Genomic DNA, 281,372 nt, shown 5'->3' with positions numbered 1-281,372 from the left:
GGGGGCGGGAAGTTTCACTAATAGGCTTTGCTTTCAGGTAACTGAGTGGGGAATTGGTCTTTATAGCAGGTAGCCTTTTCAAAGCAGACATTTAACTTCTAAAGAGCAGAGCCATCTGAATTCAGGCCAGCAGGGTGGAGATCTTGCAGCCACTCCCTGAATGTGATAGTGAGGCAACTGACTGTTCTTTATAGAGATTTTCTATTAATTCCCTTGTTTTTGATAACACACCTCATATCCACATTTGATATTTCATACCTATTTGTTATACTTGTCATTTTCTGGGACTTGAATTTCTCTGAGAATATTCTAGAAAGCCACGGTTACATTCCCATTTTCACATACTCCTAGACTATGGATTTCACTGCTCTGCTTCATTACTAACCACTCCTTCTTCAATTTTCTATCTTCTAGTAAATCTTGAAATCTCTTATTGGTTGATGGCCTTTCTCCTGTTAACCTTTGTTGTTGTATGTTTATACCTTTTATTCCTATACTGTAATTTTAGCAGGGAGTCAACAGGAAGAAAAGATGAGTGGCAATCAACTATCTTTAACCAAAAATTAAAATATAAATTTAGACTTAGAAAAATTAAGGGTTATGACTATTCTCACACTCAGCATTCTGAATTTTCCAAAATCATACTTGCTACTATAACAATAGCTAGTGTTTATTGAATATATATTACTAGAAAGGAGGACAGAAATCACTCCAATATTTCTAGAGCACCTTACACGTATATTGAGATTTGGAAAGAACTTGCTGTGACCCTTTTCCTATTGGCCTGGTGTAAACTGTCACATTTTCCCTGTGGTGCAGTCTGGGAAAATTGATAAATTCCTAGAGATTCACCTAAGTGACAATTCCTCCTCTTCTTTCATCCCTTACCTGTGAGCAAAAATGCAGAGAAGTAAGCACAGTCTTACCGCACTGGGATGAGATGCAACATCTTCAGAGTCTCCAATTCCTCCTCTTTATTGGAGAACAGCAGTCTTTCTTATTTACTTATTACTGTAGTAAAGTTTCAGGCTCTATGCTTGGGGAATATCCTTTCATTTCACAGCACCTTATGAGATGGGTATTAATAGTCCCATTTTATAGAACCAGAAACTGAAGCTCAGAGATCCAGACTAAAATTTGCCCGACCCTTCTCATGTGTAATGTCAGCAGTACCAGAATGTGAACACAGATTTGTCAGTTTTCAAATCCTGAACCACCATTCTGTAAAGTCACTGCCAAGATGAGAATATTAGATATGGTCCCCAAACCCCAATCTAGTTCAAAAACTCTGAGTTACAATACCAGAAAAGTAAACAATCCAATCAAAAAGTGGGGGAAAGACCTAAACAGACATTTCTCCAAAAAAAGACATACAGATGGCTAACAAACACAAGAAAAAATTATTATTAGAGAAATGAAAATCAAATGAAAATGAAAACTACAATGAGATATCACCTCACACCAGTCGGAATGAACATCATCAAAAAGTCTATGAACAATAAATGCTAGAAAGGGTGGAGAGAAAAGGGAACACCCTTGCATTGTTGGTGGGAAAGTAAATTGATACAGTCACTATGGAAGATGGTATGGATATTCCTTAAAAAAACAAAGAATAAAATGACCATATGACCCAGCAATCCCACTCCTAGGCATATACCCTGAGGAAACCAAAATTGAAAAAGAGACACGTACCCCAATATTCACTGTAGCACTTTTACAATAGCTAGAACATGGAGGCAACCTTGATATCCATCAACAGATGAATGGATAAAGAAGTTGTGTTAAATATACACAATGGAATATTACTCAGCCATAAAAAGGAACACATTTGAGTAGGTTCTAATGAGGTGGATGAACTTAGAGTTTACAGAGTGAAATAAATCAGAAAGAGAAAGATAAATATCGTATGCTAACACATATATACAGAATCTAGAAAGATGTTATTGATGAATTTATTGGAAAGGCAACAACAGAGAAACAGACATCACAAACAGACTTATGGACATGGGGAGAGGGGAGGAGAGGGTGAGATGTATGGAGAGAGTAACATGATAACTTACATTACCATATGCAAAATAGATAGCCAATGGGAATTTGCTGTATGTCTCAGAGAATTCAAACAGGGGCTCCCCCTAGAGGGATGGGATGGGGAGGGAGATGGGAGGGAGGTCCTAGAGGGAGGGGACATATATCAACCTAAGGCTAATTTGTGTTGATGTTTGACAAAAAAAGCAGCAAAATTCTGTAAAGCACTTGTCCTTCAACTAAAAAATAAATTAATTTTTTTAAAAACTTGAGTTACAGCAAACAACCACCTGCACATGACATTTTCTCTACCTGCTCCCTGGAAGGTCATGGCTGGATCCAGAACCTCAGTTCTCCTTCTCTTTTTAGTGAGTTGCCTCAGGGTCAGAGCATGCTCCTATTGTTATCTTCCTCCTTCTCCTCATTTTGAATAATCTTGGTCTTATAGGAAAGTTATGAAAAGTACACAGAGAACTTGTATACCCTTGTACATAGTCACAATAAAATTATGGAAATCAGGAAATTAGCATTCTAATAATACTATTAACTAATCCACTGCCCTATTCACATTTCACAGACTTTCCCTACTGACATCTGCTCTCTGTTGCAGGATTAAATCTCACACGGCATTTGTCTCTTTGCTGCTGCTGCTGCTAAGTCACAGGACTCTGTGCGGCCCCATTGACGGCAGCCCACCAGGCTCCCCCGTCCCTGGGATTCTCCAGGCAAGAACATTGGAGTGGGTTGCCATTTCCTTCTCCAAAGCAAGAAAGTGAAAAGTGAAAGCGCACTCGCTCAGTCGAGTCCGACTCTTAGCGTCCCCATGGACTGCAGCCTACCAGGCTCCTCCGTCCATGGGATTTTCCAGTCAAGAGTACTTAGTCTCCTCCAATCTGACACAGTCTCAGTTTTTCTGTCTCTCATTGTCACTTTTGAAACATATTAATGATTTATTTTATAAAAAATGTGAAAGTGAAGTCGCTCAGTCATGGCTGGCTCTTAGCAACCCCATAGACTGTCGCCTACCATAGACTATAGCCTACAGGCTTCTCCATCCATGGGATTTTCCAGGCAAGAGTACTGGAGTGGGTTGCCAATTCCTTCTGCAGGGGATCTTCCGGACTCAGGGATCAAACCTGGGTCTCTCACATTGCAGGTAGACACTTTACCCTCTGAGCCACCAGGGAAACCCCTTATTTTGTAAACTATCCTTCAATTTGGGTTTGTCTGATATTTTTTCATGATTAAATTGAGGTTATATATTTTGGTCAAGAATACCATGGAAGTGATGCTGTGTCTTCTCAGGTATGCAAGGTCAGTATGCATTATTACAGATGATGCTTATTTTGATCACTTGATTAAGGTGACAACTACCAGTTTTTTCCATTCTAAAATTATAATGTATCTTGTAGGGAGATACTTTGAAACTAAAACTATCCTGTTTCTCATCATACTTTTACTCATTTATTTTCTAATCCTTTCTTTCCTAGGATTACTAGATGTGGAAACTTCAAATACATCTTGTCTTTGCATCTTACTCACTTCCAAATTAAAGTTGTGCTTGTGTGTACCCAAGCAAAAGGGTCTAGGTTGCAGGCCTGTGCCCCAGCTGCAAAGGAGGTTGGAAATTTGAGTTCTGATTTCTAGACTGAAAGAATTTCTACAAATGTAAAGAAGACTTTCCAAGGGTAGTAGACAATGATGACTATGAATGATGTCCACTATCAAAATATTTTAGAGTGAAAAAACAAAACACAGGAAAAAAATATATGTATAGAATATTACCACTTGTATAAAAGCTAAATAGTCTACTCACACAGACTATCTCTGGAAGGTTCAAGATGAAACTGCTGCTGCTAAGTCACTTCAGTCGCGTCCAACTCTGTGTGACCCCATAGACGGCAGCCCACCAGGCTCCCCTGTCCCTGGGACTCTCCAGGCAAGAACACTGGAGTGGGTTGCCATTTCCTTCTCCAATGCATGAAACTGAAAGGTGAAAGTGAAGTCGTTCAGTTGTATCCGACTCGTAGCCATGAAACTAGTAACAGTTTTTTCCAGAGAAGGGAACTTAATATTATCAAGAGAAGATGAAGACAGTTATCAGAGTATATTCTTTTGTACCCTTTGATTTAAACGGATGAAAAGGAAGGAGGTCTGGCATGCTGCAGTCCATGGGGCCGCAGAGAGTCGGACACAACTTGGCAACTGAACAACAGTAACAACAAAGGAAGGAAGAAGAAAGAAAGAAGGAGGGAAAGAGAGGGAGGAAAGCACAATCTTTCTTGCTCTTCTCACTCAACGGTGGCCTGCAACAAGATCTCCTTTGCCCTTCCTCACTATCTTTACATTGTACTTGTCCACAGACCAGGACATACCTCTTTGCCCACTCAGGGAGAACATTTTAGAACTTGTCTGAGCATAGAAAGTACTTATTACCCACCCAACTGGAAAGGAGGGTGTAGCTGCAATAGGCACATTGTGATTTTTTTTGCATTAAATAGAACACAAACATGAATACAGCTACTGAGTCTCAAGGACTCAGTGAAAACAAAAATACATTTTCAGTGACTGTTGCCTTTTCTTAGTTGCCAGACTAGTGACACATTTATGAGCTGAATGCGCAATACAGAAATTACATTGAGTAATGGCTTATTTGTTTTGTCAAATAAAACCATCAATCAGGGAAAAAAATCCCTCTTTTCTCTTTCTAACATTTTTTGCATTTTCTCTAAGTCAAGCATATAGAATTCTTTAAACTGTGCTGGATCATCTGGTAGAAGTGAAAACGTATTAGCAGAAGAAGGTCATTTGTGTCTAACAAGTTAAAGTAGCTAGGATGGTCAAAGGCCCTCTACTGGTTTATTTCCCTTTTCTGTTCAGTGAATAAGAACATGGCCACATCAATCATCCACTCCAGTGTACTTGTTACCAAGTCCGAGCTCACACCACTGGCCAGGCAACAGGCCAATAAATCAAGAGATGAGCTGTTGGGACAAAGAATAGCAACTTTATTTGGAAAGTCAGCATGTTAAGAAGATGATGGACTGGCAATCCAAAGAACCATCTTCCCAGCATTAGAATTCAACCTTCTTTTATCCCAAAAGAGGAGGCATGTGTCTGGTTGTTTCAAACTTCTTGGTACTAGAATCCTTTGTGCTTGCAGCTGTCCAAGTAGGTCAGGTCACCATGTTTATGTAAATATTCAACAAGGTTCCTGTAAACCAAAAAGGTTCCACAACTTTTTGTCTCTATATGAGTGAAAAATGTTGTATCTTTAAAGGGGGGAAGAGCCTTGAAAATGGGCTATCCTGTATATTTTAGGTTTGTTCTTTTCTGTTATACCTTTATAGTCCACATGATAATGCAGACCTGACTAACTTACCTATTGAGGGTAATGATTTTCAGTCCAGCTCTGCAGTACTATAAGTATCTGATAATAGTTATTGTTTCAATATTTGCACTGTGAACCTGGAAATTTTTGAGATGAGGAAATATATCTCCTGAAGCACAATAACTATTTACTAACTAAAAAATATACCTTAAAACTGTTTTCTAGAGACTACAAGTTATTATCAGAGAAGGCAATGGCACCCCACTCCAGTACTCTTGCCTGGAAAATCCCATGGATGGAGGAGCCTGGTAGGCTGCAGTCCATGGGGTCTAGAAGAGTCAGACACGACTGAGCAACTTCACTTTCGCTTTTCACTTTCATGCATTGGAGAAGGAAATGGCAACCCACTCCAATGTTCTTGCCTGGAGAATCCCAGGGACGGGGGAGCCTGGTGGGCTGCCATCTATGGGGTTGCACAGAGTCGTTCACGACTGAAGCAACTTAACAACAACAACAACAACAGGTTATTATAGGCAACTATCAAACTTCCAATTCTATCTCAAAAAACCATCTCTGAAGCCTTTTCTAAAGCTCCCCACCATGCCACACACCTGGGAGAGGTACACACCACTCCTCCATATTCCCTCGGATCTGAAGATAAAGTCTGTGCCTACTCTGAGTATTTTCAGCACTTGTTTCAGTGTCTAGCTCACAGTAATACCATGGATGAATGAATAAATAATCTTATTCATTGCTTGATGAACATGTGTGGATTAAATAACAGACTCAAAGTGTTGATTCTGCTTGTTTTTAAGAAGAATTCAAGCAAGCATTGCTTGTTAATATATTATGAAATTTTGAAGTCGAAAATATACTTTTTAATATGCTTGTAAATCAGAACCTTAGAGGATGAATTGAACTATCACAATAATAAGCAAGTACTAAAAAAAAAAAAAAAAAACCTAAGACATTCAATATAGATGAAACTCAAAAACAATGCTAAACAAAAGAAACTAGACACAAAATAATATATATCATCCAATTCCATTTATATATGGTACAGATATCAGCAAAAACCCATTTAAGGATTTGAAGTCAGGATAATGGCTACTCTTGGTGAGTGGTGGTAGTATTAAAAACTAAAAGGTGAGATTAAGGGGCTTCTGAGGACTTGCAAAGTCCTGTTTCTTCATCTGGATGTTCATTTCACAGATGTGTCCAGCATGTGAAAATTCATCAGCTATATATTCTTGATTTGTGTTCTTGCATATAAAAGCATATTTCAATGAAAAGCTTAAAAAGGAATTTAGGCCAAGCAGAAAGCTTAAAACCAGTTAAATTCTTTAGCGCAATCTAGATATTTTCAACTAAAATAGAAAACCAATTTGGTGCAGAGAAAGCCATCACTACTTTATGATCGTTTCCAAAATCCTGAAGACAGTCTATACTCTAATCAGTCATGCACAGTCTCCAGAAAGCAAGTCTTAGACACTCTCTACTCCAAATAAGTGCATATTTGCTCAGTTGGTATTAGGTATGCAAGAAAGTGGAACCAGATGACAGTTGACCACATTCCTATAGTTGACAAACTACCAAATTAGGAAATTCAGTTTCAAATTTTTAATCATTTTAATTCTAAAACCCCATATTTGCTGCTGTTTGTTCAACTGGCCTTTTAAAATTAAATGTAAAGTACTTTCAGAACCATAATAATGGCTGAATATGGTAATGCCAAGCAAAAACAAGGATTCCACTTCTAAATTTTGCAATATTTTAAATTAAACGTAAGTTATCAGAAGCTTTATGTACTTGATGAAAATCGGTAAAGACTGTATTACTGCATGAAACTCCTCCATGGACTGAAATTCGGGTGGTGGGAATCCCTTTACCCATTTTACAAATGAGAAAACTATAATTTCCTGTTTTATAACCCTGTATCCTCAAAGCTCAGACTCAGGCCTGGTGCGCAGTAAATACTCAACAAAAGGTTTGGAGAGCTGTGCCAATTGCCCAAGGTCACCCACCCTTCCTGCTTCCTTCGGAAGTGAATCCGACAGGAAGGTGAGTGGAGGGCTGGGTGGTGAATCTGAGGTGAGCCACCCAGACTTCAGCGAGGGGAGCGGCCTTAGGTTGCCCAGGGATCTTCCAACGTGCGTGTTTGGGACGCCTCGCCCTTCTCAGAGGTTTACACCATCCTCTTACTCAGAGATGAACCACTTTTGTTTCTTCCAGCTGGCAACCACAGGTGCTCCGGGCTGAGGCAGTTGAGCGGAGGCAGTTGTTCTTGCCTAGAGCCAGGGCTGAGAGGAAGTGGATGCACCCGGGATGTGAGTGACGAGTACACCCGCAGGGCGGGGAAAGTAGCAGGATCTTAATCACCAGGCTAGTCCCGGCCGGGCCTCGGGGAACTGGGAAACGAGAGGCGGTCTAGAGAAGGGTGGGCAGGATGAGAGGTCGCAAGAGGTGCGTGGGTCTGAGCATCCGCCCCGGTTCTCCCCGCTGTCCTGCCGCGCGGCAGCCCAGCGACCACCATTTGTCCGTAAAGTCTGCAGAGCGCCCCCTCCCTGGGCAGTGGGACCTGGCAGGCTGGGGCTAGTCGTGCTGCTGCCTGCCCGCCGCGCTGGCCGGCCGTGCCCGGAGGGCCGCGCGGGGCGGAGACCAGTCGGCGGGGGCGGGCGCCAGTCTAGGCTGTAGGTCCGCGCGCAGCACTCGCCCGCAGAGCCTCGCGAAGCAGCCGCCGCCACCGCGCGCCCCCAGCTCGGCCTGGGTGGCCTCTGCCCGCGTCTCCAGGAGGGCAGCGGCACACGTGCCCGGCCGCGAGACCGCACGCCGCAGGCTTGAGAAAGGAAGTGAGTGCCCAGGAGCTGGGCCCCGGCGGGGACTGGAGACTGGCGGGGAAGGGAGGCTGCGATGGGCACCGCTGGTTCCCCAGACCCCCGCTCCTGCCTTTCTGCGGCTTCCTGCACATAAATAGCTGTTGAATTAAAAATCGCGTGATCAGCTTGTGACCACCTTCTCCAACCTTGAGCATCTGGCTGCGCAAAATAAACTCAGTCCAGCAGCGGTGCTGACCTTACGGGTGGGGAGGGGTTTCTACCCACCCACCACATTCCCCTGGGCCCCAGGACCTTGCATACCTGGCAAAAGACAGGCCAGTGGCCTTCGGACCCACTCACTCTCTGTTCTTCCAGAGGGAACATTCGGTCTATTTCCCTCTCTGTCTCTCTGTCTGCCTGTGTCTGTCTGTCTTGACTGAGTTTTCTATAAAGGACCGCCGGAAGTGGGCCACTGGGTTTCCCCAGGGAAGGCAGGTGTGCTGGTGCGCTTTGCTTCTTGTTCTGATCTTTAACACGCTAGGTCTGCTTTCCCAGCCGAAGTTTGAGGCTTTCCTCAACAAGCAACAGCTTGCTGCAGAAGTTCACTCTCGAAAAGAAAGGCGCAGAAAAGATAGGAGTGGAATGTGGGTAAACCAGATTGTCTAATTTTAGCCTGAATTTCGTTGTAAGGAAATCACTACCGCCTGTTTTTTAAATGAGAAATACTTTATTGCCCAGGTTAGGTAAAGAAAAATCCTGTCTGATTGCTCCCAAAACAAGCAGCAAGGAGTCATTTTAAAAGTAAGGTTATTTTCTTTATGTACAAAACATTTTAAATAACAAAGCCTCAAAGCATAGCATTTAAAAAGCTGTAAGAATCTTAAAGTCAAATACTTCAATACCATGTTAAGAATTTGACAGTGAAAGAGGTATCTTTATTGTCTCCTAACTGGGAAAGATTTATGTTAGTTACAATGTTTGGTGAAGGTACTGAGAATTTAGCTCATAGTTTTAAGTGTTGTATTTCATATTAACTTTGTAATATTATCGAAAATATGTCCCAGAGTGCTGGTTGAGAGTTTGGAGTTAGAACCTGAATTTCTGTTTGCACTCCATGATCTAACTTGCTGTGTGACTTCTGATAAATTACCTAGCTTTTCTGTTTCCTCATTTCTAAATGGGATTGCTGAGAGGATGGAGATAACACAAGGATAGTAGTTATCCCAGAGTACATCATTCTGCATGATGTACACAATAAATAACACCTGAGGCTGAAGATGACAGTGAGGTGGTTAGGCCCAACATAATCACTGCATGACACTCCCCATGCAAGAAGTCTTGTATGTTCCTCTGTGCATTGGGAGGTGCAAACATTAGGATCCTTCTAGTCGCCTCTGAACTCTTGAAGTTGAGTGGAACAAATGAAATCTGTTCTAAGCCTGTTCAGATTTGCATTTATCTTGTGATTCTCTTTTGCTTACAAATGTGAACAGTGACACTGGTGGTTTAATTATTGCTTTTTATAATTTTTTTAACTTTTTAGTGAAATATAGTTGATGTACAGCATTATGTTACAGATGTACAACAGTGATTCACAATTTTAAAGGCTATACCCCATTTATACTTATAAAATATTGGCTATATTCCCTGTGTTATACAATATATCCTATAAGCTATAAAGGTTATTTGATACATGATAGTTTGTGGCTCTTAATTTCCCCTATTTTGCCCCTCCGTCCTTCCCTCTCCCCACTGGTAACCACTAGTTTTTCTCTATATATGTGTTCTCTATCTATATATCTGTTTCCTTTTTGTTATATTCAGTAGTTTATTATTTTAGAGTCCACATATAAGTGTTATCATACAGTATTATCTGTCTGCCTTATTTCACTTAACATAATATCTTCCAAGTCCATCCATGTTGTTGGAAATGGCAAAATGTCATTCCTTTTTATGGTTGAATAATATCCCATTCCACATATTTATCCACTCATATGTTGATGGACACTTAAGCTGCTTCATATTTTGGCCATTGTAAATAATATCTTTACAATATGTATATTTTGTATCTTTTCAAATTGGTGTTTTGGGGGGATTATTTGTTTTGTTTTTTGATATATATCAGGAATGTCATTGCTGGGTCATATGCTAGCTCTATTTTTAGCTTTTTGAAAAACCTCCATACTGTTTTCCACACTGGCTACACCAATTTACATTTTCACCAACAATGTATTGAAGGTTCCCTTTTCTCCATGTTCTCACCAACGTTTGTTATTTCTAGTCTTTTTGATCATCGCCATTCTGACAGGTATGAGACTGTATCTCACTGTGGTTTTAATTTGCATTTCTCTGGCGATTAATGATGTTGAGCATCTTTTCTTGTGCCTGTTGGCCATCTATATGTCTTCTTTGGAGAGATGTTTATTTAAGTCTTCTGCCCATTTTTTGAGCGGGTAGGGTTTTTTTAATTGAGCTGTATAAGCTGTTCGTATGTTTTAGAAATCAATCCCTTGTCTGTCACATCTTCTACAAATATTTTCTCCCATTCTATATGTTGTCTTTTTGTTTTGTTTATAGCTTCCTTTGCTGTACAAAAGCTTTTACATCTAATTAGGTCCCATTTGTTTATTTTTGCTTTTATCTCATTTGCTTTAGGAGACATACAAAAAAAAATGTTGTTACCATTTATGTCAAAGGTGTTCTGTCTATGGTTTCTTCTAGGAGTTTTATGGTTTCTGGTTACATTTAGATCTTTAATCCATTTTGAATTTTTGTATATAGTGTTAGAGAATATTCTAATTTCATTCTTTTACATGTAACTGTCCAGTTTTCCCAGTAGTACTTATTGAAGAGACTATCTTTTCTCCATTGTATATTCTTGGCTCCTTTGTTGTAGAATAATTGACCATAAGTGTGTAGGTTTAGTTTTGAGCTCTCTGTTCTATTCCATTGATCTAAGTGTCTGTTTTTGTGCCAGTCCCATACTGTTTTGAGTACTATCAGATCAGATCAGATCAGTCGCTCAGTCGTGTCTGGCTCTGCGACCCCATGAATCACAGCACGCCAGGTCTCCCTGTCCATCACCAACTCCCGGAGTTCACTCAGACTCACGCCCATCGAGTCAGTGATGCCATCCAGCCATCTCATCCTCTGTCGTCCCCTTCTCCTCCTGCCCCCAATCCATCCCAGCATCAGAGTCTTTTCCAATGAGTCAACTCTTCACATGAGGTGGCCAAAGTACTGGAGTTTCAGCTTTAGCATCATTCCTTCCAAAGAAATCCCAGGGCTGATCTCTTTCAGAATGGACTGGTTGGATCTCCTTGCAGTCCAAGGGACTCTCAACAGTCTTCTCCAACACCACAGTTCAAAAGCTTCAACTCTTCAGTGTTCAGCCTTCTTCACAGTCCAACTCTCACATCCATACATGACCACAAGAAAAACCATAGCCTTGACTAGACGAACCTTTGTTGGCAAAGTAATGTCTCTGCTTTTGAATATGCTATCTAGGTTGGTCATAACTTTCCTTCCAAGGAGTAAGTGTCTTTTAATTTCATGGCTGCAGTCACCATCTGTAGTGACTTTGGAGCCCAGAAAAATAAAGTCTGACACTGCTTCCACTGTTTCCCCATCTATTTCCCATGAAGTGATGGGACCGGATGCCATGATGTTCGTTTTCTGCATGTTGAGCTTTAAGCCAACTTTTTCACTCTCCACTTCCACTTTCATCAAGAGGCTTTTGAGTTCCTCTTCACCTTCTGCCATAAGGGTGGTGTCATCTGCATATCTGAGGTTATTGATATTTCTCCCAGCAATCTTGATTCCAGTTTGTGTTTCTTCCAATCCAGCGTTTCTCATGATGTACTCTGCATATAAGTTAAATAAACAGGGTGACAATATACAGCCTTGACGAACTCCTTTTCCTATTTGGAACCAGTCTGTTGTTCCATGTCCAGTTCTAACTGTTGCTTCCTGACCTGCATACAGAGTTCTCAAGAGGCAGATCAGGTGGTCTGGTATTCCCATCTCTTTCAGAATTTTCCAAAGTTTATTGTGATCCACACAGTCAAAGGCTTTGGCATAGTCAATAAAGCAAAAATAGATGTTTTTCTGGAACTCTATTGCTTCTTCCATGATCCAGCAGATGTTGGCAATTTGATCTCTGGTTCCTCTGCCTTTTCGAAAACCAGCTTGAACATCAGGAAGTTCACAGTTCACATATTGCTGAAGCCTGGCTTGGAGAATTTTGAGCATTACTTTACTAGTGTGTGAGATGAGTGCAATTGTACGGTAGTTTGAGCATTCTTTGGCGTTGCCTTTCTTTGGGATTGGAATGAAAACTGACCTTTTCCAGTCCTGTGGCCACTGCTGAGTTTTCCAAATGTGCTGGCATATTGAGTGCAGCACTTTCACAGCATCATCTTTCAGGATTTGGAATAGCTCAACTGGAATTCCATCACCTCCACTAGCTTTGTTCGTAGTGATGCTTTCTAAGGCCCATTTGACTTCACATTCCAGGATGTCTGGCTCTAGGTGAGTGATCACACCATCGTGATTATTTGGGTCGTGAAGATCTTTTTTGTACAGTTCTTTTGTGTATTCTTGCCATCTCTTCTTAATATCTTCTGCTTCTGTTAGGTCCATACCATTTCTGTCCTTTATCGAGCTCATCTTTGCATGAAATGTTCCTTTGGTATCTCTGATTTTCTTGAAGAGATCCCTAGTCTTTCCCATTCTGTTGTTTTCCTCTATTTCTTTGCATTGATCGCTGAGGAAGGCTTTCTTATCTCTTGCTATTCTTTGGAACTCTGCATTCAGATATTTATATCTTTCCTTTTCTCCTTTGCTTTTCGCTTCTCTTCTTTTCACAGCTATTTGTAAGCCCTCCCCAGACAGCCATTTTGCTTTTTTGCATTTCTTTTCCATGGGGATGGTCTTGATCCCTGTCTCCTGTACAATGTCACGAACCTCATTCCATAGTTCATCAGGCACTCTGTCTATCAGATCTAGTCCCTTAAATCCATTTCTCACTTCCACTGTATAATCATAAGGGATTTGATTTAGGTCATACCTGAATGGTCTAGTGGTTTTCCCTACTTTCTTCAATTTAAGTCTGAATTTGGCAATAAGGAGTTCATGGTCTGAGCTCCTGGTCTTGTTTTTGCTCCTGGTCTTGTTTTTGCTGACTGTATAGCCTATAGTATAATCTGAAATCAGGAAGCATGATTCCTCTAGCTCTGTTCTTCTTTTTCAAGCTTGTTTTCACTATTTGTGGTTTTTTGTGTTTCCATACAAATTTTTTAATTATTTGTTCTAGATCTGTGAAAAATGCCTTTGTTATTTTTATAGGGATCACACTAAATCTGTAGATTTCCTTGCATAGTATCATCATTTTAACAATATTAATTCTTCCAACCCATGAACATGGTATATCTTTCCATCTGTTTGTATTAGCTTCCATTTCTTTCATCAGTGTCTTGTAAATAGATCCAAGTACAGATCTTTTACCTCCTTAGATTGTTTTATGACTAAGTATTTTATTATTTTAGATGTAGTGGTAAGTAGGATTGTTTCCTTAATTTCTCTGATAGTTCATTGTTAGTATACAGAAATGCAACAGATACTATATATATATACATATATGTATATATATATATGTGTGTGTGTGTGTGTGTGTGTGTGTGTGTGTGTGTATAGTATCCTGCAATGTTACCAAATTCATTGATTAGCTCTAGTAGTTTTCTGGTGGCATCTTTAGGGTTTTCTATATATAGTGCCATGTCATCTGCAAACAGTGACAGTTTTACTGCTTCCTCTCCAGTTTGGCTTCCATTTATTTCTTTTTCTTGTCTTATTGCTGTGGCTAGGTCTTCCAATACTATGTTGTATAAAAGTGGCTATAGTGAGAATCCTTGTCTTGTTCCTGATCTTTTATTTATTTATTTATTTATTTATTTATTTATTTATATGCATCAGGTCTTAGTTGCAACACGTGGGATCCTTCATTGCCTCACAGGGACTCTAGTTGTGGCATGCAGACTTCAGTAGTTGCAGCATGTGGGCTCTCTAGTTTTGGCACAGAGGCTCTGGAGTGCACAGGCTCAGTAGTTGCTCCAGGGTATGTGGGATCTTGTTCCCCTACAAGGGATCAAACCTGTGTCCCCTTTATTGCAAGATGGATTCTTAACCACTGGACCACCAGTGAAGTCCCTGTTCCTGATCTTACAGGGAAATGCTTTTACCTTTTCATCACTGAAAATGATGTTTGCTGTGGGTTTCTCATTTATGACCTTTATTATGTTGAGGTAGGTTTCCTCTATGCCCACTTTCTTGAGAGTTTTTACTATAATTAGTGGTTGGTGGTTTAGTTACTAAGTTATGTCCAACACTTGTGACCAAATGGACTGGAGCCTGCTAGGCTCCCTTATCCACGGGATTTAGTGCTTAATATTAAAAATAATGTTCCTCAGAGGTCACCATGGTCCTAGCTTAATACTGATCTAATTAGGTTGAAGGGAGGAACTGAGTCCTGGAGCTAATTTTTTTTAAGTGGCTGTTGTGACTTAAGAGTTTAAGATGAAGACTAGCATCAGCTGGAGTTTGTTATGAATGCAGGGTTTCCACATCATTCCCAGATCTGCTGACTAGAAACTGCATGTTAATAAGATCCTGCTGAATAGAATCTGCATATAAATAAGATCTACAGGGTTCCTGTGCACTTTCCCTTAGAGAGACCCTTTCCCGAGCCCTTTGCATACACTGATGGTTTTCAAGAACAGGCCTTATGAAAACAGGGATTTCTTATAAGCTGTCTTTACCTAGCAAAGTGAAACAGGTTTGTCATCACTTAAATGACTGATTTTTATTTCAAATCTTAAAATAGCCAGAAGAGGTATTATCATTTTCTTCCTACTTAAGAGAGAGCTGACATTTTTAAGTTCTGAAAATTTGGGATTCCAGTCTTCCTATTATACTCAAAACACTCAGTTGTGATACCGCTTAGCTTCATTCATCCTAGTTCCTCCAATGATGGGACACTGTGGGTTTGAAGCACTCACCCCATCTGCACTTTGAAGAGTGGGATTGTATGTCTATCACTCCTGTTTTAAATATTTTGCCAAAAGTGTGTCCAAAAACTTATATGATATATATACTATAAAATGGTAACTCAAGTAAGTTGAATATGTGCTGCCCCTGGCCACCCTGGGGCTGATCCACCACTCAAGAGCAGAGGGCCCCTCTCACCTTCTCTGCTGCTGCAGGTCACCCTCGAGCTGATCCCCCACTGCTGCCAAGCTCTGGCCCCAGCCTCTCCTCTCCTCCTGCTCTGTGCTAGGAATTGGTGGTGCTGGTCACTACCCTGCTCCCATCTCTGTCTCCAGTGTGATCTCTGTGAAGCTGCTTCCCAGGCCGCAAGTGCCTCTTCAGGCTGCTGCTGCCATGTTGTCCTGTGGACATCCAGTCTACCAAAGAAGGGAATGGCAAAGACCTCTAAGGAGGCCTTACAGAAATTGAGAAAAGAAGGGAAGCGAAAGGCAAGGAGGAAGGGAAAGATATACACAACTGAATGCAAAGTTCCAGAGAATAGTAAGGAGAGACAAGAAAGCCTTCTTAAGTGTACAATGCAAAGAAATAGAGGAAAACAATAGAATTGGAATGACTAGAGATCTCTTTAAGAAAACTGGAGATAGCAACGGAACATTTCATTGCAAAGACAGGCACAATAAAGGACAAAAATGGTAAGGACCTACAAAAGCAGAAGAGGTTAAGAAAAGGTGGCAAGAATACACGGAAGATGGTGTAATCGCTCACCTAGAGCCAGCCATCCTGAAATGCGAAGTCAAGTGGTCCTTAGGAAGCATCACTACAAACAAAGCTAGTGGAGATGATGGAATTCCAGCTGAGCTATTTCAAATCCTAAAAGATAATGCTGTGAAAGTGCTGCACTCAATATGCCAACAAATTTGGAAAACTCAGCAGTGGCCACAGGACTGGGAAAGGTCAGCTTTCATTCCAGTCCCAAAGAAAGGCAATGCCAAAGAATATTCAAACTGCAGCACAATTGTACTCATCTCATGTGCTAGCAAAGTAATGCTGAAAATTCTCCAAGCCAGGCTTCAACAGTACATGAACTGTGAACTTCCAGATGTTCAAGCTGGATTTAGAAAAGGCAGAGGAACCAGAGATCGAATTGCCAACATCTGTTGGATCATTGAAAAAGCAAGAGAGTTCCAGAGAAACAACTACTTCTGCTTTATTGACTATGCTAAAGCCTCTGACTGTGTGGATCACAACAAACTGTGCAGAATTCTTAAAGAGATGGAAATACCAGACCACTTTATCTGCCTCCTGAGAAATCTGTATGAAGGTCAAGAAGCAAGAGTTAGAACCGGACACGGAACAGACTGGTTCCAAATTGGGAAAGGAGTACATCAAGGCTGTATATTGTCACCCTGCTTGTTAAACTTATATGCAGAGTACATCATATGAAATGCTGGGCTGGATGAAGCACAAGCTGGAATCAAGACTGCTGGGAGAAATATCAATAACCTCAGATATGTGGATGACACCCCCCTTATGGCAGAAAATGAAGAAGGACTAAAGAGCCTCTTGATGAACATGAAAGAGGAGAATGAAGAAGTTGGCTTAAAACTCAACATTCAAAAAACTAAGATCATGGCATCTGGTCCTATCACTTCATGGCAAATAAATGAGGAAACAACGGAAACAGTGACAGACTATTTTCTTGGGCTCCAAAATCACTGCAAATAATGAGTGCAGCCATGAAGTTAAAAGACGCCTGGTCCTTGGAAGAAAACCTATAACCAACCAAGAAAGCATATTAAAAAGCAGAGACATCACTTTGCTGACAAAGGTCCGTCTAGTCAAAGCTATGGTTTTTCCAGTAGTCATGTATGGATGTGAGAGCTGGACTATAAGGAAAGCTGAGTGCCAAAGAATAGATTCTTTTGAACTATGGTGTTGGAGAAGACTCTTGAGAGTCCCTTGTACTGCAAGCAGATCAAACCAGTCAATCCTAAAGGAAATCAATCCTGAATATTCATTGGAAGGATTGATGCTGAAGCTGAAGCTCCAATACTCTGGACACCTGATGAGAAGAACTGATTCATTAGAAAAGACCCTGATGGTGGAAAAATTGAAGGCGGAGGGAGAAGGGGATGACAGAGGATGAGATGGTTGGATGGCATCACTGACTCGATGGACATGAGTTTGAGCAAGTTCCAGGAGTTTGTGATATACAGGGAAGCCTGGCCTGCTGCAGCGCATGGGGTCACAAAGAATCAATCGGACATGACTAAGCAACTAAACTGAACTGATACACAGAGTTCAGTTCAGTCACTCAGTTGTATGCAACTCTTTGCGACCCCATGGCTGCAGTCACAATCTGGAGTGGTTTTGGAGCCCAAAAAAATAAAGTCTACCACTGTTTCCACCGTTTCTCCATCTATTTGCCATGAAGTGATGGGACCGGATGCCATGATCTTCGTTTTCTGAACGTTGAGCTTTAAGCCAACTTTTTCACTCTCCTCTTTCACTTTCATCAAGAGGCTCTTTACTTCTTCACTTTCTTCCACACGCAGAAGATACACAGAAGAACTGTATAAAAAAGCTCTGAATGACCTGGGTAACCATGATAGTGTGATCACTGACCTAGAGCCAAACATCCTGGAAGTGTGAAGTCAGGTGGGCCTTAGGAAGCATCACTGTGAACAAAGCTAATGGAAGTAATAGAATCCCAGCTGAACTGGAATAATGCTGTTAAAGTGTTGCACTCTAAGCCAGCAAATTTGGAAGACTTTGCAGTGGGCACAGGCCTGGAAAAGGTCAATTTTCATTCCAATCCCAAAGAAAGGCAATGCCAAATAATGTTCAAATTACTGTACAATTGCACTAATATCAATGGTAGCAAGATTATACTCAAAATCCTATGCAGTAGGCTTCAGCAGTATGTGAGCCAAGAACTTCCAGATATACAAGCTGGAATTATAAAAGGCAGAGGAACCAGAGATCAAATTGCTGACATTTGTTGGACCATGAAGAAAGCAACGGAATTCAAATGAAACATCTGCTTCATTAACTATGCTAAATCCTTTGACTGTGCGGTTCACAACAAACTGTGGAATATTCTTAATGAGATAGGTGTACCAGACCACATTACCTGCCTCCTGAGAAACCTGTATGCAGACCAAGAAGCAACAGTTAGAACTGGACATGGAACAATGGACTGGTTCCAAATTAGGAAAGGAGTATGTCAAGGGTGTATATTGTCACCCTGCTTATTTAACTTATATGCATCATACGACATGCTGGGCTGGGTGACTCACAAGCTGGAATCAAGATGGGCATGTGGATGGACATGAGTTTGAGCAAGCTTCGGGAGATGGTGAAGGACAAGGAAGCCTACCATGCCTAGCATACGACCATGGGGTCACAAAGAGAAGGGCATGAGTTAGTGACTGAACAACAAGAACAAATTATTAATGACCTGTATCTCTTATGTGCTTAAGATAAAACTACATGTTATATGACTAAAAAAGAAATTTTTTGTTCTGTTTTTTTAATTTTTCATACCAGAAAATGTCCTTACTATTTTATGGGTGAATGTAATAATACCTATGTATAGATATTCTTTTTAAAATCAATTCTATTTAAGTATAATATGCATATAATAAAATGCATCAAAGTCTACATTTCAATTCAATGCATTTTATTGTATACAAATTATGCTTCAATAAATGTGATTTTTTTTTTATGTCAAGGATTGTCATGATTTGTTGCCTATTGCTAAAGTAGTTCATAGAAAGTCAAGAAAAGTCAGGAGAAAGGGATGGATGCATTGGGCAGGCACAGAAAATAAATAGCTAGGTAGACCTGGGAGGGTAGAAGGTTTAAAGTACAAGAGGTTTAGAAGAGATCATTTTCATAAGACTTTTTGTCTTTAAAGTTAAGATGCTGAATTTAATATCAGGAACTCTGCAGCATTTTTGAGGAAGGGATTAAAAATGAGAGAAAAGAAAGTTTTGCTCTGCAGAGTCTACCTGATGAGCCTCAGTTTCCTTCTGGTCTGTCTGCCTTTTTTCATGTAGACACCTGTATTTGCCACAATGCTCTCATCCAGTGACTTTGCATCTGCTTCTTGGGAGCTTGTGGTCCGAGTTGATCATCCAAATGAAGAGGAGCAGAAGGACATCACACTGAGAGTGTCTGGAGACCTGCACATTGGGGGAGTGATGCTCAAGTTAGTGGAACAGATAAGTAAGTTGCCGCTTATTTATGGTTTCTCTACATTTGAAACCCTGTATGTTGCATCATCACTGAATGACTGAACTAGGCTGTCTGACTATCTAAGTTTTTCTGATCATCCATCTTGCAATGGCCCCTTTCTGCAGGAAGAAGAGAAATGGGGAGCCCTGAAGGAGTCCAAACAACCCCCTGACCCCCTCTGTCAAAACTTGGTAGCAAACTGAAGCTCCCCAGTAGGTGTTATAACCTATTTGCACTGGAATGAGGTCACCCTCCATGGTGACATCTAGGGTAACCTTAGACCACACCTGGGGCCTTAGACTGTTATGTGATTTTTTTGTCGATGCTTGATTGCTCTGTGAACAAGCAGCCTGGTGCCAGTGTCCTTACCCACCGTTTGCTACTAGCCCTTGTTTAAACAAGGAAAGAAGTCTTCAGGGTCAGAGTCTTCACATCAGGAGACAACATGATGGACCTAGAATTTAATAATGTTTTATTTTCTTTGCATTTATTTTTTTGTCTTCTATTTAAGACCACAGATGTTGGCTTTTCACTTATACTAGTGATATAAAGTATTTTTAAGTTGTCTTCATTGGAATATAATATACATACAAAAAGTGCAATTATCAGAAGTGTATAGTCCAGTGAATTTTCACAAAGTCATATAACCACCACCCAGATCAAGATATAAAACAGTACCTGTTCCCCCACCCAAGTCCCACATCTGACACCTCCCAGCCACTGTCCCACGAAGGGTAGCTACTACCCTGAATTGTAACTCCAAAGGAATAATTTTACTTGTTTTCAAACTGTATATGCGTGGAATTACACAGGATAATATACCCTCAAGCATCTGCTTTCTTTCATGCCACATTATGTCTGTGAGATTTATCCATTTTATTGCATATAGTTTGGGTTCTTTGATTCTCATTGCTGTAAAATATTCCATTATATGATTTTTTTTCCCCACAATTTATCCATTTACCTGATAGTTTATGGACATTGGGTTCTTTACATATGGGGGCTTTTATAGATAGTACCTGTCTTAGGTAAGTATAGGCATTTCTGTTGGGCATTTAGATCAGGGAAAATTTACTGAATCATAGGACTTTCCAAAATAGTTACAGCATTACAGCATTTATGCCACACTGCGCTGTGCAGTCGCTTCAGTCATGTCTGACTCCTGTGACCCCGTGGACTATAGCCTGCCAGGCTCCTCTGTCTATGGGATTCTCCAGGCAAGAATACTGGAGTGGGTTGCCATGCCCTCCTCCAGGTAATCTTCCCAGCCCAGGGACTGAACCCACATCTCCTGCATTGCAGGCAGATTCTTTACCACGAAGCCACTGGGGAAGCCTACAGCATTTATACTTCTACTAATAGCACTGAGAGAAAGGTTTTCTAATTTAAAAAGAGAGAAAGAGGGAGAAGCCGTTTTTTAAGTAAAAGTACTGATGGCTCTTAATTTAGCAAAATAAAAGATTGAATATGACTCTAACATTGGCAAAGGGGAAAGATTCAATCTTGATGCCAAGGGGCATTGAAGAAGTGGAAGGGTTCAGTGTTGATGCTACCATTGAGAAATAAAATATTCAGCTCTGATTTTAGTGTTATCAATTTTGGAAACTGGTAATGCTGTGGTCCTGATAAGAGGTGGACATTCCTGAGAAGGGTGAAATGTAAACTTCTCAGTAGTTCTGTGTGCACTTTGACTGGAAGCTTTTGATATTCCCTTGTGAGCCGGTGTCTGAAGGATTCATCTGTTTTCCCTCGTTGTGGTGGTGATGTTGGTGGTGTGTGGGCTTCTCTAGTTGTAGCACATGGGCTTAGTTGCCCCACAGCAGGTGGGTTCTTAGTTCCCTGACCAGGGATCAAACCCACGTGCCCTGCATTGGAAGGGGGATTCTTAACCACCAGACCACCAGGGACCTGGAAGGATCCATTTCTATTCGAGAAATCATCTTGATTAAATAAAGCCTTGCTTCTGGCACTGAGGGACTTGGGAGAAGACAACTTTAGCATTTCATCGTGAATAAAAGTTGTATGTTTCTGTTCCTTCCATAGTATTTAAATATAAAGAAGGTAAGGTTCAGTCGGTCTTCTAGCTGCCTTGTCTTAGGGACTTTGACAAGAAGCCAAGAACGATGGAGGCTTAGGTTGTAGGAAGATGAGAGTGGAAGACCAGCATTGGTTTTGGTTTTGCACATGCAGGACTTGACTCCAGGGTGCAAGTGCTTGCTCTCACTTTACTGAGATCTGTTCTCTATTCTTGCAGACATAGCCCAGGACTGGTCAGACTTTGCCCTTTGGTGGGAACAGAAACATTGCTGGCTTCTGAAAACACACTGGACTCTGGACAAATGTGGGGTCCAGGCAGACGCAAAGCTTGTCTTTACCCCTCAGCATAAAATGCTTCGCCTGCGCCTGCCGAACATGAAGACAGTGCGACTGCGAGTCAGCTTCTCGACTGTGGTCTTCAGAGCTGTCAGCGACATCTGCAGAGCCCTGAGTGAGTCCCCACAGGCGGGCACCTCTGCCCTCTGTACTCTCAGCAAAAGAGGACAGGAAAATACACGCACTTCTGCCCACAACTGCTTGGCTTTACATCCCTTATTAGGAGCACAGTTTTCAAGCCCAGTTCTGGGGACTTTAGCCATTTAAGTGAAGTTAAACCAGATGGAACATTATCAGAATAAATCAGGTTCATTTTCCCAAAGCTTAAAGCTATTTCAAAAGAGACTTGTAAACAGAAAAGACAACTCCATTAAGATTTCCACCCCAAAACTCATTTCCCTAAGCCATACTGAAATTGTTATATTGAAGACAAACGAAAAGAGTTCCATTAAATCATTATCACCAAAGAGCTGATATGTCTATGTTGTTCTTGAGATAATGGTGATGCAGTATCCTAATTGCTTCCCTAACACTTGGCTCCAGTAAATAACTCTGTCCATAAACATCATTTGTGGAGTTTATTTTAAGCAGAAAAGTACACTTAATTATGGATCAAAAATTTTAACAGCCTTTAGGGACAACACTGCCCAAACCATTTCTTCTTTCTGGGACTTCCATAATAGTAGCAAACTCTGGGTCAGGAAGTATATTTTTTGAAAGTGTGTAGGTATACTCTTGAGTTCCAAGGCTAATATTTAGGATTTGAACACAGTATACACACTATGTGAGTGGGTGATCTATCTTCCCCATTAAACTGTACACTGCTTATTCATTCCTTCAGCAAATATATATTTTGACTTGGCAGGCACTATGGTAAGTGCTAGAGATTGGTTAGCAATAAAAATAATCGAAACCCTCTGCCCTCCCTGAGCTTCCATTGTAGCATACAGAGACAGAAAATAAATCATGTAAAAAATAAGATGTTAAAAGAGGGTAGGTAATGGAGGAAAAAAGGGAAAAAGTCTAATAATATACACAGTATTGAGAGTGCCAGTAATGAGTGGTGCAGGCTGGTATGGTATTATATAGGATGAAGACAACCGTTTCTTGAGCATGTCTGTTCCTAACACTTAGCACAATGCCCAACACTTATCACCTGCTTAGTAACTGTTTGCTGACCAGACAAATGATTGGAAGCTTCCATTACAAAAGGTAAGTTCCAGAATTTTTCCTTGATGCATGGTGAGCAAATGATATAAGCACAAGGTACCTGGCTTTCAATAATATTCTAATGAAAATTTGAAAACAGTAAATGAGTAAATAAAATGTACATTTCAGACACCACAGTGGACTAGAAACACACATCATGGCTAGGGTCAAAAACTTGAAGTTTTTAAATAGAAGCATTCATACATTCTTTTCTTTCCAGATTACACCTTCATGGTAGCTCTAAATGACTCAACTTGGCATTTCTAATAATCACTTTTTTTTTTTGGCCAAGATGCACAGCATGTAGGATCATAGTTCCTCAATGAGGGATTGAACTTTGAACCTATGACCCCTGCAGTGAAAGTTCCAAGACCTAACCACTGAACCTCCAGGGAATTCCCTAATAATCACTTTTTATATCTGACCAACTGAACTTAAATCTAGCAATAGGATGATTTTTTTTTTCTCTCAAAGAAAAGACAAGATACAAACCTTGGGCTTAGGTATCAGTGAGGTTTTTGTTTTGTTTTGTTACTAATGCTTCCACTAGAAATTTTTATTTGTCTCCTGGTTTTGTGTATAAATTATGCATTTGGAATGGTTACAGGTGTGTGTTGCAACCTGACAGTCAGGCTTGTTTACTGGCAGCTCAACTGCCAGATTCAACCTCAGCTGAACTAAGAGGTGGGGATACCTGTGGAATTAGTGCATTTACCTCCAGGAAAGCTGCCCAGAGATTCTAACATCCACATTCCTTGATTTTTACCTGGGATCATAACAGCCCAGTGTACAATCAGTTCTAATTGGAAATGGCAGTTAGAAGTATATTTGAGTAATGGAGGACAGTGGGGACTATCTTCTTAGCTTGAGTTTTCCAGAAGAAGACCTGAGATAAGAATTCAAGTATAAATATTATTTATTTAGAAGGTTATGCCAGGAAACACTGGCTGGGAGTGGTAAAGTGAGACTGGAAAGAGAAGGCCACTAATAAGTGAGTGTCACTAATCAGCTCACACTACGGACAGCTGGGGCCCTCTGGGAAGCGGTGTGGTCATGCCTTGGAGCTGTGCAACCAAGGGGTGAGGGACCTGGGGTGTTAATATACCATTCCACCAGTCACTGAGTTATTGAGGGCTGCTCTTGAGGAGTGTTAACTCTCTGAACTCATGTGACCTGTTGCATCTCTGTCTGGGGAGTGAGGACTCTGGCATCCAGAGCAGGCCCTTGGATAAAGAGATACATCCTAGCTACCACTGGAAGGAGGTCAGAGTGCACCAAAATGGGGAGGGCCAGGAGATGGACAAGGTGCCTAGGATGTCTGCCACAGAGATGGAAGAAGCCACTTGGCAGAGAAAAGCTCTGAGGGTCACTGGCCCATAAAGAAATAGATGGAGTCCTTGCTGGTTGCTTAAAAACCTAAAAACAGAAAAGGAAGGGAGAAAGGAAAGAAGGAAGGAGGGAGGGGGAAACTGCTAGTAAGTAAATGACACAAGAACAGCGAAATACTAGGAAAGGTTTAAGGGGGTGGCGAGCATGGGAAGGGGCCACCATACTAGCATTGAATATGTTTGAAATAGTTTCACAACAGATTTAAAAACAAACTAGAAATGTTCCTAGAATGAATCTCCCTCCACTGTTTGATCTCTACACACCCATTTTGGGGGCCACTGATCTTCAATTTCTTCAAAAGGAATGTCATTTAGTTCCATTTACTTCTCAGGAATTTTTTGAGAAATGGTTTCACATGCCCAACATGACTCAAAGTCTTAGAAGGAATTTTCTTTTTACTTCTTGCTTTTCTTTTTTCTTTTTTATATTTATTTTTAGATATTAGAAGAGCAGAAGAATTGTCGTTATTAAAGCCTTCAGGTGAATATTTTAAAAAGAAGAAGAAAAAAGACAAAAATAATAAGGAGCCCATAATTGAAGATATTTTAAACCTGGAGGGTTCTCCAACAATTTCAGGTCCATCTGGTAAGATTCATGATAGGTGTTTCATTATTTTAATTTATTATTAAATCCAAGAATTTCTTAAATTCTTAAGTCTCAAGAACTCTCCTTTTCTCTACTTAGCCTTTCCTCCTCTCTCCCTAAACAAGGACTAAAATTAAGGATTCCGGTGATAAGGAAAGAATATCCAACTAATTTTAGAACAGAAATTTTTTAATAAGGTGTGTTATATAGCTCATTATTTTAATTGTATATATTATGTTGCTGATGAATGAAAAACTTTCACAGAATTGACCATGAATTTGTGGGATAAGGAAATTTGTTAGATCATTCAAATATACTTCTCTTCCTGATTCTACCTTCACATGACTCTTTTCTGAACTCAATTTAAATCTTGCATTGGGTATGTAACAGGAGAGGCAGTAAAAACTAGAAAAGTGTCATCCTTTTATTTTTACAGACATACTCAGAGATACTGCAGACTGCTGTAATAAAGCGAGTTGCATAAAATTTTTTTTTTGTTTCCCAGCACATATAAAAGTTATGTTTACACTATATTGCTACCATTAAGAGTGTAATAGCAGTATGTCTTTTTAAAATGTACATACCTTAATTTAAAATATTTTATTGCTAAAAATGCTAACATCATCTGAGCCTTCAGCAAGTCATTGTAGTAAAATGAAAGATCACTGATCACAGTGATAAATATAATAGTAATGAAAAAAAGGTTGAAATATTGGAGGAGTTACCAAAATGTAACACAGAGTCACAAAGTTAAAAATAAAAAAAGTTAAAAAACAAAAAAACGTATCTTCGAAGCATAGTGAAATGAGATATGCCTGTATATAAGAATGAATCTCTACCTTGCTTGCAACACTGAGAGTTTCTTGCATAGTACATTCCAGTACAAAGAATGAAAGGGATTATTATACTTCCCTTATGCAAATTAGAGTCAGATGATTTATAAGCCATCAACTAGCTAAATTCCTTAAATTGGTAAGCATTGCAATTTAAGAGATTTGCCCAAAAATAAAGTATATGCATGTATTCTGTGAGAGCTCCAGTTTTCTAATAGTGCCAGAACGCACTACTGATATAAAAAATTTTTGAATTATTGAGAAGAAAATAGTCCTACATTTGTCTGGGTTGATTTTGGAAGATTTTACAGCCGATGAGTTTCCTAGCTTTCCAGGAACTAAATACCCAGACTGGAGTTTTACCTGTGTTTAACTTCTGCCATCATTCATCTGATTTTTCTAAATAATACAAACATTTAAGTTCAAAATCCATTTTAGTACAAGCAGTGTTGTTCTAAAGATTCTTATCCCAAATCTCATATCCTAGTTCGTACTTTCCTTTGCTTTGCAGTAAGTCCTGGCTTATACAGTAAAACCATGACCCCCACATATGACCCCATAAACGGAACGCCAGCATCATCCACAATGACTTGGTTCAGTGACAGCCCTCTGGCAGAACAAAACTGCAGCATCCTGGCATTCAGCCAGCCACCACAATCACCAGAAGCACTTGCTGATATGTACCAGTCTCGGTCTCTGGCTGACAAAGCCAAGCTTAACTCAGGGTAAGGACGTGACTTGTTTTACTTCTCTGTGAACTGATATTAATGTAGGAAGAGAGATGCTGCGGAGATGAGACAGGGAGGGGTTGTTCAGTTCTCAAGTCAGCACACCTAGGAATTGTATACTATTCACAAAGGTCAGCACTGATTTTAGCAACAAAAAAGACAAAATGTAGCCATTTGTCATTTCAATACATTTAAAGTGTGACAACATTTACACATTGGGTTAATCAATGGTTTACTGGCTAGTGAATGCTAATTCTTTGTTCAGACATGTGTGCAAATTTTATGGGATGTAGATCAGCTTATAAGTGGGCTGGTCCCCTCTGTGGCAGCAGGGGAGACCCAAGTGGCCCTGCTGTCTTTTGTAGAGCACCCCTTTTCCATTCTCCATTCCAATTAGTGAGTCCTTAAGCTTTGAAGTAGTCTCAGAAAATACACTCAAACTATTTCTCAAACCACCACTTATTTCATTCACTGTTGTCCAAGTAAAGTCACATTTGTTAGCATTCCACTCCCCCGGATCCTAGTTCATACTCTCCTTTGATCCCCTGAGATCAGACCCCATGTATGTCCATCTGTGTGTCCTGCTGTGCTCTCATGCTCCCCATCCCCCCAACGTGCATGTTCATTCCTGTGTCGCTGCCTTGCCTCCAGCTTTCCCTCTGCTCCAGGACCCTCTCCTTCCCTCCTGCTCTACTGGCCTGTCCCTGTTTGTCCCATAAGGCCCAGCCACTTCCAGTCTTCTCAGAAGACCAGTCACTCCCTCAAGTCCTGTTCTACTGCTCCAGTGTCACCTTGTTTCTTTAATATGAGGCTTGGTTACCCCACTGACTGTCAGTTCCTTTCGGATGGAGACTGCATCTTGGTTATTCTTATTCTCCTACAGGGGAATATATGATTATATAATAGAATATTTTATATATAAATAAATAAAATCAATTTATATAAACATATAAAATACATAAAACATATAAACTGATCTTCTATATTCATATATAGAAGTTCAAGCCATTTTCAGTGGTATTGGAGGGCCCTCATTCCCACCTCATTCATTGTTAACTTTTATTCTCTCCTCATCATTACCCAGTATTTATCTTTCAGACTCTAGAACTGTGCTGCCCAGTACAGGAGTCACCAGCAGCATGTGGACATTTACATTTATGTTTGAATATAATTAAAATTAAAACATGGCACTGCTGCTGCTGCTGCTGCTAAGTCGCTTCAGTCGTGTCCGATCTGTGCGACCCCATAGACAGCAGCCCACCAGGCTCCCCCGTCCCTGGGATTCTCCAGGCAAGAACACTGGAGTGGGTTGCCATTTCCTTCTCCAATGCATGAAAGTGAAAAGTGAAAAGTGAAGTCGCTCAGTCATGTCCGACTCTTCACGACCCCATGGACTGCAGCCTACCAGGCTCCTCTGTCCATGGGATTTTCCAGGCAAGATTACTGGAGTGGGGTGCCATTGCCTTCTCCAAAACATGGCACTAGGCACATCTAAATCTTCAGTAGCCTCATGCGGTTAGTGGCTATTCAATTGGACTGGGCAATGTAGAAGATTTCCATAGTTACAGAAAGTTCTAGACAATAAGATAAAGCCACTTTGGGGTCAGGTCACCTGGTGTGGAAGTGGTCAGCAGTCAGCAAGTGCACACAGCACAAGTAGGGGCAGCAGTCAGCAACTGCACATTCTTATTCCAGCTCCACCAGGAGGCACAGGACCTTGAACATGTCACTTACTGTTACTGAGGCTCATTTTCGTCATTGCTAAAACTAGGAAAATAATAACTGCCCTGGCTCCTTCACTGATTTACTCTAAAGTCAGTGAGAAAATACATAAATACAAAAAAACACTTAGAAAGCTGTGTGATAAAATGGATGCACACGCTACTATCAAGTCATCTCCTTTACTGGGTTTAGATTATGTTACATACCCAGACTTTGTTCAAGGGTGTATATAGACATACATGCATACATTTACATGTATATATATGTATATATATCATATTATATAATACTAAAATATGTGTGTAAAACTGATTGACTTTTAAAACTTATCTTGTTTTCTAGTTGGCTAGACTCCTCACGTTCCCTTATGGAACAAGGCATCCAGGAGGATGAGCAGCTGCTGTTACGATTTAAATACTACACTTTCTTTGACTTGAATCCCAAAGTAAGATACTTTTTCTCTATTCTCTCTCTCTTTTTAAAATGAATGCATAGAAATGTAAAACTGAATCATTTAGTTACCAAAATTTGGATTAATTCTTGTAACCTTCTGTTTAGCTCTGCAGGGTTAGACCGATAAGTGTATACTGGTCCCTGGATTTTCCTGTTGGTTTCTAGTGGGAATGGTGAGCTTCCCCTGAGTTAGGGGAGTCTCTAAGGACCTTCCGGAGAAGGCAATGGCACCCCACTCCAGTACTCTTGCCTGGAAAATCCCATGAATGGAGGAGCCTGGTAGGCTGCAGTCCATGGGGTCACTAGGAGTCAGACACGACTGAGCGACTTCACTTTCACTTTTCACTTTCATGTATTGGAGAAGGAAATGGCAACCCACTCCAGTGTTCTTGCCTGGAGAATCCCAGGGACGGGGGAGCCTAGTGGGCTGCCTTCTCTGGGGTCACACAGAGTTGGACACGACTGAAGCGACTTAGCAGCAGCAGCAGCAGCTAAGGACCTTCATGCATGGCGTGTCCTGTCCTTCTCCACAGGGACCCAGAACAAGAAGAGAGTGAGTGGCTCACAAGCATGAAGCCAGAGCCCTTCATGCTTAAGAAAGGAGTTGTCAGGGCCAGGTTAAGAGGCATAGGGGTTCTGGCGAAGAAGCCAGGACCCCATGATAGCACACGCTTGGCTCCCTACCACAGTGCTGAATGAGTCTTGATTGGTGAGACAGAGGGGTCACCTGGGTCAATAAAGAGCCCAGCTGGTTGCCAACTCCCATATTAAGTGCACATCCCCTCCCTGAAGTTTCCCAGGACAGCTGAGTGATGAAACAAGGCCTCTGAATGGCTGCCCTTTCTTTGCCCCAGCTCTCCCTTTTGTAGAGCTGTGAACCAGCACTTAAAATGGCCCAAAGTAGAAAATACAAACTGGTTACCTGAGTGCACAGAAGGATTGTATTATTTCCACCCCAGTACCATGCTGGCTGCTTTTGTCCAATTACCAAAGGGCTGCTCTTCGAGGAGCCTGCTCCAGGTTGCCTTCTGCGCCCATCCTTTCCTCGTGCATGGCAGTGTCTCTGTCTCTTGTGCCACTGTCTTCTCCTTAGTCCTCAATTTAAATCTGGTCTCCAGAGGCCTTCTGGGCTCACTGCTTCTCTAAGTGGTGTCTTCTTTAAAATAAGCCCTATTTCTTGTCCTTCTGTGGAGCTCTTGCTCAGTCTTTGGTTGAGATCCAGCTTTCTGCCCCTGGACCTGGCTTGTGTCTGGAGTGCATCACTTCCATCAAACCATGGTAAGAAAGCAAATTTTGGTTCTTCTTTGATTAAATCTTGAGGAGAAATTACTATTACAGCTTTTCCTAACCAATTGTTTTAATTTTACTAAACACCAGGAAGGGCAATGTGAATTATACAGCTATTAGGATTTTCTTTTTGTGTTGCCTATTAGAACCAAATCTTTTTTTTTTTAATATTTATTTATTTTAATTGTTGATGATTGGTTACAATGTTGGTTTTATTTCTGTTATACATCAACATGAATTAACCATAGGTGTACATATGTCCCCTCCCTTTGAATCTCCCTCCCACCTCCCGCCCATTCTCACCCCTCTAAGCTGTTACAGAGCCCAGTTTGAGTTCCCTGAGTCATACAGCAAATTCCCATTGGCTATCTATTTACATATGTCAGTGTATATGCATCCATGCTACCCTCTCCATTTATCTCACCCTTTCCTTCTTCTCCCCAACCCTTGTCCATAAGTCTGTTCTCTGTGTCTGCATCTCCATTGTTGCTCTGTGAACAGATTCGTCAGTACTGTCCTTCTAGATTCCATATATATATGTTAATATATGATATTTGCTTTTCTCTTTCTGACTTCCTTCACTCTGTGTAATAGGGTCTAGGTTCCTCTACCTCATTAGAACTGACTCACGCATCCCTTTATATGGCTGAGTGATATTCCATTGTATATATGTACCACTACTTCTTTATCCGGTCACCTATCAATGGACATCTAGATTGCTTCCATGTCTTGGCTATTGTAAATAGTGCTGCAATGAATACTGGGGTTCATGTGTCTTTTTCAGTTCTGTTTGCTTCAGGGTATATGCCTAGAAGTGATATTGCTGGGTCATTTGGTAGTTTTATTCCTAGTTTTTTTTAAGAAATCTCCATACTGTCTTCCACAGTGGCTGTAACAATTTACATTCCTACCAGCAGTGTAGGAGGGTTCCCCTTTCTCCACACCGTCTCCAGCACTTGTTGTTTGTGGATTTTTTAGTTATGGCCATTCTGTCTGAGATGAAGTGATATCTCACTGTAGTTTTGATTTGCATTTCTCTAATAATGAGTGATGTTGAACATCTCTTCATGTGTTTATTAGCCATCTATGTATGTTTTCTTTGGAGAAATGTCTGTTTAGGTCTTTTGCGCACTTTTTGATTGGGTTGTTTGTTTTTCTGGTATTAAGTTGTATGAGCTCTTGTATATTTTGGAAATTAATTCTTTGTCAGTTATTTTGTTTGCTATTATTTTATCCCATTCTGTGGGTTGTCTTTTCACCTTGTTGGTAGTTTCCTTTGCTGTGCAGAAGCTTTTAAGTTTAATTAGGTCCCATTTATTTATCTTTGTTTTTATTTCTATTATTCTAAGAGGTGGGTCATAAAGGATCTTGCTATGATTTATGTCATACGGTGTTCTGCCTGTTATCTTCTAAGAGTTTTATAGTTTCTAGTCTTACATGTAGGTCTTTAGTTCATTTCAAGTTTATCTTTGTGTATGGTGTTACTAAATGTTCTAATTTCATTGTGTAGTTGTCCAGTTCTTCCAGCACCACTTATTGAAGAGACTATCTTTTTCACATTGTGTATTCTTGCCTCCTTTGTCAAAGATAAGTGCCCGTATGTGCGTGGATTTATCTCTGGGCTTTTTTTCCTGTTCCATTGGTCTATACTTCTATTTTTGAGCCAATATCTTACTGTCTTGATTACTGTAGCTTTGTAGTATAGTCTGAAATAAAGCAAGTTGATTCCTCTAGCTCCATTCTTCTTTCTCAAGATTGCTTTGACTATTCGGGATCTTTTGTATTTCCATACAGAATTGTGAAATGTTTAGTTCTAGTTCTGTGAAAAATATCATTGGTAATTTGATAGGGACTGCATTGAATCTGTAGATTGCTTTTGGTAGTATAGTCATTTTCACAATATTGATTCTTCCAACCCAGGAGCATGGAATATCCCTCCATCTGTTTATGTCGTTATGATACTGTACATAGAAAACCCTAAAGACACTATCAGAAAATCACTAGAACTAATTAGTGAATTTGGTAAAGTCACAGGATACAAAATCAATAAATAGAAATCACTTGTATTCCTATATACTAACAATGAAAAATCAGAAAGAAATTAAGGAATCAATCCCATTTACCACTGCAACTAAGAGAATAAAATACCTAGGAATAAACCTACCTAAGGAGACAAAAGAGCTATATACAGAAAACTATAAGACACTGATGAAAGAAATCAAAGAACCAAATCTTTACATTTTCTATGACCTCAGTTTCTAGTCTCATTCCTGACTCAACTTACTCTTTCCTTGTCTAGTTTCTAGGTAGCTTATTCTATCTTGTTGTATGCTATCTATTCTAATACATAAGGTTTTTTCTGAAATCTGATAACACATAAATAAAGCATATTTATGTATTTTCTAATTGCTAAGTCAGGAACGTGGCTCCATCTTGTCTGTTCAGACTTGTACCCCTGTTGTTTATTTTTTCATTTCTTTATCAAACAACTGCTGTATGCCAAGGGCTTCCCAGGTGGCTCAGTAGTAAAGGATCTGCTCAGTAGTAAAGGATCTGCTGCCAATGCAGGAAATGGTCTCTGGGGTCAGGACGGTCCCCTGGAGAAGGAAATGGCAACCCAACTCCAGTATTCTTACCTGGAAAATCCCATGGATGGAAGAGCCGGACAGGCTACAATACATGGGGTTGCATGGAGTCGGACATGACCTAGCAACTAAACAACAGACAACAACCGTGTGCCAAGAGCTAAGATAGCAGCTGAGGACCCCAAACTGCTGGACAGTAGAATAAGGTTTTCACATTTATGAAATGAAACATAAGATTACAATAAGGAATAATTATATTGAACTACAGTAACCAAAATCTTTTCCAAAATGGATATAAGTAAATCTCTTTCATTAACTGAATAAATATATAGTGGCCATTCATAACTAGCTTAATATTGAAGTGGTGGTGATGCATGTGAGCATTATTGGAAAATAGCAACTGTGAGGAATATGAAAAATCTGTGATTCTGATAGTCATGAGTGCTCTATAATACTGTGGTTTGTTGCCTACATTCATCATGGATGGAAATGCTAAATTTCCATTAGGAGTTGGTACAAATTGAGATGTAGTTTTTCCTCATCCAAGCTTATGGACTACCTGATTTAGACTCCCAGATTCAGAAACTGTCCTAGGATCACACTCAGGTCTTATTCCTTCTAAAATAAGAGCTTTTCTGTGTTCTTGGTCACGCTGGCCCTTCCATTTTCAGAGCCACAACTGAGTGTGATTTAAGGACTCATACTTCTAATTGTACCACGTTCATGAATTTTCTCTACAAACTGCAGACTCCTTGAAAATAGGGAACACTTCTGATATATCCTTTGCCCTCCACTCCTACATGTTGCAAGGATGCTAGGAGAGTGATCCTTGGTCACTTGCTCTGTGATTGGATCAGCTAGGTCTTGAAGGCCCTCCTATCAGTTTCCTTGCCAAGAGATTCTGCATTAAATTCCTTGCTTTGGCAATTGAGCTCATTGCTGAAAATAAACTCAGTCATCTACTTCTAAAAAATGTCGGAAACGTGAATGACATCACAGTCAAAAAATTCAGACATGTCAAATCATCAGCCTAAGTAAGCAAGCATGGAAGAGCAGTGTTAAATACGTGTTGTCTAAAAAGTGGAAGATTATGAGACTTCCCTTGATGGTCCAGTTGTTAAGACTCCATGCTTCCAATACAGAGGGTGTGGGTTTGATTCCTGGTTGGGGAACTAAGATCCCACATGCCTCTCAATGTGGCCAAATGTTTTTTAAGAAAGTAAAAAGAATTTTAAAAGTGGGAGATTAAAAAGAATCATAATCCCAGAAGGGGGCAAGCACACCAAAGACAAAGGTCACCAGGGCCATTATCCTAGGCTGTTTGCCTCCAGTCTCTGCTTGCTTAATTGGTAAGGAATTCTCTGTCCACAGCCTATGAACAAAATGTATTTGAATCCAACAGCCAAATAGCAGCTACCAACCCAAAAATGACTGAAAGATCCAGGCTGGCAGCATATGACTTGTGGCGCAAGATGATTCCCAACCATCTGGAGTTGTGGCAGCCCTCCTTCCCTTCCCCTCCTAAAGTACAGAGTGCTATAAATGAAACCAAGTTTAAGGCTTCTACCGTGTACTGGGTAGAGCGATACAGAAACTTAAGATAGAGTTCATGTTTTCAAAGAATCTACAATCAAATTAAGAAGAGCAAAGATGGCACCCAGGAAACCACTGCAAATATACAAGGCACCCTGTATTTAGGAGCTAAATCAGTTAATTGGACCAGGGAGCTTCTCTACTCTGGCTTTCAGAGGAGAGATACAAGCAAGCTACTGGATGGCATCACCAACTCAATGGACATGAGTCTGAGTGAACTCCAGGAGTTGGTGATGGACAGGGAGGCCTGGCGTGCTGCGATTCATAGGGTCGCAAAGAGTAGGACACGACTGAGCGACTGAACTGACAGGGTGTAGGCTACTGGAACTGATTAAAATCTCATATGTATGAGAGTACTAGAATACAACATTTCAAATATATTACTTTAGAAAGGCTAAAAGAATCCATAAAAGAAAAGATTGATACATTTTAATTAAAAATGAAAATTGTACACATGGCAAAAAACTACAAATAAGTAGAAAAATGTTATTGTAATACTTACTACAAACAAAAGGCCAGACTCTCTAATATATAAAGAGTTCTTCCAAACCAGTAATAAAATAGCAACAACGCAGTAGCAAAGGATGTGAACACATAGTCCATAGAAAAGGAACTACAATAGCTCTTAGTCTTATATCCACAAAGAACAAAAAGTTCCATACACTATCTTATTTATCTAGAGTGTGGAGAAACAGGTGCTCTCATACACAGACTGATTGTAGGTCAAAGTACAAATTAAGTCTCTGTGGAAGACTATTTGACAGTATCTGTCAGAATTACAATTCTGCATAGCTTTGACCCTGAAAATCTACCCTTTGGTATTTTTACCACAATTATACTCAAATATGTGAGTCAGTATGTCTGTACACAAGAATAGTTATTATTACATTGTTTGTTTTAGGAAAAAACTGGAAACCACCTAAACAGCCAGCAGTAGGGAACTGGTTAGTTACATTATGATCCATTCATATAGTGTTGTGATTAGGAAGAATGAGTCAGCTTCCTTTTGATGGGAAACATGGTCAGGGAATATTATTGAGTAAAAAGGAACAAGATACAAAACAATCAGTAGAGAAACCACCTTGTTTGTGCGGAACAAGGAAGAAAGAGTTGACTTTTTATTGTACACCTTTTGTCTCTCTTAAATTCATTCAAAATTAATTTCATCATTATATACTCTTTTGCCCCATTTAAGGGCATTTTTAAATGTGTGCATTAAAAAAAAAATAAACTTTTATGACTTCAAAGCAACACTTTCCCTTTTATTAGGCTCATGTGGACTTTTTAAAGTCCAACGTCTTTGAAAAATGTTTCTTTGTTATTAACTTCCTTGTTAGGAAGCAGACAAACTCTGTCCTTGAAAGATGTGTTTTCTACTTGATACTACACTCAGTCTTCAGGCCTGCCCAAGCAGCAGTCAAGTCTAACATCTTAGAGAAAAGTGCTGTCAAGGCAGGAGGTAATCAACCAGGGCCTTCCATACTTCATACATATGTGTATGTGTGTGTGTGTGTGTGTTAGTTGCTCAATCATGTCTGACTCTTTGCAACCCCATGGACTGTAGCCCACCAGGCTCCTCTGTCCATGGAATTCTCCAGGCATGAATACTGGAGTAGGTTGCCATTTCCTTCTCCAGGGTATCTTCCCAACCCAGGGATCAAACCCAGGTCTCCTGCATTGCAGGTAGATTCTTTACTGTCTAGGCACAAGGAAAGCCTATATAGATAGATAGGTGCATATATACATTTACATTTGTTTTTTACAAAAATAATATAACAGGGTTTACAGAGTTCTATTAATTCTTTAAAGTTACATAGTCAAGGTCTATGCTTCAATATACTCATTTTTTACTCTGGAGTAAAATGGGAATTTTAGGCCTAAAATTAGATTTAAGATTACTGAACAGAGGCCATATAGCAACACAGACATGATAAATCTTGATCATCACATAACTAGAAATATGTTGCTTTTATCCTTATGCTGGGTCTTACACACCCCCAATCAATTAGTTTCATTTTAAGTAAAATACAAAAACAAAATAGTTCACTGAAGTAATCTTCTTTTCATTACATTAGCACATATGCCAAATTATACTAACTGCATGATAATCTCTGTGTACTGAGGCTATATTTTTAGCATGTGCTCCTATCTACTTCATTAAATACAGCATCCAGCTAGCAACCACAAAAAGAGGAATGCATGCTGTACAGCAAAAAAGAGAACAACAACCTGCAGGATGGTATCTTGCAGGGTTTGTTGTTGTTTTTTAGCCACTAAGTCATGTCCAACTCTTTTGCAACCCCATGGACTGTAGCCCACCAGACTCCTCTATCCATGGGATTTCCCAGGCAAAAGTACTGGAATGGGTTACCATTTCCTTCTCCAGAAAAGGCATGTCAGTTTTATAAGAGGCTTAAAAGATACTAAAAGTTGCTACCCAACTAACAAAGAATCTTGAATGATTAGATCAAATAGTAATCCTCTCCTGAGAGCATGAAACCTATGGGAGGTAGGCTTTATTATTTTTTCATATTGTTGATTGGTGGAAGGAGAGAGAGGTTTATTGAACTGACTAGATGAGGAAAAATGGATTTGAGCAGTGGAGGTGGCAGAGGCCACATGTTTTGGTGATTTCTATTTTCAATTAACCGGGAGACAAAGGAAATCGAGGGCCAAGGAGAGGGCAGCAGTAGCCAGTCCCCACCAGAGAAAAACATGTTTCTGAATCACTGAAACCCCTGAAAGAGTTCTCAGGGAAAATCTTTTGGGGCCCCTCTTAGCAAATGAACCTGCAAAAGACCCAGGACCCTGTGCTCAGTGGGAATGCGAACAGTCCAAAGAGGAAAGTCCAGAGCTCTCTGGACGCAGCAGACGATCTGGGGTTCCTCAGCAAGAGCCAGGCCTGGCCCAGCCTGTTCTCCTGATGTCAGTCTGGAAAAGTAGGCAACTCTTATTAACCAATACTTTCAAAGAATTGTTTTACCAGACTTGGGAATGGAAAAGAGATAAGTAATTTTAGGTGTGGAAGCGCGTATTCAATTTTTTAAATCTGTACTGACTGCATTTGAGAGAAAAGCCTTATTGGGTGATTTAATTTACTTTAAGTAGACAGAGAAGGAGTGATAGTTAGACCAATAGATACATACATGCACACAGATATATATAAATATGTATATGACAAATGACAGTTTATTAGCCCAATTCAAATTTCAGCAACTGCACATACTATTTAAATTGTGTGTGTCAGCTTGAATTCAGGGCAGGGGCCTTTTGTGGGGAGAGGGTTGGGAGTTGGTTGCCTGGTTTTTGGTGTGCACTGTGTGTATGTGTGGTTTTTTTAGTTTTAATGTCTTTGGATGGTAGTATAATTGACATGCCATAAAATTCACCATTGTAAGTGTACAGTGTAATTTTTAGTAAATTTACATAGTCGTGTAGCCATCACCACAATCTCATTTTAAAACACTTGCATCACGCAAAAACGTTTCCAATCATACCCATTTGTGGTCAGTGTCTGTCCCCAGCCCCAGCCTGCACCTGATCTGCTTTCTGTCTTGAGTTTTGCCTTTTCTAGAAATTTCACATACGGAATCTACAGCATGTAGCTTGTGTCTGGATTCTTTCATTGGGCATGATGGCTTTGATGTGTATCTGTGTTTCTGCCTGAGTGGTGTCCCATCTGTGGATGGATACATGTGGATACATTTTGTTTATTCATCTTCAGTTTGAGGGACATTCAAGTGTTTCTGGTTTGGAGCTGTTGTGAATAATGCTGCCATGGGGGTTTTCATGCGTGTCATGTTTCAGTTTGTTTTTGGAGGATTCTGGGGCAAACTCCTGAGGGTTTCCATGACACCTGGCAAAGTTAAGAAAACAAGAACAGACTTTATTGAGATTGTTATTATTCCAGCCTCCTGAAAACCACACACTTGGATCTGCATTTGCCCTCCTTTCCAAGCAGTTTTAAAAGCCATGAGAAGGAGAAAGCCTGGGGGCAGGTCACAGTCCCACATGCATAAAGTTAATGCAAAAGGAAAAGTGGACTCACGCTAACCAACCAATGATAAACCTGTTTACATGCTCTGAATGTCTTTCTATTTCTCCACCATGTTTTCTTCAACATTTTTATCTTTTTTAAAGGATACAGTATAAACTCAATATGAAGGGAAAAAAAGAAAATCAAACATAGGAGTTACTGTTTAATTGAAACAGAATTCCAGTTTTGCAAGATGAAAGAAGTTCTGGAGTCAGATGGTAGTCAATGCGAGTATACTTAATGCCACTGTGTATACTTAAAAATAGTTAAGATGGTAAATTTCATATGTATTTTTAAAAGGAATTTTTAAAAATCAAACATAAAAAGGAAGTAGTTCCAGTAAAAATGGAAAGTAATCCTTTACCAAGATCTTTCTCCTGAGAGGTAGCCATGGTTAACAGCGTAATGATTAACCATCCTTGCAGATTTTTTCACATATATTTATAAATGTGTATTTGTTTTGTAGCTTGCTTCTTTTTACTTTATATCAGCCATATTTTCATGTCAGCATATATGTGTCTGACTCACTTTTTTTAACTACTACAAAATAATCAAAGAAAAGGCTAAAGCATGGTTTATCAGGACCTGTGGGTTGCTTCTTTGATGAATCCTTTGTATCTCTTTAGAATAGTAGCCATGGACATGCTCATGAAAGGGCAAAAAGACATTTAAAGATCCTGCCAAAGTGCTTCCTACTGACACATGTGTAAGTGCCAGTTTACACCACGTCCTCACCAATACCACACATTATCAGTACTTACAACCTAGATAAATCTGATAGGAAAATAGAAATTATGTCATCGGGTTTTAGTTTTACTTCTCTGATTATTAGTGAGGTCGAGCATATTTTCCAATGTTTATGTGGCCATTTTGGTTTCATCTGTGAATTGCCTGTTTATATATATTTGCCCCATTTTTTATTGAATTCTTTATATTTTTCATATTGATTTATAGGAGCACTTACTTATCGCAGATATTTTCTTTCAATCTATATCTTGTCTTAACATATAATCTTCTCTAGGGTATTTTTCACCATTAAAAATGTTTAAATGATTTTAAAATGATTGTAAAGTCAGCCTTATGCATTATAACCTAAAGGCTTCCTGTCTTGCTTAGAAAGGGCTTCCTCTCTGAAAGATAACAAAGTTTTCTATTGTGTTTCCTTCTAATAGTTTTGATTGTTAACCTTAGATTTTTAAATATAATATGCCTTTAGATATAAAATCATATACCATGCATTTCACGTACCAACATTTCACTCATTTAAAATGTACAAGTCAGTGGTTTTTAGTATATTCAGAGTTGTGCAACCATTGCTGCTATGTAATTTCAGAGCATTTTCATCATCCCATCAAGAAATTTTATCACCCATTAGGAGTCTCTTCCCATTTCCCTCCAATTCTCCCAGTCCTCAGCAACCATCAGTCTGCTTTCTACCTCTGTGGATTTGCCTGTTCTGGACATTTCATGTAAATGGAATTATACAATATACAAAATACGTGGTACTCTGTGACAGTTTCTTTCCTTTAGCATATCTTCAGGGTCCATCTGTATTGTAGCATGTATCAGTATTTTATTTCTTTTTATTGCCAAATAATATTCCATTATATGTATATGCCATGTTTTATCATGGACATCTGAATTATTTCTATTTTTTGGTTATTGTGACTAATGCTGCTGTGACCATTCATGTACCCATCTGGGGTTTTTTTCCTTTGACTTTTTTTAATTGTGCTAAAATATACAAAATATAACATTTGTCATTTTAATCATTTTCAAGTCTACAGCTCAGTGGCAAGAAGTACAGTCACAGTGTTGTGCAACTATCACCACTATTTCCAGAACTGTTTCATCATCCTGTACAGAAATTCTATACACATTAAACAGAACTCCCCATTTTTTCCTTCCTCCAGCAGCTAGTGAACTCTATTCTACTTCCTATCTGTATGAATTTGTCTATTCTGAGCACTTCATCATATAAGTGGAGTCATACAATAGTTGTCTTTCTGTGTCTGTCTGTTTTCACTGAGCATAATGTCTTCAAGATGCATATATGTTATAGCTTGTATCAGAATTCCTGTCCCTTTTAAGGCTGAATAATACTCATTGTATGTATATACTTCTTTTTGTTAGTCATTCATCAATTGATAGATATTTTGGTTGTTTCTACTTTTGGGCTATTGTGAATAATGCTACTGTGAACATTGCAGTACAAGTATCCATTCGAGTCCCTGTTTTCATTCTTTTTCAGTATCTACTTATGAGTGGAATTGCTGGATCTTATTCTGTGTTCAACTTTTCCATGAACTGCCAAACTGTTTCTTATGGAGGCTGCACCATTTTACATTCCCACAAGCAATGCATAAGGGTTCCAATTTCTCCACATTCTTAGCAATATTTGTTATTATCTGTCTTTTAGGTTAGATTGATCCTAGTGGATGTGAAGTGGTATCACACTGTGGTTTTGCATGCTTGGGTTCTTTAATCTATCTGTATATTTTGGATGTGTAAGGCTTTGTGATTTTCTATCTTGTTTTCCAAATGGCTAGGCATTTTTAACACTATTATAGTGTTGAAAGAAAGCTTCTCTTGCTTATAAAATGCCATTTTATTTTATATTAAATTACATACCTTCATTAGGTCTGTCCTCACTCCAGTACACTTGCCTGGAAAATCCCATGGATGGAGGAGCCTGGTGGGCTGCAGTCCATGGGGTCGCTAGGAGTCAGACACGACTGAGCGACTTCACTTTCTCTTTTCACTTTCATGCATTGGAGAAGGAAATGGCAACCCACTCCAGTGTTCTTGCCTGGAGAATCCCAGGGACGGGGGAGCCTGGTGTGCTGCCATCTCTGGGGTCACACAGAGTCGGACACGACTGAAGTGACTTAGCATAGCATAGCATAGCATTAGGTCTGTTGCTAGATATTGCTTTATTGACATTTTGTCCATTGCCACAGCAATAACACACTGTTTTAGTTGCTGCCACTTTACTATATGTTTCAATAACTGAGAGGAAAAGTACCTTCCCAACATTGCTATTTTTCAAAATGTTCTTGGAGATATTTGAACATTATCTTTTCCAGCCCAACTTGAACAGCTTGCATGAAGTTCCACTAAAAACCTGTGTCCTTGTCCACTGAAATACAGAGGGTGGAGGGTTAAGATTCTGCTTAGAATTACACAGAGTACAGATCAGCTTGAGGACCCCTTCTCCTTATTTTACTTAACACATAAACCATTCCATTAGCTGTGTTTCCCACCAACAGAAGTATGATAAGAAAGGAAAAATAATGGAGTCTAACTAAGATGGGTCAGTTTGGGCTCTTGAAGAAGCTCTGGGAAATATTTTGAGAAAGAAAGTTCTTAATTCAGAAGTAAAATGAACTGGGGTAGTAGAAAGATAGAGGGGTTTCTTTCAGTTACTGAACTAAAATGCATTGCATCTGATTAACAAGAATTGACCTGTTATTCTAAAACTTTTGTATCATGGGATGTAAATATGTCCCACCACACACACATAAGCACATGCCTGTTCTTCTCTCTAGTATGATGCTGTCCGAATAAACCAACTCTATGAACAAGCCAGGTGGGCCATTCTCTTAGAAGAAATTGACTGCACAGAGGAAGAAATGTTGATCTTTGCAGCACTACAGGTATGGGAACGTTGGTACCTTCCTCTGGAAGGAAACAAAGAAAATTTGTTCTCCTTAAAGTTTCATTTTCTTTCTACTGATTTTTTCTTTGAAAAGGAGTTGAAAATTAGTGTAGTAAATTTAAGTTTAAAATATTCCTCATAACCAACCCATGCATACATCTTATAAGGCATCAGTCTTGCTATCCTCATTGCTTCTGCACTATAAGGTCAACCAATGACGGAGAAGAACTGAGTTGGAACATGACTAACCATGAATCTCAAAATAATTTACATTAAAATGTCATTTTCCATGCATACCCAGGAGATCTCCTTCCAGGAGATGTTCAGTATTTTCTTTCCTCATTTGTGTTTCTAATAGTCCTAAAACTCTGTTTCTGTTGTAGTATCACATTAGCAAACTGTCGTTGTCCACTGAAATACAGGATTTTACAAATGAGTCTGAGGTTGACGAAGTAGAAGCAGCACTTTCTAATTTGGAAGTGACCCTGGAAGGTGGAAAAGCAGACAACACTTTGGTATGAATGTTTCTGATAACTCAGAATTGTGGCTTTGCTCTGACTGACAAGTATAAATGAGCTTTTTTATTATAAATAAGGGAATATTTTGTCTGATTTTGAAGAAAGGAAAATACTCTCTTCCTCGAACAAACTTAAACTTGACTAGCTTTTCTCAGATCAGCTCTGTAAGTAACTGTAAGGTATTTTTATCACTCCCAATGACAATTCTTTTGTACTGTACTTCTTCTTAAAAATAAGCTAGCTTGGTATGAGGGAAAGACCGCGCTGGTCTCCATTTCACTAAAGTGGAACATGAAATTGACCCTTTAACTGAAGTCTAGAAGAATGAGGTAGCTGTGAAAGTAGAGAGAATGCTTCACAGATACAAAACCATGTGATCTGTTGACCTAGTCATGCATTTCTTTGGGCAAGACTGTACGCTGTAAAAAGTTCCTGAACCCTTTGACTTTAGGAAATAAAGAAAAACTCTCCAGTAAAACATAAGATAATAACGCTCCTGCTTCTTATCCAGGATGGATGTGGCTTAACTGTCAGCTTTATAATTGCAGTGCCCTGCCTTGTTTGATTCATTTGTTGGGAGCCACCCTTTTGTTTAACTTCTTCAATCATTAGTTTAATCACATTGAATCAGAGAGGTAGAGTCATTGTAATTTGTATAAATAGTAATAGATGCAATGAGGCACTGTATTGTATACAGTAATACACACATTATTGTATTTAATGTGTGTTCTCTTATGATTAAATTCCTTAAAATAGGACATTGCTATAATGGAAAAGCAACTACCTTATACAAATGAAATTCTCAGATTCTGAAGAGATCCAAGCCCTGAACCACATTTATGAGACCTGGGCCCCACGAAACTAGATTTGTCTTTTGTTACTTCCTCCACCAAATACTTACAGTGGAAAAGTCATCCTTAGAACAAATAGAAAATTCCCTCTCAACGCCCTCAATATTTTTATGTGATGCCAAACAATAGTCTTTTCAGTTTGAAAATAGGCACCAACCTATACCATAGAATGAACTTTGAACCAGATTCTTTCTGAGAATCAGTAGGATTCTATATATCAGTAAACTAGATATAGCTACTCTTATACACTCTGATGTAAAAATTATGAAACATTTTGTTTGGACATAAAAGTAGTAGTTTCTAACTCAGATTTTTAACTTGAATGATAGTGTATGGTCAGTTTTTTTTTAATCTTTTTTCATTTGTGTAATATATGACACAGAAAGTAAAAAAATACAAAAATGTAAAGCTTAACAAATCAGTATTATATTATCAGCCAAGTTAAAAAAATAAATAAATAAATAAATTATCAGCCAAGTTACCACCCAAATCAAGAAATAGAACTTCACCAGTTACCCCCAGGATCCGCACAGGTGCCTAATCTCAGTCCCAGCCCTCTCTCACCCTATCCCTGAGGTAAACTACTGGAAATGTAGCTGGTATGACTGAGGAAGTGAGTTTTTCATTTTATTTAATTTAGTTAATTCTTATGTAAATTGTTCCACGTGGCAGGTGGCTACAGTGTGGGATAGAGTACCAGCACCACTTGTCTAATTACTGCTTGTCAAATGTTATCTGCTTTTCCTCAGGAGGACATTACTGATATCCCTAAACTTGCAGATAATCTCAGATTATTTAGGTAAGTCACCCTTGAAGAGGAAAGAAGTTACTCATAGCAAAATCTTGCAGGTAAAGAGTGTAGGAGTTTAAATTGAACATCCATTAGGCAAGTTCTTGGTTCAAAGGTAAAAGCACAAGCTTTGGCATCAGAGACATAATGGATGGAGTCCTAGCGCCATAGCGCACAACAGCGGGATGATCTCAGGCATTGCCATCATGTCTCTGAGCCTCAGTTTCCTGATCTATGAAGTGGGGATATACCTCCTCTTGGGCATGTTGGGAATATTAAATTAAATGATGCATATGAAGCATTAAACATGGTTCCTGGCTCATTAAATGCTGATATAAATATGGTCGGTATTGGTGATCGTGAACACATATGCCAGACTTTTATGGTGCACCTGCTCAGGGCTCTCATACCATTTGAAGGCTCTTTTATGATTTAAAAGCAAGTTGTCTTTAGAGCTTTGATCCCAGACTTATAGAGAGTTGGCTTCCCTGGTGGCTCAGAGAGTAAGAATCTGCCTGCAATGCAGGAGATGTGGGTTCAGTCCCTGGGTCAGGAAAATCCCCTGGAGAAGGGAGTGGCTACCCACTCCAGTATTCTTGCCTGGAGAATTCCAAGGACAGAGGAGTCTGATGGGCTACAATCCATGAGTCAGACATGACTGAATGACTAACACACACATATACACACCTTAGTTTATCTACCTTCACCTGTTAAAGTATTTCTGATAAACCCCCCAGTCGCCTCAGATCACTCTGAAACTGTTAAAAGGAATAGAAGTTTTTTACTTTCTTCATGAAAGACTGCCACATTTGTGATGGTGCCAAGGTGGGTTAGGATGAAAGGAGTAAGGTTCGTTTGAAGTTCTATCACTTTATGGTTTGTTGACTTTCCTTACAAACTGACACTTCACTTAGTTGGCTTGAAAAGAAACACCGGTTGCTTTTGTTACCACGATTCAAAGAAAAACTTGGAAAGAATGGGCAATGAATCAGATATAAATGAGAAATAAGAGTCCAAAGGTAACAGTATTTGTCACTGAGTTTCTGCAGGGTTTTTTTTAATGTGATCTTAGCAGATGGTCCAAACAATTGGGTCATTCATTTAACTTCTGTGGCATAAATAATTGTAACCATGCATATCACTACAGTTAAAATTACAGAAAAAAATAATAACAATTTGAATCCACAAATCTATCTTTATAAATTACTAATTTTTCTTGAGAGAAATCTGGTTGCCATAGCTTCTGTATAGAGCAAACTGAGCTCTTCACAGACCAAATGATGACAGTATTCTTCCTATAAAATGATAAATCCTAAAAAGGAGATGATATTCTGGAAGTAAGCCCCACATCCATATCACTTTAAAGTGACTTTCATGCTAAAACTCACAAAGTTGTCCTCATATTTGGCCAGTGGACACTTTGTCTGCCAAAGTTCTCAATGCATTGAATATAACATATAATATTGTTTCTGGAAGAAAAAAATACAGGACAAAGGGAAGAGGGAGAGTGGAGCTGATGACACAGAAAAGGAGAAGGGAAAGGAGGAAGGAGGTTGGAGGGACTACCTCTGCTGTTGGTGGGTGTGTGACCTTATAGGCCATTCTTTTCTCTGGGCCTCCTCTCCTCAACAGAAGGGCATTGAACTAGCCCTTTGGTTTTAAATTTTTTTCTTTGACAGTGAAGCTCCTTTTTCTTTCCTAAGCCACATCTATTGAACCCACATGTAAATAATGGACTTCTCTTCCTAGCAATGTGGTATCTGATCTGATGCAAATCTCAATCTTGCTTACCTATACAAAATTGATCTTGAAGTGAGACTGGGAAGTCACAAGTGAGACTTCCTCAGCTTGTAGGGAATGAAGAGGGAACCAGTTCTATTAGGTTGGTGCAAAAGTAAATGTGGTTTTGTATTGTTGAACTTTGCCATTTGATATTGGAATACATTCTTAAATGTGGTTATGTTATATATCATTTAATGCATATTTCTCGCTTTATTTTTTTCTGCTAATGACATTACTTGCTGTGTATTTTACACTCATTTTAGAAATGTAAAGTATGGAAATGATATTAGACAAAAAGCAAATTCAAGCAATTTTCTGATTTGAGTTCAGAAGGGGTCATAAAGCAGCAGAGATGTTGCATAAAACCTGCAATAATGCATTTGGCCCAGGAACTGCTAATGAACGTACAGTGGCAATTCAAGAGTGTTGCAAAGGAGATGAGAGACTTGAAGATGAGGAGCGTAGTGGCTGGCCATCCAAAGTTGACAACAACCAATTGAGAGCAATCATCAAAGCTGATCCTCTTATAACTGCATGAGAATTTGCCGAAGAACTCAGCATTGACTATTCTACAATCGTTTAGCATTTGAAACAAATTGGAAAGGTGAAAAGGCTTGATAGGTAGATGCCTCATGAGCTGACCAAAAATCAAAAAAATCATCATTTTGAAGCATCTTCTCTTATCCTATACAACAACCACCAACCATTTCTCAATTGGATTGTGACGTGCAAGAAAAAAGTGGATTTTATATGATGACCAGTAACAACCAGCTCAGTGGTTGGACCAAGAAGACACTCCAAAGAACTTCCCAAAGCCAAACTTGCACCAAAAATATGTCATGATCACTCTTTGGTGATCTGCTGGCAGTCTGATCCACTACAGCTTTCTGAATCCCAGTGAAATCATTATATCTGAGAAGTGTGCTCAGCAAATCAATGAGATACACCAAAAACTGCATCACCTGTAGCTGGCACTGGTCAACAGGAAGGGCCCAGTCCTTCACACCTAACCACACTGCATGTCACACAACCAAAGCTTCAAAAGTTGAACGTATTGGGCTACATACCAAGTTTTGCCTCATTCGTCATATTCACCTGACCTCTTGCCAACCTTGGACTACCACTTCTTCAAGCATCTCAACAACTTTTTGCAGGGAAAATGCTTCCACAACCAGCAAGAGGCAGAAAATGCTTTCCAAGAGTTCATCAAATTTCGAAGCACAGACTTTTTACATTACAGGAAAAAACAAACATTTCTTATTGGCAAAAATGTGTTGATTGTAATGATTCCTATTTTGATTAATAAAGATGTGTTTGAGCCTAGTTAAAATGATTTAAAATTCAAAGACAGCAATTACATTTGCACCAACCTAATACAGATGCTGGAGAAGGAAATGGCAATCCACTCCAGTATTCTTGCCTGGAAAATCCCACGGACAGAGGAGCCTAGCAGGCTACAGTCCATGGGGTTGCAAGAGCCAGACATGACTTAGCAACTAAACCACCACCATACGTGAGTGGTCTAGTGGTTTTCCCTCCCTTTCCCTAATACAAATGAAGGGCTTCCCAGGTGACTCAGTGGTAAAGAACCCTCCTGCCAATGCAGGAGACATAGGAGACGGTTCGATCCCTGGGTCAGGAAGATCCCCTGGAGGAGGGCATGGCAACCCACTCCAGTATTCTTGACTGGAGAATCCCAAGGACAGAGGAGCCTGGTGGGCTACAGTTCATAGAGTCACAAAGAGTCAGACACAACTGAAGCGACATAGCACACACGCACAATACAAATGAAGCCTCAGTTGCACAGGCAGATTAGGCTATAGACATCGATTCTCATGGCTCAGGGCTGGGATTGTAATCCCTGTACAAAATTTAAGGTGGGATTGCCTCCTGTGAGGCAGTGAGCCAGGACTGAAGCCACTGCCTAAAAGCAGAAACTTGTAAGACCTGCCTTCTTTGCTTAACCGGGAATAGAAAAACTGCCCATCAGTGGAAGGAAGAGTAAGAAGTTCATCTTTGCATGGAGTTCTGTGTGGGGAAATGCGATGTCCTTTGAAAAATAAGAGCCATGGTCTGTGCCCCACACACATGTAGATCTAAATTTAAATGTCTTATATGGTAAAAGAATTCTGAAAAATAAAACATACTGGTCCAAAACCACAAAAGCTATGAAACCCTGGCAAATGTAATTGCAGAAATACCTAGAGAGCTACAGAGAAAGTAAACCCCCTCAAATAAACAAACAAATAAAAACCTTCCCAATAAAAATCGCTAACCATGTGAGTTCATAAACTACCATAAAGGTCAGGAGGCCCAATAAATAAGAGGATTAGGTAGTAGAACAATCTGAAGAAACCATAAAATGAGTATGTTGCTGCTGCTGCTGCTAAGTCGCTTTCAGTCGTGTCCGACTCTGTGCGACCCCATAGATGGCAGCCCGCCAGGCTTCCCCGTCCCTGGGATTCTCCAGGCAAGAAGACTGGAGTGGGTTGCCATTTCCTTCTTCAATGCATGAAAGTGAAAAGTGAAAGTGAAGTCGCTCAGTTGTGTCCGACTCGTCGAGACCCCATGGATTGCAGCCTACCAGGCTCCTCCGTCCATGGGATTTTCCAGGCAAGAGTACTGTAGTAGGTTAGGAATCATTAAATATACTGAAAGGTAAACATTTTAATGAAAGGTAATACTAGAAACTCTAGAAAAAAAAAAACACAGTCACAGAAATTGAAAATTGAATGCATGTGTTAAACATCAAGTTTAAAACTCAGCTAAAGGGAGTCCCCTGTCAGTCCAATGTTTAGGACTCAGATCTCACTGCTAAGGGCCCAGGTTTGTTCCCTGGTCAGGAAACTAAGATCTCACAAGCCGCACAGCATGGCCAAAAATAAAAAAAGTTAAGGAGAGGACTTAGAAAGATAAAAGTGGAAAATATGATATAGGTAGAATAAGAGGGTTCAACTAGGAGTTTAAGAAGGAAAAAAGGGTGGAGAAGCAAGCATTCAAAAGAGAATACTCCTGGACTTGCCTGGTGATACAGTGGATAAGACTCTGCTTGCCAATGCAGGAGACACAGGTTCGATCCCTGATCTGGGAAGATTCCACATGCTGCAGAGCAACTAAGCCCGTGAGCCACAACTACTGAAGCCCATGCTGCTGCTGCTACTGCTAAGTCGCTTCAGTCGTGTCCGACTCTGTGCGACCCCATGGACTGCAGCCCACCAGGCTTCTCTGTCCATGGGATTCTCCAGGCAAGAACACTGGAGTGGGTTGCCATTTCCTTCTCCAATGCATGAAAGTGGAAAGTGAAAGTGAAGTCGCTCAGTCGTGTCCGACTCTTAGCGACCCCATGGACTGCAGCCTACCAGGCTCCTCCATCCATGGGATTTCCCAGGCAACAGTACTGCAGTGGGGTGCCATTGCACAGCCAAATAAATAAATAAAAAGTCAACAAATGAGAAACCCTCAGGTTAAGAGGATTAAACTGCAGAGATTGAACATTGCAGCTCTGCCTTTCTCTGAGCATTCCTTGAAATGGCATAGGCAAATTACAGGAAGAATTTCTTTGAAGGGCCATTAGATGAAGAAAATATGATTCTCACATTGTATCCAGTTAATGAGGAAATTGTTGAAAACCATCAAGTGGAACCAGGTGTTTCCTCAACTTCAGACGTCAAAGAGGAGGCACTGAATACAAATGATCAAGTTCCTCCTCCTCAAACAAAGGAGCTTGAGGAAGCTTGTCCGAGCTCTAGCTTTAGAAGATCAGTTTGTCCCTAGCCAACTACATTGCCTCCAATTAACGACGTGAGTCGGGACACTGTGGAACTGGTGCCAACAACTTGAGTACCGACGTCCAGAAAATAGAAGTTTATCGGAGACTCCAAGAACATGCTTATCCTGAAAAAGATCAGTATGTTCCTAAATCATCACGGGAGGCCCAAATGCACTCATGTTCAAGGAAATACAACATGATGACCAAGAGGGGAAGTATACAGAAAAGAAAGATGAGTGAGAGTGAGGAAAGGACTAACATGGTTGATGTGGTAACTTCAGCTCAGGTAGCCGTGCTGGCAGCATGGTCAAGAATTGCTGCAAGGGCTGTTCAGCCAAAGGCTGTGAATTCGTGTGCCCTTCTCACCTCTCAGTACTTTCTGCCCCAAGCCTCAAGCATCCGGTGTTTTGTGGTCCACAGCAGACCACTCTTGGCAGACATAGAATGTTGGGTTCACCTGCAGTTCCAAGCAGGTCACACCTGGGTTCCCAACACCCCCAGGAGGATGACCTCTCTCTTCATGACCTGGAAGATAATATGTTACGCCCTGAATGTGTTAAGAGGAATAAGAAGATTATGAAAAGATTAATCCCAATGGGGAGGAGGAAGAAACCTGCTTTGGATACATCAACATCATTGCTTTTAAATGGGCCGTGTCTTAAAATAGAATAAGTGATTACCAGAGAGGAGGGAGTGTGAAGTGGGGAAATGGGTGATAGGGGTAATTTTATGGTAATCATGGTAACTAGATTTTTGTAGTATCAAATATCGAATTACCATGTTGTATATCTGTAGTGGTGTGTGCATGTTTATGTGTGTGTGTGTGCTCAATCGCTGTTGTTCAGTTGAGCTTGATTCTTTGGGACCCCATGGACTGCAGTCTGACAGCCTTTGCTGTCCATGGAATTTTCCAGGCAAGAATACTGGTGGAGGACTTGCCATTTCCTTCTCCAGGGGAAACTTCCTGACCCAGGGATCAAACCTGCGTCTCCTGCATTGGCAGGAGGATTCTTTAACACTGTGCCATCTGGAAAGCCCTGTATACCTGTAATGAAATGTTATATACTGGTTTTGCCTCGATTTTTTAAAATGTTAGAATTTATCACTGGAGCCATCTGGTCTTGGAGTTTTACTTGTTGAGAAGTTTTTGATTACTGATTCAATCTCCTTACTAATAATCAGGGGGAAAAGAATAAATGGTGGAGAGCCCACAGTTGAAGTGACTCACATCCCAATGATTGCTATGCTCTGTCCTCACCATCCTCAGTGTGGCCTGATGCCTTAAGTACAGATGGGAATGTCTGTATTCTGTACTTGAGGTTTACCTGAAAGTGACTGTTAATAGCTATGTATTGATCGAATGTAATTTGGTTTTGTTTTAGTTAACAGATTTTTTTTTAGCAGTTTTAGGCTTAATGCTGGATACTCCTTTGTCTGGATGTACCATAATTTATCCATTCATATCTTGAAGGCCACCTGGGTTGCTTCCAAGTTTTGGCAACTATGAATAAAGCTGCTAAAAACAAACAAACAAAAAAGTCTATAAATAAGGCAAAAATCACATATAAAAAAAAGAATGCTTGAGAGTTTTTCATAATTGTTGAGGACAAAATCCTTAAATTCAGAAAACTCAAATCCCAACAAAATAAATCAATATAAATGTACATCTTGATATGGCCAAACATTGGTAAGAGAAAGTTGTTAAAGTCTGAGAGAAAAGATAGATTTCCTACAAAAGAAGAATAGGGGAAGCAGATTTCTTGTTGGCTGGAAGATATTTTGAAAGGACTAAGGAAAGATAAGGGCTTTCCAGGTGGCACTAGTGGTAAAGAACCAGCCTGCCAATGCAGGAGACATAAAAGATGCAGGTTTGATCCTTGGTCAGGAATATCCCCTGAAGGAGGACATGGTCACCCATTCCAGTATTCTTGCATGGAGAATCCCATGGACAGAGGAATCTGGCAGGCTATCATCCATGAGTGCATGCTCAGTCACTTCAGTCATGTCCGACTCTTTGCAACCCTATGGCTCCTCTGTCCATAGGATTCTCCAGGCAAGAATACTGGAATGGGTGGCCATGCCCTCCTCTAGGGGATCTTCCTGACCCAGGTCCATGGGGTCGCAGAGTCAGACATGACTGAAGCGACTTAGCACACAGCACACAAGAGAAGATAAGTCAATCTAGAACTTTATGCCCAATCTCTTCAAGATTTTACTTGCTACAAACCCTTAAATATAAATCAGGCAAGATACAATCCCAATAGTCAATTATATGTTTAATAAACACAATGATTTATCCCCAAACTGTGAAGTATAACCACTGTTGGAGAGACTGCTTTGGAATAAATGGCTCCACAGCAAGGTTATAGCTGAGAGGTTATACATAAAATTCATTCATGGAGCTATTCACAGTCAAGTTACTATAGCAAAGAAGTTCCAATCAGACATACAGAGTGTGCTATAGAAAACTGTCAGTTTGATTCAATTTATAAATGAGACTCTTTACAGTACTTTTAAAGAGATGGAGGGTGACCATGAAAATCTTTGGTCCTGCTCCAAGGCTCACTGGTTATCACATTCAAAATTACCTATAAGTGTTATACTTTTAAAAAAAAAAAACTGTTCCAAATCTATGACTTTTCTGTGATGGTAAGTGGCCATTGGTAGTGAGTCTCCAGATACTTTAAAAATAATAGATACTTAATCTGTAATTTTTTTAAGGTGATTGTAAAATGAGTGAGTATGGAACTAGATTTTGAAAGATATTAATGCCATGAAGAGAACATTTTGAGAGTTATTTGGAAATGGTCCCATTGCCACAGTGTTGCCGGTAATGATCCTGCCTATTAAAACAGTATTATCTGCTCACCCTTAAAACCTGGAAACAGAATTTTTCTGTTAAACAGCATCCAAATTGAGTGATAGTGTATTTGAAACACACTTATTAAAAATACTAAATTACAACATATCCTGATTAATTTTCATAAGTGAGTGATTGACATCAAGGAATATGAAAATTAGTAGCCTTGCTTCAACAAAACCTTCACAAACAGATAGACGGCATTAAAATATGAATATTGTAATTAGTGAACACAGCCAACAGTGTGGTTCCTCCACTGGGGTTTGTATAACCTCCCTTCTTGAAACAAAATGAACTTTTCATATATAATTTTCAATAACTGTAAATATGTTAGGAAGTAGGTACTCAAAATATTTTAAAGATAGATTGTGCCCAGATTTACTTTGGAGATTATGGGGCAAACTAGGAAACCATGTTAGGAAAGCTTACCTAAATTGCAGACACCTGTGCCCTAAACTGAACCTGCTGAATAGGACTCTGGGAATGGGTCCAGGCTTATATATCTCCAATAAGTTCCCTTCCATGTCTTATGAACACCAGAGTTTGAGAACCATTTTTCTAGAAAATAAACTCCAACTTCTTAGCCATACATCCAGAGGCCCACAGTGGCCCCAGCCTGCTTGCTGTTCTTGTCTTCATCAGCCCTGACATGGAAATGACGTAGTTTCAGAAACTGCCCCTCTGCCCATTTCCATGGCTCAACCCAGCAGCACCCAGCATAAGGGAGATGTCCAAGAAGTGTTGACCCAACTTCTACCAGCAAGGTACCCAACTCTGACTCACCTCTGCATTTTGGACATGCAGTTGCCTGCACTTTTCTTTTTGAAATTTCTTTTCTGTTCCTCCCATCAAATGCTTATTGATCCTTCATTCTGAGTTTAAACATTGTGTCCTCTGTTACAACTCCTAGATCCTTGTTGTGTGACTTACCACATTTTTTTATATTTATTTACTTATACATTTCCCTCTTTAAAAGGGGAGCTCCATGAGGATTTGAGACTGTCTCATTCTTTTTTCTTTTATTTCTCTTTGTCATTCTTCAGGTAAAATTTAAGGATTACTTTTTCATTTATTTTTATTGAGGTAACACTGATTTATAGTATTATGTGATTTTCATATATACATCATTATATTTCTACTTCTGTGTACCCTACAGTGTGCTCACCGCCAAAATTTAGTTTCCATCTATCACCATGGGCTTCCCTGGTGGCTCAGTGGTAAAGAATCTGCCTGCATTGCAGGAGACACAGGTTCAGTCCCTGGGTCCAGAAGATCACTTGGAGAAGGAAATGACAACCCACTCCAGTATACTTCCTGGAGAATCCCATGGACAGAGGCACCTGGTGGGCCACAGTCTATGGGGTCACAAGAGTCAGACACAATTTAAGCAACTAAACCACAACCACCACCACCATATAATTTATCCCTTTAACCCATTGTGCCCCCCTTTCCCCAACCCTCCCCTTCTAGTAACTGCTACTCTCATTTCTATATCTATGTGTTTGTTTTGGTTTGTTCATTTATTTTGTCTGTTTTTTTTTCTTTTAATTTTTATTTTTAAACTTTACATAATTGTATTAGTTTTGCCAAATATCAAAATGAATCTGCCACAGGTATACATGTGTTCCCCATCCTGAACCCTCCTCCCTCCTCCCTCCCCATACCATCCCTCTGGGTCGTTCCAGTGCTCTAGCCCCAAGCATCCAGTATCGTGCATCGGACCTGGACTGGCATCTCATTTCATACATGATATTTTACATGTTTGTATTCCACACATGAATGAAATCATACTGTATTTGTCTTCCTCTGTATGACTTATTGCACTTAATGTAGTACCCTCAAAGTCCATGACAAATGATAAGATTTCATTCTATTTTGTGGCTAATATTTCATTGTGAATATATATATTGAAAATATACATATATATTCATATACATGTTCATATCATATCTTCTTTATTCATTTATTGATGGATACTCTGGTTGTTTTCATATCTTGGCTATAGTAAATAATGCTACATTGAACATAGGGGTGCATATATCTTTTCAAATTAGTGTTTTCATATTCTTTGGATAAATACTCAGAGAAATGAAATTGCTGAGTTATACAGTAGTTTTATTCTTAATTTTTTGAGGAATCTCCATATTGTTTTCCATGGTAGCTACATCAACTTACATTACCACCAGCAAACAGTGTGTGAGAGTTCTCTTTTCTCCATAATCTCACCAACACTTTTTATTTCTATTTTTCATAATAGCCAGTCTAACAAGCATGAAGTGATTTTAACCTTGTGGCTTTGATTTGCATTTCCCTAATAATTAGTGATGTTGAACATCTTTCCATGTACCTATTGGTCACCTGTATGTCTTTGGAAAAGTGTCTATTCATCTCCTCTGCTCAGTCTTTACTTGGGCTGTTTGTTTTTTGTTATTGTTGAATTATATGAGCTCTTTATATATTTTGGATATATATATTTGCTTTATTGCATATATCATTTGCAAATATCCTCTTCCATTCTGTAGCTTGTCTGCTCATTTTGTTGATGGTTTCCTTTGCCATCCAGAATCTTCTTAAAATCCAATTTTTAAAATTTGCTTTTGTTTCCCTTGCTTGAGGAGACTTAGCTAGAAAGATATTGCTAAGACCAATATCTAAACAATGTTGGCAAACATAGGTGTAATGCCTATGTATTCTTCTTCTAGGAGTTTTATGGTTTCAAGTTTTTCATTCAAGTCTTTAATCCATTTTGAGTTGTTTTTTGTGTATGGTATAAGATAATAAGCTTCCCAGGTGGCTCAGTGGTAAAAAATCCATCTGCCATTGCAAGAGACATGGGTTTGATCCCTGAGTTGGCAAGACCCTCTGGATAAGGAAATGACAACCCCCTCCAGTATTCTTGCCTGGAAAATCCCATGGAAAATCCATGGACAAATCCCGTGGACTGACAGGCTACAGTCCATGGGGTCACAAAAGAGTAGGGCATGACTTAGCAACTAAACAACAACAATAAGATGGTGATCTCATTTCATTTTTTTGCCTGTAACAGTCCAGTTTTTCCAACACCATTTATTGAAGAGACTATTCTTTCCCCATTGTATGTGCTTTGCTCCTTTATCTAAATTAATTGTCCACATGTACATGGGTTTTTCTGCTTATACCATGCTGTTTTGATTACTGTGGCTTTGTGATATAGTTTAAAATCCAGGACTGTGATACCTCCAGCTTTGTCCCCCTACCCTCATCAGGATTACTTTGGCTATTCAGAGTTTTTTGTGGTTCCATATAGACTTTAGAAATTTTTGCTCTTTATCTGTGAAAAACATTCTTGGGATTTTGATAGGGATTGCACTGAATCTGCAGATTGCTTTAGGTAATATGAACATTTTAATTATGTTAATTCTTCCACTCCATGAACATGGAGTATCTTCCCATATATCTGTGTCTTCTCCAGTTTCTTTCAACAATGTCATATAGTTTCCAGTGTACAAGGGACTGTCTCATTCTTGTGTACATCATTCCCCGTTCTGACGCCTTCTCCACTCTTCTTTCCCTGCCTTTCCTCAGTCTCTGGAACATGGAATGAGAGTCTGGGGATATGGGACAGCAGTTGGAGGATGACCCAACCTGGAAGAAGATAGTAGGAAGAGTTTAAAATCTGTTGATATGTTTCAAGTCCAATTAAAATGGAGAAACAGAGTTTCATTCTTAATTCTGAATAGAAATATTTAGACACCCGAGACTAAACTGAGACTTCACTATATTTTGTTTGTAGGCTGTGTCCTTAGATTTTATTTTGAAAACGTTAACTTTGGAAAATCTGATTCTTAGACAGGTACCTTTTAAATGTGTCCCTTAAAATTAGCTTACAACTCTCAACATGATAAAACTTTTTTAAGTAGTAGTTTGTTAAATCTGGGAAATATTAACTACATATAATGTTTTTCAATTTTATTATATAACTGTTATGTAACAATCTCCTGTAATATGCTGGTTTTTTAAATTAACATTTCCCTTATCCTTGTGTTAAGGATAGCACATTTTTAGCTGACAAAGATTAGTACCAACATGTTAAAAGACTTGCCTAGAAGCATATGTGAGTGCAGTTAACCCCAAGCTTCCTGTCTTCCTCCCATTCTTGAATGCAGAAACCCACCTCTCTGATATGAGGTACCCTGATCCACCCCCAAAGCCAGAATTGTCCCACTGAACCACATATGAAACCTGCTACCTTTTCTCTGTCTAGCTGTACCCTCTTCCCTGCTCCCCAGCTTGCTCTCTCGTTTCCTAGTTTGAATGACTCAGCTGAGGTCTTCTTTTGGCACTGCCAACCTTGTCTAGCCCAGAGTACAGTTTTCTGGCCTAAACAGATACCATGGTTAGAAATCTTTCCTCAAAATATTTTTTAATAACAGTCGGGTCTACACGGATTAGCTATAGATTTTGGTGATTTCCGTGGCTCACTGGGAATTTTCCGGTTGGTTTCTCTTAGGGTCAAGAGGAAAATACAGAAAAGGTTGCTTACTTTTATATCTGGTCTTTATGTCTGTAACTTGAAGCTTGCGTTGTCCATATGGAGAGCTTTTTCAGAATCAAGATATAAATTGAAATTTTAGATGTCGCCATATTCATGGATGTTTCTCACATCATCACAATAATAATAATTTGTTGAGCACTTCAGTTTGCCAGGCACTTTACAGAAATTACCTCTTTCTACCCTCACAAAAGCCCTGTGAATTCGAGGCTGATACTCTCCCATCACACAGAAGTAGCACACATGACCCAAACAGACACAGTGTCTTTCCCAGGGTCACACATTTATACCGCAGAGCCAAAGTGTAGCACTGAGTGGTCTAGCTCCTGAAATTTTGTGTTAACTTCTACATCTCATATCAAAACCCCCATTGTCCATTTTTAGAAATGAGTTAGCAATTTGAAAATTATTAAAAAATAAAGAGAATGTTGTTTGAAAGGATCTCTAGAGCATCTTGATTCGCTTGAATTTGCAATGTGTCCTACATTTCTGGATGGTTTTTCAAATGTTTACTGTACTTTAATTTGCAGGCCCAAAAAGCTAATATTAAAAGCTTTCAAACAATATTGGTTTGTCTTTAAAGACACATCTATAGCCTACTTTAAGAATAAGGAACTTGAACAAGGAGAACCAGTTGAAAAATTAAACCTTAGAGGTAAGAGGGTCCAGTATCTCAGTATGTCCTGACTTGGCCCATCAAGAGGGTGAAAGCATGTCCACTCCCAGAGAAACCTCTGTCTGTCATGGCTGTCAATGGCCACCTGCCTGAAGCTCGTCCTCCCCGTGAAGTACGAACCTGGAATGCAAATCAGTGAAAAAACAATCAGTTATTATGCCGTCCCTTCTTTCCCAGTGTGTCCAAGTCTCTGATGTGATGGTAATTGTTGTCATAAATGTAGTACATGAGACATTGTTGGATCCTGTAAAGCTTTCTGAATTCCAAAACAATTTAGTTTAATTCAATGTCACATTTTGGCTTTATTTCTGAAAATGGCTGTGAGTGTACTGGTAACTCCATTAACTAAAAATTTAATTAACTAGTGCACTCAATTCCCTTATCATTGTGACAATCGGAGAATTCCCTCTTCTTTAATTCTTTCAAAGTTCATGTTCAATAACTGATCATATGAGTTAGCCAAATTAGCCTGAAAAGGAAGTCAATCAATGATATATTTAAGAAATCCATAAAATAAAGTATTTTTATTTATCCATGTTAAGGTCCTAACTTACCTAGTGATCATTTAATTCAGCAGCCCCTAGTCCTTTTGGCACCAGGGACTAGTTTTGTGGAAGACAGTTTTTCCACAGATTGGGGGCGGGGGTGGGGGGACGGTTTGGGGATGATTCAAGCACACTACATTTATTGTGCACTTTATCCCTATTATTGTTACATCATCTCCACCTCAGCCCGTCAGGCACTAGATCCCAGAGGTTGGGGACCCCTGCTTTAATTAATGTTATCAGCCTGCTCTTCAGTTTTTCAGAAGAGGGTCAAATCTGAGGAGTTTATGTTCAAACTCTTTGTTTTTAGATGCACATCTGATATTTGATTTCTCAGAACTCAGTTCTTTCCCTGCCTTCTATCGTTCAGGTTGTGAAGTTGTGCCAGATGTGAATGTAGCAGGGAGAAAATTTGGAATCAAATTACTAATCCCGGTTGCTGATGGTATGAATGAAGTGTATCTGAGATGTGACCATGTAAGTAAAATCACTTCTCTTTTATTAAGCCTCAAGACAAACCATCTCAGTTGTTTTCTCAAATCAGAGCACTCACCAGTCAGCTCCTGCTTTGTAACAATCACAAAAATCATAAAGATACATACCAATAAGCATTCTGCCAGGTGACTAGGGATTGGATGATTCAGGCTGTGGGCAGCTGGACAAATCTGCTTCAAGCCATCCACCTGGCTCAGCTGGCTCTTTACCACTGGCTGAGCTCATGGGCTTTACTTTGAGCCCCGGGCTGCCTGGGGAGGCTCTTCTCATTGTGATGGCAGAAGTGCCAGAAGGAAAGTGGGAATGTGTGAGACCTCCTAACACTTAAGCTTGGAGTCAGTTGGTAGGTATCCTGTCATTTCCAACCACACTCCATTGATTAAAGCACATCCTTGGCCAGGCTGAAAGTCAAAAGATGGGAAATTACACTCTGGCTCTGATGGGAGGGACTGTAAAATTACACGGCTAGAGATGTGGATGCAAGGAGGGTGATGACTGAGGCCAGTGATTCAGTGAACCACACCTACTGTTGCCCTGAAGAATTAATTTCACTCTTCACCCACATCCCCTTGGCTTCTGGACCACTCCCCTTTGCTCCCTGAGGTAGCAAATGAGCACAGACATTAAAGAACAATAGAAGCCACAACTAGCTGGTTCACATCCACCAATGGACCTGATTCCTATCATAGGATTAGAAGCTTTGCTAAGGACAGGCCGGGAGAGAAATAATATGAGAAGTCAGTTAATGATTTTCCTCACTGTCTTCTGTAAAGGGATAAGACATGATATGAAAATGGGAATATACATCAAGGACGTCCCCCAGTAGTTTGAGTTTCCACCTGTCTGTGCTCCATGAAGCTCCTTTGTGTCCTTGATTCATCTTTAAATTCAAAGTTCTCCACACAGAATTTCTCAAAGTCAACATTCCTGTTCTCCAGTCCCTTGGTCTCTAGAAACTCAATACAGGACTCAAAAACTCTCATATGGTGTTAAATTAGGTGATTGACAGACAGTTCAAATGCATGCCACCCCACATCTTCTAGATTGATGGTCCAAATCCTGCTCTGTTCCCGAGCATGGCAGCTTTGTACTTGAACTTGCTTCTCAGCCCTCTGGTATTTCTTGCAGGAGAGTCAGTATGCCCAATGGATGGCTGCCTGCATCTTGGCATCAAAGGGCAAAACCATGGCAGACAGCTCCTACCAGCCAGAGGTCCTCAACATCCTTTCTTTTCTGAAGATGAAAAATCGGAACTCAGCACCTCAAGTGGCTTCTGGTCTCGAAAACATGGACATGAACCCGGAATGTTTTGTGTCACCTCGGTGTGCAAAAAAGCACAAGTCTAAACAGGTACTGCTAATCTGGCTGGGGTGATTATTTGCAGTACATCCTGTATTTTCTGAAATAGAATAGGGAATTAAATTGATTGAGATCATCATCATGAAAAATCAGCTAATGGGGAAATTTAACTATGACTGGGTATCAAATGATATTAAGAAATTATTGTTAATTTTTTAAATATTTATTTGGCTGTGTTGGATCTTAATTACAGCATGAGGGGTCTTCATTGTGGCAAGTGGCCCTCTCTCTAATTGCAACACAAAGGCTCTAGAGCATGCAGGCTCAGTCACTGTGGCACATAGGTTTAGTCGCTCTGTGGCATGTGGGATCTAAGTTCCCCGACCAGATATTGAACCCATGTTCCCTGCATCGGAGGGTGGATTCTTAACCACTGGGCCAACAAGGAAGTCCCAAATAATTGTTAATTTTGATCGCAATGACTGGACTACTAACTGAACATGGCAATATTCCCAGAATAAAAATTTTGAAAGAATGATTTAGTCCCCACAAATTAAAATTTTAAATTTATGCTTCCATAAGAGTGGGTTGAAAGTTACACAGTAAAATGATTCGAGTTGAACCATTGCCCATGGAGACTCCACAGACCCCAGAAAGAAAGCAAGCCTACATATTACCTGATCATCCTGCTTCTCCCCAGTGATTTGTATGTATTATAGAAAAAGAGAGAGAGTGAATCAATGATTGAATGGAAAGGAATTGTCTTTGTGAAGCTGCAATTGGGTCTTGTGTTCATTCTTCTCACTGGAGACCTGAAGCCAACAGGATGCTTGCTGTAGAGAGTCAGTGTCTGCTAAAGGGAATTTGACATCTCCCACTTCTGCTTAGCTGGCAGCCTGCATTCTGGAAGCCCACCAGAACGTGGCCCAGATGCCCCTGGTCGAAGCCAAGCTGCGATTCATCCAGGCATGGCAGTCTCTACCTGAATTCGGCCTCACCTACTACCTTGTCAGGTGATTATAATGCTTGCCTGCCTCTTACTTTCTGTTCAATTCTAAGTGGCTTCCTTGGAATCCAGTTTATTCTCATTTGGTCTAGAATATAAAATTCTCTTTTTTTTTAACTTTAGAATACTGTCTGTTCACAAATGACCATCACTTTTGGCTGCTCATGACAATCTTCCATACCTCTGTTCAGAGTGCCTACCTGATCTCTCTGCTTCTCCTGCTTGTCCCCTAAGTTTTCAATTTAGCAGCCTGTGTGATCCTTTTAAGTCAAATCCTGTCAGGCTTCTTCTCACCCCATCTAAAGGCATTCTGTCACACTCAGGGTAAAGGCCAAATCCTTACAGTGGCCCTGCAGGACCTTAACTCTGGAATTTAACTTCCTATCCCCACTCCAGTACTCTTGCCTGGAAAATTCCATGGACGGAGGAGCCTGGTGGGCTGCAGTCCATGAGGTCGCGAAGAGTCGGACACGACTAAGCAACTTCACTTTCACTTTTCACTTTCATGCATTGGAGAAGGAAATGGCAACCCACTTCAGTGTTCTTGCCTGGAGAATCCCAGGGATGGGGGAGCCTGGTGGGCTGCCGTCTATGGGGTCGCACAGAGTTGGACACGACTGAAGTGACTTAGCTTAGCCCCTCATTCATGCTGCCCTGGCCTCCTGGCAGGGAGCCACGCTGGCCTCCTGGCAGGGCTTTGAGAATGAGGGGGCTGGTGAGGGAAAGAGAGCTCAGGCCTTTGCACTGTGCTCTCCGCCTAAGATACTTTTTCTCCAGGTATCCACATAACTCACGCCCTCATAGACACCAGTTCTTCAATCAAATCTTCCTTCTCACTAAGATCTCCCTGACATTCTATTTAAAATTGTAACAACCTCCTCGCCATTATTCCCTGTCTCACTTCTGTGCTTTATTCTCATTCATGATCTTATCTGACATATATATTTCACTTATTCATGACCCTGTCCCCCAGCTAGGATATAAGCTCAATGAGGTTAGGAATGTTCTTTCTGTCTGCTTAGGTCACTGTGCCTAAGCAGTGCCTAGAAGGGTGCCTGGCATACACAGTTGGTACTAATTTGAATTAATTGACTTGACTACCTCTTATTTTGCTTTCCTCTGATGTCAATTTCATTTAAATAATGTCAGCAGGACATCCTAATTCTCTCCAGCCTTCATATTCTCTCTATCACAATAATAATGCCCTTTGCAGAAAGTTAATCCCTCATTGTCTACTCTTCAGAAATGATTTAGAAATGTTGGTATTATTTTTAAGAAGTTGTGTGTGAATAAACATCTTGTCACAGGAAGCAGTTACATCTTTTAATTAATTTTTTTCAGATTTAAAGGAAGCAAAAAAGATGACATTCTGGGAATTTCATATAATAGGTTGATTAGAATCGATGCAGCCACTGGGATCCCAATTACAACATGGAGATTTACAAATATGAAACAGTGGAATGTAAACTGGGAAATCCGGCAGGTAAAGTGAAAGTCTGGATACATTCAATGTTGAACCTATTAAACCTGTGCTCCCTCAGAACTGCAGTTTATTCTGATTTTAAGAAGGTGTTCTTATACCTAGAATTTAGAAACCACAAGCATGTGGTAATTGTCTGCTAAAATAATCACAGGCAGTTCTGGGCAGTTCCCTAACAAGTATAGGCCAAATGCTTTTGAATTAACATAAGTTGGCTTGGTCTCCATACAGACAGACTCTAAAATTGCTCAGTAGTTTAATTTCCTTCAACTCATGTATGATTATATAAGATTTAGGCTGATAATTACTTAGCAGAAGCCACCTGAGATGTATATATCATACAGAATAAATCCAAAACAGGCCTCATCTGACTGGCTGCCAAGAGGTATAACTGGTTGAGGACTCTCAGGTCCACCCCGATCATCACTGCCCTAGGAACCAGGCCACACCTACGTCACAGGCTGTGCTGGACTGAGTCAGAGACACCTGAGAGTCCTGATGATTTAAAACATTCTTCTAATGATGATGGAGGATCTTTACCTCATTCCTTTGGCATTCCCATTTTTCCAGTAGAAAGCTGTCAGTGTAGAGGGAGGTTAAGAGACTCACATTTTTTTAAGAACCATGGATTCCTCTCAGCACAGCTGTTGACAGTCTTAACTCTTTTGTAGCATGAAGGTCTGAGATTAGATGGCCTCTAAGGCAGTGGCTTGAAAAACCTTGCTATACCCTCAAGGCCATATAAATCCACCTCCGGGAAATGGAAATCAAAACTACAATGAGGCGCCACCTCACACCAGTCAGAATGACCATCATCAAAAAATCAGCAAACAATAAATGCTGGAGAGGGTGTGGAGAAAAGGGAAACCTCCTACGCTCTTGGTGTAAGTTGGTGCAACCACTCTGGAAAACAGTATGGAGGTTCCTCAGAAAACTGAAAATAGAATTACCATATGATCCAGAAATCCCACTCCTGGGCATATATCCAGACAGAACTCTAATTCAAAAAGATATGTGGACCTCTATGTTTAAAGCAGCACTATTCACAATAGCCAAGACATGGAAACCACCTAAACGTCCAACAACAGATGAATGGATGGAGAAGATGTGGTCCCTAGACACAATGGAGTACTACTCAGCCGTGAAAAAGAACAGAATAATGCCATTTGCAGCAACATGCATGCACCTAGAGATCCTCATACTAAGTGAAACAAGTCAAAAAGAGGAAGATAAATACCATATGATTATTATGGTATAATGGTGTACATATGGTATACAATTATATGGCTATACCATATGATACAGAATCTAAAATATAACACAAATGAACCTATTTACAAAACAGAAACAGACTCACAGACATAGAGAACAGACTGATGTTTGCCACAGGGGAGAGAGTTGAGGGAGGGATGGAGGGGGAGGTTGGGTTTAGCGGATGTAGGCTTTTGTATATAGAATGGATAAACAAGGTATATTGCTATACAGCAATATACCTGCTGTATAGCACAAAGAACTATATTCAATATCCTATGATAAACCATAATAGCAAAGGCTATTGTAAAAATGTGTGTGGGTGTGTGTGTGGGTGTGTGTGTGTGTGTATTGGGTTGGCCAAAAAATTCATTTGGGTTTTTCCAGAAGATGTTACAGAATGAACGAACAGTTTGGCCCACCCTGTATATATATATCTGAATCACTTTGCTATACAGCAGAAATTAGCATGGCATTGTAAATCAACTGCAATTTTAAAAAATAACCCAACTGTGTACCTTAAATAGGTCTGTTTATGATATATCAGTTATACCTCAGTAACACCATATGGAAAAAAATCCAACTCTGGGAATTGCCAAAGTCAGTGACTCTTTTTCTTAAGGTTTTTAAAATAACATATATTTCTTAAAAGCTACCATGTGCATAATAGGAAACCAAAAAACACAAAAGGCAAAACACAAAGTCATCCATAATCACAAGCAGTCTACCATTTGATGTGTCCTTCTAGGTTTCATTTGTGTATCTATAAAACTAAGCATCCATTTTTATATAATTAAGATCATACAGCTACATATCATGCTTTTTCACACATCATGAATATTTACCATTTCAAAGTGCCAAAGTTATATGAGTATTTGATAACCAAGAATACAGTACACCAACTCAATCTAGAAGAAAAAAATGTAGTCCTACCTTTCTTGGGACAAAAATTTCGTAAAAGTAGAAAATGGCAACAGACCTCTACATAAAGATGTTGGCAGAGTCATGATTAAAATACTACATTCCCTTAATATTCCATTAAAAATGAGACATGAAGCAAAATATAAATATGAACACATCCACATATATCCCTCCATTTATACTTTCTCCTGCCCCTCTGCTCCCAACCTAGTGAACAAGTCCTGACATACATTTCTCAGATGGATTAGTAAGTCCATGTCCAAGATGCTACTTTTTTTATCAATTATAACAAAGATATTTACAAATTGATTAATTCACTAGCTCTACTTTTTATCATATGTTGTCACCTCAGGACATCTAAAAGGCTTAGATGTTGCAAATAGAGAATGAACTTTGCAAAGATGTTTTGCTTTGTGTACAAGAACATTTCAACATATCCATTGTTGTATAAATTACATGCATTTTAGCTTTACTGTATATTCTTTGTAAATACTGGACAGTATGTCCCAATTGTTTAATATCTAGTCTCTAGATATTAAAGAGTAGCCAATGTCTGACAAAAGTACAGTTAGTAAACTAACACATTTTGCACGCTTTGTGTTAAGATTCATTGAAAGGCCATCTTCTGAAAGGGATCTTTGGAAGTGAATTTGTAAGTCACATCTAAGTGAGACATGTGCCCATACGTACCCACTGTTGGATGGATGATGGAAAGAAGAAATTGGGAGAAATGAAGCATTCTAGATTAGAATGTTTCTATGTAGATCATCAGTTCTTAAAGGTCGTCAGCTGATTCCAGTGGGTAGCCAAGGTAGAGAACCCGTCAAGCTTCAATTTCTTCTAGTGTAGAGTTTATGACTTCTAGCTGGGAAGGACTGAGGGCCGTGGCCATAGAAAAATTCACGTAAGCCTTTTCTTCTCCACTCAAAACTCTGCAAAGCATCCTGTCCCTCCACACACAGTGTTTAGACAGTTCTTTCATCTAAAGAGAGACAGACAGGAAGTATCTTTGCATTAGGTCTTAGCGTTTTCCCAGGTGTGCGGCAAAGTTGACACCACAAGAGGGCGCACGCAGAGCAGAGATGTTTTTCTGTAAGCTTTGATGCAAGCAGTGGGGTTTCGTGGGGTTTGGGGAAAACTATCTGTCAGCACCTCAGTAGTCCTCAGCTGTGGACCATCTCTAGCCAAGCGGCTTCTTTTCAATCCATCCTTGTCAGGTTTAAGCGTACCTATGCCTTCCCCTTCCAGGTGGCTATCGAGTTTGACCAGAACGTCTCCATTGCATTCACCTGCCTGAGTGCGGATTGCAAAGTCGTGCATGAGTACATCGGAGGCTACATTTTCCTGTCCACCCGCTCCAAGGACCAGAATGAAACGCTTGACGAGGACCTGTTCCACAAGTTGACCAGCGGCCAGGAGTGAGCAAAGCAGGCCTACACAGAGGGCAGCCTCCCCGGAGCTGGGTCCACGGCCCGAAACGTGTGTACGCTCCAGGCTGACAGCACATATTCCCATGGACACCCAGACCCTCTCCTTATTTCAGACACCTTGCCTAGTGCATCCCTCCCCCAACTCTTCCCTCTGCCACCTGTGGTGGAAGGAGCCTCAGTTAACTTAAAATGTGGGGTGGGAGAGAGCACCTTACTTGGCATTGCTCTAAGGCCCCACCTGTGACTTGAAAAGCCCGCACGTACAGGGTTGGAAGCTGCCTGTGTGCTTATGGCTTGGTTGTTAAGTCGGAGGAAAGCCAGGTAGCACATGTAGTAAGGACAAATCTTATTCCCCAAACTCAGATATGAAAAGAAATACGTCTTTCCTTAACAGAAGTGCTTTTACCTTCCCATCTTGTGAAAATGGCAGAGGGAGCCCTGAATATTCTCATGTTCTGGGGATGAAGGTCTAGGGTGCAGATCTGGGTTAAGGTGGGGTTACCTGTACTAGTTGGTGACAAGGTGTCAGAGTAGAGGCCCTTGGTGTCATGAGTCCAGAGTGACATCTGCCAAGGTGATCATTGACCCCTCTTGTCTTGGACAGTTACTGCCCCCTACCCCGCTGCAAGTCCCATTCCATTCCAGCCACCTTTAAGTCCTTCTAAAGACGGGAAAACACATGGGTTCTGGGAATCCCACTCCTCAAAACTGCTTCATGTCTCCAAAGCTTCTACTCTGGGTTGGGGCTCAAGAAGATGGGTCCAGTTCTTTCTTCATAAAACCACCACATGCATCGAGGCTTCCAGCAAAGTTTCCATTGCAGCCAGTAAGGGAGAGAAGAGCAGGACAGCCCATCCCCAAAGCCCACCAAATTTAAGAGCTCTTGGCATCCCTAGAGACTTCCGTCTACTGGGCCTTTGGCTGGTGGGTGGGTGGGGTAGGGAAGCCTTGCTCTTACCACTCAGCAGTGTTCTCTTAGATTTGTGTCTAATGATTGTGTGTGCTCAGTTGCTTGACTCTGTGACCCCATGGACTGTGACCCACCAGGCTCCTCCATCCATGGAATTTTCCAGGGAAGAATACTGGAGCAGGTTGCCATTTCTTACTCCAGGAGATGACTAGATAGCATCACCAACTCAATGGACATGAATTTGAGCAAATTCTGAGAGACAATGGAGGACAGAAGAGCCTAGCATGCTGCAGTCCATGAGGTCACAAAGGGTCAGACATGACTTAGCAACTGAGCAACATATGACTCATGGCCTTTCCCCTAAAGGCTTTTGACTTTTGTAAATCAAAAGCTGATAACAAACTTTTTTTTTCCTCTGCTTTTTGCTTTGTCATCTCTGCCATGAGACATGAACATGGGCCAATTAACAGCTGCCTCGATTGTCATTTCCTGTTTTGGTTTGTCACTGTTGGGATGAGTGAATTTTAAGAAAGTAGAAAGCAGTACTGGGGATAGAAGGATATATGAGATGTATTTTATTATGTTTTTATAAATATTCTTCTGTCACACAAAGGATATGGGTTGCAAGGTTAAGGCCGAGACTCCCTTTCCACTTGGAAGTTCTTTTAGGATGCAAACCTTAGGGGGCCTGGCTGGACCTCAGATGCCCAAAGACATCCACTGTTACTTTATTTTCCAACAGAGCTATTTGAGAAGACAGATCTCTGCAATTCGGGGGGCCACCTCAAGACATCCTTGGCTGGGCACTCTTCAGCCCTGAGGCAGAAGTTGTCACTGGAAGTTCCTCTTTCAGCCTCACCTTAGAAGTGAATGTTAGTGAAGAATCTTCAGGCAATACCTGAACTTCTGAGGCCTAGCTTAAAGATTAATTGTGCCTCAGGCACTTGACTAATCTGGTCCATGTCATAAAGAACTGAATTTGAAACATTCTATACAGAAACCAGTGCCAAGTGAACGGTGTTGAACTTGGTGGTCATTTCTCCATAGTCCTGGGCCCCATTATTTTAGAACCTAGCTGGGCCCTAGATTAAAATAGTGCTCCTTGATATCACAGTTTACCTGTCTGCTGTCAAACATAGCTCTGCCTAATTTACCAAAGCTAGACCTTTGGTTCAACTTTCTTCCTCCGCTTTTCCTAGTTGTCTGATATTTCCATGTAAACCCTCAAAAGAGTTGACTGGTTTTAACCAGACCTTTAAGGGAGCATTTCTTCCATGACTATACAGCAACATCCCAGAGGAAAAAGCAAGTGTGACAAAAATCAGAAACATTGCTGTTCTAAAGAGCAACTTACAGATTTTTTTACATTGGGTGCAAAGGTCACCTGACTTCCTATGATGAAATTTGAAATTAATGTGTGGCTTTCAACCTTGTTTTCTTATCTATGGTACATGGGGAAATCTGCATTTTTTTGTTATTTTATATGACTTTTTAAAAGTTTTCTACAGATTTGAATATGGTCTAGTTGTGTCATCTCCAGTCTGTTGACTCTAAAAAGGTGAATATTTTCTCCATTTTAAAAAAGAAGTGCAACTTTCAGGTTTAACATATGCCTTTGCTCACAATTCCAAGATTTGAGCATATTCTCTGCAGTGAGATTGACTTAGAAACATTAATCATTGGTTTCAACTTCTTTTTTGAAACCAATTGATCATCACCAGATTTTCTGACATATAGTGAGCTCTTTTTATCCAGGTCTACCTTTTGGAAAAAGCACCATAGAGCAAAAATAGCCAGAGGCATCAGAAGGCCTCTGATCTATGGTCAAATGTCAAGGGCACATCTTTCATTTAGATGGTCCATAAGGATTAGGGATGTGGAGTTTGTAGACATCCTTTCATGCAGTTCTTTTTTTTTAACTGCAGTTGATTTTCAATACTGTATTAGTTTCAGGCACAGATTCTTTTCCATTATAGGTATTACAAGATAGTGAGTATGGTTTCAGATACTGTTGCGCCCTTTGTGCAATTCTCATATCAACCCATAAGGGGCAGGAATGACTTGCCTTCTCATTTCACAAAGGAGAAACCAGGCTCAGAAGATAAAGTAACTTGCCCAAGGTCACAGCAAGAGTAAGAAATGGAACAAGATTGAGAGGCAGGTCTTAACTGCAGAGACCATTGACCTTAGCCCAGCAAACCCCACCAAACCTGCGCAGCATTGAAATGCCTACTCCAACCCCAGGCCCAATGCAGGCCTCTCCTGAGCTCAGTGTCCCCATTTCACACACTGGTTGGGGAGGGCCAGGGAAGCTAGACGGTTGGTTGCCTCCTAGGAGCTAGGGAGGTGCAGGGGTATCAGAAAGGTCTGGGTGCCAGACAAGTGAGTTGCCTCACAAGTATTTTGATTCTGGGAAAGTTTCATTTTCAGTCCCAAGGTCGAAAAAGTAAGCAGATGAGTCTCTCATTTGAAAACTCATCTTTGAGTTGCAGGCATTAGAAGCAAGACATTCTGAAATTGCTTAAAATTTTTAAACAATTTTTTTAATTCACTTGTAAGTAAAGACTTTTTTTTTTCACTTCAGTACAATTTTTTAATTCACTTGTAAGTAAAGACTTTTTTTTTTTTCACTTCAGTACATTCAGCAAAAAGTGAAATAGAAAAGGAGGCTCCTTTTCCACCCCTCCAACCTCCCTGAGAGATTCCAGGCTGACCGGAGGAAGAGAAGAGGCAGCAAAATCATGTGAAATAATGAAATATACATGAAATACATTCTTTCATTATTTTCCCACACACATGATTTTTATAAAATCACAGGAGAGCTGATCATGTGAGATAATGACATACATATGATTTTCATTATTTTCCCACACAGCATGTGGTTTCCTACTTCCTCCTCATCCCTTGCTATCACCCCAAAATCTCTCTAGATGGTAAGGGTGGGAGAAAGCTGCCTCCTTTTCTTTTCCACCCCCTTTCCCCTCTTCATGCCCCTTACTTCCAAGAGCCATTGGACCCTGAAAATCCTAGAAGAGCTGATGGTCTGCACATAGCCCTTCCTTGTATTCAAGTTTCCCTATCCTCTTTCTCAATAGCGGGTTCCTCCCTGAATCCAAGGGGAAGTACTGAGCTCCAGCAAAGAGAACAAAACCAGCCTGTGGGTTCTCCCTCCTCACAAACGCCTGCACTGCCCTGAACTCTTGCTGGCCTTGGGGTGATGGATTCTCAGATTTATTCAGAGCAGAAATCTTCTGAGTGAAAGTTCATATTCCAATAAGACACCCTGGAGCCCAGAGCTCCCAGAAGCCACTTCACATGACACTAGGTCAGAAGATTTAGAGAGAGCCTCCAGGAGCCTCCCCACATTTGCCCAGACATCCGTGTTGCATGAAGACCCAGTTCCCTCAGAGCAGCCCTTCTGTAAACAGAATGTAAACAGAATGGGAATGTGAGGTTTCTCTTCAGATTTGCTCATGCTCCTCACTAACAACTGTCAAAAGAGATTTTCAACTAAATGAATTTCCTTCCTTCTGACTCGCCGCTATGTGACCTTGCAGGCCTCAGTTTCTCCAGTCCTTACAGAGAGAAAATCCCACAGTCTCTCCTTTACAGAGGACCTCAAATGACAGTGCTGTCCAGGACCCAGCAGGGTGTTGTTTCTCTTCTCCTCCCTTGAAAGTTGGGAGGCAAGCCTCTGGCTGCTCTCTGAGATCCCCAGAGGCAGGAATGTGCCAGGGGATGGGGAGAGCCTTTTGTGAGGGGCCCCAGGGCCTCAGGGGAGAGCAGGGCCCAAAGCCCCAAGCCTGTGTCCTTGTTGGCCCCAAATAGGGCCCATAACAGCGAAGCAAGGATGGCAAATGAGGTCCCAGAAGGGGGAAAGAATTGTATATCTTTGAGAAAAGAAGGGATGGGGAATGCAACAGGGCCTGGGGGCCCAGGCCCCACACATAGGGATTGGTGGTGGAGTGGCTGGTTTGGGCCCAGCACCTGCCTTATAAAGGAAGCCCTGACTTGTGCCCACTGTGACTATTGCAAGAGAACAAGGACGTTCTTTCAGGCAACATAGTGGAGAGTGGGAAAGCCAGTGCTGAAATAGTGAGGTCTTCCAGGAATGGGTGAGGCTCAGGGATGGAGGTCTGATGGAGGGGCTTACAAAGGGGCTCAGATACCTGCAATGTTCCAAAAAAATCAGTATTAACAGCCAGGTCAGTTCACATGACCCAGCATTAAAAACACAGCAGAACCAGTGTTTCTCTTCTAGGACTTAGCCCACACACTCAGCTTCAAAATGGAAAAGCACGCTGTTTGCTATTGAGGGTCAGATGCTGAGCACTAAACCCACATACACTGCAGCTTGCGTGCATAAGTGCTAAGTCACTTCAGTTGTGTCCAACTGTGCAACCCCATGTACTGTAGCCTGCCAGACAACTCTGCCCACGGGGATTCTCCAGGCAAGAATACTGGTGAAAGTGTATTGTTGGATCCACAGCACTAGTTAGAGATGCCAGATCCACAGGGCCGGGAACAGGGTGAAGCAAGCAAGTCACCCGGGGCACATTTAAGGAGGTCCTCACCACCAGGGCCTCCTTGTCCCAGCTCCAAGGCCCACCCTGACCTCCTGAATTTTAACAAGACCTTCAAGTGATATGTGTACACAGCAAAGTCTGAGAAGCTCTGGCCTAAGACACATGGCATGGATTTGGCGGAGAGGACATTAAACACTGAGGAATTGTGAACACAAATACCATAAAACCTGCTTGCCAGTGTATGGGTTGACTAGTTTTCCCCCCAAACTTCATGTTTACCCAGAACCAGTGAATGTAACCTTAATTGGAAATAAAGTCTTTGAAGATGTAATCAGGTTAGGATGAGGTGTACTAAATTAGGGTGGCCCCTAGATCCAGTATGACTGGGGGCTTTATAAGAAGAGAAGAGACAGGCAGAGACAGGGAGAAAGAAGGCCCTGTGATGACTGAGGCAGAGATTAGAGTGGTGTAGCTGCAAGCCAGGACTCCCCAGGTGGCACTAGTGGTAAAGAAGCCACTTGCCAGTGTAGGAGACGTAAGAGATGCAGGTTTGATCCCTGGGTTGGGAATGACAACCCACTTTAATATTCTTCCCTGGAGACTCCCATGGACAGAGGAGCCTGGCAGTCCATAGGGTCGCATAGACTTGGATGTGACTGAAGCAACTTACCACGCACGCACACGTGCAACTGCAGGTCAAGGACTGCTGGCAACCACAAGAGCAAGAACACACTATTCCCAAGACCCTTCAGAGAGATCACGGTCCCGCTGACATCTTAATTTTAGACATTTAGATTCCAGAACTGCAAAAGAACAAATTTCTATTTGAAGCCACCTGGCCTAAGGTAAAATTTTATGGCAGTTCTAGGAAAATAATGCAGCCAGAATTTTCACATCTTTAAAAATGGGGGTGCTGCTTTCCCCACCAAATCACTGGGTTACTGGAAAGAATATATGACAGAATGACTGCAAAGATGTTTCAAAAACTATAAAACACAGAGATTTCCCTGGTAGTCCAGTGGCTAAGATTCTGTACTCCCAACTCAGAAGGCCGGAGTTCAATCCCTGGTCAGGGAACTAGATCCCGCATGCGGCAACTAAAGATCCCACAGGCCACAACTAAGACCTGGTGCAGCCAAAGAAAGAAATGTTAATGAAAAAACTATCAAATGCAATTCAACGATGAAACTTTTTTTTTTTCATATTTTTAAATCTTTATTTTTTGGTCATGCTGTGTGGCATATGGGATCTTAGTTCCCCAACCAGGGATCGAACCCTCAGCCCCTGCATTGGGAATGCAGAGACTTAACCACTGGACCATGAGGGAAGTTCCAACATTATTATTTTTAATGAGAACATTCAGTTATAAAATATTTATATGCTTATTTTCAAAGAAGTTTGTGTAATAATTTGGATACTTCCCCCCTCCCAGGTGTTGGTAGTACATACCTCTTGGCCCATTGTGTGGATTTGGCCACTTGACTTCCTTTGAACAATCGGATGTTAGTGATTGATGTGAGCAGAGGCCCTCATGAGCTTGTGCAGTTTGACTGCCCTTTTGCACTCCTGTCATCCACTGTGAGAACAGGTTCCCCAGATAATCACCTGGGCCACACAATGGAACATAATGCTTCATCTTTTAAGACACTTTCTTTTTTTTCCTTTTTTCCCCCCCTATCTTCACCTATTTCTTCCATTCTCCACTCCCCACCTCTGGAAACCACCAATTTGTTCTGTTTCTAGGGGTTCAGTTTTTCTAGATTCCACATATAAATATGATTATACAGTATTTATTAAAATCTTTTTCTGACTTATCTCACTTGCCATAAAACCATCCAGGTCCATCCATGTTGTTACAGATAGCAGCATTTCCTTCTTTTATGACTAATATTCCACTGTGTAGATCTATCCATTCATCTGTCAGTGGACACTTGAATTGTTTCCACATCTTACCTATTGTGAATGATGCTACAGTGAACATGAAGGTACACTTACCTCTTCTAGATAGTGGTTTTCATTTCCTTCAGATAAATACCCACAAGTGGAATTGCTTGATCATGTGGTAATTCTATTTATACTATTTATCTTTTTTTTTTAGGAACCTCCATACTATTTTCCACAGTGGCAGCACCAGTTTATATTCCTATTTTAAGATGTTTCCCTGTTTGCTTTTCTGATCCTATTTACAAAATTCTCTTACAGAGTCTGAATTTGATCATTTTTTTACCATAATCAAAAGCTAAAAGCAACAGCCTGGTCAAAAAGGAAATCGGAAAAACAACGGTAGAGGAAGATCAAGCCTTGATCTAAGAGTATCTGTCTCCTCAGCTGAAAAGCAAGGGTTTAAGACTGGGTGGTTTCTTGTAGCCCCTTATATCCCAGGTTTCAGTGATTATTGTCCATTCCCCCACCTCCTCAGTCAGGTCAGGGTGCATCCCCCACTCCATTGTAACATTCCAGGCCTTTCTACCATATCTTTGCCTTTCTCTCAAAACTCTGTCATCATTCTGCCAACACAACCGCATTATCTGTGTCAGGACCTATTGTCATATAACTCAAATTTCAGGGTAGGATGACAAGCTGCTGTGGCAGTCAAATATGCCCCAGGGGCCAAAGGAATACTGAGAGGTTAAATGGTTCAGCCACCTTAGAGCCAGTGAAGTCAGCTTCTGCCTCCCCAAAGAGCAGTCTCAACAGTAACATTGCTAACGATCCATGGCTAAAAGAACTAGGAAACTAACACGTATTAGGGGCTATCACTTGTGCTTCCCACAAGGTCATTCCATTCATCCTCTGGCTGAGATAGGTATTATCAGCCCCTGATAGGTATTATCAGATTTGGAAAAGTACAGGGAGACCTGGTAAATTTTTAATAACTCCATGGGCAGGAGGGAGCCCCAATTTGCCAGTTTCCCTGGTTTAAAGATGCCTACCACAGCCAACATGACCCAAGATGACATCAGAGTTGGGAAGAGATTCAAACACCTGGCTCTCTGACAGGGCTGAGAAGACTCCAGCACTCACCGTAACTGTGTACAGAGAGGTCAAGCAACTAATCAAGGTCACCAGCTAAAATGTGGAAAGTGAGGATGTGAACCCAGACCTCTGACTTGAGTACAGCTCTTGATATTCCCACGTGAATGGCAAGTCCTTGTGAGCAGAGAGCCCTAGACTGTCTTTATACGTAATAATATACCCCTGAGGTGATTTTTCCCAGAACATATTAGGTCAGACCTACAAAACTCCATAGACATTTTTTCCTCCCAATTACATCACATCAGATTTCCAACAACAAAATGAAGAAAATTTCTTTCTAAAATCTTAGACCTAACTGCTGACCTACTTGTTCAATATGACATTTGACTGCAAATGGGACAGAGGCGGAATTTAGGAGGGGAAAGAACTGTGCCTTCTTCCAAATAGTGCAAACACCCAACGGTGACCGGAGACAACCCTACCCACTCCCACTCCCACCCCTATACAGGGTTGGCCCAGCTCCTGCCATTGCATGTAAATGATTGATGCCAATTCCACCAGGGAGAGGTGACCCTTCCTCAGGGACTGAGCGCCACTTTCAGAGGCTGAGTGAAATGTTTTTATTCTAACCTTTGCCTCCCTTTACAGATGGTTCTTTGAAACCAGTAGACATCAGGAGAACAAATGGGCAAACACTCTGCAAGAAGCTGTTGAATAATCAACTGTTTATAACCCAGCTGAGTCCACTCTAGGATGTTGTTGTTGTTATTTAGTCACCAAGTCATCTCTGACTTTGCGACTCCATGGACTGTAGCCCACCAGGCTCCTCTGTTCATGGGATTTCACAGGCAAAAATACTGGAGGGGATTGTCATTTCCTTCTCCAGGGGATCTTCCTGATCCAAGGATCAAACCTGTGTCTCCTACATTGGCAGGCAGATTCTTTACCACTGAGTCACTGGGAAACAATACTCCAGGATAAGGGGCTGTAAATGCAAGTACGTTCAGGGGCAGACAATGTGCATGGTCACAGCCAGACATGTGAAACCACAGGGCTTCATGAAGCTCACCCATGCACATATCTTTAAAATACGTGAATATGTGTCCCATGTATCTAAGAACGTGATGCAGCCACTGGGCCGAGAGTTTTCAAGCCTTGCTAGGGTTCAGTCAATAATAATTCAACCAATGTAGTTAAATTACACACACACACAATTTTTACATATTTCAGTTAGAATTGTTAAGCTACAAGTGACAGAAAACCCAAAATAATAGTGACTCATAAACAAGCAAGAAGTTTTTTCTCTTCTACCTAAAACTCTCAAGGCAAGCCCAGACCAAAAAGGCATTATGTATGTACATGTCAGAGACCCACATCCTTTTAACCTTTTCCTCTGCCATCTCATGGTGTGACTTTGGTGTCATCTCTTTGGTGGCTGCTTTAGCTTCAGGCATTATGTCATACAGCTTCAATTAGCTACAAGGGAGATTGACATATTTGGTCTTTATTCAAAGTAACCATGAACTCAATTCAAAATCAGCATTCTGGGACTTCCCTAATGGTCCAGTGGCCAAGAGTTTGCATTGCCAATACAGGGAGCCAGGGCATGATCCCTGGTCAGGAAACTAGATCCCACCTGCCACAACTAAGAGTTCACATGTGCAACTAACAAGGCCTCGCATACCATAACTAAGACCCAGTGCAACCAAATAAAGAAAGAAATGTTTTTAAAATAGGGTTGTAAAACTAACTTTGCTAGTTGGGGGGATGGAAACCCAGTTGATTAATAAATATAAAGAATACTGGAGGGAGAGAAGGCATAGATAATAATCAGTGGACACAGACAACGAGTTTGGTTTGGGTGATCTAATATCTCAATCACTCCTGGTACGATGTAATTCTATGAAGTACGTGCGGATCTTTGCAATGGTGCATCGTCAAAACTCCCCTTTGGAAATTCTTAGCAAAGCCTCATTCACCTTATTTGGGATATCCTGACTGGATGAATCTTCATTGTTTTCATGGGAATTCAGCTTTTGGAAATATCTAAAACTAAATAAGGTGAGTTATGAGATTTTGATAAAATATTTTTGTGAATGCTCTAGTAAATAAAAGTAATTCTATTGATTGTTTTCTGTGCATATCATAGTCCTTCTAAAAGCAATTCCACAACAAGAAATACAAATGTTTTCAACTATGAAAGCATCATTTACAAAAGGACACCACCTACCAAGTAACCTCACTCAAGACAAACTCTTGCCAGATATTTTTTTTTTAATTACACTCAGGAGTTGGTGATCCAAACATCCTCTTAAATAAAACAGGCAGGTATTTTTCATTTTCTCCATACTCCTAAAAAAAGAAATGATCTCAGAGTTCTAATCTTGGGTTCTTCCTCAGGCTTAATTTATGAAATTAATCCTAATCCCCCAAGCAATAAAACAGAAACAGCAAATGCCTCCCATCGAAAGGAATGTGGTGAACAAGAATTGGTCATCAACTTCCTAGAATTTAGTGTATCTCCCCTAGTTTACATAAGTACTTGACATAATTAATAATCGCCAGTAAAATGGTTTTGTTATTAATATATTACTCAGGATTGATCATCAGATACTTAGGGCTTCCCAGATAGTGCAGTGGTAAGGAATCTGCCTGCCAAATGCAAGAGACACAAGTTCAATCCCTGGGTCAGGAAGAGCCCCGAGAGTAGGAAATGGCATAGTATTCTTGTCTGGAAGATTCTATCCTGTCTCAAGGCCGGCTGCCCCATTCTGACTACAGAAAAATCTGAGCAGCCAGCTAGTTCCCCTCTTGTTCGCCCTCCCTCAATTTTGTTTTCATGTAAAAGACAAATAAATGACTTGACTCCCCCCTCCCCCCCAAAAAAAGAAGAGGCTGGTGGGCCACAGTCCGTAGGGTCACAAAGAGTATTATCTATATTCCTTTTGGCAATAATAGAAAGGCAGCACTGTTAAAATCTGCTTTTCAAACAAATACCTAATGTTCCCACTTTCTGAAATCACTGTGCTGTACAGCTTCTTTTTTCTCAATCCTCAGCACCTACCCTTAGCTCATGATTTGTAATGTAATGACCTATACATTACTGGGCACAGTGAAGTCATCAGAGGGGAGCAGTCTCATCTTTTCACTCCAGATCCTTCCTCACCACGTTCTTCTTCCCTCCTGTCCTGGTGAGAACAGTGCTCAGTCTCGAGCCTTTGAGTATTGTCCCCTTGTGACCTGCAAAGGACTTGATTCCTAAAGTTTGCTCTTCTCTCTTTCACATCATTCACCTCTCCCTATCTCATGGTGCACTCTCACCCAGCCTGCAAACATGTTCTGATCTGTGGGGATTTAAAACATAGCTGCAAATTCTCTGACTGTCCTTCCACCAAAGGGTAGGAACTATGTCCCAACCCTTAATCTGGTTGGGCTTCTGGCTAGATTGATCAATAGAGTACAGCCAAAGTGATAGTCTTTGACTCCTAAACATTAGTCATAAAAGTCCAGGTAGCTTCTATCTTGTCATGGGACACTCCCTCTTGGAGCTCTGAGGCCATCATACTAGAGAGGCCACAAGCAGGCACTCCAGATGACAGGCAAGTGAAGCCCATATCCACCAGATGCCAGACCTGTGAGTGAAGCCATCTTGAACCCTCAAAACCAACCTCTTCAACAGCTGAATACTAACAATGACTCCAGTTAATACAAACTGGAGCAAAAGAATCATCCAGCCAATCTCTGACCAAATTCCTGGCCCACAGTAATCATGGAATAGAATATAAGGGTTATTGCTTAAAGCCACTATTTATAGGGTACTTGCTAGGCAGCCATTGAAAACTACAACAATATTTCCAACTTTAAAAAGTTTTGAATTCCACCTTACCCCATTTTTCTGCTCCTTCTCACAGCAAAATTTCTTCCAAGCATTAAGAAGGCTAAAACCTTCTTTCTTGTACCTTAATTTTTTCCTCTCTGGCTTCTGCCCCTTTCTCCCCACCTCAAACTCTGCTCTCACCCAGGTCATGTCCTCCCTTTATTTGGTCTCTCCAAGCCTGATGGGTCATGCCCTCCTCACCAAAACTCTGATAATACAAAACTTTCTTGAGTTTTCTTCCCCTCCCTTGCTGATCCTTCTCAGCCAGCTAGGTTGCCTCCACCTTCACGTGCTGGTAACTGAGTCCCCTCCTTTCCTCTCTGCACACATTCCCTGGGAAGCCTCGACCAGGCTACTGGCTTTAAGCACCATCTCTATGTGGTGACACCTCCAGAGTGTAGCTCTCCCGTTCTGCCCTCCCCTCAGAATTCCATAGTCAGATGTCTGCTTATCTCCTTAACAGCTCTGGAAGTCCAGCAGATATCTCAAACAGTATGGCCCAAACAGAGCCTGTGATTTTCCTACCCTGAATCTGTTGTTCTCTGAGTCTTCTCTTTCCCAGTAAATGGCATCTCAATCCATTCAGTCCTCAAGCCAAAAGCCTGCATGGGTGCTAAGTCGCTTCAGTCGTGTCTGACTCTGTGTGACCCTATGGACTGTAGCCCTCCAGGCTCCTCTGTCCAGGGGATTCTCTAGGCAAAAATACTGGAGTGGGTTGCCATGCCCTTCTCCAGGGGATCTTCCCAACCCAGGGATAGAACCCACGTCTCTTACATCTCCTACATTTGCAGACAGGTCCTTTACCACTAGCACCACCTGCGGGTCATCCTTAATACCTTCTTTTCTCTCCCTCATGTATCAGTTTTCTACAGGTACTATAACAAATTGCCACAACCTCAGTGATTTAAGAAGGCAATAGCAACCCGATCCAGTACTCTTGCCTGGAGAATCCCATGGATGGAGGAGCCTGGAAGGCTGTAGTCCATGGTGTCGCTGAGGGTTGGACACGACTGAAGTGACTTAGCAGCACTGATTTGAAACAACACATGTAATATTCAGCTACAAAAAGGAATGAATTTTTTTTAAAAAGGAATGAAATTTTGATATATGTTACAACATGATGGACCTTGAAGACGTTATGCTTTAGTGAAATAAGCCAGAATAGAAGGACAAATATTGTATGATTCCACTTACCGGAAGTATCTAGAATAGACAAATACAGAGACAAAAAGTAGAATAGAGGTTACCAGGAGTAGGGGAGAGGGGGGGAATGAGGAGTTATTATTTAATGGGTTCAGAGTTTTTATTGAGATGATGAAGGTTTTTAAGCCAAAGATAGTGGTGATGTTATACAACACTGTGAATGTATTTAATGCTACTGGTTTGTAAACTTAATGAATAGTTAAATTGATAAATTTTAAATTATGTAAAATTTGCCACAATAAAAAAAATAACATACATGTATTCTCTCAGAATTCTTGAGGTGAGAATACTGAAGTCAGATTCACTGAGCCAAAATCAAAGTGTCAGCTGGACCATGCTCCTCCAGAGCAATTAGAAGAGGATCCATTCCCTTGGCTTTTCCAGCCTCTAAAGCTGCATTCCTCAAGCCAGCAGTGGAGCATCCTTCTTCAGTCTCCACTTTGCCTTCTTCTTCACAGCAAAATCTCTCTCTGCCTCCATCTTCTGAATAGATAAATAAAAACACCTGTGATTACGTTCAGTGCCCATCCACATAACCCAGAATAATCTCATCTTCAAGATTCATTACCTTAACCACACTTGCAAAGTTCCTTTTGCTATGTAAAGTAACATCTATAGGTTCCAGGGATTAAGACTGGATATCTTTGAGGGCAATTATTCAGCCTACCATTCCTCATTTTCAATCCACTAACAAATTCTGTGGATTCTACTTCATACATATCAAATATCTACCCTTGCCTCCACTTTTATTATCAACATTCTCAAGCCAGTATCATCACCGTACTAATGTAACTCCTTAGCTTTGTTCCAGGAAGGGGGACCCCTTCTAGGGCTCAAGACTTGACTTTTATCCAAGGAGACATACATGCTGACAAAGCTAGAGACTTTATTGGAAAGGGGAGCCCAGGCAGAAAGCAGCAGAGTAACGGAACCCAAGAGAACTGCTCTGCCACCTGGCTCAGTCTCAGGTTTTATGGTGATGGGGTTAGTTTCCAGGTTGTTTCTGACCAATCATCTTACTTGGCCCATAGTCTGACTCGGGGTCCTTCCTAGTAGTGTGCACATCTCTCAGCAAAGATGGATTCTGGCAACAAGGATTCTGGGAGATTGGTCATCTTCTCCCTCCTTTTGGCCCCTCCTGAATTCTACTGGTTAGTCTTCCAGTGGCAGCACCAAGCTCCTTATTGGGACCTCCTGTTCTGAGACAATTCAAGCGAGCAGTTATCATTGTAACCCTAACCCTGGCCATAGACAGCATTTTGGTCAACAGTTTCCTAGCAACTTTGCCCTTGCCTACAACAAAGCAAAGACAGTGACCTTTCAACACACCAAGCAGGCCATGTGCAATTTATTTGCAACATACTGTCCCTGCCTTCCTCTCCCTCCCCTACATTCCTACAGACACAAAGATCTACTTTCTGTGACTCAGACCCAGCAGGCCCTTTCCTGAAGGCTTTTCCCTGGAACATTATTCCTGTGGCTCTTGGCATGACAGCTCCCTCTCATCCTTGGGTCTCAGTTCAAATGAAGCAACCCCTCTTGATGTCCATCTCCACTCCCCTCCATGATTCCTTTACATTGTAAAGGAATGTAACAGTCACTAGCCTGTTTATTTCTTTAACAGCTCTTACTGCAATCTGTAATTACCTTATCTATGAATTTGCATGTCTTCTATACTCCCCAATAGGATGAAAGTTTCCGAAAGAAGAGACTATATTTGTTCCAGCATTTTGAATAGTGGTTAGTGTAGAGCAGAAGCTCAGTGTGTTGAATGAATTAATGAACAAATACAATTGACATTGTAATCAAGGTCTGTATCAACCAAAATAGATAAAAGCATGCTTCAGTAGTAACTAGCAACCTAAAACTACAAAGTTTATTTCTCACACTATATATGTCCAACCTCAAGAGATCTCTGGTCTTCCTAGGGGCCAGGCTAATGGAGCAGCCACCTCCCAAACAGTATCAACTGCAAGAGAGGAAGAGAGAACTCCTTCAAAGTTCTCACTATAGCAGTTAACGACAGAGGATGAGATGGTTGGATGGTATCACCAGCTCAACGGACATGGGTTTGGGTGGACTCCAGGAGTTGGTGATGGACAGGGAGGCCTGGCATGCTGCGGTTCATGGGGTCGCCAAGAGTTGGCCACAACTAAGAGACTGAATTGAATTGATAACAGTTAAATGCATTGCCTAGAAGTAACACACATTGCTTCCTGTTACAACCCACCGACTGGAACAAAACACAGAAACATGGTCCCACTCAACCACAAAGGGCCAGGAGTAAAATCTTACCAAGTGGCCAGAGGGAGAGAATCTGAAATATGTGGCTAATAACATTAACGGCTACCACAGTGCCTTTTACAAAATGGGCCAAGAAACCTTCCAATCTCTCTCCCTACAAGCCTCCTCCCTGGCTCTTGCAATCCTCCTGCCATGCTAGGTTGCCCCCCCTCAAAACACCAAGCCTTGTCAAAACTCCATTTCTTTGTACATACTGGGCCCTCTGCCTGGGATGTTCTTCAGAGTCAACCGCTATAGCCCATCATATGACTATACCATGATTTATGTATCTATTCTCCAATTTTGTATGTGTATATCATAACAAACTGTGGAAAACTCATCAAGAGACGGAAATACCAGACCACCTTACCTGCCTCCTGAGAAGTCTGTATGCAGGTCAAGAAGCAACAGTTAGAACTGAACATGGAACAACAGACTGGTTCCAAATCAAGAAAGGAGTACATCAAGGCTGCATATTGTCACCCTGCTTATTTAACTGTTATGCAGAGTACAATCATGCAAAATATCAGGCTGGATGAAGCACAAGCTGGAATCAAGATTGCCGGGAGAAATATCAATAACCTCAGATATGCAGATGACACCATCCTTATGGCAGAAAGCGAAGAAGAACTGAAGAGCCTCTTGATGAAAGTGAGAGAGAGAGTGAAAAAGTTGGCTTAAAACTCAACATTCAGAAAACTAAGATCATGGGATCCGGTCCTATCACTTCATGGCAAATAGAAGGGGAAACAATGGAAACAGTGGTAGACTTTATTTTGGGGGGTTCCAAAATCACTGCAGATGGTGACTGCAGCCATGAAATTAAAACAAGCTTGCTCCTTGGAAGAAAAGCTATGATCAACCTAAACAGCATATTAAAAAACAGAGATGTTACTTTGCCAACAAAGGTCCGTCTAGTCAAAACTATGGTTTACCCAGTAGTTCTGTATGGATGTGAGAGTTGGACTATAAAGAAAGCTGAGCGCTAAAGAATTGATGCTTTTGAACTGTGGTGTTGGAGAAGACTCTTGAGAGTCCCTTGGACTGCAAGGACATCCAACCAGTCCATCCTAGAGGAAATCAGTCCTGAATATTCATTGGAAGGACTGATGCTGAGGCTGAAACTCCAATACTTTGGCCGCCTGATGTGAAGAACTGACTCATTGGAAAAGACTCTGTTGCTGGGAAAGAATGAAGGTGGGAGGAGAAGGGGACAACAGAGGATGAGATGGTTGGATGGCATCACCAATTCAATGGACATGAGTTTGAGCAAGCTCCGGGAGTTGGTAATGGACAGGGAAGGCTGGTGTGCAGCAGTCACAAACAGCTGGACCTGACTGAGCGACTGAAATGAACTGAACATTCTTATTTGTATCATTTGGTCTATTTTCAGTTCAGGGCTTTTGAATAAAGCTGTTATATACATTCTTTTGGTGGATATATACACTCATTTCTCTTTAATATTAACCCAAGATTAACTGCTGAGTCACCAGTAGATGTACACTTGACATTCACAGATCGATAGTGCCAGTTTTCCAAAATAGCTGTACCACCTTACACTCTCATCTGTAGGGTTCTAGCTGCTCCACATCTTCCCCACAACTTGGTACCATCAATCTTTTTCGTTTTGGCCATCCTGGTGGGTGCCTACTAGTATCTCATTGTAGCTTAAATTTGTGTTTCCACGGTGACTAATGACATCGAGCACACACTCATATACTTATTGGATGACATGCATTACTTCAGTCCACAAAATGGTACTGAACATCCACATTGCATGTGTATGTGGCTACAGCAATGGGAATAAATAACACTCAGGCTCCATGAAATCCTATATCATTGCCTTGTTTGTGCAACTTGAACATTGTTGCTTCAGAAAGAATTTTATTCAACATATTAAAAATCTAAATAAATATACAGGCAAACCCTGACAGTCCTTCTATGGAAAACCCTAAATTAGGAAATATAACTGATCAGAAACAGAAGGAGATGCAGTTAATAAACCCTTATTCATTCAGGAAATATTTCTTAAGCATACATGTGTGCAGGTACTGCCAGACCCTGAAAACAGCAAGGAACAGGCTGGACACCTCCAGAGCTAGCAGAACTTTCAGTTCAGCCCTTTGTGACGGGATGGTGCACTCACACTATGCAGGACTGTATTCTGTCCTCTGCCCTTTCTAGTCTGGGAACTGCGTGAGGACAGAGTCCCATGTCCTGTTCATCTCTGAGTCACCATTTTATATCCTGAGCACCTCAGGCAAATGCTGCCATCTTCTGAGGACTGTTTTTGTTGTAGTTCAGTCACTAAGTCGTGTCTGACTCTTTGCAACCCCATGGACTGCAGTGCACCAGGCTTCCCTGTCCTTCACTATCTCAAACATGTGTTGAATTGCAAAGCCTGAACCAATTAATTTACTTAAAAATATGAGACAGGATCTTCCCTGGTGACCCTGGTAAAGAATCCTCCTGCCAATGCAAGGGACATGGGTTTGATCCCTGATCCCAGAAGATCCCACATGCCATAGAGCAACTAATCCTGTGTACACAACTATCGAGCACGTGCTGTAGAGCCTGGGAGCCACCACTGAGCCCATATGCCCTAGAACTTGTGCTCTGCAACAAGAGAAACCACTGCAATAAGAAGCCTGTGCACTGCAATGAAGAGTAGCCCCTGCGACTAGAGGAAGCCTGTGCAGCAACAAAGACCCAGCACAACCAAAAGTAAATAAATAAATAAAATTCAGCATTGGGAGTAGAAAGAAAATATATGAGACAAGTAGAAGCTTAAGGATGCAGACCTTGTACCCAATCAAAGATTAGCACTGTTATGATGCAAACCCAGTATCCTGTCCCACTTTAAAGAACTTTTTATTTGTGTACTGCCTCTGAAAAGTGAAAAAAGTGAAAATGTTAGTCACTCAGTCATGTTCAACTCTTTGCAATCTCATGGACTGTAGCCTGTCAGGCTCTTCTATCCATGGAATTCTCCAGGCAAGAATACTGGAGTGGGTAACCATTCCCTTCTCCAGGGGATCTTCCTGACCCAGGGATCGAACCCAGGTCTCCCGTATTGCAGGCAGATTCTTTACCACCTGAATTACCAGGGAAGCTCATGCCTCTGAGATGTGGTAAATTCCAGAATGTGTTTTATAAAAACAGCCTAGGAACTTCCCTGGTGGTCCAGTGGTTAAGAATTCACCTTGCAATGCAGAGGACACAGGTTCAATCCCTGATGGGGAACCTAACATCATACATGCCTTGGAGCAACCAAGCCCACACACCACAACTAGAGTCTATGCGCTGCAATGAACATCTCATGGGCTGCAACAAAGACCCTAGTGCAGACAAATAAATTAACTTAAAAAACAAACAGCCTATTTACTACCTTATCCCACTTACTACAGCCGCATACAAAATAAAGTGGCAGATTAGAGTCTCACTTTTTAATTTTTTCTCTTCCACTACAAATTTTAACAGGATCTCAAGTGGTAAATTTTTTTCTCATTCTAAGCATCCTACAAATCCTTACGTTAAAATTTCACTGTCACTGACTGATGTGTCAATAGAAAAATAAACACGAGTCTCAACCCATTACTATTTCATTCTGTCAAGTTCAGATCGGCTGCATGAGCGGAGCCCCCACCTCTGTTCTGCATACCATTCCGTGAGAGCTGCTGCCTGGAGACTTGACAACCTGGTACCATCTCCTCCCACAATCACCCTCCCATTCCTCCAGCTTATCTCTGATGTCAGAGAAGAATGAGCCTCAAACTTGTACATTCCAACTCCAGCCCTTGGGGGAAGAACCCTCGGCACAGACATTTGGCATCTGGAGGCAGGATGGGGCAGCTGGCTGCCCAGTCACCCATCACATAAGCCAGGCCCCCACACTCCACCCAGGCTGGCAGAACCATTCACAGAGCTAGACAGGGTCCCTTTGGAAAGCACCAAATCTGAGTCTCTGGGGCAGCCCCATATAGTCTCGGGGTATTTATCTCTGGGGTACTGGGAATGGTATCAGGACCACAGGGGTCAGCACCCCTAGAAACTCTGCCAGTCACCTGACGAGAGTGTTCCATCAGTCACGCCTATGGAGAAAGGCCCACCATGCTAATGCCAGGGCAGATGAGACCTGGCTGGCTATGCAAACAAGCCCAGAGCCCAAAACAGAACAGTGAGAATTAGGTCAACCCTTCCTTCTCACTGGACTATTGGGACTCAACTATGTGACCCCAGACAAGCCAGTGTTCCTCAAAGGGGCTCAGTTCTCTCCCTCTAAAACGGACAGAGATGGGTGGAACCAGACAAGTCACATCTAAGGCCAAGGATCCATGACTCTGATTTCAATCTAAAACCAGAAAAAACGTGTAGCCAGGTGTGTAATTACTAATGTACTGTTTTTCTTCTGAAGGCTATGGGTTTACTAACATCTAACCTTGTGATCTTCTTCCAAGAGAACTTTCCCCCAAATATCCCTAGTTGTACTGGGGAAAGGATTGGAAACTTCTTTGGGACTCAGTTCTCTCCTTCCATTCCCAACTCCACCACCTCCACCTGTACCCACCATGCCCACTTCAACCTTCACCTGAGCTCTTCTCAAGGCTGGGATGCTGGCAGACCAGGGATGTAAATCTCAGGCACTTGCATTTTTTTAAATATTATTTATTTGGCTGTGCTGGGTCTTAGTTGCAGCATGTGGGATCTTTTATTTGTAGCATGTGAACTCTTAATTTCAGTGTTTGAGATACAATCCCATGACCAGGGATTGAACCCTGGGCCCCTGCATTGTGAGTGCAGAGTCTTAGCCACTAGACCACTAGGAAAGTCCCAAGCACTTGCATTTAACATTCGCTGTTTAGAGTCCTGCCCTATCCACTCCTGGGCCCCTTGGAGGGAATTCTAACTCATTTCTCATCCTGTGTGCCAGCCTATACCCTGGGCACCTGGGCTCAAAAGAAGAATGATGTGTCCCATACTCAGGGAGTTGACTCTTAAATTAGGGAGGCACCACATCAGTCCATGGGACAGCAGTTAACCCCAGGCCCACCTGGGAGAGAACACCAAGTGAAAGCCTGCCTGGGCAAAACCTTGAAGGTGCTAGGCAGATGCTGTCAATGCCCCCCCATCCCCATAGCCCTCCTTAGAATTCTCAGGACAAAGCAGACGTGCTGAGCAGTTAGAGCCATAGGAAGAACCCTTGAGCCAACAAGCAGCAGAGGCTGAGGGGGTAAACACCCCACCTCCTCGCCACGGGATGAAATAATCCCAAGGCAGCTGGACACAGGCTCCCAGGAGGGCTGAGTGAACTGCTTGTAGTTAACACAGCTGTAGTACCTGCCCTTCTGGGTCTCACTTCCTTACTCCCTCTCCATGCCTCTCAGGATGGTCTCTGGAGTAAACTACCTGCATGCAAGTCCTTACCTAAAGGCCAACTTCTGAGGGAAGCCACGGAGGTCTGGAAGAGTGAGCTGGATTGGAGAGTAAGGTGCTCCTAAGGAGGGCACCCAGACAGAAAGCCCACTTGGGAACACCCCCTGGGCAGGGGGGGGGGGGGGTTGCAGCCTGACACACTTGTTGGCTCCAGGACTTTGTCATTGGACTTTAGCACCCTTGTCCAAAGAGGGCAAACACTTGAGTCATCTTTTCCAGAGGTGGTGCTGAGGGAGGAGAAGGAGCAGGAAAAGATGACCAGGGTCTTCCTGAGAGGTGCCCAGTGACCCTGCCCAGCCATCTGCCTCAGTCCTGAGACCACAAGGGCCCAGAAAGTCAGCTCTGTTTCTTTGGAGAATGATATGCTCAACTATGAAAGGAAATACCCCATCTGTCCTGGCTTCTAGAGTGATTTGGATCCAAGTATTTGGAAGAGTTTCTCTTGTGCTTACAAAGGATATTACAGTGTGAAATCCTGAAGCGTGTGGAAGGCAATATAAAGCAGTGGGTAAGCCAGACAGAAACTAATAGTGTGCTCCAAAGCCTAGAAAGCCTCTGAGAGCCTCAGTTTCCTTACCTGTAGCATGGGAAAAATCTTACCCAGTGAGGATTCAAAAAGATAACGCATACGGCATTGGGCTCTGAGTATAGTAAGTGCTCAATTTTAAAAGGCAGAGGGAGGGTCCAGGATGCTGGTAACAAGCAGAGTGCACCCACTGAGGCAAGGCCAACATACCACCTGGGTGAGACCCCTGAACAAATGCTGCCATGAAGGATCTGCCTCCAGACTCCCTGGCTTAAAGGCCCAACTGGACAGCCCACCAAGAGCATCTCTGCTTGAGCTGCTGCTGCTGCTGCTAAGTCACTTCAGTTGTGTCCGACTCTTAGCGATCCCATGGACTACAGCCTACCAGGCTCCTCCATCCATGGGATTTTCCAGGCAAGAGTACTGGAGAGGGTTGCCATTGCCTTCTCTGGTCTGCTTGGGTTGGGTATGACCAAAGCAACAGAGCAGTCAGAGGGCCAAGCTCAGACATCGGGCCCACCTCATTGGCCAGGCCCTTGCTGCCACTGGCGGGCCCCAGCAAGAGCAGGAATGAGAAGGTGGCTCAGAGGGCCTGGGGCTCCGGCAAGTGTCAGACAATGACCTCAGGGGGCTCCTCGAACAGGGCCTGTCCAGGTCTCTTGCCCCACTGGTGGCCAGAGGAGCAGGCCAGCATCACTCTCTGGAGTCCTCTTTATAGGCCTCCATGGACAGCCACTTCCTCCTCAGGGTCTCTGTTCCAATGGGCATGTTTCAGTGGATTCAGCTCCCTTTCATCTGGGCACCCCAGCCTGAACACCCCACACCTCTGCTGCCCTCAAGTTGCTGGTCACCTTGAGAGCAGACCCAGCTGGTTATTCTCTGAAAGAAGATGAGGTTGTGGTTGACCTGCTGGGTGCTCTCTGGCACGAGAACCAAGCAAAGGCAGAGGTCAGGGCCTTACCTCAGGCTGCCCACTGACCCCCATGCCAGTCCTTTCACTCTTCCCATATTTCCCTGACCCCTCCTACCTCTTGACCTCAGGTAATCTGTGACACAGCATTTCTACCTCTGGGGCCTGAGCCTCAGGCTCCTTGGATAGTGAATGCAATGCCCCAAACAGTGTTGCACAGAACAGGCATCTCCCTGCCCTCTCGTGTGGCTGATGGAGGTATATTTCTGAGCAGCAAGGCTCCGGGCTAGCATTTAACTGAAAGGATATTTTTGAGGCTTTAGGTAGAGAAGGCCTCAGAAGAGATGCCCAGGAATTTGCAATTATCTAATTAAACATGCCAATCCCCAGAGGTCCTGGAGTTCCTCAGGGCTGTTCAGATAAGGACTGACAGGAGGAAGAAGTTCTGGTCTCAGAAGTCTGTGTACACAATGCTGGGAATGATTAACCCCTGGCTGGGGGTGGGGGGGGGTTGTGCAGATCAAAGACCCTAGATGAACAAACAGTCTTGGAATTCTGGAGAAGAAAGGCACTGACTGCTCTAAACAAATATGCTCGAAGGAACGCACACTTAACATCCCCACAGCTTCAGGAAGACCTGGGCTTGTGGTAACCAGGACTGATCACCCCAGCCATGAGGTGGGAATGATCTTTCTGTACTTCTGCCCTCTTTATTGTTTCCCACCCCTTATGAGAGACAAACATTCGTACTTTCATCAAACTGGGTCCCAGAGAAACGAAGCCATGGAGCTTCCCTGGTGGTTCAGTGGTAAAGAATCTGCCCGCCAATGCAGGAGACACGGGTTTGATCCCTGAGCCAGGAAGATCCCATATGCTGAGGAGCAACTAAGCCCCTGAGCCACAACTATTGAGCCTGTGGTCTAGAGCTCAGGAGTCGCAACTACGGAAGCCTGCGTGCCCTAGAGCCTGTGCTTAGTAACAAGAGAAGCCACCGCAATGAAGAGTAGCACCCACTTACCACAACTAGAGAAAAGCCCAACAACAAAGCCCCAGCACATCCAAAAATAAATTAAAAAAATTATTTTTTAAAAAAGGAAACAAAACCAGTCCTTCTCTATTTGCCCCATGCCTGCCCCTGCTCTCACATTCCTCTGAAGACGCCCCTCCTGCCGCTTTTTGTTTCCTGTGGACTGGGGTGCCTTCCTCTTCTGGAAAGGGGGCTTTCTCCTCATACCAGCTTACCATGCAGCCTCCAGGAAATGGGAACCACCTGGCAGGAGGATCAGATTCCTGGGAGGTGATGGGGCTGCCTCTGCCCCTCTGCAGCCATCAGCCCTCGGCGCTCATGTTGGCCCAGAAGAGCTGACTCCCTCCATCTCAGGCCCCAGAAAGGTGGTTGGCTTGGTGGCTAACTGGCTGGCATGGGGCCAGGTGAAGATGGGGGAGGCCTGAAAGGAGGTGCCATGCCTGGAAAGGGGCAGGGACTGGCCCAGGTCCAGAGTAGGAGGAGGAGACAGGCAGTGAGGGTGTTGGCTGAAGACCACAGTGTCTCAGTAGGAAAGGGGGGTTGTGGGAGCTGGGGTATCCGAGGCTCCCTGGTGGGTGGGGCCAGGGCCAGGGGCATCTGGGAAACAGACCTCCTGAAATTCAAAGTTGAGCTGCTAGCCACTGGCTCCTGGAATCTACAAGACAAAATTGAAGACTGCAGACAGGGGCACCCAGGGCTGCCACACTCGGAAAGGACAGCTTCTGGGTGAGTATGACATACTGCTGGACACATGGACTCCTAGACTCAGTTTCCAGGATTTTTCTCATTGCCTTGACCCGCAACTAGCAAGAGGAGGCTCTTTCCCTGGATCCAGGGTGGTTGCTCAGGGACTTAGCAGTCAACACACACAGCAGAGCAGAAACACACACCTGCAGAAATGAGGGGATGTCAAGCCAGGACCTCAAGGCCAGGACCTAGCTGGAAATAGCTTTGCCACTCCCACACCAGCCCACTGCTGCCTTACCTACCCCAATTTGATCTCCCAGCTGCCTGTGTAATCCTGATTACTCCAGAAACTCCACACTGAGCAGCTCTCGGCCATCCCTTGCTGGCAGGGCTGACTTCAGGAGTTTTTCTTGGGACCAACGTGGGATGAGAGAATGCTTGACTCCAGGTTCCCAAGCCCTACAACTGTCTGGAGGCTCCTTTCTTCCCTGAAGGCAACCCTGAGCCCTCCCATTAAAGACATCCCAGAACTTCAAGTGTGACCTACAAACCAGATCAGAGGCAAACCAGACTCACCTGTGGCTGGGCAATTCTAAGGATAAAAAGTGGGACAACCAATGTCATTGAAACTAACAAAATCTCCCTCAAGTCCCATGTTTTTACCCCAGTGGAACTTCCTCCCTATGGAAGCCTCCCACTAAAGTGTTATTAATATATGTTTATGCAGCAACTTCTGCGCACTTGGGGAGAGTTTACAAAAAAGCCACGTTCCCTTCTCTCCAGAAGCTCATGGGATGAAGACAAGCAAAGGGAGATTACTGGGTTCAGAGACAGATGAGAGAGGCCTTCAGCAAAAGATTCCCTATGGGTGGTAATCCTTGAGTGAATTAGAGGGAAGGGAAAAGATTGGGGAAGGAAGGGCAGGTGCCCCGGTGTACATGCAGGAAATGATGGGGGAAGCAGGCAGGGGCAAAGTCACTCACTACACATCCCCGACGCAGGGATCAACCCCCGCCCTTCAGAGAACATCCAGGGCTAGGTTCTCCTGGGAAAGGGGCAGCGAGGTGGGGGCATTTGCCCCTTCTTGCGGGGGTTCCGCTGCATTTAATGGGCTGTCCCGCTGTTCTCTCCAGCCACTCGCCATGTGGTGGGCCCTGCTGCTGCTGCTGTCTTTCGCGATAGCGCCGCGACCCAGCCAGGCGGGGCCGCTCCAGAACAGCCTTGTTTTCCGGCTCACTCAGCAGGGCCCCTGGGGGAGCGGGGCCGGTAACTCCACGGTCTCGCCCTGCGAGTGGCTCCCAGTCGCGGGGGTCACGACCCTGACTTTCGTGAACCGTGGCCTAGAGCGCCTGCCCGGCTGCCTGCCGCGCGCGCTGCGCAGCCTCGACGGCAGCCACAACCTGCTGCGCGCCTTGAGCGCTCCGGAGTTGGGCCACCTGCCGCAGTTACAGGTGCTGACACTGCGCCACAACCGCATCACTGCGCTGGGTTGGGGCCCCGGAGCGCCCGCAGGGCTGCACTCCCTCGACCTCAGCTACAACCTGCTGGCCACCCTGCCGCCGTGCACCGGGCCCGCGCTGCCCGGTCTCCGCGCGCTGGCCCTGGCCGGGAACCCGCTGCGGGCGCTGCAGCCCGGGGCCTTCGCCTGTTTTCCCGAGCTGCGCCTACTCAACCTGTCCTACACCAAGCTGGGCCGCGGTGACCACGAGGACATCGCCGACGCTACCTTCGCGGGGGTGGGCGGCGCGCCCCTGGCCGCCCTCCAGGTGCTGGATCTCAGTGGCACATTCCTCCCCCGCGGTGAGTGCCGGCGCGGAGTGTCTAAGCCTGCGGGGTGGATGATCCCGGGAGGGAGGGCTGTGAACTTCCTCGAGGGGCGCTGTCCGGGGCGTCTTCTTGCAGGAAGGCTCAAAGAGACCCCAGAGATTCCCTGAGCCTAGGGCACCCTATTTGAAGCGCCTCACTGGTCTGCACTCCTTGAGTCCCAAGAGTTGGGGAGTATTACCTCCGCTCTGCTTGTGAGGAAACCAGGGCACAGAAAGGAGAATGGCTGGCCTGCAGCCACCCAGCTCCTTAGCGGTGCCTCCATGTCTGAACTGTGGCGTTCTGGGTCCAGAGCCCACAGGTTTAACCTCTGTTCTGCTCCCCAGCAGAATGGAGAATGGGGAGTGGACGCAGTGCTTTGGGGCTGATGAATGGACAAACCTGGTATCAAACATTTTAACATGAAGCACTTGATGTTCAGAGGATGCTTTCATTGATTTCTATTAATACTTAGTTGGCTAAAATTCTTTCTGTGAATGTTAAATCCTTCAAACAAGACACAGAAGAGGTGGGAATACCTATTCTCCTGTACTTGGGTATTCTGACTCTGATTTACAAGGTTGGTTTTATTTAAAAACACTTCACATGTGATAATCACCTGCTCCACCACCAGAGAAGGGGCACGTTCTCCATTTACTAGGAGAGCGATGAAATGAGATTTCCGGCCTCCTCCTGCCCCCTCCTCCTCTGAGCCTCCTTCCTTACATTCCTCAAAGATTTCCCCTGCTCCTGGTAGCCATCACATTGAAGGCTGGGGCTTCTGTGTGGGGTTTAACAAGAGGGTGGGACAACAGCGTACTTGGAGGCAGCGTCCTAGAGTCAAGCTCAGCCTTGTTCCTTCCTTGTCGTGTGGCCGTTAGCCAGTCATCGTCCTTTGGGACCTCAGCTGTGCTTCTGAGATTCCTGAAGCTGCCTGCTGTCCCCATGCTCAGCAATGACCTTCACCACTCACCTTGTCACTCTCATTGTTTCCTTAATGCTGTGCCAGCCTCATGGGTTCATGCCTTCCAGGATAGTGGGCAGTGTCCCATCTGTATTTCAGTTCGGTCGGGATGGATCAGAAACCTGCCACGGCTCACGTCGCTCTACCTGAGGAAGATGCCAAGGCTGAGGAGCCTAGAGGGGGACATTTTCAAGATGACCCCTGACCTGCAGCATTTGGATTGTCAACATTCGCCAGCACTTAGCTCTGTCCATACATATATCTTTCAAGACACGCCTCACCTACGAGTCCTTCATTTCCAGAAGTAAGTGTTTCTAAAACACATGACTGAATTTTGCCCATTATACTAAATTTAATAGTCATAACTATTTTATAGAATAAACTAGACCTTCCTTTCCCTCCCATTGCTCTTTCCTCGTTGGGGTCTTGTTCTTCCTTATGCTTTGGATGATATGGTGAGCACATCCCAGAGAGTCCATCCGGCCTAAAACCCAACCAACTCAGTGCTGTCCACAGTAATGTTAAAACTTCAAACTCTCACACGTGTCAAGTTTCCTTCAAGTCCAGGATGAGAAATTTCCAGTGGGAAGAGGGCATCAGGGTCTTTATTTCTCCATCCACCTGGTTCTCCATGTGTTTATGCAAATCAGCAGCCCCTTCCAGGGCTTGAGCAGCTCCTACTTGCACTGGGACCCAGGGGTGGTTCCCTCTGGGCCAGGGGTTATCCCAAGTCTCACCATATCCACCTTCCTTCCCAAGAGCAACTACTATCCTGACTTTTAGCAGGAAGGGCAGCATACCTCTGAAGATGATCCCTGGCCACCTGCTTTCCTGGGAGCCCACAGCTAGGCCCTGGGAGGCAAGCACCATTGTGCTGCCATCACTCTTAATGTTGCCACTTCTCTTTTTTCTTGACTAGCTCCAGAGTACGCACTTTGGGGCTTTTCATGAGGGGAAAGGAGATAGAACACACAGAGCACTTAGCTCAGTGCCTGGCACATGTGTGTGCTCTCTAACATTAGTGAAGATCATGGTGGTTGTGATGGTGGTGAGATTATGTTGACAGTGATGGTGATAATGGTATCTCATGGTGGTGGTGGTGGTAATGAATGGTGACAGGATGGTCATGGTGATGATGATGATGGTGGTGATGACGTGGATGAGAGGGATGTCATGTCTGGCTTAGACTCCTCTTTTGAGTTCCAGACTGATGAAGCATTGTTTGTCAGATGTGAAACTGAACTGCTTGGACTCAATCCTGACTCCACTTACCACTTCCTAGCTATGTGAGTTAGGGCAAGTTAACCTATGCTCTTGAGGCTCAGTTTCCTCATCTGTAAAATGGGAATAATATCCAATCCTCGCCTACTGCATTGCTGTGAGAGGAAATGCTTTGATATGTGTCTAGAACAGTGCCTGGCACAGAACAGGAGGTTTGTGTAATCACTACTGGGCATCTCCACTGGATGCTTCCCAGGTCTTTCAGGATCTAGGACATATCTAGATACATAAGCCTGGAGCTCATGGAAACTCTGGGCTGGAGATTCCTAAATGAGCATCCTCAGCACAGAAGTAGTTGAGAAAGCATGAGGAGATGACAGTGATGATGCTGATGAGGATAGTAGTGAAGACACCAGTAACCATGATGGTGTTGATGGCCACAAGATGGTGATGGTGAAAGCATGGCCTCTGCTTTCAGGGAGCACACAGTTCTGTAGGGAGAAACATCTGTCAATTGTCATGATATATTGGGATCAGTAACAGAGGCACATGCCACGTACCATGTCATAAGGCAAGTAGGGTCAGTGATCAGCTTCAGCAGCCTGGAAGAAGAACATAATTGTTCCATATCTTCAAAGGTGAGTCTAAACTCCCCAGGTGGAGAGAGGCAACCTAGAGTCCAAGAAAAGCAGGCATCCCTGGATCAGACGTAGGGGCTGCTTCCTCTTATCCCTATACTTCTCAGTTTGCTGCAGTCTGACCACTGACTTCAGCTTCATGATTGAATGGAACCAGTGGCATTTCAGATGCTATGTCCAGTGGACACTTCTCTATCCTCTAAGCCCCTTCTTGAGTCCTTCCTCCCTCATGACACTCTCTTTTCTCATCCTTAGGATGCTGCTCTGGTGCTTCTCCAGATTTTCTGGATAGGCCTTCTTAAGGCCCTTGACTATTTCCTCATCTTCAAACTTTTCTGCATGTCATTACTCACCCTACATGCTTCCTCTGGCACTGTTTCCACTCACTTTTCCAATGCCATAGGATTTGGCAAAATGTGGGGTGTTGGCGATGTTCATTCTCAATAGAGCCAGAATGGAGCCCTGGTCACCAGGTCCAGCCTGATCTCCATTCCCAATGGCTCTGTGCCAGCCCTTCCCACCCGCCCTGCAGGGCAGTTTGAGGTCAAGTTCTCATCATTCCCTACCCAGCTAACCAAAAGCCTTCTAACCCATGACCTTCAGGAGTGCACAGGTTAGTGCAGGGAATCTTAAACACTTTTGTGCCATGGACTTCTGTGGCAGTCTGTGAAGCCTGTGGGACTTTCTCAGAAGAAGGTTCTTATATACATAATATCCAGTTCCATCACTCATGGCAAATAGATGGGGAAAATGTGGAAACAGTGAGAGATTTTACTTTTTGAGGGTCAAAAATCACTGCAGATGGTGACTGCAGTCATGAAATTAAAAGATGTTCCTTGGAAGAAAACCTGTGACAAGCCTAGACAGTGTATTAAAAACCAGAGGCATTTACTTTGCCAACAAAGGTCCATATAGTCAAAGTTACGGTTTTTCCAGTAGTCAAGTATGGATGTGAGAGTTGGACTATAAAGAAGGCTGCATGCCAAAGAATTGATGCTTTTCAACTGTGGTGTTGGAGAAGACTCTTGAGAGTCCCTTGGATAGCAAGGAGATCAAACCAGTCAATCCTAGAGGAAATCAATCCTGAATAACCATCTAAAGGGCTGATGCTAAAGCTGATGCTTCAATGCTTTGGCCACCTGATGCAAAGAGCCAACTCATTAGAAAAGACCCTACTGGTGGGAAAGATTGAGGATAGGAGGAGAAGGGGCCGACAGAGGATGAGATGGTTGAATGGCATCACTGACTCAGAGAGGTTCCCTGGCTCAGGCGGTAAACAATCTGCCTACAGTGCACGAGACTCGAGTTTGATCCCTGGATTGGGAAGATCCCCTGGAGAAGGAAATGACAACCCACTCCAGTATTGTTGCCTGGATAATCCCATAGACAGAGGAGCCTGATGGGCAATAGTCCATGGGGTCGCAAAGAGTTGGACTTGACTGACTGACTAACACTTTCACTGACTCCATGGACATGAGTTTGAGCAAGCTCTGGGAGATGGTGAAGGACAGGAAAGCCTGGTGTGCTGCAGTCCATGGGGTCCACAACAGCTGGACACGAGTGAGTGAGCAACAAATGGAGGATTCCAAAGAAACCAATTATAGTTATCAAAATATTTCTAAGTGTGTGCTTCAGGAGTATGTATGTGTGGTATGCTTCTTTATTTTGTTGTTGTTGTTCAGTTGCTCAGTCATGTCCGACTCTTATAGACCCCATGGTTTCCCTGTCCTTTACTATCTCCCAGAGTTTGCTCAGACTTATGTCCATTGAGTCAGAGATGCTATCCAACCACCTCATCCTCTGTGGCCCCTTTCTCCTGCCTTCAATATTTCCAAGCATCAGGGTCTTTTCCAATGAATTGGCTCTTTGCATCAGGTGGCCAAAGGATTGGAGCTTAAGTTTCAGCAATTCAGGGTTGATTTCCTTCCTTTAGGATTGACTGGTTTTATCTTCTTGCTGTCCAAGAGCCTCTCAAGAGTCTTCTACAGCACCACAGTTTGAAAACATCAATTCTTGGGTGCTCAACCTTCTTTATGGTCCAACTCTCACATCCATACATGACTACTGAAAAAACCATAGCTGTGACTATGCTGACCTTTGTTGGCAAAGTGATGTCTCTGCTTTTTAATATGCTGTCTAGGTTGGTCATAGCTTTTCTTCCAAGGAGCAAGCATCTTTTAATTTCATGGCTGGAGTCACCATCTGCAGTGATTTTGGAGCCCAGTAAAATATAGTCTCTCTCTGTTTCCACACTTTCCCCATCTATTTGCCATCTATTTGAAGTGATAGGACCAGATGCTATGATATTCATTTTTTGAATGTTGAGTTTTAAGTCAGTTTTTCACTCTCCTCTTTCACCTTTATCAAGAGACTCTTCAGTTCCTCTACACTTTCTGCCATAAGGGTGGTGTCATCTGCATATCTGAGGTTATTGATATTTCTCCTGGCAATCTTGATGCTGGCTTGAGCTTCATTTAGGCTGGCATTTCTCATGATGTACTCTGCATATAAATTAAATAAGCAAAGTGACAATATACAGCCTTGATGTACTCCTTTCCCAATTTGAACCAGTTCATTGTTCCAGTCGATTCTAACTATTGCTTCTTCATCTGCATACAAATTTCTTAGGAGACAGGTAAGGTGGTCTGGCATTTCCATATCTTTAAGAATTTTCCACAGTTTGTTGTGATCTACAGTCACAGGCTTTAGCGTAATCAATGAAGAAGTACATGTTTTCCTGGAATTCACTTGGTTTTTCTATGATCCAATGGATGTTGGCAATTTGCTCTCTGATTCCTCTGCCTTTTCTAATACTGCTTGTATATCTTGAAGTTCTGGGTTCACGTACTGTTGAAGCCTAGCTTGAAGAATTTTGAGCTAAACCTCACTAGCATGCAACATGAGTGCAATTGTGAGGTAATCTGCACGTTCTTTAGCATTGCCCTTCTTTGGGATTGGAATGAAAACTGACCTTTTCCAGTCCTGCAGCCACTCCTTAAATTTAAAAAATCCAGCAGGAGGTCCAATAACTTCAACAATTTTGATGATCATTAAGTTCAGTTCAGTTACTCAGTCATGACCGACTCTTTGTGACCCCATGGACTGTAGCACGCCAGGCTTCCCTGTCCATCACCAACTCCTGGGGCTTACTCAAACTCATGTCCATCGAGTCAGTGATGCTATCCAACCATCTCATCCTCTGTCATCCCCTTCTCCTCCCACCTTCAATCTTTCCCAGCATCAAGGTTTATTCCAGTGAGTCAGGTCTTTGCATCAGGTGGTCAAAGTATTGGAGTTTCAGCCTCAGCATCAGTCCTTCCAATGAATATTCAGGACTGATTTCCTTTAGGATGGACTGGTTGGATCTCCTTGCAGTCCAAAGAGTCTCCTCCAACACCAAAGTTCAAAATCATCAAATCTTCGGCACTCAGCTTTCTTTATAGTCCAACTCTCACATCCATACATGACTACTGGGAAAACCATAGCTTTGACTAGATGGACCTTTGTTGGCAAAGTAATGTCTCTGCTTTTTAATATGCTGTCTAGGTTGGTCATAGCTTTTCTTCCAAGGAGCAAGCTTCTTTTAATTTCATGGCTGCAGTCACCATCTGCAGTAATTTTGGAGCCCCCCAAAATAAAGTCTGTCACTTTTTCCATTGTTTCCCCATCTATTTGCCATGAAATGATGGGACCAGATGCCATGATCTTAGTTTTATGAATGTTGAGTTTTAAGCCAACTTTTTCACTGTCCTCTTTCACTTTCATCAAGAGGCTCTTCATTTCTTCACTTTCTGCCATAAGGGTGGTGTCATCTGCATATCTGAGGTTATTGATATTTCTCCTGGCAATCTTGATTCCAGCTTGAGCTTCATCCAGCCCAGCATTTTGCATGATGTAATCTACATGTAAGTTAAATAAGCAGGGTGACAGTATACAGCCTTGATGGATTCCTCTCCCGATTTGGAACAAGTCTGTTGTTCCAATGTTCAGTTCTAACTGTTGCTTCTTAACCAGCATACAGATTTCTCAAGAAGTAGGTCAGGTAACCTGGTATTCTCATCTCTTAAAGAATTTTCCACAGTTTGTTGTGATCCATGCAATAACTTTGGTGTAGTCAATATAGCAGAAGTAGATGTTTTTCTGGAACTCTCTTGCTTTTTCTATGATCCAATGGATGCTGGCAATTTGATCTCTGGTTCCTCTTCCTTTTCTGAATCTAGCTTTGAATATCTGGAAGTTCATGGTTCATGTACTGTTGAAGCCTGGCTTGGAGAATTTTCAGCATTACTTTGCTAGTGTGTGAGATGAGGGCAATTGTGAGGTAGTTTGAACATTATTTGGCTTTGCCTTTCTTTGGGATTGGAATAAAAACTGACCTTTTCCAGTGCTATGGCCACTGCTGAGTTTTCCAAATTTGCTGACATATTGAGTGCTGCACTTCACCAGCATCATCTTTTAGGATTTGAAATAGCTCAACTGGAGTTCCATCGCCTCCACTAGCTTTGTTTGTAGTGATGCTTCCTAAGGCCCACTTGACTTTACATTCCAGGAGGTCTGGCTCTAGGTGAGTAATCACACCATTGTGGTTATCTGGGTCATGAAGCTCTTTTTTGTACAGTTCTTCTGTGTGTTGTTGCCACCTCTTCTTAATATCTTCTGCTTCTGTTAGGTCCATACCATTTCTGTCCTTTATTGAGCCCATCTTTGCATGAAATATTCCCTTGGTATCTCTAATTTTCTTGAAAAGATCTCTAGTCTTTCCCATTCTATTGGTTTCCTCTATTTCTTCACATTGATCACTAAGGAAGGCTTTCTTATATTTCTTTGCTATTCTTTGAAACTCTGCATTCAAATGAGTATATCTTTCCTTTTCTCCTTTACCTTTAGCTTCTCTTCTCAGCTATTTGTAAGGCCTCCTCAGACAACCTTTTTGCCTTTTTGTATTTCTTTTTCTTGGGAGTAGTCTTGATCACTGCCTCCTGTACAATGTCATGAACCTCTGTCCATAGTTCTTCAGGCACTCTATCAAATCTAATCCCTTGAATCTGTCACTTCCACTGTATAATTGTACGGGATTTGATTTAGGTCATAACTGAATGGTCTAGTGTTTTTCCCTATTTTCTTCAATTTAAGTCTGTATTTGGCAATAAGGAGTTCATGCATTGTGATTAAAGTGAAAGTCGCTTAATTGTGTCCTACTGTTTGTGACCCCATGAACTATACAGTCCATGGAATTCTCCAAGCCAGAATACTGGAGTAGGCAGCCTTTCCCTTCTCCAGGGAATCTTCCCAACCCAGGGATTGAACCAGGATCTCCTGCATTGCAGGCAGATTCTTTACTAACTGAGCTATCAGGAGAGCCCTTTGATGATCATAAATGACAGAAAACTACTGAAAAGTGATTTCAAAATATCTGTTTTGTTGGTGATTCACCTGTGGTTTGTTGCCTTCATTCGTCACTGAAACAAATGGTGAATTTCAGTTAGAGATTTGTGAAAGAGACCTTTATCCAAGTTCATATACCCTGTCTCCAAGGACCTCTGGTTGAGAACCCCTGTAATCCAGTCACCATATTCAGCCAGGAGATCTGTCTAAATTATAATCTGATTGAGTTTTAAGACAAATGAAAACTCTTCCATGGTTGGAGGAGAAGGTTTACCTCTTTGGCTGGCTCATCCCTGGACTCTATTGCACCATCAACCCCACCCCAACCCCGTGCTCCAGCTGGGGAAGGAGCCACTTCCTCTCTGGGAGCTCTCAAGCCTCTGAAGCTCATTAGATGTCATCTCCCCTGTGGAACCCTCTTCCCTTTTTCTCAAGCCCTCCTTGCTCTTGACTCTCCTTACCTCACCCAATGTCTCCCCTGGGACATTATCTGTGATAGATGCTGGCAACATGTGGGTTCCTTGGCACAGCCAGCACTCTCTGGAGAGGGGGTAGCACCCTCCTGGCTTCTCTGCCAACCTGGCATGCCCAGTGTCCTCCACCATCCTCTCTGACAATGCTACATGCGGGAGGGAGAGGCCTTTGGCAATATTTCAGCAAAAAAAGAAAACAGGGATTATTTGGAAGATAAGTAGAAACTTCTTCCACGTTAAGGCTCTTTCAGTTCAGATGCAGAGAATACCCAGACACGGACACGCCTCAGGACATGAAGCAGGCTCTCCCGTCCTTGGCATGTGATGGGAATGCAACTTGTCTTTATCATGTGCAAGTTGCAATGTGTGGCAGAAAGGGCCACCAGAGAAGGAAAAGGCTCCTTTTCCTTATATATAAAAATGAATGAAATATTGGAAATTCCAGTAGTTACTCGGCAGTTTCACTCCCAGGGGCCCAGGTTGAGTCCCTGGTCAGGAAACTAAAACCCCATAAGCTGCTGGTTTGGCCAAAAACAATAAATAAGTAATAAGTGAGTGAAATATTACCTACCTCATTATTGACATAATGATATCAATGAGATAATGTTATTATCTGAATACTAAGCAATGTTGTGTATGTTCAGTCACTCAGTTGTGTCCAATTCTTTGTGACCCCGTGGACTGTAGCCCACCAGGCTCCCCCGTCCGTGGGATTCTCCAGGCAAGAATACTGGAGTGGGTTGCCATTTCCTTCTCCAGGGGATTTTCCCAACCCAGGGATCAAACCCAGGTCTCCCACATTGCAGGCAGATGCTTTAACCTCTGAGCCACTTACCCCAAAATACAGCAATCCTTTTCTTCTCCCACTTCAGGCAAAAAAAAAAAAAAAATTCCTTTGCAAAATTAAGTGCTAAGTAAACTCCTTTCTAAGATTTCCACTCTAGCTCTGTGAAACCTGCTAAAAGCAAGTATTTGCATATGTGTGTGTGTGTGTGTGTGTGTGTGTGTGTGTATATACACATACATACATTCATTACCACACGTATATGGGGCTTCCCAGGTGGCACTAGAAATAAAGAACCTACCTGTCAATGCAAGAGATGTAAAAGATTCGAGTTTAATCCCTGAGTCCAGAAGATACCCTGGAGAAGGGCCTGGCAACCCACTCCAGTGTTCTTGCCTAGAGAATCCAATGGACAGAGGAGATTGGTGGGGAGTCTATAGGTTTGCAAAGAGTCAGACATGACTGAAGTGACTTAGCATGCACTCATGCATATACAGGAGAAGGCAATGGCAACCCACTCCAGTACTCTTGCCTGGAAAATCCCATGGATGGAGGAGCCTGGTAGGCTGCAGTCCATGGGTCACTGAGTCGGACATGACTGAGCAACTTCACTTTCACTTTTCACTTACATGCATTGGAGAAGGAAATGGCAACCCACTCCAGTGTTCTTGCCTGGAGAATCCCAGGGATGGCGGAGCCTGGTGGGCTGCCGTTTATGGGATCACACAGAGTCGGACACGACTGAGGCGACTTAGCAGCAGCAGCATGCATACACATATATGTGGGTTCCACTTAAGTTTCAATATAATGGCACTCACGTATGTTCAGTGCTCCACAGGGGACAACTGTCAGGTGCCCACCAGCCAGGAGTGTTAGAGAAGATCTGGGTGGTGAGTCCTTCATTGCCCAGAACATCTGCATCTCCCCCAGAGCAATAGTAGAAAGTTCCCAGGTAGATGAAGAAAAGCCAGTCTTCAGTTGGAAGAGGCCTGTGGATACAGCGCAGTTCCTGTTGCTCACGATTGTCAGATTGTAACTAGAATGTGTACAAGAGGCTGGGAGACTCTAGGAGTTGAGACAGTTGAGGCCAAATACTTTGGGCAGAAAGAGCAGAAAACCAGGAGGGAGCCTGCCATTGCTAGGTGTGGTACATTGTTGGCAAATATGGCCCCAGTAATTCCTCCCATCATCCTTGTATACACAGCCCTTTGCAAATGTGACTTTGCAGCTCTTCCCACTAAGTAGAGTCTATTCTCCACCTCTTAAAGCTGGGCATAGCCATGCGACATGTTTAGGCCAGAGGGACATTAGCAAATGTGATGTAAGCAAAGACTTGAAAGTAGTTAAGCAAATTGGGGCTCACCCTGTCTTGCTGGTAGAGACTGGCACACGACCATGTGCAGAAGCCTCCTGGGTGATGAAAGACACAGGCAGAGAGGCCCTGGCAAACCAGTGGAGACTCCATATAGGTGAGGCAATCCTAGATCTTTCCGGCCCAGGTGAGCCGGCCCAGACCATACGAACCACTGAGTCAACCCACAGAAACACGGAAAAGAATAAACATTTATTGTTTTAAGTTAAGCTGCTGCTGCTAAGTCGCTTCAGTCGTGTCCGACTCTGTGCAACCCCATAGACGGCAGCCCACCAGGCTCCCCCACCCCTGGGATTGTCCAGGCAAGAACACTGGAGTGGGTTGCCGTTTCCTTCTCCAGTGCATGAAAGTGAAAAGTGAAAGTGAAGTCGCTCAGTCGTGACTCTTAGCGACCCCATGCACTGCAGCCTACCAGGCTCCTCCATCCATGGGATTTTCCAGGCAAGAGTACTGGAGTGGGGTGCCATTGCTTTCTCCATAAGTTAAGCTAGTAAGAGCTAACTGACACACTTCACTGAGGCATCTTCCAAAGGACTGGTGTGGAATGCCATCAGCTACAGTCCACCTGCAGTAGTATACAGAGTGTTCTCATTAAGAACATGTGTATACCTATGGCTGACTCATGTTGATATTTGACAGAAAACAACAAAATACTGTAAAGCAATTATCCTTCGATTAAAAAAATTTAAAAAAATTTCTGCCCTTTCTTCACTGGTCTATAATAACAATATCATACTTTTATGTAGAGATCTACATTTCTAAGTACTTTTATAATCAACAGCAGGTGATTTTTTATATAGCCAGCAGGGAGAATGTCTCCATTTTTTATGAGAGGTGATACTGACTAGGTTAGGTTGGTATCTCCACAGATTAAAAAAAAATCCAAGGTCATTAATAGTTTTCTCAAAGCAAACTAGCCCCTAACAGAATGGTTTTCCCATGACACTACTATGGCTGTCTGGGTTTAGTGTTGACCTAATTGTACAAGCCTGAGTTAATTAATTTTTGTGTGTTTCAGCTGCAACTTGAGTTCCTTCCATCCTTGGAACTTGCATTCCTCCCAGGTCCTGTCCATCAACCTCTTCGGCAACCCTCTCACTTGCAGTTGTGAGTTGTCCTGGCTCCTCATGGATGCAAAGAGGATTGTCCTAAGCAGGTAGCACGTTTAAAAAGCAGATGACTGAGGGGTGAGGATCAAATCTCTGGGGCTGAAGTTCTCAGTTTGTATCCTGCTCAGGTAACAATGCTGGGCAGGTTGGCAGTGCTGGGTGGAACTGTTCCCCATGTAGTCACAGTCAGGGACCCAGGAGATGAAGGCTCTGCCTCCATCCCAGCAAGCCTGAGGAGCAAAGAGCTGGAGGAGCCCACTCAGGAGGCTTTAAAGGGCCAGGCCATCACTTTCACCCACATCCCATTGGTCAGATTAACTTAGCAGGTCATGCCTACTGCATTGGAGGCTGGGAAATGTAGTGTAGCTGTGTGCCCACTAGGAAAAGAAAATGGGCTAAGTAAACAGCTAACTCTTTCTCCTAAAGTGGAGTTATCATTGCTCATTTTACAAATGAGCAAACTGGGGCAAAAAGAGGAAGGTACTTGCTTAGATTCATGCAGCCACTGGGTGGAGGAGGTAGGATCTATTGTCTTCCAAAATTCTGCTCTTGGGACTTCCCTGGCTGTCTGGTCATTAAGACTCTGCTGCTTCCAATGCAGGGGACCCCGGTTCCATCCCTTGTTGGGGAACTAAGATCCCATGTGTGGCCAAAAAAAAAAGACACAAAAATGTGTTCCACTGAGTCCCCAAAACAGAGCCTGGCTTTCTGTGGCATTCAGTCCAGTGCCAGTGGGCTTATAGAGCTCTCATGGGACAGAAGCCTGAATATCAAGTGAGGCTCAGTCTGCCACCCCTCACCCCTTCATCTTGCCTATAGCACCAGGCTCTTTGCAGTGAGTGAAAATGTTGAGAGTTCAAGCTCTTCACACCACTTACTACTATTGATTTTGGCTGTTACTTAATCTCTTTGTGCCTCTACCTCCTCATCTGTAAAATTGGTATCTCATGAGGTAGTGGAGATTAAATTAGTTTCTACATAAAAGTGTTAGCAATAGTCCCTAGCATGTAGCAAAGTACTCAAAAAATTTTAGCTAGTATGAGTGTTGTTACTAGTACTCACCACCAGGAAGCAGAGAGGTGAGAATAGAACGACAGACCGCACTTAGAGCATCTGGACTGCCCTTCACTATGCTCACCCTGGGTTTAGGCTCTGCATTTGCTAGCCATGCTATCTTGGGCAGTTAGTTCCTCTTTCTGAATTCCCTTTTCCTTCTCTGTCCAATGGGACTTACAAGGGGAGCCTCCTTGAAGGTCACTGAGGTGACCCATGTTGAGTGTGTACCATGTGGCAGATGTGTTACACAAGGCTTGGGAGAGGGATTATCTGCTCTAAGGACTCAAAGCCCAGCACAGAAGCAGCCCCTCTAACTGACTGACCTCTCCTCTAGGGCGGCAGACATTGTGTGCAAACCAGCTGCAGGATCCAGTGGTACCTTCTCAGCCCCTCTTTTGCTGTCCCAGCTACCAAGTGTGTGCCATTCGGATCAAAACACCACCCTCCTTGATTCCAACCCACCCTCCTCAGTCATCTCCACCCACACACCATCTGCTCAGGGTTCCTCCACCTTGCGGAGCACAACACCCTCCACCACACGTGCGGGAGGCCAACAGAGTGTCACCAAACTTCCCTCCCTCCCTGTGGATTCCCCTACACGAGCAGCCAGGCTGCGGTACAGCCTTGCCAAGGATAGGGCCACTCCCTCCACTACTGTCTCTCCAACAGGTTCAAGCAACTCTGGCGACCCACCTAAGTCTGTGAGCACAGCCTGGGCAGAGCACCAAGAATATGCTACCGGGCTTATCCTGGAGCCTAGTAGCTCAGCGGCCTCCATCCCATGGGCCAGCAGACACCCTGGTCTCTCCCCTGCCTCCCGGGACTCAGTGAGCCTGCCCCAGCCCGCCTGGGAGACTCGAGCCACCCTGCAGTCTCCCCACCCCCCTCCTTCCGAGGGCGGGATTCCTGTCCTGCTGCAGGACGACTCCAGGGAGGAGGAGGAGGAGGAGAGCGGAAAAGAGGAGGTAGGGGCGCCAGCGTGGGATGTACCCTGCGATTACCACCCCTGCAGGCACCTCCAGACACCGTGCGCAGAGCTTCAGCGGCGCTGGCGGTGCCGGTGCCCCGGCCTCAGCGGAGAAGACACCCTGCCAGACCCTCCCAAGCTGCAGGCGGTGGCGGAGACCACCGACACGACGGCACTTGTGCGCTGGTGCGCCCCCAACTCAGTGGTGCGCGCCTACCAAATCCGCTACGCACCAGAGGGCTGGCCAGGGAACCAGTCGGTGGTGGGGGACGTATGTGCCACCGCGCGCCAGCACGCCCTGCATGGGCTGTTACCGGCCACCGCCTACCGGGTGTGCGTCCTGGCGGCCAACGGCGCGGGGCTGAGCCAGCGCGGGGCGTGCGCCGCCTTCACCACCGGGCGCAGCCCGGTGTTCATCACAGCGGGGCTGGGCTCCGCTGGCGGCCTGCTGCTAGTCAGTACAGCGCTGCTGGCCACCGGTCTCTGCCGCCGGGGCCGGACGCCACGCACCCCGCCCTGCCACACGCAGCTGCTGGCCTACCGCAACCCCGCCTTCGGCCCTGTGCCCGAAGCCCCGCCCTCACAGGAAGCGGTTCACTGAGCGTCCACCGCCAGTGTGGAGGAGGCGGTCCTGGGGTCTGGAAAGACCCGTCTGCCTATTGCTTCCTCGAGGCTTGCGCTCCTTGGGCACATGTGGCACTGGCCGAGCTGGGATCCTCAGCCCCGGGAACCTCTTGCCTTCCCTTCTTGCTGCTTCTCTGTTCCCAGAAAAGTTACGGGTCACCTTGCCGGGCACCCTTTGTTGGTTTTTCCGCAGCCGGTGTCCCTCAGCACCCGATAGAATAGAATTGTGTCAGCCGCTATTGTCCTGTTGGAAGCGACATCTTCAAGTCATTTCAGTAAAGTTCCCTCAAGGTCAAGCTCTGGCTAAGGTTCTCCAGCTAAGAGATCGACTCCAGCGGATTCTCTCCCCAACTCCCTGTTCCACACACCCTGACCGCCCCCCTCCCCCTGGACCCCTGCCAGTGGATTCTTAACCTGAGAACCAGTTATGGTCCCTGAAGCCTTCTGTTCATTTCAGGGTATGGCAGCAGGTGTACTTCTAGCTTTAAACTGCAGTCTTCCCAGAACATCTGTGAAACACAGGCAGGGGGAAGGCTGTCTTTTCAAACTTGGTTAGTGCATTTCACTTAAGACCAGGTGGGTACAGAAACCATGAACTTTTTGAAGGAAGCATGTTCAAGAACTTTTCTGAGAGAAAAAATGAACAAAAGGAAACCCTCAAGGCTCTAGCTAAACACCAAAGCACTTCTCTGCTCAAATTGCATCAAACTTTCTCTTATTTTACTTCTATACAAACTTAGGAAGGAAAGTGATTTTATTAAATTAAAATGGGGTCATAGTTCTAGATTTTAGTTTTCTACCTTATCATTTATGTAAGTTTCCTGTGGCAGCCGTAACAGACTACCACAAACTTGGTTGCTTCAAACAACTTAAGTTTATTCTCTTACAGGTTAGGCCAGAAGTCCATAGTCAAGGTATCAACAAGGTTGGTTTCTTCTGGAGACTAAGGGAAAACTGTTCCATTCCTCCCCTCCACCCTGGTGGGTGCGGGGAGGGGGGTCAAGTAGCCAGCAATACTTGGGTTCCTGAGCTTGCAGGTTCCTTATCCATGCGTCCTTGTCTTCTGACAGTGTCTAAATCCTGCCCCCCTCCTTTTTTTCCATTATCTTTTCTCCAGTCTTGAGATATAACTGATGTATAACATTAAGGTGTACCATGCAATGATTTGAGACTCCTATGTATTATTGAGAGATAATTATAATGAGGTTAGTGAATACATCTGCCACTTCATAGTTATCTTTGTGTACATGTGCAATAAGAACTTTTAAGATCTTAGCTACTTTCCAATATACAGTATGATTAACTGTAGTCATCATGAACTTTCTTATTCCATTTGACCACCTTCACCCATTCCCCATCCCACCTCCCACCACTAGGAACCAACAATCTAATTCTTGAATTGGTTTTGTTAGATTTTGCATGAGATCATGATGAATTTGTCTTTGTCTTATTTCAGTTAGTATAATGCCCTCAGGATCCACCCATTTTGTTCCAAATTGCAGGACTTCCCTCTTTTTATGGTTGAATAATATTCCATTATATATATATATATATTTTCTTTATCCACTCATCCATTGACATTTAGGTTATTTCCATGTCTTGATTACTGTAAATAACACTACAATGAACATGGGGAGTGAAGGTATCTTGAGATAATGATCTTATTTCCTTTGGATATGTACCCAGAAGTCAAATTTCCCTCTTCTTGTAAGAACACTAGGCATTGGCTTAAGGCCCACCCAAATCCAGCACGACCATCCTAATTTTGATTACATATGCAAAGACCCTATACCCCAATAAAGTCACTTTCACAGGTACTGGGGGTTAGAACCTGAAAAATATCTTTCTGAGGCACAGTTCAACCCAAAACAGCATTTACTTCTAAGAAAAAAAAAATTAAATTTGATTCTCATGGTACCTTTTGTTTCTACAACATGCTGCAGCACAGAAACCATGCTGCAGAAATTAAGCATATCCAAGTTTATCGGGATAATGGAATTGTACTACATATTTCTAGATGTTTGAAGTTCTGAAAAAGCTTCCCAAAATTCTAAGGTGGGTCCCTAGTTTTATCACATATGTAGCCAAGAAAAATGGACTGATTTAAAAGATCTACCAGCTCCAAATTTAAAACTGCAAGGCAAAAGCCCAAAATGTGACTAATATAAAAGCCCTCAGGCATGTAATTAAATTATCCCAGTGCCTTTTTAAGTTTAATATCAAGATTGAATCTGTTATGTAGAGGCACCAAAATGAATGTCATGCTTGGAGTCTGTATGCATGACTCAAATGTACCTAATACAATTCCAGTGTTTTATAAGCCAGCAGAATTTATTTTATAGCAATTCAGTATCCAAAAACCTACAGCTTCGGGGTTGGGGAGTATATTAAGAAGAATCAGATTAAGACTTGACTACTAAAGAGACTACGGATCCAACTATAAGTCACTCCAAATAGTACCAACGCTAGAGCACAAGTGAGCATAACAAAAAACAAAATTCTAATTTCCCCCCTACTTTATTTCAAGTTCTCCCTTTTAAAAACATACTCATGTGCTCATACTTTGCTAGTACTGAGACATGTTCAATGTGCCTCTTGGGTAGTCCAGCAATCTGACTTCCACTTCTCACTGCCACCCAGGCCATTAGGAGACATTAAAGGAGGTTCCAGAAGGGGAGAACGACTAGCTTCACACAGCCCTTCTCTCACCCACTTCCACTGGAGTCCATAGCAGTGTCCGTGGCTGCAGGCTTCTGTACTTTTCAAGCCAGGGGTGACTCAGCAGCTAATCTGGGAACAAGGAAGCCAGGACCAGCAGACAACAAAGGACACACTGATCCAACGATGCCACAACTGAGAGGCATGGATTCTGCTTGTAACTCCTTATAATTTTTAACACAGCTTAACAGGCTACATTTAGATAACCTCACGGTATGAGGCTATATTACACTTGGGTTAGAACCTAGGACAATGAGCAACAATGGGCCTCCACTCTGAAGGGGAAGCAGCCAGCACTAGCCACATGTCTTCCTCTCCTTGTACCTTCCATTCTCTTAAACATAACAGTGTAGTGAGAAAAGGACTTTGAAGTCAGATGATCCTAAATCAATTATTTTTATAACATAAGTGCAAGTGACACAGCTAAATGGACTTTATGAATCATAAAAGTTCCACAACAGCAGATGACCATAGGATGCTATACAAACAACCCAAGTTGAGGGTCATTTTTTTCCCAGCTCTTTTATTCCTTTAACATCTTAACAAAAAACATCTTAACATTCCAAGTTTAAAAAAAAAAAAACTTTGAAAAATATACAGTTTCATATTATTTACATAAGATACAAGTACAGGTCCCAGTATCATATAAACATATGTTAGAAATATAGTAGGAAGGTACGATATAACTCACTGTCTCCTGAATGGCTAGGGTAACAGACATGTTTGCATTTTCCAACTACCTTTGTCGCTTATTATCCTGATGCAAGGCACCTGAGAGGTTGGAAGACTTCTGAATGTGAACTTCAATAGCTTCTATTTTGATCTTATTGATTTCAAAACTGACTACATTTTAAATCTCTTTACAAGTTTACTTTACCCAAAACTAAGCTACCTTTATAGTCATTATCCTAAATAATCAAATATTAATCACACGTACTGTTAATACGTACACAGATCTAAGTCAAACATACAACTGTGCAGCTAAGTTATACATGATTTTATATTTAACCCCAGGACACTCCCTAGTGCTCTGTGAGCAATCCAAATTTATTAAAGTGCCAACTCTTCAGTTTCCATGCTCTCAACTGGCTTTTTGAATGTATTCTTTTAAATGGCTTAAAAAAAAAGACTGACAATAATCAGAATAATTGCTACTTATAAATTAAGAAACCTAAGATAAAAAATCCTAAATTATAGTTTTATTTGTATTTAAAAATATGTTGGAAATTCTGCATATGCCCATGATCAAGCTTATTGTCAATGCACATTACTTAAAATTTTGATGACATGGTTTGTTCTGACAAGTCCTCCTTCAAGCTGAACCAAAATAAGGGAACTCCTGTAGACTCCCACTGGCCCTGCCATTGTTGATGTGTGCTGCTTCCTTGTTGACGATAATGATGACTTTTCATCTGCCTTTTATCACCTGGACAGTTTTCCGGCCATAATGATAATAACTGTAAGCTGATGCAGCTGTGGTAAAAGCTGTAAAACACCTTTTATGGAAGAAAAGAAAATTTAGTTTAAATGGTAACTATAAATATACATAAAGAATATACATAATATATACTAAAGAATACATTTAAAAGAGTTGTTTAAAAGTAAAAAAGGCTGTTAGTATAATTTTTTTTAACAAGAATCTAAATATATCGCTTTTCCTTAAGACTTCATTTGAATCAATAATGTCAAACAATTAATCTAGTTAATGAATCTGAAAAAAATAATAATAGCAATTGTCATTTTTACCCAGACATTTTTGTATGATAGGTAGTTTTATTTTCACAGCCTTACCTTACAGAGGAAACACTGCCCCAGAGAGCTTGCTCAGGGCCACAGAACTATGAGTCTGGCCTGGTTCCAACTCTAGAGCCCTCGTGCTCCTCCCACTGTTCCATGCTGCTTAGAGTATTAGTATTAGAAGCTATTTCTTGCAGATTTGGGGAATTCTAATAATCTGAGTCATTTTAAATACAATTCAGCTTTCTTTACTTAAAATTAATAGAAATTAATCAGATTCTCTTTGAAATGACACGTATGATGCTCATGGCTCGCTGACTGTATGCAGCTTTCTGCACACATGAGCTTCTGCTTCTGCCAGGTGAGGTGCAGGCTCATCAAGACCATTTTTGTTTGACCCCAAACCTGTTTATGCCAGTTTAATATCCTAAATTCACACATAAATTTAATGAAATATACATGTAGGACGAGTTGCTATTTCTGGGAATTAAGCTAGAAGCCTTGGAAAGGCAAGGCAATCTGCTAAACACTACTGCTGAAGTAAGTAGACAATATGGGCTTCCTTGGTGGCTCAGTGTAAAGAATCTGCCTATCAGTGCAGGAGACACAGGTTTGATCCCTGGGTCGGGAAGATCCCCTGCAAAGGAAATGGCAACCCACTCTAGTACTCTTGCCTGGGAAATCCCATGGACAGAAGGACCCTAGCAGACTACTACAGTCCACGGGGTGGCAAAGGAGTTCAATGCAGCTTAGTGACTGAACAACAAGTAGACAATATAATTGCTAAAATACTGGAGAAAATAATAAAAATCTACAAAGTTTCTATACTCTGCTTCATAAATGTCTTACATTCTTATATCATTTTAAAAGAAAAGAAAATGAAAATCAGAGTTTATATTATGGATGCAGTTTTTTGCAAGAAAGAAAAAATATCCTACTGATAAGCCTATAATCAAAGAAAATGAGTTGGGCTTATACCAGAAGATATAGGACGAATGAGTGTACAATTTATATTTTAGCAAATAAAATGTTCAGCATGTGTATCATTTTTAAAGCTTCTTAGCTTAGCTGACTTTAGTTAACCATTTTCTGGCTCAGACTGCATCAAGCAATGCTTTAATTAAACTTTAGTATCGGTGTGATGTACGTGGACTCAAAGTATGAATCTGACACATTTTCAAGGCTACACATAATCTTAACAAAATAAAATTCAAACTCCTTTCTCCAAGTTTCTTCCCCACTCTGCCCCATTCATTAGGCTGGGTGCACTTCCTTTTACCCACTCTCCTATACATCTGAGTTTGCTCAGGGTCTGTCCTTCACCAGAAAGGCTTCCCCTCAGTCTCTTTTCATCTAGACTTCATGGCTCAAATGCCACTCCTCCCTGAAGTTTTTCCTCTTCTTCCTACTTGGAATGTATTTTCTCCTCAAAAACCCCAACATAGTATCTCTCATCCCTTATAACTTGCATGAAAGCCCCTATAACTTCTACATCCTATAATTGATAGTAAGCTTCTTAAAAATGGTATCAATCAAAAAATATAGCCCCTATAGCTTTTCCCAGTGTTTAATAAACATGATTAAGGACAAAGTAATTCTGGGATTGTCACAATAAGCCATTTAGTTGACGTCCTCAGAGTACTTCTAAGTTAAGCTTACCATAGGATCTGAAGGTAAATGCTGTCAGCATAATTGAAAACTGGAGCTGCCAAAGAAGCTGCCACCAAGATTAACTGGACTGCTGTGTTCACCTTTAAAAAAAGAAGTCACAAAAAACAGTGCCAACCCAGTCGTGTTTCAAGCTTACAAGAGAAAGGCATTACCCATCACAGTATAACACAACAGACTCTCAGCATGCCTGATATTGTAACATCTCTGCCAAAAAAGCTGGCATTCACACAAATGGCTGAACTTCACTAACTGGCTCATCTGTCTGCATAGCTACCCTTTCCAAAAGGTGGGGAAGGGCAACTATCAGAAAACGCCATTATCTTGAATTTTCATAGCAATTCAGTAATACTGTAAAGTTCTTTGCCTTTTTCTTAGTTACCCATTAAAACAGACCTGAGAATATGGAAATAGTGAGGCTACTCTTCACAGGTGAAAAGGTAAAGAGTTAAGTGACTTGCCTACAGTCTAGCAGGTTACAGATCAAAACTGAGAACCCAGATTTCCCGGCACTTCATTTAATGCTCCTCTCACTAACATTAGGTTAGATATGCAAGTTAGAAAGTTGAAATGCATTCATCTCCATGAGAGGCTCTCAGGAGGAAATGAGTAGGTTTCCCTACCCTAAAAGACAGTATGGTGGAGAAAAGGAAGACGACAAAACCACTGGAGATTTTCTCTACTCATCTTGATGAGCATTCTGGGAAAGTAGGTGATATGTTGAAGGAAGCACCAATGTTCTCTTATCCATTCTGCAGCTAGATTATAAGGATTCCACTCCGTTTTTAAAAAGAAGTAATAAAAATTGTCTGAAGAACTTCTTGCAAGACCAAGGAGTTGAGGCATTTGTTCCTAGCACCTCTTTAAGCCACTTTCCATATGGTGCTATACTCCAATTACTGTACTTGATACATATATAAGTCACAGAAATAAATAAATAGGTAAATAAACAAATAACCAACCAACCAATCCATACTTGTAGGTAAAAATTAACCCCAGGGAGTCTCTGGTTTAAGAGTAATCATCCTTTTGTCCCAAAGATGATTGGCATTATTAACCTGTTAAACCTCTGTCACAAGGGATGGAGCAAAATAATTAGAGCAAACTTATGTGCCTCAACAGGCATTAACAGTTTCCTCTCTGTGTGCAAAGACTAGCATGCAATTATTGTCCTGAAAAGGGCTCAGGACAACAGATGGATAACTAAGAGCAGGAGTTGTTTATTAGTGAATAAAACTCTCCCCTATCTTTTTCCATGTAACTGCATGGATATTGCACCTGAAAGAGACCTTATTATATGATGTTTCCACTACAGGGAGGGGTGGGTAATGAAAGCAGAAAGAAATCTTCATACTCTCTTTGTGTCTCAATCAATATGCAATTATGCTTCTACTTTCTCCACCTCCCCTAAGTGACGGCCCTAATACTTCATTCAGAGACTTAAATTCTTAGACCACCAGACCACTAACACAAAACACACATGTATACTAGAGCTCCAGAGAGCCTGGAGGACAAAAGAACAGGGTTGGTGACTCCACTCTATCCACTATGGTCAATGCATTAAAATCTATCTTATTTTCAGCCGCTCCAGACTGAGGTTTATAGTCATTATAATAATCCACAAGGGAATAATAACTTAAAAGGATGTTGTGTGTCTCTTACCTTACTGATGAAGGTTGGTTTTAACCTAGCAGTGGCATAACAAGGATTGAAATACTTAGAAAGTGTTCGCTGGCAGAGGACAAAAAAAAAAGGATAAACTTTATTCAATTTATTAAGTTTAAAATAAATATTTTGCTATTATTAATATATGTAACAGTTACTGAGTGTACACCACATGCCTGGCTATATGCTAGATCTATCATAAAGTCAGGCTGATGACATCTTTTTACTAAACAAATTTCCCTCATCATTATTTTTCCTTTATAGGCTAAAAATCAAAATGAATAAAATGTTGACATTTTCACTGGACTGGGAATCAAAAGATGAGACTGTTATGCTCATGTAGTGATTATTAGCTAAGTTATACTTATCTGCTCAAATATTTGTAGAACCAATGAACAAAAGTGCAAACAAATTATCCTATGCTCATAAAACTATAATTTTTAAAAACCAGTTCTAGAGAATCCGTAGTAGAAGCTAAGTTACATAGGAAAGGGTGCTTGGTCATACAAAACACTCTTAAGAAGGGACTTCCCCGGTGGTCCAGTGGCTGAGACTCTGAGTTCCCAATGCAAGGGGCTGGGGTTCAACCCCTGGTCAGGGAACTAGATCCCACATGCCACAACTAACAGAGCCCACAAGCTACAATGAAGATTGAAGATCCTGCATACCACACTAAGAGGCAGCACAACCAAATAAATATTAAAAAACAAAAAACCTTCCTAACAGAGTCTTCTGCAACTAGCCCTTCTAGGGACAGGGCTAGTTGGCCTGAGTTTTATGGGCTATCAAAACAATTTTAACTTAAAATAAAAACATGCTTTTAAAAAATGGATTATTCACATGTTCACTGAACAGTTACTATAATGGTGATTCAAAAGCAACATGGCAGTCTGTTTTCTTTAAATTCCTAGTAAATGGATTAAACACATAATTGTCATAAATTATTCCCATAAAATCCCATAAAACTCCCATGAAAATCAGTACACAATAGTGTTTTTTTCCTTTTGCCTTAAGTTACAAACACTACTAAAAAACATTTTTTTGAAACAAACTCACCGGTGTTGGAAGAGTTCGATATCTGACATAAAAAACAGCAGCAATCAACATTACATCTCTTGAAATTATCATATAAGTAAGTGGAACTGAAAATCAAATATAAGATAATTTTGATTGGAATTCTGAAAATTATTTAGACATTACACGTAACATAAAGCCTTACCATAAATTGGTGTCACCTAAGTAAAAATTTTATAATAAACATTTATTGATGCCTGTCTAGGGTCCTTACCATGAACCAGTAATTTTTATATTCTTCTTTTACCTGCCTTCAAAACAAGGCGACAGACAGACTATGTTTTTCAGTTGTAGTTATCAGTGTCAGCTCTACTCAGGTACCACTATTTCCTCTTTACTTCTCTGCTTTATAAGTTTGGGGGAAAGATAACCTCACTATAATTACATGGAATGAGATTGTAAAGAGGTTGGAAAAGATGTCAGGACTCAAGCCATTCTGACTTTCAAGAACTGACTGCTTGCTTCTGTAGTCTAGATTATTTTATGAACAGCAAATTTTGCTACATGTACCACTTGTGGAGAAACAATATCTTCAATTTTGCCTGGCCAGTTCCTAGCCAAGCAATTTCCATTTTTCTTTCTGCTTATTCAGTCAATGAATTCTAACTAAACATGAACTCAATTTGTTGATAGTTTTCTCACTATTCCTAAGATCCTACAGGATGGCCCCAGAGCCAGAAGGACATTTTAAGTGGACACCCAAGGAACTCCTGCTCCCTTGTTCAGTGAGAATGGGAGGGCAGAGGTCTTGTTTCACTGAACATCCTCCCACATCGAAGGAAGTTTTAACCATGACTATAAATCACATTTTATTAGAAATATTTTTTAAAGGAAAAAATCTTGAGGCTAACACTCAGTTCAAATTGTTTCAGTTACTAAAATAAAAGGATCATGCATAGCCCTTCCATAATACCTTCAAACAGCTTTTCTTGAATTACTTTTAAGGCTATCCTTATGGTCTGCTCCAATTTTGACATTCTATTGGTTCAGCAACTTAAGAACAATTTCACTAATTAATTACAGATTTAAAACTTAAATCTCTGCTGGTTGTGGCTGTTATATACATATAAGTGTTGATCTACGGTGTAGTACTTCATGACAAGATGATTCCAAAGGGAAATGCTTATCCACTCAAATCACGGCATTTAGAGCATAAAAAAGACTCCACTGTATGAGCCAAATAACAAAACAATCCAGTCATGATTTTTAGCAGGATTTCTGTGCCTATAAACCCAACTTTTCTATATAGCAATAATCAGCTGCAAAATCAAATAACAATCAGAGTTTAAAATGCAGCAAACTCATGCAAATTATATGTAGTAAATACAATAGAGGAAAATAAACATCTGTTATTGCAGTTCATCACCACAGGTGGAAAAGAATATAAATAAGAGGTTTCTACCGAAGAACAGATGAGGTGATTCAATATACTGCAAAGCAGTGGGTTCTAGTTCTCTTAACTACCAAAATTACCATTTATTGAGCATCTGGCACAATTTAAGCATTATATACATATTATGTCATTTAATTTACATATCATCTCCATGAAATGTGAACCATCATTATCCCCATTTTACCAATAGGAAAACAAGCCTAAGGCAGATTATATATCCTGGCCAAGGTCACCAGTTAGTCAGTGGTACTGCAAAATGCATCTCTGGACTCAGTTCACCATCTGTCAATCTGTCTGATAGAGGAAAGGACTGTTTAAAAAATCAAGTGTTCCCCAAACTAACTATTCATCACAGAATCACCTCATAAAAGTTTTGTAAAAGCATAGATGAAAGGTCCCTGGGGGTTCACAGTGCAGCCAGACTAGGACCCGGGCTGCAAGGCCTCTGCCAACTGACAGCCTGTATACTGTACACACAGGCTCTTAACTTGCATTCGAGGGGCAGTTTTTGTCCAGTTCCCTGGTTTTTGAATCTCCTAACTGTTCCTGCCTTCTCTCTCAGTCTTCCCTTGCCTTTTCTTCTGGGGCTAAAGCAGCTTTCCTTTTGTCTATTAGAGTACGACAGTGTGTTGGTGGAGGTGTAAAATGTGTTAGGGAATGCTCCAAGGTTTTCTTCTCTATTTGCTAATTCTCTCTGAAATATAGTTTCTGCAACAAGGAAGTACATCATGGGCAAATTTTATTAGTGTTAAAGGGGAAATAAAATCAAGTCACTTTTACACATAAAGTGATCACTATCACTAGCATACACTGTTGCATTGAAAATGTAACACACAGTCACACTCATTTGTTTATGTATTTTCTATGGCTGTTCTCACACTACAATAGCAGACTTGAGTAGTTGCAACAAAGACCACATGACCCACAAAACTGGAAGTATTTATTTACTATCTGGCCTTGACTGAAAAAGTCTGCCAACATTTGTTCTACATGCTAACCTCTAAATCAGGACCTCCACAACCTCTAAGGAGCAGACAGAGAGCTCCTATCTACAGAACAGACTTACAAGTACTGAAAATGCAGGGCCATGTCTGGTCCCTCCCTGTCTGTTCACCCCAGAGGGAACGATACCACTCCATGAATTCCACCAACGCTCAGAGAGCACCCAGTTAACATTTTACAGAGTGAGGAGCCAAGGATCACTAGGCATTTTAACAGTCTCCGTTACAAGAGAGAGACCAAAACAAACAGGAAAAAAGAAAGAGTGTACACACATACACACACACACATAAACAGAAGATATCCTGAAATGATGATATGCACCTATGATATAAGAAAAAGACTTTAAAAATGTCAATAAAGGGATAAATTACAAAGTTGAGGAAATCTCCCAGTAAGAGAATAAAAGAGAGTTTCCAATAAGAAGAGAATCTGGAGAGAAATGTGTAGAACTTAAGGATAAGCTTTCAGACTGAAGGGGCCTTCTCATTACCCAGCACAATGGAAGACAAACTCTAGAACATAAACTATTGTAAACTCTCAGGCCAACAAGGTTAAAAAAAGATTCTCAGGTTCAGCCTCCGTTAATACCTGAGTAGGTAATAATTCTCCTGCTAACACAATTAAAGACCATTTTTTAAAAAACTTGAAAGTGAAAAGCTTATAAGATGCTAAGAAAGTATCACAATGAGAACTTGGGAAAATAAGCCTAGGCACTCAGAGCCACTGTCCATGACCCTAGAGAAGTAAGCAACAAAGCCGAATAAAACAAAGGGGTTTTGGCAGCCTTATGTGACGGCGGAACCGTAGTCAAAGCCCAGAGTCCTCAGGTTGGGCAGTGACAAACCACTTCCTAGCTTTAAGCTAGGATCTGAACAAATATTCCCACAGGGTTGAGAGAAGAGCTGGCCCTAAGTAAACTAAACCTTAAAAGAATGTTTTATCTGGCCATCTAGGTAGTCCCCAGAGAAGGCAATGGCACCCTACTCCAGTACTTTTGCCTGGAAAATCCCATGGACGGAGGAGCCTGGTGGGCTGCAGTCCATGGGGTTGCTAGAGTCGGACACGACTGAGCAACTTCACTTTCACTTTTCCCTTTCATGCATTGGAGAAGGAAATGGCAACCCACTCCAGTGTTCTTGCCTGGAGAATCCCAAGGACAGGGAAGCCTGGTGGGCCTCCGTCTATGGCGTCGCACAGAGTCGGACATGACTGAAGCGACTTAGCAGCAGCAGCAGGTAGTCCCAGACTATCAGCATTCCTAGGCACCTGGCAGAACTGAACGCAAAATCTCTTCCAAAGAGTGATGCCATCATCCTATACATCAAAATATTTCTCCAAATTCTTATAAAATATTAATACAGTGTTTAACAGTTTAAAAATACCAAAGACATAGATACCATGAGTAAAAATCAATAGAAACAGACACATGAAAGAGACCCTCAAAAGATATTATAAAACTAAAGCTTACTATGTTCAGAGGGCTATATATAAAAATTAAAGGAATATACATGAAAATTTCAGCAGGAAACTGAAAACTATAAAAGATGATTTGCTAAGTTTGAAGAAGAATAAAATAGAAATTCTATAACAAAAAAATACAATAGAAGATTTAAATGAATTTGGCTCAGCTGACGAGAGAAGCAGTGAAATGAGAGAGTGTGCTTCAGCTTCATTAGTAATCACCTAGAATGGAGTTCAGAAAGATAAAATGAGCAGGTAACATGCAGAAAAGAGGCTAAGACACAAAGGATACAGTGAGATCTAACACAGATATACTGCAGTCCCAAAAGGAGAAAAACAGGCAACAATACCTGAAGATTGTGGCTCAGATTTTTTTATAACTGATTAAAGATATCAATCTATATATTAAAAAGCCCAACAAATCACAAGCAGGATAAATAAAAAAGAAAAATCACACCAAATACTATGAAAAACCAAAGAGAAAGAAGAAATCTTAAAAACAGCCAGAGTAAAAAAATACCTTGGAAAATGCAATGAGTTAACAGTTGATTTCTTATTACCAATAATAGAAATGAGTAGACAATTGCATGGTATTCTTGTGGGGAAAGTAAGATCCCACATGCCATGGAGCAGCTAAGCCCACATGCCACAACTACTGAGCCCATACGCCAGAACTAGAGTCCATGTGCTGCAACATAAGACCCTGCATGACGCAACTAACATGACACAGCCAAATAAATAAATATTCAAACTTTACATAGACAAAAGTAGAACAGAACATGCGGCTCAAATAAAACACAAAGTAAAATGGAAGACTGCTACACAAATAGCAGTAATCATAGTAAATGGATTAAATGTTCCAGTTGAGAGAGAAAATATTTTTAGACTGGCTATATTAAAAACCTATTATATGTTATTTATAAGCAATACCTAAAATAGATGTAGACAAGTTGAAAGTGAAAGATTTATTTATCATGCAAACACTGGCCAGAGATAAGCTAGTGTAGCTAAAGTAATATTCAAAAAAAAACAGACAAAAGCAAGAATCATTTCTAAAGATACAGAAGGTCACTTCAAAATAAAATGTTCAATTCACCAAGAAGACAACAATTTTACTTTATATGTACTTAACAGCATAACTTCAAGAGACACAAAGCAAAAATCAGAGCTAAAAAGTAATGGAAAACTAGACACAGCAGGAAACTTCACTCTCTCAGTAGTTGACAGAAAAGCAGACTAAATGTAAAAAATAAATCAGTAAAGAAATAAAAGTTTAAAAAAAAAAGAAATAAAAGTAATTTATTAGGACTAAAAATTTGACGAAATGGACACACATAGACCATCACACCCAATGATCACAGAATACAAATTCACTTGAAAAATGCCTAAAAATTTTGTTTATAAAATTTGACTGTATACTGGACTGAACGGCTGAAAAATCACAGAGCACGTTCTCTGAATACAGGTAATTATGCCCAAAATTAGTAACAAAAAAAAACTGTTAGAAAATCCCACAAATTGAGAAATAAATTTTTATTAACTCCACAGGCCAAAGAAAAATCATAATAGAAATAGATTACTCTGAATTCAGATAATGATAAGAACACAAATACCAACATATGAGAAATACTGAAAAGGAAAATGCAAAATGCCTTAAAGGCAAACATTAAAAAAGTAAAGCTGAGAGAATTCCCTGGTAGTCCAGTGGTTAGCATTCCATGCTTCCACTTAGGGGGCACAGGTTCGATCCCTAATCAGAGAACAAAGATCCCACCAGCCACAAAAAAAGGAATGAGTTAAACATTCATCTACAGCTGTACTGTTCAATACAATAGCTACCAGCTACATATATAAACCACTTGAAATATGGCTAGTCTGAACTGAGATGCTGTAAGTGCAAACTGCACACTGGCTTTTGAAGATGGCTTTTGAAGACAGAGTATCAAAATAAACAAAAATCTCATTAATGATTTTTATTGATTATACAAAGAAATGACTATTTTTGATCTAGTGGATTGAATAAAATATTAAGGGAGGTAGCACAGGCAGCAATGCATGCTCAGAACATGCTGTCTCCACTGCAGCAGGAGAACAATCTCACACACACACATTTCACCTGTTTCCCTTCACTATGAATAGAACTACTAAAAAAATTTAAATTAAATCTATGGTTCCCATTACATCTCTACAAGACAGGACTGATCTAAAGGATTTAGAAAAGAACATCGGAGAAAAGCCAAAGGATGACACAGAAATAAAAGAACAAGATTTAATGAAATAGTAAACATATCAGAGAAGTTTGACAAAGCTCAAAGTTGGTTCTTTGTAAAGAGTCACAAAACTGACAAACCTCTGGCAAGACAAGTCAAAGAAAAAAAGGACAAATAACTAATAATTAAGATGAAAGGGGGGACACTACAGACCCTACAGACATCAAAAAGTTAATGTGGGTAACTTTAACTTACAAATAGCTTATGGTAATTTTTTTTAATGTGGCCGAAATGAATCAAGTTCCTAGAAGAACATCGTAACTCACAAAACAGACAAAAGATGAACCAGCAAAAACTGAACATATATATATATTTTTTTAAAGTGAATTATTTTAAAACGTTTTCCCAAAGAAAACTCCAGGAATCAATGGCTTCAACAAGTTCTACCAACATTCAAAGGAATAATTGAAATCTCACACAAAACATCTCCAAAGAATGGGGGGTTGGGGAGGAAGTACACTCCCTAAAATTCATTTTATGAGATTAGTATAAAACTTGATATTAAAACCTAACAAGGGCATTTTTAGAAAAGAATTTTAAGCCAATTTTGTGAATCTAGATGTGAACTGACAAAATATTAGTAGTAAACCAAATACAGCAATATCTTCAAAATATATCATGATCAAGTTGGATTTATAACAGGAATGTCATCAGGTTTAATTTAGAAAATCAATAATGTAATTCACCATACATTAAGCTTAAAGGGAAAAAATATAACTACCATAATACATGAAGAAAAAGAAATTTCATAAAATTAAATATCCAACATAAAAAAACTTCTGAACAAACTCCCTGTAGAAGTGAACTTTATCCTTACAAAGGGGTTCTACAAAACTCGACAGGAAATGTCATATTTAATACTGAAATATTGAAATCTTTCCTTCTGAGACGGAAAATAAGACACAGACACCACTCTTAGTCAACACTGCACTGTGTACTATAGTGAGGCAAAATTTTAAAAAGGTAAAAGTACTGATGAAGAAACACACTGTCATCAATTACAGACAATACATAATTGAGGATGCAGAAACTCCAAGAGAATATACATTTATATTATTAGAATAAGAGTTCAGCAAGTTTTGCTAGACACAAAAATCAATATTAGAAATGGATCTTATAAACAATAAGCAGCTATGACAAAATGAAATATTAACAGAGCTACATTTACAAAAGAATCAAGAATTATCAGTTACCTAGGAATAAATCTAATAATTATTTATTACTTCTCTAGAAATAACTAACATTTTGACATTTTAACAAATCTAAATAGAGTATATACAACAGGTTTGTGGACTGGAAGACGATATTATAAAAATGTCAATTCTCCCAAATAAATCTGTAAATTCAATGTATCCCAATAAAATCCCAACAAGTTTTTCTGGGAAACCTGAAAGTTGATTCTAAATCCACATACAAATGCCAAGAGGTAAGAATAACAAGATAGAAGAACTTGTTCTATCGTATATCAAGACTTTTAGCAAAGTAGTAGTTATTAGGGACAGTCCTGATACAAAGATAGACAAATCAATGGGGAATAAACTAGACAACCCAGAAATGGACTCATGTATATATGCACATGGTTTTTTAATAAAAGTGCTGGGATGGATAATTGACTGTCCAAAGAAGCAGTTAGAAAATTAATCCCTAAGACAGAGAATTTTTTAAAACCATCAACTAAGAATAATGTTTTTTAAAAAAATCTTAAAAGCTTTCTAATACAAAACATAATCACATATAAAGGAAAAGGCATCAGAATGGCATGAGACTTCTCAACAGCAAGATGGAATCTGGAAACCTATAGAACAAGGTCTTCAAAATTCTGAGTGAAAACAATCTGCAACTGAAAATTATGCCCCTTTTGAATCTCAATCAAGTATGGAGGGTAGAATGAAGACATTTTAGACATCTGTAGAATAAAGACACAGTACACCTCTAAAAACTTGCTGCCATGCTGCATCTGAGCACAGGAAACAACTGGAGATTACACTCCACATGGAAGCCATGGGAAAAACAGACCCAACACAGAAGACAGAAAATGCAAGTGCCCAGAATGATAACGAGTGATAATGAAGGCTTGAAAAGCAACCTACACCAATTATATCAACATTATCCATAATGCTAAAACCTAGAAACAATCTCTATGTTCAACAGGAAAATACCTGGCTAACCTCTGTGTAAAACAATACAACAAAATACAAAGTAACTCTGAAAAAGCTTTAGGGGAAGCATGAAAATACACACACCACACAATAATCTTAATTATGAATGTTAACAGAATGGTCCTTAGGATCTTTTTCCCGACAAATTATCTATATTATGTATAGCATACTCCTGCCCGTTCAGTACCCCCAACCATATACACACCATAATCATGACTTTCAGAGAAGCACAAAAACAGTAGTTTAATTCATTTTTAAATTTGGTTATGTGGATTTAAAAGCCTAAAGATAGAGGAGAAAAAGAATCTCTAGATTGAGAAGAATGCACTAGACTGAAACACCACTACACTTCTTCCTATCAAATGTCAGTAACAGCATGGTACTGAAGGAGCAAGTGGCAGTTTCTTTGTTTTCAATCCTATTTCTAACTCAGAAATAAACAGTTTAATCTGCACCAAAGGATAAAAACTGAGAAACACAGCTGAAGTAGAAAATGGACAACCCAAAAAACAGTACAAAATACAAGAGATCATAAACTTTTGTTACAAACAGTATTCAGACAGTATACAAACTACACGATAATTGAAATTGCATAATAGTGTCTAAGTAATAATAATAACAAAGTGAAATTTTATAGACATCTCTAGGCCTTCAGAGCTCTCATTTATTAAACTGTACTTAGTAAATAAGACGACTTAGGAAAACTTTAAATTGCTTTTAAAAAGCTACGCACTAAGAAAATATAATAGTTTCAAAAGATTCTAGGATAATGTAAATTAGCACTGTGAAATATGTGTTCAATTTTAATTTTAAACAATTTTACTAAGAAAACAGATTCTACTAGTGTATACAAAATTATAAATTTGAAAGTAAAACAAACAGCTTGGCAAGAAAAACAGTTCAATAGTTTAAAATTAGGGAAACAAAAAAATAAAATAAAATTAGGGAAACACTTTAAAGTTGAAAAACATATTTTTGGAACAAAAATTATTTGTCTCTCAATCAAGAGAAATCCTAAGCTGACTAATGTCACCCTTCCCTGTACTATTTAAAAGCACACACAACGGCGCTCTTACCTGGAATAAGATCTGCATAGGTCAAGCTAATATATAAGATACTGATAAGTATTTTATCAGCAAGTGGATCAAGAGCACTTCCCAAAGCTGATTTCTGACTGGCCCAGTTTCGAGCAATAAATCCATCCAACTGAAAATAGAAGTTTTTTTTAATAAATGTCATAATGGGTACAGAGTAGATATCTTGAAGATTAAAAAGGTACCAGAATAACTATACTTTCATAAAATGTAGATAAAACCTCTTCTGTTTCTTACTCCCAAACCTCCTGTTTTACTGGTATACATTTAACTTTTAAATTACCAATTGGTCAGAAAATAATTTTACTTTCCTACAGTACTTTTCTTTTTCAAGGCCTTCAGCTATTTCTCAATGTTTCCACAATGCCCCTCTGAGGGATGAACCCAGACACAAATTTAAAGATGTAAAGAACCCAAATAAAACTCAAAGAAAGCATGACGGACAGAGCACAGACTCGGTACCCCCTATTCTCAAATCCTTGGCTATTTCACCACCCCCAAATAGCCGCTTTTACTTGCAAGGGCTCCTCTTTAACGGCAAGATTTCCTAACTTCCATTCCTATCTACCTTTCTATAACAGTATCCAATTCTCTAAGTTTTAGCTGTTATTATTTTTATTTTAACTGTTATCATCAATATTTTTTGTCTAGTGCCGCTGTTAATTCCATGGCTGACTAGATTTGCATGACTTGTACCTGAATAAAATATTCAATCCTTTGCATTTGGCCTACTTAAAATTTGATTTTCACTACTCTTGGAAACAAATTATATTTTACAGCAGAGGTCATACTTGGTTTCCTGGGAGCCAAGAGGCCTGCAGGCTGGTTTTGTTTGAACTGCCCAGAGGTTTTCAAAGTATAAATTACTTGCCAATATTTAAATATTCAAAGTCTTACCTCAAAAAATCCACATCTCCAAGCTCACTTGAGGAATGGGAAGAAAATTGACTGAAATCAAGTACTGCCTATTTTCATTAAACAACGTAGATATTTTCTGATTTTCCAAGTCCCTACCTGGCTTTTATTCATTTTATTTAACTTCAAGCTTCAACAAATGTTTGAATTTTCTAGTCCTATTTCCAAGGAAAAAGATCAAATTACTTTAGACACAATTTAACATGGTACATTTTAAAGGATAAGTCCTCCATATCTCAAGTATTCCAATAACTTAGAGACAGCTGTCATACAGGATAATGGTTAAGAACTTAGTCTTCACAGCAGAATGTAAGTGGTGGTTCAAGCACTCGCTCTCCTGCTCACTTAACTATGTAACTCTGGGCACAACATTTGGCCTAAGCCAAAACTGAGGCTTAGGCCTTTCCTTTCCTTTCCTTACTTCCTGTAAGAGAGAGATAATGCTACCCACTTCAAAGGATAGGTTGTTTCAGTACATAACATGATTAAAATCTGTTTAGCACTCAGCACTCAGTAAATCCTCAAAAACATCAGTTATCAGCTATTACTACCTCAACTGAAAAAAATCTATTTTCTTAAGTATACTAGAGGTAACACTAACAGAAAGTGCCTAGACCTGGCGGTTAGGGCCTCGGCAGATTCAGGTGCCAGTTCAGTTTCTGTTCTCAATCTCCCATTTTTTCACTGTCATCTTCTCAGTGATGAGAAGATGACACTGTAATCTTCTCACTCTCATTGCTCCTCTACCCACACTGGATTCCAAGGTCATCAACACCACTTTTTCTTTGTAAATCTCTATAACTCCCTATTCCACTCTCTCTCAATACTACTTAAATACATCTATCATGTACTCTAAGCCGACACCCAAACAGCTGAACACTGAAAAACACCTAAATGAGCTGATGAGTCTCACTTTTACATGACCACAAATCTCCTGTGGGCACTCGATACAGCCTGGTAAACCTACACCTCCTTACTATGTTTACCTTCTCTTTTCAGCCTGCTCTTACCACAAACTGATTCTGTCCCTCCCAAAGCCTCTCTCTAGCTCATGATCATGTCCGTATTTCCTCGAAAAGTAAAAGCAGATTGCCAGCACTCCCTCATATTCCCACCTCTGAATCCCACCACCCACCACTATCTAGGCACATTTATCTCTATTATCCTGATCCCTGACCCCAGGTCCTCTTACCTTCTGTGAGTTTCCCCCACCTCCCAAGCATCAATCTCTCTCTTCCTACTCAGTCATTTAATTAATTAGTTAATTAACAACAAAAATTTCCCCAATATATATTTCTTTATAAACTACCCTTCCTTGACTTTATTCCCCTGTGAAGTAAAACTTCCTCAAAGTGACATCTATTGCCATCACTACCTCACATATGCTCACCAACTCACTCTGACTGTCCCATCCTCTAGAGATGGTACTCATAAAGGTCACAAATCTATCCTCAACACAACTGAAGCACCTTCTTAATATCCAGGACAACTTACTGCTCGATTTGCTTCCTTTCTAACTAGTTTTTCCTTTTCAGTGTCCTTTACCAGCTCCTTCTCCATTTCTCTACTTACTGCTCTTTTCTCTGACCCATTCTCTTCTTTTACCACAGCTTAGATGATTTTATCCAGACTTGACCATCTACATAATAACTCTTAAATCTGTCTCTAACCATGACTTCCTCCAACTTCAAACTACTGTATTCAAATACCCAATTGTTACCTCCACCTGAACAGGCATAACAACTCTTTTCCCACAAACTTTGTCCTACTCTGAATGTTAACCATCATAGAAAATGTAAACCTCCATGCATCTGCTTGTTGAAAAGAAAAAAGTAACTGCCTAGCACTCATATTTAATTCCTTTCTTTCATCCCACATATCCAATCCATTAACCTATCAATTCTATCTTCAAACCATACTCTCAACCCACTACCCTAGATTACTGTATGCCCTCTAACCAGCTTCTCTGTTTCTACTCTTGCATTCCTATAATTCCCTTCCCACACATAACAGAAATCAGGCTTTGTCATTCCCCTGCTTAAACCCTCCATGAGTCTAACCATCTGCCCAGTGGCCATTCTAGAGGCATCAAAACCTCCATGGAGTATAAGTGTAAAACCATGCCAGTTAACTTAGATTTCTACACACATTGTCTTCTATATTTAGAAAAATGTAAATGAGGCCTCTTCCACTTAATGAACATTTCAATCTCATGTGGCAACTAAAGAAAACGTACAAACCAAAAAAAAAAAAAAAGCAAATTCAGGAACCGAAAAAGATCTTGTCTATTACAAAAAAAAAAAAAAAATCCATTGTCAGTGTAATGGTCTTTGACAGACCTGGAGACCATTTTAATAAGTAGAGGCCTTCACACTTCAGAGGTAAAAGTAGGGACAAACCAAGAGTTTGTGTGAATGGGGAGAAATTGTGACAAACAGGAGCTAAATTCTGGAAAAAGAGAGGAGGTAGCCATTTTGAGAGACTGTATTTGATGCACATTTGGAAATGTCATATAACAATGCAAACACCCTCCTTTGTTTATCCTGCAAAACCTTCAGCTAATTCCATACTGCTCAACAGGTGGAATTTTGTTTCTATGAATCTCAAAGGGAATAGCTGATGTTACAAAGGAAGATGTTATATAAACTGCATTAACAGAAAATAAGTTTCTCTTTATTCTCACTAAATACTGAGCATAACTTTTCAAACATACATCAGTTTAAAGAGGCACCAAATTACTATTGCTTGTCTGGGTGCTTACTTGGATCTCAGACCAGCCTTGTACAAGAATATATAATATATATACACAACATCTGTTTCTACACGCTTTTGTCCTGATTTAAAATTTTTCCTCTACCATTTCCCCACTTCCTTCAATTTTGTTTTTGCAGAACACATAGTTTTATAAGCTATTTCAATTTTTTATGCAACAGGTGGCTGATAAATACAAATAACGTCATACATGACAATGACTGGCCAGTCCACAAGAGCTTATATATAACACATAGAGCAGCTTTCTGTTATTAAAATTATTTTCCAAGCTCTAACTTGAAATAACCTGAATTAATCTTTCCCTCCCTCTAAGCTGACACAGTGGTGTCAAAGTATTCTCTTCTCTGTCCATCTACCGGGAGAGTGGAAGGAAGGAAGGATGCCTAATGCCCACCTAGGGCAGGGTCTTCTGGAAGATAGTCAGAGGGGTATGGAACAGGAATCAAGGACCAAACCTGTGGGGTGCCTATGGCCTCCTGCCAGCATAAACCTGAGCAGAGATCTGGCCTCTACAAGCTCCCGGTCACAACAGCTGGCCCACTACTTCCCTCTCCATCAGTAAAACCAACTGTTGTTGCAGATCAGATACTTCTCTCTACTACATAAGCAGAAAAAAACAGTCTCAGCTTCTCTCCTTTATTTATATCCCTAAAGCAAGTAGTTGGCCCTTTGAGAATTTCTAAGGCTTCTTTCTTTCTTGAAGAAGTTCTCCAATGCCTCCCTACAACCTCTACTTCCTTCCTTAGATAATACGGAGAATAACAGAGTCCCACACAGATGCTAATGACAAGCCTTTATAAAAGTACTAGGTGAAATGCATCTTTGAGGATTTTCTTCCAAGGAAAAGCAAACTGAGGCTGCATTATTTCAGTGTAGTGGAGACTGGGATTTAAAAGGGGAGCAGAACAAGGGGAGTACCTTTACAACTTACCAAGTCAGTTAGCCCAGCTAAAGCAAAAACTCCTAATGCAATATTAAAATCTTCTTCAATAATCAAATAGCCCAAAACTGGGGCCAAGCCAATCCTCGTCATTGACAACATATTTGGGATTGTCCAGGGGTTTTCATACTGAAACATAAAGACAACAAAATTTAAATACTATAAATTCATACTTTAAATAACTATATACACTGGAAAATACACTCCAGCAACTTATAGGTATGTCATGTACCCAAACACAGACTAAAGTACTGACTATATAGATTTTCTTACTAGAGAGAAGGAATAAAAATATCATATAAGTCAAGATTGTAATGCACGACTTCACAATTAAAATTCAACACTAAAAACATACTGCTTTTAAAAATGAAACTTCAACACTGCAAATCAACTATATTCAATAAAATTGTTTTAAAAAGAATTACTTTCCCTTTATACAAAATAAAAAATTTTTAGAAGTGAAACTTCAGGAAAATCTTATACTTCAAGGAGATAAACAGTCTAGAAAGTGTCAGAAAAAAGCCAAACTATCGACCATGGGCATTCTGGCTAAAAAACATTTATTGCAAATAACCTCTCCTCACTCTTCTATACATACCCATCAAAAGAATGCTAAATGCCATACACAGCGTTTGGAGATACGAATGAAGAAGGGTTAAAACCATCTAACTCCATAACGTCATCACTAAACTGGAGAATTGCTGGAAGAAAATGGAACAAGGAATAGTGTCTGAAATCCTTGGGAAATCTGTTCAAAATAGCCACAGCAATGTTAAGATCCCCAACCAGAAGCTGAGGGCTTTCACAGCTTCCCTATGGGAGCTTTATGATTCCTTGAAACTTCATTGGGAGGCAAGGTGTCTGAAGTTGGCACCAACAAAAGGGCACCATGGCAGCTGCTCTGAAGAACATTCCTTCCTTGCCAAAACAAAATCTGTTTCACGAAAGGGTCCTTCAACTTTAAAGAACTAAGACACATGGCACAAAACTGGGTACAGAAATAATACAGAGAAAATGTCATTTTCTAAAGGTTAGTTTCGCCACTGAGTCAAGACTGCCAGTTCTATCTCATGGGACTATCTCCTCACAAGATAACCATATTTAACCTCATTCTCAACCAGTAAGCAATTTGTCTGAATCTTAATCTTTTAGAAAAGTAACAGCATCCACCTCTAAAGGCCTCTTTTAAAATACCTTGAACCATTCTGTAAGAAAAGGCAATCCTCTAAAGATACTAAGCTTGTGTTTATAAACAGAAAATGTTCACCTCAGCCTGGAAGGATAATGGGGTTTGGGGAGTTAGGGAGCAGAATACTGTCACTAAAGCTACAGAAAAATTCAAATTTTCTGGGAAACAATCAGCACTACAGACCTCTATTGGAGGACCTTTTATTGAAAGTAAACCACAATATTAATTAAATGGACTCATTCTTGGAACATTCCAAACTCAAGTTCAAAGGTCCAAGTGTTCAGAGTCCAGAAAAAAAAGATAAGTCTGTTGACCATACTGCAGTACAGATAAATCAAACACTGATCCAATATAACCGCAACTCACTGAGGAGGGAAGGGGAGGGTACAGTTCGTGACTGAGAAAAGGGAAACACAAAGCAAAAGGTCAGAATACAGATGGCCAAAATTCATAACAGAGATGCCCATGGGACAAAATTAAAGACAGGGGCAAACAACCACATCATTTCATTTGGTGAATTAATAAACCAGACTGAATGGTCCTGGACCAATGAAAAGGATTCTTTTTAGCTCCACACAAAATATTTCAGTTAAAATACCTCATTAATTTCTAATTATTAAATTTGTAAACGTTTCTAAACTAAAATTAAGAGAGCTAATCTCAGATTACCCAACCAGATAACCTGTGGCATACTCGACCAACTACTGCCGTTCTGGGAAGGACTTCAGCCAGGATATGGCAACCTCAAAGCATCCAGCATTCAAACCCCAACATGCTTTAGCTATTAATGGAGCTGAGACCCCTGCCAGGATGTGGCCAACCCAACCCATGCTGTACAACTGATGAAAGCGGCACAGGGGCCCACTGAAGACATAACAATTGAAGATGTAATAATTGCATGAGTCTTGCTACATGACATCAAAAGCTCTCCCACACTCATGCTCTGATGTCTTCTCTTTGGTCAGTATTTCAACAGGTGAGCAGACAAATATTTTCCTCCTTTACCTCAGAAAGTCTTAATCTTTTTCTATAATTAGAGGTTAAAAGATCTTTTAATTACGATCTAAATTAGTTACCCTTCATCCTATACAATGTTTAAAGTTACCAAAGGTCAAACGGTAGTTAACCAAACCTGCACAAGCAAACAGAAAGGCCTGTACATATTTCTGAAGACGCTCACAGACTTGCCTTAAACATAGGGGATTCGCTTCATAAAATTTAAAACGGGCTTTTAAAAAGATAAGTGAAGGCTATTTTTACCAATGCAACATCCAGAGGCGCGTCCAGCTACAGGTGAGGATAGAGGGGGAGGAGAGGATTCTAACTTCACCACCGAGACGCAAAGAGGATCAGGCTGGTACCGCTGATATTCGTCCCGACCGAATGACCTACCCGTAACTTCTCTTGCGGGAACGGTTTAAAAGTTCTGAAATGGAAGCATCGGACCTGACCAGCCAGGGCACGTTATTCGTGTCCGGGACCGAGCCCGCCGGAGCCGTCGCCTCTCCGTCTCCTCCTTGGTACGTACCAGGTTGGAGGCGCTCGTCGGGCCCCACTGGCCACGTCGGGCCTCAACAGCAGCGTCCTCTCCGGTCGCGGGCCCGGGGGTTGCCTTCTCCGCGCCCGAGCAGTGGGCTCGCGGGCTAGCCCCAGGCAGCCGCAAGCCGAGCGCAGCCGGGCGCAGCCACCAGCGCTCAGCCAGGAAACCCAGGCAGCCGGGCGCGGGCGGCAGCAGAGCCCCGCGGGCGCGCCCCTTTCCCGGCCGCGCTCCTGGTGCCCACGCGGCGACGCGCAGGGCCCCCCAAGAGGCGCGCGCCATCCGCGAAGCCAGCATGACCCTGCTGGCGCTCGAGGGGGACGCAGTCGGCGAGAGCTCAGCAATCCAGGGCACTGGCGAACCGCTTCCTCATCGACTCCCCGCAATATTGGAGAAGATCGACGGCCTCCATACTGGTTCTCAAACCCCAACACGCTATCTTATACAGGTGGCCTTAGATCGCCAAGGACGGAAGCCTTCGCGACGCTTTTGCGACAGCGTCGCCGCTGGGCTTACCAGCGCCCCTGGCGGCGGCTGCACTCGCGCGCCGTTAGGCCCGGCGGGCTGCAAAGGAGGTGTTTTGTGCAGCCGCTGTCTGCCCGCCCACCGGCTTCGGGGTCGGTGGGGAGGCGAGGGGAGGAGCGCGCAAGCCGGACGACGGCGCGGCAGCTGTGGCCGGGATAGGGCAGAAGTCGTCTCCGGTCCTGCCCCGAAACCAAAGGTGTCCGCGGCTCTGGAAGGAGGCGTTGGGAGTGGGGCGCTTCATGAGAAGTATAAATATTACTGAAATACCTAGTACGGAAAAAGTATTTAATACTAGCTCTCTGTTCTTTTCCCTCTTTTGAACTTTCCATATGCCAAAGATATGGGTATTAGAAACTGTCAATAATAGCAATCGTTTCCTGAAAAAAAGTATTGTAGCCAAGCTAGAGTGCATCATCCTGTTTAATTCAACAACTTTAAGATGGCATTACTAGTTAATATAGAAATTATACATTATACTGATTATTGATATATTATTATATTATTGGTATTTATTAATATTGCAGTGTTACGGGACTGTCTTCTTGTTGAGTTCTATGTCAAAGTGAATTTGAATGGTGGTTGTGGCCTCTGAACCATTCCCTTCCGCTCTGTGATGACAGACCCACATTGGAGTTCATCTTAAACTTAGTTCAGAGTGGCTTAGGAATTTTAGGGGCTTCACTCATGGCTCAGTCGGTAAAGAATCTGCCTGCAGTGCAGGAGACCTGGGTTCGATTCCTGGGTGGGGAAGATCCCCTGGAGAAGGAAATGGCAACCCACTCCAGTATCCTGGGAAAATCCCATGGACAGAGGAGCCTGGTGGGCTGCAGTCCACGGGGTCCCAAAGAGTTGGGCACGACTGAGCGACTAACACTTCTAGGAATTTGAACGTCATTGTAGATCTGAGTATTTATCAAAAGAAATCTTTAGCTTCTTACACAGGTATTGAAATGCTGATACTGAGAGAAAAAATGAAAATGTATCTACTAGAAATGTAAAAAGGATCATTAAAAAACAATGGAATTAGAATTAAATACCATATATAGACTTTCTGGATAATCCTGTCAAGGGGGAGTGAGCAGTATTTCAGTCTCCTACCCGTTCCAATGGGTTAATTGCCTTTACGTTTTACGCCTTGTCCTTGTTTAGGAGACTTTCTACTTGTCTGGAGATTTTTTTCTTCTCTGTGCTCCATGAAGTTCAGTCCGACTGCTTCTGCCTCTAGTAGTTGCCATGAGAACATGATCTGTGTGTGTGTGTGTGTGTGTGTGTGTGTGTGTGTGCTGAGTCTTAATTATGGCATGTGTGATCTTCTTTGGTTTTGTGGAATCTTTCACTGCCACCCAGCGACTCCAGTTGTGTCCTGTGACAGACTCCAGAAGGCGAGGACTTAGTTGCTTAGAGCATGTGGGATCTTAGTTCCCCTACCAGGGTTCTAACCCATCCATAGCCCCTGCATTGCAAGGCAGATTCTTAACCACTGGACCATCGAGGAAGTCCCAAATATGATTTTACTTGCTTTTCTTTTTATATATATTTTTTCCCTTTCTTGATCTGATAGGTTTTATTTCTACTCCTTTTGATGTTTATCTCATCTCACTTTTCTGAATTCTAGTTTAATGTTTAATTATTCAACCTCTTGGAGAAGGAAATGGCAACCCACTCCAGTACTCTTGCCTGGAAAAGCCCATGGATGGAGGAGCGTGGTAGGCTACAGTCTATGGGGTCGAAAAACGTCACTATTCAACCTCTATACAGTGAAGTGAAGTCACTCAGTCGTGTCTGACTCTTTGCGACGCCATGGACTGTAGCCTACCAGGCTTCTCCCTCCATGGGATTCTCCAGGCAAGAGTACTGGAGTGGGTTGCCATTTCCTTCTCCAGGGGATCTTCCCGATCCAGGGATCTAACCCCAGTCTCCCACATTCCAGGCAGACACTCTAACCTCTGAGCCACCAGGTAACCTCTGTACAGTACTATCAGTCTATCTGATCTTATCTAATCCTTTTCTTATCTAATCTTGTTTGTTGTTGTTTAGTCCCTAGTTCAGTTCAGTTCAGTCGCTCAGTCGCTCGGTCGTGTCCGACTCTTTGCGACCCTATGAATCGCAGCACGCCAGGCCTCCCTGTCCATCACCAACTCCCAGAGTTCACTCAGACTCACGTCCATCAGTGATGCCATCCAGCCATCTCATCCTCTGTCATCCCCTTCTCCTCCTGCCCCCAATCCCTCCCAGCATCAGAGTCTTTTCCAATGAGTCAACTCTTCGCATGAGGTGGCCAAAGTACTGGAGTTTCAGCTTTAGCATCATTCCTTCCAAAGAAATCCCAGGGCTGATTTCCTTCAGAATGAACTGGTTGGATCTCCTTGCAGTCCAAGGGACTCTCAAGAGTCTTCTCCAACACCACAGTTCAAAAGCATCAATTCTTCAGCACTCAGCTTTCTTCACAGTCCAACTCTCACATCCATACATGACCACAGGAAAAACCATAGCCTTGACTAGATGGACCTTTGTTGGCAAAGTAATGTCTCTGCTTTTGAATATGCTATCTAGGTTGGTCATAACTTTTCTTCCAAGGAGTAAGCATCTTTTAATTTCATGGCTGCAGTCACCATTTGCAGTGATTTTGGAGCCCAAAAAAATAAAGTCTGACACTGTTTCCACTGTTTCCCCATCTATTTCCCATGAAGTGATGGGACCAGATGGCATGATCTTCGTTTTCTGAATGTTGAGCTTTAAGCCAACTTTTTCACTCTCCTTTACATAGAAAAGTGCTAAATTGCTTAAACTGATATGCTGCCTCCCAGGTTTGAAGTCCTCAAAATTCCTGCCAAATAAAATATAACTCTTAAGTTGTAAATATTTTTTAATTCTGCAGGTGTAAATGAGACACTTCCATATACACATAAAACAAACAACATTTGCTTTTTTTTTTTTTTGGCTGCACTGGGTCTTCATTGCAGTGCAAGGGCTTCTCATCATGGTGGTTTCTCTTGTTGGGGCACAAAGGCTCAGTAGTTGTGGCATACAGGCTTACTTGCTTCACAGCATGTGGAATCTTCCTAGACCAGGGATTGAACCCATGTCCCCTGTACTGGCAGACAGATTACTCTCCACTGCACCACCAGGGGAGTCCAAGAAGCAATATTTGTAACATTGGCACTGATGGCAGACATGCCCAGAGAGATCCATATGACAAGACACAACAGGAAACAATTAGAACAGTCATTGCTCCTTTCTCCACAGGATTGTGAAATGGTCATTGACAGTGGGAAATGGTTACAGAGAAGAACTGACTCTATGTTGGATCTGTTTTTTAACTTTAACCTTTCCTCCTCATTGCTTTTGTTTACTAAAAGGATACTGTCCGCACAAAATGGTCAACTTGGGGAACCCTGCCCTCTGCCTGAATGTTAAACCAAAATGCCTTATTCAGGACCTTGTTCTAATGTGAATGGCTACAGGAGAGAAGAAATTAATACATACCCTCCCCGAGGCTAGCCATTCCAGGAGATATTTGTAAGATTTGTTGTTGTTGTTTACTTGCTAAGTCATGTCCAACTCTTTAGTGACCCCATAGACTGTAGCCTGTCGGGCTCCTCTATCTGGGATTTTCCAGGCAACAATGCTGGAGTGGGTTTCCTTTTGCAGGGGATCTTCCTGACCCAGGGATGGAATCCGAGTCTCCTCCATTGACAGGTGAATTCTTTACCACTGAGCCACCAGGGAGGCCTATTTGTAAAACTGTTGTTGCTGTGTAGTCACTAAGCTGTGTCTGACTCTCTGCAAACCCATGGACTGCATTACGCCAGGCTTCCCTTGTCCTTGACTATCTCTTAGAGTTTGCTCAAAATCATGTCCATTGTGATTTCATCCTCTGTTGCCCCCTTCTCCTTCTACCCTTAGTCTTTCCCAGAATCAGGGTCTTTTCCAATGAGTTGGCTCTTCCCATCAGTGGCCAAGTATTGCAGCTTCAGCATCCGTCCTCCCAGTGAATGTTCAGGATTGATTTCCTTTAGGATTGACTGGTTTGATCTCTTTGCAGTCCAAGGGACTCTCAAGAATCTTTTCCAGCACCACAATTCAAAAGTATCAATTCTTGGGTGCTCAGCCTTCTTTATGGTCCAAATCTCACATCCATACATGACTAGTGGAAAAACCATAGCTTAGAGTATATGGACCTTTGTAGGCAAAGTGGTGTCTCTGCTTTTTAATATGCTGTCTAGGTTGGTCATAGCTTTCCTTCCAAGAAGCAAGCGTCTTTGAATTTCATGGCTGCAGTCACCATCTGCAATGATTTTGGAGCCCAAGGAAATAAAAATCTGTCTCTGCTTCTACTTTTTCCCCTTCTATTTGCCATGAAGTGATGGAACCAGTTGCCATGATCTTAGTTGTCTGAATGTTAAATTTTAAGCCAGCTTTTTCACTCTGCTATTTCATCCTCATTGAGAGGCTTTTTAGCTCCTCTTCGCTTTCTGCCATTAGAGTGGTATCATCTGGGCATATGTGAAGTTGTTGATATTTCTCCCAGCAATCTTGATTCCAGTGTGAGCTTCATCCAGCCCAGCATTTCACATGATGTATTCTGCATATAAGTTAAATAAGCAAGGTGACAAAGTATAGCCTTAACATACTCCTTTCCCAATTTTGAGCCAGTTTGTTGTTCCATGACTGGTTGTAACTGTTGCTTCTTGACCTGCATACAGGTTTCTCAGGAGACAGGTAAGGTGGTCTGGTATTCCATCTCTTTAAGAATGTTTAACAGTTTGTTGTGATCCACACAGTCAAAGGCTTTAGCACAGTCAACGAATGAAAAGTAGATATTTTTCTGGAATTCCCTTGCTTTCTCCATGATCCTATGCATGTTGGCAATTTGATCTCTGGTTCCTCTGCCTCTTTGAAACCCAGCTTGTACACCTGTAAGTTCTTGGTCCACATACTGCTGAAGCCTAGGTTGAAGGATCTTGAGCATTACCTTGCTAACATGTGAAATGATTACAGATGTACACTAGTGTGAACATTCTTTGGTATTGCCCTTCTTTGGGATTGGAATGAAAACTGACCTTTTCCGGTCCTGTGGCCACTGCTGAGTTTTCCAAATTTGCTGACATATTGACTGCTACACTTTACCAGCATCATCTTTTAGGATTTGAAATAACTCAGCTAGAATTTCATCACCTCCACTAGCTTTGTTCATAGTAATGCTTCCTAAGGCCCACTTTGGAGAAGGAAATGGCAACCCACTCCAGTACTCTTGCCTGGAAAATCCCATGGACAGAGGAGCCTGGTAGGCTACAGTCCATGAGATCGCAAACAGTTGGACATGGCTGAGCAACTTCACTTCACTCACTTCATACTTTATCACTGGAGGAGGAAATGGCAACCTACTCCAGTATTCTTGCCTGGAGAATCCCATGGACAGAGGAGCCTGGTGGGCCATAGTCCATGGGGTCGCAGGGAGTCAGACATGACTGAAGTGACTGACCACAAGGCCCACTTGCCTTCACACTCCAGGATCTCTGACTCTAGTTGAGTGACCAGACCATCGTGGTTATCCATGTCATTAAGACCTTTTTTATATAATTCTTCTGTGTCTTCTTCCCATGTGTTCTTAATCTCTTCTGCTTCTCTTAGATCCTTACCGTGCCTGTCCTTGACTGTGCACATCTTTACATGAAATATTCCCTTGGTGTCTCCAATTTTCTTGAAAAGATCTCCAGTCTTTCCCATTCTGTTTTTTGGTTTTTTTTTCTATTTCTTTTCATTGTTCATTTAAGAAGGCCTTCTTATGTCTCTGGAACTCTGCATTCAGTTGGCTATATTTTTGCCTTTCTCCTTTGCCTTTGGCCTCTCTTGTCAGCTATTTGTAAGGCCTCCTCAGACTACCACTTTGCCTTTTTGCCTTTCTTTTTCTTTGGATAGTTCTGGTCACCACCTCCTGTACAATGTTATGAACCTCTGTGCATAGTTCTTCAGACACTCTGTCTACCAGATCTAATCCCTTGAATTTGTCACCTCCACTCTAGAATCATAAGTGATTTGATTTAGGTCAGACCTGAATGGCCTAGTGGGTTTCCTTACCTTCTTCAATTTAAGTCTGAATTTTGCAAGGAGTTCATATCTGAGCCACAGTCAGCTCTCAATCTTGTTTTTGCTGACTGTATAGAGCTTCTCCATCTTTGGCTGCAAAGAATATAACCAATCTGAATTCAGTGTTAACCATCTAGTGATGTCCCCGTGTAGAGTCATCTCTTATGTTGTTGCAAGAGGGTGTTTGCTGTGACCAGTATGTTCTCTTGGCAAAACTCTGTTAGCCTTTGCCCTGCTTCATTTTGTACTCCAGGGCCAAACTTGCCTGTTACTACAGGCATCTCTTGACTTCCCACTTTTGCATTCCAGTCCCCTATGATGAAAAGGACATCCTTTTTTGGTGTTAGTTCCAGAAGTTCTTGTAGGTCTTCATAGAACCATTCAGGTTCTTTGGCATTAGTGGTTGGGGCAGAGACTTGAATTACTTTGATACTGAATGATTTGCCTTGGAAACTAACTGAGATCATTCTTAGTTTTTGAGATTGTACCCCATTATTGCTTTTCAGATTCTTTTGTTGACTATGAGGGCTACTCCATTTCTTCTAAGGGATTCTTGCCCACAGTAGTAGATATAATGGTCGTCTGAATTGTTCACCCATTCCTGTCCATTTTAGTTCATTGATTCCTAAGATGTCAGTGTTCACTCTTGCCATCTCCCACTTGACCACCTCCAATTTACCTTGATTTATGGACCTAACACTCCAAGTTCCTATGCAGTAATCTTTATATCACTGGACTTTATTTTCACCATCAGACACATCCACAACTGAATATTGTTTCTGCTTTGGCCCAGCTCTCTTTCTGGAGCTATTTTTCCACTCTTCCCCAGTACCATATTGAACATCTACCTACCTGGGGAGTTCATCTTCCTAGATTAACCTTGGTTCCTAAATGCATGTATTCTGGATGTGGGAGAAACTGCACCATAAAGAAGCCACTGGCCTGGAGAAGATAATTTATCCTGTAGGACACTACCCAGACTTGCTAGATATGATCAACTAGCTGGCAGCATAGCAGATTTTCCATTTTTCATCCCAGTGTTTGCTAAGACCAGGTGCTCTTAGATGATGGGGTACATAGTAAAAACAGTACCTATGAACTTCAACCCATTGCCTTACTCTTTCAGTCGTAAAATGACTTCCTTCGTGAGAAATAATATGTGGGATATCCTGGTGGTAAATAAGTTCAGTAACGTCACATATGGCATTGCTGAAAGAAATAAGGCAGCAAGAAGAGACCTATCCAAAATAAGCTCTCATCTTACTTCCAGATAGAACAAATTGCTACCCTTTTGGGGTCCAGTGTAACTGATCTGTCACCAAGTGGTAAGCTCATCCCCCTGAAGTTTGGTGCTGTGTTGTCTCAGATGAGCAGCTCTGCTGTCAAGTTAGACCCTCAGCAATGGTGAAGTCTAGGTCAGTTTTGTTAAAGGGATACTCATGTTGTTGACCAGATGCCTAACTGCAACCCCTGGTCACATATGGCTAGAGGAAGAGACTAGCTGACATCCGTTTAGCTGTGAAGCTCCGTTGGTGCACATTCATGAGGATACAGGTGTTCTCAAACTCAGGAGTATATTCTGAGAAGCTTTTTCACGAGCCTCTTCCCCAGACTGACTTTCATGCATTGAGCAAGTATTTACTGAGTGCCTGTCAATGCAGATACTGTTACAGGAACAGACAGCTTAAAAGTGAAGATAATAGTTTAAAGTCCCTGTCCCCATGGGACTTACATTCTAGTGAGATAAAGAAATAGACATAAACAAGATGAATAAACTATGTAGTATATTAGATTTTCAACACAGAATGAAGAAAGGATTGAGGGGAGTGCAATTCTAAACAGAATGTCCAGGGAAGATGTCACTAAGAAGGTAATGTTTGAATAATGACCCAAAGGAATTGAGGGGACAACCCATGTGGCCCTCTGGTTGAAAAGCATATCAGATTGAAGAAACAGCATATGCAAAGGCTCTTTGGTAAGAATGTGCCTGGTTTGTACAAGGACCAGCAAGGAGACCAGTGTGACTAAAGCAGAGAGCGTGAGGGAGATGAGAACAGTAGTTGAAATTAGAGTGTGAGTTAAGTGCAGGTGTGACCAGCTTGTTTCTTATCTGTCGTGACTGGCTAATCCATATGACGTATGCTTGCAGTTGTACCCACTGGGAAAAAATTGTTTTCTCAGTGTCCTTCAGAGCACTGCATTCTCCTTAGATTCCCTAATATGCCAGCAGATCACTTTTGGCTAGTGCCAGACTTAATGCAGAGCCATCTGTAAACCAGGCTCAAATTGTTTCCCTCTCAGTCAGCTAACTCCTACATAAGGCCCCAGATACAGAAGGAGAGGGCAGTATGACAGGATCAGACACACTGGGAGTGCAAGTCACATTTCTGAAAATATACTGGGCCTTTGGGACCAACTTGGGCCTGTTCTTCCATATCACTTTATGATGGGTGCAGCCACACCCACTCAATGTTATGACTTATGGATCAGAGAATACCTCTTAGCGTCCTGTGGCCAGTAGATGAAGGCTCAGTAGAAAGCCTGGAGCTGTTTCTGAAAAGGAGGTATAGTTATTTGCTGAAGAGTACCTGGCTTTATGCCAATCTAGGAAGCCTGTGTCGTGATTGGTGTATGAGGACCTGCCTGGACCAGCCTCTGTAGAGTAATCTGACACACAAACTTAGGGCAGCAACATCACAAAGATGTCTGCACTGCAGCCTGGACCAACTAGAGAGCGTTCTCTTGCTCTGAGCCTATTTGGGTCCTGGACCCAATTCCAGTGTGTGGGGTGGAATTTTTCCAAACCACCAAGCAAATCTCTGGACATGAGCTGGATGTCCTACAATTTGACTCAGTTCTGACACTATCAACTTGAAGATAGTATCAGATTCTACATGTGAAGGGCTCAGTCCTGTAAAACTGCCCTCCACTTCAAATGCAGATCCCAAACCCAGGTTATCTGTGCTTCTAATTGGCTGTACATCAGAGATTCCCACAAATCCCCTCAGTGGATTTCAGTAATTTGCTAGGGGACCTCACAGAACTTCAGAAACCCATTTACTCACTAGAATAGTTATTTAATGTAAAAGGATGTAACTCAGGGACAGCCAGGTGGATGAGATGCATAGGGCAAGTTACGGTGGAAGGATCTGGAGCTTCCACACTATTGCCCAAAAATCTCCCCATGTTCACCACCCCAGAAGCTCCCCAACCCTCTCCTTTTGGTCTTTAGTGGAGACTTCATTGTTGTTGTTCTTTAGTTGCTAAGTCGAGTCTGACTCTTTGTAACCCCATGGACTGTAGCTCGCCAGGCTCCTCTGTCCATGGGATTTTCCAGCAAGAATACTGGAGTGAGATGCCATTTCCTCCTCCAGGATCTTCCCTACCCAGGGATCAAACCCATGTCACCTGTGTCTCCTGCATTGGCAGGTGGATTCTTTACCACTGAGCCACCTGGGAAGCCTATACCCCTGCCTGACTATATCACCTCTCTCTATTCACCAGGGAAACGGGGCACAGTTCCTGAGATGCCAGCCTACTCTTCCCACTTTGCCTGGCAAAGCAATAAAGCTGCTCTTTCTCCTCCATAACTGTGTCTCCATATTTGTCTCCATATTTCTTTTTGGCATTGGTGCACAGAGAGGCAAGATTTTGGCAACACCAGTGTAAGATGGATTTAGGCCTAACTTCATTTGTTACGTGATTCCCATAGCTCCACCCCACCCTCCATCCAACTGTAATCTACAATGATGTTCTGAATTTCCCAGGACTAGTGTTAGCTCATCAGTAATATATCAAATTTTTTGTTTTGATTCTAGACATGAGCTATTTACATATTAATTTAAAATTTATGGCTTTATTGCTTTGTGATGAGAGATTATTGGCTAATATTTTTACTTTTTAGAATTTAAGGTTTATTTGCAACTTCTATGCATATTTGAAAAGAAGGTATACTCTGTCTCCAGGGTGCAGATTTTGATATTTATCAGTTGGATTCACCTCAATAATTATGTTACTCATTTCTTCCTTATTCTTTTTCATTAAAAAAAATGAAGTATACTTGACATACAATATTACATGAGTTACAGGTGTACACATAGTGATTCACAATTTTTAAAGGTTATATTCCATTTACAGGTACTACAAAATATTGGTTATATTCCCTATGTTGTACAATACATCCTTGGGGCTTATTTATTTTATGCATGAGAGTTTGTACCTCTTAGTTCCCTAACTCTATCTTCCCCCTCCTCACTGGTAACCATTAGTTTTTTTAATATCTTCCTTTTTTGTTGTGGCCACATTTCATTTTTTATATTCTACATATATGTAACATACACTATTTCACTTTCTCTGATTACTTATTCTTGAAATCCATCCATGTTGTTACAAATGGCAAATTTTCATTCTTTTTATGGCTAAGTAGTATTCCAGTGTGTGTGTATGTATTGGGGTATTTGAATTAGTGTGTATTTGAATTAGTGGGGCATTTATATATATATATGTGTGTATGTATATATATATATATATAACTGAGTCTTCCCTGGTGGCTCGGAGGTTAAAGCGTCTGCCTGCAATGCAGGAGACCTGGGTTCAATCCCTGGGTCGGCAAGTTCCTCTGGAGAAGGAAATGGAAACCCACTCCAGTATTCTTGCCTGGAGAATCCCATGGACAGAGGAGCCTGGTGGGCTACAGTCCACGAGGTCGCAAAGAGTTGGGCACGACTGAGCGACCTTACTTTACTTTATATATAAATTCCCACACCCAGGATTGAAATTGCTGGGTTATGTGGTAGTTTTTTGAGACACTTCCATACTGTTTTCCGTGGTGGCTGCACCAATTTACATTCCCCCTGAACAGAGTACGAGGGTTCTCTTTACTCCACATCCTTGCCAACATTTGTTGTGTTTTTTGATGGTAGCATTTCTGATAGGTGTGAGGTGATATATCACTGTGATTCTACAACTTGCATTTCTCTAATCATTAGCAATGTTGAACGTTCTTTTGTGTCCCTGTTGGCCATCTGTGTGTCCTTTTTGGAAAACTGTCTAGTCATGTCTTATTCCCATTTTTTAATTGGATTGTGTTTGTGATGTTGGGTTGTATGTGTTGTTTCTATATGTTGGACAGTAATCCCTATCAGTCATATCATTTGCAAATATTTTCTTCCATTCAGTACATTGTCTTTCTGTTTTGTCGATGGTTTCCTTTGCTGCACAGAAGTTTTTAAGTTTAATTAGGTCCCCTTTAGTATTGGGTTGGCCAAAAGGTTTGTTCATTTTTTTCCTGTAAGATGGCTCTAGTAGTGCTTAGTTCTCTTTAACTTCATTCAAAACAATTTTGTTAGACTGTATTGTGACAGCTGTCATATCAGGGTGCAGGTTTTTTTTAAAAAATGGTGGATTTTTGTGTAGACATTTTAATGTTGAAGAGGGAAGAAGAAAGCAACATTTTCAGCATATTATGTTTTATTATTTCAAGAAAGATAAAAATGCAACTGAAATACAAAAAAAGATCTTTGCAGTGTATGGAGAAAGTCTTGTGATTGACTGAACATGTCAAAAGTGGTTTGCAAAATTTCATGCTGGAGATTTGCTGGATTGTGTGCCACAGTTAGGTAGACCAGTTGAAGTTGACAGCAATCAAATTGAGACATTAACATTGTTGAGAACAGTCAGCGTTGTACCATGTGAGAGACGGGTGACATACTCAAAATAACCAGATCAAGCAAGGAAAATCATTTGCACCAGCTTAGTTATTAAATTACTTTGATATTTGGATTCCACTGAAGTTAAGCAAAAAAAAAACCTTTCTTGACCGTATTTCTGCATGTGATTGTCTACTTGAACATAATGAAAATGTTCCATTTTTAAAACAAATTGTGACAGGTGATAAAAAAGTGGTTCTGTACAATAATGTGGAATGGAAGAGATCAGGGGGCAAATGAAATGAACCACCACCAACCACATCAAAGGTTGGTCTTCATCCCAAGAAAGTGATGTGTATACAGTGCTATTGGAAAGGAGTCTTCTATGAAAAATGGCAGAAGGTAGTGGAACAAAACTGTGAATACACATAAAAGTAAAAATTTAAGTTGAAAAAATGAAGTATGGCTAAGTCCCTTCACTGTTCACCTGAAACTATCACATTGTTTGTTAATTGCCTATCAGTTCAGTTCAGTTGCTCAGTCGTGTCTGACTCTTTGCAACCCCATGAATCGCAGCACCCCAGGCCTCCCTGTCCATCACTAACTCCCGGAGTTCACTCAGACTCACGTCCATCGAGTCGGTGATGCCATGCAGCCATCTCATCCTCTGTCGTCCCCTTTTGCTCCTGCCCCCAATCCCTCCCAGCATCAGTGTTTTCTCCAATGAGTCAGCTCTTCACATGAGGTGGCCAAAATACTGGAGTTTCAGCTTTAGCATCCAAAGAAAACCCAGGGCTGATCTCCTTTAGGATGGACTGGTTGGATCTCCTTGCAGTCCAAGGGACTCTCAACAGTCTTCTCCAACACCATAGTTCAAAAGCATCAATTCTTCAGCGCTCAGCTTTCTTCACAGTCCAACTCTCACATCCATCATGACCACTGGAAAAGCCATAGCCTTGACTAGATGGACCTTTGTTGGCAAAGTAACGTCTCTGCTTTTGAATATGCTATCTAGGTTGGTCATAACTTTTCTTCCAAGGAGTAAGCGTCTTTTAATTTCATGGCTGCAGTCACCATCTGCAGTGATTTTGGAGCCCCCAAAAATAAAGTCTGCCACTATTTTCACTGTTTCCCCATCTATTTCCCATGAAGTGATTGGACCGGATGCCATGATCTTCATTTTCTGAATGTTGAGCTTGAAGCCAACTTTTTCACTCTCCACTTTCACTTTCATCAAGAGGCTTTTGAGTTCCTCTTCACCTTCTGCCATAAGGGTGGTGTCATCTGCATATCTGAGGTTATTGATATTTCTCCCAGCAGTCTTGATTCCAGCTTGTGCTTCTTCCAGCCCAGCATTTCTCATGATGTACTCTGCATAGAAGTTAAATAAACAGGGTGACAATATACAGCCTTGACATACTCCTTTTCCTATTTGGAACCAGTCTGTTGTTCCATGTCCAGTTCTAACTGTTGCTTCCTGACCTGCAGATAGGTTTCTCAAGAGGCAGGTCAGGTGGTCTGGTATTCCCATCTCTTTCCGAATTTTCCACAGTTTATTGTGATCCACACAGTCAAAGGCTTTGGCATAGTCAATAAAGCAGTATACCCCAATAAGAAGTTTAAAATAGCAACAAGAAAAAAAGAAATTTAAGTTAAAAAAAGTGAATATTTTGTTGAATAAAGTTCTTGGTGAAAATGAAAAATGTGTCTTTTATTCTTTTAAAAAACCAAAGGAATTTTTTGGCCAACCTAATCATCTGAGTTTTTATCTCCTTTGCTTTAGGAAACATGTCAGAAAAATAATACTGCTATGATTTATGTCAAAATGAACTGCCTGTGTTTCCTTCTAGGAGGTTTCTGGTCTTATCTTTACATCTTTAATCCTTTTTTAGTTTATTTTTGTATGTGGTGTTATTAGAGTTTGTCTGCTTATTCTTAATATTTGTCCACTTGACTACCATGAACTGAGAGAAGCAAACCAGAATCTCTTACTAATGGGTTTCCTCATTTCCTAGTATCTCTTGTAGCTTCTGCTTCTTATTGCTATTTGGCACATATCCATAATTATTATTATTATGAATTGCTCTGCCTAGACTTATATTTTCCTTTAATAAAGCTTTGCCTTTTCATCTCCTTTTATATTAAGATGACACCCTTGCTTTCTTTTTGTATTTTTCTGGTATATCTTTGTCCATACTTTTATTTTCAACTTTGTGTAAGTGACTTTGTTTTAGGTATAACTTTCATCCAAGTACTTGTTTTCCCATTTGAAAGATTTTTGTTTCAATAGGTGAGTTTAGCCCATTTGCATTTATTGATTTGACATATTTGGGTTTAGGTTTACTTCTGTCATGAATATGATAGGCTTTTTTCTTAGTCCTAAAATCCACAACATGTTTTCTTGTTTTGCTTTGTATGTTTCTAAAATTTGTGCCTGGGATTTATTTTAAACAGGAATAAGTTGACAGACATGAGACAACTGCCTTTGAAAGAATTTATTACTTGTATTTCCCAAGAGAAAAGGGCAATACCATACCACAAAGGGCCACAGAGTGAATCATCAAGGCCGGTCAGGGGGTGGTAACAAAGGGAAATCCTAGGTGTTTATTGCTGTGGTGGTGGGAAGTGGTTAGGTGAGGACATCCTATATTGAGCAGGAAGTGAAACACAGTTATTAGGACTTGCGGTTGGAGGATTCATAATCAGAGAAAGCCAGATCCCAGGAGAGATGTAAACAGCTTTGGACATTAGTTTGGCCTTGTGAATAATTGATGTCAAATAGACAACAGAGGATCTAAGAAACACAGAGTTTTTTCTGATAATTTAGATTTATATCATCTTTTCTTTCTATAATTTCATCTAATTATGAAAAATCAGAGAAGGCAATGGCACCCCACTCCAGTACTCTTGCCTGGAAAATCCTATGGATGGAGGAGCCTGGTAGGCTGCAGTCCATGGGGTCGCTAGGAGTCGGACATGACTAAGCGACTTCACTTTCCCTTTTCACTTTCATGCATTGGAGAAGGAAATGGCAACCCACTCCAGTGTTCTTGCCTGGAGAATCCCAGGGATGGGGGAGCCTGGTGGGCTGCCGTCTCTAGGGTCGCACAGAGTCGGACACGACTGAAGTGACTTAGCATAGCATGAAAAATCAGATGAAAAATCATCTAAAATAATTTTATCATTTGACTTTTAAAACAACATCTATTGTTTTCCCCTTTGAACAATGTGTATTAACATGGTATATTTACACTACATCAGTTGATTTCAGTGCTGTCGTGTCCGACTCTTTGCGACCCCATGGACCGCAGCACACCAGGCCTCCCTGTCCATCACCAACTCCCGGAGTTTACGCAAACTCATATCCATTGAGTCAGTGATGCCATCTAATCATCTCATCCTCTGTTGTACCCTTCTCCTCCTGCCTTCAATCTTTCCCAGCATCAGGGTCTTTTCAAATGAGTCAGCTCTTCACATCCAGTGGCCAAAGTATTGGAGTTTCAGCTTCAACATTAGTCCTTCCAATGAACACTCAGGATTGATCTCCTTTAGGATGGACTAGTTGGATCTCCTTGCAGTCCAAGGGACTCTCAAGAGTCTTCTCCAACACCACAGTTCAAAAGCATCAATTCTTTGATGCTCAGCTTTCTTTATAGTCCAACTCTCACATCCATACACGACCACTGGAAAAACAATAGCCTTCACTAGATGGACATTTGTTGGCAAAGTAATGCCAATGCTTTTTAATATGCTGTCTAGGTTGGTCATAACTTTCCTTCCAAGGACTAAGTGTCTTTTAATTTCATGGTTGTAGTCATCATCTGCAGTGATTTTGGAGCCCCCCAAACTAAAGTCTGCCACTATTTTCAGTTTCCCCATCTATTTGCCATGAAGTGATGGGACCGGATGCCATGATCTTGGTTTTTTGAATGTTGAGCTTTAAGCCAACTTTTTCACTGTCGTCTTTGAGTTTCATCAAGAGGCTCTTTAATTCTTCACTTTCTTCCATAAGGGTGGTGTCCTCTGCACAGCTGAGGTTGATATTTCTCCCAGCAATCTTGATTCCAGCTTGTGCTTCATCCAAGTATATATTATAGAAACATATAGTGTATGTAAGATTTATATAGTCTGAAGATAACTCTTTCCAGTACTCTTGCCTGGAAGACCCCATGGACAGAGGAGCCTGGTAGGCTGCAGTCCATGGGGTCACTAAGAGTTGGACACGACTGAGCGACTTCACTTTCACTTTTCACTTTCATGCATTGGAGAAGGAAATGGCAACCCACTCCAGTGTTCTTGCCTGGAGAATCCCAGGGACGGGGGAGCCTGGTGGGCTGCCGTCTGTTGGGTCACACAGAGTTGGACACGACTGAAGTGACTTAGCAGCAGCACAGTGTATGTGTGTACTATGTATGTAATATATTTCCTCTTCCCTCTCATATCTATCACTTTATTTCATTGATGTTATCTGTGCTAACTTTTGTAAAATGTGCTTTTATACTATTAATACCTTTTAACCCTCTATCCTACACATACATATTTACATCACTATCTACCTTCCTTTCTTAAAGTCAGAACTTAATAATTGCCTTTTTTCTTTTGGTTTTAAATTTCCATTCATTTAATCTATTGTAAGTTGTATTTTAAAGGATTCTCCAAGAATGGTTCACACTTTAAATTCTTAGTTAGGAAGTATCGGTTGGCTTTAGTTAGGAAGTTTTTTGAGGGGCAAATAACATCAGTGGTGGCTGACTTTGTGGCCCCATAGACTGTAGCCCACCAGGCTCCTCTGCCTATGCAATTTTCCAGGCAAGAATACTGGAGTGGGGTGCCATTTCCTACTCCAGGGGATCTTCCCAACCCAGAGATCGAACCCAAGTGTCTTGTGTCTCCTGCATTGGCAGGTGGATTGTCATTAGCATTTATACATGAATGATAATTGTCTGGCAACCCAGTACCACTTGAACTCTCAACATATAGGAAAAAGGCTGGCTTTACTGGTGCTGCCTTCTCACCTAGAACCCAGAAAACTCCTCAGCATTCTAGGTAAGGGGCATATAACCTAGGCTTCAGTCAGGCATTTCTGGATGAGATTTGTTTTTGGGGGTTTGGCCATTTAAGGAGGCCCCACGAAGAATCCTTTCTTGCTGTTTTGGTGTGAGTGGGGACATTCTTCCAACTTTCTGCAGAGGCAGTGGGTTCCTTGTGTTCCTGGTACAGAAGTGGCATCCATGGGACATGAAGGCAATAGCACCTTCCTCTCGTGCCTTGTGTGGCAGTGGAGTGGTAGCAGCTTCCTCTTCAGAACAGGCTTCAGTAGCTGTGGCACCCTGGCTCTAGAGCAGTTTCAATAATTGTGGCACTTGGACTTACCTGTCCTGCAGCATGTGGGATCTTCCCAGATCAGGGATTGAACCCACGTCTCTTACATTGGCAGGTGGATTCTTTACCACTGAGTGGTCAGGGAAACCCCTTTTCTATATTCTTAAGTCAAGTTGCTTAAGCACTCTGGTTATATAACACTCTGTGTCCTCATTTATAAATGGTATAATCACCCACTTTATATTCACTGGAAGGACTAAGGCTGAAGCTGAATCTCCAATACTCTGGCCACCTGATGTGAAGAACTCACTCACTGGAAAAGACCGTGATGCTGGGAAAGATTGAAGGCAGGAGAAGGAGACAACAGAAGATGAGATGGTTGGATGGCATCACTGACTCAATGGACATGAGTTTGAGCAAGCTCTGGGAGTCGGTGATGGACAGGGAAACCTGGCGTGATGCAGTCCACGGGGTTGCAGAGTCAGGCACAACTGAGCAACTGAACTGAACTGAACCCACTTTATGTGTGTTTACCTCACAGGGGTATGTAGTCAAAATCTGTTTTACATGCTAGGGCCATAGTGGTGAATAAAACAGTCTTTGTCCTTGTGAAGCTGGATAAAAGATTATTAATTGAGCCAGAATATGGAACTGGAAGTAATGAAAAGTAATCAGGTTTCAGATGTTCTAAAGATAGTGCTAAGAGGATTTGTTCATGGACTGATTAGGGGATAAGAGAAAATTAAGATAACTCCAACATTTTTGGCATTAGAAACCAGCAGGATAGTTACTAAACACTATAAGAAACTTCAGAACACCATGGCAAAAGGGAAGATACAAATAGCTTGTCAAGAGGAAATAAAGGTCACATGCCAAAAATATAAATGGCTTTGGAATTCCAAACAGCAACACTGAAAAGTAAAAGCAGTAGAGCAATATCTAAAATTCTGAGTGAAGATAATTTCCAAACTAAAATTCTATGTCAGTCCAGGAATAAGGGTAGAATGTATCTCATAAACTCTTCCTCAGGAAGCTACTAGAAAATGGATTCCACCAAAATGAGGGAGTAAAATGAGAAAGAGGAGCCAGAAAATGGGAGAGAAAATGAGAAGTCTCAGATGGATGTGTAGTTCAGATTGGAAAGGGCCAGAGAATTCCAGGAGAGGTCTCCAGTTAAAATAGGTTTTTTGGCTTATCTGACTTGTATTGGAGCCTTGGGTTCAAATTAGTGGTCGGTACATAGAAAGCTAAGTAGTTGAAAAACAAAATTATTAATTTTAAGGGGAAAAAAGTATACAAGGAAGGAGATGAATAATATTCAATAGACAGTGACATTAAGACTATGTTCAGTTCAGTCGTTCAGTTGTGTCAAACTCTTTGTGACCCCATGGACTGCAGCACGCCAGGCCTCCCTGTCCATCACCAACTCCTGGAGTTTGCTCAAACTCATGTCCATCAAGTCGGTGATGCCATCTAACCATCTCATCCTCTGTTGTCCCCTTCTCCTCCTGCTTTCAATCTTTCCCAGCATCAAGGTCTTTTCCAATGAGTCAGTTCTTCGCATCAAGTGGCCAAAGTATTGGAGCTTCAGCTTCAGCATCAGTCCCTCCAATGAATATTCAGGACTGATTTCCAAAATCACCAGTTTAATCTTCTTGTAGTCCAGGGATTCTCAAGAGTCTTCTCCAACACCACAATTCAAAAGCATCAATTCTTCAGTACTCAGCTTTCTTTATAGTCCAACTCTCACATCCATATATGACTACAGGAAAAACCACAGCTTTGACTAGATGGACCTTTGTTGGCAAAGTAATGTCAATGCTTTTTAATATGCTTTCTAGGTTGGTCACAGCTTTTCTTTCAAGGAGCAAGCACCTTTTAATTTCATGGCTGCAGTCACCATCTGCAGTGATCTTGGAGCCCAAGAAAATAAAGTCTGTCACTGTTTCCATTGTTTCCCCATCTATTTGCCATGAAGTGACAGGACCAGATGCCATGATCTTAGTTTTTTGAATGTTGAGTTTTAAGCCAGCCTTTTCACTAGATTTAACTAAAAATTATGATATATAACTAAACTGGAAAGAAATAGGGAAGTGTATATGTATGTATATACATAGAAGGGTTTAAAAGAACTACACTCTTATATTCTGAGGTAGGTAAAAAGTATAATTTTTGAAACTGAAAATTCAAGAATGAGCATTACTATAGATAGCAAGAATTTACTGTATAGCATAGGGAACTATATTCAGTATGTTATAATACACTATAATGGAAAATAGAAAAAATAATATAATATACACATATATATGCATAACCAAATCATTTTGCTGTACACCTGGAACTAACACAGTATTATAAATCAAGTATACTTTAAGAAAAAAAAAGAATTAGCATTAGGAGCATGTCCTTTAGAAAAATGGAGGTAAATGGGAGAACAATTGAGACTGAACAGAAAATTGGGGCATGTGGAAGAGTGGAACAGAGGCTGCTATAGTCTTGCACAGCTATTTAAATCTTTTTCATTAGCTATGATGTTAAGCTTAATATGTCAATATATGGGTGGACACTAGACTTTAGGTGAGCAGGAAACAGTATATACAGAAGTCTAATTACACATGAAGCTTATATCATGTTATAAATCAAAGTCAGTAAATAAAGCTAAGGGAATTCCCTGGCAGTCCAAATAGTTAGGACTCCATGCTTTCACTGCCAAGGGTCCAGGTTCAATCCCTGGTCAGTGAACTAAGATCCTGTGAGCTGCATGACACAGCTAATAAAAAAGAATAAAGAAAAAAAATTAAAAATTTAAAAAGTCAATATAAAATATTTACAAAATTTTGGGGAATTGAAAGTTGGCATAAATTTATTTCTATAAGATGCTCAATTTTGTGTGTCAGCACTATTTAAATATTTAAATGTAACCCTGTGACTGTTTACCCAGATGGACATTTGATATGCACAACCATGAAATATTTATAAGAAGAAGATCAAAAACAAAACTATAAATAACTTCTAATTACATCATTTAGATAAAATGTAAAATATTTTTAGTCTTCTGGAGAAGTAAAAAATTAACACATGATTTTATCACTTCTTAAATTAGTTCAACTCTCTTTTCCTATTACATTTGGGATGTCATTTTCAGAGAACAGTTTTTTTTGCATATTCTTCACAACAAACCCAGGACAGCCTGGCTTGGTAGTCCTTTTACATAGTTTGAAGTTGGTAAACCTTTGGGCCTTTTTTCAAGAGATAACCTTGGTCATTTAGTGATCCAATAAAATTTTCAAAATCAGCAACCTAGTAGAAAATAATAAAAGAGCCTGTTAAATAATATGCAAAAAATATTATTTTTAAAATTAATCTCTCAAACAGTAATATACAGTTGTCAAGTTTTTGGGGCAAATTAAAATCATTTGTACTTCTTACAGAGAAAGCTGCCTACATATGAACCTTGGATTCTATAACACCTAGCTAATCAAAAATAACTCCAGTATGCATAGAATCTTTTATATTTGTTTTAGCTTAGGTTCAAAATAAAAATTAGACTAACTTTTGAAATTGAATGAGCAATTTTCCATATAAACTGTTTTACATGTTTAAAGTGCTATTATACCCATTTTCACTAAGACTTTTAAGTAGTTAGATCAAGTGGAATCATGTCCATTTAACAAATGAGAAAACTGAGGTTCAAAGATGTGTAAAATGACTTGCCCAGAGACTGTCAGAATAACATGGAAACTTGCTATGATGTTTCTCCATGTTGAAAACTCTTTTGAAAAGAAGTTTGAATTTTAGATAAAAACTGTTTTTTTAAAGCTCTGAGCAACTAGTTTTATATCTTAAATAAAACAAGCGTTTGTTTTAAATACACCAAAACAGCCTATTCCATGATTTTAGTCTAAATCTTTTGACATTTAAAAGTTCTTCTATACTAATAAAGCCCTCCTGAAATTATTATAAAAAGATTTACTATTTATTTTATCATACCTGAATGTTTAACTCTTTGGCAATCTGTTGAAGTTGATGAAACTGAAATAAATTATTGTAAGTTCTTTCAGCAATTTTGTTGAGAGCAGAAATAAATCTTTTTGCTGCTGACCTGTTGCTCATTCCAGAACCATGCTGGGATCGTTCGAAATCTAGGTTCCCAAATTCATCAGAGTAAGTTCCTAACATGCTTATGGAAGGAAAGAAAAACAGTTACCCAATGTGTTTCAGCTATAGACATTTTTGTCCAAGTTATAAAAAGAAAAATGTGGAAGTAGCCCTGAGGCTCGGGTAACAAAGATTTAAACATGTATTTACTGAGTGGTGATTGTGAATTAACTATGTATGGACTGATTGGGGATAAAAATATTTTGGACATAGCTACCACTTTTTAAGAAACTCCCTATATTTAGAAAGAGAAATACAAATGAATTTTTGCCTAAAAATACAAAGTTGACAGGCTACAATATAAATACTTGGAACATTCTCTTTGATTCATGAAAAAAAGAAATTCTAAACATACTAAATTTAGGTTTTCCTTGGTAAAGATGTCTTCCCAGCTCCTAGGGCAGCTCTGGGAATGAAGTAGAAAGGTTCTGCTAAGTTGCAGTAATGATGGTTAGATAGTAAAGGATACACCTATTTCTCCAGCTCTTGCTGCTTTCTTCTTATTTTCACAATATCATCAGGCAAAGAAATACATAATTCACAGTGAATTTTAGCCAGAAGTCTGAAAGTACCAGTTAGAGATTAGCCATCCTCTCTAGTCCAGCCCTGTTGCTGATTGCCTGCCTTAATTCTCGGCTTATATATAATCTCACAGCCAGGCTCAGAGGCAAAGATGTTATTTAATGAGTTAATTAATCAAATATAAATTGGTCACTAGACAGTAGGCCTCCCATGGCAGAACAAAACAGGTGCAATTCCTGCCCTTAAGGAGCTCATAGGAATGAGTTTAAAGGGTTATTAAAAACACAGCTTCATTTTGTTCCCTGAATAGATAAGAGCCCACATGAAACAGAATAAGCTGTACATACAGGAATGAGTCATCCAAATAAGATTGCAGTAACTAATAAAGCAATTAGATGAATATCTGTATGCCCTAGAAATATAGCATTTTTTAAAATAATTAACTGCTTTATTATTTGTTGTTGTTGTTTAATCACTAAGTCATGTCCCACTCTTTTGCGACCCCATGGACGGCAGCCCGCCAAGGGAGCCTCATGTACAGGCTCCTCTGTACATGAGATTTCCCAGGAAAGAATACTGGAGTTGGCATTTCCTTCTCCAGGAGATCTTCCCTTCATTAGCAGGTGGATTCTTTACCACTGAGCCACCAGGGAAGCCCATACCATATAATTTACCTTATTCTTATTTCTCATAAAACAGTTGTCACAAATGCTTTAGGCTACTATGTCAATAATAATAGCTAGTATTTACCTTAACTATATTTATTTACCATGCACTGGTTTGATCTCCTTGCATCAAATCAGTCAATCCTAAAAGAAATCAACCCTGAATATTCATTGGAAGGACTGATGCTGAAGCTGAAGCTCCAATACTTTGGCCACCTAATGAGAAGAGCCAACTCACTGTTAAAGACCCTGATGCTGGGAAAGACTGAAGGCAGGAGGAGAAGGGGACAACAGAGTTGCCATGGCAGCTCCAGTTCAGTTCAGTCGCTCAGTCATGTCTGACTCTCTGTGACCCCATGGACTGTGGCACGCCAGGCTTCCCTGTCCATCCATGGCATCCTTCCCTGTCCATCCCTGTCCATGGCAGCTCCAGGTCAGATTTTAAAGCCCAAACTCTGGCAGCAATGCTATACCACTTTTACTCAGAGCTAAAGAGAAACAATTGGTTCTGACTCCAAGCAAGCCCAGAACAGTAGCTCTTAGGGAAAAAAAAATTACTTAACAAAATAATTTCGTCTTTAAATTAGTATTTTTGCAGCCTCAGATTGCTAACAGACTTATATTTTAAGTACTGTGAGAGCATATTAAGAAGAACTAATTTCTAAATTATGATAAATCCACACAATGAAACACTACAGTTGTGAAAAATAAACGGACATTCTTTAGGCATTGACACGGAATGATTTCAAGATCATTTTCGTAGTGAAAAAACTGAGGTATAGAATGTGTATGCTACCCTTTGTTTATAAAAGGGGGAAAAGAATATACAGATATGGAGTTATAATGTATATTTTATATCTGAAATCACAAAAATTGATTTGTTGTCACTAGGGAAGAGGAAGAACTAGGTAGCTAGTTAACAGTACATGAAGAAACTTTTACCATTAAATACTGTTTGAACTTTGGAATTTTGAGGTATATGAATATAAACCTATTAAAATTTTTTTTAACTGAAATGCCTATCTAAAATAATCAGAATAAGATGTTTTCTCATATGCCACTTCTTAAAAGTTAATATGTGCATAACAGGAAACCAAAAAGCACAAGAAGGAAAAAACAAAGGCATCCATGACCACAAGCAGTTTACCATTTGATGTGTTCTTCTAGGTTAATTGATTTTTTCAAAAACCACAAGTCTAAGGTAGTCATATATTATCAGTTAAAATACAAATTTTTTTCTTTTCTGTCTAAGAACTATGATCTACCAAATGATATAAAATGCAAAGGTCACAGATTAGCAATATTAGTCAAATCCTAATGCATTTACTGATCCCTGAAGCCAGAAATATCACTTCTTAGAATACACTTACCACACATGAAGTATCTCAGAGATTACTCATTGTGGCACTGTGGGACCTGAGATCCCACATGCCTCAGGGTAACCAAGCCTGGAGAGAGTCTATGGGCTGCAAGATCCCACATGCTGCAACTAAGACCCAAGGCAGCCAAATAAATATTAAAAAATGACCCAATTTTTAAATTACCCATTCAAAAAACATTTTTTTTAACATGTAAAGATTATTTACATAGGAATATTTCAAGCCAGGAAAGTATAATTTGTTCTGAGGAAAATAAGTGATCAAATGTGTTAACTAAAAATAATTTTTCTTGGCCTAATTAAATATATAAATTGAGACAGAATGATGACCGTTTTATTTCATTTGATGAATGTTTTATTTCATTTAAAACAGCATTTAAAAATGTATTCTTACCTGTATTTCATAATTTCAACTATGTCCTCAGCATCTTCTTTAGTTGCTTCCTCTCTCAATTCCAACCTTGCTCGTGCCTTTAAAAGAAAACAACCATCTTTAGATAACAAAAGATAAATATATTTAACATTGAGCAGCTAGAGTATATCTAAGCTTATTTCATTAACTTTACACAAAAACTTCTGTATAGAGAGACTACAATATAAACAGTCAGAATTTTAAAATATTATCAATAGCTTGAATATGACAATTATCACTCTTTTTTTTTTTAAGTTGAGGGTTAGGTTTTAATTTTTTATTTTTTATTTTTTAACTTTACAATATTGTATTGGTTTTGCCATATATCAAAATGAATCCGCCACAGGTATACATGTGTTCCCCATCCTGAACCCTCCTCCCTCCCCATACCATCCCTCTGGGTCGTCCCAGTGCACCAGCCCCAAGTATCCAGTATCGTGCATCGAACCTGGACCGGCGACTCGTATACATGTTTCAATGCCATTCTCCCAAATCATCCCACAGAGGGATGGTTTGTCAGACACAACTGAGCGACGGAACTGAAATGAACTGAAGGATAATTGGCTTCTGGAATTTTGTTGTTTTCTGTCAAACCTCAACATGAAATTAGCCATAGATATACATATATCCCCTCCCTTTAGAAACTCCCTCCCATCTCTCTCCCCATCCCACCCCTCTAGGTTGATACAGAGCCCATGTTTGAGTTTCCTGAGCCATACAGCAAACTCCCATTGGCTGTCTATTTTACACATGGTAAGTTTCCATGTTACTCTTTCTATTCATCTCACCCCCTCCACCCCTCTCCTCATGTCCATAAGTATATTTTCTATGTCTGTTTTTCCACTGCTGCCCTGTAAATAAACTCTTTAGTACCATTTTCCTAGATTCCGTATATATGTGTTCAGTCGTTCAGTTGTGTCCAACTCTTTGCAACCCCATGGACCACAGCATGCCAGGCCACCCTGTCCATCACCAACTCCCAGAGTTCACCCAAACTCATGTCTATTGAGTCGGAGATGCCATCAACCATCTCATCCTCTGTCATCCCCTTCTCCTGCCTTCAATCTTTCCCAGCATCAGGGTCTTTTCACATGACTCAGCTCTTCACATCAGGTGGCCAAAGTATTGGAGTTTCAGCTTCAACATCACTCCTTCCAATGAACACTCGGGATTGATCTCCTTTAGAATGGACTGGTTGGATCTCCTTGCAATCCAAGGGACTCTCAAGAGTCTTCTCCAACACCACAGTTCAAAAGCATCAATTCTTCAGCGCCCAGCTTTCTTTTTGTCCAACTCACATCCATATATGATTAATGGAAAGACTATAGCCTTGATTAGACAGAACTTTGTTGGCAAAGTAATGTCTCTGCTTTTTAATATGCAGTCTTGGTTGGTCATAACTTTCCAAGGAGTAAGCATCTTTTAATTTCATGGTTGCAGTTACCATCTACAGTGATTTTGGAGCCCCAAAATATAAAGTCAGCCACTGTCTCTCCATCTATTTTGCCATGAAGTGATGGGACTGGATGCCATGATCTTAGTTTTCTGAATGTTGAGCTTTAAGACAACTTTTTCACTTTCCTTGTTCACTTTCATCAAGAGGCTCTTTAGTTCTTCTTCACTTTCTGCCACAAGGGTGGCATCATATGCATTGATATTTCTACCAGCAATCTTGAATCCAGCTTGTGCTTCATCCAGCCCAGCATTTGTCATGATGTACTCTGCATATAAGTTAAATAAGCAGGATGACAATATACAGCCTTGACATACTCCTTTTCCTATTTGGAACCAGTCTGTTCCATGTCCAGTTCTAACTGTTGCTTCCTGACCTGCATACAGATTTCACAGAGGCAGGTCAAGTGGTCTGGTATTCCCATCTCTTTCAGAATTTTCCACAGTTTAAACTACAATATTTATCCTTCTCTTTCTGACTTACTTCGCTCTGTATAATAGGTTCTAGGTTCATCCACCTCATTAGAACTGACTCAGATGTGTTCCTTTTTATGGGTGAGTAATATTCCATTGTGTATATGTACCAAAACTTCTTTATCCATTCATCTGTTGATGGACATCTGGGTTGCTTCCATGATCTAGCTATTGTAAATAGTGCTGCAATGAATAATGGGATACATGTGTATTTTTCAATTTTGGTTTCCTCAGGGTATATGAGAGAAGGCGATGGTACCCCACTCCAGTACTCTTGCCTGGAAAATCCCATGGACAGAGGAGCCTGGTAGGCTGAAGTCCATGAGGTCTCAAAGAATTGGACATGACTGAGCGACTTCACTTTCATGCACTGGAGAAGGAAATGGCAACCCACTCCAGTGTTCTTGCCTGGAGAATCCCAGGGACAGGGGAGCCTGGTGGGCTGCCGTCTATGGGGTCGCACAGGGTCGGACACGACTGAAGCGACTTAGCAGCAGTAGCAGCAGCAGGGTATATGCCTAGGCATGAGACTGCTGGGTCATATGGTGGTTTTATCCCTAGTTCTTTAAGGAATCTCCATACCATCTTCCATAGTGGCTATATCAATTTATATTCCTACCAACAGTGCAAGAGAGTTCCTTTTTCTCCACACCTTCTCCAGCATTTATTGTTTGTAGACTTTTTGATGATGGTCATTCTAACCAGTGTGAGGTGATATCACATTGTAATTTTGATTTGCATTTCTCTAATAATGAGCGATGTTAAGCATCTTTTCATGTGTTTGTTAGCCATCTGTATGTCTTCTTTGGAGAAATGTCTGTTTAGGTCTTTTTCCCACTTTTTGATTGGGTTGTTTGTTTTTCTGGTATTAAGTTGTATGAGCTGCTTGTATATTTTGGAAATTAATCCTTTGTCAGTTGTTTCATTTGCCATGATTTTTCTCCCATTCTGGGGTCTGTCTTTTTACCCTGTTTATAGTTTCCTTTGCTGTGCAAAAGCTTTTAAGTTTAATTGGGTCCTACTTCGTTACTTTTGTTTTTATTTCCATTACTTTCAGAGGTGGCTCATGGAGGATCTTGCTTTGATTTACGTCATCAAGTGTTCTATGTTTTCCTCTAAGAGTTTTATAGTTTCTGGTCTTATATTTAGGTCTTTAATCCATTTTGAGTTTATCTTTGTGTATGGTGTTAGGAAGTGTTTTAATTTCATTCTTTTACATGTAGCTGTCCAGTTTTCCCAGCATCATTTACTGAAGAGGCTGTCTTTGCCCCATTGTATATTCTTGCCTCCCATTTCTGGGCTTTCTATCTTGTTCCATTGGTCTATATTTCTGTTTTTGTGCCAGTACAATCCTGTCTTGACAACTGTAGGTTTGTAGTATAATCTGAAGTCAGGAAGGTTGATTCCTCTTGCTCCATTCTTGTTTCTCAAGACTGCCCTGGCTATTCGGGGTCTTTTGTGTTTCCATATGAACTGGGAAATTTTTTGTTCAAGTTCTGTGAAAAATGCCATTGGTAATTTGATAGGTATGGCACTGAATCTATAGATTGTGTTTGGCAGTATAGTCATTTTCACAATATTGATTCTTCCCACCCAGGAACATGGAATACCTCTCCACCTGTTTATGTCATCTTTGATTTCTTTCATTAGTGTCTTATAATTTTCTGTGTACAGTTCTTTGTCTCCTTAGTAAGTTTATTCCTAGATATTTAATTCTTTTTGTTGCTATGGTGAATGGGATTGATTCCTTAATTGCTTTCTGATTTTTCATTGTTAGTATATAGAAATGCAAGTGATTTCTGTGTACTGATTTAGTATCCTGCAACCTTTGCTAAATTCACTGATTAGCTCTAGTAATTTTCTGATACTATTTTTAGGGTTTTCTATGTAGTGTCATGTCATCTGCAAACAGTGAGAGCTTTATTTCTTCTTTTTTGATCTGGATTCCTTTTCTTTCTTTTTCTTCTCTGATTGCTGTAGCTAGAACTTCCACAACTATGTTGAATAACAGTGGTGAAAGTGGACCTTCTATGCCCATTTTTTGAAGAGTTTTAATCATAAATGGGTGCTGAACTTTGTCAAAGGCTTTTTCTGCATCTACTGAGACGATCATATGGTTTATCACATTGATTGATTTGCATACATTGAAGAATCCTTGCCAACCTGCAATAAACCCAACTTGATCGTAGTGTATAAGTTTTGATGTGTTGCTGAATTCTGTTTGCTTAAATTTTGTTGAGGATTTTTACATCTGTTTTCATTAGTGATAGTGGCCTGTATGTTTCTTTTTTTGTGTTGTCTTTGTCTGGTTTTGGTATCAGGGTGATGGCGGCCTTGTAGAATGAGTTTGGAAGTGTTCCTTCCTCTGCAATTTTTTTGAAAGAATTTTAGAAGAATAGGCATTAGCTCTTCTCTAAGTGTTTGATAGAATTCTCCTGTGAAGCCGTCTCGTCCTTGGCTTTTGTTTTTTGGGAAATGTTTGATCACAGCTTCAATTTTCAGTGCCTGTAATTGGCTTGTTCATAATTTCTATTTCTTCCTTGTTCAGTCTTGGAAGACTGAACTTTTCTAAGAATCCGTCCATTTCTTCCAGGTTATCCATTTTATTGCCATAATAGTTGTTCATAATAGTCTCATAATCCTTTGTATTTCTGCATTGTCTGTTCTAACCTCTCCTTTTTCATTTCTAATTTTGTTGACTTGATTCTTTGCTTCTTCTTGATGAGGCTCACTAAAGGCTTGTCAATTTTGTATATCTTCACAAAGAACTAGCTTTTAGTTTTATTAATCTTTAGAAAGAAACTATCGTTTCTTTCATTTCTTTTTCATTTATTTCTACTCTGATCTTTATGATTTCTTCTAATTTTGAGGGCTTTTTTGTTCTTCTTTTTCCAATTGTTTTAGGTATGAAGTTAGGTTGTCTATTTTTCTTATTTCTTGAGGGAGGATTGTATTGCTATAAACTTCCCTCTTAGAACTGCTTTTGCTGCATCCCGTAGGTTTTGAGTTCCATGACCTTTAAAATTTTTTTTTATCTACCTATTTCTAATGTTACCCAGTAGGAAGAAAAGCAAATAATTACACAGAAAATTTAAGAGAAATCTTATAACCCTTTACCCCCTTTCTAAGCCAAAAGAGCAAGAACTTAAAATAAATGAACCTCTGTTAGACGAATCAAAGATTCCAGCTGCCTAGTAGTGATTGGTGAGCTACTTAATCGCTGGCTCTGCTTCCGGAGCTCAAGGTAAAAATTCTGAAGAATTTGAGCAGCTTCTGTGGATAGCCTTGGATAGACATACTGCCTAGAGTAGCCAATGTACTTTCTCAATAACTGGTGGGGAATTGGATCTATTGTTTCTCCAGGAACCACCTAAAACATGATAAAAAAGGCCCAAGATTATAAGGATATGTAGCAAATAAAATCTTTCTGCTAAAATAACTTGTTTAGATAAATATAATATTCTAAAACTATTCTAATACTTAGATATATATTATATTCTCCAAATAAACCAAACTCTGCAGTTCTAGCTCTTGGTCTAGCTGACTTAGATTATTTCAACTGAACTTTATACAAACTCTAGTATTATAATATAAAAGGTGTTTGCTAAGAAAGTTTACATACTACTGCTCTACAACAAGCAACACACTGAACTCTGACTTTCAAACAAAACTGAACCAAATTATTAAAGAGAAGAAACTTACCTTTAGTCTTTCTGATAGTGGCTTATCAGAAACCACTTCAAGTACAGAAGTATTTGAATCCTGACTATTCATACGAGCTACTGTGGCACTGCTAACAGCTCTCTGCTTTCCAGCCCTTATTGCAATCACATGTTCAGACAGTAAATGATCATGATCTTCATTTGGAGTGTCTAACAGGATAAAGACCAGATCAAATCTGGATAGTAGGGCACTCCCCATTCTAAAGGTATGAAAGAAAGAAGAAACAGTGATTGGAATTAAACAGAAAACCTAGAAAGCTGTTTATTCACTTCTTTACTAATCAAGTTCCATGTAGAACTTAAATAATGAAGCTTTAGGTTAAGGAAACAAGCAATAGCTTCTGGATTCAATTTGCCCACCAACTCCAGAGACATACCAGGTCACATGTACACAGGCTTATATGTACCCATATGTTGAGGATGCTTTTTCTCATACCATCAAAACCACTAAATTCTTCTCTATGTTCTATATGACTTCTGATGATTTAGGATTATTGAAATTACAAGCTAGAATGCTTCATGATACATTGAAGATTATCTGGTTGAGAAATTCTTAATCTTTTACATCTTTTGTCTCACCAAAACGCTAAGTCTCTAAAAGCACCTACGCCCATTTAGAAGCAAAAATACCACTTTTTATTAAATATACATCTATATGCCTATTAGTCGTTTTAGTAAAAGTGCTGTGTTCTACTTAATTTTTGAATCTACCAATCACATAACTCCTTTATTTGAGACCAACAAACTGAAATGCAGAATGATTAAAGACTCTGACTAACATTCTAGCGGTACCACTAAAACCAGAATCAAAGTCTCCTGGATCCTTGTTCAATAGGATCTTTCTGATCTTTCCAATTTAGGACTTTTGTCATTTTACTAAGAAACACTAGTAAGATGGCTTTTTTGGTGCTGGTAGTACAGAAATACCCAGAATCTCAAAGTAAAATTGTGTATTTTACTATGTACCATTTCTACAATTCCCAGGCAGTCCAGTGGTTAAGACTCCACCCTGCCAATGCAGGGGTGAGGGTTTGATCTCTGGTCAGGGACCTAGTAAGATCCAACAAGTAGCAAAAAGATTTTTTAAAAAAAGAAAAAAAGTAGCTATTATTAAATATTATGAAATTAGCATTTTGTTTCCCACTAGAATTTTTAAAGTTCTAAATTTTCATCTGAGGCATCTTTTTGTCTTTTTTTCACTCGTGCATCACTTGAGTCTATTTTCCCCTTCCCAAACATTTTGTTCAACCTGTATACAACAAATTAGAAGAGAAATCATACTCACATAAAGATATAAACACTGGTTTTGGAAAAAAGTAGGATCACATCACATATACAAATAAGCAGGTAACGTGCTCCTGTCACTTAACAGTAAAGCACAGACATGTTAATTATCAGAGTATATGCAAAGCTACTTTCATTCTTCCAATTGCTGCTTTCCACAGTATAGTCTTACTGTATAGTTCAACCACTTCCCTATCAATGAGCATTTCGTTTCCAGTTTTTGATGGTGATAAACAATGCTGTAAAACCCACCCTGTCAACATATCTTTGTGTATTCTTGTGCCTGTTTCTGTGAATATAACTCCTAAAAGAAATGGCTGGAACAAACAGAAAATACATTTAAAAGTGATAAACATGCCAAGCTGTCCTTCAAAATCTCAACTATGTATGTGAGGCCCCATTTCCCCACTCCATTGAAAATAATAATTAATATTTAAAATGTTTGCCAATCTGGTAGATGTCAATAGCACTTCATCGCTTTAATGGAGTGTTCTAACACATTTTTGTACATTTATTGGAAACTTGCAACCTCTGTAAAATATCCATATGTATGTCCACAGTTATCTTTTTCATACCTATAGGGATTCAATATATTAAAGTATAAATATTTGAAGAGACTTACTTTAAATTCTCAGAAACTGTTTTGGCTTTATTGTAGTGTCCTCCAACTGGATTTGCAGCAGCAATGATGGAAGTTCTTGCAGGGAGGCTACAAACCATGCCAGCCTTAGCAAGACTAATACTTTGCTGTTCCATGGCTTCTAACAAGGCTTGATGTTGATTCCCCATTTTATCAAATTCATCTATTCCACAGATACCTGCAACCACAGTAAAGTAATTCAGACAAAAATTTTTCCTTTGGTCAAGTTTCAAACCTAACAGGAAAGAAATTATTCCACAATAAAGCATATTTCCAAAAGTTTCCAACAGTTAAAATTATGAAGTGTCATACAGTCCAAAATTTGTACTTGATTTACAGCAAATAAAATATTGGTCTTATTTAACTGTTATTTAATTAGCATTTTCCACAGGCAAAGCACTACATGTGAGGGTTACAACAATGAAGATATGAGAGTAACCCTCAAAAAGCTTAAAGAGTTATATCTGAATAGATGAGGTAAGTATATACACATTCAAGATAGTGTATTTTAACAACTATAATAGATATGCATCATCATATGAATTTTCTGGGGGTGGGGTGGGATTAAAAGAGGAAGGGGAATCTGGAAAGGTTTCAAGAAAAAGGTGCTATACGAGCTGGGTCTTTGGGAACAGTGGGCAGCATGATTTGGGAAGGAACACATGGGCTCTAAAGTCAGAAGACTGGAGTGCAGGTCTCAGCAATACCCGGTGTTGACTATAAAACCGTACAGTTAATTGTACACTCAAACTCTTTAAATATGAAGACCCACCACTGAATGAAGGCATTTTATGTGCCAGATGTATTTTACATCTAATCCACAGGTTATCGGAGGCCCTCTAACGTTATCTTGTAATATTTTTCCTCTCTTCCTCTTCATACCATGATAATTTGGTGGTCATGCCCCAAGGGCTTTGCTATGGTTAAACCTTTGTATACCTACTCTATGACTAGTCAGTGCACACCTCTCTGGAACTGATGGTATTATTGGAAATTCTCGAGATTAGTAGTATAGTTCCTCAGAGGTGGGGATAGGGTAGGAACAAAGTCAAGCTACCTCTTTCCCACTTTTCAAAGTATAAAGCAGGAGCTGGCAAACTTTTCCTATAAACGGGCAGATGAAATTTTGATGTTTTGTGGGCCACATACAGTCTTGTCACATACTCTTGGGTTTTTTGTTTGTTCTTTACAGTCCTTTAAAATGGCTTGTGCCCACACGCCACAACTACTGAAACCCACATACCCTGTGCTCTGCAACAAGAGAAACCACCGCAATGAGAAGCCCTCACACCGCAACTAAAATGTAGCCCCTGCTTGCTGCAACTAGAGAAAGCCCTCAGGAAGCAATGAAGACCCAATGCAGCCAAAAAAAAAAAAAGTAAAAAAGGATTAAAAAAAAATAGCTTGTGGACTACACTAAAACAGGCTGAAGGGTGGGTTGATCTGTGGACTGAAGTTTGCCAGTCACTGGTTTTAAAGCATAAAGTTTAAATTATGAACATTTTAAGCTCTTTCTAGTCTGTCTACAATTGATATATCTTGTTACTTGTTTTCAAACAATTTTTTGGTCATTTCATCAGATATTGAAGAAGGGAAATATAAAACAGCTCTATTTCTCATTTTTTCCCCTGAAAGTCTTCAGTAAAAATTTTAGTAGGATCCTATTTATCATTTGGTAGGATTATATTTGTTTCTAGAATCTGGTCTCTGTTGACTAATATTCTTTTGTATTTTAACAGTAATATATATATATATATATATATATATATATATATATATATATAGTTAACGGTGATATTTTTACCATCATAATGCTTGGCCTATCTACATAGATTTGAAAGAGATGGCCATGGAATTTTAACACTCTGCATCTTAAATCCCATTAGCGATCTGCACAGCTAAACACTGTATCACCTTCAACTTCTTTTTTAATGGAAGATCTGACAGTTTAACAAAGTGTGAAAGTGTTAGTTCCTCAGTTGTCTGACTCTTTGCAACCCTGTGGACTGTAGCCCACTATGCTCTTCTGTCCATGGAATTTCCAGGAAAAATACTGGAGTGGGTTGCTATTTCCTTCTCCAGGAGGTTTTCCTGATCCAGGGATCAAACCTAGGTATCCTGTATTGTATATACATTCTTTACCGTCTGAGTAACCTCTTCCTGTTTCTTATTTTCTTCACCGGCTAACTTAGTAAAAATAGTCACTTCTAATGAGCTATACAATAACCAGAGAAATGCTTTAGAATTTATGAATTCATCAAATACTTACTGAATGCTTTTTATAAGAAGAGGTGGCAAGAATACACAAAAGAATTATACAAAAAAGGTCTTAATAACCTGGATAACCATGATGGTATTATCACTCACCTACAGCCAGACATCCTGGAGTGTGAAGTCAAGCAGGCCTTAGAAAGAATTACTAAAACAAAGCTAGTGGAGTTGATGGAATTCCAGCTGAGCTGTTTCAAAGCCTAAAAGATGATGCTGTTACAGTGCTGCACTCAATATGTCAGCAAATTTGGAAATCTCAGCAGTGGCCACAGGACTGGAAAAGGTCAGTTTTCATTCCAACCCCAAAGAAGGTCAATGCCAAAGAATGTTCAAACTATCATACAATTGCCTTCATTTCACTTGCTAGCAAAGTTATGCTCAACCTCCTTCAAGCTACGCTTCAGCAGTATGTAAACTGAGAACTTCCAGATGTACAAGCTGGATTTAGAAAAGGCAGAGGAGCCAGAGATCAAATTGTCAATATTCTTGGACCATGGAAACATTCTTGGACCATGGAAAAAGAGAGTTCCACAAAAACATTTATTTCTGCTTCATTGACTTAGCTAAAGCCTTTGATTGTGTGGATTACAACAAAATGTGGAAAATTCTTAAAGAGATGGGAATACCAGACCAACTTACCTGTCTCCTAAGAAACCAGTATGCATGTCAAGAAGCAACAGTTAGAACCAAACACAGAACAATGAACTGGTTCAAAATTGGGAAAGGAGTACAAGACAACTGTACACTATCACCCTGCTTATTTAACTTATGTGTAGAGTACATAATGTGAAATGCCAGGCTGGATGATTCACAAGCTGGAATCAAGATTCCTGGGAGAAATATCAACAACCTCAAGATATGTGGATGAAACCACTCCAATGACAGAAAGTGAAAAGGAACTAAAGAGCCTCCTGATGAGAGTGAAAGAGGAGAGTGAAAAAGCCAGCTTAAAACTCAAGATTCAAAAAACTAAGATCATGGCATCTGGTCCCATCATTTCATGGCAAATAGAAGGGGAAAAAGTAGAAGCAGTGACAGATTTTAGGGCTTCCTTGGTGGCTCAGATAATAAAGAACCTGCTTGCCAATGCAGGAGACCTAAGAGACATGGGTTCAATCCCTGGGTCTGGAAGATCCCTGGAGAAGGAAATGGCAACCCACTCTAGTACTCTTGCATGGAGAATCCCATGGACAGAAGAGCCTGGCAGGCTACAGTCTGTGGGGTCACTAATAGTCAGACCCAAATGAGCAACTAACACACACACACACACATACACAGTGACAGATTTTATTTCCTGGGGCTCCAAAGTCACTGCAGACTGTAACTGCAAGCCATGAAAGTAAAAGATGCTTGCTCCTTGGAAGGAAAGCTATGACAAACCTAGACAGTGTATTAAAAAGCAAAGACATCACTTTGCCAACAAAGGCTTGTATAGTCAAAGCTATTGTTTTTCCAGTAGTCATGTACAGATGTGAGAGCTGGAACATAAAGAAAGCTGAATGCCAAAGAATTGATACTTTCAAACTGTGGTGCTATAGAAGACTCCTGAGGGTCCCTTGGACTGCAAGGAGATCAAACAGTCCTTCATTGGAAGGACTGTTGCTGAAGCTCCAAAACTCTGGCCACCTAATGCAAAGAGCTGATGCTGGGATTGAAGGCAGGAGAAGTGGGCGGCAGAGGATAAGGTGGTTAGATAGCATCACCAATTCAGTGGACATGAATTTAAGCAAACTCCTGGAGACAGTGGAAGACAGAGGAGCCCAGCATGCTGCAGTCCATGGGGTAGCAAATAATTGGACATGACTTATCGACTAAACAACAACACTGTATTCTAGGCATGTGGATATAACACTGCAAAGACAAAATTGTCAGTCCTTGTTGTGAAGGTTACATTCTGTTCAGTGTTGGAGGCAGACAATTAAAAAAGTGCTCTGGCAAGAGACGTAGAGTAGGATAAGGCGAACAGGGTCAGTGGGGGTGGGGATTACAGTGTAAAATGTGTTGTTAAGGGAAGGTCACACTGGGGTCTTTTGAACAAAAAATTGAAAGAGCCCTGCAGACTATCTGGAGTAAGAAGGTTCCAAAGTACAAAGGCTGCAATGTGGGAACATGACATGCCTGGAGTGCTGGTGCTATACTTCGAGGTATAGCAAGGAGGCCTATGTAGCTGGGGAAGAGGAATAAGAGTGAAGAAACGGGCAGATAATGAGGCAAAAGAGGTGATTAAAGGCCAGAATATGAAATGGTGATTAAAGGGCATCTGTGTCAATATCAAACCTGGCTTTCACCAAGTAAGATGGGAAGGCACTGAAGGGTTTTGAACAGAAGAACAATGTGATCTAAGTTTTAATGGGATTGCTCTGCCTTGTTACAAACAATAGAGCAAGGGTGGTCACAGGCATGCCAACTAGATCACAGTAATAATCCATGTGAGAGATGATGGTGCAGCAGCATTGGATAAGTGGTATCCAGAAGGTAGAGCAAACAAAGTCTGCTGACAGCCTGGATGTGAGGTATGAGAAAAAAATCAAGAATGTCTTCATGTTTCCTGATATAAGCAAATAGCAGGATGGAACTGTCATTTACTGAGAGGGGAAGATGAAGATTTTGGCTTTGGACATGCTAGGTTTGAGAAAGTTGCAGAGATACTGCATAGGCAAAGGGATATATATGCCTGGAGTTCAAGAGAGAAGAAACATAAATCTGGAAAACTTCAGCATATAGGTAGGTGAAGAGCCATGAAACTAGATAAAATAACCAAGCAGATAAGTACAGGCTGAGAAGAAAATACTACAAAAACTAAGTACTCTGAGGAGCCAACCAGTTAAGAGGCTGGGGAGATGAAGAACAAGTAAAGACAGACGCAACAGTGAGTAAAGTAAGAAGAAAATCAGAAGAGCGCAGTGTCCTAGAAACCAAGGAGATAAAGTATTCCATTGATGCAGTGATCAGCTATGCCAAACATGGCTGACAGTTACTGGATTTAGAAATGTGACATTGCTGGCAAACTGGAAGGAATGATCTCAGCTGGACTAGAATCTGGGTACACACTGCCTGACACATACATAGGTATGTTTTCCCAACAGGGTTAAAACATCACAAAGAGAAACAGGCAGCAGAGCCCAACTGTCGATCTCTTCCTGCTGAGCCTTCCAACTAGATGTCTTATAAATGACTCTTGGAACAGAATGTAAAGAAAGTAATTGAAAAAGAAAAGACTTTAAAAAAGCCCCAGAATTATTATTATTATCTGCTTTGGCCTCTTACCTTGATCACCAAGTACTAGGGCACCAGCTTCCAAAGCAAAATCTCCAGAGGAACTATCTTTTGAAAGAGTTACAGTCAAACCAGAGGTGGTTGTGGTATTACCACAAACATACACGCCACGTGGAGCAACACTGCATACTGCCTAATGAAATGGAGAGTTTAAAAGAATCAAAGTAAAAGGGAAATAATACAGTAGTGGCTCACAAACATTAGCTATATGCCAGTCATTCTTCTAAAAGCTTTCCCATATAATCTTCACCACCACAGTAAGAGTATTATACAGTATTATACACAGTACTATACACCTGTTACTGATGTAGAACTAAGGTCTGAATAGAGTAACTCACACAGCTATGAAGGTGTGAGGTTAGGATTAAATCAAACCCAAGCAGGCTGATTCTAGTCTGTGGTCAAGTGAATACACAATTGCAATTTATGCTTCATTTCAAGTTAAAATAGCAAATATATAAGTATTAATTTTAGTTTCAGAAACCCCAGTGCTTCTTTAAACACCAGGTAATAAAATGGCTTAATAGTGTTCACCATGAAACAAGGTAACAGTACACAGAAAAGTAGTTAAGTAGTGCAAGAGCTAAAAGCATGGACCTCTGGAGGCAGGTAGATCTGTTTAAACAGGTCTTGGCTCTATCTTGTACCTACTGGTGGTGCTACTCTTGAACCTCTCTTGAAACCTCAGCTTCCTTCGGTTTTATTACATACTGCCTTGAGGGTTAAATGAGATCATATACGCAGACTTAACCTGGTACATGGCATATATGTGCCTCGTGCAAGGCCACTGTACACCTCTGTGCACCTCACAGCCCTAGTAGGCAGTGCTTACCCTCCTATGTCAATAGTGTGCTCTGGACTGATGTAGCACACACCTAAGGGAAGCTTTGGTGCCTAGCTAAATAAATGGTAGCTATCATTATTTTTGTTACTTGTAATTCTTTAGTTGTTAGTTTGAGAATATGTTGGCTTACTAAATGGTCAGAGGAAAATAGTTTAAAAATATAAATGACTCATAACTGTTCAGTTCAGTTCAGTCGCTCAGTCGTGTCTGACTCTGCGACCCCATGAACCACAGCACACCAGGCCTCCCTGTCCATCACCAACTCCCGGAGTTTACCCAAACTCATGTCCATTGAGTCGGTGATGCCATCCAACCATCTCATCCTCTGTCGTCCCCTTCTCCTCCTGCCCTCAGTCTTTCCCAGCATCAGGGTCTTTCCCAATGAGTCAGCTCTTCGCATCAGGTGGCCAAAGTATTGGAGTCTCAGCTTCAACACCAGTCCTTCCAATGAACACCCAGGACTGATATCCTTTAGGATGGACTGGCTGGATCTCCTGGCAGTCCAAGGGACTCTCAAGAGTCTTCTCCATCATAACTGTTAGTATTAGCCTAATTTTTAAAAACTTTGGCTTAGTGGGGCTAGCAGACTTAAATGAAATTCAGATTCCCACACACACTTTTACCCGCATACCTTACCTAAGTATACTGTTTTCATTTTTACCATCTACTCTGTTTCACCTATAACTGGATACTGTGTCTCAGTTATCAGGCTTGCAGCAAGGGTTCAGAACAGAATAAAAACAAGTTGGCCCAACTGGCCAAAACAAAATATGAAAACACAGGATTTAAAAAATATCAGATTAGAAATTAAAATAACTGATTTTTTGAAGTATACTTTTTATTTAAATATAATGTACATAATTATAGTACATATAACTGTACAGTTCAACAAATTTCCATGCAACTGACACCCATATCAAGAAACAACATAACTAGCATTCCCAAAGTCCCTTTCTAGGCACCACCCAGTTAGCTTGTAACACAATAAACTAGTTGTGATTTATATGAAACTTTAAATGAATAGAAAAAAAAAAATAACTAATTTAACACTCAGCCATAGGGAATAATGACTCTGATGGACAGGTTATTAATACAATGAGGAGACCAGAGTTTTCAATTCTGGCTGCACTTCAGAATCACCTGTGGTTATAAACGTATAGATGCTAAGATCCTTAACCAAGAGATTCTTAATTCTTAATACTGGGGAAGCCACAGTATTTTCAAAAAGCTCCAAAGCTGATAGTGATAGGGTTCCTAACCATTCTTACATTGGCTTGGCAGGTGTCACTCCAAGCACAAGCATTCCAAAGGCTGCACCTTCTAGGGCAGCACGGGGAGAACTACTAGGCTCTGATGGGCAGAGCTAGAATCTTGGGGACCAACAACATATTGGTCATGGGAATTTCCTTGTTTTAGACTCAGAGAGAAGCAGTGGAGATGGATGTGACTGACCTCTATCAGACTATTCTTAAAGCCGAATTCAGTGTTTATATAGTTGTATAAAGAAATATTGGGTGAGCCTGCTTTACTTTCTTGAACTATTCTATTCATAGGTAAGGTCACAACAATAAAGACTAGTATAGCAATGCTGCATACAAAAAATGGTTAGAGGGACTTCCCTGGTGGTCCAGTGGCTAAGACTTCATCCTCCCAATGCAGGGCAGGGGGGGCCCCAAGTTAAATTCTTGGTCAAGGAACTGGATCCTGCCTGCTGCATCTAAAGATCCCACATACCCCAGTGAAAACCGAAGACCCTGAATGTCACAACTAAGACCCAGTACAGCCAAATAAATAAATAAATATTTTTGAAAAGAAAGAAATTGTATTTTTTTTTTAAATAAAAAAAAATAGGGGTTAGGGAAATGGTTAATATTTTACAATAGTTGACATCTTAACAGAGCAGTATGCTTGTACAGCCTGTGTGACAGGAGACTGGCTCAATGTGAAAGGATGGTCAGATACAAGTTACTCACACAAACCCCCAACTCACTCACACTATTTGACAAATGATATCCTCTGGAATACAAATACCCCATGTTTTAGGAAAATTCATTTGTGAATTATTCATGCATTTTATAAGCAAAAGGTCAAATCCTAAATGTCTGATTTCTTACCTGTAGCATCTGACTTTTTCCCAAGCCTGGGTCTCCAACAACAAGGACATGGGGATCTCCTCGAATTGGAATTCTGTTTTTGTCATCTGCATATTTCTGGCTTCCTCCAAAGAGTGCTAATGCCAAACCTGCTTTAACAAGCTCAAATGTGAAAGAAGAGAGAGAAAAAACAAGAAAGAAAAACAAAGATGACTAGCAAAAGGGGTGCTCCTCCTATATTTAAAACATTTGTGTGGGGATTTTTTTTAAAAAAAACACGACTGCATTTTGCTTTTCTCTTTTCCTAAGAAAAGTCTAAAGATACACTTCTTTAATGTAAATGATTAGAAAGCATATAAAATAAGGTATCGTAAAAGTCACCAAGTAAAGACCTACCTTGCCAGGCATTGAATCCATTCCACAAACCTGAGAAGTATTGGTTAGCTTCTGCTTTGCCATCTACTGTGTCCAGAGTCACTTTAAAAAAAGTCCATTCCTACTAACTCTAATTGGTAGGAAGTTCTATCTTATAAGGAACTGTGGTTTCTCTCTCACATCATTCATTTATGGAGAATAATGATTCATATTAAACTATGAATAACTAGCCAACAGAAATTACTATTTTTTGTAAAATCTTAATATTCTATTTTTGCTAAATTTATGTATTTTTGAGTAAAATGAAGTAAAATACTTACTTCATGACCAAAAATGACAGGACAAAGCGAGCTGAAAAACAGAATACAATTCATAAATTCTAACTCACATTTTCAGGTGATAAAGAAGATCTACTTTACAATCTGCTTAATTTACTTTACTTAGTACCAAACAGCTCAAGAAACTTTATTCTAACAATAAATTTATCAAAATTCTTGATGAATCTATAAAGGGAAGAATACTTTAGAAATTGTGTCTATGTAAGGGAGACAGGGTACTTACAAAGCATTTACATTACTAGCCTTTAAAACGCATCATAGGGACTTCCCTGACAGTTCAGTGGTTAAGATACTGCATCAGGGGTTTGATCCCTGGTTAGGGAACTAAGATTCTGCATGCAGTGTAGCACGGCAAAAAAAAAAAAAAATTATAATCATGTGTTATGATTATGGGTTATTTTGCACCCTAATACTTTAGGGTAAAGAATTATCTTTTATATGAATAGACATCTTTAGACCTGTGTAGCCAAGTCATTGAAAGAAGGAGACTAAAGGGTGAACTGAATACACAATATTTAAAGAAAGAATAAAATTTCATTTTTTCAGTTGAAAGAATCAGAATAAATAAGGTCATATATTAACATATCAAGTATTATATTTAATATAAAGAAGTATCTCACATCTGTCAGTTGTATAAACAGGAACAAAAAGGACAGGGTGGGAGACATACAATCAGGAATAAACTCTGAATCATTTTCTCTCTGTTAATATATGTAAACACAAAGTTGGTATCCTGCCATATCCCCTTGGCAAATATTGTTCAGCATGCTCCTGCAGATCACTGCTCACCTCCTACCAAGCAACTGCATCTGTGTGCCAAAAGGCTTTCTACGGCTGCAGAAGCATTAGCAGCAGGCAGGCTGGGCAGAACAGAAGTGCTGGCATGTCTAATATTCTCAGGAGCAGCTCCAAATCTAGACCCTTAAATGGAAAAATACTGAGGCTAGGTCTTTAGTCAAGTGTCCCTGAGGCCTCAGAAAAGATTAAGCCTTCATTAAGCCACCAGACACTGATTGCCTCCCTTCTCTGTCTCACTTTCTCATTCCCTTCTCAGTATTTCTGGGGATTATCTCCCAGTAAACCACACTTATGCAAATCATTGTTTCTGAAGGAACCTAAACTAAAACAGCCTTCTATTTGTCTTCTCCATTCTCTTCTCAAAGGCTTCCATTTGTTAATCTAGCAAGGGTTGACAAGGAGATCCAACCAGTCCATCTTAAAGGAGATCAGTCGTGAATATTCATTGGAAGGACAGGTGTTGAAGTTGAAACTCCAATACTTTGGCCACCTGATGTGAAGAGTTGACTCATTGGAAAAGACCCTGAGGCTGGGAAAGATTGAAGGCAGGAGGAGAAGGGGACAACAGAGGATGAGATGGTTGGATGGCATCACCAACTCAATGGACATGGGTTTGAGTGGACTCTGGGAGTTGGTGATGGACAGAGAGGCCTGGCGTGCTGTGGTTCAAGGAGTAGCAAAGAGTCGGACATGACTGAGCAACTGAACTGAACTGAACTGAAGGGGTGACAACATTTTTCATAAAGGGCCAGAAAATAAATAGTTTCACTTTTACTGTCTAGGTCCTAACTACCCAACTTTCATTAAAGCAACAATCAATAATTTGCAAATTAATGGGTAGGGCTGTGTTCTAATAAAACTTTATTTACCAAAATAGGCAGCTTTCCTAGTTTGCCAATCCCTGCAAGATTAACAAATGGAGAGCCATGAAAAATTCTAAATTTAGAACTAAAAGGTAAAAGCAAACTGTAGGAAGGAAACCCAAGTTTTTCATACTAACATACGTACTTCATTAAGTATGGCAGAAAAAAGGACCACCGCACATGTTCATTGTTATTTTAATTGGTAAGAGGTACCAAAGAGGTGTTTTGGTCCTCAACCAGGGAGTTCCGTGGCCACCTGCTACAGACCACTCACCACTCCACCACTTACCACCAGATCACCGGAGTCTCCCTAGGTCAGGGCACCCTATCTATCAGGATGGGTTTGGATGGCTATCTATTCAAAGGATATCTTTGAGGGTTTAAGAACAAAAAACCCTCAAGGAATCTATACTTTTCCCAACTTGCTAATTAACATATTAAAGGCAGAAAGAAAAAAGTGTCAAATTCTCCTAGAGCCCAAAGGCTAATGACAATATCTATTTTTCTAATACAATGCACTTCAAAATCTCAGTTCCTTACCTCTGTTTGGTACATCTACTATCTAGTCTCTCATTTTCTATTTCTTCAAAATTATCCAAAAAACTGCCAAAATAACAGCACATTGTGTTAACCATGTTAAGGATATAATGAAATCTCATTTAATCTTTAGAACAACATTCTGAGGCAGGTGTTATTATTTCTACTTCAGAAGATAAAAATGAAGGAGAAATTAAATGCCCCAGATTACAACCGGAAGTGGCTGAAGCAAGATTCTAACTTAGGTTTCAGATCAGATCAGTCACTCAGTCATGTCCGACTCTTTGTGACCCCATGAATCGCAGCACGCCAGGCCTCCCTGTCCATCACAAACTCCCGGAGTTCACTCAGACTCACGTCCATTGAGTCAGTGATGCCATTCAGCCATCTCATCCTCTGTCGTCCCCTTCTCCTCCTGCCCCCAATCCCTCCCAGCATCAGAGTCTTTTCCAATGAGTCAACTCTTCGCATGAAGTGGCCAAAGTACTAGAGTTTCAGCTTTAGCATCATTCCTTCCAAAGAAATCCCAGGGCTCATCTCCTTCAGAATGGACTGGTTGGATCTCCTTGCAGTCCAAGGGACTCTCAAGAGTCTTCTCCAACACCACAGTTCAAAAGCATCAATTCTTCGGTGCTCAGCCTTCTTCACAGTCCAACTCTCACATCCATACATGACCACAGGAAAAACCATAGCCTTGACTAGACAAACCTTTGTTGGCAAAGTAATGTCTCTGCTTTTGAATATGCTATCTAGGTTGGTCATAACTTTCCTTCCAAGGAGCAAGCGTCTTTTAATTTCATGGCTGCAGTCACCATCTGCAGTGATTTTGGAGCCCAGAAAAACAAAGTCTGACACTGTTTCCACTGTTTCCCCATCTATTTCCCATGAAGTGATGGGACCGGATGCCTTGATCTTCGTTTTCTGAATGTTGAGCTTTAAGCCAACTTTTTCACTCTCCACTTTCACTTTCATCAAGAGGCTTTTTAGTTCCTCTTCACTTTCTGCCATAAGGGTGGTATCATCTGCATATCTGAGGTTATTGATATTTCTCCCCGCAATCTTGATTCCAGCTTGTGTTTCTTCCAGTCCAGCGTTTCTCATGATGTACTCTGCATAGAAGTTAAATAAACAGGGTGACAATATACAGCCTTGATGAACTCCTTTCCTATTTGGAACCAGTCTGTTGTTCCATGTCCAGTTCTAACTGTTGCTTCCTGACCTGCATACAAATTTCTCAAGAGGCAGATCAGGTGTTCTGGTATTCCCATCTCTTTCAGAATTTTCCACAGTTGCTTGTGATCCACACAGTCAAAGGCTTTGGCATAGTCAATAAAGCAGAAATAGATGTTTTTCTGGAACTCTCTTGCTTTTTTCATGATCCAGGGGATGTTGGCAATTTGATTTCTGGTTCCTCTGCCTTTTCTAAAACCAGCTTGAACATCATGAAGTTCACGGTTCACATATTGCTGAAGCCTGGCTTGGAGAATTTTGAGCATTACTTTACTAGCGTGTGAGATGAGTGCAGTTGTGCGGTAGTTTGAGCATTCTTTGGCATTGCCTTTCTTTGGGGCTGGAATGAAAACTGACCTTTTCCAGTCCTGTGGCCACTGCTGAGTTTTCCAAATTAGGTTTATATCTCCCTAAAAAAGTCTGTAACCACTATAGCAAAAGCACCTCTACACTGTTTCTTCTCTATTGCAGGACAATAACAGAAATAAAAACTATTCTGAAATACTTCTCAATAGTAAGTGACTTCTATATGACTCTCTTTCTTGCTTTCTAAAAGTAAACAAGCAACCCTCTGCTCTACATACAACTAATTGAAATTACTTTGGAATTCACTGCCCCATGACTCTTCTGTTGAGTAACCAGTTAATGTGAGATAGTAAATTTTCCTTATTGTTTCAACTAGAGATGAGCAATATTATTTGTAAAGGTACAAACAGTAAATATCTGTGACCCATCTCTATCACGTCTACTCAACTCTGTCACTGTAGCTCAAAAGCAGTCAGACGCTATGTAAATGAACGAGTGTGGCTGTGTTCCAATAAAAGTCTGTTTTTGGACAGCAAAATCTGACTTTCACATAATTTTGTATGTCATGAAATATTCTTCTTCTGATTTTCTTCAGTCATGAAAAAACATAAAAACCAATACTAGCTCACAGGCTATACAAAAATGAGTAAATAGCTGAATTATATCTCTTCCACCCTGCCCTTTTTGTTTGTATGAATAGGATTATATAATTGATGAATGGAAAATACTTCTTTATATTCAACATAATACTTCATATATTCATATATGGCATTATGTATTCTAATTCTTTGAACTGAATATGAAATTTCAGTTCAAATATGAATAGAAATAAAATATGAATAGAAATAAAATATGAAATTTTATCCCTTCTTTAAATATTATGTATACAGTTCACCCTTTAGTATCCTTTCAGTGACTTGGCTGCACAGGTCTAAAGATGTCTAATGAATTGTAATTTGCAACCATTTTGACTGGTTTTCAGTTACTGGTAGCCAAAAGCACCCCCAACATGCACATGATAAAATAAAACTTGAGATAATCTCATACATACTTGACAATGAGTTTAAACAGGTTTTCTTCAGACTGAATCTCCTGGATGGCATAAAGGTCTTTAAGTGAGAACTCCATCAATGCTCCATGCTTACATCCATCCTCGGAAGCCTTTGTTTTCTGTCCTTTGTTATTGCTAACAGAATTTGCTTCAATGTACAAAAGGAACATGCATTTGTCATTCTTATTTCGAGAACCTGTAAATTTCAAAGTACAAAAATACAGTAATTGGTATTTTCATTTTCCCTACAGGGATTCAAGTAGAATGTAAAAGAAAGGCATGGTGAGTTATATTACTAAATAAACCTTTATTTTAGAGTTAAAGTGTCACCTATATAAGAATCAAAGAGTTCTTTAAATTGCTGGAAATTCAGAAATATCTTTAAAAGGGAAAAGATGAACGCTGACAAACTACTGAGAGACAGTCAGATTGAGGAAAGTCATACCACACCTTCCTCAGCATTGGAGACTTTGACAACTCCGGTAATAGTCACTGTGTCTCCTGGGACACAGCTATCCACGAGATCATGAACAAGCTCACATTCTATTGTTCGTGGAATCCGACCTGCTTCTCGCTGATCATCAGACATCAACTCCTGTATTCTAAAAAGTTAAACAGTTTTCAGTCAGGACTTATACTGACTCTAGGTTATTTCTTCAACATATTAACTAATCAGGGTCCACATGGTGCTAAGCTAGATAAAGGGAAGTTCTTTAGTTTAAAAAAGTTCAACAGTATATCTAAAACTACTTTGGCAATTTCCAATTAAAGATAGCAGAATAGGCACATGCATTAGCCTACCTTCCCATCAAAATGTGCACCAAGATGACAGTCACTCAAAGAGTGAAGGGAAATTTGGGGGTGTGCGGAGGTGCCATCAACAAGTAAGAGATATGAAATTTTAGAAAATAGAAAATGGAAAAGTATTGATGGATAAAATAAGGTGAATTCCAGAATACACACAGGAAAAATTTACACAGGTACAAGAGCAGTGGGAGCCAATGTTCTCAGCCCCAGAGAGCCTTCTAAGTTGGAGCTGACAGGAATGAAAACTGGGAGTGGATGGCTGAAACAAAACAAGATAATCAACTGAAAGCAAGTCACTGAATAGCTATTCAGAAATTATTTGGAAGGTGGGTAGACAGGAAGGCACAAGAATGAGGGCACCCCACCAGAGCCATCAGGCCTCCCTACGCAGCAAAACCAGAGCACTGTTTCAAGGAAACAGACCATCTACTCTGTGAAGGTAGATAAAGTGTCAGAGCTCCAACATAAGGCTCCTCATTCTGGCACCTGAGGAGCCCAAATCAAATTAAAAAACACATTCATAAAGCAAAAGGTGATAGTCAAAACCGTACCTTCTATCCAGTGATGAGGCTTTTTGAAGAAAAACTCCTACCCAAGAAATAGCAAAGGAAACCTACCTACCTACTTCAAATTTCTCATTCCTCATCAGATATTTGAGGATGAAATGGCAACAATTCAAAAAGGAGAAGAGCATTAAAAACAAAACAAGCTAACAGTTTCTGAGAAAACACTACCTTCACAAAACAAGAATAAGCTGCTATAAAAAAGAAACTATTGGAAAACACAGGTGTGAAATCAGGAAAGTTCAGTTCAGAAGCTCAGTCGTGTCTGACTCTTTGCGACCCCATGAACTGCAGCACGCCAGGCCTCCCTGTCCATCACCAACTCCCGGAGTTTACTCAGACTCATGTCCATCAAGTCGGTGATACCATCCAGCCATCTTATCCTCTGTCATCCCCTTCTCCTCCTGCCCCCAATCCCTCCCAGCATCAGGGTCTTTTCAATGAGTCAACTCTTCGCATGAGGTGGCCAAAGTATTGGAAAGTTAAAGATGTATATAAAAAGCAAACATTTACAGAAGGGATACAAGCAAAAAAAAACAAAGAAATCTAGAGAAGAACATAAAGAAAACAAAGGATGGGGGGATTCCCAGGTGGTCCAGTGGTTAAGAATGTGTCTTGCAATTCAGGGAACATGGGTTCAATCCCAGGCCATGGAGCAACTAAGCCCACATGCAAAACTAGAGAACTTACATGCTGCAACTACTGAGCCTCTGTGTTCTACAGCCCAAGAGCCACAACTAGAGGGAAGCCCTAGTGCCTGGAGAACCTTGGGCACCACAACAAAGAGCATATGTGCCACAAATAAGACCCAATGCAGTTAAATAAATAAATATTTTTTTTAAAAAAAAGCAAGGGTGAAGGATAAGCAACTAAATGGATAAACCTGAAGGGAAGTACAAAGAGAGAAAACAGAAAGGAGATATTCTAGAGTGGAAAAGAGTGTCAAGCAGAATGAAGACATGATCAGATAGACTCAAACTTTTCCAGAACACCATAGATAAAAAGATTACAAAGAGTTGGAAAAGTGCTAAACAAGATTAAAGTCCAAATATGAAGCATGTTAAAATATGAAATAATTCAGTGAAGCATGAGAAAAGATAATCCATTTTTTAAAAACATTCTCTCTTTAAAAAAAAATTTATTTGGCTGTATCTTAGTTGTGGCACAGGGGCTCAGTAGTGGCAGCCCACGGGCTTAGCTGTCCCATAGCACATGGGATCTTAGTTCTCTGACCAGGGATCAAACCCACGCTCCCTGCATTGGAAGGCAGATTCTTAACCACTGGACCAGCAGGGAAGTGCCAAAGATAATCCATTTTGATTTTGATGCTTGGTCATTTACCTTTAAGCGGGGAAAAAGCCCAACAAAACAACCCAACCCAATTACACAAATTACATTTCCTTCTCTTGGCATCTGATCACCTGAGTTGATTCTTTGTTGAACAATATTTACATTATCATTAAAAATATAAGTGCTGTTTGTTGGTTTTTATCAGATATGACCTATGAATAAAATATAACAGATAATTCTGATTAGGAAACAGAAGGAAACCTGGACAATTTAAAAATAACATTTTAGCTGGAAAAAGTCCAAAGGTGGAAGGGGAAGAAGGGAAAGCAGGTACCATTGAAAGGTTGTTGTTGACCCACAAAAAGACGCTGGGATTCTTGGCCTCCGGAGGAGAAGAATTCAATCCGGGGCCAGAGACGAGGCTTGATCACTCAGAGCTTTTGTGTAATAAAGTTTTATTAAAGTATAAAGAAGATAGAGAAAGCTTCTAACATAGGCATCAGAAGGGGGCAGAAAGAGTACCCCCCTGCTAGTCTTCAGCTGGATGTTACATAGTCATTAGCAGTCTGTTAATGAAAGAATGTCTTAAAACTCAGAATGGCACCAGGTCCCTCATCCATAAGATGTATTTTGGGATAATCTTGGCACCAGACAATTCATCCTGGGCCATAAAACAATTGACTTGAATCTTGTAGAAGAGCAGATTACCATACAAATAGTTTTATTTACATAGATTAGGGGAACAATGAGTATAACATACTGCTTTGTCAAGTAGGTTCTGAACCATTAGGCGGAACTTGAAGACAGAGTTTGGGATAAATGCATAGTACATTAACATAGCTTACTGCTGCTGCTAAGTCACTTCAGTCGTGTCCGACTCTGCGTGACCCCATAGACGGCAGCCCACCAGGCTCCCCCGTCCCTGGGATTCTCCAGGCAAGATCACTGAAGTGGGTTGCCATTTCCTTCTCCAATGCATGAAAGTGAAAAGTGAAAGTAAAGTCGCTCAGTCATGTCTGACCCTCAGGGACCCCACGGACTGCAGCCTTCTAGGCTCCTCCGTCCACGGGATTCTCCAGGCAGGAGTATGGGAGTGGGGTGCCATTGCCTTCTCCGAACATAGCTTAAGGACAAACATTTCCATAAGAAAAATGCATTGGTTAACTCAAGGTTTGAGAATAGTTAACTTCAGGTGAAACCAGGTGTCATTATGGCAACACAGTATTTTAAGAGAAACCTCCTTTTAAATTTGTATAGAGAAGGAAAAAAATATCGCTAGTTTGTTTCCTCCTGCGGTCAAGAGAGATAAAAATGTCAGACACTTGCAGCCTATTTCCTCTGTTTGGAGACCCCTGGCCTTCCTGCCTGTTACTCTCTCACCATGTCTCTAATGTCCTCAGCTCACAGAGTGGATGAGTAAAGTGAAAAAAGAGACATGATAATGCTATCTAGAATTATGTATAGGACAAGAAGTTGTAGGAACTGTGACCTTTTATGTTGATTAAGTTTTTTAAAACATTTAATATGCATTATTTTAAAACCTTCTAATCACTTACATGCTGGATGTAAGCACAAACCCGACTGCACAATTACCCACTACCTTCACTCTCAAAGCACATTTAAAAACTGCCAAACTGGGACTTCCCTGGTGGTCCAGTGGTTAAGAATTCGCCTGCCAATGTAGGGTACATGGGTTTAATCCCTGGTCCAGGAAGATCCCTCATGCCACAGGGCAACTAAGCCCATGGACCACAACTACTGAGCCCACGCTCTAGAGCTCACGAGCCACAACTACTGAGCCCACGTGCCACAACTACTGAAGCCTGCATGCCTAGAGTCCATGCTCTGCAATAAGAGAAGCCACCAAAATGAAAAGCCCACGCACTACAACTAGAGAGTAGCCTCCACTCGTCACAACTAGAGACAGCCTGAGCACAGCCAAAAGTAAATTAATCAGTTAAAATCCTGGTGAACTGCAATGAGAAGCATCAGAATGACACAAACATGCTAAGATCACTTTGCTTTAAAAAAAGTATATTTTAGACTTTTCTTATTAAAAGAACACCTATTTCTATGTCACCTTTGGAAAAACTTAAAAACATAGATAAACAGAAAGAAGAAAATAACAATCACCCTCATCTCACTTCCCAAACAGCATACTCTCAACATGTCTTATTTAACAGTGTTGTTTTTTAAAAAAAGATAAATAAAGTCAGTATTATATATTAATAGTAGAAAACATTCTGTGACCTGCTTTATCACTAAACTTAGTGTAAACATTTCTGGATGTCATTTCGAAACACTCTCCTACATCATCATAATTAGTGGCTATACAGTAATTCACTGTACCATCCTTCTTATAATATTAACTTCAGATGTTTAGGCTATTCTCCATTTTTGGTCATCAACACTGTGAAAACGAACCTTCAGCAAGTAATTTCTGCAAGTGTTGTGACTGTCTTCATCAGATGAACTCCTAGAACTGGGACTGCTTCTGATTCTGATACGCACTATAAAACTGTCACCCTGATGCATCCAAACATTTCAGTGCTAGCTGAAAAACTATAATTTAATTCCTTATGGACATCCAAACTAAGGCTCAGAAAAAAATGAAACTGAATTTACCGTAAATGGCAAGAAGGTGCCCTTTCTTCTAGGGCAAAAAATCATTTTATCAATAGACTAAAACAACTATCATGTAAGCTAACATTGCATTAAAAAAGTTTTACTATAACTGACTCATTTAAAACGAACTTGAGTAATACCTTTTAAAAACCCACAAAAAGGATTTAAATGGTATGGGGAGGGAGGTGGGAGGGGGGTTCAGGATGGGGAACACCTGTACACCAGTGGCAGATTCATGTTGATGTACACAAAATCAATACAATATTGTAAAGTAATTAGCCTCCAATTAAAATAAATAAATTTATATTTTTTAAAAAAAAGGATTTAAATGTCCTCTTTTTCTCAATCATCTACTCCTAAGTTTGATTTCCTAATATTAGGAGATGATCATTCAAATTCAGTTAAAATACTTACGCCTATTTTTAGCCTGCTATTTTTGCCTGAAAACAAAGAGACTTTAAAATCACTTAAAAGCCATAATAATATAATTAAATCACTGGATCTTCCATGGATCTATGTGGACCTCATAGCACCTTTGAGGCCCTCACTACCCTTTTCAGTGGTGAAAGTATTACAGACACAGGCTGGAAACCAGGCTTCCCCATTCACAAGGCACAAGATCACACTCAAGAGTTTTAAACATTTCGTCTTCTATAAAATGCTGTGTTTGTAAAGATCTCAGTATAGTGCACAGTTGATTACTGTATATATTGGTCTTGGTTTTTACAGGGCAGAAGGATGTCAAGCTAGGACAGGGCTTGGTAGCAATTTACTTCACTTTTCCCCCATGTTCTTAGAAGTTTCCTGGATAGCACTCTGACTTCAAAACTATCCATTACATTATATTTAGGAATGAGTTACAGGGCTATAGCCAGAAAAAAAATGGGATAAACTGTTAGACTAAAACTATACACACATAGAGAAAACCATCTGACTTTCAAAAACAAAAAACAAGTTTTTTTAAATACCTATACAGTAAAACGTCTCATGAATAGTGTGAACATAAGATGAAATATCTATTTCTAAGGGAGTCGCTATTTTAAAACTTGAAAACAATATTATTTCTAGAATATCTTCATTATGGAATGAAACACTGTTGTTTAGTTGCTAAGTCATGTCTGACTTTTGTGACCCCACCGACCGTAGTCTGTCATTAGTCTGTCATACAGCTTTGCTTATATGTAAATCCAGTTCAATGAGTCACATAAATGAGATACAAAATAATTTCTCAGTAGCAAAATGACAAAACACTTGCCCATCAAATCCTTTCTGGAATCTGATAGAAAACAAATCTCAAATAAAGATAATTATCACTTCAACACATAACTCTTCACCAAATAAACCTTTTATACTTTATTACTCTCTACACATAAGAATCAAAGTATAATACAGGAATACTGTAAATTTACTTGGCAGTATGAGAGCTCTAAAACCTGCCTTTTATTTAATGGTCTGATTGCTTACTTGATTGACTGCCAGTCCATCGTAACTGTGAGAGGAGAGCTACGAAGAGGCGTAAATGACTTCCCTCGACATGCTGGCACAGGACACTGCAACAAGATTAATTCACACTTAAATTTTGCTAAATTATAATCATATCTCAGGAAAATTCAAGTTAAAATGCTTCATTTAGTATGTTTAAAAGTTGATCCCAGAACAGTATTAAAGTAAGATGAGCTAAAAGCTGCAATGATCTATTTCCTTCTATTACTGATTCTGTTTTTGAGGCACTTTTTCACCTGGTCTCTCTTGATTACTGCTCTTATTCTTTCTGCTGTGGGTATGCAAGGCTCCTTACATGCCTCTCACACCAAGCACTTATTCCTTCCTTTGCATTCAAGTACTGTCCCAATCCTTGAACATTCACTTATATCCAGTCCCACACATCCAGCCCCAATCTTCTCTTTTTCAAAAGCCTTTCTTGGTCTTCTTTAATCCCCAGTTCTCCTATCTAATCTCTTTCTGCCCTATCTGTATAGTATTAAATATAATATTTTTATTGTACCACACAGGCAGTCCTCAACATGTCAGTGTTCAAGTTTTCATGAATCATTTATTTTCATAAATCACTTAAGTACCTCAAGATGCATTTATAAATAAAGAGACTGTGGCAAGCTGTGTTTTCCAAATATGGTTGCAATATCTCCCCTCAAACCTTTCCAGAACCTTGCCACTCCCCTATTAAGAGTTGGAGTCTAATTTCCCTCTCCTGGAATGTGGACAGGCTTGTGACTCACTTTGAAACCAACTGAATGTGACCGAAGTGATGCTGTTTGACTTCTGAGGCTGCCTCAAGAGGCAAAGCCATTCCTGCCGTCAGCTGGAACTCTGCCTCTTGAAGCTATCGGCAGTCATGTGAGCAGGAGGAGTGTCCTGAGCAACTATACTGTGTGTGAGAAGCCAAAACCAGCCCACAGAGAAAGATAATATAGAGAAGAGATGCTGGCCAGCGCCCAGCCACTCCAGTCTCTTGCTGTTCCATCCAGCTTCATAAGAGATCAAGACTTAGAAATACCAAGACAACCAGTTCTTCAAAACTCAACCTACAGAAACCATGTGAAATAATAAAATGATTGTTATTTTGAGTCACTATGGTGATTAGTTATGCAGCAATAGTGACTATAACAGAGACCACCTGGAACAATCATCCTTCTGATCATTTTGCTTCACTTAAGTTCAGACACATGAACAACAAGTTAGCATTTCTACCTACTATATTATAGGGCATGGAAATACCTTGGTCAAATAATATTTACAGAAAATATCTGATTTAAATTAGGATTTAAATTCTGGCCTTGCCAGGGAATTCTCTGGTGATCCAGAGGTTAAGACTCTGTACTTTCACTCCAAGGTCTTGGGTTCAATCCCTATTCGGGAAATTAAGATTCTGCAAGCTGTATGGCATGGCCCCAAAAATAAAATTAAAAAAATAAATAAATAAACACCTGACCTCTCTGACCTAAAGGCAGTCCTGAATCTTAAGCCCAAATAGTAGATGCCACACATTTATCAACACTATTGATTATTCAGAACCAACAGCTGAACACATTCTGTTCTTCCTACAAGAGAAGGAAGCCTTAGGAAGTTCAATCTGAGTAAAAATGTAATTAATGCTAAACTTATTAAAGTCTAAGGATGGTAACGGCAACTCTGGAAAAGAAGAATAGGTATGGCAAGTTTCTCTACCTTATTAAAAGTTTTAATAAGGTCAATGTAAGTAGGACCATGTAGATCTGGTATAGGAACAGTAATATAAAACAGAATATAAAATCATGTGTCTACAGGAGTATAGTGTACGACAGATGACATATTACACATCAGTAGAAATAGAAGGATTAATGTAGAAATGGTGACAATTGGGTTTTCACCTAAAATAATAAAATTAGATCCTTAGCTTAATGCCATTCACAAAGTTAAATTTCAGATGGACGAAAGATCTAAATAGAAAATACAAGACTTAAAAGTACTGGAAGAAGAAAAACATGGCCTGAAAAGATACATGCACTTCAAGGTTCACTGCAGCACTGTTTACAATAGCTAAAACATGGAAGCAACCTAAATGTCCATTGACAGAGGAATGGATAAAAATGTGGTACATACATACAATGGAGTAGTACTCAGCCATTAAAAAGAATGAAATAAGGCCATTTGTAGCAAGATGGATGGACCTAAAGAGTGTCATACTGAGTGAAGTAAGTCAGACAGAAAAGGAGAACTATCATATGATACTCCTTATACATGGAATCTAAAAAGAAATGATACAAATGAATTTACTTACAAAACAGAAAAGAGACTCAGAAAACAAACTTACGGTTGCCAGGTGGAAGGGACAGTTAGGGACTTTGGGAAGGTCATGTACACACTGCTGTATTTAAAATGAATAACCAAGAAAGACCTATTGTATAGCACATGGAACTCTGCTCAATGTTATGTGGCAGCCTGGATGGGAGGAGGGTTTGAGGGAGAATGGAGACGCGTGCGTGCGTGCGTGTGTGTGTGTACATATATATATATATATATATATATATATATATATATATGGATGTGTATGTGTGTGTGTGTACATATATATATATATATATATATATATATATATGGATGAGTCCCTTTGCTGTTCACTTGAAACTATCACAACTGTGAATTGGCTGGATAGGAGGAGGATTTGGGGGAGAATGGAGACGTGTGTGTGTGTATACACATATATATATGTATGTGTGTGTGTGTGTGTATATATATATATATATATATATATATATATATATATATATGGATGAGTCCCTTTGCTGTTCACTTGAAACTATCACAACTGTGAATTGGCTATACGCCAATACAAAATGTTTTTGGGGTTAAAAAAAGAATAAAATTAAATTTTAAAAGTATTGGAAGAAAATGTTAAGAGCGATGCTTATAATGCTTGAGTGAGGGGCCCTTCTTAAGCTATGCATTTGTAACAGAGTCATAAGGAAAAAGACTGATCAATCTAACCATGTCAAAATGTAAAACTCTAAAACAAAAAATGTACCACAAAGTTAAACTACAGACTGGGAGAAAATATCTATAATGTAAGAAATCAAAGGGTATGCTCCCAACCCAGGAATCAAACCCAGGTCTCCCACATTGCAGGTGATTCTTTACCAGCTGAGCCACAAGGAAGCCCAAGAATACTGAAATGGGTAGCCTATCCATTCTCCAGTGGATCTTCCTGACTCAGGAATCAAACCAGGGTCTCCTGCATTGCAGGCGGATTCGTTACCAACTGAGCTATGAGGGAACCCTATTCAATATCTAAAATTCATAAAAACTTCTATCCATAGTATAAACAGAAAAATGAACAGAAATTAAAACAAAATTCAATAAAGTAACTGAATGACCAATAAAGATGTGAAAAGATGCTCAAACATAACAGAAATCATAGACATTCATATTAAAAATGAAATACCATTTTATACCCATCAGTCTGGCAAAAATTAAAAAACCCAACAATACTAAGTGTTAATGAAAATATGGGGAAATTATAACAGCCTAATACTACCAGAAGGGGTGTAAGTTGGGACCAACATTCTGGAAAGTACTTTGGCTACAGCCTAAAAAGTTAAAATTAAGCATATCATATAACTGAGGAATTCCTCTGCTAAGGAGACGTGTATAAGAACGTTCTCAGCGGCATCATTCGTAATTGTGAAAAAGTGGAAACAGCACCATGTCTGCCAGGAGAATGGATAAACAGTGACTATTCCTTTACTCCACTCAGTAAATGAAAAGATTTAGATATGTATCAAGACAGGTATGAGGAGTGGGAGGGATATATGTATACAAACAGCTGATGCATGATGTTGTACAGCAGAAACACAACCCTATAGAGCAACTGTACTCCAAAAATAATAATAAAAAAACAGGCAGAATTCCAAAATAACCAAGTGAAAAAAAGGTAGCAATTTGCTACCTTCAGAATATCACTTATGTAAACAAAACAAATCCTATACATATATATAATCAAACATGAAAATGTAGATTTGAAGAATACATGCTGATTTCATAATAGTGGCTCCAGGGGTAGAACAAGTTTAATGGAACTGTAGAGGGAAACAAAGAGACTTTATAATACACTTAACATTTTTTGTTAAAAAATTAGCTAAATATTTGCCAACTCACAATGGTGCTATCCCCACTCCAGTGTTCTTGCCTGGAGAATCCCAGGGATGGGGGAGCCTGGTGGGCTGCCATCTCTGGGGTCGCACAGAGTCGGACATGACTGAAGCGAATTAGCAGCAGCGATGGTGCCATACAGATATTAGTTACATTATTTATACATTTTCTGTAGTTTTAAAATCTATAGTTTAACAAAAAAGGAACACATCACTTTCAAACAGCAAAACAAAGGGAAGAAAACAATAAGTGTACCTATTAAGTTAAAATATAAAAAAATGAACAGAAAGAATACATGTTAACTTCAAGATAGTGGCTGTCTCTGGGAATGGGACAAGCAAGGGGTAAAAAAGAGACTAAAGTTACACCAGTAATGCTTTATCTATCTTTCAAGATATATCTGGTGCTGGCAAAATGTAAATTCTAAGTGATGGGTAGAGATGTTTCATTTCTTTATTTTCTGTACCCTGAAGTATTTTATAATTTAAAAACCAAAAATAATAAAAATAAGCTCTGTATTTAGAAACACTGGGAAACGGTTTCCATACACTGATTTGTCTTCTTTATCAAGATAAAGAAGGATGTAGTCAGGACTCCCCTGGTGGTCAATGGTTAAGAATCCGCCTTGCAACGCACAGGATGTGGGTTCGATTCCTAGTTAGGGAACTAAGATCCCACATGCTGCAGGGCAACTAATAAGCCCGTGCTCCACATCTACTGAGCCTGCCGTGATCTGGAGCCTGCACACCATGCAATTCATGACGCAATAAAGATCTCACATGCCACAACTACTGCAGCTAACTGATACAGCCAAATAAATGAATAAATAATATTTTTAAAAACAATGAAGTAGTTAAAGAACATGACATCACCTTTGTGGGAAGATTATATTTTCCATCTGGAAGAGATAAACTCTGAATTTCTCCACATGAAGCACAAAGAAAAGCCATCTTGGTACAAAGAGGCTTTGTATTACTGACTCGAACCACTGTTCCTCTCAGAGCAATGTATTTTCCATAGTAATTTGCTCGGACGTTCTTCAACTGTGTCAGCGGCTCATAATTATACACCCTAAAAACAAAAATAGGAACGTATTTACTATGAACTCACAGTGAGCACAAAGTTGAGGTTGTCTGTATTTTCACAAGTTCCTTTTAGAAGCTATTATGGAATTCCCAAACCATATCACCCCATATATCAGGAATTTTACAAATATTAAGTCATCCTTAAAAATAAAAGAAGTTAAATCTTCCCTTTTACTCTTGTCCCATTGGCTGTTCTCTATGGGAAAAGGAAAAAATAACGCCAAAGGGAAAGTCTCAGATTCAGCAATTTTTGAGTTTCTAACTTCTTTTTCAAGCAGTATTAGGAAATGTCTTTTTTAAATTCTGGGGAAAAACAAAACAAAAATACCTGATGATCACCTTATTCATCTCTTTCAATGTGAATTTAAAATCTTGTAATACAATACAGATAAATTCAAGAAAAAAGTCCATTTGTTCTGTGTTTAATAGAAATCTAATAACTTGAACAAAATTTAATTACACCACTTAGTGTATTACAGGGATTATTAAATGTAATCAGCAGAGTCTAGATAGGCATACATCCAAAGTTAACACAAAAATTTGCAGGCTCATATATCAACTGATTTGGGCAGAAAAGGTTTATTTCTATCATGATCTCTTTAAATTCAGCATGTTCACTTGGGTATGATAACCACTGAATTAGCAATAAAGTCATACCCTTTTTACTGATTTCTTTGACTTTATAAAATGAGGTTCTCATTCTTAAATAGGCTTCAGTGCCTGATTGTGATAATACTTTAATACCAGCAAATTCTTCACCTTGCGTGAATGTGTGGCACATTAACCACTGTTTCCCCATTTCGAGACAATCCTTCTTGGGCTTGTAACTCAGCTGCATGCCTTTCGAGGTCCTTAGTTAATACCTAGACAAGACAGACATTTACTTAAGAGTTACTTAACAAAATACCCTCTTGAAGCAGAACTCTTTTACAGAGACTATGAAGTTTAGAATATAAACAGTTCAGAGAGATTAACAGAACTCTAACTGCCCTTTAAAATTATGATATTTAATTAAGATCAATTGTTTTATAGTGAATTATGTTTTACCTGGGGTTTTGCTGTCCCTGGACTGACAGAAAGTCTGCTACTTTCTGTCTCAACTAAACCTAGTATTAAAAGTCCTTACAGAAGCCCCCAAAGCTATACATTCTAGATGTATTCTGGTGAAAAAATATTTTCTACTTCTTCAAATTCAATGTTAAGATAAAGAAATAAAGATGACTTCTGAAATAACCAATACTTACTTTCTTGGCATTTGACATTAAGTAAAATAAATATTTACCATCTACTTGTGTACAAAGCAGCATGCTGCCATGAAAAAAATAATCATCTCTGAAAAAAATGGCTCATCTCTGAAAAAAATGAGATGTGAATACACAGCTGTAATTGTTACCATAAAGATATACAGACCAAAAAACCATATGAGTTTTGAAAAGGAGTCATGAAAAGGTTTCACAGAGTCATAACTGAGTTAGACCCAAGACATTTGGATATGTGAGGCAAGGGGCATTCTATGCCAAATGGACAGCACGTGTAAGAGGTACAGGACTCAGAGAATCCTAGAGGGACCTCAGTTTAGCTGGATAGTAGTAAATACAGAGTGGGAAGAGAAGTTGAACTACGTTATGGAAGGCTTTCAACGCCACATAAAGGGTTTGGGCGTCATTTGGCAGGAAACAGTCACCATGGTTTCCAAGGACAAACCATGTTTTACCATGTATGGCAACCGTTAAGGAAAGATGAAATAGACTGTAAAGATGGAAAAGAGGTGGATTTAAGAGACACTTTAGAAATAAAAGTGAAAGGATGTGGTAATTTAGATATGAACTAATGAACAAGAGGAGTCTGAAAACAGTCAAGGTTCCCAGTCTTAGGTCACGAGCAGTGTATAAATCCTGTGATGAATCTTTGTAATGAACCCTCATTCAGATACCCTGACCTCCTCTGCTCTACGTCCAGTCCTCAGTAACACTTTAAGACCCATTATAAAGCCCCCCACACCTACGAAGTCTTCCTCTAACCAGACTGCAACCTTTCAGTTCTAGCAAACGCCTGTTGATAAAAATTAGTCTATGAGAAGGTACTGTTACTGTGAAATCCTTTTAAAGTTTGACAAAAGTCACAAAATAAACATTTACCTGATGTATTGCCAGACCCATGCAAGCCAGGGTTTTCTCAGGTGTATCCCTTAATTCATTTGCTATATTTGGTATCAGTTTAGTTATTTCATCATCATTTATCAGTTCTTTAAAATCCACCAAAATACTTCCCTTTCTTTCTATTTCATCCTATAAAATATTAAGATATGAAAATAAGGATTGGTTTTTCAGAGTGAATTATCATGAGCATTCGATCACACACTATGAGAAAGCATATATGTTAATATGGTGATAATAAGTATTCTATGTTTTGTGTCGAGCACAGTTCTAGTATTTAAAATACATGAGTCTGAGTGAACTCTGGGAGTTGGTGATGGACAGGGAGGCCTGGCGTGCTGCGATTCATGGGGTCGCAAAGAGTCAGACACAACTGAGCAACTGAACTGAACGGAACTGACTTATGCCACTTAACAACCCTTTGAAGTAGGTATTAATACTATTATACTCTAATAATAGATGAGAAAACTAAGGCACAAAGAAAGTAAGTAATTCACCAATGTCCACACTGCTGGTAAGTGGGAAGCTGGTAGCTGGGCCAAGGCAGTCCACTGTCTATAGTCACAATTACTAGCACCTCAAATACACTGTTCAATAAGACGACACATAAAGGTGGACTAGTAGCTTTGTTGTACAAGAACCTTACCTTATCATATAACTCAATACGCTCTGTGAAAAAACTTTCAAATGCTTCAATCTTCTCAATAAAAGGAATGCTGTCACTGTAAACTAATCCAACAAATATGACATCAGACTAATAATAATCACAAATGTATAAGCACATTTTTCATGAGACAGAAGAAATACTATTTATATACTTGGTAGATGGCTTATAATCACTGTGCATTCTGATTACATTTAGATTAGAACTGGTATAAAATGTAAACTTAAGATTCTAAAACAAGTTCAGGTCTGCATAATCTGAAATGCAGACAGAAGTAGCTCTAAAACCACCAATATCTGAAAATCCTTACAATGAAATGTGACACCTAGTAAGACCTACTAGTTCAAATAGCTTACATGATAGAGCCAAAGTTTAGCACACAGACTAAACTCTTATCTCTTTGCAAAGAAAATCCTACTAGTTCAAATAGCCACTTGTCAGATCCCTTCCTGAGATCAGGGTAGGTAGGTTACAACTTGACTCCAGTCCCAAAACTGTAAAGTTATCTTCCACTTGGTAAAGTTCTGTAACATTTTTGAGTTGGTCTCCCACAGACGATCAGTACAGTGAAGGAGACTGGAGTTTCAAAGTACAACTGGCCAAAGGCGGCTTGTTCTGCGCTAACTGCTAGGGAAATATTGCAGGTATTGGTGGCTAGTGCATCCTAAAGCAACACAAGACACATCAACTATGAAACATAACATTTCTCATATGACAGAAAAAAAGAACACAACTCTCAATAGGGAAAGCATTTGTAAATCACTTTCTTCATTCACAAAATGAATACTGAGTACGTGGTATGAAGCAAGCAGTGCAGTCTAGAGGGAGATATAACAAGCCCACAATACTATAAGACCATAGAAAAGACAATTCTCCAAATCCATACACACAAATATATGAAGTTAACCGATAAAGGAGAAATCCTTAACTATGTTTCTACATAAACTTTGTTGGTTGTTGTCTCTTGGTTCTAAGCCTATCCTTCTATTTTCTGCTCTGTGATTCTATTATCAAGATCTGCACAATACATTTCCCAGATTTCTGTAAAGTTCTGCCAATTAAAGGCAACTTTAGGTATTGGCAGGTGGAAGGACAGGAAGAAAGGAATTTATTGTTTACAATTCTTTTCAGCATTTCTCCAGATGTAGAGGATAGCTACAGTTCTAGCCCCCAACTCCAAGCACCAACCATTCTCCTGCCAGAATTACCAGCAGCAACCAGCTTAATTCACCTCAGAGTCTGAGCACAGCTCTGAAAGATATTTTGCAGAGGTCCAAATACAGGTTTGTAGGGTGTCCCTCTAAGGCTGAAACTGCAGCTACGCTGTGGCTCCTCCTTTGAATTCTTAGGTTCTGGAACCTCAGTGTGCACGTGTGCTCAGTTGCGTCCAACTTTTTGCAACCCCGTGGACTGTAGCCCATAAGGCTCCTCTGTCCATGGGATTATTCTGTCAAGAATACTGGAGTGGGTTGCCATTTCCTTCTCCAGGGGATCTTCACCACCCAGGGATCAAACCCACATCTCATCTATCAGCAGGTGGATTCTTTACTGCTAAGACAACCAGGAAGTCCAACTTCAGCACTATTTATCTTTTGTTTCCTCAGTCAAAAGGTTAGTTGCTGTTTTCCAGAGTTAATACTATCTAGGAGTTTACCTTAATGTTCCCTTTTTGTTCTTTTAATCCTCTGTCTGTATACCCAATTCCCTGTATTAAATCCTCTTTTTGAAATAACTAGTGTGGGTTTGTTTTTCTGATACAAAAATGAAAAATAATGCTCCTGAAACATAATTTGTTTGGGTGAATCAAGATTAAAGAAAAGGAGATGGAGGTATATATATAAATATATATACACACATATATATATATGTAAGCAGAATAAATTATAGTAATTTGAGATGTAGCATCTAAAGAAAGTTAAGAAAATAAGACTTATATTACTTTAGCACTTTAAACTCTACCTTCAGAGAAATAAAGCTTCCAGCCTTTATATGGTATGAAGTGATCCAATGTTGACTGTAGTAGCAAAGACTGTGGGGTTTGTTCTGAAAAAGCAAAAAAACCCACAAAAACAGAATACTGGGTTAACAGAAACATTTTTTTCTAATTTGCTTCCCCTTTTAATGAGATACTGACATGTTATTAACAAATATCTAAACTACAGGTTTCACTAATTTTGGATATTAACATCCAAATGTTACCTTTAAGGGTAACATCAAATAAAAGACAGACAAATTTGAATTAAACTGCTTTTCACAACAGGCATGAACAGATTCCTTCATGGAAGAAAAAAAAAAATTGAACTACTGTTGGCCTCTCCTACCAGGATGTTTTCCTGTGGCTTTATTCAGGTCAGGTCTGTGCTCTCTTTCTCTCCATTTTCCTGAGAAGCCCCTACCACCTCTTCCACTTTTCCAGCTTTGAAATCTTCCTTGTCCAAATCCTCTGCCTCTGTACTTTCCATTCATGTCTTTCAAAAGATAGAGAATAGGAAAGTCCTCATCAAAACTGTAGGGGAAACTGTATTCCTAAAAATGTATTAACACAGTAAATAAGCAAAAATTAATATATACTCTAGTTTGAGACCAGCAAACAGGCTTGTGATGTTGCACAGAATGGTACAAACTCCAAACACTCTGCAGTTACTCTTCTAATCCTCACCTCTTTTTAAGGCATACCAGAGATGTTTAAACAAGTATATTGAATGATTAAAATGATTTTATCCCATGATAAAAATAAGAAAAGGTACCATAATTGCTTTCAAGGAATTCCCACAATAGAAGTGAAAACAAGAGGTAATTAACTCTAAAATAACTTTGTACTGTTGTGAGACTTTCTACAGGGCAGCACTAGCTGAACATTATCTTGACCTGTGACTTTAGGAATACATCATCACAGCTCCTTACAGTCAGTCCAGCAGTGTTCTATCCACTTTTATTAGAGACACGTGGATATTCTTTTTTTAGTTAATTAACTTTTATTTTGGTCATTTGTCGTTGTTCACTCAGTCGTGTCCAACTCTTTGCGACCCCATGAACTGCAGCACACCAGGCTTCCTCATCTCCATATTCTGGAGCTTGCTCAAATTCATGTTCATTGAGTTGGTGATACCATTCAACCATCTCAATCTTTCTCAGCATTAGGGTCTTTTTCAGTGATTCAGTTCTTCGCATCAGGTAGCCAAAGTATCAGAGCTTCAGCTTTAGCATCAGTCCTTCCAATGAATATTCAGGACTGGTTTACTTTAGGATTAACTGATTTGATCTCCCTGCTGTTCAAGGGACTCTCAAGAGTCTTCTCCATCACCACAGTTCAAAAGCATCAACTCTTCGACTGTTAAGCCTTCTTTATGGTCCAACTCTCACATCCATCCACTGGGAAAAATCATAGCTTTGACTATAAGGACCTTTTTCAGCGAAGTAATGTCTCTGCTTTATAATACGCTGTCTAGGTTTGTCACAGCTTTGCCACGCCACAAATCAAAAACTACAATGAGCTGTCACTTAACACCTGTCAATGGCTATTGTCAAAAACACAAAAAATTTATGTTGGGGAGGATGTGGAGAAAAGGGAACCTTACTACACTGTTGGTAGGAATGTAAATTGGTGTAGCAACTATAGAAAATAGTGTGGAGCTTCCTCAAGAAATTAAAAATAGAACCACCATATGATTCAGCAATTTCACTCCAGAGTACAGGAAGAAAACAAAACCACTAATTTAAAAAGGTATTCACCCCAACATTCACAGACACATTATTTACAACAGCTAAGATATGGAAGCAACCTAAATTGAATGGATAAAGATGTGGTATGTACACACATACACACACACCATGAAACATTACTCAACTATGAAAAACAAACTCTGCCATGTGCAACAAAATAGATAGAGCTGAATAGTTTTATGCTTAATGAAGTCAGTCAGAGAAAGGTACTGTATATTTTCACTTATAAGTGGAATCTAAAAAATAAAACAAAGACTTCCCTGGTGATCCAGTGGTTAGGAATTTGCATCCACATGCCTTTGGGGCAACTAAGCCCCTTTGCCACAAATTACTGAGCTCCAGCTGGGAAAATACTGAGGCGCAGGAGCCCTGGAGCCTGTGCTTTGTAACAAAGAGAAGCCACTTTATTGAGAAGCCAGGGCACCACAAGGAAGACCCAACACAGCCATAAATAAAAACATTTTTAATGTTTAAAAACTAGTAGAGAGGGGTGTGGGTGGAATCGGTAAAGGAGATTAAGAGGTACAAACTACTAGGTATAAAGTAACTGAAAAAAATGCAATGCACACAACAGGGAATAGAGCCAATATTTCAATTTCATAATAACTTTATGATTGGGATTTTCTTTTCTTTACGGTTTTGTTTTTTTGTTTTTTGGCTGCACCGCATGCAGGATCTTAGTTTCCTGACCAAGGATGGAACCTGTGCCCCCTGCGGTGGAAGCACTTAGCCCAAGGTATTCCCTGAAGTATAACTTTAAGTAAAGTATAATCTATAAAAATTTAAACATTATATTGTACACGTGAATCTAACATTATAAATCAACACACTTCAATTTTAAAAAGTTCCTATCTTAAGGATAAAAATAAGAATTTATCATAACATAGACTGTAGGGCCGGAGAAGGCAATGGCACCCCACTCCAGTACTCTTGCCTGGAAAATCCCATGGGCGGAGGAGCCTGGTGGGCTGCAGTCCATGGGGTCTCAAAGAGTCCGACACGACTGAGCGACTTCATTTTCACTTTTCGCTTTCATGCATTGGAGAAGGAAATGGCAACCCACTCCAGTGTTCTTGCCTGGAGAGTCCCAGGGACGGGGGAGCCTGGTGACCTGCCGTCTATGGGGTCGCACAGAGTCGGAAATGACTGAAGCAACTTAGCAGCAGCAGCAGACTGTAGGGCAATTCATTCCAAAACAGCCTATCCGCATCTTTATTTAAAGCATTTAATTAATAAATAAGTTAGTAAGTTCATGATGTTAAGGAACTAATAGGGCTTTGATAATATATAGACCACGTCATATATTTAAAAAATTTAGACCACAGGAAATAAGCGAACTGATTAAGATCAAAGTTGTCTGGTGACAGTACTGGGCTGAAACTTCATCTCTGCCATTCTTAAGTTGAAGCGCTGCTTCCAAACGCTACCTGCCGCGTCTTTTACAAATGAGGTAATATGGTGAGAATAACTAGTAAAAATTCCAACACAAATCCAAGAGGTAGGTCTGGAGAATGAGTAAAACCCACTGTCGGGCTGCTATGCTTGGTTATATACGCCACTTCACTTACGTCTCCTCAAGACTAAGCTCTTACTTGTAAAAGACAGAGGTCCCAAAACACTCAATTCACTGCTCGGCTGACTCTCGCTTCCTCTAGTGGGAAGGCAAGGCGAGGTGAGAAGAGACTTAGCGGTGCGAGCTCCTCAGGTGACTCTACCCAAGCCTCGCAGACTTTTCACGCTTAGCTCTCCTGACGTTCCGGCTCAGGACCGAGTCTTGTCTGTTGTAGCGGCTCGAGGACCTCAACTTCTCCACCTAGACCGCATAGGTTAGCCAGAAAACGTCTACAGTAGGCAGCCACAACAGCGATGCAAACCCAACTTTTCCTAGTTCTTTTTTGGCGCTTCTGTGACGCAACTTCCACCCGAAGCCACGCCGAGATGTGAGGGGCGGGACGGAGGACAGCCAATCAAGGAGATTAGCCAGACGGAAGCCGCGAGGCTACCGGAAGCCCTCCCGAGGTTCCGACCGGAAAGCGGAAGCGGCACGCAGCACGTGGGGGCGGTGCCGGTCGGAGGCTTTGCGTCCCCTTAGGTTTTTGGAGGTGAACCTGCGGGCGGCAACGGCCTAGCGCCCCGGTCGGAGCGCGAGGAACTGGAGGGACGCTGCGGAGCAGAGACCCTCTGAACATCATGGAGAGCTCTGAGGATCAACCAGGCCCACAGCCACAGTATCCCGGGAATCACTGCATCCGCGACGGCGACTTCGTGGTGCTGAAACGGGAAGATGTGTTTAAAGCAGTGCAAGTCCAGCGGAGAAAGTAAGTCAGGTCTCTGGCCTTAGGAGTTCTCCGCCGCCGCCTTCTAGACATACTCTCTCACCGGGGTCCCTTTCTTGGTTCTCTAGATTCTCAATCTTCTCCCTCGTTATCTCCTCTCGGATCTTTCCACTGAGGACTTAGCCCCCAGGATCCCATCCTTGGCCCTCGGGATCACCCTCACGCCTCCTGTCTTCCAACAGAGCCGTGACCTTATTCCTGGTCCTCTATGTTAAGTATCTTAATCTTTCCAGAGTCCTTTCCCCATTCTTGGCCCTCGCTCGTGTGCCCCGCCCCTCTTCAGCAAGCCCCTCCTTTCCCCCTCCCCCCACCCCACTTCCCACATCCTGGGGTTCTTTCCTCAAATGTTGGGTTCTTCTCTCTTGTCTTCTCACAGAACCCACCCTTCACCCTCTGATCTCATCCTTGCTTCCCAGAACCCCCTCATCACTATTTTGTGTTCTTGAAACCAACACCTTTTACCCTCCCAGATTTTCTGATTAGAAATGTGTGCTTGCTTCCAAGTACATTATTTCTATAAAATGCTTATATTAATTAAGCTTTTAAATTTAAATATAGCAGTACAGCAAAGTCCTTAGGTTATAAGTTTGATGAATGATTCCACAGTTAACACAGCTGTATAACGACTATACAGGTGAACCTTTGGTTTTTCTTTCTCGTATTGTCCTTTTAAGTTGCTTTATCACAAGATGTGGTTGTTTGAATGTGGGTCTTAAAAACATACTCTTTTAGACTAGGCTTTTCATTCCCAAGGAGACAGACAGCAACATCTTTATTTCTAAAAAGTATTCTTAAGACACATACTTTGAAACACTTTTTATCAGTTTTCTTGGCAGAAGCATAGCATTAGTTTCCATTTTATTTAGAAAATGATTCTGAGCTCAACTGCATACCAGGGCAGACTGTCCCTTCACTTTTTCCACAGGGCTGCACTCATCTGGTTGGGCAGAAGCAATCCTGGCTCTGTGAGCAGACTCTGCGCATCTCACTCTTGCCCATGTCCTTCTGACTAGGTCCCACTTTCCTGACAGCGACCTCCTGTCAGGCCGGTCAGTTTGAGTGATGTACCCTTCTTTGCATATCAGATCAGCTGCCAGAGGGTAAACCCAACCCAGCTCAGAACCAGTGTTTCACAAGCACTGAACTACTCAAAGGATGAGGCAGGGGATGGTGCACAATCTAGTCTGAGCTGAGTTTCAGCTTCTCTGAGGGGATTCATGTCCACAAATATTTTGAGTGTTTATTATGTGTCAGTCACTGAGGACCCAGCAAAGAACATGAATTGGCCCTGTCTGATTCACTTAGGATCTTGGAGAAATTCACTCAGATGATTCTAGTGAGGAGACTTAATGAACGTGGACACATACACATACAGAGTTATGAAAAGGTCTAGAGCACCAGTAGAGACTTGTGATGCATCCAGGGGTCTAGAATGATGGGAAGCCTTTGGCCGGGGTGATGTGGTGCCATCTGATTCTGTTGTGGTCAGCCTCTCAGGGCACACAGAAAGAGAAGGTGTGGGATGGGGCACAAAAACTAGTCAGTACACGTCTTTCAGAATTCAGAGTTCTATCGGTGTGGGCAGTGTCCTGAAGCTAAACAGACTTCCTGAGATCCATTGGTTCTTTGTTGAGTAGACTGTGTTATGTAGTGGAAAGAACCAGGCTTTGGGTTCAGGCAGACTTGGATTTAAATCCCAGCTCCTACTATGTAACTGCATTTTGGGCAAGACACTTTTCCTGAGCTTCAAGATTGCTCATCTGGAAAGAGCTATGTCCAGGATGACTAAATTGAGAATTAAATCAAAAAGTGTGAACCATCTGATACATACTACCTAACCTCTGATCAACACTCAGCAGGTGTTATTTCTCTTCTTTTGAAAGGAAAGTTTTTTTTGGCTTTTGTGGGATTTCCTTTTTAAATTGTGCTGTGCTTCAGTCATGTCCGACTCTTTGCAACCTTATGGACTGTACCCTGCCAGGCTCCTCTGTCCGTGGGATTCTCCAGGCAAGAATACTGGAGTAGGGTGCCATTTCCTTCTCTAGGGGATCTTCCCCACCTAGGGATGAAACCGGTGTCTCTTAAGTCTCCTGCATTGGCAGGGTGGGTTTACTACTAGTGCCACCTGGAAAGCAAAATCTGGGTAGTGGGAAAAGCTAAAATTGCCAGGGCCTCAGTAGAGCGTTGTCAGTGTTAGGCATCACTTACAAATGTGTGAATTGTCAGTAATGTTTACAGGCAAATACCATTTGGTTTTACTGGATAATTTTCAAAGAAAATGGCCATTTAGGCCAGGGAATTTGTTAAATCCGTGTCATCTCAATGATTGTTCAGTTTTGAGGTTTTCTTGTGTTCAGGAGGTGTCACACTAAGTGTGTTAGTGGCACGGCAATCTTGGCAACACTTTATGCTACTCAGGAAATCTGAAATATGCAAATTTGGACATCTTGTCAGTGCAAATTGGAGCCAGACCAGTGCCTCGGAAAAAATAATGTCTTCTGTCCCTGTTTCTCATTCCAAATTCTTTGTTTTTGTGCCTTGTTTATTAATTTTATCTATCTGCCCGTAGCCCGGTTCTCTTTCATTCATTTGTCAGTTCATGGTCAGAGATAATGCTGCCAATTATCCTTTAGGGAGAGTGATTATGAAGTAAACTAGGTCAAATATATCTTTCCTAAATTGAGTGCAGATGAGATTCAGCTTATTGATTGCATTTTTCCCCCCAGGAAAGTAACTTTTGAAAAACAGTGGTTCTATCTGGATAACATCATTGGCCATAGTTATGGAACCACATTTGAAGTGACCAATGGAGGAAGCCTTCAGCCTAAGAAGAAGAAGGAAGAGCCTACTTCAGGTGCACTATACTACTTAGGATGAATAAAATAGATGCTCTTGAGCTGTCCAGTCAGAAACCTGTCAACCTGAATTAATTCTGAAATGCTAGCCCAGGCTGTTCCCAAAGGAATCTGAACTCACAATCTGAGAACTGTAGCTCAGTAGAATGAATTAGGGTTTGGTTTTGGCTTTGAGATATCCTGGGTTCTAACTCCAGCCCATCATTAACCAGCCCTCTGACCGTGGGCCAGATATTTAATCCCATGAATCCTTGCAACTTCAGTGTAAGAACAGGTGTAGAGCCCTGTTGGTGTCTAGAAGTTACCGACTTTTGAGGTAGATAGCATATAGGGAAGAGGATAAGATGTCGGGTTTTTAATTCAACTGACTAGGTTTAAGTTCCAGCTTCATCACTTACCTGGTAACCTTGAGCCAGTTATTTGGTTTCTCTAAGGTTTATCTGTAAAATAGGACCATAACACATGCTTAATGACCAAGCTATAGTGAGTATTCAATCATATGACACATAGGAAGTTGTAACAGCCTCATGGGTTTAGTATTATCATTAAATTGAATCCTTAAATTTTTATTAAAATAAGTATACTTAAAATATTTTATGAATAAAATTATTAAATAATTAAAATACTAATGAAATTCTGATTCAAACCACTTTACTAAATATTTATTAAATATTAGATGTAAATATTCATATTTTTATTAACCATCAAATACATTCCAGGCATGATTAAGCACTGCAGTTACAGCAGTTTGTTAGATAGACCATCCCATAAAATTTATTTAGCAGTGGAAGTGTTAGTCATTCAGTCGTGTCTGACTCTTTGCAACCCTATGGACTGTGGAATTCTCCAGGTAAGAATACTATAGTGAGTTGCCATTTCTTCCTGCAGAAGATCTTCCCAACCCAGGGATTGAACCTGGATCTCCCACATTGAGGGCAGATTCCTTACCATCTGAGCCATCAGGGATGCCCACTTAGCAGTGGGAAATGCCAAAAATAATCAAATAGACAAGCAAACAGCATAATTTCAGGTGGTGATGTGTGCTACGCAGATGGTGGAGCAGGGAGGTGTACTGAAGGCTGATTGAATGAGATAAGACTTGGCTAAGATGGTAAGCTCAGCCCTGAGTGATGTAAAGAGGATCCACCCACTTGGAAACGTTGCAAGAGCATTCCAGGTGGAGGGAGCAGCAAATGCCAAATTCCCGCATTGTAACCACCCTGCTGTGTCTGAGGAACATGAGGAAGTGGAGTGGCTGAGTACAGGGCTTGAGAAATGAGACCTGAAAAGTAGCCGGGTACCAAATCATGTGTAACCTTGCGGGTCGCCTTTAAATTGCTACAGGAAGTCACTGTGTGGTTTTGTGCGTTGGAATAGATGAGCCAGTTTGCATTTTAAAAAGAACTCTGCTGTCCAGGTGGATTGTTAGGGGGCAAGAGTGGAAGCAAGAATATGAATGAGAGGCTTGGGCTAGTTGTGACAAGAAAGGATAGTGGATTGGGGTGGGGGCAGTGGAATTCATTGGAAAAGACCCCGATGCTGAGAAAGATTGAAGGCAAAAGAAGAGGGCAGCACAGGATGAGACGGTTAGCATCACGGACTCAATGGACATGGATTTGAGCAAACTCTGGGAGATAGTAGAGGACAGAGGAACCTGGTGAGTACAGTCCATGCGGTCACAAAGAGTCTGACATGACTTAGCAACTGAACAACAAAAGAAGTAGAACTGAAAGGCCAAATTTAAGTGGCCGACGGGCTGGATATAGATATAAACTTAGAAGAAGAAAGATTTTTAAATAATTTCAGATCATATATGTCATAGAGCAATTTTCTTCCTTAGAAACCAAAGAAGCGGGCACTGATAATCGAAATATAATTGATGATGGAAAATCTCAGAAACTTACTCAAGATGACATAAAAGCTTTAAAGGACAAAGGCATTAAAGGCGAGGTAAAATTCAAAGAATTTTTTGTTTCGTTTTCATTTTTTATTTAGGAAATTGGTTGCTTTTTAAAGCAGACTTTTCCTAAGGTAAGATGTAAAAATACAGTACATTTCTATTAAAAATAGCTTGAAGTGTTTATGCAATTCAGTGTGTCAAAGATTTTGTTTCTTAAACACAAGAATGTAAGTGAATGACATTACTAATATTGTTAACAAAAGGGAATTTGATAACTTACTGCATCTTAGAGCTTGACTTTGTTCATTTTCAATAATGTTTTCAGCCAGTGTCTTCAGGACTGACAGTGTACATTACCTCTTTTCTCCCTAAATTGTATATGTCTGTTCTTTTACTTTGATTTAAATGGAGTTATAAGGTACTAATATTTTAATACAAATTCTGGATAGAGTATAAAAATACTAAGTTCATCCATTTGGACTTCTGTGGAAAAGGGCCTTGGAGAATCAGACTTTTGGATACACTCTGTGGTAAGAAACCTTTGAAGTTATCTGTGCTATGAAAATAAAGTTTCAGGAAATCTGCTTGCTCCTTTTCTTATAGGAAATAGTTCAGCAATTAATTGAAAATAGTACAACATTCCGAGACAAGACAGAATTTGCTCAAGATAAATATATAAAAAAGAAGAAAAAGAAGTAAGTAATTATGCTTTTAAAAGGATGAAAATACAAAATATTTTTATAGATTTATAAAATGTATTATTTAAATAAAATATTTTTAAACTAGCTTTTTAAAATTAATGTTCTGTTTTTCTTCCTCCAGATATGAAGCCATGATTACTGTTGTGAAGCCGTCCACCCGCATTCTTTCAGTTATGTATTATGCAAGAGAACCTGGAAAAATTAAGTACGCTTTGTTTCCTTTCAAAAGTATAATTGGGGGAAAATATATCTTTAAGAAAGTCATGATTTTAAATAAAATGAAAATCTTGCTCATCTGCATAAAGTATCCTCCTACTTCATAAATTGTAAGTCCTTTTTTACTATTGCCTCCAAAGCAATCAATAATCTTATCAACATCATTTTTATGAAACAAACAAAACTTGAAAAATGATGGTTAAAATAGAAGACTTTGTTTAGCTAAAAATGAATACATTATTCTTTTTTCCTTAGCCACATGAGATACGATACACTCGCCCAGATGTTGACATTGGGAAATATCCGTGCTGGCAATAAAATGATTGTGATGGAGACGTGTGCAGGCTTGGTGCTGGGTGCGATGATGGAACGAATGGGAGGTAAGATTTAATGTTTTGATGTTCATTAAAAGCCTACCATGATTTGAGTAGAGGGGTCTAAAAAATTCAAACTCATGGAAAGTGAGGTTGAGTTACTTGAAGTTAATGAAATGACTTGGGTGTGCCTGCACAGCTCCAGTCTCTGGGAGCTTCCTCCACAGTCCACATCTCCCAGCCTGAGCTGTGTTGGCATCCCCAGTGGCAGTGTCCTTTCCAGCTTCCATGTCAGTGGGGGTGGTTCTGAAGCCTGTGACCGGCTAGGACTTCAGGACAGTGATTTCAATTTCAGTAAACTCTTGGGTAACTGGTGCTCATTTTATTGGCCTGAATTGAGGGGAGGGAATAGGGTGGGAAGAATACTAGGTATGTATCCTATCCTAGAAGAAAACAACACAGCCTGATTTGCCTACCCTTTCTCTGACCCTGTTGAAGATAAGAACTTTTAACTGCCTGTTTAAAGATTGGCCCAGAGAGAAGCTGAGAGCCAGTCGCCAATCATGTTACATACAAATTCGCAGGCGCACAGGGTTTTACTGTAGTGTCAATGGGGGTATACTTCTTTAAGACTTCCTGTTTACCTGTTTGGAATTGTGTTGCCTCCATTGGGAAGATACATAGAGTCCAGATGGACCTCCCTGAGGAGCTGCATCATCTTCAACCTCTGAACAACATAAAGCAGAAAAACTTTCAGTCTCCATAACATGGCATACCCTGAGGGTAGCATAGTCAAGTTGTCTCCATTAAGCAGATGTCTGTTTCTTTTATCTTTTCAGGTTTTGGCTCCATTATTCAGCTTTATCCTGGAGGTGGACCTGTTCGGGCAGCAACAGCATGTTTTGGTTTTCCAAAATCTTTCCTCAGTGGTCTTTATGAATTCCCCCTCAACAAAGTGGACAGTCTCTTAAATGGTACATTTTCTGCCGAGATGTTGTCTTCAGAGCCAAAAGACATTGCTTCAGTTGAAGAAAGTAATGGCACACTGGAGGAAAAACAGACTTCTGAACAAGAGAATGAAGATAGCATAGCAGAGGCCCCAGAGAGCAATCACCCAGAAGAACAAGAAAGAATGGAAATTGTCTCTCAAGATCCAGACTATAAGGAGCCTAAAGAGAGTGGAAGTAAAAAGGATTATGTAAGAATGTTAAGAGTTCCCACTACCCTCATAATGCTTTCCCCAAGGCTTCAGTTAACTTCATGTAAGCCTTGAGATTTGATTTGACTTTAAGAGCATCAGCTCCCAAGATAATAAATATCAAAACAGAGAAAGAGTGTGTGTGAGTGTATACATGTGTGATTTCATCTTTGGGATGGAACTTTAGGATACAGAAGCATTATATAGGTAGCTCCATGATGGTTTTATAACAGCAGGGATCTTATGTGTTTTCAACTTCCCTATAAATGATCTCCCTCTGTTGCTTTAGTTCAAGTTGATAATTATTGTTAAAATGTTTGGATAGACCAGTATTTCCAAAAACCTGACTCAGCATGTTGGTTTCTTATTTTTCTTCTTGAAGATTCAGGAAAAGCAGAGGAGACAAGAAGAGCAGAAGAAAAGACGTTTAGAGGCTGCTGCTCTGCTGAGTGAAAGAAACGCAGATGGGTGCGTTGATGAAAGATCACAGGCAATGTCTTGGTGTTCAAGGGCTCTGCTTCAGGCAGATTAGCACTCTCTGCTTATCTGCTTTGGTTGTAGCGGGGACAAGCATGATGATTCTGTCTTGGATTTGTAAAGAAAGGAGACTGCATCTGGCAGGGGTGGGAAATTGATTATGCTGATTTCAGAGTTTTAAAAGAAATTGAAATTTCTCCAATGATAGCACATGATCAGATGGGGCTTTGCAGTCCCACTAGCTGCAGTGGGTGGGGCATTCCAGTTGATGTGATACTGGCTAAGAGCAAGGGCTAAGGAAAACCTGACGGGAGAGGTAGATTTGGGTATCTACAAAGCCAATGTTACAATGTTGGATTTGTTTCCAGATTTTTTTTTTTTTAATCAAGAATGTCATTAAATTCCACTTCGAGTTGCCAAGCACCATAAGAGTTTATAATCCAATTTGTGTTTCTTAGAAAGTAATAGTTCATGATTTTACTGTTTGGGATCTCTAGAATATTATATTTAAAAGTCTTCCTTGTGTGAGTCATGCAAATAAATATATGAATATTTTAGATGCATTTCAAAACCTGTGCTCCACCTTGGGACATAGAGAAATAATTTGTCTAACATTTTCTTGCAGGTTAATTGTAGCTAGTCGTTTCCATCCCACTCCACTGCTGCTGTCTTTGCTGGACTTTGTGGCTCCTTCAAGGCCATTCGTGGTCTACTGTCAGTATAAAGAGGTAATACTGACATGGAATGGACTAGAATTCTTACATCTAAACATTGCAGCCCTCAAAATAATTATTTATAGAACTCTGTTTATGCCTTTAGCCTCTGTTGGAGTGCTACACAAAACTTCGGGAAAGAGGAGGGGTCATCAACCTCAGGCTGTCTGAAACCTGGCTCAGAAATTACCAGGTACGTACGTGTTCTTACAGCCAGTCCCTGGGAGCTACTCTCCTGGGTTGCCAGCACAGTAGTACCGAAAGCTGGGGCTCTCCCTATTTCTATCTACAGAGATGAAAGTGTCTCATGTCTGTAACTCAAAGTGCCCTGACCTTTCCTGACCCTTTTTTCTTTTATCATGTCATAGTAACTCAAGTCCAGAGACACTTAAAATGCAGACAACTGTGCTTAATGTTTCCCCAAGGCTTCGAGAGCACTGTACAGTGAATAACTGATAATAGCAAAATTCCTCAGCTAACAAGAAGGTGACCCTTTCCTCTTTGCTGGGATGTCTTTGCAGCAAGTGTTCAGGATTTCCTGATGGAGTCTGTAAGTTCAGGTTCTCTGAAAGGTAGAAGTGTAAGAGATTGATTGGAGAAACACCTTTGAAAGATAGAGAGGGAGCAGGATTAGGCAGGGAGCGTTGCCAGACCATCGTGCCGGTCTGATGCCTATGACAGAGTTGGAGGACAAAGCGGGAGGAAGGGCTTGCGTGCTGCTCCGAGAAAGTCTCAGGATGATGAGGAACCCCAGAGCAGAGATTGCCCACTAGAGGAGTGCAGTATTGGACAGTTGTGGTACCTGTGCTCGGCTATCAACTTGGAATAACCCATAGCCTCCATATGTGTGACTGTTAAATGCACACATCTTAAAGGAGCAGCAGCTAAAGGCTTTCTGTTGCTTCACCTCAACAGCCAGTTCCCTGTTAGAGATCTAAGACGTGGCGGGGGGCGCACCTCATGACTGTCACAGGCCCTGCTTTGCTTCCTGGATATCTTACTTAATCCAGGACATTCTGCAGACCTGGAAAACCTTGCACTTCACAGTAGTCAACTTATTTAGTTCTAGAAACAGGAGAAAGGAATTTTTGACAAGAGTTAACAGGGTGTTGGAGAAGGAAGGCTCTGGCTATATGTCAATAGCTACTTCTCCATGGACCCAGCTCCGCTGTTGACCATGAAGCTTTCTGGAGCCAAGAGGGAGAAAGCCAGGCCTAGAGCACTACACAAACCAGTTGCCCTTTTACCTCCAGGAACTTGCTTCAGGTTTAAGAGAAATTATTTCACTTATATTTTTCAAAGAAAATCACTCAAATCAATTTCTATACTTTTATCTGCACTATTATGCGAAAGAAGGACCTCCTTAGGAATTGGTCTGATTAATTTGTTCTCTCTTCAAGAGAATCTGTGTCATTTAAATTCTGATTTCTGGCATGTGTATTGTTAGCATGGCCTTATCTGCTTAGGGAAACATGAATGTCTTTCTGTCTTGATTAGGTTTTGCCAGATCGAAGTCATCCCAAACTACTGATGAGCGGAGGTGGAGGGTACCTTCTCTCAGGCTTCACTGTTGCCATGGACAACCTTAAAGCAGACCCCAGTCTCAAATCTAGCACCAGCACTTTAGAATCTCACAAGACTGAAGAGCCAGCAGCTAAAAAACGGAAATGCCCAGAATCTGACTCTTAACCTTTTAAAAATTGCTTTGATTTTTGTTCTCAGACACTATACAGTTAGTAAGTAAACCTTAAATGCCATTACTAATTGTGTTTTCATATCCTAAGAATAAGAACTTGTTTATACACCTGTTCCCAGGAAGGACAAGTAAGCCTTTTGTCCACCTCTGACATAGCTAGGTTTGGACTGTCGAAACCTTGAGCTGAAATACCTGAACCTGGGGTAAGCAGTGGTCTGGTTTATGGCCAATTCTGTTTATTTCACAAAAATCTTTAAGTCCTTTCAGTACTCTGTGCAAATTTCTTGAGAATTTAGAGATCAAAGAAATATATTTATACAAAGTTTTGTTTATATGTTAAGCTAAGTGGAATAACACACCATCAGTGAAACTTGGGTACTATAAAGAAGGAATTTGTGGAAGAAATTTCCTCTCTTCATTACGTTCTCTTCAACCTAAGCAATATGAATGAGTGTGAGATTTACAGTACCAAAAATGTCCATCCTTTTCCTTTCAATGGAATAAACTTTTAAAAAATATTTTACTATTTTAATAGTTGATGACCTGGAAAAACTCTTGAGTATTTATTTTATTGCTGTTTTTGTCAGTAGGTGTAGTAGGGTACTTCTTTGCATTGATTTGCCAAACCTCTCATTCTTTTGTTCCAAATAAAGTGACTAGAATTTTTATGTACTATTAAAGGAAGCAAATGGTTTTTTCTCCCCCCAGAGACTTATGGAGATAGATACATGTATGTGAATATTAGTATATGCACATATATATATTTATATACACACACATGCACATGGAGACAGAATGCACTGTCTGTATGAACTATAACAAAGTTTAGTGCAGGGCTTAGACCAGTCCTCATTGCATTAGTGTCACTCCTTGTCAAATGTATTTTAAAGTGCCTTTTTTGGTGATTATTAATGCTGGTTTGTTGAGCTCTGGCATGACTGGGGGTTAGCCTTTCTAAGCTCTGAAAAAAAGTGTAATCAAATTATTTTGGTCATCTGCTGCAGCCAAGAAAAAATGTTTAGAGGAAGTCAAGGCTCTTGTCCATTGAGAATCTGAGTCTTGCTCATTAAACATGTTCATCATGTATGTTGTTAATGTCATTATAGAATAGATGTGGATCATCCAGCAAGGAGCATCTCAAAAAGAAAAAAAGATTGCTCTTTCCTAATAGCATGTACTGTTGTAAAAATGGCCAGTGGTGATTACCAACAAGTACAGTTCTGATTCCTCTTTCTTAAAACAATTGCTTTTAAGGAACAAAAGCATTTTGTTCTATGATCTGTCTGACTTATATTAATGATGCAGTTAGTGATGCCACCTTCATTCGCTTTCAGCTGATTGTGACACATGGTCTGTGTAAGAAAACATGCGTGGATTGGCATCTCCAATCCAGGCATGGATTCACTGAACATGTGATCTCACTGAACATGTCCATGAAAACAGTTGTCACCCTCATGCATCCAGTCAAGTCTGGTCAAAGAGAACACAATATATGCACAGACAGATTCAGTAGTGGTTGGTCTCCACTGGTCACTGTTGTTAGAACCATATCCTACTTGAAACTCAACCAGTTTTCAAGTCCGATCTCATTCAATTCAGTCTAGGGGTCTGCACTGCCAAGGCCCTGTGTGCCCATATAGCTACCCTGGAGTTGTGAACTTAATGCACCAGGTTTATCTATTACTTTTTCTCATTCATGTAATTTACTTAATCTTTGAGTCCTGATGATTTAATTCAGTGGTTTGAAGATTTAGTGTGCACCAGAATCTCCTCGTGGGCTTATTAAAACACAGATTGATGAGCTGCACTGAGTTTCTAAGTAAGTCTGTGATGGGGCAGAAGATTCACATTTCTAAGTTTCCAAGTGACACTGGTGCTGCTGGAGCATAACCAACTACTTGAGAAACATTTATGTGTGGACACCCAAATCACACGTGTCTTGTTTGTAAAATGGACATCACCTTTGGAGCAGATAAGTGGATAATTCTATGGCTACTGGACATCCAGTCACCAGGAGAGTTATGCGAAATAGCACTTTAATGAGTGGCCATCAAAAAGTAAAGACAATCATTAATAATGTCCATCATACTCTTCATTTGATTAGGGTACTTGGAAATATAATGTGTTAATTAGATTTTTTTAGCTTAAAGGTGTACTAAAATTGTATGAAGCAATTTTTTTCAGCTTTATTGAGTTATAACTGACATAATATTTTGTAAGCTTAATGTGTTAATGTGTTGATTTGATACACATATATTGCAGAAATATTATCACCATAGCATTAACTAACACCTCCACCTGTGACATAATTACCATTTTTGTGGGGGTGGGGGAAGGACATTAAAATTTTACTATCATAGAACCTGTACAGGGCTGGCCAAAGCATGTCGGGAGCAGGCTCTGAGGCCGCTGGGCCCCAGCTGCCACCTTGGACATTAAATTTTTAGAAGTTATCAGACTTTTCTGTGCAGTTCTACCAGAAATTCAGAAACCTGAAAGGAAAATCCAGTTTAGAGAGAATGTTCGAAGGATTGCTGTAACTCTCTTCATATTCTTAGTATGTCGTCAGATACCACTCCTTGGAATCATGTCATCAGATTCTGTAGATCCTTTCTACTGTATGAGAGTTATTCTTGCATCCAAAGAGGAACTCTAATGGAATTGGGTATCTCCTCAATTGTTACATCTGTTTGATCATGCAGTTGTTAGCTGGAACCAAAATCATTGAAATTGGAGTACACGAGACAGAACCTTGTTCAGTGGAGCTCAGAGATTTGGTACAATCATTACCATTGGGTAAGCCATGGTTGTATGTATGTCATGATGGGCATGTATGGGGATCTGCTGAAATGGATGCTGGAATCTGTCTCCTTATCATTCAGGATGTTTTCTCAGACTTGGTCTCTTACCTGTGCTGTCAGCCAGGTGGCTGTCATGATGGTAGTCACTGCCTGCATCTGTATGTCAGCTTGGTCACATTTATATTGTTCCTTATGTCACTGGGTTACGTACATTGTTGGTACAACATGCTGTTGAGTTTAATTGCCATTTAAAATGTCTCCCAACAGTCTGCTGTAATTTGTTATTGAAATAAAGTTATTGTGTATAAACAGGCACAGAGCAAGCCAGATGATAAAAATCTAAGTCTAAACTTTTTTTATAAGCAGACAGTAAAAATTCTTTGTAATGGGTTAAAAAAAGTTTACTCTCAACAACTTTTAGGTATATAACTATGGTTAACTATAATCACCATTTTGTTGTTGTCCAGTCGCGAAGTCACGTCCAACTTTTTTCAACCCCGTCCATGTACTGCAGCATGCCAGGCTTCCCTGTCCCCCACTATCTCCCAGAGTTTGCATCCACATCTGCTGAGTCAGTGGATCCTGTCTAACCATCTCATCCTCTGCTGCCCTCTTTTCCTTTTGCCCTTGTTCTTTTCCAGCATCAGGGTCTTTTCCAGCATGTCAGCTGTTCACATCAGGTAGCCAAAGTATTGGAGCTTCAGCTTCAGCATCAGTCTTTCCAATGAATATTCAGGGTTGATTTCCTTTAGGATTGACTGGTTTGATCTTGCAGTCCAAGGGACTCTCAAGAATCTTCTCCAGCACCACAATTCTAAAGCATCAATTATGTAGTTTTCCTTATGGTCCACCTCTCACATCTGTACATGACTACTGGAAAAACCATAGCTTTGACTATACATATCTTTGTCAGCAAAGTGATGTCTTTTCTTTCTAATATGCTGTCTAGATTTATCAAAGCCTTCCTTCCAAGGAGCAAGTGTCTTAATTTTATGACTGCAGCCACTATGTGAAGTGATTTTGGACCCCAAGAAAATAAAATCTGTCACTGCTTCCACTTTTTCTCCTTCTATTTGCTATGAAGTGATGGGACCAGATGCCATGATCTTAGTTTTTTGAATCTTGAGTTTTAAGCCAGCTTTTTCACTCTCTTCTTTCACCCTCATCAAGAGGCTGTTTAATTCCTCTTCGCTTTCTCCCATTAGAGTGGTATCGTCTTCATATCTGAGGTTGTTGCTATTTCTCCCAGTGATCTTGACAGTCACCATGCTCTACATTAATTCCCCAGAATGTGTTCATCTTAGAACTAAAAGCTGGTGCCTCTTGACCAGTATCTCCCCATCTCCTGCACCCACCAGCTCCTGGCAACCACCTTGTTTTAAGGGAAGTTTATTGAATTTGTTACATTATTGCTTCTGTTGTTTTTATGTTCTGGTTTTTGGGGGTTTTTTGGTTCTTTTTTTTTTTTTTTTGGCCACTAGGCATAGGATCTTAGCTCCTCCACCAGAGTTTGAACCCACACCCTCTGCATTAGAAGGTGAAGACTTAACCACTGCACCACAAAGGTCCCCAGCAACCACCACTTTACTTTGTTTCTATGAGTTTTATATTTTTAGATTCCACATAAAAGTGACATAGTATTCACCTTTAGCTTATTTCAGTTAGCATAATGCCCTTGAGATCTATCCACGTTGTCACAAATGGCAGGATTTCTCTGCTCATTGCTGAATGACACACCATTGTAAATACATACCACATCTACCCATTCATCTGTTGACAGACATTTAGGTTGTTTCTGTTATCTTGTCTATTGCAAATAATGCTGCAATGAACATGGGAGTGCAAATACCTCTTCGAGATACTAATTTCATTTTCTTCAGAAACATATTCAAGGACAAAAAGTCTATACATTTTTACACTCCCCCTACATTTTGTATTTTTGATATTTTGTCTTTTTCATGTCCCATTTCCACTTTCACTTTCAAGTACTGAAAGTGAAGTGAAGTCACCCCGTCGTGTCCGACTCTTTGCGACGCCATGGACTGTAGCCCACCAGGCTTCTCCGTCCATGGGATTCTCCAGGCAAGAATACTGGAGTGGGTTGCCATTTCCTTCTCCAGGGGATCTTCCCCACCCAGGGATCGAACCCAGGTTTCCCATATTGCAGGCAGACACTTTAACCTCTGAGCCACCAGGGAAGCCCACAAAGTACTGAAGCATGTCCTAAAAATCTGATTACTAAGACTCGCTTTGTTCTATTCTTCCTGATTTTGGACTCTATAGAAGGGATCTGATTACATCTGATATTTTTTACTTCAAATAGAATGTTGCCTCTGGGCTAGTGATTGGGACATTTCATTTTCAAACTGCCAGAAAGTTAACAAGGCGCTAAAGAAACTTTGTTTCAAAATGTGGGTGGGCTCAATGTGTTGTTTGTTTGGTCTGCTTTGTGTTATCATTCTAAAGCAGCAGGCTTGGGAAAGTAGAGAAATTAATCCAGAGGGTGGAAGTGAGAGTGGAAAGTCTTTTACCTTCTGGGAGTGCTTTCCCCAAACAAGTATAAGTAATGTATTCTTAGTTCTTTTTCATCACCTGTGAGTGACAGACTAAGGCAGAGAGGAGGCAAAAATAAGAAAGTATATGATTACTTTAACAATCACACCCAGTCTGGTGCATGCCAAATTTTTTTTTTTTTTTTACTAAAAAAGTTTTTTAAAGTTGGGGGAAGCAAACAAAGAATAATTTTGTGATATGTGAAAATTCCATGAAATTCAAATTGTAGCACCCATAAATGAAGTTTACGACAGAGGATGAGATGGCTGGATGGCATCACTGACTTGATAGACATGAGTCTGAGTGAACTCCGGGAGTTGGTGATGGACAGGGAGGCCTGGCGTGCTGCAATTCATGGGGTCACAAAGAGTCGGACATGACTGAGCAACTGAACTGAACTGAACTGAGGCTAATTTGCCCAAGTATTATCTATCCATGGCTGCTTCCATGCTATGGCCAAGTTGAATAGTTGTGACAGAGACCATGTGGCCCTTAAAGCCTAAAATATGTGCCATCTGTCCCTTTCAGGAAAAGTGTGCAGGACCACAGATTGAAGTGAAGTGATTAATACAACAGGAGTACAACATTTCCGAGTGTGGTGGGAACTGGTTTGGAGCAAGCAAAGTAGTGGTGCTAGGGCCCCAGCCATGGTCTGAGGGGGCAGTCCAGAGGGGATAGCTTTGCCCCAACAACTGGGGAATTGCAAACATTCCAAGAATATGGAGATACAGGGTTAATCTGGCTTGGAGAAGAGGGTATGACTCAACTAATGTAGATGCAAAAATAAGATTCCATTGGATGCTTCAGTGCTTTTTTAAAATTAATTTCTCTTAATTGGAGGCTAATTACAATATTGTGATGTTTTTGCCATACATTGACATGAATCAGTCACAGGTGTACTTGTGTCCTCCACCCTGAACCCCTCTTCACCTCCCTCCCCACTCCATCCCTCTGAGTTGTCCCAGACCGCCACAGCTTTGAGTGCCCTGCTTCATGCATCAAACTTGCACTAGTCATCTATTTTACATGGTAATATACATGTTTCAATGCTATTCTCTCATATTGTCCCACCCTTACCTTCTCCCACATAGTCCAAAAGTCTGTTATTACATCTGTGTCTCTTTTGCTGTCTTGCATATAGGGTCATCAATACCATCTTTCTAAATTCCATATGTATGTGTTAATATACTGTATTGGTATTTCTCTTTCTGACTAATTTCACTCTGTATAATAGGCTCCAGTTTCATCCACCTCTTTAGAACTGACTCATGTATACCCATGGCTGATTGATGTCAATATATGGCAAAAACCACCACAATATTGTAAAGTAATTAGGCTCCAATTAAAATAAATTAATTTTAAAAAATAAAAAAAAGAACTGACTCAAATACATTGTTTTTTTATAGCTGAGTAATATTCCATTGTGTATATGTACCACAATTTCCATATCGATTCATCTGCCGATGAACATCTAAGTTGCTTCCATGTCCTAGCTATTGTAAACAGTGCTGCAATGAACACTGGGGTACATGTGTCTCTTTCAGTTCTGGTTTCCTCAGTGTGTATGCCCAGCAGTGGGATTGCTGGATTGTATGGCAGTTCTATTTCTAGTTTTCTAAGGAATCTCCACACTGTTCTCCATAGTGGCTATACTAGTTTGCATTCACACCAACAGTAAAAGAGAGTTCGTTTTACTCCACACCCTCTCCAGAATTTGTTTGCAGACTTTTTGATGGCAGCCATTCTGACCGGCATGAAATGGTACATTTTGGTTTTGATTTGCATTTCTCTGATAATGAGTGGTGTTGAGCATCTTTTCATGTGTTTGTTAGCCATCTGCATGTCTTCTTTGGAGAAATGTATTTATTAGTTCTTTGCCCATTTTTTGATTGGGTCGTTTATTTTTCTGGTATTAGAAAAGGCAGAGGAACCAGAGATCAAATTGCCAACATCCGCTGGATCATAGAAAAAGCAAGAGAGTTCCAGAAAAACATTTATTTCTGCTTTATTGACTACGCCAAAGCCTTTGACTGTGTGGATCACAATAAACTGTGGAAAATTCTGAAAGAGATGGGCATACCAGACCACCTGACCTGCCTCTTGAGAAATTTGTATGCAGGTCAGGAAGCAACCGTTAGAACTGGACATGGAACAACAGACTGGTTCCGAATAGGAAAAGGAGTTCGTCAAGGCTGTATATTGTCACCCTGTTTATTTAACTTCTATGCAGAGTACATCATGAGAAACGCTGGACTGGAACACAAACTGGAATCAAGGTTGCCGGGACAAATATCAATAACCTCAGATATGCAGATGACACCACCCTTATGGCAGAAAGTGAAGAGGAACTAAAAAGCCTCTTGATGAAAGTGAAAGTGGAGAGTGAAAAAATTGGCTTAAAGCTCAACATTTAGAAAACGAAGATCATGGCATCCGGTCCCACCACTTCATGGGAAATAGATGGGGAAACAGTGGAAACAGTGTCAGACTTTATTTTGGGGGGCTCCAAAATCACTGCAGATGGTGACTGCAGCCATGAAATTAAAAGACGCTTACTCCTTGGAAGGAAAGTTATGACCAACCTAGATAGCATATTCAGAAGCAGAGACATTACTTTGCCAACAAAGGTTCGTCTAGTCCAGGCTATGGTTTTTCCTGTGGTCATGGATGGATGTGAGAGTTGGACTGTGAAGAAGGCTGAGTGCCAAAGAATTGATGCTTTTGAACTGTGGTGTTGGAGAAGACTGTTGAGAGTCCCTTGGACTGCAAGGAGATCCAACCAGTCCATTCTGAAGGAGATCAGCCCTGGGATTTCTTTGGAAGGAATGATGCTAAAGCTGAAACTCCAGTACTTTGGCCACCTCATGCGAAGAGTTGGCTCATTGGAAAGGACTCTGATGCTGGGAGGGATTGGGGGCAGGAGGAGAAGGGGACGACAGAGGATGAGATGGCTGGATGGCATCACTGACTCAATGGACGTGAGTCTGAGTGAACTCTGGGAGTTGGTGATGGACAGGGAGGCCTGGCGTGCTGCAATTCATGGGGTTGCAAAGAGTCGGACACAACTGAGCGACTGATCTGATCTGATCTAATCTGAACTGCTTGTATATTTTGGAGATTAATTGTCAGTTGCTTTATTTGCTATTATTCTCTCCCATTCTGAAGGCTGCCTTTTCACCTTGCTTATAGTTTCCTTCGTCGTGCAAAAGCTTTGAAGTTTAATTAGGTATCATTTGGGTTTTTTTGTTTTTATTTCCATTACTCTGGGAGGTGGGTCATAGAGGATCTTGCTGTGATTTATGTCAGAGGGTGTTCTGCCTATGTTTTCCTCTAAAGAGTTTTATAGTTTTTGATCTTACATTTAGATCTTTAATCCATTTTGAGTTTATTTTTGTGTATGGCGTTAGAAAGTGTTCTGGTTTCATTCTTTTACAAGTGGTTGACCAGTTTTCCCAGCACCACTTATTAAAGAGATTATCTTTTCTTCATTGTATATTTTTGCCTCCTTTGTCAAAGATAAGGTGCCCATAGGTGCCTGATTTATCTCCGGGCTTTCTATCTTGTTCCATTGATCTGTATTTCTGTCTTTGTGCCAGAACCATATTGTCTTGATGACTGCAGCTTTGTAGTATAGTCTGAAGTCAGGAAGGTTGATTCCTCCAGTTCCATTCTTATTTCTCAAGATAACTCTATTTGAGATTTTTTGTATTTCCATACAAATTGTGAAATTATTTGTTCCAGTTCTGTGAAAAATACCATTGGTAGCTTGATAGGAATTACACTGAATCTATAGATGACTTTAGGTAGTATACTCATTTTCACTATATTAATTTTTCCAACCCATGAACATGGTATATTTCTCCATCTATTTGTGTCCTCTTTGATTTCTTTCATCAGTGTTTTATAGTTTTCTATATATAGGTCTTTTGTTTCTTTAGGTAAATTTCTTCCTAAGTATTTTATTCTTTTCATTGCAATGGTGAATGGAATTAATTCCTTAATTTCTCTATTTTCACATTGTTTGTATATAGGAATGAAAGGAATTTCTGTGTATTAATTTTATATCCTGAAACTTTACTATATTCATTGATTAGCTCTAGTAATTTTCTGGAGGTGTCTCTAGGGTTTTCTACGTAGAGGACCATGTCATCTGTAAACAGTGAGAGTTTTACTTCTTCTTTTCCTATCTGGATTCCTTTTATTTCTTTTTCTTCTCTAATTACTATGGTTAGGACTTCCAGAACTATGTTGAATAGTAGTGGTGAAAGTGGGCACCCCCATCTTGTTCCTGATTTTAGAGGAAATACTTTCAATTTTTTGCCATTGAGGATAATGTTTGCTGGGGGTCATCATATATGACTTTTATTATGTTGAGGTATGTTTTTCTATGCTTGCTTTCTGGAGAGTTTTTATTGTAAATGGGTGTTGAATTTTGTCAAAGGCTTTCTCTGTATTGAGATAGTCATATGATTTTCATCTTTCAGTTTGTTAATATGGTGTATCACATTGATTAATTTGCAAATACTGAAGAATCCTTGCATCCCTGGGATAAAGCACTCTTGGTCATGATGCATGATCTTTTTAATATGTTGTTGGCTTCTGTTTGCTAGGATTTTGTTAAGGATTTTTGCATCTATGTTCATCAGTGATATTGGCCTGTAGTTTTCTTTTTTTGTGGCATCTTTGTCTGCTTTTGGTATTAGGGTGATGGTGACCTTGTAGAATGAGTTTGGGAGTTTTCCTACCTCTGCAATTTTCTGAAAGAGTTTGAGTAGGATAGGTGTTAGCTCTTCTCTGAATTTTTGGTAGAATTCACCTATAAAGCCATCTGTTTCTTGGCTTTTGATTTTTTGAAGATTTTTGATTACAGCTTCAGTTTCCGTGCTCATGTTGAGTCTGTTAAGATTTTCTGTTTCTTCTTGGTTCAGTTTTGAAAGGTTATAGTTTTCTAAGAATTTGTCCATTTCTTCCAGGTTGTCCATTTTATTGGCATATAATTGCTCACAGTAGTCTCTTATGATCTTTTATATTTCTGTGTTGTCTGTTGTGATTTCTCCATTTTCATTTCTAATTTTATTGATTTGATTCTTCTCCCTTTTTTTCTTGATGAGTCTGGCTAATGGTTTGTCTATTTTATTTATCTTCTCAAAGAACCAGTTTTTAGTTTTGTTGATTTTTGCTATAGTCTGCTTTGTTTCTTTTTCATTTATATCTGCTCTGATTTTTATGATTTCGTTCCTTCTACTAACTTTGGGATTCTTCTTTTCTTTTTCTAGTTGCTTTAGGTGTAAAGTTAGGTTATTCATTTCATGTTTGTCTTGATTCTTGAGGTCAGCTTGTATTGCTATGAATCTCCCTCTTAGCACTGCTTTCACTGAATCCCATAGGTTTGGCATTATCGTGGTTTCATTTTCATTTGTTTCTATGCATGCTTTGATTTCCTTTTTGATTTCTTCCATGATCTGTTAGTTATTCAGAAGTGTGTTATTTAGCTTCCATATGTTTGTATTTTTAATAGTTTTTTTTTTTTTTCCCCTGTAGTTGACATCTAATCTTACCTCATTGTGATCAGAAAAGATGCTTGAAATAATTTCAATTTTTTAAAATTTACCAAGGCTAGATTTATGGCCCAGAATGTGATCCATCCTGAACAATGTACCATGTGCACTTGAGAAAAAGGTGAATTCCATTGTTTGGGGGTGAAATGCCCTGTAAATATCAATTAGATATCAATAGTCCATTGTATCATTTAGAGCTTGTGTTTCCTTGCTAATTTTCTGTTTGGTTGATCTATCCATAAGTGTTAGTGGGGTATTAAAGTCCCCCACTATTATTGTGTTACTGTTAATTTCCCATTTCATACTTGTTAGCATTTGCCTTATGTATTGAGGTGCTCCTATGTTGGGTGCATATATATTTATAATTGTTATATCTTGTTCTTGGATTGATCCTTCAATCATTATGTAGTGTCCTTTGTCTCTTATCATGATCTTTATTTCAAAGTCTATTTTATCTGATATGAGTAATGCTACTACTGCTTTCTTTTGGTCCCCATTTGCATGAAATATCTTTTTCAAGCCCTTCACTTTCAATCTGTATGTGTCCCTCGGTTTGAAATGGGTCTCTTGTAGACAGCATACGTAGGGGTCTTACTTTTGTATGCATTCGGCCGGTCTTTGTCTTTTGGTTGGAGCATTTAACCCATTTACATTTAAGGTAATTATTGATAAGTATGATCCTGTTACCATTTACTTTGTTGCTTTGAGTTCATTTTTATTTTATTTTTTTAAGGTGTTTTAGTCTTGCCTTTATTTTAATACTGTTAACTTTATATTACAACTTTAATAACACCTTGAACAGATTTAAGGGCATTTTTTTCCAGACAAAATTCTCTGTTCTCCACAGACCACTTTATACTTACTGATTGAATAGGAAAAGTAAGAAATCATGTGGCACTTCAGTAGATTACTTTTCAGTTGTATAAACTACTTTTTCAGTTTCACATTCATGTCCATTGTTTTGCTGACTTCTTAGAATGGTCCATAAAGTAGATAGGTTGTAAATGAAACCAAAAGCACAAGTAACAAAAATTAAAATGAACTTCTGGGGGGCAAAAAAACAATATGTTGAAAAGCTAACCTACAGAGACAGATAACAATATATGCAAACTATGTGTTTAACAAAAAGTTAATATCCAAAATATATAAAGAATCATACAACTCAATAGTAAAGAAGCAAATAATTCAATTAAAACTTGGACAAATAACAAGAAAAAAATTCAGTAACTATATATAGTGACAAATGTTAACTAGACTTATTGTAGTGATCATTTTTCAATATACAAATATCACATCATTATGTTGTACACCTGAAACTAATATAATGTTATATGTCAATTATACAACCCACTCCAGTATTCTTGCCTTGAGAATTTATGGACAGAGGAGCCTGGCAGGCTACAGTCCATGGGGTCTGGGTTCATTTTTATAAACCTTTACGGTGTTTCCTGTCTAGAGAAGATCCTTCAGCATTTGTTGAAGAGCTGGTTTGGTGGTGCTGAATTCTCTCAGCTTTTACTTGTCTGTAAAGTTTTGATTTCTCCTTCATTTCTGAATGAGATCCTTGCTGGGTAGAGTAATATTTGTTGCAGGTTTTTCTCTTTCTTCAACTTTAAGTATGTCCTGCCATTCCCTTCTGGCCTGAAGAGTTGCTGTTGAAAGATCAGATGTTATCTTATGGGGATTCCCCTTGTGTGTTATTTGTTGCTTTTCCCTTTTAATATTTGCTCTTTGTGTTTGATCTTTGTTAGTTTGTTACTATGTGTCTTGGGGCGTTTTGCCTTCGGTTTATCCTATTTAGGATTCTCTGGGTTTCTTGGACTTGTGTGGGTATTTCCTTCCCCATATTAGGAAAGTTTTCAACTATTATCTCCTCAAATATTTTCTCCTGCCCTTTCTTTATGTCTTCTTCTGGGACACCTATGATTCAAATGTTGGGGCATTTGACATTGTCCCAGATATCTCTGAGGTTGTCCTCATTTCTTTTATTCTTTTTTCTTTTTTCCTCTCTGCTTCATTTATTTCTACCATTATATCTTCCACCTCACTTATCCTCTCTATTGCCTGTTATTCTACTGTTGGTTCCCTCCAGAGTGCTTTTGATCTCAGTTGTTGCATTACTCATTATTGATTGATTCTTCTTTATTTCTTCTAGGTCCTTGTTAAACATTTCTTGCATCTTCTCAATCCTTCTCTATTCTATTTATCTGTAACTCCATTTGTTTTTAAGATTTTTGGATCATCTTTACTATCATTATTCTGAATTCTTTTTCAGGTAGACTTCCTATCTCCTCCTCTTTTTGTTTGGCTTGCTGGGCATTTATCATGTTTCTTCATCTGCTGAGTATTTCTCTGTCTTTTCATTTTCATTTTGTTTAAATTTCTATGTTTGGGGTGCTCTTTCTGCAGGCTGGAGGATCATGGTTCCTCTTAATTATTGAGTCTGCTCCCTGTGGGTGGGATTGTACTAATGGTTTGTCAAGGTTTCCTCATTGGGGGAGCTTATGTCTGTGTTCTAGGTGGGTGGAGCTGGATCTCTCCTCTCTGGAGTGCAATGAAGTGTCCAGTGGTGAGTTTTGGGATGTTTATGGGTTTGGCATGACTTTGGGAAGCCCGTCTTTTAATGTTCAGAGTTGTGTTCCTGTTTTGTTTGAGAATTAGTGTGGCGTGTCTTGCACTGGATCTTGTTGGCTTTTGGATGGAGCTTAGTTTCAGTGTAGATGTGGAGACTTTTGGGTAAACTCGTGTCTATTAATGTTCCCTGTAGTTAGGAGTTCTCTGATGTTCTAAAGTTTTGGAGTTAAACCTCCTGCCTCTGGCTTTTGGTCTTTCTTTTACAGTAGCCTCAAGACTTCTCCATCCATATAGCACAGAAGATAAAGCCCCTAGGTTATTTGTGAAACAATTCTCCACAGCCAGAAATACTCAGAGAGATTCACAGAATTATATAGAGAAGAGAAGAGGGAGGAGGAAGATAGATGTGACCAGAAGAAAAGGGGTGTCAAAAGGAGAGAGAGCAATCTAGCCAGTAATCAAATCTCTAAGCTCTCTCCACAGCCTGGAACACCCAGAGAGATTCACAGCATTATGCACGGAAGAGAAGAGGGAGGAAGGAGATAGAGATGACCTGGAGGAGAAAAGAAAGAGTCAAAAGGGGAGAGAGCAATAAACCTGATAACCAAATCCCTAAGTGAAAATGGATACTGAAGACTAGATTCTTAGACATATAAAATCAATAACAAATATCAAAAAGCAAAGATTAAAAACCTAGAAGAGAAGTTAGACTCACAAATACAATATAAAAAAAACACAAAAATTAAAAAGAAATATATGGAATATGTTTTTAAAAATAGGAGGGTTTTTTTTGGAAAGGTAATAGTAAGCTAGAAAAATGAAAGTTAAAGGAATAATAAAGAACTAAATTTTTTAAAAAAATTAAAAAGTGATAATAGTAAAAATATATCTGAGAATTTCTCTGGAGCTGTTGTGGACAGTGTGGGGTCAGTTCAGTGTCAGATAGTCCCTTGTTCTGGCTTATAATTGTTCCCAAGTTCTATAGTTGCCCCTCAAATGCAGTCTCAGCATTTACTAGGGTGTTAACCTATTGCAGCACTTCCCCGGGCAGTTCCCCCTTCTTTGTTTATTTTGGCTTCCTCTGTTTGCAAGTCTCTTCAGTGTCTAAATTCCACCCTGACACGAGGGGGCCAAGGTGGCCACTTACTCAGGTTCACTTGTTCAGTAGTGCTGTGGAGAGGGAGGGACACTGCAAAGAAATATTGCTGGCATGTTGGGGAGTGCTCGCAGTGAATGGACCATGCTGGGTTTGCCACAGCCAAAGGTGGCGCATACTCCCCAGGTCCACACTACTCAGGTTCTAGGGTGCTCTGCAAGGGCACTGTCCCAGGTGAGCTCTGTATTTTGTGCACCTCCCACATCTAAGCCGCTCAGTTTCTCGGGTGCTTCACAAAACCACAGACCCAGATGGGCTGTGCATTTTGTGTCCTTCCCAGGTCCAACCGCTCAGGCAACCGGGTGTTTGGCGAGCTCACTGTCCCAGGTGGGCCGTGCATCTTATTCACCTGCCCAGTCACAGCCGCTCAGTTTCCTGGGTGTGCCACGAAAGCACAGTCCCAGGCATGCTGTGTGTCTCCTCTGGGGAGCTGATCTCAGGCTGTGACACTCCTGGCAGATGTCAACCATCCAGGATCCCAGGAAGACGTGGTTAGCAACTAGAAGTCTGCTTACAGTCTAATGGAAGATGCGGTCTCTGGGGCCGAGATTATAGCAGCCCCTTGCCTTCTGGTTCTGGTTGTCGCATGTCTGCCTCTCTGCCTCCAGGGGTGAGGATTTTGCTTGTGTCATGTATTGGTTTTTTGGCTGTGAAACATGTGGGATCCTATCTCCCCAACCAGGGATCAAACCCACACCCCCTGCATTGGAAGGTGAAGACTTGACCACTGGACTGCCAGGAAGTCCCTGGATGCTTCAGTGCTTGATAGGTAAAACTGGAAATGGCAGAATCCAGTTCTTCTAACATTACTGGAGTTGATACAGTTTTTCAGAAATATTATAGAGAAGGTTTATCTAACATTAAGTTGAAAGTAAACTTTTTTTGGCCATGCTATACGGCATGTGGGATCTTAGTTCCCTGACCAAGGATTGAAACTGCACCCCCTGCCTTGGAAGCCCAGAGGCTTAACCACCGGACAGCCAGGGAAATCCCAAAGGCAAAAGTCTTTTTGAATCTTTTTACAAAGCTGTCTCTGTTTCATATTAGTATTGCCAGAGGGATATTGATGCCATAAACCTTAATCCTGACAGTGCAATTGAGAAGACGAAGCATAATCTTTCCAGAATGTTGAAAAGTGATTGACTTTTTTCCTAATAACCTCATATAATTTAACCAAGAAATTGTTGCTAAATGAATTCAGTGAAGAAATTGAACTTTCAAAAGACTACTGACAGCCAAATTCAGCTTTGGAGTCAGATCTGGAAACTGCTGCAGCACTGGTTTTCCAAAATATGTGAGACTTTTTATTGGACAAATTCAGTTAACTTTTTAAAAGAAGCTCTACATCAAAGTAAGCTTGACACAAAATCCAAGTGCAAATAAATGCTTAGTAAGCACACAAGATGCACACGTTGAATGGATAGAATGGGTTGGTAAAAAAAAAAAAAAAAATCATGAGCATGTAAGTGGTTGGGTTTTAGAGATAAACCAAGAATAATTTAAATTTTTCTTTTGTATTTAAAATGTAAATATTTTTCTTTCTGAGTAAAAAGTAATTCCTGTAACTACTGAAATAGTTTAAAACTTTAAAGCAGTAAGTGAATGTACAGCGGGGGAGAAAAGATATAAAGTGAAATCCAGAGCTCTTTCTCAGTCTTCTAAACCTATTGGCAGCATTTGACCCCCCTCTGTGACAGTTTTCCTCTTCCTTTTGTGACAGGTTCCCTGCTTCCTTTTTAGCCTTTCTTCCTCCATCTCTGTTGCTGGTTCTTCTTCATCTTTGTGATGAATGTTTAGGAGAACATTAGTGTGCCCCAAGGCAAAGAACTGCACCTTTTCTCTTTTTTGTCTACACTCGCTCCTTGGTTGTAGAAAGTTCAAGGGATTGGATGTAAGAAAAAGAACCATGAGGTGGCAGGAGCACACACTTATTGGATGATAATGATACTCTGATGGGTTTGCCAGGGGAGGGAGGGAGGGGTGTCCCTCACAGCAGGAATCTGTCCAGAAGCTACACCAAGGGGGTTGCTACTGGAGGGGAGGAGGGCAAGGGAAATCCCAGGGAGAGGGGAATCAAAGTGGTGCCTCTGGTGTCTAGGTAATGCCATTCAGCAGCGTAGCAGGAAGTCCCTGGGTCAGAGAGCTCCAAGGGGCAGGAGTCTCATAGTTTGTAAGGATTGAGATCTGTCTTGTAGTCATATGGTTCTATCTTATCAATGGCCAGCAGATGCTAGGTATAGTTTGGTGGAGGTATGTGAAGGAGATGGGCCCTAAATGTGCAAAAATGTACTTCTTTGGGATATGTTTAAAATGAATTTTGATGTTCAGTCACTCATTCACGTCCAACTCTTTGCAACCCCATGGAATGCAGCATGCCAGGCTTCCCTGTCCATCACCAACTCCCGGAGCTTGCTCAAGCTCATATCCACTGAGTTGGTGATGCCATCCACCCATCTCATGCTCTGTCATCCCGTGCTCCTCCTGCATTCAATCTTTCCCAGCATCAGGGTCTTCTGCAATGAGTTGGCTCTTGACATCATGTGGCCAAAGTATTGGAGCTTCAGCTTCAGGATCAGTCCTTCCAATGAATATTTAAGGTTGATTTCCTTTAGAATTGACTGATTTGATCTTCTTGTAGTCCAAGGGACTCTCAAGAGTTTTCTCCAGCACCACAGTTTGAATGCATCAGTTCTTTGGTGCTCAGCCTTTTTTATTGTCCAGCTCTCAAATTCATACACAACTACTGGAAAAACCATAGCTTTTACTATGCAGACTTTCTGGGCAAAGTAATGTCTCTGCTTTTTAATATGCTGTCTAGTTTTGTCATTGCTTTTCTTCCAAGGAACAATTTCATGGCTGCAGTCATCGTCTGCAGTGATTTTGGAGCCCAAGCAAATAAAGTCTGTCACTGTCTCTATTGTTCCCCATCTGTTTGCCATGATAAGATGGGACCAATGCCAATGATCTTTATTTTTTGAATGTTGAGTTTTAACCAAACTTTTTCACTCTTTTCTTTTCATTTTCATCAAGAGGCTCTAATTCCTCGATTTCTGCCATAAGGGTGGTGTCATTGGCATATCTGTCGTTATTGATATTCCTCCCCTCAATTTGGATTACAGCTTGGGTTTCATCCAACCTGGCATTTCCCATGATACATTCTACATGTAAGTTAAAGAAGCAGGGTGACAGCATACAGCCTTGACATACTCCTTTCCCAACGTGGAACCAGTCTGTTTTTCCATGTCTAGTTTTAACTGTTGCTTCTTGACCTGCATACAGATTTCTCAGGAGGCAGATGAAGTGGTCTAGTATTCCCATCTCTTAAAGAATTTCCAGTTTGTTGTAATCTACACAAAGACTTTAGTCAATGAAACAGAAGTACACTTTTTTGTGAAATTCTCTAGCTTTTTATATGGAGAAGGCAATGGCAACCCACTCCAGTACTCTTGCTTGGAAAATCCCATGGGCGGAGGAGCCTGGTAGGCTGCAGTCCATGGGGTCGCGAAGAGTCGGACATGACTGAGCGACTTCACTTTCACTTTTCACTTTCATGCACTGGAGAAGGAAATGGCAACCCACTCCAGTGTTCTTGCCTAGAGAATCCCAGGGACGGGGAGCCTGGTGGGCTGCCGTCTATGGGGTCGCACAGAGTCGGACACGACTGAAGTGACTTAGCAGCAGCAGCAGCAGCAGCTTTTTATATGATCCAGCGGATGCTGGCAATTTGATCTCTGGTTCCTCTGTCTTTTCTAAATCCAGCTTGTAAATCTGGAAGTTCTCAGTTCACATACTGTTGAAGCCTAGCTTGAAAGATTTTGAGCATTACTTTGCTAGCATGTGAAATGAGTACAATTGTGCAGTAGTTTGAACATTCTTTGGCACTGTCTTTCTTTGGGATTGGAATGAAAACTGACTTTTTCCAGTCCTGTGGCCACTGCTGAGTTTTCCAAATTTGATGTCATATTGAGTGCAGCACTTTAACAGTGTCATCTTTTAGGATTTGAACTAGCTCAGCTAGAATTCCATCACCTCCACTAGCTTTGTTCTTAGTGATGCTTCCTAAGGCCCAGTTGACTTCACATTCCAGGATGTCTGGCCCCCAGAGTGTCTCACAGAATCATGATGATCCGAGTCATTAAGACCTTTTTTTGTACAGTTCTTCCGTGTATTCTTGGCAGTTCTTCTTAATATCTTCTGCTTCTGTTAGATCCATACCATTTCTATCCTTTATTGTGCCTATCTTTGCATGAAATATACCCTGCTGCTGCTGCTGCTGCTGCTAAGTCGCTTCAGTTGTGTCCGACTCTGTGCGACCCCATAGACGGCAGCCTACCAGGCTCCTCCATCCCTGGGATTCTCCAGGCAAGAACACTGGAGTGGGTTGCCATTTCCTTCTCCAATGCATGAAAGTGAAAAGTGAAAGTGAAGTCGCTCAGTTGTTTTCGACTCTTAGCGACCCCATGGACTGCAGCCGACCAGGCTCCTCTGTCCATGGGATTTTCCAGGCAAGAGTACTGGAGTGGGGTGCCATTGTCTTCTCCTGAAATATACCCTAGGTATCTCTAATTTTCTTTAAGAAATCTCTAGTCTTTCCCAGTCTATTGTTTTCCTCTATTTCTTTGCATTGTTCACTTGGGCTTTCTTATCTCTCCTTGCTATTCTTTGGAACTCTGCATTCAGATGGGTATATCTTTTTCTTCTTTGCGTTTTACATCTCTTCTTTTCTCAGCTATTTTTAAGGCCTCCTCAGACAACCATTTTGCCTTTTTGCATTTCTTCTTCTTGGGGATGGTTTTGATCACTGCCTCCTGTACAGTGTTACAAACCTCCATCCATAGTTCTTCAGGCATTCTGTCTATCAGTTCTAATCCCTTGAATCTACTTGTCACTTCCACTGTATAATCATAAGGGATTTGATTTAGGTCATACCTAAATGGCCTAGTGATTTTCCCTCCTTTCTTCAATTTAAGTCTGAGTTTTGCAATAAGGAGTTCATGATCTGAGCCAGAGTCAGCTCCCGGTCTTGTTTTTGCAGAGTGTATAGTTTCCTCATCTTTGGCTACAAAGAATATAATCAGTCTGATTTCCATATTGACCATCTGGTAATGCCCACAAGTAGAGTCGTCTCTTGTGTTGTTGGAAGAGTGTGTATGCTATGACCAGTGTGTTCTCTTGGCAAAACTCTGTTAACCTTTGCCTGGCTTCATTTTGTACTCCAAGGCCAAACTTGCCTGTTACTCCAGGTATCTCTTGACTTCCTACTTTTGCATTGTACTCCCCTGTGATTAAAAAGTTTTTTTTTTTTTTTTTTTTTGGTGTTAGTTCTAGAAGGTCTTGTAGGTCTTCATAGAACCATTCAACTTCAGCTTCTTCAACATTAGTAGTTGGGGCATAGACTTGGATTACTGTGATATTGAATGGTTTGCCTTGGAAACGAAAAAAGATCATTCTGCCATTTTTGAGATTGCACCCAAGTACTGCGTTTCAGATTCTTGTTGACTGTGAGGGCTACTCCATTTCTTCTAATGGATTCGTGCCCACAGTAGTAGATATAATAGTCATCTGAACTAAATTCGCCCATTCCTGTCCATTTTAGTTCACTGATTCCTAAAATGTCAATGTTCACTCTTGCTATATCCTGTTTGACTATGTCCAATTTACCTTGATTCATGGACCTAACATTCCAGGTTCCTATGCAATATTGTTCTTCATAGCACTGGACTTTACGTTCACCACCAGACACATCCACAACTGGGTGTTGTTTCCACTTTGGCTCCCCCTCTTCGTTCCATCTGGAACTGTTTCTCTGCTCTTCTCCAGTAGCATATTGGACACCTACTGACCTGGGGGTTTCATCTTTCAGTTTCATATCTTTTTGCCTTTTCATATTATTCATGAGTTTCTCAAGGCAAGAATGAAGTGATTTGCCATTCCCTTCTCTAGTGGACCATGTTTTGTCAGAACTCTCTAACATGACCTGTCTGTCTCGGGTAGCCCTACATGCCATGGCTCATAGTTTCATTGAGTTATACAAAGCTGTGATCCATGTGATCAGTTTGGTTAGTTTTCTGTGATTGTGGTTTTCATTCTGTTTGCCCTCTGATGGATGAGGTGGAGGGACTGGCTGTGGGGAAAACTGGATCTTGTTCTGGTTGGCAAGGCCATGCTCAGTAAGTCTTTAATCCAATATTCTGCTGATGGATGGGATAATGCTCCCTCCCTGAGTTTGGCCTGAGGCAAAACTATGGTAGGGGTAATGGCAGTCATGGCAACCTCCTTCAAAAGGACTTATGCCAGCATGCTGGGCCTCCCCGGACTGTTGTAGTCAGTGTCCCTGACTCTGCAGCAGGCCTCTGTTGACCCACACCTCCACCAAGACTCCCAAGCACACACAGGCAAGTCTGGCTCAGTCTCTTGTTGGGTCATGCTCCTTTCCCCTGGGTCCTGGTGTGCACAAGGTTTTGTTTGTGCCCTCCGAGAGTCTCATTTTCCGCAGTCCTGTGGAAGTTCTGTAATTAAATTCTGCTAACCTTCAAAGTCAGATTCCGTGGTGATAAAATGAATGGATGTGTAAAATTTGAGTCTGCCACTGACAGGTTTTTGAGCTAACAGTTCTCAACCTATACTGAAGAAATAAACAACTTTGGGGATGGTATACAGAGGGCATCTTTGGCTCATTTTTATAACACTTGGTGGTCTCACTCACTTTGAAGGCTTTATATACCATCTCTGTGATGGTGATTCCCACACTGTGTCTTTAACAGACCTTTTCCTTGAGGCCCAGGCCCATAAACCCAACTCAACATTTCCCACGTGGTGTCTTGTCCAATCTCAAACTTAACAAATCCCAACCTAAGTTCCACACACCTCCCTTCCAAACCAGTCCCTCCTGCAGCCTCCCCCGCCTCCGTTCTAAGCCCAATTGCTAAGGCCTGAAACCTTGGAATCATCCTTGACTCCTTTTATTCCATCCTGCCACACCAAAACCATTGGCTCTCCCTGTTATCTGTCTCCAAAATAGATCCTGAGTTTGACTACTTTTCCCCATCCCCAGTGCCACCACCCTGCTGTAAACCATCACAATGTATACCAAACCATGTCAGTCTTCTGGAGAACTCTCCAGTAGCTGAAGCAAATGTCCTTACCAGGACCTACAAAACCCTGCATAATCTGGACCCTGCCACCTCTCTACGCTCATCCTCCATGGCTGTCCCCAAGCTGCCTCCTTGTTCTCCAAGTGTTCTAACCACATTCCTGTCTCAGGGCCTTTGCACCTGCTGTTCCCTCTGCCTGATATGTCTTTTCTCAGATGTCCACGTGGCTCATCCTGCTTCCTTTTGGTCTTCACTTTCTCATTGAGGCCTGTTATGTGTCCAAGTGACTAATTCCTGAGCAAAAAATAGTAATTATTGTATTTAGTTAGTTATTTAGCACCTGATCTCCCAATTATATGTTATAATAATATAGTATGTTGTATATTTTCATTTTGTAATGAGAGAATCCTTTCTCCCCTCCTGACCCATCACTTGATAAAATATTAGAAACCATGACAATTAGAATGCTCAACTAAAAAAAAAAAAAAAAACTGTAAAGTAACTACAGGTGGCTGGATCTGCAGAAGGATTTGGGAGGAGGGGGCAGAGGCCGTCTGTTTCTCATTGTATCAGGTACCTATGGTACCCTAACAAAGTACCACACCTGGGTGTCTTAAAACAGAAATGCAGTCTCTCACAATTCTAGGGGCCAGAAATTCCAAATGAAGGTGTCAGCAGGGCCACGCTCCTCCTGATACTTCTAGGGGATAATCTTTCCTTGCCTCTTCTGGTAACCCCAGGCGTTTCGTGGCTGGTATCAGCATAACTACAGTCTCTGCCACTGTCTTCACATGGCTGTCTTCCCTCTATGTTTGTTTTCATATGGCATTCATTCTCCTCTGTGTCTGTATTTAAATTTCCCTCTTTATATTGGATATGGGGCCCCTAATGACCCCAGTGTAACTAGATTGCATCTGTAGAAACTCTTATTTCCAAATAAGGTCACATTCACAGGTGCCAGGGGTTAGGTCTTCCACATAGCATTTTGGGCTTCTCTGGTGGCTCAGACAGTAAAAAATCTGCCTGCAATGTGGGAGACCCAGGTTTGATCCCTGGGTAGGGAAGATCCCCACAGAAGGGAATAGCTACCCACTCTAGTATTCTTGCCTGCAGAATTCTATGGACAGAGGAGCCTGGCAGGCTACATACCTACAGCCTATGAGGTTGCAAAGAGTCAGACACGACTGAGTAATTAAACACACATAGCATTTTGAGGCACGTGATTCAACTCGTAACACGATAAGCCTTTTAGGACTACTTGATGATTTACCAACAACATACATTATTTTGATTAAAGGAGGTGAAAACATGACCTGGGTGGTCCTGGACTTCTTGAAGAAATAGTGGCCCCACAGAGGTCCTAATTGCACTCTGCTGGGCACCAAGCTCAGGTGGGACTCTCTGGATGTCTCTTACATCCTTGATAGGGCATTCATGCCTGCACATTCCCCTGCCCTGAAGTGTCTGCAAACTAAAATGAAAGGCTGTGCACAGGACCTCACCAGGCAGTGAGCCAGAAGGAAGCTGTGTGAACCATCTCCAAGCCTGAGGCATCATGCAGTGCTGTGCTCCATTTACCAGCAGCTTCCCCTCATGAGCAGTGCCCACTGCATGTGTGTGAGAGACTTGCCAGGCTGGAATTTGATGCACTGCAGTGTTTCTCTCATCCAGTAAGTAAATACCTATTTATTTTGGGCCCATGAGTTCTCTTTATTTAGGAAGTTATTTTTATTTTTTATTGGACTGCACTGAAGAAAGGAAGAGACATATTGCATTTTATATATTGCAATATGTTAAGATTTCCTAGTATCTTCTATCTGGAGAAGGTGATGGCACCCCACTCCAGTACTCTTGCCTGGAAAATCCCATGGACAGAGGAGCCTGGTGGGCTGCAGTCCATGGGGTCGCTAAGAGTCGGACACGACTGAGCGACTTCACTTTCACTTTTCACTTTCATGCATTGGAGAAGGAAATGGCAACCCATTCCAGTGTCCTTGCCTGGAGAATCCCAGGGACGGGGAAGCTTGGTGGCCTGCTGTCTATGGGGTGGCACATAGTCGGACACGACTGAAGCGACTTAGCAGCAGCAGCAGTATTTTCTATCAAGATGCATTGAGACAGGTGGTTATAACTGCAATGTATTGTAACTATGGTTACATTATTTGCCATAAAATAAACTTGCCTTTGAATTTTCTTATGTTACGGTTTCCCAGGAGCAATTCCTGAACTAAAAAGTTGAGGACAATCAGTTTGTCTAGGAGGTGATGCCAGGAAACATCAGTAGGGTCACCAGTAGGAGAAGGACAGAGAGGTAAACACAGCCTATAATGGATGCATTAGTGAGGTCACCTGTGGCAATCCCCTGGGGAGTTGTGGGAGGCATAGAATATGCGGCTCAGAGTTAACCTACCTGAGGGGTGTGGGAGCTGGCCTGCTTGTTAAATTGTTTAAATGGGTTAGATTTTGCCCCCAGAAAAAGATATGTTGACGTTCCAAGCCCTAGTTCCTCCAAATGTGACTTCATTTGGAAATAGGATTGATGCAGATGTAATCAGTTAAGATGAGGTCATACTGGAGTAGGGTGGGCCCTTAATCCAGTATGACTCACATCCTTATAAAAAGAACATTGTGTGAACAGGAGAAACTCATAGAAAGAAGATGGTTATGTTAAGATGGGGGCAGAGATTGGAGTGATGCTGCCACAAGTCACAAAATGCCTGAAACCACCAGAAGCTTGAAGAGGCAAGCAAAGATGTTCTTCTACTGACTGGGAGGAGTGTGGCCCTGCCAGCCCCTTAATTTTGAACTTCTGGCTACAAGAGAAGAAATTTTTGTTGTTTTAAACTACCCAGTTTGTGGTACTTTGTTATGGCAGCCCCAGGAAACCAGTACAACATTTATATACCAACTCCTTGCCTCACAAGGACTGCCTTCCACAGCCACTTGGAGAAGGCAATGGCACCCCACTCCAGTACTCTTGCTTGGAAAATCCCATGGACGGAGGAGCCTGCTAGACTGCAGTCCATGGGGTCGCGACGAGTCGGACACGACTGAGCGACTTCACTTTCACTTTTCATCTTTCATGCATTGGAGAAGGAAATGGCAACCCAGGGAATCCCAGGGATGGGGGAGCCTCGTGGGCTGCCGTCTATGGGGTCACACAGAGTTGGACACGACTGAAGCGACTTAGCAGCAGCAGCACTCTCACTTGCCTCTGCAAGAAATCTATCATGATCCCATGGTGAGAAAAAAAGGACCCTAAAGAGATAATAAGCAGCCTTTGAAAACTGTGTGCCCAGATTTAGAACAATTTGCTGTCAGTTTCATCACAATGATTGGCTTACTCTCTGTATGATAGAAGGATCACCGAGAGCTAACCTCAGAATAATCTGGCTGAATCACAGGCCATTCTTGACTTAGTCAAGAGGAAGAGAACCAGGCCTTCCAGATGAATAAAAGTCATGGTTGATGCCCAGAAAACAACTCTTTCCCTAAACTGCCAAAAGAGTAGTAATAAACCAAGCAGAAGCCACCATATGTGAGGAATGAGATGACAAGAAAAGGAAGAAGAGATCTTACCTGTCAGTCTTGCTGGGAGAAGCTGCAGCCATAGAAATGCTAGCAGCCAGTGTTTCCTACACCAGGCACTATGCTGAGTGTTTTGCATAAACTCAGTCATCCTCATAACAATCCAATGAACAGATATCCTTGTTTTACTGATGTACCTGAGCTCCAGAGAGGGAAAGTAACTTGCTCAAAGTCACACAGCTACAGAGTCAGAGCCTTGTCTTCTTAAACAGCAGAAATCGAACAGGCCCTGAAGTTCCAAGGATCTCTCTGGCCTATCCCAGATATGATTCCCAGTCGGGAGTTCTTCCCACTATCCAAACTTTCTCTTCAGCCCTGAAAAATGACTCTGGCTGGCTATTCCCAGAGCTCTCCAGGTGATAGGATTTTAAAATTAATGTCTTATAATCATTTTTGAAACAGGTTCTTTAAGTCTATTTATCCTTTCTCCAGCCCAGGGGAATAGATGCCTTTTCCTGATCTCTTTATCTTTATATCCTCCACTGCTGCTGCTGCTAAGTCGCTTCAGTCGTGTCCAACTCTGTGTGACCCCATAGACGGCAGGCCACCAGGCTCCCCTGTCCCTGGGATTCTCCAGGCAAGAGTGGGTTGCCATTTCCTTCTCCAATGCATGAAAGTGAGAAGTGAAAGTGAAGTCACTCAGTAGTGTCCGACTCTTAGCGACCCCATGGACTGCAGCCCACCAGGCTCCTCTGTCCATGGGATTTTCCAGGCAAGAGTACTGGAGGATTCTTTTATTTCAGATGTTTGCTCTTTTCCTTTTTTTTTTCTATTCTGCATCCAAAGACCAAGAAACCAACAAATCTTAGTGCTGTATTTTAGAATTTATTTTGAAGAATGGATCTGAAAGTCAGACTATTAGACCAAGGGAAGCTGTGAACATGACGCTTTTGGCCTCAGGTGAATCTTTTATTACTTCAAACTAAGACATTTTTTCAAGGACAGTAGCACAGTCATTGTCACAAGCATGTTAATATATCTACTTTTTTATAAAGAGTATACTACAAGTCATGCTATTTATATTTCCAATAGCACTCTGGCAAAAATCAAAGACATTTCCAATTGTGTCAAACATTGGATGAGTAAATTCTACTTTCTGCCTTTGGATAAATAAATGGGGTCTTTCAGTGAAGTGGTGGATAACAGATCATGTGAAGGCTCTCTTAAAATCTGCCCTTTACTCTAATGACCATTAGCCCCTTCGGGTACCACTGAACTTCTCAGCTATTTTCTGTAGTTCCAAATCCATCGCAGCCAAGTTTTCAAGTTCTTTTTCCTAGAAAATATAGAAAAGTGGAGGCATGAGGTCCCAGATCAAAAAACAACCTACCTTTTTGTAGTTTGAGGGAGTATGAACAGAAAAGGGAGTTTTTGATATGTTAGAGGCTATAGAAGATACCCTACATCAGTGGTTTTCAAAATGCAGTTCCTTGACTAGCAGCATCAGCATCACTAGGGAACTTATCAGAAATACAGGTTCTTGGGCCCTACCTACCAAACCAGACACTCTAAGGCTAGAAATCCCATATGATTCTATGCACATTCAACTTTGAGAAGCACCAACCTACATAATCAATACTGGCAGGAAAAAAAAAAAAAAAAAAACACTGTTAAGGAAGGTAATGCTCCAGGAATGTTACTTCTCCCAGACATAGATGTCTGAATGTTGTAGGCTGCTGCTGCTGCTAAGTTGCTTCAGTCGTGTCCGACTCTATGCGACCCCACAGACGGCAGCCCACCAGGCTCTGCCATCCCTGGGATTCTCCAGGCAAGAACACTGGAGTGGGTTGCCATTTCCTTCTCCAATGCATGAAAGTGAAAAGTGAAAATGAAGTCGCTCAGTCGTGTCCAACTCTTCGTGACCCCATGGACTGCAGCCTACCAGGCTCCTCCGTCCATGGGATTTTCCAGGCAAGAGTACTGGAGTGGGGTGCCATTGCCTTCTCCATGTTGTAGGCTAGGAGATAATAAAGAGAAAACAAAGCAACTAATTTCTGTACCATCTGTTCTTTCCTACCCTGGGAAATAGTGATGAAAAGTCAAATGACCAAGGAGAATACATTAGGCCAGTGGTTTTCAACCTTGGCTGAATATTGAAACCACCTGGGAGCTTTAAAACATCCTGATGCTCAGGCAGCACCCAGTACCAGACAGAATCTCTGGGGGTGGGTCACAGAATGTCAGTAATTTTTCAATCTCTCCAGGTGATGACAATGTGTAGCTGAGGTTGAGAAGCACTGCAGTGGGAGGAAGTTGACAGGGATGTGGACAACGGCTAGATGCCAGGTAGAAATCAAACCTAGATGTTGTCTCCATTCCCTTACTAGGTCTACAGTCTCATGGTGATTAATTCCCATCATTTTCCCCGTAACATTAGATAATCTTGTACATAATATACGAACATTAACTATCTGAAGTTAGTTTTAAGCAGAAGCCCCACACTATACCTCTTCCTCCGTCAGAACTCCTTGGCCAGCCTTCTCCTCTTCATTTTCTGCTGTGTGTTGTGGGCTCATCTGCTCCTCGGAGTCATAGAAGTCTGGGAACTCAGCTGACTTCTTCCTGTAGTGAAGGAGCTGGTCCAGTTCGGCCACTCGGTCATACTGCCTTTTTAGATCCAGTTTGGGGACCGGGTTTCTCTTCTCATACCCCCAGTTTACATCCTCTTCAAAGGGCTTTTTCTCCCACCAGTCATAGTTGTATTCTGGGAAGAAATTTTTCTCATTCAAGGTCAGCCCGTTTTCCTCTTCACCCTCAAGAAAACTGTCATCCATGGGGTCTTTTCTCTCAAAACGGCTGCTCTTCCACTGGGAAGGGTCGTAGAATGGATTGAGTAGCTCCCCTAATCTCTTTTCAGTGATGTGATGGGGAGCATACTGTTTGCCTCGAAGCCTAGCCTCTTCCCTGTTCTCGTCAGCGTCTCGCGGGTCTCCCTGCGGCTGCCACTTCCCTCTGGCTGCTTCCTCACCCTTTTCCTCACCATAGTCGAGGTAATTTCTCAGCTCGCCTGGTAGGCGGCGCCTCGCCTTGTCCCTCTGGCTTTCCTGAACACGGTGGTGCGTTTCACCCAAGAACCGTTTCTCATCTGTTTGGCCTAGTGTGGAGTAGGCCGCCGCCTCCCCTCCCCGGGCTCTGTAGCTGGGTCCCCGGGCCGGACCCCTCTCTTCCTCGCTTTCCTCGCTGTATCCCTGCGCCATGTTTAGATCCGGGCTGAGGCCATGTCTCTTGTTTTCCTGCTCTAGGCTCTCCTCGCTGGGACGCCTTAGAGCCTGGTGCTCTCCACGTCCTCTGCCCCCGAATCGTGCCCCCTGCAAGTCTCCAGGAGCCTGGGCAGCTGAGTGTCTCCTCACTTCCTCCCCATATTCGGCTCCCTCCTCCAAAGCCCTAAAGTGGGCTGGATGGCGGGCTTTCTCTTCGTCTGAGTTGCCCGTGCCCACGTGTGACTCCTCCTCGAGGGGAGGATTCCCCTCCTGGGAGGACCTGTCGGGCCTGCTCCTCCCGTGGTGGTGTCTTGGCCTCGAGCGCCGTTTGTCCACCTCGGGGCTGGCATCCTCTTCACTTTCTCCGGGTGCTTCCTGGCCCTCCGGATGGCGTTGCAGCTCTTGGGGCCAGTTCTCCTGGCTCTTGGTCTCCTCTCCACTCTCCTGGCTGCTCCTTTCCCGGCTGTGCGACTTCTCAAGGCCCCTGGCAGACTGTGTATCATATCTGGACACTAACTCCTCTTTCTTAGCCGGAGTCTGGTTTCTTTGGTTGAGAAAAGCCATTTGTGCCTTTCCCGGCCCTTCAGACAGTCTCTCCTCACTGCCAACTTCCCCACGTTCCCTTTTCTGGTATTTCACCATTTCTTCCTCCCTGTTCTGTCCCTCGCTCTTAGAATAGCGTGTCTTTGCTTCTTTGGCCACTTGACTTCCCGGGGGCTCACCTGCCCGCTCTCGGCTATGCCCACCGCTCTCCGTGTCTGCTACTGTTGGGACTTGGGCATCCCCCTCCCCTGAGTCCTCCCTACTGGAGAGCCCGGGGGCTTCTGAGGTGTCAGCTGGGTCTCTCAACAATCTCACTTCAAACCTTGTGTTTTCATTTTCACTTTTCTCTTCATCTTTGAGCTCTTTTCCATCTATAATGAAAATAAAAAAGAGTATCACTTCAGAATTGCTTGTGGTTCAGTAAGCACCAGCCTCAGTGATCACTACAAACCCTAAAGATCCTGAAAATCCTTGGGTAATCTTTTAAGTTAATTTTTTAAGATTACTTTTGAAAGAAATGGTATGAAAACTCCCTAGCTGTATTTAAATCTGATAATAAATATTCTATATATTTATTTTTTCATAACACCCAATAAACATTTATTTTGGCTGCATTTTCTGGGGGGGACTTCTTTGCTGCCTGCGGGCTTTTCTCTAGTTGCAATGGGTTGGGGGTCTACTCTTCCTTGTGGTGTACAGGCGTCTCATTTCGGTGGCTTCTTTTGTTGCAGAGCACAGGCTCAGTAGTTGTGGTGTATTGGGCTAAGTTGCTCCAAGACATGTGGGAGCTTCCAGTTCCAGAGATCAAACCTGTGTCTTCTGCATTGTTAGGTGGATTCTTAACCACTGGATCACCTGAGCATCTTTCAGTGACCAAATTGAAACTCAAATATAGGTTTATAAAATACTATAAAAATTCTATAAAATGTTAGAATTTAGAACCAGAAGAAACCTTAGAATTTGTGTAGTTCAACCTCCTTGTGACTACAGAGACATTGAGGCTCAGAGAGGTGTAATTAAGGACCATTCTTTCCAAATTTACTCTAAGTAAGCCTTTAAAAATTAGCATTGTGTAAATATCTTCCACTAGAACCCAGCTAAGTAAAGTTAAATAGCAAAAATGGGAAATATCAGATTCAACAGAGGATTAAATTTCTTTAATTATTAGTTTGTTGTTTTTCAGTCACTCAGACTTGTCTGACTCTTAGTTTATCAGACTTTAATTATCCAGTCAACTGTATAAATGCAACTTAGCATTAAGTGACAACATAACTTAATAATTGGTGATAAGCAGGGTGTGTATTTCTTCTGAGAAAACCGCACAGCAGTGGAAGGGACCATGTCCTTCCCTCATTCAGGTCCCATCTGCCCCTCCTGTTCTTAAATGTTGAGAATGAACTTCAGTAAACTGAATTATCTTTGTATTACACAAGTCAACAGTTACAGTAGATGGTGTAACAAATACTTTAACTGAATATTGTTTTCTCTCATCTTTTCCAAATGTTGACAGCTTTTTTTAAAGTTATTTAATTTTAATTGGAGGATAATTGGTTTACCACGTTGTGTTGGTTTCTACCATATATCAACATGAATCAGCCACAGGTATACACATGTCCCCTCCCTCTTGAACCTCCCTTCCACCTCTTACCCCATCCCAGCCCTCTAGATTATCAGAGACCAACGAGGCTGAGCTCCCTGCTCTAAATGGCAACTTCCCATTAACAATCTGTTTTACACTTGGTAATGTATATCTTTCAATGCTATTCTCTCAATTTTTCCCAATATCTTCTTCCCCTGCTGTGTCCGTAAGTGTATTCAGTATGTCTGAATCTCTATTCCTGCCCTACAAATAGATTCATCAGTACCATTTTTCTAGATTCCATATATTTGTGTTAATATACAATATTTGTTTTTCACTTTCTGACCTACTTCATTCTATATAACAGGCTCTAGGTTCATCCACCTCACTAAACTGACTCAAATTCATTATTTGTTGATAGCTTCTTTACTAAGGTAAGGTTAGGTAAGGTGAAGTCGCTCAATGGTGTCCAACTCTTTCCTAACCCACAGACTGTAGCTCCTCTGTCTATGGGATTTTCCAGGCAAGAGTACTGGAGTGGGTTGCCATTTCCTTCTCCAGAGGATCTTCCCAACCCAGGGATCGAACCCAGGTCTCCTGCAATAGGCAGACACTTTCCCTGAGCCACCAGGGAAGTCCCTTAACTCAAGGGCATCCCATGAAAGGAGATAATGCAGTTAACACTGAGTTGTTAGCTTGGAGGGCTTGGATTTCAACTGATGTCACTGAATTCAGATAGAACAACTGAAGTCAAGGCCGCTCACAGCTCTGGGCTGACCTCTGTGCCATCCATGGTGAGAGTCACCAACCCTTTGTGGCTATTGAGGACTTGAAATGTGGCTGGTCCAAACTGAGACATACCATAAATATAAGACGTGACAAGATGTCAGATACCTCAGATTAAAAAAAAGAATGTAAGATGTCTCAAATTTTCATATTGATTGTATGTTGAAATGATAATATTTTGGTATTATAAATAAATTGGATATATAAAAATTATATTGATAAAGTAAATGGGACAAAATTAAATGTATTATTATTTATTTATTAAATTTATTATTATTTATTCTTTTTACTTTTTTAAGGTGGCTACTGGAAAATTTGAAATTATATTTGTGGTTCACATGGTATTTCTACTGAACAACTCTTGATGATTCATTTTGAATTGACACTTGCAAAACAGAAAAAATTGGTCTGTTTTGTAAAAATGTCCAAGAAAGCAGTCTATTCCTCTCTGCTTAAAAGCCTAGTCTGGCATAATAATATTCTCATGTTTTATGAGGCAACTGAAATGTCCCTGACCTTTCATACCCAGACACTTGAGGGCTAGCTCCTCACCAATGCCTCTGCCTTTTAAGAGCCAGTGATGGTGTGTGTAGCACTGAGGCAGGGCTGACCAGGTAGGCACAGATAAGCACGGAGGATCTGAGCAGATACTGACATCATTCAAACAGCATCTCAGCTTCCCCGGGCAGAGGCTGTGTGGCCCATTTCCTACTCCCTGCTGGTAAGGAAGATAATTATTTTTATTTTTTTCTGGTTAAATGTATGCTGCCTATAGCAGCTTGCCTGAGACTTAGCACTTCTTCCTAAATTTAGCTTTTAGCCCCTTCAGGTGAGATATGAGGAGGGCTGTGATTAGCAGCACACAGTTTTGTCAATCTGAAAATGAAGGTGTAAAGCTCACTCTTACTTCAAATAAAAAGGGGAAAAATGCACCTTCCTTCCCTGACTGTCGTGTTGCAAAGAGGACCAGATCAACCAGGTCAAATAGATTTTTGTACCTGTTAAATTGGACCATGAATTCCCTAAGGTCTCTTCAAACCATAAAACAATGATTCTTCTTTATTCCCCAAATGTTCATTTGCTCAGCACATCCAGAGATGTGCTGGAAAGAGTGGGAGTGGAGATGGGCTGGGAATGGGAGGGAGGCTGCATGAAGAAATTCATCCATCTAGTTGGCAGAAAACTCCATTAGTTTTCAGTGAAAGAGAAAACCAGAATAGGACAGAAGTGTGGACAAAGAATGTCACCTGCCAAGTCAGTAAACAAAGGATGTTATTTATGGTCATCAAGACATCAGCCACACCTAATTTGTGTACCCAGAAGGGATTTAGGAAGGAAAAAAATAAGATAAAAGTACATAATCCAAGGGATGACTTCAATAATCCCAGACTCTTGCATTTTCCCATATGTAGAAAAGTGCCAAATTCATTAACTTAAGATGTCTGGTTATCTTCAATTACCAGTAAACTTTTGAAGTTCTGATTACCTGGTTTTTGTTGCAAAACCTTCTATATATCCTGGCTCCTCCCTTACCTCTTCAAAATAGCCCCTCAGAGCTATCTTAGAGGCTGTTTCCTGGGCTTAAATCCTCAATATGTCCATGGAATAAAACATAATTCTCAACTTTTGGCTGTGCTTTTTTTTTTTTCAGTCAACAGAAGTTATGAACTGGTAGCCCAGAGGTGAGTTGTATTTGGCCTAAATAACATTTTCAGTAAATTTGAATTCAGAGGCAATACTTAAATGCCAGGAGATACTGCTCAGGAAAATCCAACTTTTAAATTATTGTGAAAAATCCCAAGATCTCTCAACAGAATCCATATTTCTTTCACAATAGGATTGAAGCTGCGAAAAATCTACTCCCCTTTAGAAGGGGCATGTATCCTCCAGTTTGTGAGTCACTTCATGTCCTGTTTTACTCCTTTCTGTTATCTGTCTGTCTGGCCCTGACTGGTGTTTGAGTCTCTGCCACCCTGGAAGAGCTCAAATTTTCCTGATCTCAGTATTGAATGGCTCTCTGGCTGTGAAGTCTCTAAGGTCCTGATAGACATGGGTCATTTGATTTTTGCCAGTTTTCTTGGGGATCTCTCGAGAGACCTCAAAAAAACCCAGGGCACAGTCAATGATGAGCAAAAGCTAGAATCCTATCTGAGGGTTAAGAATCTGATCTTGGCAGTTAACAGCAGTTTGCCCTACAATCAATAACTCTTCTAAGTGACTGAACAACAAAAAGCAATCATGGTTCTTTGATGACCTAGTCTGACAGACCCAGAACTTCTACGTTCATCTGGTAAACAAAGAAAGGGGAAGGGAGAGAGCAAGATGGGTTGGCCCAAAGGAGCAGATTTTAGTCCCTGCCAGGAGACCCACCCCTGCTCTCACTCATTCCCTGCAACGGTTAATAAGCTCATTCAAACAAGCTCATTTCTGTAACCGCTGGAAGAGAAAGTTGGGGAGAAATTCATAAAAGTATTAGGCTGGGAATGGTAAGGAAGCTTCCTTCCACTGTGCATGGGGCTCCTACGGCCTCAAGCTCCCACACCTCCTATGGTTATCCTGAAGCCCCCAGTGGTGGATAGAGTCCCCCAGGTTACTCTTTTGGCTAGTCACTAATACTTTTTTTAAAATATAATTTTATACATGGGGCCTCATGTGCAGCAATGGAAAGAGAGTATTATCTTGCAATGGGAGATTTTGAAGGTGAAAAGAAAAAAATAAAATCTTTTGTTCATAGCCTGACTCAAAATTTAAAAGCAGAGAAAGATGTTAAAGAGAGCAGAGCTTTGGGGATTTTTTTGAATCAGTTTGACTTTATGATAAAAGAGATGCATAGTTTTGCAAAATTTGTCTCTTTGAGTCAACTCCCAATGAATACTGGTTGTATCACTGTTCAAATTTTGTTTTCAGCATAAGCTGTTTTGCAGAGAAACATCCCAGTCTATACTCAGAAGGCCATCACTCTGATTTTTTGGATGCTCTAAGTCTCTCCCCACCCCTTCCAAGTCTCAGGCCTGAAACTCCTGACACCATTTGGTAGTACCACTCATTCTAACAACGGGCTTCCCAGGTGGTACAGAGATAAAGAATCCGCCTGCCAATGCAGGAGACTCAGGTTCTATCCCTGATTCAGGAATATCCCCTGAAGAAGGAAATGGCAAACCACTTCAGTATTTTTGCCTGGAAAATTCCATGGACAGAAGAGCCTGGCAAGAGCTGCCAAGAGTTGCATGTGTGCACGTGTGCATGCATGTGCACACACACACATTCTAATAAACTATGCATTAAAGTGGCTTACCCAATCTGTTACATAAACCGGCCAAAAGTTTCCCAGTCACCTTTCCAAGCTTCTAACTCCTCGTTGTCAGAAGAGTAGAAAGCAAAGAGAAGCATAATTTTTGTTTTCTTCTATCCTTTCATCTTTCAACACTTCTCCCCTCTGTCTAATCACAAACAAGCATTCCCCATACCTCCCTCCACTAAATAAAAGCCTGTTTTAAAATTCCAAACTCTCAAACCAAGGAATTTAAGAACTGATAAACATCTCACAGACTATCATCGAGTTCAACTCCCTCATTTAATTTGAGGAAATAGGCCCAGAGAGGCAAGGGGTCTTCCCCATGGTAACACTAGCTACTAAGTGAAGTGGCATAGCAAGGACTAAAAGCCATAGCTTATCTCCCCAGATACTGATTGAGCCTGTACCCTTCCCACTACATCACACCCCTGGGTCATAGGGAAGTAAAGCGGAAGTTGAAATGGAGGGAGCAGGAGAAAGGACAAATATTTCCTGCAGTGGAGGGCACTTACTCTTCTTCAGGACTTGTCGGCACTCGGGGGTGATGGGTGGAGCGCTGGACTTCAATAGGGCATTTGAGAGGACCTCGATGATGCAGTGAGTCACCTAGGGGGGAACCCAAAAGTAGGTTGGCAAAGCTGGTATCACTGGGATGGACTACTTAACCCAGAGCTGCTGTCAAGAGAAGCTTGACTGTGTGACCTGTACTTATGCAGAATCCTTGGAGGAATGTAGATTCACAAGGTCTGTACTTAAACCTCCCAGGCCTCTCCACAGAGCAATGCAAAAAGGCACTGGGTCAAGACTGTCCAGAGAAAGAAAGAAATACCCACTTCTGAACAGATTAGAAGGAAAATGGTGTGATGACAGCTATCCTCATGGGCACTAAAACATCCAGGAAGAAGGTAAAAAATACAGGGCAAGAGGGACATCACTTACTCCCGTTTCCACATTATTGTTTGTTTTTTTTTGTTTTGTTTAGTTTGATGAGATAATGAGTGGGAGAATCTAGAGTCTAGATAAAAATCTAGATTTCAGAATTCCATTTCAACTTACCACTTCTTCATTGTGGTTCCTGATGTCCACTGGCATAGAGCTGACGGCTTAGAAGGAGAAAAGGAATGGGAAACAACTTGAGTTGATTTTGGAAGCTGTGTGTCTGCAAACTCACAAAATCACCCCACCCCTAGCTTGTTTCTTGGAAGGAGGAGCAGAGTCAGAGCTGAACAAGGTGGAGACAGTTGGGGATGTCTGCCTCAGGGACCAGAATCACCCCAGTTGCATGTATACACACACACATACACATACACAGCTGTTTTCCCTTAACATGTTGTAAACAAGATTAGGAATCTTATATCCAATATAAATCATATCCACAGAAGGAGACCTTCTGGGATACTGACAATGTTCTATTTTCCATCTGGGTGCTGATTACACAGGTGTGTTCAATGAGTGAAAAATTCAGTAAGAAGTATACTTTAATTTTTTGGCCACGTGGGATGTGGGATCTTTCTTTTTTCAAAAAACTCTTTTTGAAAATAATTGTCTTTATTTATTTTTGGTTGTGCTGGGTCTTTGTTGCTGGGTAGGTTTTTCTCCAGTTGCAGAAAGCAGGGACTATTGTCTATTTGTGGTACACAGGCTTCTCATTGTGGTGGGTTCTCTTGTGGACCATGGGCTCTAGGACACAAGGACTCATTAGTTGTGTGCACAGGCTTAATATAGTTGCAGAACATGGGCTTAGTTGCTCTGAGACATGTGGGATCTTCCTGGATCAGGGATCAAAGCCATATCTCCTGCATTAGTAGGTGGATTCTCTAGCCCAGAACCACCAGGGAAGCCCAAACTGTAAACTTATGATTCATGCAGTTTTCTATATATAGCAATAAAAAATTAAAAGCAAACCTAGTTTAAATGAAACTAGGGTGCCCTCCTCAACCTTTCTGCCTACTCAAAATGGGTAAAGATATGTGATTCCCTCTGCCTCTTCCAGTCCCCAGGAAAATATTTTCCTGAAATTCACTTCCTTTACAAAACTTGGTTGTGATTATTTTATATAATTAATTACCCTGTTTTACCCCAAGTCTTTTCTTAGACAAGCGTGCTAATGTGGCTGTATCAGTGTGGCTTCCCATCCCCCATGTTGTCTGCATCCAGGTAAAGAACATGAAAGAAAGAAAGAAAGTGAAGTCGCTCAGTCATGTCTGACTCTTTGCGACCCCACAGACTGACTGTAGCCTACCAGGCTACTCTGTCCATGGGATTTTCCAGGCAAGAATACTGGAGTGGGTTGCCATTTCCTTCTCCAATGGAAATTATCTAATTTTATCAGGACAGCACCGAGTCCATGATAGCACATGCAAATAAGTGTTTAACAGAGGCTCATGAGATATTGTAAAAAGATAAATTTTAATTTATTTAAATTAAATTTTATGAGATTCTGTTTATTTTAAACCCATGATTGAGATGCTTTTGTCGTCTTAGGAAATGCTTCAGGTGTTTTTAATTTTGCAGTGCCTTTTTCAGTTGCTTTAACTTTTTTATCTTTCACTTTGATTTTGTTCTGTCTAAGCCCTTTCCACTGGAGGAGTTCAAAGCATTTACATACAGGCCCATCTCCATAGTTCTCCTGATACTTCCAGTTATTATCACTGGAGAAGCTCAGTGCAAAGGATCCTTCCAGGAATTTGAAACAAGTGAAGAGATATTTGGAGCAAGAGCAAAACTCTCAGACATCAGAGATGTAAGCTATTCAAGTGAGCCGCTTATTACCAGCAACCTGACCTTTCCCAAATATTTGCTTTCAAAGTCTCTTGAACTGCTTCCCCCTAGTCAAACCATAGCACTCAATTTAGAAATAAAACTCCTATTTCATTTACTTACCTTACTGAATTTTCCTTATCAAAGCACAGCCTGAGATCTACTTCAGTTGTTTCAAGGGACTTAAGTAATGCAGTGTTGGGTAAAATATTTGAGAGGTGGCTGACAAGGTATGACCCCATGATGTTCCTGAAATGTAGTTCATACAAAATCTGGATGGCCATCTTTGACATTCAGAGTCTAATGTGCTGGGCCATTATTTTATCCCCCAAATGACTGTTATTTGAGAACATTCCTACTTCAGCACTTACTCTTTCCACCTGATATCCAGGAAATCCCCTGAAAAGCAGTAACTGAGAAAATTACTCCTGTGATAAATTAGAAGGTGCCTTTTTAAATTCTAGCTTTACTAAACTTTCATTGGTAATACATTTTCTTGCTAATAACTTTTCTCTTTTTTCTCCCTACAAATATATAATAGTTGCTATTATTAACTATTTGGGGCAGAGGAATATTTTTCTTTAGTGACTCTAAATAATTTGTAACTTATGTTTGTTTTTATAGAACAGTCCTGTTTCCCTGATTGAGGCTCTTCAGATGTGTTTGATGGAACTCAGATCTCCTTATGAAAACATATTATGCATCTAGTGAGATATCTAAGTTCTATTGTATCTCTTCCAGTAGACTCTGTGACAGCAAAGTAATAACCAAAAATATGTTGATACCCCTAAAGTAGCTTACTTTATTTCTGTATAAGTTAAGATTTAGGGGTCACAAAAGAAAACCCAATGATTATGATAAAAGTGAAGTAATCAAATGGCAGAAAAACCTTCAAATAATATCACATGGTAAATCTGAGAATAACTTCCAAAATATTAGTATTCCATAAGACTAACTGCTGAGTTTTCCAAGTTTGCTGGCATACTGAGTGCAGCACTTTCACAACATCATCTTTCAGGATTTGAAATAGCTCAGCTGGAATTCCATCACCTCCACTAGCTTTGGTCATAGTGATGCTTCCTAAAGCCCCCTTGACTTTGCATTCCAGTATGTCTGGCTCTAGATGAGTGATCACACCACTGTGGTTATCTGGGTCATTAAGATCTTTTTTTGTAGGAGAAGGGGATGACAGAAGATGAGATGGTTGGATGACATCACTGACTCAATGGACATGAGTTTGAGTTAGCTTCGGGATATGATGAAGGACAGGGAAGCCTGGGGTGCTGCAGTCCATGGGGTTGCAAAAAGCTGGATACGATTGAGAGACTGAACAAGAACAACAAATAAGACTAACAAACTAAGGTTTCATCCCAGAGTGAAAATAAAACAGCTATAAAATAATACAGTAAGCAAGCTCTTTTGAATGCATAAACCATCTTACCTAGTGTAATATGAATAGCATGCAGCTCCTGAATGCATATTAATTTTTAGGATGCATAGTAACTACTGTAGAGAGATATAGATCTCCTTCCAGAAGCTCATAATGGTAGGAAATAAACCAGATGGTTTCCACAGGATTCCTGTGATTTTGGTAAATAACAAACTCTGCTCGAAGGTTACCATGTCTCATTTCCAAGCATTTGAAGGAGGAGGGAATGGGGAATAGAGTTTTTTTTTCCTGGGGTGAGAGAAAATATTCTGAAATGTTATAATGGTTACACAATCTGTGAGTGTTCAAAAAATCACTGATTTATGCACTTTAAAAAGTATAGATTTTATGGTGTGTGAATTATAGCTCAGTAAAAAAAAAAAAACTTTTTTAAAGAATATCATGATTTTAGTGACATTAAAATATAAACCCTTCTTAAAATATTATCTTGCAAAAGAGCCATAAATATTTTACCACTATAGGGGCTTCCCTGGTAGCTCAGTGGTAAAGAAACTGCCTGCAATGCAAGAGACTGGGTTTGATACCTGGGTTGAGAAGATCCTCTGGAGAAGGGAATGGCAACCCACTCCAGTATTCCTGCCTGGAGAATTCCATGGACAGAGGAACCTGGTGGGCTACAGTCCATGGGGTCACAAAGAGTCAGACACAACTTAGTGACTAATACACGTGTAGGTAAATAAGTCTCAGAAATAACATTGTTTTTGTGGTCTATAGCACAATGTATAGCACAGATTTAGCCTATTAAGCAATTCCTTTCTGCAAATATTTTTCACCAGGAAGGACTCTAAACATTTATTTGGCTTTCTTTAATTAAATCATGAACATTTGTAGGCAATTTGTAACAGTGACAGAAGTTTTTGAAAATTCTGGCTTTGCAATAAAGAAATTACCTCTGGCTTTTGTCTCTCTTTACATCTGGGATCCAGTAATTACTGTCAATGGAACCCTCATATTCATGGATAGCAATGCTTCAATTCTAGTTAGGAATTTCAATCTTAGATAAGAACAATATTCTATGAGGTCACTAAGACAGTTTAAAAAAAAACCTCCAGTTTAATCTGGTGGCAGCATATTTACTTTTCAGTGGACTTGTAGTGACTTCAGCATGCAAATACACACACACACACACACACACACACACACACACTTCCCCACCCCCCGCAAATTTCCAAAGATCATTGAGATTCAGAGCAGTTTGAAAGATTAATCCCACAATTTTCCACACATAAAGAAACTGTCAAATATCTACTACTTAAAATTGCATCCTCCCAAATTAACTAAAACAATTTATTTTTACTACTCTAAGAATATTTTTGTGGTTATTTCACACTCACTATTTTTCTGGAGCACAAAAGTCAAAATATCTACTGCACTTCTCATTTATAACTTAAAGATGTATTAATCTGAGTGTGAAATTACCTCTTCCCAGAGACAGAAATATAAAATACAGAAAAATATTACATTAAACCTGTCGATAAATGAACATACATATGTGTCATTTCTTAACATATATGTTAAGAAAAAAGATATATACATATATACATAAGAGACTTATCTTTATCTCATTATGTTTAAATAATATTAACAGTCATAGAAATTATACAGTTACCAACTAATATAATAGGTATACTCCTGTCTCTCCGTGGTCATCTGGCTTTAAAAAGCCAAACACTTAATTTCAGATACAGAAAAAGACTATAACAGCATTTCTCTAAATAGATGGAGAGGATGTGACATTTTAGACATGAGCTAGGAAGTCCTCTGGCTTTTTCCAAGTCAGATGTTGGGGCGGGCAGTTGAAGGGAAACACTCAGGGAAGGGAAGAAATTAAGAGCCTCAATCAAGAGGGAGAGACCTTCACTCAACCCTCCCTCTCACCCAGTATCCACCAGCCAAGATGCCCAGAACTGCCAAGGAGACAGAGGCTGGCGCTGTCCGCGGTGCTGAACGGCCAGCCGCGCCCACTCACCTGCAACCACCGTGGCTCCCAGAAGGCCGAGAAGGGCGGCCGGCTGCATGGCCTCGCTCGTCCAAATCTGCGCGGAGAAGAGGATAGCAGTCGGAAGGGTGAATGAGAAGGGGACGGAAGGCGAGATGAAGATGCTGTGGGAAAACAACCTTGTATCCTGGTCCCCGCGGTGTGGGGTGGTTGGCGCAGGCCCTGCTCTTTTAAAGGGCAAGCCAGGGCCGCAGGGCTGGGAGGGACTGGCACCCTGGAGGCGGCGCCCCCTCGCTTAGCTCTGACGTCATGAAACGGCCTTCAGGGGCGGTGGCGCACGTAGGTAGAAATTTACGCCAGTGCAGTCGCCTCGGTGCTCTGAGTCTTCAGCGCGAGTGGAGAGTTAGGCAGAAAGGGTGGAAGGATGAGGAGAGGTAGCTCAAATCGAAGTCCAGAGGGGAAAGGAGCGAGTCCTGCTTAAATTGTCGAAATATATTTCTCATCTTCCCCGCATCCCGCCTTCTCCAACCCCTCCAAACCACCCCCACCCCCGACCCCAGCCGCCAACCTCCTTACCTAGAAACGTGTTTGAGGCTGTGTATGAAAGTATCAGTCGCTTCAGTCGTGTCCGACTCTTTGCAACCCGATGGACTGTAGCCCCGCCAGGCTCCTTTGTCCATGGAATTCACCAGGCAAGAATACTGAAGTGGGTTGCCGTTTCCTTCTCCAAGGGATCTTCCCGACCCAAGGATTGAACCCAGGTCTCCCGCATTGCAGGCAGATTCTTTACCATCTGAGCCACCAGGGAGGCTATGTATCTCTTTTCATTATTGTAGTTGGCCGATAACCAGTTCCTATATTCAGACTTAGTTTTCTTTTTTTCTCATTATTTTATAAACTTTTTATTATTTTTGCTTTTGGCATTTAGATTAACATGTACAGTGCAGAGGTGGGGGCCGCGGAAGATTTCTCATGAATTCTCTCAAAGCAGGATGACAGAGGAAATCAGTATTTTCTTTATGAACAAGGGCTTTAGAATAAACATCCTATGAGATAGAGGCATGGTCACTTTTTTGTTTTTTGTTTTTTTTGTTTTTTGTTTTGGCTGAGCAGGAAGCGCAGAATCTTAACCTCTAGACCTCCAGGAATTCCCATTTTTTTAAAAAAAAGCAGAAGTCTATTTTCTATGTCTGTTTCTCCATTGTTGCCCTGTAAGTAAATTCTTTAGTACCATTTTTCTAGATTCCTTATATATGTGTTAGAATACGGTATTTATCTTTCTCTTTCTGACTCACTTCACTCTGTATAATAGGTTCTAGGAAGGAGAGGGTGAGATGTATGGAAAGAGTAACAAGGAAACTTACATTACCATATGTAAAATAGGTAGCCAACAGGAATTTGCTGTATGTCTCAGGAAACTCAAACAGGGGCTCTGTATCAACCTAGAGTGGTGGGATGGGGAGGGAAATGGGAGGGAGCTTCAAAAGGGAGGGGATATATGTATACCTATGGCTGATTCATGTTGAGATTTGACAGAAAACAGCAAAATTCTGTAAAGCCATTATCCTTCAATAAAAAATAAATTTAAAAAAATCAACACCTAATTTTTCTGGGAATTTGTTTTTTTTCTTTTTACTAAAATGACCATATTTCCCAACTGTTGTGTAGTTTAACTTTGGAAAAAACCTAGAATTCATATGTGCATGTTAATGGGCATGTTTCTGGACTCCTCTAGAATATCAATCCGTCCCATTTCAGTGGTCTATGTGTTTGTCCTTGAAGCAGTACCACAGTTTCTTTATCATCATATCTTTTAAATATGTCTTGATATCTGGTGGAAAAGTTCTTCCCCCCTTATTTTTCTTTACGAAGTTATTATTCTTGGCCCTTTGCACTTTCATATAAATTTTAGAAGCAGTTTTCAATTTTCATGAAAAAAGTCTGTTAAGATTTTGATAGGAATTTATCAGATTTATAGATTGATTTGATTGCAACTGACATCTTTAATCTGTGAATTGATTTGGGAACAAATGACAAGAGTGGACTGAGGTTTTTTGATTGCTGTTTTTGTTCTGGGTATAATTTTATCTGAACTTGTACAAAATACTATTACCGTAGGAAAAGAAAAGAAGCTACATGGAAAAACATATCTCAGGAATGCTCTCAAAGAAAAATTGAGGAAAACAAACCCTTGGAAACCAGGTTTTAGAAAAAAACATGGTTTTGTACATGACTCCTGAAATAGGTTACCCGTCAGGATCCAGCTAGTAAAATGAAACTACTAGAAGGAATTTAATTTAGGAAAAATAGGGATTAGAAAAGCTGAAATGCAAATAAGAGAAAATGAGGAAACCCAAAGATTGTTAACTGCAGGCAGCTGGTATGCCCCTAGGGAATGGTAGGATCAAGAAAAGATGTGTCTTTGCTAGACTATGAAGGCCATGGAATCATGGAGGAAGGGCAGTCTGGTGGGAGGTAGAATCACAGAAGAGAAGCAGCCACTGCTAGAAATGCATCCTCTCCTCCCAAGAAGAGAAATTGGGAGAAAAACCCTGACTTCTCTCTTTCAGTGCAAGTACCTCTTAGTGGCGGGACATAACTGGGAATGACTGACAACAGAGACTAAAAAATATGGTTTGCAAGGAAGGAGTCAGAAAGCAAATGACAAACAAAAGGCATATACATCAAAATTACAGGTTAGAAGTTCAGGTTCTGAATGTAGATTTTTCTCTCAAAATGTATTAATTCATTTCATTTGCTTTTATCAAGCATGTGGTAGATGCATATTCCATTGGCTACAGCAGATTACCGAGTCAGTCCCAACATTAATGGTGAAAGGAAATACACTCCTCTGCCTGCTGTAGCAGAGTTCACTAGTCAGAGAGTAAAGATGAGAGAGATGGAGGGTAGACTCCAGGTCTACAGAGGATGGGGAGAGAGCATGGCATGCTGTGAAAATGACATTACCATGGAACCTGCTGCCCTGCAGGTATGCTATGCTATGCTAAGTCACTTCAGTCGTGTCCGACTCTGTGTGACCCCATAGATGGCAGCCCACTAGGCTCCTCCGTCCCTGGGATTCTCCAGGCAAGAACACTGGAGTGGGTTGCCATTTCTTTCTCCAGTGCATGAAAGTGAAAAGTGAAAGTGAAGTTGCTCAGTCGTGTCGGACTCTTTGAGACCCCATGGACTGCAGCCCACCAGGCTCCTCTGTCCGTGGGATTTTCCAGGCAAGAGTACTGGAGTGGGGTGCCATTGCCTTCTCCTGCCCTGCAGGTATACATCTACAGAATTCCCTGTGTTTGTGGTCAATAAGATAAACATTTATCTATGTGACTTTAAGGGTTTTTTTCCTAATAGAGAGTACCATGTTAATAAGTTTTCCTTAGATAATTTGATCCTACAACACATTTAGTACCTGGTTTCTTAGGTCAGATTCCTAACACACTTTGACATAATTAAGAAATAACAAACCAAATTCTCATTTTAAGAGAAGAAAGAAACTTTTCTAATCCACTACATTATGGGTAATATAAATCCATATAGCTTGTAAGAAGATACATATTAATAAAAATTAACACTTCGCTTATTAAATGTTAGTTCGCTTTATAGCTATAGAGATTAGTGTGTGTTTAGTTGTTTTCTGCTGTTTCAGAATGTAGTTAACCATGATTAGTTTTGTAGAAATAAAGGACCAAATTTTTGGAGGACTGTTTAAAAAATTAACATATCTCAAAAAAGGTCAAGAGATAGAGCTACAACCATTCAGGTGTGACAGAACATTCCCAGGGAACGTTCCTCTTGAATTTGGAGTTTGCAGAAAATTGGATGTACTAGATGAACAAGTGCCCTTATTTGTCTATATACTGTAGAGTATGCAAGAAACAGATATTGAGGACTAGGTGGGAAAACCACAATTTGGGTCTGGTGAGTTGATAAGACCATTAAGCTCTTGACAAATCTATTACAGTTAGTAACATATCACACGGTAGGGATTTAGAATGGAGAGTGCTTGCTGGTCTTCACATGTTCCTCCTCCTAATACACACACACAGCAGCAGCAGCAGACACTCCTACTTTTCTGCCCATTTCCTTGATTTCCCTCATTCTTACCATTTTGGAGCACACTGCTTTGATTTCCAGTGGCCAAAATCTTCATTTCTCTGCCTGATGGCTTTCTCTGGTTACCAGAGTCAACAGTTCTATGCAAATGGCAACCTGAAAATGCTGAGGAACTGAGGCCCCCAGAAGCAGCCCTCACCCAAAGGTGAGATGTATAAAATCCCTAGACTCACAGCTCCTTCAGCTCCCCGCAAAGGCTCTGAGAGCTTCCCAGCAAGACTGAGCTTAGTTACACACAGCGGAAGTTTTTGATAGCAAGCTATATATGGGTGACTTTCTTTTCCTGTTTTGCTTTTCCACTCCCCATTGTTATTTCATGGAATTATCTACAGAATAAGTTATTTGAAGTCAAGTCTTTATTTCAAGGTCTGCTTTTGGGGCAAGTTGAACAATGACACATACATTCACAAACCTAAATAGAATTTTTCTTGTTATGTCTGATTGATTATTGGCTGAAGCCTCAGAGGTAGGTATCGTGGGTTTTAAGTACCCACATGTTTCAAAGAGAGGAGCCAGTCACATTTCTGTAAGACTGAAATAGCAGAGTGGGTGTCACTATGTAATGGAAAACTACAGATACAAACTTAGAAATGCAAAACTATAAAGGGACTGGTTAGAGAAAGGACTTTTTTTGAAGAGAGTTTGCAGGGAGCCCTGTACTGTTTTGTGATGTTTCTTCCTATTTCTGCCAAGTCAGGGGCTGCAAGAAAACAGCTCACATAAAGTGGGGTTGTCTGCAGGAAGGGAAACTGACATTTCGTTTCCTTGCTAGATGCTTGCTTAAGTGCAGAAACCCATAGACTTCCTCCAATGACACTAGGAGAGAATGGGAAGGAGATCATAGGGCAATTTAATTTGTGGCCCCAAGATTTTGAGAGTGAAGTGAGCAAGGTGGAGGTGGGCAGGAGGCCAGATGGAGTAGCCTCAATGGTAAGCTGGGGAGAGAGGACAGTGGCTAGAGCATATGCACATGCAGAGATTTTCCCTGGGCCAAGTGAACTCCGTGAAATGTTATTGGTCTCAAGTCATCCCCCAAAGCTTCTGCTTGAAGGGGCAAGGGGATCCCTGGAGTGTGCTGATGATGGTAGCTGAGGTGTTATGAGAGGTCAGAGAGCATCATTTCTGTCAAGGACTGGGGGAGTAAGGAGGTTGCCATGGAGGAATCTGAAGAACCAACAAAGGTCCCTTGGGAAAGGATCAGCCATCATCTGGAGGTGTGCCATGACAGAAGGCACTGAAAACCAAGAGAGGACCACAGATGATGCTGGCCATCTCTGACACCTCCACTAACACAGTCGTTTTCCACTTCGTTTCAAACCGACAGGAGCTGGAGGGAGGGGTATGGTAGGAAAGAAAGAAGCAAGGGCCCGTACTTACCTCTTCCTTATGACTGGTTCTGGGTCAGGCAGCAGCTGGGAGATAGAGGGGCTTTGAATTGGGTGAAAAATAGAAGTTTGGACTATTGTAAAGATCCAGAGTTAATGAAAAGCTATTGTTTCTGCCTGAGATATTGTCCAAGGATCAGTAAGGCAGCTTTGAAAGAAATGCTTGAAAAAAAGAATGAAGATGTTTCCTCAATGTACCTTCCAAGTTCATCATGTTCAAATGGTTTATGTGTAACATAGGATAGAAGAGTGTTTGCACATTGTTTACACATATGAGTACTGCAATATAAAGGGGAATGCTCTGATGGGACCAGAAATCATGAAGAATCGTTGAGTGATAAAAACAGATGGGTACAGACTGAAAGAGAAAAATCACAGCTTTTAAGACATGCTCAGCTGTGTCCAGCTTTTTGCGACCCCATGACCAGGCTACCCCATTCATGGAATTTTTCAGGCAAAAATACTTGAGTGGGTTGCCATTTCATCCTCCAGGGCTCCTAAGTTTTGACTAATGATTGAAGGAGGTTTGAAGTTCTGTCAAGCCCAGAAGCAGGCAGAGAATGTTGGGCTGAATGTTGAGGAGTTCGAGTGGAGTCCCTAGAGGAAGCACACAGATTGCATGACCTTCCCCCTCCTCCAGTACTTGTACTGAGATGTCAGGACCTGCATCCTGTTCTGTTGGGTTCTTTCCACCTCTTAAGAGCAACCTCTTTCCATCTCTGATGTCTTGATGTCCAGGAGACTTTTTATTCTCTTTTTCTGAAAATTCCTGCTCTATATGATGTTCTTCATAGGGACTTTTAAAGTTTGGTTTCATTTGAAAATATGTATTTCAATTTGTGGAATTTCTAGCAACAAGCCAGAAATAGTGGTCCTCACAGTAACCTCAAGTCAACATGTCTGATACTGGAAATCAGATGCAGTCCTGTGCTGATTGTTTTGAAGTTTCCCTCTGGTACTCTCTCTGGCCTTTCTCTCTGTGCTCACCCTCAGGAGTCATGAAATGTAAGTTGGTTTCACCTTGTGATTCTAAGAAATCTATTGGACTTAACAAGTTCTCTTTTTTCTGAGAGGAGGCATTCTTTTGCTAATGCTGAATTTTTAATTGCTTATGGCAAATATTAGAGCATACCAACTCCCCAGGCCTCTCCTCTACAAAAATGTATTCTCCAGAAAATTCCATGTAGGCTAATTTCAGTTTTATACCTATGCCTATTTTATTTCTCAGTAATTCATAATGATCCTCAAGGAGCCATTCAGTTCAGTTCAGTTCAGTTCAGTCGCTCAGTCATGTCCGACTCTTTGTGACCCCGTGAATCGCAGCACGCCAGGCCTCCCTGTCCATCACCAACTCCCAGAGTTCACTCAGACTCACGTCCATCGAGTCAGTGATGCCATCCAGCCATCTCATCCTCTGTCGTCCCCTTCTCCTCCTGCCCCCAATCCCTCCCAGCATCAGAGTCTTTTCCAATGAGTCAACTCTTCGCATGAGGTGGCCAAATATTGGAGTTTCAGCTTTAGCATCAGTATTTCCAATTAAGTAAATATGCTTAATCAGAAACTTCCCAAGATGTAATTGACCATGTTTTTGTTCTGGGTAGCATGTATATATACATATAGTAGGCCACTTCTTATCAGTTTTATTAAAGGGTTGTTCTCCATCTTTTTTTCCCACTTTCCTAGCTGCCTTTCCTTTCTTTTGCATTCACTCACAAAGCTAAGAAAAGAGCCCTGAATGATATTATCCTGCCATATAAGCACAATAAACTTGTAAATTGCCTAAACTTGTAAATTACCAATGGATGGGCCAGTCTTAAAATTTTTGTCTTTCAGAAGGCATATTATCCTATCAGGTATGAAAACAAATATTGGAAGACTTACTGCATTTGGTCCTTTCTCTCCAGCAATACAATGAAGAGCTAATTTCAGAGCTAACTTCAGATCAGATCATTCGCTCAGTCGTGTCCGACTCTTTGCGACCCCGTGAATCGCAGCACGCCAGGCCTCCCTGTCCATCACAAACTCCCGGAGTTCACTCAGACTCGAGTCCATCGAGTCAGTGATGCCATCCAGCCATCTCATCCTCTGTCGTCCCCTTCTCCTCTTGCCCCCAATCCCTCCCAGCATTAGAGTCTTTTCCAATGAGTCAACTCTTCACATGAGGTAGCCAAAGTACTGGAGTTTCAGCTTTAGCATCATTCCTTCCAAAGAAATCCCAGGGCTGATCTCCTTCAGAATGGACTGGTTGGATCTCCTTGCAGTCCAAGGGACTCTCAAGAGTCTTCTCCAACACCACAGTTCAAAAGCATCAATTCTTCGGTGCTCAGCCATCTTCACAGTCCAACTCTCACATCCATACATGACCACAGGAAAAACCATAGCCTTGACTAGACTATGTTGACTAGACCTTTGTTGGCAAAGTAATGTCTCTGCTTTTGAATATGCTATCTAGGTTGGTCATAACTTTTCTTCCAAGGAGCAAGCATCTTTTAATTTCATGGCTGCAGTCACCATCTGCAGTGATTTTGGAGCCCCCCAAAATAAAGTCTGACACTGTTTCCACTGTTTCCCCATCTATTTCCCATGAAGTGATGGGACCAGATGCCAGGATCTTCATTTTCTGAATGTTGAGCTTTAAGCCAACTTTTTCACTCTCCACTTTCACCTTCATCAAGAGGCTTTTTAGTTCCTTTTCACTTTCTGCCATAAGGGTGGTGTCATCTGCATATCTGAGGTTATTGATATTTCTCCCAGAAATCTTGATTCCAGCTTGTGTTTCTTCCAGTCCAGCGTTTCTCATGATGTACTCTGCATATAAGTTAAATAAACAGGGTGACAATATACAGCCTTGATGTACTCCTTTTCCTATTTGGAACCAGTCTGTTGTTCCATGTCCAGTTCTAACTGTTGCTTCCTGACCTGCATACAAATTTCTCAAGAGGCAGACCAGGTGGTCTGGTATTGCCATCTCTTTCAGAATTTTCCACAGTTTATTGTGATCCACACAGTCAAAGGCTTTGGCATAGTCAATAAAGCAGAAATAGATGTTTTTCTGGAACTCTCTTGCTTTTTCCACGATCCAGCGGATGTTGGCAATTTGACCTCTGGTTCCTCTGCCTTTTCTAAAACCAGCTTGAACATCAGCAAGTTCACGGTTCACATATTGCTGAAGCCTGGCTTGGAGAAATTTGACCATTACTTTACTAGCGTGTGAGATGAGTGCAATTGTGCGGTAGTTTGAGCATTCTTTGGCATTGCCTTTCTTTGGGATTGGAATGAAAACTGACCTTTTCCAGTCCTGTGGCCACTGCTGAGTTTTCCAAATTTGCTGTCATATTGAGTGCAGCACTTTCACAGCATCATCTTTCAGGATTTGGAATAGCTCAACTGGAATTCCATCACCTCCACTAGCTTTGTTCGTAGTGATGCTTTCTAAGGCCCACTTGACTTCACATTCCAGGATGTCTGGCTCTAGGTGAGTGATCACACCATTGTGATTATCTGGATCATGAAGATCTTTTTTGTACAGTTCTTCTGTGTATTCTTGCCATCTCTTCTTAATATCTTCTGCTTCTGTTAGGTCCATACCATTTCTGTCCTTTATCGAGCCCATCTTTGCATGAAATGTTCCTTTGGTATCTCTGATTTTCTTGAAGAGATCTCTAGTCTTTCCCATTCTGTTGTTTTCCTCTATTTCTTTGCATTGATCGCTGAAGAAGGCTTTCTTATCTCTTCTTGCTATTCTTTGGAACTCTGCATTCAGATGTTTATATCTTTCATTTTCTCCTTTGCTTTTCGCTTCTCTTCTTTTCACAGCTATTTGTCAGAGCTAACTCAAAAAAGTACAAAGAAATCTTGTAGACATTTGGCCCAAGGGGAAAAGTGATGCCTGGGTCCTACAGACTAAAGCAGAAGTCTCAGGATTCATCAGACTGGAGTCTTGGGCCAGTTCTAGCCTACCGGTCGAAGAGGAGGTAAAAGGAGCATCTAAAAGACCCTGCTGAATTTATATCCCAAGGAGAGGTTGAAGGAAGGTCAGAGCATGAGGGACAGCAGTTGCTTCAAGGGAAATGGTTGAGTCACTGAAAAGGGAACTTGAATGCTTCCCACTCCTGAATTCACCAAAAACAGCATGAAATGGACAGACAATACTTCTTCAAAAGCTAAAGCAATAGTTTATTTGCATAATAAGTCAGTGTTTTATTATGATACTCTGGACACCATTTTAACAGTGGAAATGTAGAGGGACAAAGAAAACAAAAAGTGTATTTAAGAGACCAAGTGCCATACGCACAAGTTCCTACCTTGTGATTTAGGTAAATTCACATATGGGTGTTCTTGGATGCTGCTACATCTTGATTTGAGGGGAAAAGTCACAAAGGAGTAATGAAAGCCTCAGAGAAGGCGTCAAAAAACCAAATCAGTCAATAGCCCCTGAGTCTCTGGTTCCCATAGCCTATTTTCCATTTCTCCCTTCCCCTCTACATGAAAGGGAGGTGCAAAGAGAATTTTGGGAGGCTAGGAGACAGTAACTTGGGGACCATGTTCTGTCTTCTTGTCATTCTGCTTCAGTTTATGCATCCAGACTATGAACTTCATCATCATCCTGTCCCAGGACCTAATAACATCCCATGATTCTATCTTTAAAAGTGAAATGATAATTTGCATAAAATGTGCTATTACAAAGCACTAATGAATGTTCAGTTAGGAGGCTCCAAACCACACCAGTATTACTCCTGGAGCCATTTCAGAGCAACTTGTCCTAGAGACATCCAAGGGGAGAGAATCCATGAATAGAATGTCAGACACAAGGAGAGGTTCCCCAGGGACCTACTTCAGTTAAGAGCCTTCTCGATGTCCCTCAGCTCATACCTGTGGGTTGTGGCCCACTTGGTGGGCCAACTCTGCTCTTGCTCTACAAGGAAACAATAACTCCCATAATTATATTCTTGGAGTGGGGGTGGGGCTGCTGAAGTGGACATTTCTGTGAACACTGCAAAGTGGGTGGTGGGAGGATTTTCCAGAACTCCTGGGAGGGGCACAGGTCTTTATCATCTCTGTCTCTTGACAGCATTTGATCCAACTTCAGTGATTAAGGAGGTGTTCATCTTGGGATGTAACTTGACTGCCTCTGCTGATCTCAATTATCCACAACTAACATACTTTACCTGTGCCCATGAGCTCAGCCTTGCCTTCATCTTAGGACCTCTCTCAACCTCTGTTACAAGAGATTCACAGAGTTCAGCATTAGGCCACGTTTCTTTCTATGTGGTTGGGCTCAACCCGGCGTCTGACTTTTCATGACTTTTTTATTTCTGACTACTCTGCCACAAGTCTTGGGGTCATCCTCAACTCCTCTATTCTCTTACTCCACTAGTTGATCTTTAGAAAATCCTGGAGACTCTTGATTGAATATAAGTAGAGAATCTAACTGCTGGTTTCCAGCTCTAATTACTAATGCTGCTGCTACAAGTTACCACCATCCCTCAGGTAGATAAATGAATGTCCACCTCACTGCTCTTCCTGCCCCTACTCAGGTCTCTTTATAGTTCATCCTCCAAAGAGCAGCCAGAAACAGACTGAAGTGTGTAGTTGTGTCATGTCACTACTCTACTTTGAAAATGTTCAACTGGCTCCCATCTCATTCAACCAGTCTTTCATGATCTGGCTTCCTTTACCCCTCTTGCTTCTCCACTTGTGTGCCCTCACGCACCTGCTCCAGCTGTGCAGGCCTCTGTGCTCTTCCTAAAACATGCCAAGAACCCTCCTGCCTCAGACCCTTGGTGATTTCTGTGCACTCAATGCCACCTTTTCAGTGAGGTCTTCCCAGAACTACCCCCTCCCACTTTGCCAGCTTTCCTTATCCTTTCTCCTGATTTTTTGTTTTCCAAAAAATAAGTAAAAGAGCACACTTGTTTTACTTATTTGTTTGCTGCCTACCTCTCCCACTAGCGTGCAGGCTCCATGGGGTCAGGGGTTTTTTCCCATTTTATTCTGTACTTTCCCTGGCATCTAGGAAAAAGCCTGGCACACACTGACTGCTCAGGGCATGTTGAGTGAGTGACTGATGGCAAAACTAGATAGGGGAATCATTATTAGGGAGGACATTCAACCAGTAGGGTGCTGGTCTATTATGATCTATTTTTGAGAACATTAAAACTATGACATTGTGTAGCATTTGCTGGGTTAAATTCAAATGTTAGATTATTTTTAAAAAACTACTCAATTATGTTCGACTTCCCTGGTGGCTCAGATGGTAAATTGTCTGCCTACAATGTGGGAGACCTGGGTTCAATCCCTGGTTTGGGAAGATTCTCTGGAGAAGGAAATGGCAACCCATTCCAGTACTCTTGTCTGGAAAATCCCATGGACGGAGGAGTGTGGTAGCTTACAGTCCATGGGGTCGCAAAGAGTCGGACACAATTGAGCAACTTCACTTTGTTTCCTTCAGCTATGTTCACTGACTTCCCTGGTAGCTCAGCTGGTAAAGAATCCACCTGAAATGCAGGGGATCTGGATTTGATCCCTGGGTTGGGAAGATCCTCTAGAGAAGGGAACAGCTACCCACTCCAGTATTCTGGCCTGTAGAATTCCATGGGGTCACCAAGAGTCAAGTATTCTGGCCTGGAGAATTCCATGGTGTCACCAAGAGTCCAGTATTCTGGCCTGGAGAATTCCATGGGGTCACAAAGAATTCCATGGACTCTATGGGGTCACAGAGTCAGACACGACTGAGTGACTTTCACTTTCATGTTCAATGGCATTTACAGTGTTTGGATATTTGCTAGAAGCTACAGTTTTTTGTACATACTACTAAGCTGTGTTTCTCATTTATTAGAATATTTAAAGAAATTCATAATAATGAATAAAAAATTTCTAATATTTCACTTTCAAGTCCTAAAAATTAATATTTTTGGAAAATTTAGAAACACTATAATGAGTGAAGATACAAAGAAGTTAGTGAGATCTGTTTTGAAACTTTACCCAGGGTCAGTCTTGTTCCTGGAGGACAAATGATGGTCTCCATGAGGCATGGGTTTCCACAGGAAGCATAGATATTTAGTAAATGTCACAGGCTAAAGAAGCCATAGAAAGTTGCTTTTGTTTATCTTGTCTCCCATGATTGCAATTTCATTTAAAACATAATTTTACTCTGTCTTGGCTGACAAGTCAGCTCATATGCTTATGGGGGCTTAAAAGAATGAGGCAACCTGAGCTACTGTTTGGTTGTAGAATCAGCAGTTTCTTAACTACTCTGAGGCTGAAAGTGCCCAGGGCCAAAGAGCAAGATCTGCAGCTTCTCATGCCAACTGCATGTTTTCCAGCCCAGCCCAGTTTAGGTGGAACAAGATGTGATCAAACCATATCAAGTTCTCAAAGAACAGTGACTGCTCTCTTAAGAATAAATTATTCTTTATCACTGTGTTGGAGACAATTGTGTCTGCAGCAGATGCCCTCTGGTCCTGGGGACTGGCAAGCAAAGAGAGGGCATGAATGAAAATCATCAAGCACATGCTTAACTTCTTGCTTCAATCCAAATAAAAATGGAAGCCTCTTTGGCTTCTACTAGCAGGAACCAAAGTTGTCCTTTGAAGCCAGGACAAAGCCTGCAAAGAGTTCACAACTCTTATACTTTAGCCAGTGTGATCAACAATGGTCATGCTCTGTTCTGCTCACATTTTAGTATGTGGCTAGAGGAGAGGAGAATTAAAATTAAATTTTAATTTTAGATGAAATGGACCACTCATTTTGGTGTAACAAACATTTTTGTATGTGGCGTGTGATATTATGATTTGTAATAAGAAATGTATATATTTGTCTCTGTCCCTGTTTCTGGCACAGAGCTTCTAAAACCCTTGAAATTTCCTAAGAGTGATAAAGTTGCTTTGATATTCATAACAAACCTCTTTTGATTTGAATTTATGTTAAGAAGATGACTTCTGAAAACACCTAAGGATGGGAGCTGGTTTCCAGAGGAACCAACAATCCACATGATTGGAGATTCAGAACTTTCAGTCTCATCCCATTTCTGAGGAAGGGACAGATCCTGGAAGTTAAATTCATCATGACTATGTAATGACTATGTTTGACTATGTAATGATTGACTATGTAATTAATTTTGACTATGTAATGAAGCCTCCATAAAGATCCCAAAGCATGGAGTTTGGAGATCTTCTAGGTTGGTGAACCAAACTGCTTCCATGTGCCACCATGCCAAGCCCCAAACTCCATGAGGACAGAAGCCCCTTTGTCTGAGACCTCACCTTTGAAACCCTTCACTTATAGTCAGTCAGTCAGAAGAACAGATACTGTAACAGAGCAGGATGAGCACAGCCCTCAGCAGGCAGCCATTGCTGTGCCTCCTCTGCTCCCTGTTACTAGGCAACAGGTCTTGCTCAGCCATTGCTCAGTGCCTCAGTGCCTCAGTGGGTCCTGCCCACAAGCAACCAACTGTCAACGAGCGACTGTTAATTGTCCTGCTCAACAACTGGTCAGCACCACAGTGGGCCCTGCCCACTGGTAACTGTCAGTGGGAGACCACTGTGGGGAAGTGATTGAGTCCAAAGGTCAGTGTTGAGGTGGTCATCAGGTAGAGAGTGAGGTTAGAGGCAGATTCAGGCCTTCTCCTGGAGGCCCTATATCTTACCCAGCTTTGGGTCAGTGAGTGAGCTAGAAGACCCAGAGACCAGACTGGGGACTATGTCCTGCAGGTCTCCAGAGCCCTCACCAAGGCCCTCCACTAGCCTTGGTCCAGCCCTTGAGGCAGCGGTGAACCTCTCCCCCATCCCCGTCTCTGAGACCTAATAGAAGTGGCCATATGCCTAGGTCACAATCTGTGAGACCTAGTCTTCCCATTTGGGTGGCCTGAGGAGACTGAGGGCCAGTTAGGTTGGGGGCCAGGCTCCCTCAGGGATAACAGTTGGGCACATTGTGAGAAACTGACCCCAAAGGAGCTGCCAAATGAGATCTGCCTCCTCTTAGCCAGGACTGGGACCTTGGAGGGTGAAAGTTGTGCCTTGGGACTTTGCCCTTTCTTGTCAGGATAGAGAATAACATTTATCTGGCAGAGATTTACAGGAACATCGTTACCTGACCATGACCTTACCTCAAGAACAAAGGATCTGACACCAAGAAGTCTACAACAATTAACCATGCCCATCCCTTACCTTTTGCTTTTACAAGGACTTGCAGAAAGCATTCAATAACTTTGGGGTTCTTAGAGCATGAGCCACCCATCCCTTTGTATGAATCTGTAATAAATCTTTCTCTGTTCCAAACTCTAGTATTGATGGGCCTCACTGTGCGTCAGGCACATGGACTTAAGAATTTGCTAACAATACCAACTTAGACTTGTGATTGGCACCTGAAGTGGAGGGCAGCCTCGTGGAACTGAGCCCTCAACAATGGCATCTGATGCTATCTCTGGGGTTGACAATGTCAGGATTGAGTTGACTTGTAAGACTCCTAGTTGTTGTCTTACCATTGCTTAATGGTGCAACCCCTTCCCCCACCAACAAACTCATGAACTGGTTCATCAGAATCTTTATGGTCAGAGAAGGAGAGAATTAAGATTAAATTTTAATTTTAGATTAAATGAACCACTAATTCCAATGTAACAAACATGTTCTGAGCTGCTAATTAGATATAAAGGTATATGTAGATTTAAAAAATGTAGGTTATGTAGATGCAGGTGCTGATATAGATTATGTAGTTTATGTAGATACTGTAATTGCTGTCAATGACATAGATGTAAATGCATATGTAGATTCTTTAGATATAAATACAGATGTAGATAGATACCAGTTAGAGATGTAGATGTGTATGACATAGCTGTAAACATGGGTGTAGATTAAAATTTTCAACTGTAGCACTATTGATATTTTGAGCTGGATAATTCTTTGCTATGAGGGGCTGTCCTAGATGCCAGGGGCCCTCTCTCACCTACTCTCAAGTTGTGACAATCAATGATGTTTCTGGATGCCGCCAAATGCCTTTTGGGTGCACGTTTCTGGGGTTGCAAACCAGTGATGTAGACAATGTAGATAACTGATATATGCAAATATGGATGTATCAATAGATGATGATATGAGTAGATACAAATTATATAACTCTAAACATAGATGTAGATGCTTTTGTACTTTTAAAATTTTTATTTATTTATTTGGCTGTGTCAGGTCTTAATTGTGGCATGTGGGATCTTTGATGCATCATGTGGAGTCTTGTTGTGGCACATTGACTGTCTGGCACATGAGCTCAGTAGTTGTGGGGCACGGGCTTAGTTGCCCTGCAAGTCATGTGAAATCTTCCTAAACCAAGGATAGAACCCATATCCCCTGAACTGGCAGGCAGATTTTTAACTGCTGGACCACAGGGAAGTACCTAGGTGACATATTTGATATGGACAATGTAGATGGCATAAATATAAATTTTATGATCTGGGCAGGAAAATGTAGATGTTAATGATGCAGATGACATAGATTAGGTATAGGTGATGAGATAGATATCTAGATAGATTAAAATAGAAATGTTTCTCAATTTGAATTTAAGTTCTTTGAAGGTGATATTCATATCTCCAAAAGCAATTTGAAGCTATTCATTAGTGATCTGTTGATTGGTTAATTAGCTCTACCACTTCAGAGCCACCTAAGTTCTCTTCAATATTTCATGTATGCTTTCTATTAAGAAAAGATTATCTTCAGAAAATTTATGGGAATTTAAAACCCTGAGTTATAAATAAATGTATGGGGGCAGGCAGTAAATACATTTTTAAAATATCCTTCATATATTTTCCCAACATTTTATTATGAAAATTTTCAAACATGCAAAATACTTGATGCAAATTTACAAGGGCTGTATACCCACCACATTTTACCATTAATATTTTATATTTTACCATTAATTCTTACTGTGCTAACTTATTTCATGTCTATCCATCCATCACCCCATCTTACTTATTGATGCTTTTCAACCACATCCTGCACATGTTTTTAATTGATTTCCTAGAAGACTAAATTCCTGAAAACTGCTTTGACTTCATATAATTACATACTATCATTTTACTTGTGATGGTCATAGGCCACTTGAGAGTTCTGCAGAATAAATCTTTGTAGTATTGGGAAGTTTGTCATAATGTTTATTAAAAATTTGAAGCTAAAGGGGATATATGTACATGTATGTATGTATGTATGTATATGTATGGCTGAATCCCTTCCACTATTCACCTGAATCTATCACAACATTGTTAATCGCTATCCCCCCATACAAAATTAAAAGTTCAAAAAAAAATTTAAGCTGAAATTTAAGAAGGAATAAGCCCAGAGCTTACTAAGGAGAAACACTGAGATCAGGGAGGCTGTGGCATTTCTCACACCTCTTTTAGGAGAGTTTTCAGACCAAGGGTAAGTAGATTCCTTTCAGGAATGGTTTAGTGTAGTGTTGCATGAAGTGAAGTGAAAGTCGCTCAGTCGTGTCTGATTCTTTGCGACCCCATTCTCCAAGCCAGAATACTGGAGTGGGTAGCCTTTTCCTTCTCCAGGGTATCTTCCCAACCTAGGGATCAAACCTATATCTCCTGCATTGCAAGCGGATTCTTTACCAGCTGAGTTACCAGGGAAGTCTAAGAATATTGGAGTAGGTAGCCTATCCCTTCTCCAGGGGACCTTTCTGACCCAGGAATTGAACTGGGGTCTCCTGCATTGCAGGTGGATTCTTTACCAGCTGAGCTACCAGGGAAGCCCAGTATTGCCTGAAGACAGAGAAATTTCCCAGATGATCTATTAAGGCCCTTTTCAATAGAGCTAACTGATTCTGAGATCACTCAGTTTTTAATAAAGGTTAATAATCAGGGTAAAAGAGGGAGAAAAAGGATGAAAATTAGAAAGACATCAGACTCAAGCTATCCGTTTATTAATATAAAATCATATGGCAAGACTCAGATGGCCTTTCAACTCATTCAATAAATCTTGGCAAGATATTCATACATCAGACTACAACTGAGTATATGTTTCTGCTTTTACCAATGTCTTTCTTTCTAGATATTGCCAAGTTGCCAATTCACCACTGGCTGACTCATAGTTTACACCGATACTATCCATAGTCCTAAAGGAATGTGACCTTTTCCCTTGGAGATGAGAAATACTATATCCCCTCAAGATCACATACCGAAATCATCATGTTTAGCAAATGGTAAATCTCTCCAGAAGATCAAAGCTTACAGTTTAGTTCAGATCAGTAGCTCAGTAGTGTCCAACTCTTTGCAACCCCATGGATGGCAGCACACCAGGATTCCCTGTCCATCACCAAATCCCGGAGCTTGCTCAAACTCATGTCCATCGAGTCGGTGATGCCATTTAACCATCTCATCCTCTGTTGTCCCCTTCTCCTCCTGTCTTCAATCTTTACCAGCATCAGGATCTTTTCCAGTGAGTCAGTTCTTCATTTTAGGTGGCCAAAGTTTTGGAGCTTCAGCTTCAGCATCAGTCCTTCCAATGAATATTCAGGACTAATTTCATTTAGGACTGACTTGTTTGATCTCCTTGTAATCCAAGGGACTCTCAAGAGTCTTTTCCAATGCCACATTTCAAAAGCATCAATTCTTCAGTGCTCTGCTTTGTTTATGGTCCCAACTCTCACATCCATATATGACTACTGGAAAAACCATAGCTATGACTATACAAACCTTTGTCAGCAAAGTAATGTCTCTGCTTTTGAATATGCAGTCTAGGTTTGTCATAACTTTTCATCCAATAAGCAAGTGTCTTTTAATTTCATGGCTGCATTCACCATCTGCAGTGATTTTGGAGCCCAAGAAAATAGTCTCTCACTGTTTCCATTGTTTCCCCATCTATTTTCCATGAAGTGATGGGACCAGATGGCATGATCCATGATCTTTGTTTTTTGAATGTTGAGTTTTAAGCCAACTTTTTCACTCTCCTCTTTCACTTTCATCAAGAGCCTCTTTAGTTCTTCTTCATTTTCTGCCATAAGGGTGGTGTCATCTGCATATCTGAGGTTATTGGTATTTCTCCCAGGAGTCTTGATTCCAGCTTGTGCTTCATCCAGCCCAGCATTTTGCATGATGTACTCAGGATAGAAGTTAAATAAGCAGGGTGACAATACACAGCCTTGACATGCTCCTTTCCCAATTTTGAAGCAGTCCATTGTTCCATGTCTGGTTCTAATTGTTGCTTCTTGACCTGCATACAGATTTCTCAGGAGGCAGGTGAGGTGGTCTGGTATTCCCATCTCTTCAAAAATTTTCCACAGTTTGTTGTGATCCACACAGTCAAAGGCTTTAGGGTAGTCAATGAAGCAGATGTCTTTCTGGAATTCTCTTGCTTTTTCTATGATCCAATTGATGTTGGCAATTTGATCTCTGGTTCCTCTGCCTTTTCTAAATCCAGCTTGAACATCTGCAAGTTCTCGGTTTATGTATTGTTGAAACCTAGCTTAGAGAATTTTGAGTATTACTTTGCTAGCATGTGAGATGAGTGTGATTGTGTGGTAGTTTGAACATTCTTTGGCATTGCATTTTTTGGGGATTGGAATGAAAACTGACCTTTTCTAGTCCTGTGGCCACTGATGAGTTTTTCAAATTTGCTGGCATACTGAGTGAAGCACTTTCACAGCACTGTTTTTTAAGATTTTAAATAGCTCAACTGGAACTCCATCACCTCCACTAGCTTTGTTTGTAGTGATGCTTCCTAAGGCCCACTTGACTTCACACTCCAGGATGTCTGGCTCTAGGTGAATGGTCACACCAAAGCTAACAGGGACCTGTCTAAAATACATTGGCTGTGGACTATGGAGTTTCCAAACACCTAGGTTGTTGCTGAATTGGAAGTAGGAGTGAGTCAGTCAGTGAGACTTATTCAGTTTTTCCAGAGCTGTGGTTAGGGTCTGAGCTGCTAACATGTTACTAGGCAGGGCTGAAAGAGGACTAAACCACAGATTGACCCTGTAACATGGGGGGAGATGCACTGAACAATAAATGGTGAAATAAGTAATCTGTACCAATTAGAAATCTGGTTTGGAGTAGACAGAGGATGCACACCTACTGGTTGACTCTGGGCTGAATGGATGGGGAACAGAAAGGTTATCCATGAGTCTGGAGGATGAGAGAACACAGTGTAGCAGATGCTGAGGCTATCCTGCCGGTATCACCCTGGGCCTTGACATTTTGCACACAGCAGCCTGATTTCCAACTGCCAGCATCTGCCTGTTTACCAAAGGTCTTCATCTGCTGGTTTGCATTTGCTCTGTTCAGACATGCAGCAGGCCAGAAGTGCTGGAGAATTAGTGCCTTCCCACCTGCAACCTTCCACCAAACACTGTGGAATTGGTGCTTATATCCAGCTCCCTAACTCCTTGTGCAGGATAACTGAGGCTTACATTCTGTACTGACCCCCAAAGTTCCCCAGTAGGGTTGAATTCCGATTGTCTGTGGTGGCAATTTCCTTAAACATGAGCTTCCTACAGGCTTCCGTCCCTCCCGTCTCATGTCCTACTCAGACAAAGTACTTGCACTTGAATTTGTATCTCAGTCTACTTCTAAGGGAACACAAACTATGACACACAAGCAGTGGACAAATGCTCTGAAAGTCACTCTGGCTTTTTTTTCCTTTCTTGTAATCTGTTGGATAAGAGGCTTATGGGAGTGTCCTGATGGGAGAGACTAAGGGGGAAACTGGGTCTTGTTCTGAGGGCATCAGAACAAGAGGGCAGAGAGAATGAAAAACTCTGAGGGCATCAGAGGGCAGACAGAATGAAAACCACAATCACAGACTACTAATCACACTGATCACATGGACCACAGTCTTGTCTAACTCAATGAAACCGTGAGCCATACCGTGTAGGGCCACTCAAGATGGACAGGTCATGGTGGAGAGTTTTGACAAAATGTGGTCCACTGGAGAAGGGAATGGCAAACCAATTCAGTATTCTTTCCTTGAGAACCCCATGAACTATATGAAAAGGCAAAAAAATATGACACTGAAAGATGAACACCCCAGGTCAGTAGATGCCCAAAATGCTACTGGAGAAGAATGGAGAAATTACTCCAGAAAGAATGAAGAGATGGAATCAAAGCAAAAGCAACACCCATTTGTGGATATGACTGGTGATGGAAGTAAAGTCTGATGCTGTAAAGAACAATATTGCATAGGAACCTGGAATGTTAGGTCCATGAATCAAGGTAAATTGGATGTGGTCAAACAGAAGATGGCAAGAGTGAATATCAACATTTTAGGAATCAGTGAACTGAAATGGACTGGAATGGGCAAATTTAACTCAGATGAGCATTATATCTACTACTCTGCACAAGAATCCCTTGAAGAAATGGAGTAACCCTCATAGTAAACAAAAGAGTCCAAAATGCAGTACTTGGATGCAATCTCAAAAATGACAGAATGGTCTCTGTTCATTTCCAAGGCAAACCATTCAGTATCATATTACTATGATACTGAAGTTTATGCCCCAACCAGTAATGCCGAAGAAGCTGAAGTTGAACGGTTCTATGAAGACCTACAAGACCTTCTAGAACTAACACCAAAAAAAGATGTCCTTTTCATTATAGGGGACAGGAATGCAAAAGTAGGAAGTCAAGAGATACCTGGAATAACAGGCAAATTTGGCCTTTGTACCAAATGAAGCAGAGCAAAGGATAACAGAGTTTTGCCAAGAGAACACAATGGTCATAGCAAACGCCTCTTCCAACAAAACAAGAGAAGACTCTACACATGGACATCACCAGATGGTCAATACAGAAATCAGATTGATTATATTCTTTGTAGCCAAAGATGGAGAAACTCTATACAGTCAGAAAAAACAAGACCAGGAGCTGACTGTGGCTCAGATCATGGACTCCTTATTGACAAACACAGACTTAAATTGAAGAAAGTAGAGAAAAGTACAAGACCATTCAGATATAACCTAAATCAAGTCCCTTACGATTATACAGTGGAAGTGACAAGTAGATTCAAGAGATTAGATCTGATAGGTAGAGTGCCTGAAGAACTGTGGACAGAGGTTCGTGACATTGTGCAGGAGGTAGTGATCAAGACCTTGCCAAGAAAAAGAAATGCAAAAAGGCAAAATGGTTGTCTGCTAAGCTACTAAGTCACTTCAGTCATGTCCGACTCTGTGCGACCCCATAGATGGCAGCCCACCAGGCTCCCCCGTCCCTGGGATTCTCCAGGCAAGAACACTGGAGTGGGTTGCCATTTCCTTGTCCAATGCATGAAAGTGAAAAGTGAAAGTGAAGTCGCTTAGTCATGTCCAACTCTTAGCGACCCCATGGACTGCAGCCTACCAGGCTCTTCTGACCATGGGATTTTCTAGGCAAGAGTACTGGAGTGGGGTGCCATTGCCTTCTCCAATGGTTGTCTAAGGAGGCCTTAAAAATAGCTGAGAAAAGAAGAGAAGCTAAAGGCAAAGGAGAAAAGGAAAGATATACCCGTTTGAATGGAGAGTTCCAAAGAATAGCAAGGAGAGATAAGAAAGCCTTCCTTAGTGATCAATGAAAAGAAATAGAGAAAAAAAAAAAAAATAGAATGAGAAATACTAGAGATCTCTTCAAGAAAATTAGAGATACCAAGGGAACATTTCATGCAACAATGGGCTCAATAAAGGACAGAAATGGTATGGACCTAACAGAAGCAGAAAATATTAAGAAGAGGTGGCAACAATACACAGAAGAACTATACAAAAAAGATCTTCATGACTCAGATAACCAAGATGGTGTGATCGCTCACTTAAAGCCAGACATCCTGGACTGTGAAGTCAAGTGGGCCTTAGGAAGCATCACTACAAACAAAGCTAGTAGAGGTGATGGAATCCTAGTTGAACTATTTCAAATCCTAAAAGATGATGCTGTGAAAGTGCTGCACTCAATATGCCAGCAAATTTGGAAAACTCAGCAGTGGCCACAGAGCTGGCAAAGGTCAGTTTTCATTCCAATCCCAAAGAAAGGCAATGCAAGAATGTTCAAACTACCGCACAATCACACTCATCTCACAGGCTAGCAAAGTAATTCTCCAAGCCAGGCTTTAACAGTACATACCATGAACTTCCAGATGTTCAAGCTGGATTTAGAAAGGCAGAGGAATCAGAGATCAAAATGCCAACATCTGTTGGATCATAGAAAAAGCAAGAGAGTTCCAGAAAAACATCTATTTCTGCTTTATTGACTATGCCAAAGCTTTTGACTGCCAGGATCACACCAAACTGTGGAAAATTCGTAAAGAGTTGGGAATACCAGACCACCTTACCTGCTTCCTGAGAAACCTGTATGCAGGTCAAGAAGCAGCAGTTAGAACTGGACATGGAACAACACACTGGTTCAAAATTTGGAAAGGGGTACGTCAAGTCTGTATATTGTCACCCTGCTGATTTGACTTATATGCAGAATATATCATGTGAAATGCTGGGCTGGAAGGAGCACAAACTGGAATCAAGATTTCCAGGAGAAATATCAATAACCTCAGATATGCAGATGACACTACCCTTATGGCAGAAAGCAAAGAAGAACTAAAGAGCCTCTTGATGAAAGTGAGAGTGAAAAAGTTGGCTTAAAACTCAACATTCAGAAAACGAAGATCAAGGCATCTGGTCCCATCACTTCATGGCAAATAGATGGGGAGACAATGGAAACAGTGACAGACTTTATTTTGGGGGGCTCCAAAATCACTGCAGATGGTGACTCCAGCCATGAAATTAAAAGGTGCTTGCTCCTTGGGAGAAAAGCTATGACCAACCAACCTAGACAGCATAATTAAAAAGCAGAGACATTACTTTGCCAACAAAGATCTGTTTAGTCAAAGCTATGGTTTTTCCAGTAGTCATGTATGGATGTGAGAATTGGACCATAAAGCTGAGTGCCAAAGAACTGATGCTTTTGAAATGTGGTGTTAGAGAAGACTCTTGAGAGTCCCTTGGACTATATGGAGATCCAACCAGTCAACCCTAAAGGAAATCGGTCCTGAATATTCATTGGAAGCACTGATGCTGGAGCTGAAATTCCAATACTTTGGCCACCTGATGTGAAGAACTGATTCATTGGAAAAGACCCTGATGCTGGGAAAGATTGAAGACAGGAGAAAAAGGTGACAACAGAGGTTGAGATGGTTGGATGGCATCACCAACTTAATGGACATGAGGTTTGAGTAAGCTCTGGGAGATGGTGATGGACAGGGAAGCCTAGCATGCTGCCGTCCAGGGGGTCACAAAAAGTCGGCATATGACTGAGCAACTGAACTGAACTGAACTGTGATCTGTTAAGGCTATCAGAAAGCAGAGAAGACAGGAACTGCCCAGCACTCTCTTCAGCCCAGGAAACTCAAAGACATCTTTTCTTGGTAATAAAAAATTATTTGCCTTTGGAAACAGCTGTCATTGGGTCAGCTCTGGCTTCATATTACTTAACCACACAGTACCATCTCCCATTGCAAATTTAAGAGACATCAAAAATACACTGAGAGGTCAGTAACAGAATCCTAGCCATTGCTTTAACAAATCTCCTGTGTTCCAGTTCATCTTTGCCCCAATCTGATATGTAAAAACATGATATGTAGCATACTAATCACTAATGGAGTCCTTGTAGAAGAAGTTTTAATGCCCTTGTCAGCCACTGTGTTCACATTGGGCATCTGAGTGAATCAGGTGGATAAATTGATCTTTGGTTTCCCCCCCTAAGGAGACAATCGCTGAACCACTAGGACACAGACTAAAACTGTTTTTCTTTCAGTGAGGTTAAAGTCTTTGCAAAATCAGCTCTTAGAATAATGCTGTTTGTCTGGGGATGTAGTCCATTTTTGGAGGTAGGAAATAGCTCCATATTTTGTAAAAATAACTATTGTTGTCTATGTCCTTATACTAGAAGTTCAGTTGCAGAGACAGAGTGCGTGCATGGGTGCTCAGTCACTAAGTTGTGTCTGACTCTTTGCAACCTCATGAACTGAGGGCTGCCAAGCTTCTCTGTTCATGGGATTTTCCAGGCAAGAATACCAGAGTGGGTTGCCATTTTCCCCGCCAGGGAATCTTCCTGACCCAAGAATTGAACCTGAGTCTCCTGCATTAGCAGGCAGATTCTTTACCACGGAGACACCTGGGAAGGCCCACCACAAAGATAGAGTGGTCATCTGCTATCATGGGAGGATAATTAGCATCCTAACACTCTTTCCTCTATGATGTGGGTCATATGGTAGAAGCTAGCCAAGCCAGATGGTCTTTTCTCTGATCTCTGTCTGCCAGAGGACAGTCATAGGATCCAGCCTCAGCAAGTCAGACATTCTTACCCTGGACTTTTAATTTAGACTCAGAGACAGCTTAGAATTCTATGGCAGCAGAGGCACTTGGGCTGTTGGCCTCAGCTGTGGTGGTGTCCGTCAGCCAGAAAGGCAGCAAGGCCAGTTGGGAGCATTCAAATCAAACTGTCCCTGCAGCATGACCTCAGCTGTTTCTCCTGCCCAGCCTCTCTCAGATCCTGTCTTTAAAATCTGGTTAACCAGCCTTCTGGTCAATTCTGTTAGCCCCCATTATCCTTCTACTAAAGTTAGCAGGTGTCCACTCCTGCTATGCGCCATCCAGAACCCTGAGGGGCACAGAGAGCAATATTTTCATGTGTGCAGGGTCTCCCCTGTAGGTCAGAGACCTGGCTCTTGTCCAAGGAGCATCTAGATGTCTAGTTAACTAGCAAAGGAGCCTTATCTCCTTCCCTGCAGAGAGCTTGATTGCATACTTGTTGTTTCCTTTCCTGTTCTAAAAGTCTATGACTCTTCATGAAGTGTTGTACAGTAAAGACTCAAAACTACTTAATCCTGCAGCCTTAGTGATAAGGAGAGGGTTTCTGGGCGGGGGTGAGGGGTGGTGGTGGTGGGGAGCCATCATGTGAAGCCCATAGATGGATCTTGTCCAAATCAAATAATCAGAGTATCTCAAATCCATATTATGCATAGGTCCCCAAAGAGGTGATTGTATCTGGTAAACAATGTTTGCGGCATATCAAGGCCAAGAAAATGCACAGTTCAGTTAATAATGTTCACAGGTGTCTGTTATATGAATGGTCCCATTGGTGACAAAGAATCAGAGATGATAAGACAGGGAGATTGACTGGCACTTATACATACTCAGTAATCTGAATGATTTTTGTAGCCTGGAGAGTGGGCAATGTGGTCATAACATGCATAGGTCATGGGGTTTGGTGGGGAGAGTAGAGATTGTTTGTTTTTAAGCTGTTCCCATGGTCACATTATAATAGTTTCAGGGAAAACCCATTTGAAACATTATGGATCAAGGAAACTTTCTTAGTTAATGATGAAAGTGAAAGTGAAAATCAGTCAGTCGTGTCTGACTCTTGGCAACCCCATGGAAAAAGTCCTTGGAATTCTCCATGGAATACTGGAATGGGTAGCCTTTCCCTTCTCCAGAGGATCTTCCCAACTCAGGGATCAAACCTAGGTCTTCTGCACTGCAGGCAGATTCTTTACCAGCTGAACCATGAGAGAAGCCCAAGAATACTGGAGTGGGTAGCCTGTCCCTTCTCCAGCAGATCTTCCTGACCCAGGAATCAAACTGGGGTCTCCTGCTTTGCAGGCAGACTCTTTACCAACTGAGCTACCAGGGAAGCCATAGTTAATGGTAAACCAATCTATTTGGAGTGGTTCAAAACAGTTCTTAAAGGAAAGGGAGACTATCATAGATTGAAAGAGGCTTAAGAGCTATGTCAACCAAAAGCAATGGTAGATCCTTACTTAAATCCTGATTCAACTAAAACTGTAAGAACATGAACTGAGTACTAGATGATATTAAGGAGTTACTGATGATGATATTGTGGGGGTATTAGTGGTATTGTGGTGTGTTTTTTTTCCCAAGTCCTTACCGTTAGCGATACATATTGAATTTATGTGTGAAATAAAAGAATGTCTTAGACTTGCTTTGAAATACTCTAGCACAGTATTACTGAAAGTGTGGTCTGCAGATCGGTGCCAGTTTTCCAACTGTGTGCTATGAGTTTGTGATAAGTGCAGACATTGACAATGAGTGTTTAGAAACTGTGATATACTGAGTGGGTTGCCATTTCCTGCTCCAGGGGATCGTCCCAACCCAGGGATCAAACCTATGTCTACTGTGTCTCCTGCATTAGCTGGAAGATTCTTTACCACTAGCGCCATCTAGGAAGACCAAGAACCTGTGATAACACTTTGCATTGTCATGGCATCCAAGCAGCAATGAGTGGACTTGTCTCATTGACCACCGCAGAGCCAAGTTGGGTATCATTGAACTTGCATGGTGAACAGCCTGTGGTCCATGATAACTGGAAATAAAACGGAAGGGTTCTTAACCACTGATAGCTTAAGAAGAAATGGAAGGGTTCTTAACCACTGATAGCTTAAGAAGAAATGCTTTATTTAGTACACACAGAGAGGGGTGAGGGTTTAGAATTAGATGAAAAAGAATTGCAAACATCTGGTGACTGTTGAAGTTAGGTGAAAGGCATATAGCACAATTCTATTTTTGTGAAAATTTGAAAATCCACATCATTTGGTTTATTAAAATTAACCCAACATGTTAATTTTAAATGCACATTGTCAATAAATATATTTATATCTAAACATACAGTATGTAAGTATAATACATGTGTATTTCACACACATAAAAATGACACATAATATAGAAAGATACACAGAATTCATAGCTCACATACCTTACATAACACATGTAGTTTTATTTTACAGAAATCTTAGGTAAACAAACAAATTAATTTGCTGGATGATAAGCTTGGTGAGCTTTTATTATATAACTATAATAAACTGATTATATAATAGACGCCTTGAGGCCAAGGATCCTGTGAGATACCATTTCTGTGTCTCTACAGCACTCAACCCAGGGTACTGCAGAGTTAATGGTATCCAATAAACCCTGGCTAATCAGCTAAACTCAGGAAATGAATTGTGATGCAGAGTGGTTTAATTCTCCGTGCAATAAGAACATACCACTCAATTCAAGAATCAGTTTCCTGAATCTGCCCTCATGGAGATTTGTCACAGAACATTTGAGACTGAGGGGAACTTGGAGCTTTACAAAATGTCCTCATTCTGTAAACAGAAGTGAGGGCCGGACAAGTTCCATGAGCCTCGCTGGACATCTCGCTTGTTAATGACGAAGCTGTTGCCTCCAGTGCCTGCAATTGGACTGTTCCCTCTGCCGTGTTGTTTCTCAGAAGATACAAATCCACCTCCCACCCTGTGCTCTTTGCTCCTGGCTTAAAATTATCTGGTTTCAGATGTAGGAAAGACTGACTCCACCAGGAGGCTGAATAGATGTGACTACAGAACAAGTCATAACATGATTAGTATCTACCCAGCACTGCTCTGTGCCTCTGGCCTTCAGGAACTTTCTGTCTATTGGGGAAGGCAGGTTGTACACATGTCAAGAGAGAGTGGTTTTGCTGTGTAGGATTAAAGCAAAAAGGATTAGCTGGGTAGAGCCCTGGGGGAGAAGGGACAGAATGTCTTAGAGGCCATGGAGATTGGGCATGAGGTCAGAGAACCAAGGAGAGGGCAGAACTCTGGGTTAGAATCACATGGACCTGGGTTTATGCTTTACCCTGTTGATATTAAAGAGCTTGAGAGGTTTCTGTGGGGAACAGGATAAGATCCAATACTGGCTGGATTTAAACAGACTAAGTGTGTGGAAGTGTCTGGCAGCAGGAGAACCATGAAAAGGGCCTAAGGAGATGAAAGTGTGGAGCAGGTGATGGCAGAGGGAAGAGAGAGAAAATGCAGTTGTGAGAATTTTGACTTTTAAGTAAAAAAAAAACAAAAAGACAAACAAAAAACCCTGCCAACCCTCCCACCCCTGTCCAAAACCGTGTGACATGCCAAGAGCTGTTCTGCTGCTGCTGCTGCTGCTGCTAAGTCGCTTCAGTCGTGTCTGACTCTGTGCCACCCCATAGACAGCAGCCCACCAGACTCCCTCTTCCCTGGGATTCTCCAGGCAAGAACACTGGAGTGGGTTGCCGTTTCCTTCTCCAATGCATGAAAGTGAAAAGTGAAAGTGAAATCGTTCAGTAGAGTCCGACCCTCAGTGACCCCATGGACTGCAGCCTTTCAGGCTCCTCCATCCATGGGATTTTCCAGGCAGGAGTACTGGAGTGGGGTGCCATCGCCTTCTCTGAGCAGCTGTTCTAACACCATAGAAATCTGAACTAATCTGAACATCCTGAATTAGGTATTATTGTTATTCTTGCTTTACAGATGAAGAAACTGAGGCAAGGAAAGTTAAGTCACATGCCCAAGGATAAACAGTGAAATCAAGATCACACCCAGGCAGTCAGTCTGTCTGCTGGTCTCAGCTCTTCACTACCATTGCACACTGTAGTGAAGTAAAGGTATTAGAGGTAAAAGTCATGATGAATCCATCCTGACCAAGTGACTTAGAAAATGTTAATGCCATTGACAAGTTAGATACATTAAATGAGAATATTAGCCTGGGGGAAAGCAGATACATATAGCTGGTTTTTTATACATTTTGTCTAAGTTGACAAGGCCACATCTGAGTAAAGTGTCCCATGGGAATTTAGAACTATAGGACAGGAACTTGGGAGAGATGTAGTTGCCAGTTCCCTCCTGTCGGCACTTGAAAAATGCTGTGCCTCTTCATTCTGGCCTCTGTGATATCAGATAAGAAATCTGCTATCATTTGAATTGGTTTTGCTTGTAACTATTGCATCATTTATCTCTGGTTGCTGTTAACATTTCTTAGTTTTCAGAAGTTTAATTATGATATGTTTGATGAGAATTTTTTTAGATTTATCTTATTTCAGGTTCACTTAGCTCTTGAATCTGTAGGTTTCTGTTTTTCACTATTTATTTCAGCCATTATTTCTTTGATTATCATTTAGTTCAACAGTCTTTCTTGTCACCTGCTAGGATCCTGATGATATAGGAGTGAGCTTTTGTTAGAGGGTCTGGCAGCAGGGAGAACCATGAGCAGAGCCTAAGGAGATGAAAGTGTGGAGCAGGTGATGGCAGAGTGAAGAGAGAGAAAAGGCAGGTGTGAGAATTTTGACTTTTAAGTAAAAAAAAAAAAAGCAAAAATCCCACTAACCACCCCCCGCCCCACACCCTTTTTAGTTAGAGCTTTTATTACTATCCACAGATGTCAGAAAACCAAGAGCTTTTGTTACTGCCCCACAGGTCCCTTCCCCACCTCCAGTCTCTTTTAGCTGTTTCTCAGATTGAGCGAATTGAATTGAATTGTTCTCAAGTCCAGTGATTCCATCTTTTGTCATCTTCACTCTACCACTAAACCTATCCTGTGAGTTTTTATTTTAGTGGTTGTACTTTTCAGTTCTATAATTTTCATTTGGTTCTTTTTTTGTAATTTCTATTTCTTTGCTGAGGTTTTCTATTTTTTTTTTCATTTTTCTAGGGATTTCATAATTGCTCGCTGAAACCATTTTATGGTGACTGCTTTAACATCTTTGCCAGATAATTCCAGCAATCTGATTCATCTCACTATTGATGTCAGCTGATTATCTTTTTTCATTCAAGTTTTTATTTTTCTGCTTCTTGGTATGACAAGTGATTTTTAAAATAGCATTCTGGAGATTTTGCATATAATGTTAGAAGACCCTTGATCTTATATAAATCTATTTTAGTAGGCACTCTGTATTTAGTTTTTCTTTAAGGCATACTTTTGTAGGCTATCATTTCAATGACAGTTTAGTCTTCTGAGTCCTTGCAATGTTGTTCTGGCTCTGCTTAAGCTCCCACTGACTCACTACATGTGATACTTGTATGGGTAAAGGTATTTCCCTGGGCTGCTTGATGTCATTAGGCAGATGTAGGGAGATGCCCTGGGTTACCTTCTGCCACTGCATGGAGGTCTGGAGACAGCCTGCTGGCATTACCAGTGCAAGTGTAGGGCCCTGCCTGCCAACCTGGTGTTGGGCAGTGTATGAGCTTGGTTCCTCAGTTTCTCTGTTTCCACTGATGTGGGCAGATTGAGTCCACTGCTGCGGGGGGTTGGGTGGTACACAATGGGTTGGCCTGCCTGCATTTTGCTTTTGCCACTGCTATGGGTAGCTCAGTTTGCTGCTGTCTGTGACTGTGGGACGAAGATGGGCTGGAAGTTAATTTCTGCTTCTTGATATCGCTATGAGTGGGTTTGGCCTGCTGTTACCATTGAGTATGTATCTCCTTATTGAGGCCCTGCTATGGTTCTCTTTTCCTGGTCCTTTATCCAGAGAGAGCAGGTTTTTCTTCCTTCCTCCTTTCCTTCCCTTTTCCTTC

The 281,372-nt window shown here is 40.9% G+C and overlaps 6 protein-coding genes and 1 long non-coding RNA gene across 21 annotated transcripts; 4 read left to right on the top strand and 3 right to left on the bottom strand.

Moving 5' to 3' along the window:
* The first annotated feature begins 7,599 nt into the window (after positions 1 to 7,599).
* On the top strand, positions 7,600 to 76,654 carry FERMT1 (FERM domain containing kindlin 1). 4 transcript variants are annotated; one of them, XR_009740362.1, is made up of 16 exons: positions 7,600 to 7,683; positions 19,278 to 19,446; positions 21,710 to 21,943; positions 24,865 to 25,011; positions 26,356 to 26,569; positions 28,637 to 28,739; positions 41,797 to 41,904; positions 42,290 to 42,421; positions 44,025 to 44,074; positions 57,538 to 57,662; positions 58,599 to 58,705; positions 59,852 to 60,073; positions 60,911 to 61,035; positions 62,370 to 62,511; positions 65,929 to 66,159; positions 67,763 to 76,654. XR_009740362.1 is itself a non-coding variant. In XM_061436628.1 (15 exons), exons 2-15 carry the CDS (start codon positions 19,296 to 19,298, stop codon positions 66,100 to 66,102), a joined length of 2,034 nt encoding a protein of 677 aa, XP_061292612.1. In that variant the 5' UTR covers positions 7,600 to 7,683; positions 19,278 to 19,295; the 3' UTR covers positions 66,103 to 76,654. The 4 variants fall into 4 exon arrangements, 3 of the variants coding, with proteins under 3 accessions (XP_061292612.1, XP_061292613.1, XP_061292614.1); XM_061436628.1 differs by having other exon boundaries at positions 65,929 to 76,654; XM_061436629.1 differs by lacking the exon at positions 7,600 to 7,683 and adding an exon at positions 8,123 to 8,205 and having other exon boundaries at positions 65,929 to 76,654.
* A 13,623-nt stretch (positions 76,655 to 90,277) lies between these two features.
* Positions 90,278 to 108,441, top strand: LRRN4 (leucine rich repeat neuronal 4). 2 transcript variants are annotated; one of them, XM_061436617.1, is made up of 5 exons: positions 90,278 to 90,507; positions 91,602 to 92,268; positions 93,335 to 93,539; positions 104,127 to 104,264; positions 105,608 to 108,441. In XM_061436617.1, the coding sequence occupies exons 2-5, from the start codon at positions 91,611 to 91,613 to the stop codon at positions 106,839 to 106,841; spliced, it is 2,235 nt and encodes a 744-aa protein (XP_061292601.1). In that variant the 5' UTR covers positions 90,278 to 90,507; positions 91,602 to 91,610; the 3' UTR covers positions 106,842 to 108,441. The 2 variants fall into 2 exon arrangements, with proteins under 2 accessions (XP_061292601.1, XP_061292600.1); XM_061436616.1 differs by lacking the exon at positions 90,278 to 90,507 and having other exon boundaries at positions 91,357 to 92,268.
* Positions 108,442 to 110,085: 1,644 nt separating this feature from the next.
* Positions 110,086 to 132,948, bottom strand: CRLS1 (cardiolipin synthase 1). Of its 7 annotated transcripts, none has more exons than XM_061436621.1 (7): positions 132,450 to 132,948; positions 129,724 to 129,861; positions 125,088 to 125,217; positions 115,709 to 115,794; positions 114,650 to 114,718; positions 112,979 to 113,070; positions 110,086 to 111,078 (listed from the first exon to the last, which is right to left on the bottom strand). In XM_061436621.1, the coding sequence occupies exons 1-7, from the start codon at positions 132,753 to 132,755 to the stop codon at positions 110,991 to 110,993; spliced, it is 909 nt and encodes a 302-aa protein (XP_061292605.1). In that variant the 5' UTR covers positions 132,756 to 132,948; the 3' UTR covers positions 110,086 to 110,990. The 7 variants fall into 7 exon arrangements, with proteins under 7 accessions (XP_061292605.1, XP_061292608.1, XP_061292611.1 ...); XM_061436624.1 differs by lacking the exon at positions 132,450 to 132,948 and adding an exon at positions 132,314 to 132,431; XM_061436627.1 differs by lacking the exon at positions 132,450 to 132,948 and adding an exon at positions 132,182 to 132,297.
* Positions 131,819 to 166,257, top strand: LOC133259311 (uncharacterized). 2 transcript variants are annotated; one of them, XR_009740361.1, is made up of 3 exons: positions 131,819 to 131,897; positions 164,769 to 165,227; positions 165,943 to 166,257. It is a non-coding gene; the product is annotated as an uncharacterized LOC133259311 (long non-coding RNA). The 2 variants fall into 2 exon arrangements; XR_009740359.1 differs by having other exon boundaries at positions 164,769 to 166,257.
* Positions 153,074 to 199,205, bottom strand: MCM8 (minichromosome maintenance 8 homologous recombination repair factor). Of its 2 annotated transcripts, none has more exons than XM_061436614.1 (19): positions 198,884 to 199,205; positions 195,890 to 196,094; positions 195,528 to 195,611; positions 193,551 to 193,633; positions 192,887 to 193,036; positions 191,508 to 191,611; positions 190,536 to 190,734; positions 185,482 to 185,567; positions 179,183 to 179,334; positions 178,733 to 178,928; positions 173,930 to 173,960; positions 173,256 to 173,396; positions 170,289 to 170,430; positions 164,733 to 164,928; positions 162,807 to 163,026; positions 162,265 to 162,474; positions 157,161 to 157,237; positions 154,034 to 154,223; positions 153,074 to 153,343 (listed from the first exon to the last, which is right to left on the bottom strand). In XM_061436614.1, exons 2-19 carry the CDS (start codon positions 196,032 to 196,034, stop codon positions 153,251 to 153,253), a joined length of 2,499 nt encoding a protein of 832 aa, XP_061292598.1. In that variant the 5' UTR covers positions 196,035 to 196,094; positions 198,884 to 199,205; the 3' UTR covers positions 153,074 to 153,250. The 2 variants fall into 2 exon arrangements, with proteins under 2 accessions (XP_061292598.1, XP_061292597.1); XM_061436613.1 differs by having other exon boundaries at positions 195,890 to 196,036.
* A 63-nt stretch (positions 199,206 to 199,268) lies between these two features.
* TRMT6 (tRNA methyltransferase 6 non-catalytic subunit) lies at positions 199,269 to 212,836 on the top strand. Of its 3 annotated transcripts, XM_061436618.1 has the most exons (11): positions 199,269 to 199,609; positions 202,354 to 202,481; positions 204,323 to 204,432; positions 204,986 to 205,077; positions 205,205 to 205,288; positions 205,555 to 205,679; positions 206,453 to 206,811; positions 207,194 to 207,279; positions 207,914 to 208,016; positions 208,108 to 208,194; positions 209,499 to 212,836. In XM_061436618.1, the coding sequence occupies exons 1-11, from the start codon at positions 199,482 to 199,484 to the stop codon at positions 209,688 to 209,690; spliced, it is 1,494 nt and encodes a 497-aa protein (XP_061292602.1). In that variant the 5' UTR covers positions 199,269 to 199,481; the 3' UTR covers positions 209,691 to 212,836. The 3 variants fall into 3 exon arrangements, with proteins under 3 accessions (XP_061292602.1, XP_061292603.1, XP_061292604.1); XM_061436619.1 differs by lacking the exon at positions 202,354 to 202,481 and having other exon boundaries at positions 199,487 to 199,609; XM_061436620.1 differs by lacking the exons at positions 202,354 to 202,481; positions 204,323 to 204,432 and having other exon boundaries at positions 199,540 to 199,609.
* Positions 212,837 to 235,830: 22,994 nt separating this feature from the next.
* CHGB (chromogranin B) lies at positions 235,831 to 250,869 on the bottom strand. Its single transcript, XM_061436612.1, has 5 exons — positions 250,604 to 250,869; positions 245,481 to 245,527; positions 244,937 to 245,030; positions 237,469 to 239,135; positions 235,831 to 236,297 (listed from the first exon to the last, which is right to left on the bottom strand). Exons 1-5 carry the CDS (start codon positions 250,650 to 250,652, stop codon positions 236,214 to 236,216), a joined length of 1,941 nt encoding a protein of 646 aa, XP_061292596.1. The 5' UTR covers positions 250,653 to 250,869; the 3' UTR covers positions 235,831 to 236,213.
* Between the last annotated feature and the right edge of the window lie 30,503 nt (positions 250,870 to 281,372).

This window comes from Bos javanicus, chromosome 13 (genome assembly GCF_032452875.1).
Source record: "Bos javanicus breed banteng chromosome 13, ARS-OSU_banteng_1.0, whole genome shotgun sequence".
Taxonomy (NCBI): Eukaryota; Metazoa; Chordata; class Mammalia; order Artiodactyla; family Bovidae; genus Bos; species Bos javanicus.
The sequence above is the reverse complement of the archived record's forward strand: the minus strand, read 5'-3'. Positions and strand labels throughout refer to the sequence as shown.

Bases quoted from the DNA above. Each gene is read 5' to 3' on its own strand.
- FERMT1 (XM_061436628.1), top strand. From the start codon at position 19,296: ATGCTCTCATCCAGTGACTTTGCATCTGCTTCTTGGGAGCTTGTGGTC. The intron at 44,075-57,537 runs GTAAGTCACCCT...TTTAATTTGCAG, and splicing joins GATAATCTCAGATTATTTAG to GCCCAAAAAGCTAATATTAA. The intron at 58,706-59,851 runs GTAAGTAAAATC...TATTTCTTGCAG, and splicing joins TGTATCTGAGATGTGACCAT to GAGAGTCAGTATGCCCAATG.
- LRRN4 (XM_061436616.1), top strand. From the start codon at position 91,407: ATGCAGGAAATGATGGGGGAAGCAGGCAGGGGCAAAGTCACTCACTAC. The intron at 93,540-104,126 runs GTAAGTGTTTCT...TGTGTGTTTCAG, and splicing joins CGAGTCCTTCATTTCCAGAA to CTGCAACTTGAGTTCCTTCC. The intron at 104,265-105,607 runs GTAGCACGTTTA...CCTCTCCTCTAG, and splicing joins AAGAGGATTGTCCTAAGCAG to GGCGGCAGACATTGTGTGCA.
- CRLS1 (XM_061436621.1), bottom strand. From the start codon at position 132,755: ATGCTGGCTTCGCGGATGGCGCGCGCCTCTTGGGGGGCCCTGCGCGTC. The intron at 125,218-129,723 runs GTAAGTTGTAAA...TTCTATTTTCAG, and splicing joins TAGCTGGGCTAACTGACTTG to TTGGATGGATTTATTGCTCG. The intron at 114,719-115,708 runs GTGAGTTTGTTT...GTCCTCTGCCAG, and splicing joins ATCGAACTCTTCCAACACCG to CGAACACTTTCTAAGTATTT.
- MCM8 (XM_061436614.1), bottom strand. From the start codon at position 196,034: ATGAATGGAAAGTACAGAGGCAGAGGATTTGGACAAGGAAGATTTCAA. The intron at 185,568-190,535 runs GTGATGTCATGT...ATCTTGTTGCAG, and splicing joins AATATAATCTTCCCACAAAG to TGTCCTGTGCCAGCATGTCG. The intron at 179,335-185,481 runs GTAAGCAATCAG...TTAACTTTTTAG, and splicing joins ATGGACTGGCAGTCAATCAA to AATACAGGAGTTGATGTCTG.
- TRMT6 (XM_061436618.1), top strand. From the start codon at position 199,482: ATGGAGAGCTCTGAGGATCAACCAGGCCCACAGCCACAGTATCCCGGG. The intron at 204,433-204,985 runs GTAAAATTCAAA...CTTTTCTTATAG, and splicing joins ACAAAGGCATTAAAGGCGAG to GAAATAGTTCAGCAATTAAT. The intron at 205,078-205,204 runs GTAAGTAATTAT...TTCTTCCTCCAG, and splicing joins ATAAAAAAGAAGAAAAAGAA to ATATGAAGCCATGATTACTG.
- CHGB (XM_061436612.1), bottom strand. From the start codon at position 250,652: ATGCAGCCGGCCGCCCTTCTCGGCCTTCTGGGAGCCACGGTGGTTGCA. The intron at 245,528-250,603 runs GTGAGTGGGCGC...TCTCCTTCTAAG, and splicing joins GGGAGCCACGGTGGTTGCAG to CCGTCAGCTCTATGCCAGTG. The intron at 236,298-237,468 runs GTATAGTGTGGG...TATATTTTCTAG, and splicing joins GAGTTCTGACGGAGGAAGAG to GAAAAAGAACTTGAAAACTT.